This window comes from Kryptolebias marmoratus, linkage group LG13 (genome assembly GCF_001649575.2).
Source record: "Kryptolebias marmoratus isolate JLee-2015 linkage group LG13, ASM164957v2, whole genome shotgun sequence".
Classification (NCBI taxonomy): Eukaryota; Metazoa; Chordata; class Actinopteri; order Cyprinodontiformes; family Rivulidae; genus Kryptolebias; species Kryptolebias marmoratus.
The window spans coordinates 19658470-19944150 of record NC_051442.1 but is presented as its reverse complement, the minus strand read 5'-3'; the positions used below and the strand labels follow the sequence as shown (position 1 = coordinate 19944150).

General features: G+C 40.3%; 15 protein-coding genes and 1 long non-coding RNA gene across 28 annotated transcripts in view; 10 read left to right on the top strand and 6 right to left on the bottom strand.

The window, feature by feature from the left end:
• Nucleotides 1-19351, bottom strand: part of LOC119617589 — a 35635-nt gene extending 16284 nt beyond the window's left edge. The window contains exon 1 of the long non-coding RNA XR_005233922.1: nt 18914-19351. This is a non-coding gene — a long non-coding RNA (uncharacterized LOC119617589). The remainder of the gene's footprint in view (nt 1-18913) is intronic.
• LOC108233786 (E3 ubiquitin-protein ligase RNF43) overlaps nt 1-29121 on the top strand; it is a 100037-nt gene extending 70916 nt beyond the window's left edge. The window contains exons 3-9 of the mRNA XM_017412470.3: nt 21321-21395; nt 21508-21648; nt 22742-22843; nt 22932-23102; nt 23200-23302; nt 23552-25027; nt 25730-29121. Coding sequence (XP_017267959.1) covers nt 21321-21395; nt 21508-21648; nt 22742-22843; nt 22932-23102; nt 23200-23302; nt 23552-25027; nt 25730-25755 — 2094 coding nt within the window. The 3' untranslated portion in view covers nt 25756-29121. The remainder of the gene's footprint in view (nt 1-21320; nt 21396-21507; nt 21649-22741; nt 22844-22931; nt 23103-23199; nt 23303-23551; nt 25028-25729) is intronic.
• A 2415-nt stretch (nt 29122-31536) lies between these two features.
• hpda (4-hydroxyphenylpyruvate dioxygenase a) lies at nt 31537-41429 on the bottom strand. Its single transcript, XM_017412474.2, has 14 exons — nt 41327-41429; nt 41121-41147; nt 40886-40948; nt 40679-40783; nt 40560-40602; nt 40395-40477; nt 36965-37054; nt 36760-36866; nt 35650-35727; nt 35282-35444; nt 35058-35129; nt 34832-34954; nt 34634-34750; nt 31537-32731 (listed from the first exon to the last, which is right to left on the bottom strand). Exons 1-14 carry the CDS (start codon nt 41327-41329, stop codon nt 32618-32620), a joined length of 1188 nt encoding a protein of 395 aa, XP_017267963.1. The 5' UTR covers nt 41330-41429; the 3' UTR covers nt 31537-32617.
• Nucleotides 41430-42616: 1187 nt separating this feature from the next.
• mtmr4 (myotubularin related protein 4) lies at nt 42617-85673 on the top strand. 6 transcript variants are annotated; one of them, XM_017412673.3, is made up of 20 exons: nt 42617-42679; nt 49198-49298; nt 63017-63106; nt 68485-68601; nt 69662-69691; nt 70247-70329; nt 71479-71645; nt 71749-71845; nt 73535-73648; nt 73740-73930; nt 75806-75934; nt 76481-76592; nt 77839-78034; nt 78167-78352; nt 78599-78769; nt 79060-79214; nt 80204-81641; nt 81792-81902; nt 82032-82120; nt 84130-85673. In XM_017412673.3, the coding sequence occupies exons 2-20, from the start codon at nt 49296-49298 to the stop codon at nt 84305-84307; spliced, it is 3657 nt and encodes a 1218-aa protein (XP_017268162.1). In that variant the 5' UTR covers nt 42617-42679; nt 49198-49295; the 3' UTR covers nt 84308-85673. The 6 variants fall into 6 exon arrangements, with proteins under 6 accessions (XP_017268162.1, XP_037834953.1, XP_037834954.1 ...); XM_037979025.1 differs by lacking the exon at nt 42617-42679 and adding an exon at nt 43186-43258; XM_017412672.3 differs by lacking the exon at nt 42617-42679 and adding an exon at nt 48049-48189.
• A 4024-nt stretch (nt 85674-89697) lies between these two features.
• ca4a (carbonic anhydrase IV a) lies at nt 89698-99715 on the top strand. The gene is made up of 8 exons (XM_017412480.3): nt 89698-89835; nt 94569-94613; nt 95777-95941; nt 96025-96170; nt 97013-97105; nt 97192-97258; nt 97813-97976; nt 98129-99715. The coding sequence occupies exons 1-8, from the start codon at nt 89769-89771 to the stop codon at nt 98306-98308; spliced, it is 927 nt and encodes a 308-aa protein (XP_017267969.1). The 5' UTR covers nt 89698-89768; the 3' UTR covers nt 98309-99715.
• Nucleotides 99716-145725: 46010 nt separating this feature from the next.
• LOC108233835 (beta-glucuronidase) lies at nt 145726-156918 on the top strand. The gene is made up of 12 exons (XM_017412537.2): nt 145726-145950; nt 148423-148608; nt 148700-148881; nt 149276-149418; nt 149519-149706; nt 151465-151617; nt 151742-151920; nt 152857-153003; nt 153728-153812; nt 154277-154453; nt 155358-155493; nt 156070-156918. Exons 1-12 carry the CDS (start codon nt 145759-145761, stop codon nt 156201-156203), a joined length of 1902 nt encoding a protein of 633 aa, XP_017268026.1. The 5' UTR covers nt 145726-145758; the 3' UTR covers nt 156204-156918.
• An 815-nt stretch (nt 156919-157733) lies between these two features.
• On the top strand, nt 157734-172433 carry LOC108233834 (beta-glucuronidase). Its single transcript, XM_017412535.3, has 12 exons — nt 157734-157976; nt 160698-160883; nt 160975-161156; nt 161551-161693; nt 161873-162060; nt 163693-163842; nt 163996-164174; nt 165035-165181; nt 167279-167363; nt 169300-169476; nt 169629-169764; nt 171285-172433. The coding sequence occupies exons 1-12, from the start codon at nt 157785-157787 to the stop codon at nt 171434-171436; spliced, it is 1917 nt and encodes a 638-aa protein (XP_017268024.1). The 5' UTR covers nt 157734-157784; the 3' UTR covers nt 171437-172433.
• Nucleotides 172434-173984: 1551 nt separating this feature from the next.
• vkorc1l1 (vitamin K epoxide reductase complex, subunit 1-like 1) lies at nt 173985-182919 on the bottom strand. Of its 2 annotated transcripts, XR_001808501.3 has the most exons (4): nt 181947-182919; nt 179638-179747; nt 176604-177027; nt 173985-176496 (listed from the first exon to the last, which is right to left on the bottom strand). XR_001808501.3 is itself a non-coding variant. In XM_017412553.3 (3 exons), the coding sequence occupies exons 1-3, from the start codon at nt 182216-182218 to the stop codon at nt 176801-176803; spliced, it is 609 nt and encodes a 202-aa protein (XP_017268042.2). In that variant the 5' UTR covers nt 182219-182919; the 3' UTR covers nt 173985-176800. The 2 variants fall into 2 exon arrangements, 1 of the variants encoding a protein (XP_017268042.2); XM_017412553.3 differs by having other exon boundaries at nt 173985-177027.
• A 1060-nt stretch (nt 182920-183979) lies between these two features.
• znhit3 (zinc finger, HIT-type containing 3) lies at nt 183980-186859 on the top strand. The gene is made up of 5 exons (XM_017412554.3): nt 183980-184939; nt 185870-185901; nt 185997-186062; nt 186327-186413; nt 186523-186859. Exons 1-5 carry the CDS (start codon nt 184872-184874, stop codon nt 186723-186725), a joined length of 456 nt encoding a protein of 151 aa, XP_017268043.1. The 5' UTR covers nt 183980-184871; the 3' UTR covers nt 186726-186859.
• LOC108233830 (unconventional myosin-XIX) lies at nt 186860-201753 on the bottom strand. Of its 2 annotated transcripts, none has more exons than XM_017412529.3 (24): nt 201515-201753; nt 200292-200439; nt 199389-199537; nt 199097-199210; nt 198673-198805; nt 198523-198592; nt 198334-198436; nt 198168-198264; nt 198013-198089; nt 196855-196945; nt 196516-196681; nt 196177-196250; nt 195960-196081; nt 195647-195760; nt 195306-195482; nt 194276-194413; nt 194087-194194; nt 193929-193999; nt 192789-192850; nt 189353-189489; nt 189094-189223; nt 188685-188770; nt 188273-188596; nt 186860-188190 (listed from the first exon to the last, which is right to left on the bottom strand). In XM_017412529.3, exons 1-24 carry the CDS (start codon nt 201572-201574, stop codon nt 188077-188079), a joined length of 2865 nt encoding a protein of 954 aa, XP_017268018.1. In that variant the 5' UTR covers nt 201575-201753; the 3' UTR covers nt 186860-188076. The 2 variants fall into 2 exon arrangements, with proteins under 2 accessions (XP_017268018.1, XP_017268019.1); XM_017412530.3 differs by having other exon boundaries at nt 198013-198086.
• A 528-nt stretch (nt 201754-202281) lies between these two features.
• pigw (phosphatidylinositol glycan anchor biosynthesis, class W) lies at nt 202282-205440 on the top strand. 2 transcript variants are annotated; one of them, XM_017412540.3, is made up of 2 exons: nt 202282-202581; nt 202871-205439. In XM_017412540.3, exon 2 carries the CDS (start codon nt 202874-202876, stop codon nt 204371-204373), a length of 1500 nt encoding a protein of 499 aa, XP_017268029.1. In that variant the 5' UTR covers nt 202282-202581; nt 202871-202873; the 3' UTR covers nt 204374-205439. The 2 variants fall into 2 exon arrangements, with proteins under 2 accessions (XP_017268029.1, XP_017268030.1); XM_017412541.3 differs by having other exon boundaries at nt 202377-202451; nt 202871-205440.
• Nucleotides 205441-205720: 280 nt separating this feature from the next.
• ggnbp2 (gametogenetin binding protein 2) lies at nt 205721-213204 on the top strand. 2 transcript variants are annotated; one of them, XM_017412533.3, is made up of 14 exons: nt 205722-205856; nt 206572-206703; nt 207311-207391; nt 207514-207767; nt 208093-208191; nt 209805-209918; nt 210035-210244; nt 210377-210551; nt 210626-210814; nt 210892-211027; nt 211129-211254; nt 211333-211481; nt 212417-212626; nt 212876-213204. In XM_017412533.3, the coding sequence occupies exons 2-14, from the start codon at nt 206611-206613 to the stop codon at nt 213077-213079; spliced, it is 2040 nt and encodes a 679-aa protein (XP_017268022.1). In that variant the 5' UTR covers nt 205722-205856; nt 206572-206610; the 3' UTR covers nt 213080-213204. The 2 variants fall into 2 exon arrangements, with proteins under 2 accessions (XP_024860925.1, XP_017268022.1); XM_025005157.2 differs by having other exon boundaries at nt 205721-205856; nt 211129-211481.
• A 2195-nt stretch (nt 213205-215399) lies between these two features.
• dhrs11a (dehydrogenase/reductase (SDR family) member 11a) lies at nt 215400-231436 on the top strand. 2 transcript variants are annotated; one of them, XM_017412550.3, is made up of 7 exons: nt 215400-215791; nt 228158-228364; nt 229155-229249; nt 229986-230115; nt 230244-230336; nt 230423-230488; nt 230591-231436. In XM_017412550.3, exons 1-7 carry the CDS (start codon nt 215660-215662, stop codon nt 230630-230632), a joined length of 765 nt encoding a protein of 254 aa, XP_017268039.1. In that variant the 5' UTR covers nt 215400-215659; the 3' UTR covers nt 230633-231436. The 2 variants fall into 2 exon arrangements, with proteins under 2 accessions (XP_017268039.1, XP_017268038.1); XM_017412549.3 differs by having other exon boundaries at nt 215401-215791; nt 228155-228364.
• Nucleotides 231437-231511: 75 nt separating this feature from the next.
• si:ch211-283g2.1 (sodium- and chloride-dependent GABA transporter ine) lies at nt 231512-237520 on the bottom strand. Its single transcript, XM_017412523.2, has 13 exons — nt 237370-237520; nt 236914-237048; nt 236630-236834; nt 235633-235765; nt 235419-235553; nt 235231-235334; nt 235004-235128; nt 234483-234595; nt 234256-234396; nt 234082-234181; nt 233894-233994; nt 233640-233807; nt 231512-232269 (listed from the first exon to the last, which is right to left on the bottom strand). The coding sequence occupies exons 1-13, from the start codon at nt 237512-237514 to the stop codon at nt 232117-232119; spliced, it is 1758 nt and encodes a 585-aa protein (XP_017268012.1). The 5' UTR covers nt 237515-237520; the 3' UTR covers nt 231512-232116.
• A 4409-nt stretch (nt 237521-241929) lies between these two features.
• On the top strand, nt 241930-262904 carry LOC108233842 (flotillin-2a). 2 transcript variants are annotated; one of them, XM_017412548.3, is made up of 11 exons: nt 241930-242130; nt 246433-246514; nt 249273-249363; nt 254173-254296; nt 256337-256455; nt 256573-256686; nt 256764-256883; nt 256956-257170; nt 257529-257712; nt 259837-259986; nt 260140-262904. In XM_017412548.3, the coding sequence occupies exons 1-11, from the start codon at nt 242082-242084 to the stop codon at nt 260188-260190; spliced, it is 1299 nt and encodes a 432-aa protein (XP_017268037.1). In that variant the 5' UTR covers nt 241930-242081; the 3' UTR covers nt 260191-262904. The 2 variants fall into 2 exon arrangements, with proteins under 2 accessions (XP_017268037.1, XP_017268036.1); XM_017412547.3 differs by lacking the exon at nt 249273-249363 and adding an exon at nt 249782-249872 and having other exon boundaries at nt 241932-242130.
• A 5395-nt stretch (nt 262905-268299) lies between these two features.
• Nucleotides 268300-279368, bottom strand: eral1 (Era-like 12S mitochondrial rRNA chaperone 1). 2 transcript variants are annotated; one of them, XR_001808500.3, is made up of 12 exons: nt 279140-279368; nt 277063-277218; nt 276785-276912; nt 276634-276711; nt 276495-276541; nt 276331-276392; nt 276089-276201; nt 273285-273590; nt 272480-272629; nt 272094-272174; nt 270045-270240; nt 268300-269915 (listed from the first exon to the last, which is right to left on the bottom strand). XR_001808500.3 is itself a non-coding variant. In XM_017412545.3 (11 exons), the coding sequence occupies exons 1-11, from the start codon at nt 279243-279245 to the stop codon at nt 270118-270120; spliced, it is 1350 nt and encodes a 449-aa protein (XP_017268034.1). In that variant the 5' UTR covers nt 279246-279368; the 3' UTR covers nt 268300-270117. The 2 variants fall into 2 exon arrangements, 1 of the variants encoding a protein (XP_017268034.1); XM_017412545.3 differs by having other exon boundaries at nt 268300-270240.
• Nucleotides 279369-285681: the final 6313 nt, after the last annotated feature.

Genomic DNA, 285681 nt, shown 5'->3' with positions numbered 1-285681 from the left:
CTGACTCACGGTCTTCTTTCCTCCGTTGGCTTAGCTCTTGATAATGAAACGGCAAGAACCACGAAGTATCTGAAGCAAACACAAGCACAATATTGTCACATTCAGTCTGCTTTCATTATTAGATTCCCATTGCTGTTAAGCAAGTAAAACATGAGCTGATCTCTATTAAATATGAAGTTCTTCCTGAAACGTTCTTTTCAAAACACTACAGGAGACTTTATTTAGTAAAGCTGTAGAATATCAGAGTGCAGAAGTATAAAATATCATCAAAAGTTCAATTCAAAGCCTGTACTCTTGATATTTTTACCCCTCGTAGCACCCCAACAAACAGCATCCATGGCTGAATGGAAGCAGCTGTTTTGTATTGTAAAAATGAGTAACTGATGCTCACGGGCAGGAAGAAGACTGTGAGAAAATAGCAAAGCGAAATCTGCTCATTTAAATATGAAATAAACTCTTCAGAGTGACAGATCCTAAAGAACTCCTTGCTGTGTTTGCAGTAAAATGGCTCACTTCCAAGAGTAATTTAGTCCTTTTCAGGCCTCTCGTCGCCTTCATGACTCCAGTAAAATGCAGCAGAGTAAACTAGTGGGCTTGTCATGGTTGAACAGCGTTACACAGACAAATGACCCAAATGTTTCTGTGGTTTCACTTGTTAAGAATCGTTTCTTGTTTTTTTGGTTTGTTTTTTTGCTCAATTTTCTATTCAGCTACTTTGGCACTGTTTGTCGTGCCTTTTCTTTTGAAAGCACGAGGGTAACATATTACAGCAACTAACCACAGTCCTCTGTTTGTGCTTGTTTCACCCTGAACCTGTTTTCTTAAAGGTTCAACGCTGTCAGTGCTCACCGCTTTATTGTGAAGATAACTGAGCTGTAAGTGCGTATCTTTGTGCTCTAGTGTTACAGCCTTCTTTTTTACTCTGTGCATTTAGTTTTAGTAAACCCACATAGTTTTATTTTGTCTCTAAAAACAGGTGGCATTTGGAGTGCGGGCACATTTTTTAAACGCAAGAGTCTTCTTTCTCTTGTCCTTTTTATGGTGATGCCAGTATTGAACACTCCGAGGGTTTTTAATAAAGCCACACAATGAGCACTTTTGTCCAGCTCGTTCCCTTATCCACCTACACAAGGAGAATCAGAACCCCACCCCTGTTCAATATAAGCTCATGTACTCTTTCTTCCTTTGGTTTTGTGTTGCAGTTGGTGGTGGTAATACAACCCCTGGCACACCAGAAAAACAGATGATAGAACCATCGCTCTTGGAGGATTTTCATTGAAATGTTTCATTTTGTAGAGAAGCCAAGTCACAGATACAACATAAAACCTACTTCATTGTAAATCATTTTAGCTTTGTTAGACATAGGTAAATTAAAGACCTAGGATTCTTTGAATGAATGCGTATCACCCGCCACTTTTCATGCCAGAGTTTTTCACTAAGATCCTCTTACGTTAAGAAATGACAGAGTTATATCCATTGAGGTTAAATCTTGAAAATAACATTTTGCCCCATCTCTCGCAATCATGTCAGATGTTGTGTGATGTGTTAGTGCTCGGAGATTATGTTGGGGTTGACTCTCAGCTACTACCACATCAAGTTTTAGCTCAGTATCTGTAAAGCTGTGTTTGTTCAGGTTGATTAGCCGTGGAAGTCCTCTTGAATTAGGTTGACTTCATATATTAATCGGATGTAGTTGTTCATCGAGAGAATACTTTCTGGGTGTTCTATTAAAAACCGTCCACTTGTGAATTAAATATTTAGCTAACAGACGAACATTGAGGCAAAAATATAGTTTTTTTAGCAGCGAGCGCTAAAAATATTTCAGATTAATCACACCCCCACATGGCAACAAGACTGCCCCAAGTTGACATCCACCTTGTTGCGCAACACTGTTCCAAAACAACTGGTAATTAATTGAGTTTTTTTATAAGTTAAAAATGCCTCCAAACTGCTCAGATAGCAATCTGATGAGATCTGAAGTCAGCTGTGGGAAGTTCAATCCACAGAGACCCCCGCCCACAACCCACAGAGCCCAAAGGACCTTTCTGTCAGAACTGATCCGTCAACTGCTGTATGAGAAAACTGCTCCCTGCCTGATGAGGAGTATTGATTTTTATCAGTGAGATCCATTGATCTAAGAACTTGAGACGGTAGGAAATGAAGAAAAGGTGCAACAACAAACTGATAGGCACTTTGTAGATTTATGATTTCATCATTTTTACCACATGATCAAGTGAGTCCATAAATTATTAGTTACTTAATCTGAAAATCTGTCCCTCATTTCAACAGCTTTTTTTAATTGATTTAATATTGAACTGATAAACATCCTCCAGCAGTGGTGAGTATTTTATTTTCCAGGGCTTTTAACTCTTGCCAAGAACACATTTTGTGCATAGTATTTTTCAATGATGTATTTTTTGGTGCCACAAAAGCCAACTAAATTACAAAAGGTATTTTAGCAATAACATGTAAAATAGATTCTTTAAATGCTTTTGGTAAATAAACTGCACTTGGATGGCGCCTTTCTAACCAACCAGGCCACTTAAAGCGCTTTACAACACAATCTACCCTCATTTACCCATCCACACACATTCATACAGCACTCTACAAAGCTAATCTGAATAAATCATTTTATAGAGTTTAATCAGTGCTTTAAACTCCATTCATATATTGATGGGGCACATTGGAGGCAGTGAGGAGTTTAGTGTCCTGCCCAGAGACACTTGGACATGTGACTGCTGACAGGAATCGAACCAACTCTCTGGTTGGTGAACGGCTGCTCTAACCACTGGTCCACAGCCACCCAAATTATAACAAGAGATGGTATGTTTCTTAGATTTACGCCTTACAGTTTCTACTAGAGCAGAATATTCAGCAATTCTTGATGAAGGGCAGAGCCGACAGATAAAAACAGTGTTATTACCTGTTTTAGTCAGTACTTCATATTTTTGCATGCTTCAGTTGAAAAGGGAGTAACTGAGTTATTGCCAAGAGGCAAAACCCACAAAGAAACCAAAATGACAAACACAGTTTGGATGTCCTGATCAAGATTTTTTTTTTTTTACCCCTTTTATAGATCTGAGTAATTTAAGATCAAGACTGACAAAACAAAGTCTCAGTCTGATACTGTCATTGTTTATTTATCATGTGTTTTTTACAGCACAAACTTCAAATTACAGACCATAAGTACAATAAAGGGTTAAAATCAATGCATCATGTGTTTGACACCTCAGTAGCTCTACATTGCAGGAAAGTTTGCTTTCTTGCAGTGTTTATGTTGCTCCTCAACTATTTTTTTTTATATCTACAAAGGAAAGAACTCATTTTTTATTCAGCTCAGGAAGCCCTGTGTTTGTTATGTAGTATCAGGAAGGTAGGTGCATGGCTCCAACAGCTCCAAAAAGGCAATAAAATCAATTTTCTCCTCCATTGTGAAGGGTTGGCTATCCAGAGCAATAAACTCAGTTATATAATTTTTTTTTATGTCTGTCTTGTGGAAATTTGTCTCTTCTCTTTAGCATTTCTTCTATAGTGTTGCTAGCCGCGTTAGCTTTATGTGTTAGCGGGGTGAACTCGGTGTACTCAGCTGAATGTTTGGGTTTTAATAGTTTAAATTAAATTGCTGGTATTGATTGCTGCTCTGGCAATTTCGCCACAAGATATATCTAAACCCAAGGATCTACTGTACAGCTCTTGTTTCGTATTTTAAAATACTTCCATACCGCAGACATGTTGGCACATCACATCACAACATACAGCTGTATTATGGCACAGCTGACGTTAAAACCATAGACAGTATATCAACAACAGAAAGCTGGGAGCTGAAGGCAATCAGCAACTCCAATATGATCCCGATCGGATGCTTGGGATTGGCTCAGATTGGCTCAGGACATCCCTAAATACAATCACAATTAGAAAGCCCAACAAAAAAATCTGACGTCAGAGTCTATACAGTTTTTGTTTCTATGAAGATTAGACTTTCCGGGCCGACCCGGAAGCAAAATTAGAAATCTTACATCAGCAGGTTTGCCGCATTAAAAGTCAAAGGTTAGGAAAGGAAGATGATAAGTCTGCAGTTGTGGTGCATTCCCATGGGAAGAATATTTTGAGCAAAGAAGAGTCTCCACCAGCAGGAATGTTTTTTCAAACTGCAGCCACCCAAACAAGCCTTGGGCAGCTGTTTGTTGACCTCATCTTATCTCTAGAACACTGCAGGTACAATATATAGAAGATTATCAACACATTAGAAACAGACACGCTGGGTTCATGTGGTTGGATGTCATAATCATCTAAATAGACTCGTTTTGAGAGAAATTTTCCCTTTGGTCCCAATGAGAGTTTGCAGTCAAGGTGGACTCTGTGGACGTGGGTGTGGCGGTAAATGTAATGAACAGCCACGTACTCTTAGTAGTAGGCCTGTGCAACTGAGAAGGGGGGTGTTGGGGTGGCGGTGGTGGTGGGGAGTCGGATTAGCAAGCATCAGAGACCTTTCATGAAGAGCTTTGCTTAGTGAGCGGCACAACAATGAGAGGAGTGCTGCAGGTTTCCCTACTTAATGAGAAGTGCATTCCTCTTTTTGTCACCACTTCAAAAACAAGTGGTGTCCTTTGCATTTCGCAGCCGTGCAGTTTAGTTTTTTTTTTTGTTTTTTTTTTTGGAAAGAGCAATTTTGGTGGCCCGGGAGAGACAAAACACACACACACACACTGGATCAGTGTGTTTTTCCAGGTGAGCAGGTGGGAAACAAAAGTACAACACGCTCTTTAAGGGGGTGGGTGAAGAGAGGTTTGGCTGTTTGTTCAGACATTTCTGACCTCTTGAGCAACAGTGTGAGCCTAAATCTACGTAGAAGACTACGTAGACCTGTTATTTGAGTGTGTTTAAATACAGTTAAAATCTATTCATCCCTCCATTGTTTCCTAAACTTTTCAGCCCCTGACTGTCAGAATAAGACTTGTGACCTCAGCTGTTGCTGGTTGAACTATACAACTTCAGTAAACAAAGGCACCATAACAACACTAACTTTAATTAAGGGTGCCAACGCGTAAGCGTAGAATCACCTTGGTTACTATTCGTCTGTTATTCTTATTCTTCCGTTACGGTTTTAGATTTGCTAGTTCTCCCGCAGCTTTGGAAAAACCTGCACAATTAACAGGAGCATCTCAATCAGAATATTGTGATATGGTTTTTGGTAGGATCACACCATACAGTGTAGAAAATATTTTTTAAATGTTTGGCAGTATTTCCACATACACAACAATGGCATTTTGGCATAATGAGTGAGAAAAGTTTTTCTTAGAAGCTCTATAGCCCAAGAAACATGGTTCAAAGTTTTTGAACCACTGTATCAGTAACTATATTGTTTTCTGGGAGTTTTGGCCAAACTTACAGAAAAGGCATTCATTAACGCTCAATGACCCAAATTTGCTACAAACCAACGTCTACCAAGTAAGTATTGGTAGTTTAGAAATAGTACTCAGTGACACATCTTTCAGTCTGCTGGATGCATGGGGCATTCAAGCTTCTCTGTGAGGCTCAGGGGTTAAACAGGCCCGCGGGTCACAGTTTAGCACGCCACCTTGACCTGCAGCATTGTTGACGTTCAGCTCGGCTCAGCGCTGTCATCACTCCTGCCAACAAGGTGCGAGTGATTTTCAGAGGGTCTCCGCCGTGCTCTCGCCACTCATCCTGTCATGTCTTGTCGGTTTCGCACCTGACGCTCGCGTTGCTAAGCTAAACATTGACTCTGAGCCGTCGGAACAGCAAACTGTCCTCACGTTGCACAGGAGATCTGGAAGATGTGCTGTTTGCTTTGAGAGGCGACGTGTTCAGATGCTGGCTCTCTTCGCCCAGTGGCTGACGATTAACAGCTTGTTGCTCTCACTTTCTCACTTTTCTGCTCTTCCCTTTTGCTCTCCCCTCAACGAGAGGACGCACTGGCTGTGTACCAACTCTGTATGGTTACTGCAGGCACACACAGCTAATACAAGCTTCTCTAGTTGTGCAGTCCAACTAACTTTGTCGTCAGCGTCACCACAAACGTTTTACACCCAAACAGTGAGATGTCTCCAGTGTTGCTCTGTGGGAAACCCCTCTTAAAAATAGAAGCAGTTGGACTATCACCTGCTTGTTTGAGTGTGTGGATTATAAAGTATGCCCGGTAATACAGCAGAGATTTTAGCCTTTGTTTTACTTTTATTGCAAAGTGTAGCAGTGCTTTTAGCTTTAGGTTTCAAGTGCAGCTTTAGTTGTTACATCTTTAAATATTTTATTTTTAAACAGCCTGTCCAAAAGCACATAATTGTGTTCCCTTTTCTTCTGCTAACGCCACCTTTCGCCCCTCTTACACTGGATGATGACCTCGCCATGCTCTCCACGACCTATTAGAAAGTAGTTGCTACACATTTGGAAAACCTCCTTCAAGGTGATCATAAGGTTCTGCTGCGTTCTTAATGCTCACCAAGTAGTTTTTTTTCCTGCTATTATTTGGGTCCTTGAGACACTCGCCTGTGCTGTTGTAAAATCAGCAGCACATTCCCATGATGATGCTACCAAATACGTTCGGAATCGGACCGCAATCATCTGAGCGAATCTTTCAGACTGCATCAAGATAAGGGATGCAACTAATCGTTGTTTTGGTTGTCGACTAATCAGTCAAAACGTTACGGATTAGTCGGTTAGTCCGCAGTTATTTTCATTTGTCTTTGCTTCCTGTTGGTACGCCTCCTGTTCTGGGCTCCAGTTCACCTGCTTTAGTCTGCCCACCTGTGGATATCACCCTGATGTTTCTGTAATATATCATTCCACAGCAAATAAAAGAACACCCTGTGAAACAAATTGATCTGAAACTGATCAAATGTATTTATCATTTTGTAGATTATGGATGTTTGGTGGAAGAGGTTCACCATTTAGATAAACACTAATATGATGCTCCCGGGGTTTGGGATTGGAGGGTGGAGAAGCTGAGGGAGGTGCAGAAACTCCCCCTCATTTATTCACTTCTCCCAACATGTCACGTTTGCAAACACAACTGAATGATGCTGTCCAATAAATGTTTAAACTGATAAACGTTACTGTACAAACATAATTTTAAAAGGACACAACACAGCGCGTCGATTTTCCTTCTAAAACTTAAGCTGCCGTCTCTCCGCTCCAGGAGGGGGTTGCAGTGCTTTGCTGCGGTGCTGCAGTACGAAAAAAAACCTCAGCTTTGCACAATCTGCTTTAACTTCTTGTTTGTTTTCACTGAAATGCTCAAACTCTTCTCAAACTCTTGTTTTTATTTTTTACGTCTCCTTCTCATGCTCTGTCAGTATTTTCCTCACATTCTTCTTTGTTAGAAGACCGTGTGCAGACTTGGCAAACAACAGCGACTATACTGCCCCCAAGACGTTCCGGTCGCCCATCGCAGTTACAGAAAACATTTATGTGGTTCATCGTGACTGGAGACGTTTATTTATAGCTCTGTGTATGACGCGCCGAGTCATTGTGGTCGACTACAATGACTAATTGTTGCAGCCCTAATCACATCTGCTTTAGGTTGTCATGATCATTGTTGTAGCCTAGACTTGAGGCCTGCTTGGTTAGTCCCGCTTCAAATTCTTTAGAATGAAGCCACGCTGGTGCACTTGGAACCCACATCAAAGATATGCTTGCCACCATGATGACAAACCGCCACAACTTTGTTACAGTCGTGACTTTATGACCCCTATGACCTCCATGACTTATCAAGCTCTATCAAGTGTAACAGGGAGCCCACTGCATTCTGAATATGAGCCTGAAGACCTCTTCGAGATGGTAAATGGACTGCATTCATATAGCACAAGTCACATTGACCCGTTCACACACACTAATTGGCAGAATTTGTGGCTACATAAGGTTCAGTGTTTTCCTCAAGAGTCACAGCTGCCCCACAAAGATCAAGACCTCCGAAATCTGTCCACGTTCTGATTGATTTCTTTAGGTTGTGGCGGGTCGTCGTTCGGTGTCAACGCGGGCCCAGTAAATACCTGTTAGCACTGCAAACAGCAATCACTGCTTTTGAATAAAATTCTTACGTGGTCCACTAGCTTCACCACCTCTGAACTGACTACAACTAGATTACAGACACTTTTTATTAGCCTCCATGAGGTGCAACTCCACCTGTTCACAGTGAGTTAAAAGGACCAGATCAGCTGGCCAGTCTCCTCCTATTGTGTGTAAATAAGGGTCCTTAGAAATCTTAGTATCTTTGCTTCACGTCAAAGTAGAAATCTTGTCACGTCACACTTAATAAACTTAACTTTTTTTTTTTTTCATGACTCAGTTCTTCTTGAACTTAAGTCCGACCAGCTGGAAATGTTTTCCAGCGTGCTCGGACACAAATGACCCTTGAAACGAGTTAATTTACACTGAAAAATGACATTATCCGATCGGTTGGATGCACATTTGCTAACAAAGTAAAGTAAACTAATGCTTTTACAGTGATCGAGACACAAGACAGTGTGTTCTCCCACATACCGTGGTGCAGACGCATTAGAAAACAATGCACGCACATTTCGCTTCTGCTCCACTTCTGAGCATCAGTGCACGCCAGGCCGTTTATCTGCTGCCCGGGGGCAACCACACCGCCTTCTCACAAAGGTGCTCCTGGTATTCAAGAATGAATGCATCTCAAGGCGCTCTTGTTAGGTCGGCACATCTTTCACTTGTCACTTCAAAGCAAGGGTGCGAAGGTCAGGGTTTCATCACTCACTGTGGCGTTGGCACCCAAGATATGAGGGAAATGCCACTCTAAAAATAGAACGTCGAGCTCAAGAAGAAAAACAGAAGACACTGTGCCAATTTTTTTTGTTTTGTTTGTTTTAAATTGTTAAAACGCCCTTAAAGAAACACCTTCCAGTCGCTGCAAGGGTGGTGCCAGGGTGGTTAAGGTGGCAATCCAAAATATTAACAGTCAATATTTATAGATTTCCATATCAGTGCAGATTTTTGGCCTTACTGCCATGAATTTATGCCTCCTTCTCCCCCAGCCCTCAGAGCTGGAGATGTTTTTTCCACAAGGGGGTGGCAAATGGGATCATATGATGAGTGCTTAATGGCCCTGCAGTTACAACTGTTCTATATCGCTGCCTCTCCCTGATGAATGAGGCGTTCATAGGGCAGTAACTTATTATTACTGCTGTATTGGGCCTTTGATCTTCCAACAGTTTGAACCCTGGAGATTTTGGAGGGGTGGCTCGTCAAAATAGCTTTGCAGATGGGCCCGGTCTTGCCTCGGATGTGTGAGAGGAGGCCTGGAGGTGTGCAGAGGAAAACCTGGATACAGCGGCATGATGCTGAAATCTGTTGGACCTCTGGTTCCTAATGCTTGAACGGATCACTGAAATTCTTTTTATTATTTATATGTTATCGATCCGGGGTGCCTTTGTTGAAATTCTTGTCTCGTATAAAGGCTTCTTTTATTAAAGTAAAAAAAAAAGTGTGTGGGGGGGGGAGTCAGTGCGGTTTTATTTTCAAAGGATTTAACATAAAGGTGCTGCTTTTGAATCTCTGCTGAGGAGCTGCTCTGAACCACAATGTGCCCTTCTTGCCAGGACATTCTTCCATTAATGACAAAGGCGAATGGGAAGTCTCGTGGTGAAACATGAAGAGGGAAGAAGAGAAAAGAGCAGGAGAAAGTGGGAGAGTTGAATGGGTTGATTCAGGGGAGTGGCGGCAGAGGCCGGTGGGTGACCCTCGCCGGTGCTGCCCCTCTGACTGCCTGAAGGTCGGGTCTGGCAGCTCGTAAACGCCACCGTCCGCAGGAAGAAGTGCCGCCTTGGTTCCACTCTGTCACGTTTCTTTTGCCCCGGTCCTCGCTGCCACTCGCACTCCCACCAAAATCTTTTTTCCCCACCACCACCCCTACCGCCCATCCTCCATCAGTACATCTGGCACATTCCTGTTCTCATTGTGCAGGCTGAGCCGCTGGCCCTCTTTAAGATCTGCATTAGAATGTTGTTTTTATATAACAGCAAGCAGAGGCATGTGGAGCCTCTTTTGAACTGCTCGGCAAACAGAAGGAGGTTTTAACGCTGCCTTTATGAGATTAAGTGAAACATTCCCATAAAAAAAGACATTTCCTTGTGTCTTCACAGTCTCTCTCTGTCTCAGCCTTCTCTTTCGCTTTCTCTCCATCTCTGTCCCTTTAACTTTAACTTTTTCTTCTTCTTCTTTTGGCTCCCCAAGGGCACACTACTGCAGAAAGTCGAGTTGAAAGTAAACAGGTTTGTATTACCAATAACTACGTCCATGGGCAAAAAAAAAAAACACAACAATAAAAAAAAGCGAGCACTCACAAAGTTTAGAACTGGCAAACTAGTACGCCGCTGCAGAGTGAGTTCTGGTTTCTCTTTGGCATTGCGACCTTGTTAAGCTGTGATTCAGGTGGGTTTGTGCCAAATGTACCCGCCACCCCCACCCCACCCCACCCGCCTTTTAACAAGGGTTTGACAAAACACGTTCACAGGGCAGACAGTGAGGCTCTACAGTATGAAATGCGCTGGGATACAATGAGACTATTTAGACTCCGATCTGCACGGCCAAGACGTCGATCAGACTTCAGAACCACTTCAGGTCCAATAAGCTTCCGAAATCAAAACTCCGCTGCTGAGTTATACAGGTGTTTATGAGCTGTACGATTTACTAACCTCCCGGTTCAGCTGGTTGGAAAAGCAGCCATTATCATTTACTTTGATCTGCTTACTTTTCAGGAAACAAACTGAGAACAAAGCAAAAGGATTTAAATCCTTGTTTTTTTTATTGTTTGGTAGACCGACTGGATTTGAACGGTGCTTTTTTGTAAAGTCTCATTGAACATTTAAACAAGATCAACAAGTTGTGCGGGAAAAAAGGCATTTCTCCTGTTCTGTAATCATTATGATGTCTCTGCTGAAGAGCAGGGAAAGCTCATAACATTTTCCACTGTTCGAGCTGTAAAGGCCTAGTTAGGTGGTAAATTGTGCTTGCTGTAATGGATGTAATGACTCAGAATTTGGTGATTTAGTTTGACGACCACAGACGATAATGTGCTCTGGTTTTCATAATGACACGGTGAAAGGGGTGTAGTTTTGTTAACAACAGGCTGTGTGCCACTGAGCCATAGTACCTGTTCCTTTCAAAGAGTCCGAAACACAAAAACTGTTTTCACTGTGTTGCATAAATCTGTTTCTTTAAATAGATTCTTTAAAATGCTGTTTTAACAGGTTTTAGCTTCATGTTATCTCACATCAGTTATATTAGGCAGACCCTCCAGGATTTTGCGATGTTGCGATCGCAACTATTAAAATCAAGCAAACCCCGCGAAATCTCAACTTTGCCCAAAACACCACAATTTTCCTGCAACTTTAACCCAATATTTATTTTTTCTAAAGTGATACGCCACTGTTTCTGCGGTCTAGTGTCTTCTTTGTGGGTTTGTGTAGTGTGGAATACAAAATAACCCCAAATAACTCACGAAGAAGATGTGCAATGTCACATCCTGTTGACATCAGAATGCTGGGAGCATGCAGGAGCAGCGAAAATGTGCGCTAATGCTTCACATTTGCCCACAAAGATTTCAGCAAAGGACCGCGCAAAACAGTTTCCTATCCAGCTGCAGGAGAGTGGGAGGAAGCTGTTTTGCACGTCCTGCAGTGTAATCATGGAACATAAACGCATCGAAAAACACTTTGTGTCTGCAAAACATGTGAGGAGAGCTGCAGACGAGGGACAATCCAGAAATGCTCACGAATGTCAGTTTAGAAGCTATCAAAGTTCTCAAATAATCACCTTTTGATAATGTCAATGTTTGTTGGTAATTATCTTACAAAACTAGTAAGTATTTTTGGTTTATATATTAAAAGTTATGGTTGTTTATTGATTTTAGTAAAAAAAAAATCACAACTTTTCAAAACATTTTTTAGGAAAATGCCCCGCAAAATCAGGCATTTTAGCCCGCAACAATCACAAAAAATGCCCGTGAAATCCTGGAGGGATTGATTATGGATGTACAATCAATCAGCTAGTGATCAGAAGCACTTGATTGTAGGCTTGACCAGCCGATCCAGTATTCAAAAACACTATTTATTTCAGTCAGTGAAGGCACCATACCTACGCGACAATCGATAATCTGATTTATACGGCTTGTGAACACACCATCACTTGACTTCTAATTTGCACTAAGAATAGCATGATTTCAGTGTGGAAGAAAAATCAGAGTTAATATTTATAATATCTGTGAAATGTTTAAAAAAGTCAGGTGATGGACAAGAGGAGTACGAGGTTTGTCAAAAGGAAAGATTTCTTTTCTGCTCACTTTACTGTTCAGTTGTTGTTGTTTTATTTTATAGTGCCAGGTGCTGTGTAAACAGATTCAGCTGGTGCGCAAACATAATAAAATATTAATGAGCTATAATCAGGTTTATTAGGGCTCACCTACATTATTTTCCAGTGGGGTTTTATTGATATAATTAACCTGGAGGATTAGTATTCACATACATTTGTAGATTTTTAGTGGCAGACAGAGAAAGTTTTCAATCTTGGTGCTGTTTTGGAAAAAAAATGATTACCTTCTGACCCAGATCTGTCATCTCTTGAGTAGAGAGACTTCAGGTCACCATTTATACCCCCATTTGATTCCCCAGTCAATGGTAAACAATATGTGCAGCAGTGCTGCCATCCAGATGATGTGTTTAATATCTTTTTCAAAGAAGGGCTTGCTTAATTCAGCAACACAACGCCAAAATGCGCGTTTCTGCACGTCATCTCCATAAGAAGAAAAAAAAAAAAAAAAAAAAACAGGAAAAGGGTTCGGGGCTCTTGCAGCTCAAACTTGCTATCTACTGAAACATTGTCGCCATTATGACCCAGTATAAATACATTTTAAACCATTTTTTATTGATATCTTATAAAGTGTTGCATCTTTTTTTTGTGTGTGTGTGGTGCTGACACAGTCACACATTATGTACGACTAAAAAAAATGCCTGAAACATAACACGTATTCATATGAGAGTTTATTTACTTGAATAATGTACTCAAGCTCCAGGTTTGGGTGTCAAATATTTATGAGTTATTCTATGAAACATGATAGTCTGTTTAGATCAAATCAGCCAACACTAAAGTTAGAAATCTGTTTTGCGCACTAATGGTACAGTTGTGGACATGTTTTCATATTAAATGGGACAGTGCAATAGCAGAATAAAACCAATGAGTGTTTTGATTTGTCTTCTTTTGTTAATTTGCTTGTATTTAGGGTAACCTAATGTGTGTGTGTGTGTTCAGTTTTTTTGCCGTGCTGGTGGCATACGTGTGTTTGCTCTGCGGACAGACATGGCTCTCTGCACGGCCTGTTCCAGGAGTGAATTCCTGGGGGCTTACAAGAGCTGTTGAATGAGATGGAGGGCTCGGGACAGGAATGATGGGAGGGAGCGCGGGGGGACAAGAGGGAGGCCGCGCTGCTCTGTAGGAGGGGTGTCAGGCTCTCACTTACAGGCCTGATTAAATAACAGGATGCTTTATGAAAACAAGAACATTATCTGCCTCTTAAAAGGCCGGGAAAGGCCCTCTAATTGGCTTCCCCTGAGTCTCCGTGGTGACGCCCATCATGTGTAAGAGCCGGTCACAAAGAAATCAGGCAGGACTCTTCCTCAACCTCCTTCAATCATTCTGTCCTCAGTGCTGCGTTGTAAACATACGATGTACTGCTACCAGATTATTCCGATCGGGCTGCTTGTTTTGATGTATTTTCTTGTCTGGAAACAGAAAGAATAACAGCTGAATAGTAACTCGAGTGCTTCAGCGCTTATACTCTTGGCATCCTTAATTAATATTTTGATTAACAACCCAGACAATAAAAAGATACTGGCTCCTCTGTGGCATCAGACAGCTTCTCATGTGGCGTCTTACCCAACTGAGGTTTTACAAAGGTGTGGGGAAGTAAAAGAGGTTGGGTTTTTTACGTGTGAGATCTTGGCCCGATCCCAAACGTAGATCCTGCTCTTCCTCTTTACGGCTCCCTGCTTGCCATCGGCCCCACGTGGTTTAATTAATTCTGCTTGATTACGGTTAAAGGCAGCTGCACATCGTGACAGTTACAGTTATAATTAATCCTGCAGATAGGCTGCGGAGGGACTGTTCAGGGGTAGACTTCTTTGTGTGAAGAAGCCAAGTTTGGAATAAAAATGACACCAATGCAGCAACTTTTCTGCACACAAAAATGTTCATCTGTTTCCTCGTCTGGTCTCATAATTACATTATATTATTTGTCTCTGAATGCATCAATGACTGCAAAAAGTGCAGCAGGCAAAAGTGTGCAGACATTGTCATGTGCTAGATTTGCAGCATAATAAAAGCTTATATGTATTAGTTATTCTTTCACAGTCTATAAAGTGTTTTACCTGAAGGAGACCGAGGACATTTTCTGTTGTTTGTTTTGTCAACTACAAATCCTTTATTTATTATCAAAAACAACAGATCCTATTAACTGATCATGTAACTGGTGAATTTATTTGACTATCATGATCAAATACAAGTAGTGAAATGTGTTAAATGTTTTTGTCTCTGGTGCCCTCAACTGGTTGTTTTACAAAAGACACAAAATTGTAACATTTCCATCTGTCCTTTGCAAAGCTGTGTTTGTAGTTGATGTATGCTGCTGGTGGGAAACAAGCACGTTTCATACACTTATTGATTTTTCTTCATGCAGCATATTAGATATTTTAAGGGAAGGTCAGTCCTCGGTGTGCTCCTTAAATCAGGAGAAGCAGGAGATTCTTTTTTTTTTTTATCAAAATCTAACAGAACGATTGGTCATTTTTACACTTTGCTCCCTGCATTGAGGGTGCTTTTTAAAAAAATAAAAAATAAAAATAAAAAAAACGTTCCCAGTCTCGCAGAGTGCCTAAGTCGGGCCTTCACTGAGTTTACACAAACGAGAGTGCTGCTAATCTTGAATCATTACTTTAAGGAGTGGCCCAGCCTGTTGTGCTGCCTTTTCTTCTTCTTGACACTTTTACTGGCTTTTAACCCTCCAGTTAATACGCTTGGTGTCTCAGTGCCCGGCGGTGGGCTTTTTGGGTTATATGTCATCAATGTTGTCACTGGCAGACACATCAAACCGGTCGCCCCCCCCCCTCCCGAACCCCCTCCCCCTGGGTACGGGCGCTCGCTGCGTGGCTCTTTGATGTCCTGATCATGTGTTTAACTAGTGATAGTGTATCAGATGACACTGGTCTCTCTCTGTCACCTTGTGCTTTGCATTTCAAATGTGTGTAACTGTTCGTGACAGGGGAATGTGTGTGTGTGTGTGTGTGTGTGTGTGTGTGCGTGTGTGTTGGATCCACTTTGGTGAGTGCTCCAAATGACCTTTCGTACCTGCAGACAGGCGGATCGAGTTCATAACGTTTTCCAGCATAACTTTCTATCCTGAGAAAAGGGGCCAAGCCCAGCTTCTGGATTTATTGTTTGTGTGTCTGTGTGTGCGTGTGTGTGTTAAATGTGAGAAAGAAGTAGGAAGAGAAGTATGTGATTCAGGGCCCACCTTTCTGGGCTTAAAACTTTTCCTCTGCTCACCTGCCATGACTTGCCTACCCCCCCACACACACATCTTCCTCTTCATACAGTGTGTGTGCCCCCTCCCCCAATTACAGTGGCCCCACATCAAAGAACTCTTGTGAGTAATAGATACCCAGCGGGGCCACACCCTGCCCTCCTTCAGCCAACTCAGAGCTGTAAGCACCCGGCAATCACACACACACACACACACACACACACACACACACTCACATATACAGCAATTATTCACACACGATTAGACTTAAATATACAGCTTCAAAGTAAGGGAAACAATATTTAGAGCAAATGCTGTATTTATTTTTGATGTAATTTACTGAATGAAGGGGAAAGTAGTATCAGTTTAGTGCTGGGAGAGTTTTCATCTTTGTCATCTGTTATTCTCTCTTGTTTGTGTTTTCTTAGAGATAAAATCTTTGAAATATAACCTGAAGGGAGCAAAAACAATAAAAAAAAGAAAGATCTTTTGCTTTGAGGTATCTGTATTTCTAAATGCTTTTATGCCACAAGTCCACTTCAGTGGAAACAGCAACGTGCTGCCAGTGGATTTTTATCTGTGCGAAAAGAAGAGAAGGCCAAAAAGAATTTACATATGAATATATGTTGTTCAAGAATTTAGGATTTCTGTTATCCATGCACTGTTGTTAGTTTAGATGGTGGATTGTATTCTGAACAGGGTGTCCAAAATTTCCAATGAAATGTTTCCACCATAATATCCACTTGATTTAAATATGGATTTGAGTGAACTTGACCCAGCTCCAAGCAAATGCCCCTCAGCTTTGGTGGATTAAATCGAAATGGTCCAAATATATCAAAAGTGGAAGTAAATATTTAATGTATGTGTGACAGGAAAAAAAAAATCTGTTTTGAACTGCATGCAGTCAAATTAAAACTTGAATCAGACTGAACTGAGATGGACTATGACTGGATTGAATTGAAAGTGTATGAATCTGTTTATTTATTTATTTTGGACATCTTGTTTGCTTTACACGGCAATTAGGGTTATAATTTTATAGATTCATATATGGTAGATTTATTCAACTGTGAAAACTTCAAAAAGGTCTCTAAGTTTCAAACAATATAGGTAGAGTTGACAAAGTCAGGAGGACAATGATTTTTGTTGGGTTTTGAAGATTCTTTTGCTTTTGAACATGTAGGCTGTGAGCGAATCAGCTCGTGGCGCTCCGTCTCGCTTTCAGGTGATTCCCAGCTGCTAAAAGTGAAGCTGCCGGGCTAGCACCTCCACTCTGTTGTTTTAGACCCCGTCAACACTACAGTGATTGTCTTTAAAAACAAAGATTTTCTGCTGTAGTCCACATGCGAAGAGGCCCATTGGTGAAAAAAAGGGGATTTTTTTAAAATCCCAGATTATGATGGATTCATATGGACTCAAAATCCAGACCTTCTTGGAAACAGTGACATGGGAAGCAAAGGACTTGTTGAGACTAAAGGTAAAGTTGTTGGTTAGGAAGTTATTTGTCACCATTTCCTTCTTGTTTTCTTTTTTCTTATTACTCTTAGATTCCACTTTAGAGCTGACTGACCTCTGTTATTCACTCTGGATTAAACCCACAAACATGGACACGTCGACGCATCTTGTCCTGCAACGGAAAAACATCTTCAGCCCCTTTCTTTGTGTGCAATGAAGACATCAGAGCGGTGCAGTTTGCTTCTGCTCCGTCGAGAACACACAGCGATGCCAGGCCCCGGCTCACAAACCGCACTTTGGCGGGGATGTAAACAAACAGCACGAAAAGGCCGCCCCGCCGCTGGGGAAGTCAGATCGCTGGCTCCAGCTGATGTTTACGCATGATGAGCTGTGGTTCAAATCAAAGATTTCATACTGGTCTGTTCGGATGAGTCATTCTCCGCTGTCAGCTCGTCTCTGCAGCAGCTTGAAGCCGCTGTGTCTGAGATTTTACAGCTGAAGACCACAAGGATGATGGATCTTGCCGTTAGGTTTTTATTTGCCGTCACAAGAAAAAAGCCACGTGACGTGTTCCTACAGTAATTCCCAAAACAGTCCACAAAATATTCTTCAGTTTTAGTTTTGTTTCTGTGAAGAAGAAAAAAAAAATCCAACCAAATCCCAATTCATCCAAATAGTGCTCTGATAAAATGGTTGCCCGATTCCTGGTCCTAAATGTGAAATCAGAGATGAAGCGTTGTGTCGATGGGAGAGCTTGAAATAGTCGGGCCTCTGCAGGCATTGTACAAAACAAGGACTATAATTCCCTTCTGCACCTGTGCAGAAGTAGACTTTACTTCAAAGGAAAGCATATTTTTATTAATATACTTCTGTTTGTCCAATTATTTTAAATTAAATTTCATATAAATTCCATTATATCCACTATATCTGATTTAACCTCTAAACAAAAACATGGAGTGCTAATTATCATTAAGACTGCTTCAGTGTTAATGCATCCAAGCACTATTTGTTTACCAATCAAAAAAAAAACATGAATATGTGGGGCTTGATCAGGAACAGTGTGTTTTGACTTTTGGTAGCAGTACCCCGTACAAGATGGATGAAATTCCTGCAAAAATTTCAACATACACCACAGTGTTTGGCAAAACATGTGAGAAAACCCAACCCTGCAGCTCAGACACACGTCACACAAGAAGCACTGTTCGAAATATGAACGGTTCATAGAAAGTTTACATGACTGGACTGGTATTTTTGGTATCTACACAATCACAGTTTAAGTTTTATGATTTTCGGAGATTTAACAACAAATTAGTCAATCTAGAGTGCCATGTTATCACACACCAGCTTTTGACTTGTTTAAATGTTCCTCAATTTAAATATTTCATTATTTCCAAATAAACTCTTCCTGACACTCCCTAAACAATTTATACATCAAAACATGGACTTTCCTTGCCTTTTTTCACCCAGTGTGTCTGTCTGAGGCTTAATTTCTGCTCTGTGTTTTTGTCTGCCTATCTTATTAGGAGTGCTGTCAGGACATGAGAGATACGGGTGTGCGATTACCATGGCGACCTTAATGAGCCACTGGCAGCAGCTTTAACATTTCTTTTGACCTTGGTTCTCGTTTCCTTACACATCAAAACGTCGGCATTTTGTCAGTTTAGATTATTAAAAAATTAGTTATTATTATTGAGCTTCAAATTGTCTTCAGATTTGTTTATTTATCATTCAGCCTGCAGTCTAATACGAGACTGTTGCAAAAGGACCAATTTCAGTGTAAAAGTCCTTAACAGAAGCGCTGCTTTCACGTTCACGCCATGAGAGCTGCTGTTAAACTTCAGACTGGTTCCTGCGCTGCTCCTGCAGGAAACATGTCAGAAACCCCCCCCCCACACACACACACACACACACTACCTGCAGCCCCCACGTCCGCCTCGTCTGAAACCGGGTCCCCCTGACAAATTCCTGCGGAGCTCTCCTCCCATGTTTTCCCACAGCCTCGGCCGAAAACCTCGCCCGTGTTCCAACGAGAAGCCGCCTGTTGCGGTTTGTGCGTTGTTTGTTAGGTTCTCGGCGATGACGTCTTTGCTGCGTTGCTCTGTAAACCACAGTCATTTCCGACGCTGCAGTCGTTTCAGCCCGAGTGCCAAGTGCTGGGTAATCACATGTGTCAGGTTGCTCCGCGTGAGGAGAAGTGTTTACTTAACCGCAGCCGCGTCTGTTTCATTTCCGACCGGACTGGAGAGATGTTGAAACGCTTGTGTTGAAAGTCCTCTTAACTGTCTTGTCAGCGTCGGACCTGCATTTTCTTTGCACCATTAAAGTTTAAATATACCTCCTATTAATCATGTAATGAGATCTCTCAGCCTGCTTCCAGACCCGCGGCTCACTCCAGCCACATGGTTTGGCAGCCACGGACTGGAACCACTACTACTAATACGGAGATATAAAAAGACCACAGCGGTCATGTAGGAAGTGATATGTTCTCGTGTGTGTTGGTATGTGTGTGTGTGTGTGTGTGTGTGTGTGTGTGTGTGTGTGTGTTGAACGAGCTCCGTGAAGTGCAGGGAACCTTTTGAACCCCAGGTAAAGCAAATTCCCACATGTCAAACATTCATTTTTCTCTCTCTAATGTGACCACACCCCATTTAGGCCCATGCATGCTCTGCAATTACTGTTCTGATGAAACGGGGGGAACGGTTGTTGCAACAGAGCTGCAAGCCACTTGACCTTCTTCTGACATAAAAAGCTCCGTCCGTACTCTGACCACAGCCTGCTCCTGTAGGACAGCTTGACACTTGTCTCTTAACTGTCCTGCGCCCGACTGCACGGGGACCGTTCAGCGTTGGCTTTAGGTGTTCAAACGGGCGCCTCCTCCTCATCGGGCGTTGGCAGATGTCAGACGTTAAAGAGCATTTGATGAGACACTGATGAAACGACTGCTTGTTGTTTGCCCTTCATCTTCTGCCAAAGGTTTTTCGGAGCTTTTGTGAAAGCACATTGATGACAAAGGCAGCGCTTAGAAGCAACAAAATATCACTGTCAGGCAGCAGGTGTGACAGCAGGAAAAACATAACTCTAACCTCCAAACTGCACACGTGCAGGAGAGCACACACATGTAACATTTATGGAAGTTTGATAAAGATATTGGTAGATATCTAAATATTTAGTTCTTTGGTGTTTTAGTGACATTGTATGATTTTTACAATGATTTTTTTTTCCCTTTTACAAATGAGAAATGAATTCTTTCACCATTTAAAAGCGCCAGAGTAGGCAGGAAGCAAGAAAGAAATGTAAACACTGGACAAAACAAGCACGGCTGGTATGATAATATCAGATTCATGCGAATAATTGTGACGGCTCAGTCTGCACAACAACTTCAGAATTGATCTGCGCACACCGACATGCGTTGTAGCCGCCGTATTTACTTCCGTAAACACAGCGTCCTGCGCCTGCTGGTCACTTTGGTGCCAAAGACTGTTCACACTGGAGTCCGATGGCGGTCACGTTTCAAACTGGGATGTGAACAAGCACACGAAAACATTGATCTCAGCAAAAACAAAAAATCTGTAATAAGCATTAAGACCTGATTCAAGATGGACTTTTTGAGTAAAACATCAAATCAATCCCTGCAGACACCAAGAAACAGTCCAACTTTATGTCCAAACATGAGTTAGAAAAATGTCAAAAGGAAGCTTGTCAAATGTCAGATTAAAAAATAAAAAATCCCATGCCAAACCCTGATGTCTGTGTTGTGATAGTTCAGTGCAAGTATGCGTACTGTTTAACCCCTACTACATATGATTACGGCTTTAAAGCAGCTGTCATTATTTGTATGATCAGCTGACCTCTTTTCACATTAAGATAACCTCTTCTGTGTGTGAAAAGAGTAGCTTCTGAGCTCCATGTCGCAGATTTTCTCAGTTTCACTGTTTTATCGCTCCCTAAGGTCTTCTGTTGTGTTGTTTCAGGCATCAGCCGAGGCGCTTGTTCCTCTTTAACTAACTGTAAAGTTATTGATTGTTAGTGATTGAGCTGCAGATTGTGCGTTTGTGGTCTGAAAGCATGTTTGGCTCCAACGTTAGACGAAAAAAAGGCTGCGCTGTAGCTTTTCCTGTCGGGTCTGAGGCCATGGCAGGACATGACTGCCACCTAGTGATGACGTACGACAAACACACACAATCGTTTGAGCAGGGTGCTTTTAAACTGCCCTTTTGGAGTGGAGGAGTGATAAAAACACACTTTTAGACTATTAATGAAATTGTTCGTGTTATAGAAAATCACCTAAAAATTGACGCAGTGTCATTTTTGCCTCCTTCAGGCTCGCATGGCGCTGAATAAGGGAGCTCAGGCTGTTATCTTCGACGTCAGCGATGACACCAACGCTGCTGCTGAGGTGAGTGTGCCCCGACACCTCCAACCACCCACCCACCCCACCTGCTCAACACTCACAGTGCTGTTTTCTGCTTGCCTTCTTCTCCCTCTCCATTCATCCGACCACACGCAAGTTCTCACAGTTCCAAGAAACCGACTCCCTTCCCCGTCCCGTTGTGCTGGTGAAGGGCGAGAATGCGGAGAAGCTGATGGGTTTGGTCAACAAGAACGAGGAGGCCAATGTTGTTATTGAGATCAAGATGGAGGCCAAGTGGGTAAGCACCGGTTTTCAGCTCACACACACGCTCACTGGCCGGGAAGGAGCAGACAAAATGAAATCAAGTGTGTGTTTTGGGAAATTCACATTATTTTCTTTTCTTTTTTTATTGCATACAGTGACAATATTTACAGTGCACTGTGAGTACAAAACAACCCTTTAAAAAAAACAAAGAAGAAAAAATATAGTAAATTATTAAAGAAAACAAAAATGTACACAATTGACAAGTTCATTTCTGTTGATTAATAGCAAGACAGTTTTGGTTTTACATCATTTTAGCTCTTTTGTAAATAAGATAATTATAATATCTTATTTTCTGCAGATATGTAGCTTTTTGATTGATCTTAGTTTGTTTTCTTGAGTTTATACTCAACAGGACTGACAAGCTAACAGCTAGTCTGAACTCAGCTAAGACCAGTGAATTGCTGCTGTTTGAAAACAATTCCAGTCTCTGAATTTTCATAAACCTTTACATCACTTTCATATTATCTTTACACAGTTATTTACACACAATTCTGTGTTTCTCAACTTCTGGTCGCCCTGGAAGTTGCAGCCCTCCCGGTGCAACTTCAGCAAAAATTATCGGAAATTTCTGCTGGAATAACTGTGTTATGCTAAATTGCTGGCAGAGTTAAACATATAGAAAACAGTGTTCACGTGAACTTTTTTAAAATTTTGAAGACTGGAGCTGCTTTAAGATGGCAGCAATCCACTTTGGAAGTCTGTTCGATTAGTTACCATTCTTAGCTCATCAGTACGTTCCCAAGTGGAGCCTCTTCCAAAGCGGATTTTGCTGTCACAGTACATGATTATTTTGGCAGAAATACTATGAAATACTTCAGCTGGAGGTACACCAGGCATCACCGGATGTGGTACAGTTAGCCATAGATTTCTATTGATGAGGGTGGAAAGATTTATAAAACAGAGTTTGCTGTGAAAATTTTGAAATTGGACCTGTGTTAAGATGACAAAATCCATTTGGGTCTTGGCCCTGCTGTGACAAGCCTTTTGGTTTTTCATCATATTTCTGAATTGAGCTACATTAGAAAATGTCTACAATCAGATGATGTGTTCCTGTGTTTGCTTTGCAGCCTCATTACGATGTGAGTATCCTGCTCACCATCGTGCTCGTCATTCTCACCATTGTCCTAATCTTTGCGTTTCGCTACAAGTGCAAGCCCAACAGAACCTGGGTGAGTGACGGTTGCAGCGTTTGGAAGCGGGATCAGTTTTAACGGACACAGATTGGTTTTCCTGACTCTCCGTGTCCCGTGTGCCCAGGACTCGGTCCATCAGCAGACCATGCGGGCCATCAGTCGACTGGAGACCCGAACCTACTGCTCCCAGAGCTGCTCGGGCTCGCAGCGCCACCATGGGGCCTGGGGCTCGGCCAGCAGCTCCAACTCGAGCCCTGTTTGTGCCATCTGTCTGGAGGAGTTCCAGGAGGGGCAGGTAGGAGGAGAGCTACAGATATGCTGTATTTGTAGGTTTAGCTAGCTCGAATTGGGTTTTTTAAACAAATTATACATTTGTCTTTCTGCCTTCTCAGAATCTGAGGATCATTTCCTGCGCTCATGAGTTCCACAGAGAATGTGTGGACCCCTGGCTGCTGCAGAACCGCACCTGTCCCCTTTGCATGCACAACATCATGGGTGAGGAGCAGCATGCTCATGTTCTGGTTGAAACTGAGGAGAAACAGATCTTTCTGCGTTTACTAGCTGCACAAATATAAAGTGTCAGCAAACAAATGCGTATGGCTTTCCTGAAAATAAAATTTGAAATACTTTAATAGTTTTACATTTAACAGCTTAGACTTTTAACAAATATTTTAGTCATCTATCTCATTAATGCTTTACAAAAAATTCTTACCGCTATATCCTGGTTGGTGTTTTGCTCCACAGGAATAGAGCGACAGCCTCAGAGGAACAGACCCCAGCAGAGTTCAGAGCAAAGCCAGAGCTTCCTGCACCCCCAGCCTTACAGCAGCCCTCACAACCACCCTTTTCCCCAGCACGCCATCCCTTTCTCCATGAGGCCCCATTATCCCCGTGGGCCCTCTGGACCTTATCCCAATCTGGGCCACTACAGTGGCTCCCCTCCTGTGGATAGTCAGATGCTGCACTTCCTCAGCAGCAGGCAGCTGAGTGCAGGTTGTGGGCTCCACCTTCCCGTGGAGGTTCCAGGGAGGCCCCACAGAATTGGAGGGAACTGCAGGACTTCCACCCACCACTACCCCTCCCGCCGGTCCTGCCACAACTACCGCTCATCTTGTCCAGCCCAGCGAAACGCATCTGGATCAAGACCGCAACACAGTGTCTCCGTCTCTCCGCCGGGCCGTGGAGCAGCAGCCCACAGCCGGCAGGACGAGGGGAGCTGCTCTGGTGGCAGCTACCACACAGAACGCAGTGGGTACTTGGCCGATGGGCCGGCGAGTGACTCCAGCTCAGGACCTTGCCAAAGCTCCTCCAGTGACTCAGTTCTGAACTGTACTGATGTGTCCCTACAGGGAGTTTATGGCAGCTGGTCCACCTTCCGTAGCTCTCTGAGTAGTGACTATGATCCATTTGGGTATTACGGGGCGGGTCCTGGGCGGACCCCCCGCAGGAACAGCCTGGAGGCTGCTGCCCAGACTCGACCCAGGTCTCTGGATTCTGTGGTGAACAAAGAAGGCTGCCTTGAAGAACAGCCACAAACTGTTTTCAATCACATCCACTACCATCGCCACAGACACCACCACTATGAGGAGGGGGAGCACAGCCAAGGCCTAAACAGAGGCTCAGACGAGGAGCAGGGGGCCGGGGCTGCTGCCGCTGCACCCTCTGCTCATGTGCTGGACAAAGACTCTCCTGTGTGTCCCCCAAAGCACAGCCCCTGCCACTGTCCCCAGCCAGAACCCACTGACAGGCCCAGCCCCGGGACAGAGTGTCAGGACCCCACGGGACCTCCTGTCCTTGTGTCCTCAGTCCCCTTACAGCTCCAGTCCCACTGCTGCCACGGACACCCCCCTGCTCCTCTGGGATGTCTGCTCGAAGGCCCCTCTGTTCGCTTCCACCAGAGCCTGGACCTGCAGGACGACCGCAGCATCCACATCCACTACGGTCAGGGTCCGGCCTTCTGCTGCTCTCCTGCTGAGCTGCACCCGGCCCTGCTCCCCGTGCCTCTCATTTTGGACTCAGCAGGGATGGAGGAGTGGCCCTGCTGCGCCGGGGCTCACGTTGTGTGGCAGAGGCAGGTGCAGCAGGCCCACTCAGAGCCTCAGCTCATGGGGCCCGGGACGGCAATGGACAGGCCGCCCTGCAGGTTCCATCTTCAGGGGCCAGCTGCTGATTGCAAGACAGACATTTGTTTATACTGCCAATCATTACACCACAATCAGGGTGAGTATCACCTCCGTACGGTGGCCCTGAAGTGCAAACCCCATCAGCAAATCACTAAACATAACTGCAAATTTAAAAACACATGGACATTAACCTACCGGATTGGTAGGTACCAGTGGGAAACATGAGGCATCGCTGATTGGACGACGGCGCCGTTTGGTTTTTGAACCTAAAAGCATGTCAAGTTGCCACCTCATATGTATGTCCTGACTCAAAATATTATTGGATAGCAGCAGTTAGAACCATGTACGAAAAACATGCTACAGGCAGAATAACTTCCGGTCCAAAAGCCAAATGGTGCCGTCATCCAATCAGCGATGTCTCATTTTTCCCACTAGCACCTAGCTCTTCTGGAAGGTAAATGTCGTCGTGTTTTTTAATTTGTCGTTGTGCTTAGTGATTTGTTGATGTGGTTTGCACTCCAGGGCCACGTTACCTCTGTTTCTGTCTCACATCCTGTTAACCATGTTGCAGTCAGGACAACAATTTTATTACAGAAAGAGCAAATAAAAAACTGATGATGATAATTAGATGAGCAGCACCTGGCTGATGCTGAACCTTTGAAATCCTCTGGAAGCAGCAAGCATGGCATTAGTTTTTCACACACATCTTTTGCCCCATGACTGTATGTTATGAAATGCAGAGCAGTTTTCCTTTCAGTATAGTTTTTGGATTTGACTCGAGCCACTTTTGTGTCCGCAGGATCAGAAGAGGAGTCTGGGGTGTGAGAAATTGTTGCATCCCCAAATGCTACACAGGAGCCAGAACAGAAGCGCTTCACGCAGAAATATATCACCAGCACCGCCATCGTTCAGTCCCCCAGCTGCCTCCAGATGATTCCCCCGACTCACATTTTCTTTTTTTTTTTTTTTTTTTTTATAAAAATGCTTTTGGTATTCAACACTTTATGATTCGAATATGTGAAGACGGAGCGTGTCAGGAGAAACGACTCACGCCACAACAGCGCCTCCCGGTCACTTTTTCTGGAGGATTTGTTCACGTTAGGTTTCCACGCTCCGCGGCAACAACCAATGAATGATCCTGCTTAGGGTGTCGAGCCCACATGAAGTGAGGCTGCATCGCCGCATCACGTGCTCCTATGACGAAATAACTTGATTTCCCATCAGAGGTACTTAGCTTTCACTCGCGTAGCCTTCTCCTTCCGTCGCTGAGTCCAGTCTCAGCTGAGAGATGCTCTTCTCTCCGGCCTACCTCAGCTCAGATTTCTTAACACGCCTCACACAGAGGGGTCTTTAAAGGTACTGCTGTAGTGCTTTTTTTGTTTTGTTTTTCTTTTTGTCTCACAACTATGTAGCTTCTACAAACTCAACAGAAAGTTACGCTCTTGGAGAGAAAGGTTTGTGCTCAGCCCCTCAAACAAGCATTCACTGAGGTCGCTCAGCCTCGTTTTCACTATTTCAATGATGGCAGCTGTTTTCATCTTCTTCCTTTTTTTTTTCCCCTCTTTTTTTTGTAGTCCGCCTACGTTTTTATGCGCTTCAGACAAAAATCGATTTGACTGAATTATGTTGTTGTCATTACAAGCTATTGTCCTGTGGTTACTTCAGTGCTGTTCAGGTCCTAATCAGAACGGTGACAATCAGATCCTCTGTTCTTCCAACTCACCACGATGTTATATTATCCTTTTGCAAAGTTTAGACTTCTCCCCTTTGTCTTCCAGAATCTCATGCTGCAGCAAGATGTTTTACTTTGCAAAACTACAGCAACAGAATAATGACTCGGCCTTTTAGTGTAACTGGAGTGAAGCCATGCTAGGTAGAACTAACGCTCGCAGCCGTTAGGTCAGTCTGTTGCTGTGGCACCGGTTTTATAAAAGCTTGGTGTTTTTGTTTTTATTTTGTATTATCTCTAACAAAATATGGGCAGAGCTTGAGAAATGTCTCAGGGACAGTCAAGCTCCTCTCGAGAGAACATCCTCCTGAAATTAGAAATAGTCTTTTTTTTTTTTTAATGAAAGAATTTGCACATTCGGACAAATTCATTTTGAAAAATGGAAACTAAGGAAACCAGTTAAGTCTTAAGCTCATAGTAATCCCATTTAGCCTCTCTGATGGACTGAGAGATAAAAAAAAATGTTTGAAAGAAAATAGAAGGTCAAAGTCACTGTGCCTTTCAAATTTAGATTATTTGTTTGTTTTTTTACTTAAAGGGATATTAGGCGCAATTTGAATGATATTTGATGAAAAAAGTTAAGAAGAATAAATATCTTGCCTGTTGTAGATAGATCCTTGAATGATCTCCGTTTGGAGAAATAGTTTAAATCTGACTGGACTGATGAGCTAATGGCTAGTCTGATTTGGGACGAGACCAGAGTGGATCGCTGTCATCTTGAAGCTACTCCGATCTCAGAAATGTCACGGTGATTCAGACAGACACTATTTATTAGCCCTTTTAAACACTGTTAATTTCTCAGTACACACCTACGTGTTTATGTTGAATGTTGTGGATATTCGCAAGCACTTTAAGCACCAGCAGCAGCTAGCTGTAGCACTTCTGCAGGAATTACATCAGATCACGGTGCAGTGGGAATTTGGCAACAATGTAAAAGTTGCCATACTGTTCCTATAAAGCACTGGGTAGTTTTAAAGGAAATAGTTGTTCTAGGACTGCAGCAGTCTGCTTTAAGGCCGTGGGAAGTAGGGGTGTGGCAGGTGTGGCAGCTCTCCCTGATGGATGCCAGAGGAGATGCATGTCCAAATTCATTTAGGTAAAAATTTAATGGTTAAAAAAAATGACTGAAATCGAAGTGTTGCTTATGTTTAAATTCTAATATTTTGGGTTTTGTAGTTCTGGACAAAACCGTTGACCGGTGAGCGCGATACCAATGCACCCATACAGTCAGCACCCTTCCCATTTTTAGCTCATCGCTGTGTTCAGAGTAGACGGAAACAACTCAGCCTTCAGATTTTTCATAGCGGCTCATTCAAGTGCTATTATTTAGGCTCCTGCCGGAGGTGGACGTCCCGCAGCTGTTTTTAACTAACTAATAATCATAAATTTCTGGGTAAATAACTGGATTGAAAAATTGTCACTGATAGTAGTGTTGGCTTAAATCTCTATGAATCTTTGGAAATCGATGCTGTTTCAAGATGGCACTTTAGTCGTAGCCGTGCTCGGACTAGCCGTTAGCTCGTCAGTCCTGTCGAACGTAAACTCTACAAGAATCCATTTAAAACAGGTGTGATCTTTTTTTTTTTATATAACTTTTCAACATCTCTCTGACTACAGAAGAAGTGAGCTTAAAGTAAAGAAAGGTTGATCAGTGACTATGAGAAGGGATGTTTTTGCGACCTACGTCAGCAGAGAAAGAGCTCGTGAACGTTCCGTGGTAACTAGTAGCACTTATTAAACCCTCACATGTGCCTTATTCGTTTAAAGGAAATCAGGAAGCTCCCAACACGCAGCTCTTACCCGTCGAACCAAAGAGGCAAAATCTTGAACACAGTGAACCCTGTCGTATGTGTTGTGCCTCCCCTCCACCCCCCAACTCCAGCCTTCCCTTCCTTTGAATCTCCTTTTATGCTCTTACTGACAAGAGCCAACATGTTCAAATTGGAGTGGTAAATTTTGGCAATCATCATCCTTTTTTTTTTTTTTTTTTACAATTACCTCACGATGAATGTGTCAGCGCAGCGTTCCTTTTTCACTAAAGTATGAGGATTTCCTTCTTGTTGTGCCCAAACAGTCACAGAGACTGATATGGAAATGACTGAATTATAAGCAGCACTTTGGCTTAAGCAGATTATATATATATAAAAATAAATAAAATAAAAAAACTCATGGTATTAGTGTAAACCAGCCCAAAAAACATCAGCACGTGTAAAGTAGCATTTAGCCATGCCGCTGAGCATCTGGTGTCATTTCATCCTGTTCAAGATCTTTCTCTTTGTGTTGTGTACGTGTTTTGTTTTTGTTTCCCAAGAATTATGAGCTGAAACTGCCTTTTCTAACAGAGTTTTAAAAAATAAAGGTCCCTCCAGAACTTTCAAGGGATATATCAGTATATTTTTGGATACTTTGTGTAAAAAAAAAAGAAAGAAAAGAAAAAAAAAAGAACAAAACCAGAAATGAAATAGTGTTGTATTTTATATATAATAGAACATTTCAATATAGTGACGTGTCACTAATATATTTATTTACTAATATATTTATCCATTTTGTCCAGGTTTGAAAGAAAGGTTTCTGTATAGACTGAATGTTTCTGTATGGAAACTGACTGGTACCTGTATCAACCTGTCTTCATTCCAATTATATGCAAATAAATTATTTTGAAATAAAACCTTTGTGCTAAAGTTACTTTTATTCGTGTGTTTTTGTTGCAGAAAAGTTTGGAGGAAGTGTTTTATTGTTAATGTTTTTAATAATTTACCTACAGTTAAGTTACCAAACCAGTTTCAATTCTGATTTCATTAAGGTCCCGTCTGCACTGCTCAAGAAATTTTTTAAACACATTTTTTTGTTCCCATCCACGCAATCTAACAAAAAGTCTTGAATACCAATTGCGCACCAATACATGGCATAAACGTCCTCATTTATGACATCAAAAAAAAGAGTTTTAGTTTGCCTAAAGCACACGTGTCAAACTCAAGGCCCGCGGGCCAGATACGGTCCTCTGTAACATTTCATCCGGCCCTCTAGTCTGAGACAGATCGAGTCTCTGATTCTTATTTTTCTTTAAAAAACTGAGCCTAATTAGTGAAGTTTTCTCTTGACAGTGACTTAGAAGCCAACAATATATAGTTTTAATTTCTGTATGATCAGATTTTTGTTGATGGCTTTTTTTAAAAATCTGTTTCAATGTTAAAAAATTAATTTAAAAGCTGATTGAGGTGTAAGAAATGACAGCTAATGATGTGCTTTTTGAAGTATGATCTATTTGTCTGTGTTCATTAAAGTATGTTTGCTCTAAATTCTGTATAATCTGTAACTGGGAGAAGGTAATTTATATTACTATATGAATGATTTGACATAATACATTTAAAACAGAGGTTAATTTATGTAATTTTTAATAAATATTGATCATGACTGGCCCTTGGCTAGGACCAAATTTTTAATTTTGGCCCCTCTTGCGTCACTGGGTTTGACACCCCTGGCCTAAAGATTACACCAAGACACTTTATTTTGTCCTTTTAACATTTAGAATTTCAGTTTAAGATCCAAGTTTACTGGTGACAAGATCACTAAAAAGAGAGACAGAAGCCGGAAAAAAATCTATGAAAACAACTTCATATTTGTTTGGATTGTTTAGGACACAAAGTGATGAGGGACATGCACAAAATAGGCTCATTTATAAAACTTCAATAAAGAAAACGTCCCTTTTGTCAGTCCACATAGAGACACCAGAAGCAAAGTTTTCAAAAACTTCCAATTTGGGTGGCAATTTTTAAAATAACCATTTTTATTCACCATTTTTGCTAAAATGGGAGGTTCAGACAGAGGAACCATCCACCATTCAGGCCAGAGTTTCAAACTAAGATGACCTTATGTTGAGAAATGACTGAGTTGTGGCCGTTTTGGTGAAACCTTGAAAATAATGTTCTGCACAATCTCATGAAAATATGAGATCTCACACTCAAAGTCCTTGTTACGAATGACTCTCAGCTACTACCACATCAAATATGAACTTAAAATCTGTAAAGCTGACTTAGTTATAGCCCTTTTTTGTGCTGGTTAATGTTGACAAACTGGCAGACATGTTGAATTGGGTTGACTCCAAATGTTAATCAGTTGTAGATGCACAGCTACTGATTACTTTCTAAGAGTTTCTGTAAAATCCATCCAGTGGTTCATGAGATGTTTTATTAACGAACAGGGTCGACTTCAACAGTTAATGTTCAATTTTTAAAAAGGATTTCACACAAAGCAGCACTTGTAGTATGTGTTTTGAATGACTCTCAGCTACAAATATACCACATTTTAGTACAACACCTGTAAAGTTGACTGAATTAAAGTTTGTTTTTTTAAGGCGAGTTGGCTGTGACAGCCTTCTTGAATTGAGTTGGCCTCAAAGGTTAATCCATCATAGATGTGCATTGAATGATTATTTCCTGAAATAATATTACAATTTGTCCAGTGGTTCATCAGTGATTTTACTTTTTTTCCCAAACTGAGGACATTCAAAAAACTAGCTACAGCTGGTTAAATATTAATTATTGATCGCCTTTACACAGAATCCTATTTCAAAACATTTAAACTATCCAAACATTTTTTTAATTTAAACTTCAAACCAATCTTTTGACAAAAACTCAAAGTTGATTTAACAACTTTTGTAATTTGGGTACCGCCAAAAAATTTATATTTAAATTTTTTTATTTACAGACTCGACTAAAAGTTGAACATGTGAAGTGTAATACACTATCATAATCTTTGACATTTAGAAGCTCTTCTTTTTTTTATTATTTATACGTCTGAACATGGAACTGACTCCAACAGCTGGTTAGCGTAGCTTAGCACAAAGACGAGTCTCTGCAGGACAGTTAGCCAGTTAGCTTAGCCCTTTTCACAGCTGGTTTTAATGCAAGCAAAAACTCATTACAACTAAATATAACAGCAAGATGTGTGCTACATGAGTCAAAAATGGTAACTTATTGCTAGGCTTGCCAACTTTAACAATCTGAAATAAGGAACACTGACTGGACAGCGTGGCGTGGAGGGAGGGGGAACTTTTTGCTTTGAACATCTACCACATGTACAGGCCCAGTTTTGCTACTCTTGGCTTTTAGTTAGCCTTTTACTATTTTTAGATAGCATTTTGCTACTTTTAACCAGCATTTTGCTTCCTTAATCTTTTGTGTTCTGCTTCTTTTAGCTTTGACAACTCAGTTTTATTTTTATTTTTTTTTGCAAAGTCATTCAGCACCCAGCATCCACGCTGCATTTTCACAGAAAATTTGACTTGTGGTTGAAATGTCCTGTCACTTTAAATAAAACAATGTTGCTCAATTTAACAGACAAAAAGCAGCTTAAACTACAAACATATTAGAAGCTTCAATTACCCAAATGATATTTTAGTGTTCAACATCTTTCCCTGCAAAAAAAGAAAACAAAAAAGCGTGATTTTTCAGTTCTGATTAGACAAAATCATTTATCGTCTATAGACAGATTTGCACTGGCTCTGAAAAATAAGGAACATGTTCTTCATGTCTTTTTAGTTTCAAATATGAGATGATTCCTTATTTTAAGGGACAGTTGACAATTGTCATGACTTTTTTGCGTAGCCTGCACTTTTTTCTTTCAAGCTCGATGACTTCTGTCCAAAGCTAAGCTAACTTTGCCCTAGCTGCGGCTTCATGTTTAGCAAAAATGAATAACATAAATGAATATGCATGCAAGCTATTATTTTAATATTTGAACCCCTACTTCCCACACTCCCGTGACACAACAAGATAAAGATGAGATTTTTTTTTATTTAGCCAAACCCGGTAACAATTTACTGAGAGCTTAAAGCAAGTGGGATACGAGCAGCAGCTTGTCACTTGATGTGTTTGATGTACTCCAGTTGTGGTGGGTGTCGTTTGGCTCTGAAATGTAGCCTGCAGTCATGGTCTGGTCTGGCAGCATGTCGGAGGATCAGTAGAAGGTTTTGGCCTGCCCTTCAGGTGTCAGCACGGTGAGGTTGCCCCTGGCATCTTGGTCTATCTCGATGGCCTCAAAGAGAGATTTGAAGTTTCCTGCCCCAAAGCCCTAAAGAGAGGAGCAACACACGCAGATGGTTAACTACCCAAAGACGTCTTCTTCTTTGTCATTTGTTATGACTTGGAGTCATCTTTCTGACAGCGTTCAGGATGTTTAACACTTTGATGTCAGATCAGAAAAAGCCCCCCGAAAAATTCTCCTACAGGAGGCTGTGCTGACTCTGGGCTCGCAAATGAATCAAGTAAATATTTTAATGATGATTAAAAAGATGAAGAGGTGCTGGTTTGTCTGAAGGGGGGTCTTTGCTGTGGTTTATGTTCAGTTTCTCACTTTCATGCGCTCCGTGCACATCTGTGCACTCAGGAGAGTGACAAGATGCCTGTTCCGACAGGCAGAATGGGCGCAGGGTGCCATAAATGGAGTGCCACAGGGTGCAATCCAAAGATCCCCCTCGCTGTGAAGAAGTGAGCCTTCTAATCTGCATCTGTGATAGATTTACTGAGCTTTTACAAGTGGGCTGGCCTCGGACCGTTCACTCTGGGTGGCAGCTGTGAAAAGGTGTTCAGTTCTTACTCTGACGCTTCAGTGGGGAAAAAGGATCCCAGGCGTTTAAAGGGATATATTGGCCATTTTGAAGTGGTGCTCTGCATTATAAGCAATTATTTACCTGATGTAGAAAACGTTTTGAACAGCTGCAGTTTGGAAAAATAGAGTTTGGAAATAAACTTTAAACTGGCCAAAATATCGATATTTTGGCCATATTATATTATGGATATTTTAAAGGGATATCCCTTTAAATGTAACCAGTCAAGGATAACTAATCATGCACTGCAGTCAAAAGAAACTGATCTTTTTTTGCCTCTCTTGTTTTAATTTTTTTAATTTTATTTTATTTCCCATTTGTTCAAGCAAAATGTAGTTTATGTAAGGATTATAACTAATTTTTTTCAGTTTTTTAAGCTTCTGAGGGCTGGGTCATCATAACTCCAAAACAATAAACCATATACAATTTCAAAAGTTTTACTATGCTGTTCTCATATAAAGACTATTTGAAAAATACTCCAATGTGAAAGTAAGGGACTTGGCTTCCTATATAGGCCTTCTTCTTTTTTTGTTTGTTTATTCTTTTGTTTATTATTTATTCAAAGTTGGTAATACTAATAGAGAAGTCACAACTGAGTTATAGCCATTTCTTTGTGTGTGCCAAGTTCGATTAGTTGTGGCAGCCATTTTAAACTGGGTTGACTTTAAAAGTTAGTGGGTTACATCCAATGATTATTTCCAAAAGTTTCATATAAATACATTCAGTGGATCATGTGATATTTTGCTGACAGACAGATTATGCATATAATATTTTCTGAAAAGGCAGCAAACTTATAGGAGGGGCTATTGCCCCCCATACCAAACCCCCCACCCCTCCCTTGATGGCGCCCTGCATACAGGAGGTCAGTTGGTACCCAACAACAAATATTTGCCCCTAAGCTCTACAGAAGATCCACCTATGCTTTCAGTGACAAACTGTAAATGTTGCATTGTAACATTGTATGTATTTTGGACAGAGACGACAGATGATCTGAGGGAAGCATAAAAGACGGAGGAGAGGGGCTCAGGTTTCAGTTTTCCAGTGCATACAATTCAGCTTTAAATCTCCTCCCCAGACAAACTCGCACCTTCATCCATGTCGACCTGGTTAACATGGAGCCTAATGACCCTCAGGAGGGAGGGAAAGGAGAGTGATTTGAATGTAAATTCAACAACTCAATAAAAGAAACTACTGGACACGGTTTAAAAGGTTGAAACGCCACACTTTTCAGTTTGACTTGAGGAACCTCCTCAGATGAAAAGTAGTCTCAAAAATAAAGAGGAAGTCCCGGAGACTGAACACGGAACACCTAATATCACCCTCAGCTTCCCAACTACACCTGCTACCAGACACTACTGGTCACTTACAAAGTGGTTATTCCTCTGAATGACCTCCAAGAAAAGTGTTGGTCTGTCCTGCACAGGCTTGGTGAAGATTTGGAGGAGGTAACCCTTGTCATCGAAATCAACCAAGATTTTCAGTTCCTGTGAAAGGTCACACAGATCAATGATGTATTTATTTGTAAACAAAAAACGCTTCAATGGGCTTGAAGAAATAGTCCTCACCTGTAAGCGATTCAGGTCCTCCTTCACTTTGATTTTGGCACTGCTGAGTTTCTCCCTCAGGGTATCGTAATATGTGTCCGGGGCTGAAAGGAACTCCATCCCTCGTTCACGCAGGTTTGTAATCTGTTTAAAAACAAAAAATAGAAAAAGGTAGGGTCTAAAGTGTGCCTTGCAGAGCCGAGGAGAAAATGAGATTTTTTTGTTTCTTTAGCTGTAAAAGACTTACAGATTGAATAATGTTTGACGTGTTGAGGGCAATGTGCTGAACTCCCGATCCCCCGTTATAGTCCACATATTCCTGTGAACACAGACTGGACACTAAATGCACATGTTTTAACCTCATAAATGCTCTCTGTAGTGTTGGTAGAACAGCTCTGAGGGCTGCTGAGGTCCAGGTCGGAGAATAAAACACTAATGGAAACAGAAAGGCTGAAGGGAAACGATCCCCACCTGGATCTGTGACTTCTTCTTCCCCATGGCAGGTTCATTGATGGGCATCTTTATTGTCTCTTCATAGTTTGTCACCACGATGGACCTCAGCGCGCTGTACTGTGTGTGGATCTGCTTGTCATCTATGGACCAGAACCGGTGGAACATCAGACACTTCTGATACCTGTTTGAACACATGAACAGAGTCAATAAGTCCTACTGAAACAGGACTTGGACTTTAGCTATATAAAGTAATCATGTTGTACTGAGGCCTGTTTTCATGCCCTAATATGTCTCCCTCACACCGGTGCAGTGTTTACTTTGTGTTTTTGCCTTGTGTGACTGCTGGACCTGCGGTGTGTGTACGTGCAGTCAAGCATGAGTCTTACCAGTCTGAAACTGGCACCATTTGGTCATCTGGTTGGTTTCCCACAATGTGATCGATGAAGTTCAAACCTGCTGGAGGACTACAGAGAAACAGAAAGAAAAACACGTCTGTTATATTGCAATTTTGAATGTATGACTTTAAGTTCTTACAGACCAAGTTACAAACTAATAAACATTTCATCCAAAACCTAAATCTTTTCAACAGTATATGGGTTAAAATGTCCTGTATTTGTAGCAATGGCAAGAAAAATTTCCGTTGACACATTAGTAACAACTTCAATACTTTTTTTTTGTCATATTTACAATTTAGAGCTACATACATACAGATAATAACTTGTCATAAACACCAAAGACTCCCAGCTGAAATTAATATACATGCTAAGTATTTCAAATATTGGTTTATGATTTAAATTCATGTATTTATTAATTTACTGTATATCAATTATAGGTCATTCAGTTTAATCCAGTTTTAGAATAAAAATACTGTTATTAGATAATAATCAATTAGTTGGGACAAATAAATTGCCCGAGTGCTTTAGATCAGTGGTTTCCAAACTTTTTTATCTACCAACCCCAAAAATGATAGTGACGAAAGCTTGTGACCCCACCTACTGCCAGTTTAAATTTGCAAACTTTACTAAAAACCTTCTTAGACAAGCACATAACAACAAAAACTGTTTTAACAGCCACAACGTGACATCTATGTATTTAATTCGTAACTCTAAATTGTCCCTAGGTGTGAGTGAGAGTGTGAATGGTTGTTTCTCTTGTTTGTCTCTATGTGTCCCTGCGATGGACTGGAGACCTGTCCAGGGTGTCCCCCGCCTCTCGCACAGAGACAGCTGGAGGTAGACACCAACTCCCCGCGACCCGGAAAGGAGAAGCGGGTAAAGAAAATGGATGGATGGATGGATGGATGGATGGATGGATGGATGGATGGCTGGATGAATTGGACTTTCATGTATAAAAAACTACATACTCTTTAATTATTTACAGCAGATATTCTATGTACATTTATAAGTTTTCAGATATGTATATTTATAGATGCACAAAAACATCCTAATTTGGATTTTTATTCCATTATGTATAACTAGAAGAAGAAGAAAACTCACAGTTTGGCTAACAGAGGATCTCTGAACAGAGGCTCCTTGTAGCCCGGCAGGAAAAGGCCTTTGTAGGGACTCAGGTACTCAACAAGTGTGTGGGTTGTATCACCATACTAGGAACAAAACATTTGCACAACATTATTATTATTCAGCTTCAGTTTCTTGTGTGTATTTACCCAAGGCTTATAAGTGTGAGTCACCCTTTATGTACCGTCTGAATCACAGCATACTTGACCCTCCCGTGGCTGTCCTGCTCCACCCAGGGCTCCCTGACAATCACTGCTCCTCGCTCACCTGCGGTCTGTCAGGGGGGAGATGGTGGGATCAGTCTGGGAAAAAATGACTCCGGACAAGCCTGGAGATGAACAACTTTTGGAAGCCCTCTTGTGGCTGGAAGGGGAATATCTTCCTATTTATAAATAAATTCCACAAATATACAGTTGTGGGGGAAAGACTGTTCACTCTCTTTCAGTTCTAGGGTTTTATGTGTCAGGACAAAATAAAAAAGAACCGACCTTTGCTGGATTCTAAAATGATTAAATTATAATCTAACATCAAGTGTACAAAAACAAACTACGAATTCCACCATGTCATTATTATTTATTAAACAACAGCAAAGCTAAAGTGGAAAAACTGTTTGTGAAAAACTAAGCCCATCCTTCTATAGCATTTAAAAGGGAAAGTCTCAGCCAGGAGCTGCTGATCAAATGTATTGATTAACTGATCATCAGTGTGATCACCTCTATAAAAGCAGGAGTTTGTGTTAGCACAACGCCAAGGTGGAAAGACATCAGCAATCAGTCCCTCCAGGATTTCGCGGGCATTTTTTGTGATTGTTGCGGGCTAAAATGCCTGATTTCGCGGGGCATTTTCCTAAAAGTTGCAATGAAAAGTTGCAATTTTTTTTTTTTACTAAAATCAATCAAAACTATAACTTTTAATATATAAACCAAAAATACTTACTAGTTTTGTAAGATAATTACCAACAAACATTGACATTCTCAAAAGGTGCTTTACTTAAGAACTTTGATAGCTTATAAACTAACATTCATGACCATTTCTGGATTGTCCCTGGTCTGCAGCTCTCCTCACATGTTTTGCAGACACAAAGTGTTTGTTGGTGCGTTTATGTTCCATGATTACACTGCAGGACATGCAGAACAGCTTCCCCCCCACTCTCGTGCAGCTGGGTAGAAAACTGTTTTGTGCGGTCCTTTGCTGAAATCTTAGTGGGCAAATGTGAAGCATTAGCGCACATTTTCGCTTTGGTCGCTGCTCCTGCACGCTCCCGGCATTCTGATGTTAACAGAAAGTGACATCACATCTCTTCTTCGTGAGTTATTTGGTGTTATTTTGTATTCCACACTACACAAATCCACAAAGAAGAGACTAGACCACAGAAATGGTAGCGAATCACTTTAGAAACAATAAATACTGGGTTAAAGTTGCGGGAAAGTTGCAGTGTTTTAGGCAAAGTTGCAAAAAGTTGCGATTTTGCGGGGTTTGCTTGATTTTGCGTTAATAGTTGCGATCGCAACATCGCAAAATCCTGGAGGGGCTGAGCAATGACCTTAGAGAGCTAACTGTTCCTGCTCATCAAACTGGGAGGGGTGAAAGGTCATTTACAAACAATATGGAGTTCCTCGCTCTACAGAGAGAAAGAGAGAAACATCCTTCCAGGAGTGGCTGTCACAATAAATTCACCCGAAGGTCAGACTGTGCAATGATCAGAGAAATTACCTAAAACCCAAGAGCTCCATCTGAGACTCTACAGGCCTCAGTTAGCAGGTGAAAGGTTAAAGGTCATGACAGGACAGTTAGAATCAGACTGAACAAATCTAATCTGTTTGGAAGAGTTGAAGGTGAAATCCTCTTCTGTCTAAAAAGAAGCCAACTGGCAGCAGTACTGAGGTTTGGAAAGATTCATCTGAATGAAACACAAAACTTCTGGAACAATGTCCTTTGGACAGATGAGACCAGAGTAGAGATGTTTGACTATAATATATAATGCTGTGTTTAGAGAAAACCGAACAAGACTTTCAGCAGAAAGACTTCATATCAGCTGTCAGCATGGTGGTGGAGGGCTGATGATTTGGGTTTGTTTTGCAGCTACACGATATGGGCACCTTTAGTCAATCTTGAACTCCTAGACCAAATTATTCCAGAGTCAAATGTGAGGACATCTGTCTAACAGCTCAGCTGGAGTTTGGCCCAAACTGGGTGATGATGAAACAGAACAATGATCCCAAACACAGCAGCTGATCTACAACAGAACGGCTCAAGAAGAAAAGAACCAAGTTGTTAAATGATCCAATTTAAAGTCCAGAACCTCAACCTGATAGAATGTTGCTGTGGGACATGAAGAGAGCTGAGCAGAAACAAATGTCTGCAAATTTGAATGAACTGAAGTGATGCTGCAAAGAAGAGTGGGCCAAATTTCCCCCTCAACCATATGAGAGACTGATAAAGTCCTGCAGAAAACCACTCCTGAGACATATTGTCATTAAAGGAGGTTCTACAAGTTTTTAAATCATGGGAGGAATTCAATTTCTCTCAGCTTGGCCATTTGGCTTCATTTTTGTTTAAATGAATCAGGACATGGTGGAATCTGTTGTGTGTTTTTGTAAAGTTGAGGCTAGGTTGAAATAATTTTATACTCAGCTGATGTTTGAGTTCAATACCTTGATTGTCATTTAAATTAGACAGCTCTCTGTGCAAATTTGAATGAGATTTAATAACCTGGTAAAGGAACCTTTATAACCAAATAAAGACTAGATCCTTTTTATTAGATCCAGATACAAAAAAACCATTGAACTGAAAGAGGGTGGAGTTTATTTTTCCCATGACTGAACATATTTTATATGTTCAGCTATGATATTCTCATCTGTGCATCTCAGATACTTCATGCTGCCAATCCTTGCAGAGATCCTGTAACGCTGCAGCTTCCTGACAGTCAACAGAGACACTTTATCTCAACCTTCAGTTTGACCTTGACTCAGGTAAAGAGTTCAGACGAGGGGCTCAGCAGCAGAATTTGTTACAGGGCACTACTGCCGTGTTTGCCCTTATTTCAACACACACAGAGTGTGGAAGGAATAAACAGTTAAATCTGAAACTCAGTTAGTAGAAACAAGTGAATCTGAGTCCAGCGGAGGGCAAATCTATAACCCCTGTTTTTTATTACTCAATGTCTACTATTGCGCAATGGTTTAAATAGTAGTGGAAATGTACTGAACTTTACTACACATTTTAGGGGTTTTGTTACCTTGCTTGGCTGTTTTTTTCTTCTTTTTTTGAATATCTTTGTTGCTCTGCTCAGCGATAATTTAAAGGCAAATCCTAAACTTTTCACTTCACTACTTTTTTATGACAACTTCGAAACAACTATAATCAACAAATGCAAGGCTCTCTCAAAAGATGAAGATAATAGCTGAAGATGCAGTTGAAATTTCATGTAAACGAAGCACACTTTCAATAAATGTAACATTCACTTGATGCCCGTTTTCCATGAGGAACCATACAGAAGGAAGTTTTAAAGTGAACAGCTGTTTTTGAGGGTTTTAAAATATGTATTCTTGTCCAAAAAAAAAGAAGATTTCACACACACACACCCCCATCAGCACCACCCTCCCTCATGTTACCTTGACCAAGAAGTCACAGTCCTCCACTTGGAAAGCGATGTCTTTCACTCCGTCACCGTGCTTCATCAAGTGTTCCCCCATTTCTAGAAAAGGCCAAAAGTTTTGTCATGTTCACAGCCTCTTATCTCTGATTGGGTCTCAAGTTTTTTAGAGGAGCAAACTTGCCTTCGTTCCCAGGGTTTAGCGGAGATTGAAACACAAAAATGATCTGTAGTAGGAAAGGAGGAACATGCTGTCAGGTCAAACACTGAATCCATCACTTCATTGAGGAATAAACTCCATACCTTATCCTGTCTGATGGCGTGCGACACCACCTCCCGGCTGCCTGTCTCCAAACCCTTGTAGGCCAGAGGCTGGAAGCCCATCTTATCACAGTAGAAGGAAGCCGCCTGTAAAGATTTAAGGCTGTTGTTACGAAGAGAAGTGAGCAAACTTGAATCAGCATAGCGGCGTAAACTATATTTCCTGCATGTGACTCTTTACAGACTAACCTGCTTGGCATTGCTGACCCAGAAGGAGATATGATGGAACTTCACAAACTTCCCCCTCGCAGGCTAAAAGTACAGCAAAAAGATTCAATTAGTTAAGGATAGGTAAACATTTAAAGAGTCCTGCATGTGATAATTAGCCACTCCTCTGCCACAGAAGAAATGATTCTGTTTGTGTATGCATAAAAAAGAAACACAAAATCTTTCTGGTCCAAAAGACTGAAAGTTTTAACCTCACCTTCTCCCCTTTATCTGTGTAGCTCGTCTAAAAAGAAAGACAATATATGATTTTTAATGTTTTATGTTAGCAAGATCTCAGATTTTGATGTGAATCAAATTGGTATTATTCACTCAAGAAGCTGTTATTCCATTGCCTCAGCTGTGAGACTATCCGGTGTCCCACAGTTCACCAGGACTGCTACAGATGATCGTGAAGCCTCTTACCATGCTGTGATTGAAGGTGGGTCTCAGCTCAGATAGGAGTAAGATCCAAGAGATCAGTGCCTGGCCTGACAGCCTTCAGATAAGTACTGACCTGATGACCAGCTGTGATTGGTCCTGGAGGATCAACACCCACCTGTCCGCCTCCCTCGCTTCTTGATGCACTTCAGGTTCGGCTGCTGCGGTCCGGGTTTTGCCTCTTCTTCTGGGACCTGTGTCTAAAAGCAGGTTCTGAGAGACATAAACACAAGAGAGACATGAACACATGAACTGTGGTTATAAAGGAACCCATCAAAGTACAAATATTCTTGAGTGAACTTTATCTGAAATGCAAAACAACACTTGCAGAAAGTTTAGAGGGGCTGCTGGAGAGGCTTTTCGGAGATAAAAACAGATATAATGCAACCTGAATACTTAACCAGGTTAAAAGAAAAAAACTGTGTCATGACTGGAATATTTAAAAATGCACTTAGTGTGAAAGATGTGGGTAAAAAGAGAGCCCCCAAGACCTTTTTTTCTGTTGTTTCCAATTTTCACCACCAGAGGGCGCAGCCTCTCCTGACATTAATCATCGACCAGAGCCAGAACTTTCTACTGACATGTGATCTGATTGTAGATCAGTGCTGTCGATCAGCTGCATTCTGGCATTTTCATTCATGTATATTTTATTTCTGTTACCATTCAGGCATTTTCTTTTTATTTGAATTCATGCTATGAGAAAAATATAATTCAGTAATGGTTATTGTAATACTTTTCACATTTTAAAATGAGATTTTTATGACCAAAAATCTCACATGTGAAGAAGAATAAAACTGTCAAACACTGCGCAGGACACGGTTTTATCTAATGGTGAGACTGCTCCATCACAGAAAGTTTTCATTGATTATAAAGCTTTTTAAAATTGTGTTTATCATGTGTCTTAAAATAGCTTAACATTTTACATATAATTTATGAAAAATTGTAGGTCTATAATAGTGTAATTGATAAAATACTAAAATTGTTCTATTGTTGGGGATTTGTTCTCGTGAGTCGTGTAGTACTGGATGTCTCAGCTCGGCTGTACTCGGGCTGCTGAACATGTGAGGAGCTGCACGTACCGCGCAGTTTGTGCCGCGCTGTGATTTTCTATTGGTGCGCCGCGCGAGTTGACTCGCCTCTGATTGGCTCCGTTGTGGGCGTGTGCCATTCAATGGCTTGACTGACGTCAATTGTGATTGGCCAAAACAAATGCCACCACGCCATTGGTCCGAACGGCTACCTATTCGCTTTCCCTATTGGCTGGCGTTTTTGTCACCGCACAAGAATGCGGAAGTCGTGTAGTCTACTGAGTCACCGTTGTGTCAGCTGATGCTTTGAGTGAGTAACTCGGTTTATTTTTTCTAAATTAAGTAACTTCTGAAGATTTTATTGTGTGAGACATGTTCTCTGGCTGACAGGCTTGGGCTGTACTTGTGAACCTTGAGGTTTTTTGTCGTTTTCTCTGCGCAAATAAACGATTTTATTTTAACCCAGTAGCTTCTAATAACGTTGCTATCATGCTAGCATGCTAATATCTTTTGCAAACATCCCCCTCATACACACCCTCTCTCTCTCACACACACATACAGAGGAACACTTTCGGTTTGTCAACTTTTTTATTTCGGAGCACAGTTCCAGTCTAACGCGGCTGCCATCGTCCACTTTCACTTTCCGTATGAATGTGTCTTTAAACTTTATCCATCTGCCTTTTTAGTTTGCACCTGTTGTTTTCACGTGTTGTTCTTTGGAAATTTCTAGTCTCTTTTTTGGTCCAAAGGAAACATCCTGGAATCTGTCATTGCTTTGAATATTTCTAAAGCGGAACATAAACTGGTTTTGCATTAGAAGGTATTTTATCGATGCCACTAAGTTTAGATGTGAGTTTGAATGCCAGAAATGGCTGCAGATATTTATTAAGTAAGTACGTTTCCTGTTACATAGTGTGAGTTGCTTTTGAGCAAACATAGTAAAATGTTGCTAAGACTGTTTATTTACAGCTGTTTACCATGTAGAGCACTGTTTAAATAATCTCCAATTGTTGTATGAATTACTCTTTATATCTCCCTTTCTTAAGTATCTTAGCTTAGTGACACATGGATACAGAAACCATCATTTGAATTCATACCATGCTGCTAGGGAAGCTCTTAAATTCATGATGTTTGTTGTAAATTTCATCACCTATATTAGTGTGTAAGGTGCCATGAGGAAAAAAAAACCCTGTATAAAAAAGGGGAGACTTGAGCTGCAACAAACTAAATAAAAGACCACAAGCAGAAGAACAACAACATGGATTTTTGTTTTTTTGCAGAGGCTGTTCTTTAGCTGCAATAACTCAACAAAATTATCTGTGGGATGTGGGGGAAATGCAGGGAGAGGCCAAATCTACGTTCCGATACAGGGAAAGTACCAAAACGACATTAAAAGACCCGGATATTTGTTACAGGATGCTTTTTATAAAGTAAAAATAGAACAGATCTTCTATAGTTTGATACGTTTTGACTAGATGATGATGGTTTTTAGTTGAATACACAGCAGAGCCCGCTCCTTATAATAAAGTATCAATGTCGCTGATGGAGCTTCTATAGGAGAATGATTCAGTGGTGATTCAGTTCAGACTCATAAAAAGCTAATTTTCCTTTCAACACAAAGAGCCTGAACATGGAAATCCTGGGTTTACAAAGATCATAACCATCACAGTTCAGGTTATCTCTAGCTTCAGGCTTTGTTGAGCCAGCTAACGTAAAGACAGCATGGTTGTGTTGAACTTCGCTTGCAGCCTCCCGTTCAACATGCAGATCTGACTATCCAAGACTAATGTGAATAAAGAACTTCTCGAATAAATGTCGAAGAATCACAGACATTTATGCATAAAGTACAAAACATTTGTATCAGGAAAACGGTTGAAATTCCCGTCGCCAACCTCCTCCCAAAACAAAACAAGCAGACAAAAAACAAATCGCCTTACAGAGAAGAATTTGAAAGAATGGGTTGCTTGAAATGACTTGTGATCAGAGGTATACATTTTCTGTAAAACGCCCGGAGGCCGTGTGATGGTCGTCTTACGATCGCAGTGTTTCCCCTCCCTGGAAAGATGACCTGTTTTATTTGTCTCTTCTGTTTGTTTGAAGGTTTATCCTAGGTGGTGGTAGGTAGTTTTAAACAGCCTGGATTTGACCAAATGCGGCAAAAAATAAAACAGACTGAGCTTCACAGTCCAATATGACAATGATCTATGAAGATGGACATTGTCACCATAATATTACTCATTTGTTTGCTTTGAAAACACGTCTTCTGCAGTGAAACTTGACTGGTCAGAATGTATGCAACGCTAACGCTTTTGGAGCAGTTTGACTGTATTTATTGATATAAGTATTTATTGAGATAAATTGTCTGGGGAAAGAGGCCACTGGGCAGCTCCAGGACTCACTGGAAAGCTTAAAACTTAACAGCTGGCTTGAAGAGGGAGGTCTGCATGTTACTAGTTACATTGTTGCCCCCGTGAAGCAGTCCAAGGTAGACAGAGAAAAAAAATAGCTGCAAATTTCTGTTTTTAATGACATTCTTATTGGAACAGACTGTTTTTGTTGTTGTTGTTTGAGAAACGCCTGGCTGGAGGTGTTTATTGGATTCCTGTAATTTAGGGGTTTATGAATAAATAATGGTGAAGTTCTTTTAATTGTTTCACACAATGCTTAAGTCTAAGCCCATGAGTTTAAGTTTTTGTAGAGCCAACCTTTTTATTGTTGCTTCTTTGTCCAAATATTTTCAAACCTAAATGTATTTTTCCCTCTTATGTTTTGGGTAAATCCCAACATGTATGGATGTATGGTGGAGTTGCAACAGAAAAATGTCAGTAAGAACTGAGATAACATGTAGGTAAATATTGACTTTTTTATTTGCCTTGTGGTAAATGTGAGGTATATTGTCACACAGCCTGAAGTGACTTATTTCACTTTCTTGCTCTGTCTGACCAACCATATTATAGTTTTCTTCTTTCACACAAGTGGAAATGAGTAAGAAATCTGCTTCTGACTAGATGCAGCTGTTCATAAATATGATATTACTCAACTAAATAATGAATGTGCACGTGGTTTGGAATGACACTAACTCGTTGTGTAGGGACCGTGTTTAAATAGAACTTTTCTTGTTTTTCCACAATTTTATGATCTTTTTAATACAATTAACTGAAAATAACTTGTTGCATGACTAGCTGAATAATATTACTGACTAAAATCTCAATGCAGAGCCAAACTGGTTACCAAAGAGAGTTTATAATTAGATTTCAGATCTATTTGTGTTTCTGATTTTATTTCAACTTTTTAGGAAAGTTTAGACTTATTTAAGACCAAATCAGAATGAGAGATAAACCGAATAATCAGCCGACTGCTTCAATAGGCCAATATTGGTCACCTTTTAACATGTTCAGTAATTGTTGCTTTATTTTGTAAAAATATATATTAGATGAAAATTAAAAAAAATGGCGTTTTACATAGGCTGCTCTGAATTACCCTGAAGTGACATCGGCCATCAAAAACTCAAAGTGATCAGCTTCTATCTTGCACCTATTATTCAAATGTGATCTTGAACCCAAAAAGTCCAGTTTGAATTATACCCAGCCTTTTTGTTGAGTAAAATTACTAACAATAACATCACGTGACACTGACAGTCAGAGGCGTTCACGTGTATGAGAAACATAGGGGGTGGTAGCTGGGATTATTAGTAGCTTTTGTCACCTTTGTAACCAGAGGGACACACCTTCAGCTTGTGCAATGACTGTTTGGATTTCCAGTAAAGCGACGTGCAGTCTGACAACTAGGGAAAACAACAGGATGCAACATGAAGCTTCCAGTGTATAAATGGGTTTGAAAACAGCTTCTTGTATCTCTCAAGTATCTCACGTCAACAAAATAAACTCAAACAGGTTCTTGCAGTACGTAATTTGATTTTTTTCTTTGACAGAAATGGTATCCTTAAAATCTTTCCTGAACATGTTTGATGTTAAAGATTTGTATGCAGAAACTGAAGATGAAGGCAAAATATTTTGGGTTATACTGTCAACAAAGAGCTTTCTCATAAGGTTAATCTGCCCAACTCTTATTTTTATATTGATCAAAGTGTGATGGTTTCTGTTACGGTAGTTAATATTTGAGTAATAAACGCTTATACATGTTTTGTTGTCAAATAGGTGAACAAAAAAACGGAAGTAATTAGATTTAACTCCTTGAAACTCAGATATGGAAATGAAGTCATGTCAACGTTCCAGTTGCAAGTCTGAAAATCTTTGGGATTTGTCCATTTCTGTAGTCTGGCTAACTATTGTTTGCATTGTAGACCAATAAGAATGGGTTTCTGCATTCAAGCACTATAGAAATATGTTCACTAATAGTGAAACTACAGGGCTTTGTTTGACGACTAATTTAAAACCAGTAGAAGTGAAAGTAAGTTCATCACTGCAGCTGTCGCAGCTTTTCCCGTGCAGGGCAGCCATATTGGATTTTGAAGTCGGGGTTGGTCAAAAACTGTTTGACATCATAAAACCTTTGAAAATCTGACTGCTGAGTGCAAACGAAACGCACCATAAAGCCAATATCTCACTGTGCTTTGACCGCTGGAGACACAAAATTGAGGAAATACACAATTTTTCACTTGGAATCACACAGAATTAGTACTTTTATTGTCAGTGCAACCAGTCCGTGTTAGTAGTTTATTGAAAAGTTTTGAAGTTTGTTCAAGTATTAAACTTTGACTACATCTAGCATCAAAATGTTCTAAAAATGTAAGTGCCAAACAAAAAAACATGTATTTTTCCCCCTCACAAACGCTTAAATATAAATTTTATTTTGCAGGTGTAAACAGTGTCAGGTTACAAATGCATACAAGTTCACAAACAGGTGGCACTAAATAAACCTGCTGTTGTGCTTTAGAATTGCGGAAATTAAATCGGGATGGGTTTGAGACGAGTTCCAGACGCCTGCAACAAGGCTGCAGCTATTTTGAGAGAGAATTTATTTTGCAAGTTTTTCAATCGTTCGGAATTCCAGCGTCACGAGAGCGAGCCCCTGTTATTGAAGCGAGGGAATCGAGAAGCCCCCCTGCAAACATTTTAAGACGTTTTAAACTCCCACACTAACACTGTTCGCAGCCCAGTGAGATGCAGGCTCTGACTTAGATCAGTTTGTGGCGCTCCCTGCAGGCCTCGTTAACCACCTGAGCCATCTTTCTGAAGTACTGTTAGCAAATGGCTGCTCAAAATCGAGATTTTAAAGTTCAAGACCATTAAACTTAAAATAAAGCAGATGGATGAGTGATAAAAATGTAAGCCACCACAATTTTCATGAAATGTTTATTATTCGCCACTTTATATTTTGATATGTTTTGCTATTTAAGTTGGTTGTTGAAAATGTACTCAAACTGTTTTTGTTTTTGTTGCATAGTTAAACAATCAGGGACTCCCTTTTACTAAACCAGTGAATCCTGCCATTTTTGATGTGATATTTTATTGTTTTAATAGATTTATGACATTTTGTTTGCGTTCATTGATTTCTGTTTATGATTAGAACCGAGAGACATACTTCCTGATTGAAATAAGTCACGAGTGTGCTGTAGGTTGGCGGGGGGGAGAGAGAATCAGTAAGCGTCGGTGTATTATAGTAAGCAGAGTGGGAGGGAGGGAGGAACAGACACTGTGCAGGGGGGAGGGAGGGAGGTACGTCATGCACTGGATTACAACCAGTGTGTGTTTGGGAGACGGACGCTGCTGCAACTTTGCAAGACGCTGGGTTTAAATTCAGCCTTTAAACAATTGAGAAACCTTTCAACAACCACTTTAATTCAGCCCTTCTGTAGAGGTAAGACAAGTTCACTCTCAAAGTATCGTTTTGTGAGTTGTAGTCTTTTTCTTGTTCGTAGAGCGGTGTGCAAAAGGGGGTGTGTCTGGGGAAAAAAACTGTAGAGAAGTGAGAAGAGGGCACTTCACAGTGAAAACTTGAGTGCAGTTTCACAACACCTCCTTTTAATCAGCTTGTTGTTTAGTCTGGTCTTAAAACCAAAGAAAGTGAACAGTGTGTTCATGTTTTGTCTGACAGCAGACAAAGGTTTTTACTTTTTCTCATAAACTTGGACTGACTGCTCTTTCTCTCTGCTGACTGAGCTTGTAAAACCACAAAAAGGAAGGAAGAATGTGCAACATGTCAGCTGGGGTCGTTTGGGGTAAAGCCCAAAACACGATCATTGTATTGATGGCCTCTTTAGAAGTGATTTAAACACCTCACAGACTTAATGTTACAATATCAAAATCTCTGCTTCAGTGTCTCTTTCTCTCTCTCTTTTTGTATTCGGGGTGAGGAAAATGGATCCTACTAGTTATCTGTCTGCTGGTAATCTGATCAAAAATGTTGAGTTGGCGTTTCCTATAAATCAGAGTCTCCAGTCAGGCCAGCTGATCTGTTCCAGTGTCACTATCGTGGTGTCAGAGTACACGTTTGGCACGTTCCTGCATGTCTGCCTGCAGCTCTGCGTGCGCGCTGTGCTTTTACTCTGACTCAAGCTCATTTACTCAGAGCACCTCTTGTCCCAGGCGCCCAGCTAAACCATCAACCTTAACCTCTGACATTTTCTCAAGAAGTTTCTTTTTTCTCTCTCTGTCTCTCAGTTCTGTGAAATGAAAGGAGATACATATTCACCAGCTTTTTATTGTTTTAGTTCCAGCTTTCATTCTGCATGCTGTACTTTGTACCAAAAAGCTTTGGAATCCAGCCCTTGAAGCAATTACACACACTCCACAACCGCCCACACACACACACACATGCGCACCCATGCACAAGGCTAAAGGAGGTGTGTGTTTTTTATCTTGACAGAATCTATTGGTGGTTCGACAAAGCCCTGGAGACAGGAGGAGAGGGAGGGACCTGACGAGGAGCACCCAGAGTCTCCATCTGCACCAGGGACCGGCAGCATGGTGAGCCAATCACGCTGAAGAGGAGGGACTCTTTATGTTGATATCAACTCTGCTGCAGATTCCCAATGAATTGTAGTCCATGAGGCTGCTCTGAACATTTTGCGTAATTTCTACAAAACGAAGTGGCAAGTTACAACATCGTCACTTTTTAACTGGAAATTGTGAAGAGAGGCTACAAGTCGAAACAAGACTTGAAGTCTTGCACACAACTTTAAAACGAGAATTCTCAAACTTCAGTCATTAAGAGATGCTCAGTTAATCATATCTTTTAAATTTAAACTATGCAGTTTGATAATAGTGTTTGTTAGATATTGCATGAAATCAACACTGATTTTAAAAAGTGGACTCATTTCTTAATAATAAATCTTGTTTTGTTCTTTTACTGGTTACATCCAAGTTATTTTTATATTCTATAGCTATTTCTGGAGGAAACCAGTAAAGAATCATGTAATTGTTGCAGCACCAGTGACTCCTCCTGGCTCCTCAACGTACCTGCACACTCAGCAGGGTTGGTTTTTCTTGTTCAGATTCCTACATGCTTCTGAATCGGTATAAGTGCAGTGTTGCAGCTGACAGATGTTGCACCTGTGACGAGGCTTCCTGCCACGTGTCTCCTCTGTTAAGGACTGTATTTTTTTAGCCTGTTGACCCTCTTCCCCTAAAACAGCATTTAAAATAGCTACCACAACTGGCTAAGAAAGTGGTGGGTATGAAATAATTAGGTAATTTGAAAAAAAGAAAGAATGGAGACAAAGACAGCCTGCTGCTGAACTGGGATTTGTTTTAATCTGCAACTTTCCCATCGAAAAGTAATTTTGGTGAAATTAAGATGAAATCTTTGTTGTTCTACTTGCGTTCTGAATTGGCCAAACAAGCTTTTCATTTTAGGTGCATTTGATCAGGAAACAGGATCTGTTGTTCACGTAGTTTCTCAAATTAGTGAGCGCTATTGTTTTTGCAGCTTTTGTTTTTAAATTTGGTAACACTAGAATGAGAAATTACTGGTGAGAATCATGAGTCAAAATGATTTAGGTTTTTCCTGGGGAATTTTTTTTTCTGTCAGAGAAGATTGCGGTAAAAGAGAAAGAAGAAGTTGTGATCAATTGTGATAATTCTCTTGAAGGCAAAGGGCATGGGTTTTATAGAACAGAAACAGGAAGTGGAACAGGAGGCTGTGTGTCCTGAAGTTCTGCTCAGTTGGGTCCAAAGAATGTCACCATGGCTGGGTGCCCAGCTCTTAGCCTTTTAACGGGAGCTGCTGGCCTAAATAGTTGCACACATCAAATGAGCAAATGGTGTGCCTTCCAATGCAATCAATTGCAGAATTTGAAACACCAAGCTAGAACTGTAATAAAGTTGTTTTTTTTTATTGCCATCATATTGCTTATCTCACCTTGCATGGTGTGTTGTAGGTTGGTGTGTTTAGGTGTGGTCAGAGTTCTGTCTGCAAGCTCAAACAGCAACATCAGGTGCACTGAACACACCCTGGAGGACTTCAATAACAGGGCACCAGTCAAGGCCATATTTAAAGTTTATTTAAAGGCTGGAGTTAACAGAGGCATACACATTTGATGTATGTGTACAGCTAAAACTGTAAGTGGTTTGACATTTATGACAAACCATTTTAAAGTTGCCTTATATCTAAAGCTAATGATGCTTCTGATGGTCTGCAGTTCTAAAGGTGACACTCTCAGGTGGGTTTGTGTGGCTGGAGGTAATATGATCTCTTTAATCCCTTTCTGTGAGGCACCTTTTAATTGCTTTCCATCCTCAAGCTTTATTTTTTTTCCCCTCCTTAAACAAGATGGAAGGTATCAAGTTCATGCTGTTGTCCACTCAGGCTGTTCATTTGCTAGCAGGACAATACGAGCATGGAAGCGAGCACAATGGGGTTGTTTTTACTCTCGGTACCTGCTGTGCGTTGTAACGCTACCCTGTGTGAGTATTTGGAGTTGGTGAGAGAAGTTAGTGTACCAGCACCGTACAGAGGTCTTTGCTCCATATAATTTCGACTTGTTCCAAAAAGATTAAATCACCTGGATGTGTGCGGGTGTTGTTTTTGCTTCCCTTTTCATGCCCCGAGCAGAGAGCGATAGCTCTCAGCGAGGTTGTAGCTGAAGCCTGAGGGTTCATTTAAGGTTACCGTTAATGATTTGACAGGAGATCTACTCGAAGGGACCTTTGCTTTCACTGGAGTTTGACTTGACTGTTTGTGAAGTCAGGCTGTCAGTGTCTTGTTGCTTACCAAGTCTTCTGATTCAGTTTAAACATTTATTACTTTGGCCACAAAAATTGGACTGCTTTCTATTTTTCCATTGCTGTTGAAGATGTAAACTTTTTATTATTGCCTCAGTGTCAACAATTTTTATATTTCCTGCATGAATAGCTTCAGCCTTTCAGAATACCCGTTGGTTCAACTTGTATTAATAATTTTCACTGAAGGCATGCAAACACAACTATGATTGCTTGCATACATATAATAAAAATATTAATATTTCCTGGTGCTTTACCCCCACATAAGATACCCAAACTAACATGTCTTATTTCTTTCCTCTGTGTCTGGGTCAACATGTATGCTGACACCCTGCTACGGTGACTTGCTGCCCTGTTTTCCTAAAATAACCCACCAAACGCAGGAGGCCAAGTGTGCTGCTCACTTTTTGTTGTTCATTCAAGCAGAGCTGGTGGATTTAAATGCACCGGGGATCACACTTTAGCTGCACCGTTTCTAATTTTGTACGTTGTCCGACCAGTTAGTTAGTTCGCTCATGTCAGTGGTTTGAATAAAGTTTCAGATAAATAAAATGTAATACTTTTTGGCAGGTTTAGAAATATAGATTTCTGCTGAACCTTACAAAAACAACATTTGGTTATAGATTTACCTGCTTTTAAGAGCGTCAGTAAGAAGGGACATTTGTTTGGAATTAAGAAAATCTTACATTGTTGGCGTTTTACAAAATAGACAAAATGATCTTATGCTGTAAGTAGATTACCTGACAACACAAGACGGAAAAGCTTTACATTTCTACCCCTGTCTTTTTTCTTGTAACCAATTATTGCACCATGTATGCACAATAGCACCTTTTCTGTTAGTCTGTCACTCTGCATCTATCAGCAAGGTTTTTTTTTTTTACCTCTGATCTGTTTTATGTTGTTTGGGCTCAGCTTGATTGCTCTTTTTACTTTAGAAGTTCCATGGTGCAAATAAATGCGATGTGTTGTGCCGTTTGTGTTCTGATATGTAGACATACTAACAGCCCAGAAGTAATCCTGACATTTAATCTTCAGACTGCATGAAATAGGCTTTGTGTTCAGTGTTCAAAGACCAGTTTGAGTCCTGGAAAGTAATAACATATATTGATTAACTCCTCTAAAATAAGAGTTTTCTGTCTGAACAGATCAATACTTTTTCCTGCAGCAGAAAAATAAACAGAAATTCAACGTTTTCCCTTTAAACAACCGCTGAAAACTTGAAATTTGAAAGCTGATATGTCCCTTTTAAAAAATTAAATAAAATTACAAATAGTTTCAGTTTGGATTTGTCTAAAATACACAGTTGTTGAAAAGCAATGTCTGGCTGTTGTATTAGGTTTGTTGTTAAGTTTCATACTTATGTATTTCTTGTTTTTTTTTTTACTCTGTAACGTATAGTTACTGTAGAAACCAAAAGACAGAATTAATAGGAGTTTTGTTTATATTGTCAAACTGAAAAAGTATGGAGGTTTTCTTTTACAGATGGAAGTAAGTTTTGTGAAAACTATTTAAAAAGAAACTGCTAACAAATTTAATTTGTTCCAACCAATGATTTGTATTTTAAATAATTTGTTTGCTGAACAAATCTTTCCCAATAAAAATAAGAGAAATTGTTATAATTAGTTTTACCACTCCCCCTAAAATGTGTAAAGTCCTTTTCAAGATAATAAAGGGCATTATTTCTACCTAAGATTGTTGTATGGTGGAGTAATAATGAAACCATAACTAATAAAAGGTCTGAATTTTACCCTGCTGTTATGACAGAGTTTGAAATTAGAGTCTTGTGTTGAGAAATGAAGTTGTAGCTGTTTTGGTCAAAACATGAAAAAAAAAATTATGAGGTATATTGCCCAATCAGTTAGTTCTTAAAGTGTGTTGTGGATGACTGTCCGCTACTACCACACCTAAATTTAACTCAGTATTTGTAAAGTCGACTGATATTTTGCTAACACAACAGACAAACAAACACCTACAAATCAAAATCAAACTTTTAATTATAAAAGCACACCTACAAAAAAACCAAAGATAACCAAAGTGCTGTACAGTAAAACCATAAAACAAAACATGATTAGCTAAAAAACATTTACATCAATTAAGAGTAAAAAAAAAAATGTTTACAAATATAAAGCAAGTAAAAAGACAAAGGTACCTAAATATCCAAAACCAGTTTTTGAAAGGAAAAAAATAATACTCTTAACAAAGGGGGCACACTTAATTAAAAATTGAAGGCAAAGACATTACCGCCTTTTGGTGTCAGATTTTAATAAAGACAATAATCACAGTTTCTGTAAGGCACCCACGTGTTTGAGGAGTGTAGCAGCAGTGTGTGAGGCGGGTGGACTGCTGGCAAAACAAAACATGCGGGGTAGCAAGAGGTGTTCAGAGAAAAATGAGTGATTTAGGATTAAAGAATATATTCTTACATCATTCAGAGTAGGGACAACATCAGACTTGTTTAGATACAGAAGTTCTTCTGTCGAGTTTTAAGTCTAAAATGCCTGGACAATATGGCTTGATGAGTTATGATTGTGTTAATACAAATGTGATGGTATTAGTTGTACATTTTTGGAATGTGCCTGTAACTGTAAGTAACATGTTTCATTGTAGACTTACAGTACTTCTCATAAAAAGGAATCATTACAGCAGCTACAAGAAACCATTTTGATCCTGAATCAAATTCTCTATTTAAATAAAACTAAAAAAGGCTTCAGTTGCAAACATTAAAACAAAGTGCCTGGTTTTTATGGTTCCTTGCTATGATTTTTGTCAAACTGGGCCAAGAGAAATCAAAGGAAGTAAAAAAAACTCAACCGCTGTGGAAATTCATCATGTTTAAACTCCACTCTGTGTTGTCAGATTGATATTAAAGCCCCTCCTCTCAGTAAAATGAATCATTCTGTAGTGCTGCAGTCTGGATCCGGGCTGTTCTCTGTATATTACATTGCCCGTGTTACATAATGTGGGGTCATGCAGCTGTAGGTGAGCGGCTGTCACGACTCAGCCGGGGAGTGGGTCTGTGCTTGGTTGGGGTTGGTGGGGTATACACTGTATGCGCCAAATATTTTGCGACCTTTCGCGATAACGAGCCTAATAAGGTTCTGCATGCACGGATGCTTTGCATGACGTGTCAGGTAGCACCTGAAAGATGCGCAGAGACAGCAGAGAGAAAGATGTCTGTAGAACGCTGTGTCACCAGAGATTCCCAGCAGGTTCGCTCTCCTCAGCCTCCCCCTCCCTCCCTCCTCTGTCCTCAGCCTACTGCATGAGACCCAGTGCCAGCGTTTAGAGATGGGATGCCTTTCACCTACTAAATAAGGTGTTTCTCACCTCTGTGTTTGCGGTCAGGTTGTATTCTTCTTATTTGTGTGCGTTCAGTTTGTGCAGAATAGCCTGTGTGTGTCTGGGCGCAGTAAACAGCAGTTGTCTGATTCAGATGGCGTGTGTGGCAGCCTCGTCTGCCCGTTGGCTTTACTGCCACAGTGCCTAGAGAGAAGAGTATTTATATAAGAAGCTGTCATTGATGGGCGAACCAGGAGGGGAATGGGGGAGGAGTAAGGGATGAAAGGGAGACGAGGCGAGAAATGTATGCATGTGAATGTTGGAGAGGGAGGCTGAGCTCCATGCAGAGGGTGGAGCTTAGCATCCGGCTCTGTCTTCCTTTCTCTCCTGCTTTCTCTCCTCTCAGTGCCTCTCCGTACACTCACTACATTCGAGAAGGAACATCTGCAGTGATTTCAGCTTTCTGCTCAGTTTGAACTCGGCTGATCGGTCGGACTGCTGCGCTTCTTTGCACCTTTTTATGGACTGTCCTCCTCTGAGCCGTGCAACAGGGGCCGTCCTCAGGCGCCGCCGTGCTCCCTCTCCCCTCTCTGGAGTGGTGGAGGGGGGTGGGTGTGAGATACTGAAACCGGTGCGTTGTGCCGTTGCACATCTTGAGAACAGGGCAGCGTGCAGGAAGTGGCCAGGAGGGGCAGGGTGGCAGCCGGGGTTTGGAGAGGCCGGGAGAAGGATGGTTATGCCGGCTCCTCCTCTGGTCGTGCTGCTGCTCTGTAGGCTGCGTGGCATCCGGACCCAGTGCTGCCTCTCCTCGACATGAGCCTCGCAGGAAGGGTGTCCTGCTCCATGCTCAACTGCTTTGTAAGTCCACAGGTTCCTGTTCTGGTGTTTATTATTTGAGTCCAGATTGTGATGGGTGTGTATTACAGCTCTCCTCTCCCAGTCAGTGGGGGAGGTGAAGGACTCTGCTCGGCGTTTGAATGCTGCAGTTATTTAGTAGCAACACTGACTTGAAACAATGGAAGTTTCTCCTTTAAAGTAAGGCGAAAAGCCACCTTTTGTTACAGAAATCTTTTTGAAGGAGGTTAAGTTAAATGTTAGTACTTAGAGGGAGAACATTGCGTTTCAGATGTTGCATTCTCAGAGTGATGAATTGTGTTAACTGCAGTGGAGAACAGGAATTAGACTGCATATGAGAAATAAGACTGATGCTGAACAGGTGTTTGTCTTTGGCTGAAGGTTGAAACACCAATGAAAATGTGGGCTTTTAGGAATTACACAGGACTGTCTAAGCTTCATGTATCTGAGCCTACTTTACCTAATCTATTTATTACTTACTGACTTTTCAGCAGTGTTCCCACTTCACCATCTGCACTCTTTAACTTTCAGCAAGTTTCCTTTAATTAAACGGTCAACTTTTACACATTGACCTACCTTTTTTTTAAATATTTGGAATGCAAATAATAAAACATTGTCTTCCAAACGTAAATGGTGACATTAACCTCCTGTAACTGTGTGAGCAAAAAATCATAGTGGAAGCTTTAAAAATAAACTTCTCAAACCTGAACTTGCTCCATTTACAACACAAGCATGGATGTGAAACTCCAAGCTATACAGTTCATACGAAACCCCAAAACTTACAGGTTTGGTGGTGTCACTTTGAAGTTATATTGTTTAACTGTAGAACTGCTAAACACTTAAGACAGATAATGCATCCTGATCTTTAACATGGTCTCTCTATAACATCTGCTAATTAACACTAAACACAGCTGAGCAGAAGCGTTGTACTAAAACGATATAAACAATATGACACTACCACCTTCAAATTCGTCTTATTACAGTTTGTGTGTGTCATCACTTTGCTATGATTTAGGCACATCTATGATCATGTTTTCTTTACCCTGACAAGCTTCAGCTCCAGCTTACCAGCTGTGTGTCAACAGTTATTGGCAGGTGTTTACAGAGGGGGTTAAAAAGGTGGGACTGATTCAGTAGAGCACTAAAGCACAATCAAGTACAGATTAAATTAAATAATCGGCTGCGAATCAACCTAATCATTTTAATTAAATCATAATACTTGGGTCTTAGCAACAAAACAATCATTTATCAATAGCTTCAGGTCCGAGTTGCACCCGCTTTTATTTACAACATGGTCAAATTTCATCCGTGGTTTGGGCTTGTTTTAGACAGTTGCTTGAGAGAGAGAAAGAGAAAGGGCAATTGTTAAGCTGAACTTAGACACATTTTGGATAGAGGGAAAATTAAATGATCAGTAAAAACAAAAACGATGAAAGAAGAACAGCTCCATTAAGATCCACAGTGCACACTTTGGAGGTTTGGCCATGGCCTCGCTCTACCAACGTCAACACAATTGTAAACCAGAGATTAGACCAATATGGCTTAAAGCCTCATACAATAATTAGGAACCTTTTATATAAAAAATTATAAGTAAGAGGTGAATCTTGTTTATGTCATTTGGAAATCAGGACATTTGCTCATTTTTCTTTAAAGGAACAGAAACTTTTATCAGGTTGCTATTCAGACACATTTTTTATTTGTCACCTTTTTTCTCATTGCTGCCTTTTCCCTCTGCTTTCTATGTAAACAGTTGTGGCCAGGCGTTGCACAATTTATGATCTCTCTTAAACATGTCTGTGGTGCCACTGAGTCAGCACTTTTTGCTCTGCGTCAGTGTCTGTATAATTTAGTATCCACGTCCTCTGTTGCCTCAGTGGATCACAGCTCTGTCAGTCTTCTCCAGCCAAAGGGGGGATTGGAGCTGCAGTGTTTTCATCATCCTCACTATTGCTATGATTTAGGGGAGGGGGGGAAAGATGAAAACATGTACTGTTACTGGTCCATGTTATTATCCCTGTGCAATGTTTTGACTACACTAAGTGGAGCTATAAAAAGTCTAATTGAATTGGTTATGATTTTTCCATGACTCAGATCATATGCTCACTACCTAAAAGAATTATAAGTGTAAGTAAAACTAAAGACTTTTTAGGGATTTGTTTTAGGCTTTATGTTTGTATTGCATTTGTTTTGGTACCTTTTTTAACTTTTTACCTGACATCATCACGTAGCTCTGAGTAAGCCATCCAGTACTAAAACAGAACAATGCAACACATTTAACATCAGTACAAAGATCAAGATTTTTTATGATCTTATGCTAAACAATTAGTTTCTACTTTAGGTGGCTTCTAGTCATTTCTTTGCTTGTCTTTTGTTTCAGAGATTATAATAAATCATTCCATTACAGTTGAATAATTTTATATTTATCAAAAGAATAAGTACATGAAGATTTTTTTCCTATTTAAGAGTATTTTGTTCAGTTTTTTGTCTTTGTGGGGTACAGTCCAGGTGCAACTTTAAAATGGGATCGATTGTTCAGAACATGTCGGTCAATGGAATATTTATCTGGTCAGAGAGGAATAGAGAAAAAGAGTGTGTATGAAGAGATTCATCTCACTCTGCCATCTTTTCATCCTGATCTTTATAATAAGGTGGAAACAATCATCTCATCTTGAATGTGAACAAAACAAAGAAGATGATTGTAGATTTCAGGAGAAACAGGGTCAGATCAAACCCTATTACCATCATGGGAGAAGAAGTGGAGATGGTTGAGGAATATTAATACCTCGGTGTTCATCTAGACAACAGACTGGACTGGAAACTCAACAGTGAAGCCATCTACAAGAAGGGGCAGAGCAGACTGTACTTCTTGAGGAAGCTTAGATCCTTCAAGGTTTCCAGCAACATCTTGCTGGAAACCTTGAAGTCTGTTGTTGAGAGTGTCATCTCCTCTGCCATCAGCATCAGAGCCAGGGACCTAAAAAGGCTCAACAGCCTGATAAAGAAGGCTGGTTCTGTTCTGGGGATGACTGTGGAACCTCTGGAGATGATGATGCAAAGAAGGATTTTGCATAAAATCAAGGAAATCATGGACAACCCTGACCATCCTCTTCATGAGACCGTCATCGGAAAACAGAGTCTCTTTAGTCAAAGGCTTCTTCAGATTAGCTGTAAAACGGACCGCTACAGGAGATCTTTCTTGCCCACATTCATCACATCTATAATAACTCCTTGATTTAAATGAGCTACGTCAACATTTAATTTCCCTTTGGGATAAATAAAGTATTTTTTAATTGAATTGAATTGATTTTACTTGGACTTTACTCCCAAATCTTCTCAAAAACACCCTTTCGAGGTGAGATTTACAGCTTTTCATGGTGCCCTGTTCACGCTCCCATTCATCACATTCCAGTGACTTTATTTATCTCCATTGTTATTATTTTTGGACCTTGAGCCAAGTTATTTCTGCCTCATTTGAAATGTCCCGACACGACACATCACTTTATAGTAAAAAGCAAACATGTTTTCGCATGTTGCTCACATTTTCCACAGGTCACCTTCGTGTTGTGCTTCTCTAATCTGTACAACTCGGGAACAAAGCTCCGGTCAGATTAAGTAAATCTGGCAAAGACAGCAAACTGTTAGAGAGAGGGAGGGACTCTATCTCTAATAAGTGGTGGTCGTTGCTATGGCAACCAGACACTTATTAATAAAATCTGTGCCAGCTCTTTTTAGGTCTGTCCACAAATCCTGTCTCTGATATGTGAAATGGTCCATAAAGTTCATATTTTCATTCCCATACATGCAGACATTTCAGAGAGACTTGTTTTCACATGTGCCATTATGAGGTCAGTAAATCCTTTTAGTATTGCCGCAAAATGAGCTCTGCATCTGCTTCCCTCCTCACACACACACACACACACACACACACATACACAATCTGCTTTGTCATGGCCATCTTTTCAGCAGCTACAGCACCTCTTACTGTTACCGAGAGGGTTTTTGACAATGCATGTCATAATGCTACATGCGGGATCATTTCTGACGGTCATTTTTGTGTAATGCTTGTGGCACATGTGTGAATGCACACATGGCTGTCAGCTCCAGCTTTTTTACCTAACAACAGTGAGGGAGGGGGTTGTGACTCGGAGCAGTGACGAAGCAAAAAATGTGTCCGGCGCAGGACAATCTGTGCTGCTCCTTTGAGATTGTGTTGGGAGTCTGAGCATTTCCTCCCGTTAATCCGCTGTAAGATGATTGTCTGCAGTGGACCAAAGAAATAAGGCGAGGATTCTTTGCTGCTTGTGTTTGTTAAAGGGAAGTTTGAACAGTAGTCTTGACCAGGTGTCCTCTAAAGGTTTTAGGAAGCTGAAAATATCAAAATTGTCTGCAGAAGAATTGCTGTTTCTACACATTTTGCCCTTCATCCTGCTAAACTGATGTCTGGTTAGCTTTACTTTAATCTTTTTCTTTTTTCCCCCTGATGTTTTCTATTAGGCATTTAAATAAAGTGTTATTAACTTGTCTGGTTAGCTGTCTTTTGTGAGCGGTGCAAATTCTACATCAGCTTCAAAGTACGCTATGTTCTTTCAAGAATACAACATCAGGGTTGCTTCATAACAAAATTAAGTTAGTGGTGCCAAGTAATATCAGGTGGAGAGAGCTTTTTGGAGCCAAGGAGCCTAATGTACCAGCCACACTGAATCTGAACTTGTGTGTGTTTATAAAAAGTGAGTGCGTGCTCTAAACTGATGAGTTCGAAAGGTTTTTGGTCGAGGTAATGTGAAATGGCACAGATTTGTTAATGTGAAAGTAAACTGTGTCTTAAATGGCAGAATGATTAAAGTATCTGAGATCTGCATGTACTGGTCTGAACCTCAGGGGATGCTCTGACTGGTGACTACTGTATTATGGTTCACCTGCTCCCAAGATGAAAATAAGTAACATTAATGATGCACAGCTGTTTCATTAGTCTGATGCTGGAGCTGACTCAAGTCAAAGGTCAGAAGATCGGGGGGGGGGTGCTTCAGTCTTCAGGCTCGTGCAGAACCAAACATGGTTGTCACCACTTACATTTATGTTAATAAAATAATATGAAAATTAAAATAAGTCTCAAAATGTAAACATTTAACTGCTTTTACAAGACAAAAAGTGGCCAGGCTCGAAGTGGAAGAAACAGAGTTGGAGTATTTACTCTGCAGAGGATCTTAAAATATCTTTTATGGAAATGGGAGTTTATTGTGAACCAAAGGACATTAATTTGAGTTGATGCCTTCAGTATTGTCAGACAGCACTTAGCTTTGGAGGATGTTTTATTGAGTCTGAACAGTTTGGCACAGCCTTGACTCCCACCACCTTGACTGCCATTAGCTCGGATGTTTAGTAGAATTTATTTTGTAAAAGTTGCAGAAAGAATTACTTTCTTTAGGTAGTCTGCATTTGTGTAGTGTCTCATCATCCTAATCTTGGATCTTTTTATATAAAATGCCCTCCCAAAATAGGAGCTTTTGGACCTCAGGGGATGACTTAATAGCCCTTATAACCATTTGAGGTAGTTTCCCCACCACACTGGTGGAACTGATAGTTGTTTGTAGTCCTTTATAACTACATTTAATGGGTCTTTTTTTAGCTCCTCCTTCAGAGTAGGCACTTTCTTAGCTCAGTAGGGTCTCTTGAGTCATGTAAGGGCTTGTGATTGGCCAATAACAGAAACGTACATTGATTGGGAAAACAGATTGAACGCTCTTCCAGCGCTGTGAAAAACTGATTTTGCAAAGTTGAAGCTTATTAACTTTTCTACTATGACTTGCTCTTCTTGGATGGTGTGCAGCTCAGAGTAGACTGATCTGTCGTATGAGTCTTGGTTCTTACAGCTCCAGCCTTCTGAATGTTCGTGGTGCTTTTTCAAAGTCTTTTCAAACAAAAATGAAATCAAAGACCGTCAACACAGCTCCAACTATGGAGGGTGCTGTTGATATTGTTATTGTTGGTGAAAGTCACATGCATATGTGATGTGCCATGCAGATTGCTGACCCAGTGCGCAACCAGTGTGTTCCTCTGGCAGTGCGAAAGCAAATGCATAGATCCTTATAACCACTCCATAGAGGGCCTTACAGCCCTTATAACAATCAGAGGGTTCTTGATCTGGACACACTTTTAAAGGCAGCATTGTTTGCAAAAATGACCGGCTGAAGAGCTGAAATGCCTCATTTCCACGTCCACTCAGGAGATTTTAAATGATAATTTTATAAAATGTCGTTTTGACAAAAAGCAATTTGCCCATAGTTTGTCTAATCTACAGATAATATGATTCAGAAACAGGACACTCTTGCAAATTACATTTCAATTATGATGTGAAATACTGATGATAATTCTTCTAGAAAACCCATTTAAGGAAGCCTTTTAAATCTGAATAAAAAAGAATAACTAGCATTGAAACATCCTTCAGTCTCCTGGGTTTTTTTTGGGGGGGGGGGGTCCCTGAAGTTTGACCTGATAAGTATTTACTCAGTCAGAGCAGGGCACCGGCGCCCTTAGCTGCAAAAGGACAGCATCGACTGACCTCTTTTGTTCCTTTCTCCTTCTCACTTCTGCCTCTTAAAGAGCTGCGGTCTAATTTTAGCAACCAATCCATTAGAACAGATGCTGTATTAGTTGTGAGAAAGATTTCTGGTCACATTGGATTCGATGATTGTCACGGCTATCAAAAGAGACAAATTATTTTAGTTCCGTTTAAAGACTAACTCAATGCATGACTTGCGAAAAAAATAATTAAGGGTGTGATTTGTTTTACCAATTATCTTCGTCTTTGTTTGCGCAGGACTGCAACACAAAGTCACAAAGGTCTTTGGTGTTTGTTCAGTGCCGTCTTTTCACTTGAGCAGTGTCAAAGCAAAAGCAATAAAAATATGCAGACGCTCCTCCCTCATTATTATTGTTCATTATTGAGAGAAATGTTGTTTAATACTGAGCTTTACATCAAAAAGTTGTGCCTCATTGACCACACAAAGTCATGCGCTCCTAATTGAAATGAAATTTTAGGCCTCCTTTAGTCAATTTTTAATCTGCTACGTGATGTCTGTGACACAGCTGCTGCAGGTTGTGAAATTTTCCCTGGCATGCATTTCTATACCAGAGGCTAACCTTCCTGATAAAGTGCTTAATTCAGCACAGTTAAATTATTAACTTTAGCCCCTTCTCTGCTCTGTCGTTTGATGTTGCTATTAGTATATATGTAATATTGTTATTTATTTTTCATATGTACCGTATATTGTGTAAGTAAATAATGAAAGAGATATTTTTGTCTAACTCTGGTCTGTTTTTATGTCAAACAGGGTGAAGAAGGGCCTCCCAGTCTGGAGTACATCAAAGCAAAAGACTTGTTCCCCCAGAAGGACCTGGTGAAGGAAGATGAGAGTCTTCAGGTGGGTCGAAATGTTTCGAGACACAGATCGGTTGTTATTTCAGCAGATTTTTTCAGTAATTCATTTTAACTAGTGCAGCTTTCCTTGTCTTTATGATAATTTTCACAGATGCCCTTTTGGTTTCTGTGCTACCTGTGAATCAGTATAAGCCTAGGAAAACAATACCTGAGTGAAGAAAACAGACACGGTTGTCCCAAAAAGAAAATTTAAAAAAAAGAGATTTTTATCTAAACTAGAGAGACTCTTGTATGTTCATTATTCTTGTTTAGAGTTCAAAACCTGTCTCATATAATCAGAGATTATTAAAGTCTGTAAAATAAAGTGTTATGACAAATTGAGCTGTGAGAATCCAGTATAACAGATCCATTCACTGAGGGTCCAGCAGCACAACTGCATAAACTGGATTTTTTTTACAACACTCACCTGGATAGCCAACATAAAAATCCTTAACAACTGTCTCAAAAGTTGCATGACAATATACAAATTAATTCTTGTTTTCTACCTTTTAGTAAAATTATTGCTTTTAAATTGATTGCTTCTTTTATTTTTATTACATTTATTCTTAGATTAAGCACTTTGAGTTACCTCTGTATTTGATAAGTGCTGTATAAATAACACTGAGTTGAGTTAAATTAATGCATCGGCATGTCAAAATACAGTTTTCTTTTAGGAAAAGCAACAAAAGTTTTTTCCCTCCGATTTCTTCCTGTTTCACTGCAAGTAACAGTAAATATAAAACCTCTGCAGTTATCCATGTATTTTTATTCAATATATAAATTCATTGTTTTTCTGATATTCTGAACCTTTGCTTTCTTTAGGCAGACCTTGCTGAGTTTTATTGAAGATTCAGCTCCAGAGGACAGTCCTCTGTTCTGTAACACTCAGCACCATGTCTGTGTAATAAACAACAACAGTCTGATGAAAAGACAAAGACTTGTAGTTTCAGATTGTGACCTTGTGTTCAATACTGGCTTCAAGTTTCACCTCAGTTTTACTCTAAAACACCCTCCTGAGACTTCAGTGGGTGGAAAGATGTGCAGTGACTGCAAAGAAGTTACTGCAGGAGTCTGAACTTTATAGGTTCAGACCCCACAATGAAGTGAGGTTGATTACTCTAACGCCAAAGGAAGGCAGCAGATTGCATCAAATCTTTACTTTGTTTCAGTCCCCTGTCCTGAGCAGCACCTTGGCGACAGTGGAAAGGAAAAACTCCCTTTAAACAGGAAGAAACTTCCAGCAGAACTGAGCTCAGGACGAGCAGTCATCTGCTGGGGTCAGAGAGGACAGGAACAGAAGATAGACAAACATAGAATGACTGGTTCAGGTGTAGTTTCTCTTGGAAGAAAGACAAAGAAAAACACATGTTAATGACAGAAATAATTACAAATACAAACATGGAGAGTAGAGAGACTAAAGAAGAGCAGCTGAACAGCATTTAGGTCACTTAAGTGACAAAGACTTGTTAGTCTGTTACACAGTGATGGGTAATTTTTGCTCTTTCGTTTGTAGTGTTGAGTTTCTGATGGTTAATAGAGTTGAACCTTGTGTGTGTGTGTGGAGAACTGGACAAAGAAAAGATGGAGGGAGTAGGGATCCACCCAGCCGGGGGTCATTCTCTGCTGTTTCTTTTTGTTGGTTTCCATCAATGCATGTTTCCACTTGAACTGCAATGAATTGAAGGGAGTTCAGCCTGTTCAAAGTGTTTTTATTTATAAAGGGCCGTGCTTTGAAAGGCTTACAGCCAGGAAGTGTGCATAGATTCAGATCAGTATCAGTCTAATGAGGCAAATACTTCTATATTCTTGCACGCTCTGACTCCATTTTTGCCTGCGTTCACACGTGCAGTCACACCTTCTGTCTATGCTTTTGCGCTTTTAATTTAAATTTATTCCTTCCATGCATCTGCTGTGTCTAAAAACACATTTCTTGCGAGCAAATCACAGGCTTCCCCTCACCTATAGTATTTAAAGATTGCCGCTCTGTATTTGCAGACCGCGGTTGTACGCTCAGAGTTGTGTGTGCATGCCCTGACATGCAGGCAGCTTGAAGCAGAAGTCACGACTCACTAGTGTGAGCAATATTCATGGTTCTCTCTGCTCCCTCCCCCCCTTCTTTTTCATCTTTCTGCTGCTGAAGGCTTCATAGAGGAAACGTGACACAGTATCTTCTGCTGCACTTGCCGGCTGCGCGTGACTCATGCACCTACTTCTGGAGCGCAGCTTGGTTAATGCAGCTCCCAGTCCGTACAGCATGTTAACTATGCCAGTCTCACCAGAACGTGTTGGGTTTCTCCCTCAGTAGAAAAGCACTCGCACTCAGAAGCTGCACGATCATGTTTTAGTCATTTCTGCTGCTGTTGAAGCAAACTGGGCCCCAATCACTCAGCTGCGCATACAAAACAAAAATTTTATTTTTTGTGTTTGTGCTGCTTTTATTATTTTTTTAATCATTCATAACATAACATTATCAAGACTGTTTTTTTTCTATTAGCAACTTTTGAGTTTTCAGCTCTGCTTGTTTGTCAGCCTTTTGTTCTCTTGTCTCTTTAGAGTTAGCTCAGATATTTTTTTTATTAAAGCATGCCAATTGCCGATAATGAATTTTAAAATTAAAAACGTTCAGACTGGAGGCCTGGTACCTAAATTTGGCTCAGATGTCTGACTGCAGAGTACAATGTGCTCCAGTTCCCAGGTTAAGCTGTCCTTTTTTCCCCCGCTCTCTGTTTGGATTTATGTGTGCATTTACAGTTAAGCAGCAGCAGGTGCAATGACAGGCACAAAAAAACATAATATACATTTCATATAAATATAGGCTCTCTAGGGTCTAGAAATATAAGATAAGTGGTGGCCTTGACCAGACGCCGGTACTACAATCAGGGTTAATGTCTCGGCGAAGGGATTCGGGTTCAGTTCAAGATTATCAGAATCATTAAGCTGCTTCACTTTTTATATAAATCTTTTAAGGCAGCATCTTTTGCTTGAAACCTTACTTGCCCTGGTTTGGTTTTTGGATAAGAAAATTTCAGCAGATCTCTCTAATTTTCTGCAAATATGTGGGAAAAAAAATCTGCTGAAAACTTTACTTTTTTCATTGGTATTTGATTCTAATAGAGCTTGACATGTCATTCTGTTGTTTTGTGTTTTTAAACAGAAATTTAATCTTTTTACTTTTTTTTAGTTCAATTTCATTGATTTTTATTTTGTCAGCTTTATTTAGTTTTACTGAAATTGTGCTTTTATTTTTTTTTGGTTTGTTGTATTTATTGTATAGCACGTTGGTCCAACTTGAATGGTTTTAAATGTGCTTTATAACAAACTGATGTCGACAAAACAATTTTCTGTGACAAAATGAAACTAATCAAGGAGTAAAACGTATCGATCTCTTCTCGCTAGTAGTTTATTGTGTTCGCCACGTCATTAATCCAACTTCCAGCCGTGCAGTGCGATCTTTTTCTGTAATCCACCTGACAAATTCACAGTTTTAACATATTTGAGGCAAGTTGCTGAGAGGGGAAAAAATAGAAAGTATAGTTTTGGACACACAACACAGATTAATGTAGTAAAAGCCATTGAACAAAGTCTTTCTAGGAAAATGTGGCTGACTCATTCTGATAACTAAGAATTAGAAGTAAAGGCCTACTTTTAATAAAACCTAATAAAAGCTGAGGTAAATGAAAGCCTCTGCCTTCATTAGAAAAAGCTCAGTCAGTCACTATTAAATATTTAATAAACTGGCCTATTTCTGTATCTTTCCTCTACGTATAGGATTTATTATTTCAAAGTGAGATAGTTAAATGTAGAAAGGATAAACATGGGTCTACTTAGTTTATTGTTTAGATATTATCACCGGGCCGTACACAAGAAAATGTTTCCCCTCTTTTTAATAAGTTCGTTTCTTTTTGTACTAACCTGAATGAAAATACCAATAAATGTCAACAGTTTATCATAGTTATTTGGTTTTAATATGTAACATTTATAGTATTTCTATCAAACTTGTGATGTATTATTTTTATTTTAAGCTTAAAGTTTTGCAGCTCTGGATAAATTTTATTTAAAGGAGTAAGACTGGCTCTTTCGATTGTGAAGGTTGCAGACTCCCGACTAAAGCAACACTCATCAATAATGTGACTCACTGACATGTTTGACCAGCAGGGAGCTGTGCTTAAATAGACTATCAATAACACTTTTATTGAAGACTTTCGGTGTCTCTTTCTCTTTGGCATTATAGATGAAGTAATCTGAGCAGTTTTGAACTTGCTTTATTATTCTACAAATCACATTCAGCATTGTTGGCTCCGTGCTCTTTACCAGTGGTTGCTGATGTTGTTTTAAACCTGCCTGATTGTTCTGATAATATCCCATCTGCTCCGCTGCATGGTGTCTTTTCAACATGCGCCGGTGGGTCCTGCTCCATGTGAATCAGCAATACACGCTAATGTTGTCACTAAGCAACGCCGTTGTCCTCACTACCGCCGGCCAAACAAGATCTGAGTTGCCATCCATGATCCTCAGTGGTTTTAAGGCATCCAGAACAAAAATGAGTGGGAATAACCAACTTCACTTTGGAACATCAACCGCAGACTTTTGTACATAGTGAAAGAAAATGATTTGACATGCAGTAAAATTAGAGCCCTAATCCCTGAATAATCTTGTATAAAATCGCTCCATTTCAGGCTGTCAAATTAACTCTTTAAAAAGAGGCGTCACCGTTGAGCAGTAGAGTAACATTTACCACAAGGTGAGTGTGAAGTTGAGCTCTGAGAAAAGAGTTAAAAGCTTTGGTTTATTTCTAAATTAAAAGATTATTTAGAAGATGGCAAATGTGCTTGTGTGACACATGCACTCCCTTTGCTTTTAAAGATAATTCCCTGGCTCTGAATGTTTTAAAAAAGTACTATCGACCTCTCTTGGAAACCAATTACCTTAATGTAGGGGTCTTGTTGCAGCCAAGGCTGGGACTTGGCTGTGACTGTAATGAAATGGGTACATGTAAGAATGTTAATGGAAAGTCAGTCCTGTTTTTTGTTTGCTTGCTCTTTTAGGCTCAGTAACCAGCTCAATGTGCTCACAAAGGTTTGCCTGTAAAACCATGTGTTTGTACTAACTGAACGATTGAGCATGCATACTGTCTTTAATGCCATCTTGAATTGGACTGACTCCCATTCAGTGATTACTTTGTGCAAATTTCCTTAAAATTTGTTCAGTGTTTTTATGAACTATTTTGCCAACAGACAGATACATGCACTCAGGGACAAACAACCCCATCGGGAGGCGATTAAAACAGGACTGATGGACTGAAAGGATTTAAACACGAGCCAAATAACTGGTGCTGGAAAAATGTTTTAAATAGACTTAAACACAGTTTTTGTGTCCCTATAGGTGCCATTCCCAGTTCTTCAGGGGGAAGGAGTGGAATATCTTGGCCGTGCAGATGAAGCCGTCATCGCCATTTCTAACTACAGACTCCACATCAAGTTCAAGGACTCAGTCATCAACGTGAGTCTCAGACTGTAAACATGCAGAGGAACCACAAATGTTTTGCTTCAGTACAAATGGCACAAGTGTCTGAGTAATTCCTACTTCTGCCATGCCACACCACTGCAGGGGCCAATCACAGGAGAGAGGAGGATTTAGTGTTTAGTTTGGACACACGCAGACTTTCTCTCCCTCCCCATCTAAATTGTATAAATGTGTAACTCTGTTAACAAGGCAGAAAAAAAAAAATTCAAGAGAATTGTAGATGAGGCGCTCATAAGGTGGTTTAGTCCTATTTCGTCATATTTGCGATGAAGTTGTTTGTATCAGGGTTGTACCACAGGAGTGGTGGGTTTTTTGATCTTCGGACAAAAAAAGGGTTTGATGTGACATCCAAGTACCAAAGCCCGGCCCCCACTAGCACTGAGGTCCACCAGCCCTCTCCTGCTGACGTCAGGCCTTGCTCAAACACAAACAGGCATATTGTTTACACTCACTGGCAGTGAAATTCCTCCTCCTTCCCAAAATCTTGTCATCTTCTCCAGAAGGATTCAGTATTTGGAAATCTTGGCAGGGATTTTAAAACAGGAATGAAGGTCTGATTACCTGGATGTTTAAGTCCCCTCTTTCACTTGTCTTAGCTTAGGAAAGGAGAAGGGGAGTAACTCATTGAGTTTAAATGTGACCAACTAACAAGTGGGGGCTCCTGCCTTGACCTCTAGCTGGAGAGATGAACTCTGCATGAATGTCAGCGAGCCACAACCTCTCACCCACACCTCCCTGCACAACTCGCCCCATACTTCTAAGCTGTTTCCTCACCCTTTGCCCCCATCTGTTTGTCTTTCTCTCCATGATTTCCATTTGCTTCAGACATGTGCTGCAAGTAGCACACGTGTGATTGGCCGAGTTATCTTTCATCTTGCACTCTTTGGTGTTTTCTTTCCTTTAACTCTTCATTTCCCGTTTGTCTTTTAAGTTATTTGAGTTTAATAGATTTTTTTTTCCTTTTTTTTCATTTCCTTGTGTCTTGTCCTCCCTCCCTCTCTCTTTGTGTTGACTCCATTGTGTCACTGTGTTTTAGACCTACCCAGGTGTGGACAATGAGATCTCTGTGAGTACCCTGTGATAAAACATCTCCCTCTGCCACAGTCTAGACAGCCTGGTCCGTTAGCTCCTCTTCACTCTGCATGGTTATTAGGCACTAAGACAAACTGTAACTACACTCTGCTGGGTGGTGATAATAACCTGCTGATTTTCTGTAAAAGGACTGTTGGACAGGGATTGCTCTAAAAAACAACAAATAAAAGTACTGTTTTTTTTTCAAAGATTACAAGTATCGACATGCTTACAGTGTTTGCATAGAAATTTGTCAGAAGTGGAGTTATGTGGGTGATTTAGTGAAACTCAGCAGCACCTTTATTCAACCATATTACTGCCAAGCTTCAGCAAACAGAGCAGACATCAGCTGTTAAGTATCATAAGACATTTAAATGCCAAGTTAGGGTATCAAACAAGTGTAGTTCCCTTTCTGAAGTGAGTTTAAAACTTCACTTTGTGTCTCATATGGACTGAGTCTGAACTGAGCCAGAAGGCGATAACATTTTTGCAGCTGTGTTTCTGCCCTGGCAGCAGGCTGACTGTCGATGCTCTCTGTCTCCCCCTACAGGTGCCGCTCAGGCTGATCGAAGGCGTGGAAGGCAGAGATATGTTCCAGCTGCACATTATCTGCAAAGACTCCAAAGTTGTCAGGTAGGAAGATGAGCTCATGCGCTTAAGAATTTATTTCTTTATATCCAATTCAACAATTCGGCTACGTCAAGACTTCTAAAACGTATAAAAAAGCTTGTCTTAAGATCTAATAATTAAAGATGTAGAAATAGTTGGTATAACTGTTCATTTAGAAGTTATATAAATTAAACCTAAATCCAGCGGCGATCTTTATTTTCTTCTCCACTTTATGTTCACAGTAACTGAATACATGACAATAAGTATCATAGCTTTACATTTCTATTTCTCTTTCCCTCTTGGTACAAACTGTTGGCATGGTAAAACTCTTGATGTTAGGCTGTTTTCAACTTAACATCAAGATGACAGTTTTTAGGCTCGCAGTTTAATATAAATTTCAAAAGATTAATAGAAAAATGCACCGCAAACATAACTCAGTAAGTAATCTATTGTGTTTAAAAGCCTCTAAGTTGATGTTTTTCTCAAGCAAAATAAAAATGTTTTACATGTATTATTTAACGGACACCTGTTTCAGTTCAGCTCTAAGTGAGAGTCAGAAGACAGATTGTTTTTGGCTTTCTATTTTTTCCTGATTCTTTATTTCCTTTGTTGTTCGAGTAACACAGTGGAAGAAAATAGAGGAGTTGGATGGTAGTCATTAAAAAATAGTTTTTTTCAAGTTTATTCCAACTTGTGTTCTCGTTCGATCAGTCCTTTTCATCTGGTATTTGACTGATTGAAAGTTCTGATTTTAAGACTTAAAATTTATTATTTAACCTGAAGCTTTATAACATATTTTTCTATTATCTAAAATGTTAACACGAGATGTTTTGAAAATATATCAAAGTATCACAAGTTGCAAGAATAAAACATTTCGCCTCTTGTCTTTATCTTGTTTTATTCAATAGTGAAACTAAGATGACAGATTGTATTTCATTTAGATTTGCACTGTGTGACAGTAAAGCCAATCTGTTCCTAGCTGTGTTTAATAAATTAATATAAAACTGTGCGATAATGGGAATTCCTGCGTTTTTATTACCTTAGAATAAATAAGTTAAATTCTGAAACTCTGGCGCTCATCATACATGCTTATCTGCCAAACCAAATGTAAAAATAATTTTTTTATTGTGGATATTTCTAATACTTCTAATCTTCATACTGGGTTCTTCACAGATGCCATTTTGCAACATTCAAACAGTGCCAGGAGTGGGTGAAGCGTCTGAACCGGGCCATAGCCCACCCGTCCCGGCTGGAGGACCTGTTCGCCCTGGCTTATCACGCGTGGTGTCTGGGAGGCAACGCCGATGATGAAGACCAGCACGCTCATCTCTGTCGCCCAGGTTCGCATGGCCACAATCGCACAGTGAAGTTGAAGAAAACATTGCCCTTTGGGATTGTTTATGTTCTTATTTATACCTCCATCTGTGTTTTGTGCGCATGCAGGGGACCACGTGCGTCACAGAATGGAAATGGAGGTCAAGAGGATGGGCTTTGACACGCAGAACGTTTGGCGGGTGTCTGACATCAACTGCAACTACAAGTATGTCACACAGATAAAGCTGGCGTTTGACTGAACTGCGTCTGGAACTGGCTGTATAAAATACTACAAAATTTCACAATGACTGATCAGAAAATGAGTTGTGCTGCAGAATTTCAGAGATCTTTTAGAGACTGGAGCTGGAATGGTTGTAATCACAGTGTTGCCAAACAGAGCTGACTGTGTGAGGAAGAGTTCAGTGTGTTTCGGCACAGCTTAATACTCTTCAGCAGAAATGATGGAAAATCTGAGCTTGGAAATTGCAGTAATATTACAGGGTGGCCAGGTCGATAAAGTGTCACAAGTGGTACTGATCAGTGTATTCCTTCAGAGCTTTGAACCAGCTGGTGTTACGTTTTTGTCTGGTTGTTTCTATGACCTTGTCACCAAGAGCCATAGCTAAGGCAGGAGGTCAGGGTGGCCAGTCCTGCTTCAAACTCTTCACAACCAAGTCAAACCAGTTTGCACGGGTCCCACATCATGAATGGTGCCATCGCAACAATGAACCACCGCAACCTCGCTACAGATGTTTTCTGCATGCTGAAAATCCTCCATGACCTGTTGCACTCTGTTACCCAAAATGGGGACCTCACTGTATTCTTGGTAAAGACCCAAAGACCTCGCTAGGTCTGAAAAGACCATCTAGGTATCCAGTTGAAGATTTTTAAGCACCCATAAAGTTTAATATGTTGAGCTTTGATTTTGAGCATGCCATAGTGAATTTATTAAAGTTTCAGCTAACCTCTTTATTCCCTCTGACCAGAGTCTTGTGTCGGCCCTGATAGCATCCGATCTGTGCTGCATTTACCACAGCAGACTAAAACCTAACCAGGAATATTACAAAATATTGCTGTAGGGAATCATTTGTTTTTAGTTTTTTGTTTAGTTTGACCTTTATCTCAGGATTTTAATGCTGTTCTCAAATGGCTTAAATAGCATTATTTTCATTTGTTCCTTGTTTTATTCAAATACTTCTGTACTTTACAGTCCTACCTTTACTCTGGGTTGAGGTTGATAGATTCAACTCAAAGTTGAATTAAACAAATATGAATAAAAAATCAGACAATAGTAATGGAAGCAACAAAATCTCTAAAGAACAAACTTCTATTTTCTTCCTCTTTTTTTATAAAGGTTTTAAAAAAAAACATGCACAAACACAACAAATAACACCTCAAAGAGGGCCAGAAGGATTGAAATTTCAATGAAGTAGCTACATTCGCTGACTTTAAACCTAAAAAACAAAATCTTTTACGAGTATGTGTATGTTGGTTTTTGTTTTGTTTTATTTATTTATTTTATTTTTTTTTTAAAGAAAAGGTTGTTCGGTCTGGTAAAGAACCCATAAGAACACATCCTGCTGAGGGAGACACTCAGGACAGCTGACTAATTATACAAGCTGCATCCTACTGAGACCAGTGACTCAGCAGAGTATTTCATTTTCCTACTCTCTCTCACACACACATATACACACACACACACACACACACACACAATGTCTGTGTCTCCCTCAGCAGGTGAGTAGGAACTGAAGAGAGGATCATGGGACAGAAAGAGCAGGGATCAGAGACAGATGGAGTTGCACAGTGGTGCTTAGATTCTTGTTTTCTATCAAAGCTGAGACTTACTGATGCTGCAGAGCTGTGAAAAATACCGTAGCCTTACAAAACCTCTTACCTGCCGTTCCCCCTGTAGGTTGTGCTCGAGCTACCCACAGAAGCTCCTGGTTCCAATCTGGATCACTGATAAGGAGCTGGAGAGTGTGGCTTCCTTCAGGTCCTGGAAGAGGATCCCTGTGGTGGTCTACAGGTAGGTTTCCTGACACGCGGTGGGCGGAGCTTCATTTTTCTCCAGCTTGCAAGTTAACGCGTGTTCACTGACTCTATAACCTGTGTTCCAGGCATCAGAAGAATGGGGCAGTGATTGCCCGTTGCAGCCAGCCTGAGATTAGCTGGTGGGGCTGGAGGAACACAGATGATGAGTACCTGGTGACGTCCATCGCTAAAGCCTGTCACATGGACACGGGAGCCAAAGGGGCGGCAGCGAGCCGACAGCGGGGGGACGCTCCTGACTCTTGTGACAGTGATTTTGGTAAATAAAAAAAACTGAATACACTGAATACACCTTCCCTTTTTCCCAAAGTATTTCAGCTCCCTAAATAAGGCCTAAACTTTTCAATTAACTCAGTAAAAAAGTTCACTGTGCAGTCTCTGATTCAGTGCTTTTATTCTACATGATTTTATACAACTCTGTCAGAAATATTCAGGTTACAGAACCTGTTTATGCTTCATTAGATATGTAACAGTTTGGATTTTATAGAACAACAAAACTAAGAAAAATAAGCAGAATCACAAAAAAAGAAAAACTGATTCACTTTGGAGCTATTTTAAACAAAAAGAAAGACAGAATACTTTACATTGTGTCCATTATGAAACCAAATTAGCCTCCACGGTGTCAGCTACCAGTCTGTGCATTTAATCCTCAAAGCAGAAAATTCACATTTAGGATTAACATTTACTTATTAGACTTACCTTGAGTTTAACTAAACTCTTGATATATAGTTTCGGTTAAAAAAAATGTATTTTCTGTAAAGGGAAGAACCAAAGTTTCATTTTTAAAGCCATGTTTCTGTATTCTCAGTCATATAGGATTGTCATTTTTATTATTTAATAAAACAAAGTATATTTTGTCCAATTATTCAATTTATTCATCAGTTAAATACTTATATACTAAGAGATTTGGTAACTGCAACAACCCGATCATGATGCCTAAACGTCAGAACTCATTTTTCTGTGATATTCCACCCATTTTGTTGTGGTATGCTGTGGAAAGAGTTACAAAAAACTAGCATCCTGTTAGCTTTTCGAAAAACAGAGGTTGATTCAGATCAGATTGATGAGTTAACAGCTAGTCCGAACTCGGCCAAAACCAAATTTGATTTAATATTAAAACAACTCCACTCTTCAGAATGTCATTGTAATTCGTACAAAAGCTATTTTAAAGACCTTTACATTGGTTTCAGTTTTACATTACACAATTACTCTGGCAGAAATAATATATTTCTTCCCAGAAAGGACCCCAGGCTGCACCAAAAGTGCCATACTTCTGTTGCTGCTATTTGTTCCCACAAATAACCACAGAATTGTGTAATGTAAAGCTGACAGCTGTGTAAAGGTTTATGAAATGGCATTTGCATGAGTGGCTATAATATAAATATAATTATTTGGGATTAGAGTTGTTTTAAAATGGCAGAAATCCACATTATTTTTTTTCAAACTGAGATAGTTCAAAGAGCTATCTACAACAGGTAGGATGTTGATTCTTCATAACCTTTCCTCAGACCCTCACTTTAATTGGTTCTACCTTTACATGTAGGATTTATTCAGCGCTGTCACTAGTTTATACAAGAGTAAATTATCAGACATCACATTGCTTTCATGGTTCTTTAATTACATGCCGCAGTTTAAAAAGCTGCTGTTTATCAGTGTGACTGGAATATAAATCGGTTTATATGATGGTAAATTATCAACACTAAGTAGGACATCTGTCAGCACAGCTTGTAGACACAAACAGCTCATTACAGCTTTTTGAAACATGATTATCTTGATTTTTTTTTTTCCCTTTTCAAAGATGACACAAATATGTCAAAGTGTGAAGAGCTGAAAGGGGTTTAACACATTTACAGATGCAGGTACAGGGTCTTCACTGAGCGGCAGCGTGCCACTCACCAGCTTTGTGTAGAGATGTACTTCACTTCCACAATAGTCCCTCATCTCTTACTGAGATAACCTCATGAAGCAGATCTTTAGTGTTGATCATCAGGAGGAAATGTGGATTTTTAGTAGCCAGTTTTTATTCATCATGCTCATCTTCCTGCTTTTCCTTTCAGTCTCTCGCCCCTTCTTCATCAGCACATTGATTGACTCATCTCTGTCCTGCATGTTTCTCTTTTTTTTTCCTCCTTAGACTCCTCTCTGACAGGCGGCGCTGGCTGCGATGACAGCACTGTCCCACAGAAGCTGCTGATTCTGGATGCTCGCTCATACACCGCTGCAGTGGCAAACAGAGCCAAGGGTGGAGGCTGTGAATGCGAGGGTGAGTGTGATTGTACTGTTTTTTTATTATTATTTCCATTTGTAAACCTCACTAATGAGCACTATCTGGAGTGTTTATTTGAAAGTGTGATTCTAATTCAAAAAGACACTTCTTTTGTTTTCGAAAGGATAGTTCAGATCTTTTAAACCGGTGTTCTGTGGGATAGTTAGGAATAATTATGATATTGCCTATTGTAGATTGCTTTTTCTGCACAGGAAGTGCTACAGATAGCTGTACATTATTTGGTATTGGAAATAACTAGGATTCTATGTAGACAACTTTCTGTGCAAATAACTTTAAAATTTTTTGCAAAACATCATTTAAAGAGCTTTCTGCAACAGATATTTGATCGTATCTTATCCACAGAACCTCACAAAAAGAGCTGAACTATCCCTTTAACAGTGAATCAAAGCTGTTTGTTGGTTTAAAGCATCTAACCTGATAGTTTGTGATGTGAAAAAGTAGGAACGTTGTGTCTGTATATTGTCTGTCGCTTTCTAAGTTTAAATAGTTTGACCTATATTTGAGTTGTTTGTTTGTATTTAGAGTACTATCCGAACTGTGAGGTAATGTTTATGGGAATGGCCAACATCCACGCCATTCGCAACAGCTTCCAGGCTCTGAGGGCCGTCTGCAGTCAGATCCCAGATCCTGGAAAGTAAGTCGATCTCTTTGACCTTTTCTCAGAGCAGTTCTGTCCTCGTTTGCACCTCCCTCCCCTGTTTTGATGCAGTAAAGTAACACCATGCTGAAATGGGAACGCTGCCACCGTGCTGTCCTGTTCCTGCTGGGCCTACACACTGTCTCTGTACAGAGCAACAGCACAAACTTGTGTGTTTTTTTTTTTTTTATGAGTTCAGTGTGTTCTGCATCTGAGTCTAGCGTCTGATACTTTAGTTATATATAAACTACATGGGTGAACCCAGCTGCTGAGACGTCACGTGTTATTTTAAGGCTTGTTGTTCTGTTGGCGGTGTGTACTGACAGAGTCCTCCACAGAAATAGGTCAGAAGCTCCCTGAGCCGTAAAACTCGCGCTACGCGACCACAGAGTGACAGAGACTGATCCATACAGTAGAAAGGCTCAAGGAGACTTTAAATGTGTAGCACTGTGGTACCTTTTGCAGTAAATCTGCTGTAACTTCCTGCAAAGCAATTTGAGAGAAATCTAAAAGCACTGTGTCCTGAACAATCTGTACTCTTAAAAATTTAAAAAGACAGTGTGTGGACAGAGAAATGGCACCGATTTCAAATCATCTCAGGGCAAAAAACTAACAAGCCCAAAACTCAGCAGACGAGAACTTCTAAATGCTTCAAACAAAAACTGAGTTCTCTAAAGATGTTCCTCATAGGTTCTATCAATGGGAAGCAGCATTAATGTTTTCCATCATTAAAACTAGGGTTGCACAATACTTCAAAAATATATCAATATAGCAGTATCAGTACAGAAATTTGGCAATCTAATGGATCTTGGTTATTGCATTATTTAACACTAAAAATCTGGATGACCAAAAGTGAACTTAGACACTAGCAAAAAGCCAGTGACTTGTTTGAATAGATTTTTTTTTTCTTGTGGCCAAAAATGAGAATGCACTTACAACAATTTAATTTATTCTATATTTATACATTTTAGATCTGCTTTTTTATGTCATAGTAAAAATAACCAGCTATTTATGCTTTAATAAAGCTAATTTATTTTTATTTGACCTTTTCACATAGACGTGCAAATATTAGGTGTTTGAATACCTGCTTGGATTTAGTCTTTCTGCTTAATGTGATGTCCATTATCAGGGTTAGTTAAACCAGTTTATCGGACTTATACCCTAGATATGTTAAAGCTACCTTCTATGATGCTACTTTGTACCTGTTAGTGATTATATAATCACGGTCTTGTTGTTTTTCCAGCTGGCTGTCGGCTCTGGAGAGCACCCGTTGGCTGCAGCACCTGTCCGTCATGCTGAAGGCAGCCACTCTGGTGTGTTCGGCAGTGGAGTGGGAAGGCCGGCCTGTCCTGGTACACTGCTCAGATGGGTGGGACCGCACACCCCAGATAGTAGCCCTTGCCAAGATTCTGTTGGACCCCTACTATAGGACGTTAGAGGTGAGTCTGCATGGTTTAAACTTCAGGGTTTAGGAGACATGTTGACGTATTTTCTTCTCAAAATGAAATACCACATATAGACCCACTGACTTGCTGCTATGATCCTCAGTGTTGAATTCATGTTGCCCACAGGGGTTCCAGGTGCTTGTAGAGACTGAATGGTTAGACTATGGTCACAAGTTTGGGGACCGGTGTGGCCACCAGGAGAACACAGGCGATGTGAGCGAGCAGTGTCCCGTCTTCCTGCAGTGGCTGGACTGTGTTCACCAGCTGCTCAAACAGTTCCCCTGCCTGTTTGAGTTCAATGAGGCTTTCCTGGTGGGTGGCTGTCCTCTCCACTTGTGTCTGTCTTTCTGATAAACACGTTCTATGTGGCCATTTTCACCTGAAAACCTCAAAAGTGTGATGGGGTTTTCGGAGGCATTACATGAAATCATATATTTTATTGACAGAACATATTCTGTTTTTAGGTATTCCCCATAAATCATCTGCTACTCTGAGCTGACTGAAAGACAAATAATGTACTAAAAGTGCTAATGTGATGATTTGTCTCCTTCCGTCCAGGTCAAGTTGGTGCAGCACACATACTCGTGTCTTTATGGCACGTTTCTGTGCAACAATGCTCGTGAGAGGGAGGCGAAGAACATCTACAAACGCGCCTGCTCCGTGTGGTCCCTGCTTCGAACAGGAAACAAGAACTTCCAAAACTTCCTCTATGTCCCTGGCCATGATGTGGTAACACCAGATTTTATAATAATGTCCATTTTTGGTTGTTTAGCTTCCACTGAAACACAGCATAGTGATTAATTGTTAAAATCCTGAGAGTTCTTTTAAATAAGCTCAGAAACAAATAATTAGACCTTTAATTTCCAGTTATTTGATAAAAAATTTAAAGCAGACAATCTATTCCTTTTTGTTGGCTCATAACAAATATCCAAGAATAATCTGCAGCTGTAATAGAATAGACGCCATCATTACTTTATAACGACCTCCTGTGGTTGTCCTTGTCACTCGCCGTCTGCCAGGTGCTGCAGCCAGTCTGTCATACTCGGGCACTCCAGCTGTGGACAGCTGTTTACCTGCCCACCTCCTCCCCCTGCACTGCAGTGGATGAGTCCGTGGAGCTCTACCTGCCCCCCTCCGTCACAGGAGACGAGCTCACGTCCCGCTCTCTGGACAGGTATGTCTACTAGATGCACATCTGATTTAAACTGGTCAGTTTCTTCCAAATTCAAAATGGAAGATGACTTTTGAAGCGTTAGGCTGCCCTCTAGAGTCTCAAATGAAGAACTGAGTAAATGTTGTGTACAGTGTCTCGAAAAAAGATTCAAAAGAATTCAAACCTTTATCCACATTTTATCATCTTACATCCACAGACATCAAAGTATGTTACTGTGATTTTATGTGATAAACTAACAAATTTGGCGCAAAATTGTGAGGCAGAGAAACACAACAAAACAAAACATGGTTGTCAAAATTGTTTTGAAAATAAAAGTTTAAAAAGTATGGCTTGTATTTGAATTTAGCCCCTTTTACTAAAACCCAGAGCAACCAGTTGCCTTTAGAAGTCTCCCTAATTCGTAAACAGAGTCCATCTGTATGTAATTTAATCTCATTATAAATCCAGCTGTTCTGTGAAGACCTCAGAGGTTTGTTACAGGTAGCTCAGGGATACAAAGTTAATGAAATGTTGAAATCAGGGTTAGGTTACAAAATTCAGTTGAGGATCTGTGGCAAACTTAAAAATTGCAATTTACAGATGTTCTCTATTCAGCTGGACTGAGCTATTTTGCAAAGAATGGGCAAAAATTTCAGCCTTCAGATGTGCAAAGCTTGTATAAGACTTGCAGTTGGATTAACAACAAAAGGTGTTTCTGCAAAGTATTGATTTAGGGAAGCTGAATACAAATACACATCACACTTTTCAGATTTTTATTTGTAAAAATGAAATTGAAAACCATGTATCATTGTCCTTCTACTTTATAACAATGTGCTACTTTGTGTTGGTCTATCTCATAAAATCCCAGTAAAATACTTTGAAGCTTGCAGCTCTAATGTGACAAAATGTGGACAAGTCCATAGGGGATGAATACTTATTTGTGGGAGTGTAAATGTGTATCATTAAAGTAAAGCAAAAGTAAAGATAAAATGTTTATCTCTGATATATAGACTTCCCAAGACTCGTTCCATGGACAACCTGCTGTCAGCTTTGGAGAATGGGTTGCCTCTGACGCGTACGTCCAGTGACCCTAACCTCAATAAGCACTGCCAGGAGGGTCGCTCTGCTCTGGAGCCCTCAGCTGCTGTGGAAGATTCATCATCTTCAGACAGCTCTGAGGACGTCACACCTGACACAAGGGTGGAGGACCAATCGTTCGATCAGGGTCCTGACAAGAACCCAGAGTGTGTCCCAGAAGTGGAGGGCTCTGAAGACAGACTGGAGGAGCCTTGTCTCACCACACAGCCCCTGCCGTCTCCACCCCTCCCCTCTGTTTCTGACAGTACGAACGACACACTCGCACACTCGCACATTGCCTCTCCAACTCCAATCCTCCACCAAGCTTTGCCACAGATCACAAACCCTCCGCTCCCACCACCTCCACTGGAGGAGGATGAGAGCCCCTGCAGGACTGCTGAGAGCCCCACATCACCCACCCATAATTCAGAGCCATGCTTACCTCTCCCCTGCAAGAACGCTCAACCTGCAGCCAACACCCCCACCTCGCTACTAAATGGACACACTGATGGCCAGACAAACGGCCTCCCAGAACCTGCCATCCTGTTGGCCCTGAAGCAGCAAACGGCTCCCATGGAGGACTCCACTGAGACTCTCACAGATGAGGGAGAGGTTCCTCCCACCTCACCACCTGCTGTATCCCAGCACCTCCCCCATAGCCACTTCAGTGAGGAGGAGCCACAAGTTCCCCCCCAGAAAGAGAAAGAGGCCCTGAGGACAGATGTAGTGAAGGGTAGAGAGCGAATGTTGACAGGTTCAGCAGACTGCACCCAGGTACCCGCTCGCCATCTAACTCCCCAGAGTCAGCTCTCAGACCTGTCCCTGCTCAGCTCTCACTGGGACTCTGTCCAGGGTCTGGTCCAGTCTGCCTGCAGCCATGCTGGTGTCATCCGGGCCCTGCAGCCCAACACCTACCAGGGCCGCCGGCTTGCCAATAAACTCTTGCGCGCACAGGGCTTCAGCACCGCCGCGGGGCCCCAGTGCTGCCGCAGGGAGGCTCTGTGTTGTCCCAGCAGCCCTCTGCAGGCCGGGTGGCTGCCTGCTGCCAGGGGCTACAACGGCCTATGTGGCCCCACCGCCACTGCCCTCAACAACTACTCACTGGCAGGGCATCAGTTCTTGCCGGTGTCATATTCCTCACTGTCTGCTTCAAGCTCCCCACCCCCACCCCAGACTCCAGCTTACCTTGACGATGACGGGCTGCCGGTGCCGATGGACGCCGTGCAGCAGAGACTGCGTCAGATCGAAGCTGGCTACAAGCAGGAGGTGGAGGTGCTGCGGCAGCAGGTGCGACAGCTGCAGATGAGACTAGAGAGTAAACAGTACGACACCCCTCCCACCGAGCCAGACATTGACTACGAGGATGACATTGTGAGTACTTTTTCACTGATGACTCAGCCTTTCAGGATAACAGTACCTGAAACGATTTTCTGTCTGCGGATTGTGTAAACATTTACCTCACTATTATTATTTCCAAACATGTTCTGTTACTGTCTTCTGATATCACGCTCTGCTCTTCAGACGTGTCTGCGGGAGTCAGACAACAGCAACGAGGAGGACTCTCTGTCCACCCACAGTGAGGACCGTCTGTCTGAGGGGAGCTGGGACCGAGTAGAGCGCAGGGACACGGAGGTCAGCAGCTTTCATCTACTAATGGAGCTTCTGTTTCCACTTCCCCTCCTCTGTTTTCCTTCACCTGCCTGAACAGCAGCACTTCCTAATCTCAGGCACTGTTGTGTGTGTGTGTGTGTGTGTGTGTAGGTCACGAGGTGGGTGCCCGATCACATGGCCTCCCATTGTTTTCACTGTGACTGTGAGTTCTGGATAGCCAAGAGACGTCATCACTGCAGGTGAAGCTTCATCACATTTTTTTTACCTCACTAAGTATGAGTCTGTGTCCAGAAATATCATGTCTTAACAAGTGACAAAAATCCAAGTGACAGATGTCAGCTGTCTGCAGCCACAGCAGATATGAGGTTAGACACCTCGAGTCAGTACACGTTACAGGGACGAGCCGCCTGCTCGGTTTGACAGAGCTCAGAATAAATCCCAGGTTTTGAGCGAGCTTGTCTGGAGCTTGTAAAACCTTTTTTTTTTTATGTTGAAATAGTTCTTATGAAACAGATCATGTTAAATAAAACTATTACAAAAGTTCACAACAATAACAAAACCAAAAGACACTGACATGTTTTTGAAAATAAAGTATATTAACTAAACTTTGAGGGCACATTTGAGGTAGATCTCTCTTTTTTTAATGGTCTACAGTAATATGAATTGTAAAGTTTTAATATTTGCACCAGGGATGTAAAGATCAACCAGTGTAGTACTTATTTACGGATGTGCACATTGCAGATGCAATGATAGAGCAGCTACGTTCTGTGATTAAATCTAGATGCATCAGTTTATTTTACAAAACTAATCCAATCTGTTTAATGATTAAACAAAGAATCTGCAAAAGCCCTTTTGTTTCTGCAGACATCCACTACATAAAATATCAGAAATTAAAGTCTTGTTATATTTATGCGTTCACTTATTTCTGTGTACAACTCTTCCTCCTGTTAGCGACACCTACTGTTCAGGAGAATGAACTGCAGCAGTGTGATAGAAACGGCAACAAACCTGTGGATCAACTAATATATCCTGGAAAAAGGCTTATTGTTGAAAAATACAATTTTATGAGTTATTTGCTAAATGTTAGTCAGGGTTTATGAAAGTGTTTTGCAAATTTTATAACAAGACCGGTTTGATAGCAGCCATTTTTTTAATTAGGTAATAAATAATTACTCCTAATAACTGACGTAGGATCATTCCTTTGTTGGATTGAATTTGAACATGTTGAGTCCAAACACACATTTAATTGTGATTAAAGGCTAAATTGTACTATATCGATTTTTGATGCGTATGCATCTTTAATGAATGTGATCGTTGGCTGTGTATCGAGACATGCTTCATATTGGCCGCAAGCCAGAAATGCACAACCCTAATCTGCACAGCTGATGCAAAACTTCTACCATCATCCGGTCGTATAGCCTAAGAAGATAACACCCTCTGTGGTTGGCTATGAGCATTTTGATGCATCAGGTTTCTGTCTTATAATAATGTACCTACTGTAAGTGAGAAATAATAACTCTTGGTTTGTCTCAGTTTTGTTTAGAGATGGGTGAGATTATTTTGATTATTATGAGATTGTTTTTGGAGGGAAAACTTGTTTTCAGCTTTTGTGCCAAGCTAAATAGCTGCTAGCTTCATCTAAATCTTAGGAAGAAGGAAAACGGTGATATCAAATCTTAATCTCTTCATTTGAACATTTATGTCTTCTTATATCTTCAGTGATACTTGTCTTGAGGTTTTATCAACCTCCAGGACTCCTTGTTACCAGAATGTTTTGGGTGATTTTTGGCAGCAGCTTGTTGCAGTGTAACTCTGCCAAAGCAGCAGCTTGTACTTTAAAGATACATTATGTTTTTATATTTAAGGCACTCAACAAAGTTTTGGGTTTTTTTATAATTCCAAAACTAAAGACCTGAAGCTTTCCAGAGAAAAACACAAATAGAAAAATTCTTTAATCAGTAAGTTTGATACAAAGAAGTACCATCCATGTGTAGACATTACTGAGTGTTTGAGAAAAGGACTTTAAATGTGATCATTAAAATCCTAAATGCTTTATTACAACAGCTGAAATAGGAAGTCCAGTCCAATGTTTCTGTTAACGCACATTATAAAAAACAACTTATCATTCTTTTTTTATTTTCTATCGCTATAGTCCTTCTCTTTTTACTCAGAAATCAGTTGTTGCTGTATTATTAGAAGTTCACAAAGACTAAATATCCTCCTGTTCCTTTGTGCTGTGTGGTTTCAGGAACTGTGGGAATGTGTTCTGTAAAGACTGTTGTCACCTGAAGCTGCCCATCCCGGACCAGCAGCTGTACGACCCGGTGTTGGTGTGCAACACCTGCCACGACCTGCTCCTGGAGTCCCGCACCCGCGAGATCCGCAGCCAGCAACTCAAGAAGGCCATCGCCACAGCCTCCAGCTGAGGAGGCGCGCTGCGAAGAGTGGCCCGGCTCGGTTCTGTCCCGCTCATTTCGGACCGATGAGCCGAGCGTCGCGTTGCAACCTCAACCTGCTGTCGTTTGGGCTGCGGAGGGGGAGAGGCAGCGAGCGGCGAGGAGGAGCCGTTTCTCTTTGAAACAGAGACTGGAAGGAGCTGCTTGTGAGCTGGAGGCTGTTAGCGGGTAGTGGAGGTGGTTCTGGTTCCTGTAGAACCAAAGACATTTTTCAGCCCGGAGTGCTGCAGCGTCCTGCTGCCCCCCCCGCACGGCTCAGTCCTCTAACTGCACCCTGTCTGAGACAACCTGCCACCCACCCACTGTCCCGCCCTTCAGAGGACAATCGCTCCCCCTCACCGTGAGTGGGGAACTCTGAAGCCTCCGCCTCCACTACTGGAGGCTCTCAACTTTAAAAGAGAACAGTCGCTGCTACAGTATTTAAAAGTCTAATTTTGTATTCTCATTTTGTGCACTACTAGCTGTTGTGAATCCGACGGAGACCAAACTTGAGCAAAAGGGAGAAACCTGCTGTTTACTTCACTCTCGCATCTTATTTCCTGCAGTGAGAATGTAACGTGCTGCTGGGAAGACTGGATCGAGTTGATGTCCGCGTGGATTCAGTGGGTCATGTAAATGTTCATCGCCGCAACGTGTTCTCAGAGTTTGTGTGTACGCACAGTCGATGTGATTCTGTTGTTATCAGCGCTTTTCCTCCCGTACAGTCATGTTGCTCCATCCTGAGGACTGTGTTCGTGTCAACACTGGAAGGTGCTGCTGGCTTTCTGTGATGTGACTGAGGGAAACTCAGACCCAGTGTTCAGAGCTCCACTCCCATCGGACTGATGACTCCTCAGATGGAAAACTGTTTGGAGAAGACTGAACAGAATATCTGGATTTATTCTTTGTTCTGAACTACAGTTCCCTTTGTGTCTACTGGTTGTTCCAATTGTGCCATATTCAGGTTTGTCTCTTTTTTTTTAAAGCCTTTTTCTTTCCTCTGGACAGCAGCAGGTTTCTGGTTGGCCTCATCTGTGTTTGATTTAATGGTGCAGATATTTAGCTGCTTAATAACACTGAGACAACTTAAAATTAACAAATTGTCGAGTTAGAGACAGAAGAATGATGGGATATTAAAGAATTAGTGAACCTTTGTGGTTTTCCATTGTGTAATATTTGGGATGTTTTGCACGGTATTGATGAAGTCCAAATCTTCAAGAGGAGCTGGAAAATGTAACATACGGATATCCGATCAGTAGTGGAGGCTAAAACCTGTCACTTGATAATTGTTGTAAAGAAAATGCACTGTAAAAGTTAAATCCCATGGGTTAAAATTAAAGAATATATCAAAGATCAACTCCTTGTCCTCGTCATTTATATCTGCAGCAAAAAAAAAAAAATCAAAGGCTTAAAGATACTTAAATGTTTTCAGCTTTTATTTTCTCATCAAAAAGATCAAAACACAAATTGAAATGCATATCACCCGCCGCCTTTAATGCCAGAGTTTTAAACTCGGATCATCTCACATTGAGAAATGATGGAGTTGTAGCTATTTTGGGCAAACCTTGAAAACAATGTTAGGAACGATCTCATTTGATATTGCAATGACTCTCAGCTGCTACCACATATGATTTTTAGCTTAATATCTCGAAAGAAGCGAGTCGTAGCCATATTTTGTGTTGGCTAATGTTGATTAGCTGTGACGTCCATTTTGAATTGGATTGACTCCAAAAGGTAATCAGTTAATGTTCAACCAATCGTTGCTTTCTGAAAGTTTTAATAAAACCTGTCATGTGATATTTTGCTAACAGACAAACACTTAATGCTAAAGTTTTAAGTAAAGATCTTATGCAATGAGTAGCACTAAGAGCAGGTCTATTCAAATTAGATAAAAAGAACTGGAGGTTTATGGACCACCAAAAGGTGAAGGTGGATATCTGTGTCTGTGTGAATGTATATGTCTGTTAGCAAAATATCTCATGAACCACTGGGTGGATTTTAATAAAACCTCTTTAGCTCAGTATTTGTAAAATTGATTTAATTATGGCCAGCTGTGTGTTTTCTATGGTCATTTGGTTGTGACAGCCATCTTGAATTGAGTTGGCTCCAAAACTGAATTAACTGCAGAGGTACAGTATATCCACTGATGATCTCCTGAGTTTCATTATTTATCCAGTAGTTTATGGGATAATTTTCTAATAGACAAAGTTGAGTCCAAAACGATGAGACGTATTACTACCGAAAACATAACCTCCTTCAAGATCTTGTGCAATCTATTAGTGCTCAGAATAGGTATTGGGATCACACTGGGCTACTACCGTGCTTAATTCTAGCTCACAATCTGCACAAGGACATTGTTGACTGCCTTTTGGCGTCAGGCAACAATTAATTTGAAAATCAGTTTATCAGGAGGCAGAATGAGTGGATCAGTGAGCATCTTTTGTGGGTTTTTCCATTGAGCTGAGCTGCAGCACTGGTGTTTGTCCACCAGGTGGCGTTTTGAATGCAAGAAAAACAGCTGCTTCTTCAAGAAGACCTTCATGAAGTCATGACATCTTTACATCATTTCAGTGTATTTCCTGTATTTCATTTTACTTTTCTCTCTGTTTCCTGATAATGAGTGGACAATGTTTCTCCCTAATTACTCATTTCTTTTAAACACAAAAGGAAAGTCGTGCATATGAAGAAAAAAAGGAAGTGAAATCTGCATCGTTTTGACACCGTGTTTGTTCCAGTAATGCCAGCAAAGCTAATAAATGTAAACGCACTGCCGGTTGCTCAGAAGGGTAAACTGTTTTTTAAGAAATACAGCGTAAGCAGAGGCGAGTTTAACAGGAGGAAGTTCTGCTAATGTTTCCAGCTGTACTAACTCAGCATGATCAATAATTAAAGCCTGGGGTAATGAAAGTCTCCACAAGGTGACGGAAAATAAAAATGACAGCTTTAACTTCTTTTGGTTGAAAAGTTCAGGAACAGTTGAGATTTTTTGCAAGGCTTGGCACGACCTGGTAATGGAAGGTGGGGGGGGTCAAAACATAAACCCTTTATCTTCAAGATTACTCCCTGTTAATGTCTTTTTATAACACTCTAAAGTGTTTGCTGATTCTTTTTCTCTAATGATAAACCGGAATGAGTCAGGGTGAGAGTTTTTATTTAAATCTGCTTCACAGAAAAGATAAACTCAGTCAAACAACATGTACATTTTTTACAACTCTGTAGACTTTTACCCATTTGCCTTCATCAAACAGCAACTTATTGTTTAAATCAAAACATGAACTATTTCTAATTTGTGATGCATTTTAAAGTGCCCAGTTTTACACTCTAAAACTATATGCATCAACCGATGGGCCACTTTGGGTCTGCATGGGTCCTGCAGAGGATTAGATGGGATGTTCATATCCATTAAGGCCTTGTTTGCACAGTAACACTCTTTTCAAAATGATCTTTTTATTTGTTCTTTCTAAAATATCCTCGTAAACACAGGACTGTTGCTAGAAATGTTTTCATCCACAAAAGCTGTCAGGCCTGTAGGGTCGTAGGTCAGATTAGAGGTGGGGCTCTGGCATCAGTGTGTTTAATAAGTTGCGCTTTAGCTGTCTACTCAAAAACACAAGGGAGGCAACAATAATTAAAACCAAAACAAAACAATGTTTGTGTGTTCACAGAACGTTGTCCCAGTGTGGCTTCCCTCTAAAGCTGAAGTTTTCCAGGTCAACTTTGCGTTCGAGGATCTTGAAATGGGACATTTTTCTTCCTTGATCATAAATGAAAGATCCTGTTTTTTCACCAAAATCCAGACTGGATATACATTAAACACACACAGAGCTGTCCAGCCAATCAAGATCACATTGTTCAGCCGTGTCTTTGAAGGCCAAGCGTTCACTGCCATTTCTACAAGATCTTGCGAGGTTAAAATGTTGCTAAATTTCTCACTTAGAAATTGAGAACTGTTTCACAAAACCACAGCTGTCACGTGAGGCGCTATCAAGTTGCTGTCCTCTGGTGAAATTAGCGCTTTAGCTGCTCATTCCCCTCTAAATGGTTTAGTGGCAGCAGTTCAAACAGAAAGGTCAGACCAGACACAAGAAGCTCGTGGTCACGTTACTCAAGCTGTGTTGTGAAAGCCTCCCCGCTTTCATGGTAATTTGTCGATTTTCAATTTGAGAAAATTACGTTTGAATCTCTTGTTCGTTCGTATGCGTAGAGAGAAAAACAGTCCATCGGACTTCGAGGCGACGTGGAGGGGAGAAACAAAGTCAAAGATGTTTAATTATCTCTGTGCCCCAGTGTAAACAACCTAAACAACCTGAGAAAACACACACACAAAGGAGTTTCACTCTTATGTCCTCTCCAGTCAGCCATTAGTTTCCACAACTTTGACTCAGAATGTCTGCCTGAGTTTATTTGATCCACGTTATCTTTGCTTTTTTTCTCCTGTAATGTTACGATAAAAAGCTTTGAATTAACGGGCTGTAGTTAAGTGTTTAAAGAAGTGACAAAAAGAACTAAAAAGATGAATATATATTTATTTTAAATAAAATCTGTTCTGACTGATAAGTAAGATATATTAAGAAAAGGTCATGTCATATGTCTGTATAGACATTTTGACACGATATGGCTTTAATTAGAAGTTAGAAGGTCAGACATAGTTAAAGCACCTTTCTAAGAACTGAAGCGACTCAGGAGAAATCAGACAGGAGCACAGGCAGCCGAGTTTGTGGCAAAAATGTTTTTTTATTCAAAATACTGAGTGTCTTATGACAGCCCTAATAATGAGGGGATTATATCAAGTATAGCATGATATAATACTAACTGACTAATTAGACTTTGAAATTTTATTAAATTATGATGATGATGAAGTTGGTCCATGCAGGGTCTCCTATAGAAAATCCTGACCCCTGCTTTATAAAAGTAGTTATATTGTAGTCTCCATTTGCTTGATAACAAATCATTCACAGTGAGGGCATTTGTTTTTGAGTTCCTGTTATTCCAACGATTTGATTTCCAGTGAAATACTTTTATAATCTGCTACTTCTACTGAAGAAAAACACTTGGAAATCAGCTCACAAAGCCGACCAGAAGACAGGGCGTTTTCACTCAGTGCTCGGGCCAGTGGCTTCAGTTCACAGAGGAATTAGAGGGCATGTTTCTTCTGGAGGTGCCTCTCCTCTGAGGCTCACCTGGAGCCACCTGTGGAGCCCTGCTTGCTCTGGTTTCCTCTGGGTTCCTCTCCACAGCAGGAGCCCATTGATCGGCCTCCTCTCTCACCACGGGTCTGATCACCGCTCAGCTTTTATATTGCTGGGGGGGGGGGCAGGGGAGGAGGGGCCACGCTTTCTTTCCTGTCTGTGTATGCTGATAGATAGGTATAAGAGCCCCCCCTCCCCTACATGAATGCCATCACTAGGGGAGACATCAAGCCTTCGTGTCGCCTTCTCTCGGTCGCTCCAACATGCAGCAGCTGGTGGTTCTGTGCGCTCTGCTGGCGTCCTTCTGGACGGTCTCTACAGGTTCCGGAGGTGAGTCATGATATGAAGCATTTATTCTGAATGAAAACTAGGAGAAAATCCGATCAGTATTTATTTAATTTTAATGTCATATTAATGTCTTTTAATAGTGATAGAATACGTTTTTTTAAAGATGTAAGGTAATATTTTACACTAATAGTTACTCTTTAATTTGTGATTCGCGTCATGATTGAAAAGTAAAATAAATTCAAATGTCAGAAAGTCTGTCTGTAAAGTATGCGGGATCAAGTTGCTTTTATTTATGCGCGAAAATTGTGATTTGCTGGCGAAGGAGGTGGATTTTTCCAAAAATAAATAAATGATGCGAAACAAACCAAAAAAAAAAAAAGAGAGACAGATGTCTGCAGAGCTAGAAGCCCCTCAGATGAAACACACACACACACACACACCAGGAGCCCACAGCACCGTGATGCGCCGTGCAGGCACGACGCGCTGCACCTGCTCCGTCCATCTCTCAGGACGCGTCTCGGCGCGTGTCCAACCTTCCAGTTTCCAGCCCCGAGGTGGAGCTGCGTGCTGGGGGGGAGACGCAGGAGGGAGACACGAGCTGGGGTTCCTTCACACTCTGACGCACCTGCTGCGAATCGCGCAGAAACAAACAAACAAACAAACAGGCAACCAAAAACGCGTTCGCCGCATCGAGCCGCGTCAGAAACGATTCCTCCGAGCCGTGGACTGAGGGGTCTGTCTGTCTGTCTGTCTGTGGGTGACAGACAGACAAGAGAGGGTGCAGGTCCCCAGCCTTTTCTCTGCTGATGGATGAGACTCGGAGACAATTGCTCGGAAAACCTGAGCCCTCTCAGAGTCCCGCTGAGAAGAGAAGGCTGGCCCTCTGCAGATCACGTGATCCGGTGGACGTGTTTGTGGGCAGCGCGCGACTTCGGTGCAATTTGGCTTCTGGGGCGTTATCAACGACATGAAATGACTATTACATGTAAAGTTCATGGTATTGACTCTGTAATGAAATTTTCCAGTAACAGTCCGCTGTTTCTCTCAGGGCTGTAAGAGGTGTTTTATTTACGTCGTGTTGCGCAGAAATGTGCGCCAAACTGAAGTAAAACCGAGAAGCTCTTGTTTGGCCCATATGTTGAAGTATATGTGTGTGAATTCACATTTTGAAAAGACAGAAAGAGGCCTGAGGTCCTCTGAAAGTCGCTCACTTTGTTCAGTTCTGACTGCGCGTGCACTCAGAAGATCAGAGGTGGGCGCTCATTGGGCAGGACGTGCGCGGACAAGGATCTGATTGGCTGACGGTGTGAGCCGTCAAAACAGACAGGATCTATTTATTTATTTATTTAGCAGAAGAAGTTTCAGGGTAACTTGTAAAAAATGCTCAAGCAGAACTAGAAGCACTTGCTGCTTCTTGTGGTTTTGGTGTTGGGGTTACTTCTCTGAATCCGTGTTTTTTTCTGTTTTTTGTTGGTTTAAAAAAAATTCTGTAATGCAGAGTGGCCCGGCTGTAATGCAGAGAAGTAAGCACTTTTGGTTTTCGCCTGTTGACAAAAGCAGGATGGATTTTCCCATGTGTGTTCATTTGTCTGTCTGTTAGCAAAATATCTCATGAACCAGTGGGTGGATTTTAATGCAACTCTCAGAAGGTGATCATTGGATGAACATCTTCAACTTATTAACTTTTGGAGTTACTTCAACATGACCACCACAGCTAATTGACTTTAGCCAACACAAAAATGGCTGTAACTCAGTCAATGTTTTCAGATATAGAGCTAAAATTTGAAGTGGTAGTAGCTGAAAGTTATCCTCAACACACAGTCTGAGAACAATCACATCTCATGATACCGTATGAGATTGTGCCTAACATAACTTACAAGGTTTCACCACTATGGCTACAACTCTATCTCCTCTCAGCATAAGATAGCAGGCAATATGCATTTGATACTTTTTCTGTTAGGCAACTGTCAAATAACACCAGAGTAGTAAAAAGTAAATAAAATTAGAAGTTATGATGGTGCAGCAGTGGTTAGAGGAGTTGTCCTCTAATGTGAGAGTTGGAGGTTCAATTCCTGGCAGGAGTCACATGTTGAAGTGTCCCTGGGAAAGACACTGAATCCCTCACTGCCTCCAATGTGCCCCATCGGTGTATGAATGGACTTTAATGCACTGATTAGACTCTAAAGAATGATTTATTCAGATTAGCTTGGTAGAGATGTAGCAGAGTGCTGTATGAATGTGTGTGGATGGAGAAGTGAGGGCACAGACTGTGTTGTAAAGTGTTAACACTAAGAGCACAAGGTTGATTATCCTCACTATGTGTTGCAGTTGATACATTTTGACTCATACAGTTGCTTTTACCACATCGCTGCCAGATTTTTGTCGGCAAAGTGTCTGAAATGAACCATGATCCATTAATATGTTCAGCATCCAGGCTGTAGAGGCAGAGAGTAATTAGAAATGTCTCAGTGTTAGGATTTTGTTCTTTCTTCCCAGGTCCCACAGCCCACTTAGACACATATCCTTCACTGAGATTTCAAAAGAGAGAAAAAGAAAAATACACACTGAACATTTTTTCATGCTCTGAAGCTAGAATAGTAAATGATGGCACCATTACTGCTGCCAGCAGTTTTTCTCAGGTTTGCTTTGTGTTCAGGACTCATTAAGATGCCAGAGGAGTAGGAAAAGCCTCACACACACTGCAAAAAAAAAGAGTGTAAAGAAGTTCTCCTACAGGTCTAAAAACAGCAGGAGTCCCTCCCTGTATTTTTTCAATGGCATGTGTGTTTTTCATAAATAATTGATTTGTAAGATAGCTGCAAACATTCGCCCCAAGTAAAGCAGGGTGGAAACTTGAAAACCAGTTGTAAAATATTAATAAACTTCATGACAAACGTGACAGCGAACCCCAGCTGATCCAGGAAATTGTTTCTCTGTTTGTTCTGATAGCATGGAAAGATAAAGCAACAAGAACAGCTTTTCGTGAATAGAATGACAATTCTTGTGTATCAGGAGGCCATAAATAACAGCTAGCTTCAACCAATAGAACAATACGGTGTTTGTGGTAATTTACAAAAATATAAACTATTAATAGTTTATATGTCTGTAAACGTGTATAAAACCTTTGTCAGAATACACGCTGAAACTAAACATCCCTCTTTGCCCAGACAAAAAGCAGATGTTGATGTCACTCAGAGGTTAACGCTGACTGAATGTGTGACTGACACCCAGTGTGTGCATTCTGTTGGCTGCTGACATCAAATCTTACAACACAACCTCAACTCCAGTGAAGTTGGGACTTTGTGTAAAACAGCGTGCAATGATCTGCAAATCTCATATTTCATTTACAATAGAACATAGCAAACATATCAAATGTATAAACTACTGGAGCTGGAGGATCATTTTTCTACTTATTAGGTTAGCAGCAGGTCAGTAGGAGAACTGGTTATAATAAATTATTTTAGAGAGCAGAATCTCATAATTAAAGATGGGTTCACCAGTCCGTGATAAAGTGTCTTAAAATAATGAAACAATTTCAAAATGTTTCTTGATAAAAAATTGTGAAGGCTTTGAATATCCCATCATCTACATTTATTGTCATCATTTCAAGAATCTGTAGAAACCTCTGAGCTCAAAAGACAAAATGATGAAAGTCAGTATTGAACACCTGTGATCTTTGGGCCCTCAGGGGCCACTGCATTAAAATCAGATCTGATTCTGTTCCGGACATCACTGATGGACTCAGGAACACTTCCACAAATCATTGTCTGTAAACACAGTTCACTGAGCCATCTACAGATGCTGCTTAAAGCTCTATCAGGCAAAGAAGAAACCAAACGTGAACACCCAAAAAAATGGGTCCATCTTCTCTGGTCCAAAATAAATTTAAAATCGATTGAAGTAAAATGGAAAACTGGTCTGTAGTCACATGAATCAAAATTTGAAATTCTTTTTGGAAACCACAGACACCACATCCTCTGTACTATAGAGAGGGACCATCCAGTCTATTATCAGTAGACAGTTTAAAAGTCTGCCTCTCTGATGGTATGGGGGTGCATTAGTGCCTCTGGCATGAGTAGCTTATACTGCCAATCAATGACAAAAGGCACCATCAATGGAGAAAAGTATATACAGGCTTTAGAACAAGATATACTCTCAATCAGGTGATGTCTTTTTCATGGAAAGTCTTGCATATTTCAGCAAGACAAACCACAGACTGCATCCATTCCAGCAGCATGGCTTCAGAGTGGAACTGACCTGCCTGCAGTCCAGACTTCTCAGCAATTGAAGACATTTGGTTCATCATGAAACAAAAGATCCAGCATAAAAGACCCAGGACTGTTGAGCAGCTAGAATCCTCCATCAGACAAGAATGGGACAACATTCCCTCCAAAACCTCCAGCAGCTGCTCTCCTCAGTTTCAGATTAAAGACTTGTTAAAAGAAAAGGAGATGGATTCACAATGGGGAAAATGTTTTTTGATTTGTGTTGCTGCCATCAATTTCAAAATTATGTTCTTAACCCCTAAAAATGGTACCGTTTCTTAGTTTAAACAATAGACATGTTTACTATGTTCCATTCTGAATAAAATATGGGTTTATGAGATTGCAAATCATTGTATTTTATTTTCATTTACATTTTACACAACTTTCTAACTTTTTTTAAATTGGGGTCGTAGATTAATTTAAACATTTTTTTACAGTAAAACAATTTTTAATAAAATTTAATTTAATAAAATTGTAAAACAATTTTTAATAAAATTGTTTCTGTTTCAGATTGGTGCTATCAGACCCAGTTCTCCTGCCAACATCAGTGCAATGGTAAGCTTTTTTTAATCACAGGTGATCATGTAATTGCCTGTGTGTCTGTCTGTTTGAATAATATTACTGGACAAATTTAAAGAAACCTTCAGAAAGTAATGTACATGTAATGTTGTATGTACACCTAATTAACTTTTGAAGTCATCTCAATTCAGGATGGTCACTACAGGTAATCAATTTCAGTAATTACCAAATAAGCTAAACATTAGTCTATTTGTGTATGTGTGTATGTACTATATGTGTTGTTTTGATTTGTGGACATGCTGTAAACTAATTTCTCACTGGGGATAATAAAATTACCATTACCATTACTATTTTGCAAAAATTGAGCTAAAATTTAGTGTGATAGTAGCTGAGAGTCTTCCTTAACTACATTCTCTGAGCTCAAATAGGTCATATGCTTTGTGTAACGATCACAAATTTGTGCATCTCTTTTTGAAATAAAACATCCAAAATTGAGATAATTTTTAAAAATAAATTTTAATTATCTCCCCTGTGAGGTTGATAAACTAGACTGCTATCATTTTTAACATTACTTGGGAAAAAAATGACAAAATCTTATTATAAGAGCTCAGCTCATCAATCATGCTCCTATTTCCAAAGATCTCTCACAATCAGACACAGTCTTGTTAAGTTGTAAGGCAAGCATATGGGTTAACTTCATGACAAAACAATAAACCACTTGAACACCTTTTACAGATTTGACCTGAATGTAAATATACACACAGAATAGTAAAAAAAAATGGACATTTTGGTTTTAAATTTAGACAATGAAAGTTAATAGAGTCGCTTTGTCCATTTTTTGTTTATGATGATGGTCTAGATCAGGGGTCTCCAATTCTGGTCCTCGAAGGCCACTATCCTGCACTGAATCACACCTGATTCAGGGGTCAAATGACATCTTCATGTTCTGCAGAAGCCTGTTAATCACCCATTGATTCAAATCAGGTGTGTTAGAGCAGAGGAACAAGTAAAACATGCAGGATAGTGGCCCTCAATGACCAGGATTGGAGACCACTGGTCTAGATACTTTCAGATGTTGAATGAAGATCATTAATGTTAAGAATTGCTATCAAAGTGCTCACAACTTCAGAATCTGACTAAGCCCAGATCTGAAAGTGATCTGTCCAACTAATTTAGGGCTGGCAATTATTGTGTTTTAGCACCAGAAAAGTGGAATCATGCCAACCAGGACTGTGCAGGAAGACACCAGTCTCCCATTAATATTGTCACCAGAAAGACCTTGAAAGATGAGCGCCTGACTCCTCTACGCTTTGACAATTACCAGCAGATCTTCAAAGGCTCCATCAAAAACAACGGCCACTCAGGTGAGCTGCTTGCCTGTTAAACTCCTTCAAAAGCTTTAAAAAAGTCTTTTAAATACACTGTGCTTTGTTTCTGTCCACTGCAGTTCAGGTTGGAATTCCTCATGTCAGCACCGTCTCAGGTGGAGGCCTGCCCGCCACATATAAAGCTGTGCAGTTCCACCTGCACTGGGGAGACAACGGAGGGCCCGGTTCTGAACACACTATTGATGGGGAGCAGTATCCCATGGAGGTAACCAACCTTTCTAATCCAACAACAACTGGGTTATTAGTACCCACAGCTGAAAGGCTAGTGTTAATGATTTGGCCTGTCTGAGTGTGTGTGTGTGTGTGTATGTCTTTGTTTGTTAGCAAAATATCTCATGAACCAGTAGACAATTTTGAACAAAACTTACAGAAAGCAATCATTGGATGTACAACCAACTGACCTTAAAAACACAAAAAGGCTATAGCTGAGTCACTTTTACAGATACTGACCTAAAGTTCGATGTGGACATAGTTGAGACTGATCCCCAACTTATATCCTAAATGCTAATAGATTGGGCAAACTTTTAGTTTAAAATTTTGCCAATAGCTGATTGGTCTCAACTCTGTCTATTAGCAAAAATATTTCATGAACTACTGTGCAATTTTTTCTTTTATTAAACTTGGAGGAAACAACAAAAACAATCACTGAATGTACATCTACAACGGATTATCTTTTGGAGTCAATCCAATTCAAGATTGTTGATACAGGTTATCAACATTACCCAGCCCAAAAAATGGCTGTAACTCTTAATTCTATAGATGGAGCTAAAATCTTAAATGGGTTAGACATCTTACAATATGGTATAAAATGGCGCCTGATGCTACATTCAAGGTCCAATCCAAACAGCTTTATGTCTGGTCCTTCTCAATGTAAAATGATCACAGTGTACAACTAAAACATGAAAGGCAGCAAGCAATATGCATTCTTCTAAGGAATGCTAGAACTTTAAATATTAAAAGTTCTTTTAACTTATTAAATTACTCCTCTATACTTTAAGGTCCAGCATGCATCCCATAAGATGTGACGGTGTAACATTTTCCTTTCAGCTCCACATTGTCCACATGAAAAGCCACTACACTGATCTGATAACAGCTCTGAGAGACAAGGAGGGAGTTGCTGTTCTTGGGTTTTTCTATGAGGTAGTCCTTTAGATCCCGTGTTTAAAGTTTAAATGAAGTAGGCGTGAAATGACACAGTCCTCACACGTGTTTCTTTCTATTTTTAGAACTCCAACAGTGCAAACAGAAAGTATGATCCCATCATCAACACACTGCAGAGCATCAGAGCTACAAGTAAGTAACAAGGCTCTGCAACAGTCAGCAACCTCTGGGTTACATTCCTTTAACTGTGTTATCGCCCACTGCCAAAAGGCGAAGGCCAACAATGTTTTTACCTTTGTCTGTGTGTATGCTTGTGTGTCTGCCTGTTACCAAAATACCTCATGAACCATGAGATGGATTTTAATGAAACTCTCAGAAAATAATCCATTGGGTTGACATCTATAACTGATTAACTTAATTCAAGATGGCTGCCGCAGCTAAGCAATCTTAGCAAACACAAAAATGACTATAACTCTGTCAGTTTCACATATATTAAGCTATAATTTGATGTGCTTGTACTTGAGAGGCATCCCTGACACATCCTCCAAGAGCTAACACCGTTGAGCAACACAATTGGATACAGTGTAATATCATACATGATGTTATTTTTAAGATTTAGCCAAAACAGTTTTGACTTTGTCTCTTCTCACCGTAAAATGATCTTAGTTTAAAACTTGGGCATAAAAAGCAGAGAGAAATATGCATTTCTTCAAGGAATGCTAGGTTTGAAAATTATCTGTTTTCAGATGGCAGCACCTATTTGCCCTCCATCTCCCTGGCGCAGCTGATCCCATCGGAGCAGAATATGACCTCTTATTACCGTTACAAAGGTTCTCTCACCACCCCGGGGTGTACTGAGTCTGTGGTTTGGACTGTGTTTGAGAACCCCATCCCTCTGAGCACGGAGCAGGTCAGAATAAGAAACCAGCTGAAAGGACACAAATGCAGCAATTAAGAGTCAATGTAGTTGTGGAAAAAGTATTCAGATGAATATGGGTGAAGTTGTCTTTGTAACAATGAAACCGGGAGCCTAACCCTTGTGTCAAACTTCTGCTCTTCCAGTTGAAAGCTTTCTCCAAGGTCCAGTATCATGATGGCAAGCCGATGGTGAAGAACTTCAGACCTGTTCAGCCCCTCAATGGTCGGCAGGTATTCTATTCAGGAGGTGCTGTGATCCTGGTCAGTTCGACTCTCCTTGTGACGGCTCTCGTCACAGCTTTGGGACTATCCCAGTCGAACTAGAGTGAGGCATCCCATGCTGCACTGCGACATCCATGAACACAAACAGATCTGCATCAATCCTCAACTGAGCTCTTGTTTCTAACATCATTCTTACGCGGTTGCTAAGGTGACAAACCACGTCGTAGTGCAGGGAATGCTCACATGGCGTTTTTCCCTTACAACACAGATGACAAAGGTGTTTGAGGAAAGCCTTATGAAAGGTGCTGTAAGGGTTTGTTCATGCATGCCTACTGAAGTATTAAGTCTCATTTCAGCATTATGAATGTGCCATAAAGGCAAATTACTGGCACTCAAACTTTACACCAGGTCCTTTCATCAGGGTATAATTTTTTCATTCCAAACATTAACACTCACAATATACACCTGCAGCTCTCATTAGGCGTGAATTCACCTTGTCCAATGTCAAGTAAATTTAGTCTGTTAATACGAGCACGATTGCCAAGAGTGTCAGCTCTGAGTGTAAATGTCAGCCCCCCATGACTTGGCACATGATCCATTGTTCTCAACAGAGCATGGAGTTATTGATAGCAGAACTGAGTCATAAAAAATAAGCTCCATTTCAAAGCTAGTGGCCAAAGGAGTCAGCAGTTTCTATCAAAGTAACAGCAGGTCGCAGATCGATGATCAGGTCGAGCCCTCACAGCTACAGCAGCCTGTTTAGGGAAAGGGCAAGAAGGGGGAGTGTTGCAGTTGCCTACCGTAATTCATTCATGAAGAACATCAGGCTGATGTTCTGAGCACGAAGCTGCAGCTTTGTAGAGTGGAACCAAACAAAAACTCACTTCAAACCAGCAACAATTTATTCATGTACTGTATATCCCATATGACGCGCATGAACCCGCATGCATGACGTTCCAGATGTTTAGTGTAAGCTACATGGCTGCTGGAGTGAAGCTTCACGGACTGAACAGAACTGCCTCGGTCACTTGGATTCCTAGAACGAACAATCAGATTTCAGTGAGCTCATCGTGCGAACACGCGGCCATGTTCACGGCTCGCATAACAGGCTCTCAGATGCACTGAATGTTATCGACTGTGAATCACAGCCCGCTGAGTTCTCCCTTATTTATTCAGGAGAACCTTTATGTATTGTGGTGAGAGATCCATACAATGTTGCAGCAAGAGTTGTTGTGATGATCAAGCAAAGAATCTGTTCTTTTTTTTCATAAAGAGTCATGTATTTATGTACTGAATGTTTATATTGACATGAGATGCGCCGTTGTTATTAAAGTATTGCTATATTTGTATAGAATGCAAACCCATAAATTAAGCATAAAACAGTTTATGTGGAAATTAGTTTACTTTTTAAGTTCAAGAATACAAGACTGTCACGTTGTACTGCTTCTAAAGTGTCATAAACGATGTAGTGAATGTTACTGTTGAACAATAAAATACATGAATTTTTAATACCATTGTTTTCTCCTTGAATGGTTACAAATCAAACAATTTGTGTCAGTCAGGTCATATTTCTGCCACACTGATATGAACATAGTCTTTACCTCCAAAGTCTATGTGCATGAGCTAATTATTAACTGCAAACAAAAGAAAAGGGTAAACTAGAATTTTTTTTTAAAGATTTTGAAGATTTCCAATGCAACTCCTGCCTGAAATTCCAACAAACATTAACTTTTGTCTCTAAAGCCCAGAAATAATTTGGAACCTTGTTATGTAACAATCTAAGCTGACAAAATGTGGATGTTTTTAATGTGTAAATTAGGAGCATGGTCATGGTTTGGCCTGGGGAAGCCAAGCTCATTCACTCAAACTACATATCTTTTTTTCTTCATTTATTTTGTCTGCTATAATAAACATAGGAAAAAAACTTTTATAATTCTATCCATCCATCCATTTTCTTTGCCTGCTTTTTCCTTTTTGGGTCATGGGGGACACCCTGGAGAGGTCACAAGTCCATCAAAGGACACACAAAGACAAATGAAACAAACAACCATCCACTCTCTCACTCACAACTAGTGACAATTTAGAAATACCAGTTAACCTAACATGCATGTTTTTGGTCTGTAGAAAACCAGACTACTTGGAGAAAACCCACCTTGCAGTGTCTGTGAACTATTACTGTAAATTACAGATTTTTTTTTCTTTTATGTTTTATCAAAAACTCTGACTGTGTCTGAAGTGTTTCAGTCGTCCCAATATTATTTGACATTCTGAATACAGATTTTCTTTGAAGTAATATAACTGTAATTTTGTTTAATTATAGGGCCTGCAGAGATACGGTATATCTCTACAGACAGCAGGGGCAACACAGAAAGAAATATTTTATATGTATTTTAAAATCTTTGTTAAATGTTATGGCCCACCCACTTTCAGTCCGGCTCTTTTGGACATGTATTTTTGGCTATGGCCCTCCTATGAACTGTAGAACAAGTGTAAAGAGAGCCAAGATCAAGAGAAATGTGAAACCGGCAGTTGATGGCTCATTAGATTCACCACGGTAAACACATACCTGTTTCTCTCACTGCCTAACAGCACTCTTAATAAGACAGGCAGACAGAAAAAAAGTAGAAATTAAACCTCAGTGACTGTGGTTGGAAAAATATCTTAAAAAGTTCCTGAACCATGAGTGACAGAAGTGTTTGATGGTCACATATGTCAGTTTTTAATGTGTCTATGGTGCTTTATGTTAGATCTGTCCATCCATCTTCCACCCCATATATGTGGTAGGGTTACAGGGACAACAGGTCCAGGAAACCAGACATCCCTCTCCAGCTCCTCCTGGGGGATCCCAAGGCATTTCAGGCCAGAGAGGATACATAATCCGTCCACTGGGTCTTCCCCGGGGTCTAATTCCACTGGGAGGTGCCTAGAAGATCTCCAAAGGGAGTCATCTAGGAGGTATCCTAATGACATGACCAAACCACCTCAGCTGACTGCTTTTGATACAGAGGAGCAGCAGCTCTAATACAGGCTCCCCTCAGATGGCCACCCCACTAAGGAAGCTCATTGCAGCCAAGATCCAAAGTCTTCATCTCAGGGCAAAACTCGTCCACCACCCCTAGTGCCCTGCCACCAGGGAGTATTTCAACCAACTTGGTGACGTCGGCCATGGTAATGAACTAATCGTTTATGTAGTTTCTGTCTTGTCAAAGGTAGACATAGTGACTGGACTAAGGAGATCCCCAAAGTGCTCCTTCCACCTTCCGATAATATCCCCAGTCCGGGTTGGNATGGGGATTCTCCTGAGACTTCAGGAAGAGAGGCACAGAGGAAGAAATGCTCTGGATGCCCCGATTCTTGCGCAGAGTAGGACAGCTGTTTTCAGCCGGAGACAGACGGCATAAACGTTGCAGGGTAAGCTAACGCTGTTGTTTATATTCCTACCTTCGCTCTTTATGCTTGCATCTGGTCACACCCACGACCAATGAGTGAACAGGAGCTAAGCTTGCGGCACCCACGAAGAAGGGCCGACCCGGCTGGCCCTACTCCGAAGCAGGGACCAAAGAAGCAGGGACCGGCCTCGAAAAAATGCTGGTGGAAACGCGAGCAAAGCAAGCAGAGTAGAGTGGCGCCGGGACCTTTAGAGCCTGTGGAAAAGGGGCATTATGGACCACCCTCTGCTCAAATATGGTGTTTGTTATAGAGAGCCCATGCCCAGCACAGAGGTCACCACTTGGTTTTCGTTCAGGGAGACCATTTCTTCCAATCACTCCTCTCCAGGTAACCATGTCATTACCCAAATGTGCATTGAAGTACCTCAGGAAAATAACAAAATCCCCAGATGGCACTTTTTACTATTTTATATCATGGTAAAATGGTCAATGGTAAATTTTATATCATAACTAACATCAAAAGAAATTTCAGCATTCATTCTGAAATAGGTCTTTATAGAAGCAGAAAAGGCCTTTGTATCAAATGGTCCAGTTAGTTTCTTTTGCATTTATCTTATTCACACAGAGGTGGGAACTTTGAGGAGTTGTGAGAATCCAGCCAGAGTTGTCCACTTTGTACACTGTTATTACTTTAGCTCACTGAGACTGCAGTTCAGAAAATCTGGTCTTGCAGTGGTTAAATATCTCAAACCTCTATTTTATATGCTGATGATGTTTTGTTATTTTTATGTATCGACCTGCTGTATCAGTTCAATTCTTTGGACAAATTATTATTGAGTTTTGTGCCTTTTCTTGGCATAAATTGTTTTCAAGCCTGAAACTCTACCCTCAGGTAATGAATTTAAAGTACCAGGCTCCCCATTTACCTTTACCTTTACCTTCACACAGGATGCAGCTGTGTGCTAGCAGATAGGGCTAGCAGGATACTACCATCATATGTGAGCATGATTAATTTATCAGCAATCCTTACCAGAGCCCAAATCTGAAATCTTGGATCTAAGCATGGTGTTTGTTGTAATATTTCTATTGAGTTCAGCTCCACATGATGTGAATTGTTTGTATAGCTGAGCAATTGCTCTTTGTGTTCATTGTTGTTGTTTTTCTCCGCCATCTTTTGAAAATTATAAAAAGATTTATAAACAGACACACAATGTCTCAGTTTGTCTCCTGGCTCACACACAGACAAGTCTCTCAGCTTGCTAAGGCCTGCCAGGAGAGTCAGAAAGTGGTCCAGGACCCCAATTTTCTGTTTCTTTTCTCTATGACTTGTTCTTGATGCTACAAAGACAGATTTTAAACAAGATTTCACTTCCATGGTTAACAAAAGATTCACCTACAAAGCCACCAGAGAGATATAAGATCACATGCAATTTTAATACCAACCTCAGTATGCAAGTGCTTTTTGTAGTTATTTTACATGCCCCTCATCATTAAGGAATCTAAAAACCTATTGAGACATACAAGATTAGGAGGACAGCAACCTCCTACACATAAGGCTGTGAAAATATAAACAAAAGCTTGAATAAAAACCTCTTTATTCCCCTGCACAGGCTTCCAATTCTTCTTTATTTAAGCATGGAGGTGGGGGTGCTGAAGATCGAGGGGTGGAGGCTCATTACGAGGCGATGGTACTTTGTAGTTTTCAAGTCAATAGGACAACACCCATACAACTTCTAAATGTCTCCTGAAATGCCCCTCATCCCTGGGGTCTCTGTAACAAAGGGCACCATTTTTACCAGAGCCATCTTCACTGTGAAAGTGATTCACCCTGAAACACACACAGACGCCCATCAGATAGGCAGCTGCTGTTAAAAGTCACTGGGTTGATCTTTGTGGATACGCTCCTGAGGAAAACAAACAGTGTCACCTTCTCTGTCTTTATTCTCTCCTCAGAGTCTGCTGATCGATGCTGCAATGCAAATCTTCACACCCAGCTGCTATTTTTATTTGGAGCCCAGTTAGTTTTACTTCAATACAACGGGTTTACTTGCCTATCTCACTGTGGTGCTGTCCGTGGTATAACTAACTCACAAAGGTGTCTGCCAGCTCTAGCGGTCATGATGTAACATTAGACAGAGGCAGAAAATAACCCCCAACGTTTTGCCAGGTATGTAGCAGCAGCAGCTAGCCAACAACAACAAAAATTCCTGCTCCTGGTTTTGTTAAAGCAAAGGGCCAAACATCAATTAAACTTCTTTAATTGAAAACAAACTCAAAAGAAAAGAAGCCAGAGTCTGGACTGATGCATTCTCTTTCCACACAGTGGCTTTAACTCCAAGGAATAAACAGAATTACAAGTGATCATTACCACTTTTTTTAAGAAGCCAGCTTATCACAGTGGAGCACTTTTCAGAGAACACAGTGCTCAGCCTTATATCCTGTCCAAAAAGCTACAGCTCTTCATTTCCCATCTGTCAGAATATTTTACTGTCATTTGTAAACAATGGGGCCCTCTTAACGTGCTGTTAAATGATGAGAAAAAATAACGACGCAGCTTTATGTCTTTTGTTTTATACCTGAACAGGGCAATGAATGTGTTTTAAAACAGCCTTTTCAGGTCCTTACTTCACTGACACTTGCTCTTCAATTGCATAGGAAGTTAGGACTTGCATGATTGCAAAAGTAGTGTCCAATTTCTCAGCTTTAAAATGTTTTATTGTCATGTTGTTATGTCTTTTGGTGTTTTACACTTTTGGTATTATTATCAATCTTTAACAAGCTTCAAAAATAACATCATATCCCAAAGTCTGTTTTTAGGTAGATAACTAGTTTCACAGCATACACTGGAGCATTGACATTGGGTTCATTAGAGTACATAAAAGCATATCAGTGACAACTGATAGCATACAGGCTTTCTGAAGGACTGTCTCATTTCATAGAGGACTATTTTAAGCACTACCCATTGTGACTTTGAATGAAGGGTCAAAGAGGAGGTGTAAGGACAAGGGTTACATGCGGGATTCAGTCTGCCTCTGAGCAGGTATGTTTAATACATTTCTATTTGCAACACATTTCACTATAAATGTATTTCGAGGGACCACAGTCAGTCTTAAGTGTAATCATACAGTAAATACAGTAAGTAAACAACAGTCAGATACAAAAAGTATTCAACTTTATAATTGTGGTCATTGTAACAAAATACAATTTTTACACAAAATATCTGGCAGAAATGTGTCAATAAAATATAAAACTTCTGTTGTATTTTGGTTCAAAACTTTATTTACAGACTTTACCTCTACCTAAAGTTGCCAGCAACTTGCCAACAAATCAAAAACTCTTCTGATGACTACAAGACCAAACTACCAAGGAACCTCGTCCCGGAGCCATGCTTTGGAAAGTGGCTTAAAAGTAGCAGTGAGTGCCTGGTGACCAGAAACAATCAGCTTTTACCTATGGGTTCTGGTTAGGCAGCCGGAACAAGCTATATAAGACCAGCCTCCAGTGGACACACCACCTGCAAGAGGCACCACAAGAGATAAGTAGCTACACAGCTGCACCACTGTGCAGCCCGAAAACAGTTTCACCCAACATAAAAAAAATGTAGTTCATTTTAAGTAACTACAAGTCTTAGGGTGTGCAGCGCTGAAAGTGACCAGGCTTTGCTCTCCTGCTCTATCTGAATATCAAGAAGGTTACATTCTGTTCACAACTTCATGACTCAAGAGCTGGCTTTGTCTGAACAGATATGGTAAGTTTACCTCTAACAAACTCTCTGAGCGTAAATTTGCTCAGAGGAAATAACCAGGATAAACATTTTGCTATCTCTCCTGCTTGAAACTGCAAGGACAAGTCTTACAGTATGCACAAAGTTAACAAGTTCATATCCTGGCATTTTTGCTGCAGAAAACACTTCATGGTGACCTGAGGGCAGTCTTGGACTGACGTGGATGCAGTCAGGAAGAAAGTCCTCTTCTAATTGTAAACAAAGACACCAGTAAGTAGCAAAGAATGGGAGGCAAACACAAAGAAGTTCTTCTATTTTGGACAGTTAGATTCTAGCTGCATTGTTCTCAGGGCGCATGGTGCTTTTGTAAATTCGTGAACAGTGACCCTGCATTCCCGAGTGAACCTGCATTATGACAGTGCTTCCTCATGAGAAATGTACTCATAGTTTCAGAAAGCATATTTCACGTCATATATTTTCAAAATGTCTTTCTCGCCATTTTTTAGACAGTTATTTGGATTTTTGGGTGGTGGCACATCCTGTTCATTACTGAGAGGAAGCCAGAATCATTCTCATTTCTCAAATTGTGACTCGGACCTCTCTCAGAGATTGAAAAAGGCTGTCTGAAGTACATCACAAAAAACCCAGCACCCGCCCGTTGTCCACTTCCACCCATCATCCATCCTCTGCAGTCTGCCTTCCAACCGGCTCCCTTCTGTTCTCAGTGCAAAATAAAGCGACACTGGAGAAAAAATGTCTGAAAAGGGCCAGGATTTGGCCGTCTATCAAAGAAACTTTAGATACAAAAAAAAGGAAAAAAATGTTCCTTTCACAAAGTAATATTTATGTTTTTGGAGGAAGGACACAAAGTCATCCACAGACAAAGTGACACACAAGAAATAGGGACATTCTTGGACTTTTACTCTGTCTGGTTGTATTTTTGGACAAGGTAATGCAAATATTTTTCATCTTTCATCAGACTGACTTGCGGTGAAAATGAAAAGCATAGTCAGTTTTCATCCTCACACATTCTGAACAGAAAGTGGTTGGATGGAAGGTTTAAAGACACTTTTCTCATCCAAACCTTTGCAAAGCCTCTTCTGCTGTGTTTCGCTTCACTGTGTGACGTTTAAAATGTATTCCTAATTTCATCTTGCTTTCACCAAACCCGTGACATGTAGAATTTATTTAACCTTTCAAGGAGAGCTAATAATTATTTATTAACTGTGCAGCACTTTTGTCCATCAGCGTAACTTACACAGGGTCAAATGTTGGACCCACTGCATGAGTGAATAAACGTGGTATAACTAGTGGAAAGTTATTATTAAGTTAAAATAAAAACAACTAAAACTTGTTGCCTTTACTGTTAATGAGCTGCAGCCTGTTCCCTCTGCTTGAAGAGGAAATCTGCTCTTCCTCTGACTCAGATTCTTTATCAGCTTCGATGAGTAGTTTACATTTTTAACCCTCCTGTGACCTTATGGTCAAATGGACCCAAAGTTACAAAGGCTTCATGAGGGTTTGAATAGGTCTTTGTAACCACTGTCATCCCATACAGTTAACTAAAATAATGCAGCAGTCTAGGTAAACCCCAATATGTCCCGACTGAAATTCAACCTGGAGAGACTCACGACAAAGAGAAGCTGCAATTAAAAGGTTTTATTTGACATGAATGACATAAGATATTTGGCGCTCAGACCTCGGCGGAAGACGCAAGTGTCGACAATAGCAATGCGCTTCGAGGAGAAGCTCAGGTTGAGCATTAGAGGCGTCTTCCCCGGGCCGGACACTGGTGGTGGAGGTCGAAAAGGGGAAGGAAGCTTGAGGGAGCTGGGAAACTGGAGGTGGAGAAGGGGTGGAGATGGGCTGAAGATCGGCCGGCGAACGGATGGGGCTGTGATGGAGGTCCTTTTGAACGAAGGCTTGCTCGCTGATTGGATACGCTGGAGGCGTGGTCGGATGCTGATGGGCTGGAGTGGAGGTGCTCAACGCAGCGATTAGATGCAGGTGAGGCTGAAGCAGGTCTTCCAGTCTGAACTTACGCTTAGGCTTCATGAGATTTAAGCATCTGTATTACTAAGAAAAAGTTCACAACAAAGGGAAATGTTTGGCCAGAACAAAGATTGATCCACTACTTCTTTCAGTGCTGGACATTTAGAGGAGGTTTTAATAAAGAAAAAGCTTCCTTCTGCTGGTGGAAACAGTGCTAAGAAGCATAAGACATGACACTAACATCAATCAGCAGGTAAATCATCAAAACAAGTGGCTGAAAGAAGTTTAAAACTTTCAGGAGAGCTGTAGAAATCTGTGAATCTAAAACCAGACTGGAAAGTTAACTGGACTAGAGAGATAACTCTGTGACAGCAGCATCACCTGAGTGGGTTAAATACAGAATAAAGAGGTTTTTAGAAGACATGTTTTTAGGACTCTGTATGTGTTTGTGTCATGTATCATGAGATATTTTGGTCCTAAGTCAGCAAATAACAAGTTTTAAAGTTCATCGGAAGAAGGAGGTGTGTGTTTCCAAAGTCCTGTCCCACTGAAGCAGAACATCATTTCTGGGGTGTTCTGTTAGGGTAAAGGATGAAGCAGAAATTCAGATGGTTGATGTTTCAACTAATTATAGGTAAGGTCAACATTAGGGTCTGGGTTAAACAACACACAAAGAATGAAAACAAATATGACAACCTGATAAAGGCACGTGTGCAAGCATGTGTGTTTGTGTTTCTTTTGAGATCATGATGACGTTCAAAACCTGACAGGACACACACCTTTGGGGACTTCCGGTATATCAGCCTCTACACACTCACTATGTACACATTTAATGATTTCTAAGGAGCAGGCTGATATATGGACACATACATTATAAATATATTTTCATTTGATTGTGGAGGGTGACATTTTTAACCATCCCTTACAGAAAATTACATTTTCACCTGTGAAGTTCATATTTGGCTCACATGGTTTTGAAAACGTTCAACATGTTCATGTAAACATTGTAAACTTGTGTTTTTTCTCTATAAGAAATCTTTCCTTGATGGGAAGACTACCTAGTGGATCAATATAAATACAACAATCTACTTTTCAAACACACATTCACTGACATGACAAACACATAATATGTTTGTTTCTTTTTTTCAAGCAAAATTAGATATTTTGTCATTATCTAAAATGCGGGTGTTAAAGTTTGTTCATTCCTAAATTGAACATTTTTTACTTCAATAAAACTAAATTCAATTTAAAGAATTTTCTGTTTTCAAGCTTTTATAAAAAAGAACTTTGATATTCTTTGTTGTAATATCATAGTTTACCTTGAATATGTGGGTGTACTGATTAAAATGTCAATCTCTGAATCATCTAAAACGTAATTCAGTGAAACTCCTTTTGACTAAATGCCATTTACTATCAAAATGCCACAGAACTGGTTGTTGTTAAACAACTCTGCGGATGTCCATGGATTCTGATGAACTGACATTAGACTGAATCAGTCACATAACTTAGAAAACAGTTAGATGTTGTGTCATTTCTTTTCAACTTTAGGAGTTGTGTTGCAACAGCTTCCTGAAATGTTTATTTTGTAATAACCTGTTGCATTGACAACCAAGACAGCTGGCTGATTTTGACTTTTTAAGACAGCTGCTTTAGATCTCTCGCTCTCATAGTCGACATGGTTTTCTTTTTCTGGAGACTTTAAAATGGTACAAACAGGCTGTATACTCAACAAAACATTAAGGCAACAAACAGATTGATAAAGAACCTTCAGAGGGAATTACATTAAATTCGATAAGAAGACAGTGGATTGAAGTTGTTGCATTTCACAGTCTAAAGGCATCTGTGTTTGCGCCACATTGCGCAGCTTCAAAACACGTCCTCCCCTCCCCAGATACTTTGAAGCAGTGCAGCCTCTCAGGTCAATGAGACAGTTGTGTCACCTTTTACCTCTGTGAGCAAAGTGCTATGAACTTTTCAACATTTGGGGAAATATCTTCCGTATATTGTTGCAACGTGTCACAACCTTTTTAGGGTGAAACCAACGGGTAAGTCGCTGTCAAATCTGCACATTGGTCAGCCTTATTGAAGGAAATAAGAAAAAGAAAACCTTCCCACATTATTCCTTTCTGACTTTTGACTTTCAGGAGGTCAACATCTATGTGGCTGGTGAACCATTAAAACAAAAAATGTTTTCTTGATAGTTTCACGGTTGACTGAGGCTGAGGGCAGTCTGCATGCTGCAGCTCACAGGTGCGGATCATATTTAATGTCTTCAGCATTATGCTGAATCAGTCCAAAAAAAATTACTTCCTGGGTTAGAAGTGAGAGGAGCCTTACTGGTCAAGTCAGTCGTTCAGTATTTACACTGAGCTTAGACTTTCACATATGATGAATTTCTCACTGTGTATCAGTCTCACACACTCTGGAGCCCTGTTTGTCCAGCCGACTATACAGCTGAATTTTCTGCTGTGCCCGTTGGGACGTGGCGGTCCTCTCAGATGTCCACTTTGGGTTCATTCAGCCGTTTTCCTGCTGTCCTGAAGGGGACAGGGGGCTTCTCTTTCCCTCACTTCTGCTGACTTTGTGCTGATTTGGAAAGAGAACTTTTCAAAGCAGTCTGCATCCCCCCACAGGGCATCCCGCTTCTTCTTGTTTCATTTTTTTGCTGCCCCCACCCCACGCCACGTTTATCTCCAGCTGCATTTGTTTGTTAGCCCATGTGATCAGCTGCAAGAGGGCGTCCTCATTCTGCCCTGTTTGATGTTGCTTAGATGACAACTTTTGTCAGGATCAGATATTTGCGTGGCTGTTGATCAGAGAATCACACAAACCCAATATGACGTCAAAAGCTTCGGGCAGAAGCTGGTTGTGTAAATCGGTGACTGTGGGATGCACATCTGCACTGGTGGAAGAAAAAACACTGTTATTTATAGAAGATAGGGAGTTAATGGAGACATTCATCCAAATTTAAAAAGAATATTTGCTGACATGTTTTATCCTGATGTAAGTGGGTTAATTTGTTGTTTCTGTTTTTACTGTTATGAATATAAAACACAAATACATGGGGTATATATTTTAATATATTTATCATTATCATATTTTAAGAGATAAAAATGGGGTTAAACAGTACACTTTAAGCAGGGAATATACTGTACCTTGGTTTTTGGGTCATTGTTTGGTATAGGTTTGGTAAAACAATAAAAAGAAAGAAAAGCCAAATCCACTCCTCCACCCACCCCCTTTTTTCCCATTATTTCAATCAGACAACTCTCCCAGAAGCAGAGCCGGGAAAACAAACCACCTTTGCTCATGGGGAGACTTTAAGGTAGCAGGTCATGTACAGCAAGGTAGGATTTCTCAAAGGGTAACTTCACTGTAAAATAAATAGTAATAATGTCATATTGTACCTTATTTTCCATCTGCTCTGATCTGTAAATAGTGTCCTACAGGCTATGTGTCAAACTGAAAGTTTGATCAATTTTAAAAGTTTAATGCATTTCGTTTTTTGTTATAAAAATTGTACAATAAAGAAGTGTTTGCTTTCTAAATGGGTCTAAACCTGATGCAAGGAAGGTAATACATAAGTAAATAACATCTCCCAATGTGAAAATCTAAAATAAATAAAATGTTAAACACTCAAGAATTCAAGATTTTCAGCTAGCTGAGTGCTAGTGTGCCATTCATACATGGGTTGTACTTTTTAAATGTCTAATGGTGTTTCTTAAAGGCCTTTTCTGTAAGAGACATACTGTAGGGCTGATTAGCTGCCATCAGTTGCACTGAAAATGGCAAAAAGTAAACATAATATTGCAGATTTCTTTTCTGTGCCCTTCCCCAAACAACTGCTCAAAAAAGATGAACTTTGCAACTCAAAACCTGAACACCTGGAGCTCTTTTAGCCCTCACTTTGCAAGCTGTTTGGTTATGCTTGTATCTCCTTGGGCTGCAAGTGTTGGTGACTAGTTGGAGTCACAAAGATGTGAGAATAAATACAAATTTTCACTTGAATTCACAATTAATTTGAACTTAAGACACATTTGCATGTGTCTAACCTCAAATATATTGCGATATTATGTGACATTTCTGCAGAGGATGTACAATTTTTTGTTGCAAGTCACAAAATGCTTTAATCATATCTCAGTGTTTCATAAGTTGCCAAATACTCACATATTTCTCAAACTTTCTGCTTCACAGAGACGAAAATGAGAAGGATGTGAGACACCCACAATGACTCTGTGACTATTTTAAGAGTAAACTTGTCATGCCAATTTCTCAAACATTCAAAATTCTCGCCACACAAGAGAAAGGCTCTGTGACTTATGAAAGGAAATGAAGAACCCCCATGGACATTATGAGACATTTTGGAAACTCCAATAAATGCCATGTGCAGTTTGTTGCCAACGGTTTCAGCTCAGTGGGATACCAGCTTTAGGAACTGAAAATGACTCATTTAGCTCAGTTTGGTTCAGGAGATTTTAGTGCTGTGATTTCTTACTGTTGAGATCAGAAAGAGTTGAGTCAAATTGGAAAGGCTATGAGAAACTTAAATATTTAACAAAAGCTGTAGAAAAGCAATAACAGACTGGAGGTTATTTAAGGGCAACAATTACCATGAACTCTACTGGAAAACCAAAATTAAAAAAGTAAATTAAAAAATAAAATTAAAAATAAATTACAGAAGGATGAATTTTGTTTACGAATGAATACTCATGGTGAGTAAATCAGTTCATATTTTCCCAGTTTCTTTCCCCTACAACACATTTGTTACACGATTGTTGTATGCTATGAATGTTGCAATTCATGCATCTAAATGTTGTTCTTGGAGCTGATAAAAAAAAAATGTGTGTGTGATTGAATAAGAGATAAAGACGAACAACAATGAAGAAGTGTGAGTACCTTTTGTCTGAAAGAAGGGAAGACACTAATGATACCTCTCGTTCTAACACGACTGCTGAAGGTTGTTCTTACAGGAACTCCAGAGATCAGTCCATGTCAGACTTCCTGTGGAAGCTTCTTCATATGAGTCCTGCAGCTCGCTGGCCAATAAAAGCTACAGGACCATTTCTAAAGTCTCTTCTACACTTCTTCATTTTTGCTCCTTCTTTTCGCTCCAGGTCTTTTTTCTTTCGCTTACTAATGAAATTACCCCTCAGCCAACTGAGCCAAGCTGGATGTTCATCTTTGGCTGTGAAAGCTGCTGGGTACATAAACAAACTAACTATTGTTTTTGTTTTTGAGTACAGCAAAGGCAGGAGGCCATGTATTTACTCAAGACACATGAAACACATCTCTCCAAAAAATAAAAATGAAAAACTTGTGCGGGGGGGTTAGTCACACAGCTCCATAATATAAACAACAAAAATACAGTAATTTCATGCACTTCTTCAAAATGAAATTCTTACTTCACAGAATGCGTGATTTTACATTGTAATGTCAACGAGATAAAAAAAAGTGATTTAAATTGAAGTTATTGGAGCATTTAAATATTCTGAGGGAATATCTGGCACTACATAAAATATATTTATGCAGTCAAATCAGTTTCGTTGCTAATCTTTGACATGTCCGAGACTTTAATCACCACCAAATTTCTGAACAAATCTTTTAAGTTTGATACATCTATATTTCTGCAAACTGTTGTATCTTTTTTTTTGTATCTTAATTAACCTCAGTCAATAAAAGTGATCATTTAGTGGTCAGATTAGCCCATGGGTGTTAACTCATACAGAATTAGCGTTCTTCCTGAATTCGTCCGGTCCAGGATTTTCCCACAGTCTTCTCGCCCTCTGTCCAAGCATGTTTGGGTTTTTCTGCTCCTGAATTTTCTCCCAGATGAGCGGCTCTCAAAACACTGGCCCCCTGGGTTATTAATATTTATCATTCACACATCCTGCTGTGAATTATTCTCCAGAATAGGATGGGATTTTGTCAATAGTGGCAAAAAAAATTGGATCCTATTTATTTATAAGAACAGGGGCGCCTCTCTGCGAGGACGTTATTTGTGCTGTACATGCCCTGAGCATGACCTTTGATTCAGCGGATGAAGATGATGATGATGATGACAGGAATCACATGTAGTAAGCAAACTTGTGTTGTGTAATTTGGGTGGGCTGCGCGATGAGCGCAGCGACAAACTGAGGCAATAACTTTGCTGACAGTGATGTAGAACAGACGGACCTGCGGCATTTCAGCAGCTCATTACATCCCATTTTCACTATAAATGGAATTTTTAATGAGATGTTTAAGTGCCAATAAGACAAGGAACATTTGTGTTTATTTGCTGCCTGTGATAACTGAGATCTCTTCCCACAGCAGGGCAGCTTCCAACCTGCCCTGCAGCTTCTTTTTCCTCTTTTAATGTCGTTACGATGCCATTTATAGCAGCCAGCAGTTCATCAGAACTCACTTGATCATTTTCCTGGTTGGTGCACTTCACTGTGGGAGTTGTAGCATGCACCAAAGAAAAACTGATTAGTCGTGTGTTTTCACAGCATCAGCTTGGCTGCATGACTTCCTAAAGAATTTTACTAAAACCTTATGCATTTAAGGTGTAACTGCTGGCTTAACTTGCATACCAAGTTTTAAACAAACATTTTATGTAAAATTCTCAGAGTATGTGTTGGGGAGGACTGTCAGCAACTACCACACCAGGTTTGAGCTCAGTATCTCTAAAACTGACTGATTTTATCAGGATCGGTAGAGATGGAGATGAACCCAGAGCGCAGACTCATAATATAAAGAAACTAATTTATTAAACTAAAAAATAAACAAAACAAAAGGCTGTTAAGGCAGCAACACAGAACAAAAACTAAATCCAAAAACTCAGGTAGGAATAGAACAATCAGAACAGGACCAAGAACAGACAGAACTGAACAATGAACCAGCAGAGAAGTGGAGTAAATGACTGGGTTTTAAGCACAGAGGATAATGAGTAAGTGGGCACAGGTGCGTGATAATCATTGCTCACAGGTGGAGGTGTGCGTGGCAGAAAACCAAGTGTTGACTGAGGGTTAATGGAAGATACAAAAACACAGGAAACAGAGACAGCATAAAAATTAAACCAACAAAGGTAACTAACAAAAACATGAACAAAAACCAGGAAAAACACAAAGAAAAACCCAAAACCTCACAGATTTATTGCCATTTTTGTGATTCTTTAGGCTTATTAACTGTGGCAGCCATGTTGAATCAGGTTGACTCCAAAGTTAAAGTTTAGATATAGATCCAGTAATTACTTTACACAAGTTTCATTAAAATCCGTCCAGTGGTCCATGAGATATTTTCGAACAGACAAACATACATACCCAAGCAATTACATGATTGCCTACTAACAATCTTTTGGCTACTGCTATTGCTGCACTTTATACAGGTACGTTTAAGACTAGAACAGTAGGAAAACTTCAGGAATTGTTACACATCTCCACTCTTTAACAAAGGTGTTATATTTAATGGAAATGTATGTACTCTTTTTGAAAATGTGTTGCTTTTATCTATTATATCTGCTATCTGTCCATGATTCGGATCAGTATGAGATGTTGCAGAAACATCTAGAGAATCTCAGTAACTTTTGAGATTCTGACTCTTGCAATAGGTGTTTATAATTTCTTTTAGGTGAAATCTCAACAACTGATGGGTGTATTCTCATACTCCAAATATTTTGTTTAACTTTTTACATTGGTATCATAATCAGGTTTAAAAATGAAACTGTATTTTATCAGTTTGATAACAGAGAAAAGGGGACATGAAATAGGTGACTTACTAAAAGACAGATAATGATATAGTTAAACTGTGAAAGACGGACATGTTCATTAAGAAGTGAAGCCAGTGCAGACAGCCCATAAAGTTAAATCCTACTGACAAAACTTCCATTTAAAAGGCATCCACTTTTCCAATAAGTCATAACAAGTTTGCTTCACAGTTTCCATCTGATCAATGATTATCTTTGTATAAAAGGTTTCTATAATAAAGCTGTTTTATGCCTCTTTGGTTACCTGCCTAATGTTTGTGGTTCATAGTTTTGGTGCTGGTTACAGCACTCTTTCTGTGATTGTCTGAGAGACATGTTTTAGTGCACATTAAATTTTTATATGTTTTGTCATAAATTTGTTCGCATTCATATGGCCATTAAAAAATGTAACAAGTAAAATGAATAAATATGGAAAGATTTATTAGAGATTTGTCTAGAATCCAAAATGAAATTTTATTGGTGAAACTTGTTTGTAAGGTTTTCTTTGAGGTACAGTGTAAAATGCCACATAAACAGAGTTCACTTATGTGTATGACTGTTGCATTATGGGTTATATTCAATATGGACACAGGTCTAAAGGACGCTGTCCTCATATGATTATATTCTGCATATGTGGTCCAAGAGGTACACACAGTATTTATTCCTTTTATTTGTTCATGATGTCAGTTACCTTTACAAGAACAATGTAACGTGTCTTTGTGAACTTTATTTCATTTATCATTATCAACAAATGTATCATTTATGATACATTTGTTGCATTAATAAGTTTTGAGACTGATTAATGGTGGACATTTACATAAGGTATAAAGAAACTGAAGTATATTAAGCCTGAATGTCTTTTATTTTTGTCGTTTTGAAGTAGCCAAATTAAATAAAGAGAAAAAGAAGCAAAAGGAAACTTTAAAGGTATGATGCTTGGTCAATATTTCACTGGACCTGTGCAGCTAAAACTCTGTTTCTTTCTTCCAGAAACATCAAAATGACAACAGCCTGATTAAAATCTCAAGGCTTCACAATATTTGTTTAAAACCCAAATTTATATGTATGCACAAATATCACGGCTAACTCTCTGAATCAAGAAGAGGAACCTCCTTCTAGCTCGTAATTCATCTTAACGTCACAGTGACTGAGTGGATTAACATTACACAAATACCTGTGAATCATAAAGAAATTCCCCAGAATTTAAAACTCACAGCTGAGAATAACGTCACACCAAGTTTGATGGTGTTCTTGTTGCCAAGTTAGAAAAACTTGAAGATTTACTCACTTCCTTAAAGTTAGCAACAGAAGCTGATAATAATATTTCACAGTGTAATTTTCCTGTTCATGCAAACCCCAACAGAATTTGTGTATGAACAAAAGGTACACAGTCTTTGTCAGTACTGATTCAGTCAGACATAAACTGATAAAGTTGTAACAAACAGTTTATTGATGCAGTAAAAACTACTCATTATGTGCTTCTGTGTAATGTTGGCTTGTGAGGATCTGTCTTTCCAAGAAGAAAAATTAACTTTGGGGGACTTTTATGATGACTTTTTTAATGCAACATTTTGATTTGAAATAAAACAAATGAAACAATCTTATGAAAGTGTATGAGGGAGCAAAATTTACAGTCATAGTCAGATGTTTGCATCCAGTCATCATTGACATGGATGTCATGTTAATCTCAGGCTTTAATGGTTTACTTAAATCATTTTTTTTTTCCATGACAACTTCAATTACTTTTAAAAACAAGAACTGAGTGCACAAGTTTGAAATTATTGTGAATTTTCTCTATTTTCTCATAATTTCTCTAACATACATACAGGCTCAAATATGTACATACATCCCCACTGGTCAAACGTTCCAAAGGAAGTTATTCCATGACCACCATGACCACAGAGTTTTTTGCATCCATCAACAGGTTCTGGCATATCTCTGGTTGGATATTTGACCACTATTCTTGGCAGAATTTTTTCTTGTTGTGTTTGGTTGCAGGCACATGACATAAGCCTCACCCATTTATCCTCGACCTGCAGATTTCAGACACATTGTTCAGAAAGGGCCCAGGTTACGACCTGAGCCGACACAGGAAGACATATGTGGTGACTCTGTTCAAGGGTCCAGGATGAGGGCTACTGGCACATCCAAAACCCAGAGAGGGGATGACAGATCCCCAGAGTCTTTATTTTAAGATGAGAGGAAGTGGATGAGTTAGAAAGCTGCAGATAAGGAAGACAAAACATCTCCTTCATATAGGATGTAACTCCACAACACTCTCCACAACCTATGTGAACATGGCTGAATTCCAATAAATTCGAAAACCTCCTTCCATGTAAGGGCAGTCATGATGCTGCTACGCTCTTAAGACTCACTGAACAGATTTTTCCTGCTAGCACAATGCTAACGTCATGAATATCAAGTCTGTGCTAGGTTGTTGCCATGACTGTGTTACAATCTGTGTAATTTTTCATTAATTATGAGAGGCTTCTGGGGCTGCACCATCAATTTCGGTCTAGCTGTGGAAACACCATTCAGCAGCATGAGAGAGTACAGTGTTTTCTGTGAAAAACCGTAGCCATATATCTACCGTTTGTCTTTCCTTGTCCAGCAGGCCTGACAAGTGCTTCTTGTTTTGCATCCAAAAAGTGTCTGAAGGACGGCTGAAAGCGGTGAGATTTATTGGTGTATGAAGAGAGAGGTGAAAAATGTTGCACGATTCTACTGGTTGTATTAATAGTGGAGGATATGATGCGTGTAGCAGCTGCGCCACTAAGAGCATTGCAACAGCTTACTTGAAGTGCTGCAAGCGTGTGCAGGTAAAATGAAGTTGTAACCTAGGCATGAGGCCAGCTTGCGCAGTTCTGCTTAAAATTATTGACGACTGACCCACACCAATGCAAAAAGGGTCCCACGTCATGGATAGGCTGCCTCCACAAAATTAAACCACCATAAACTTGCAACAAACGTTTTGTCCATGCTTAAAACCCTCCGCAACCGATCATGCTCTCACGTGGATTGAGGAGTTCTTAATGTAGTGGATATAAAAAGTATACATGCCCCTGTTAAAACAGCAGGTTTATGTGATGTGAAAGAATGAAAACGTGATAAATGTTTTTAAAACATTTTCCACCTTTACTGTGACATACTGCATATCCTGTACAATTCAACTGGGGAAAAAAATCTGTTGAGGTGAAAAATATAAGAAAAAAAAGAAGGAATAAGCTAGCTGCATAGGTGTGCACACTCTTAAACTAATGCGTTGTTGAAGCACCTTCTGATTATATTAGGGCCTTCAGTCTTCTTAGGAAGGAGTCTATCTGCAGGACACACCTTGACTTGTTAACATTTGCCCACTCTTCCCTGCAAAAGTGCTCAGAGTGTGTCAGATTGTGAGGGTATCTTTTGTGCACAGCTGTCTTTAGGTCACCCTGCCAATTTTCTATCAAATTTAGGTCTTGACTCTAACTATGCCATTCCATACTTTTATTTCCTTCTGGCAAAGACATTTTTGTTGTTGTTGTTGATCTGGATGTATGCTTGGATCATTGCTTTTTTGAAAAATGCAAATCCTCTTTGCCTTCCGCTTTCTAGCAGACACCAGAGGATTTTACGCAAAAATTAACAGATATTTGAAACTGTTCATAACTCCATCCTACTTGACTAAAACCCCAGTTCCAGCTAAAGAAAAAGCAACTCCGCAGCATGATGTTGCCAGCACCATGTTTCACTCTGGGTGGTGGTGTTCTATATTCAATCTACAGACTTGTTCCTGCACCAAACATATCTTTTGGAATTGAGGTCAAGAAGTTCAACTTTGGGTTCATCAGACCAGAACACATTCTCTCACAGGCGTTTGGGAGACTTGATATATTTATTTGCAATATTTATTCAAGCCTGGATGTTTCTCTTTGTAAGAAAAGACTTCCATACCCCAGAGTCCAACATACGGAGAACTCTGGAGATTGTTGTCACATGTAGTACACAACCATTGTCAGAAACTCCTGCAGCTCCTTCATTGTTGCTGTAGGTCTCTCTGCAGCCTCCCTAAGTAGATGATTGTTCCAGGATATTTTTTCTCATATATAAATCCTAAGTCATTACATAAGTTAAACACAAAATCAACCAGAGAAACATTTGTTTCTTATAGGGGAGCTTGGTGCAGTACAGGGGCTTAACTAAAAAAAAGCTTAAACAGGCAAAGTACAAATATAAAGACAAGGTTGAGTCTTTGCTGAACAGTGGAAAGTCCTACCCTACATGGGATGGTGTGAAGCATAAGATGAAATGTGCAATTCCCTTCGAAGGGAGAACTGACACTTTCTAATTACTTAAATAGTTTTTATAATCATTTTATTGTTCATGATTTTAATGAAAATCACCACCACCAGTGGCCTGGTAGAGTGTCCGCCCTGAAACTGGGAGGTCGTGGGTTCAATCCCCGGCCGGGTCATACCAAAGTCTGTAAAATGGGACCCATTGCTACCCTGCTTGACACTCAGCATTAAGGGTTGGAATTGGGGGGTTAGATCACCAAATGATTCCCGAGCGCAGCACCGCTCCCTCAGGGGATGGGTCAAATGCAGAGAACAAATTTCACACACTCAGGTGTGTGACTATCAGTGCTACTTTAACTTTAACTTAGATGTTTGCTTTCCAAAAATTCTGATTTTAAATCTTAACATCATGTGATTATAAATAGGATTACAGATTTTAATCTTTTCCAAGATGTCAAAGAAAGGTAAAGTCAGCTGGCTCTTGTGGAAATGGAGGTTGTGCCTTACAATTAGCAGACATTTTTTGCTTCATTTTTTGGTGGTCCTTGCAGCTGCACATGGTCCCACACCTTTGGAAGGACTCAGTAAGAGTTCCCAGAGCAATAAACACAACCTCCAGGACTCTTTATGACTCCAGGCTCATCGCTCTCACCTATGTTGTTATGAAATCGTTAGAAAACCTGGTGTAAGACACACCTTGAACACCGCTCAGGATAAGCTAAACCCTCTCCAATTTGCTTACAGGGCAGGTAGAGGGATGGATGATGCAAAAACTATACTTTTAAACCTGGTTTCTAAACATTTGGAGCAAACCAAATCCTTTGTCTTTATGCTTGTATTTTTACAAATCATTGCACCCAGCCCCATGCCTTAGCAGAGAGGGTGAAAAGCTTTTTTTGATTTGATTTGTTGGTTGTTGGACATGGATCACAGCAGGTCAGGGTGAATGGTGTTCTATAGATGTCCTTTTCTCATTCACTGGTTCCCGGCAGGATTGTGTCCTTTCCTCTCTTTTATTTGTTTTACATACAAATGAATGTAAAAGTTGTCACTGTGTCTCTCCTCAGCAGTCATAACTTAGAGCATGGGCCTCATGTAATTCATGATTTTTAAACAACAATGTGGAAAAAAACTATAGAATGATGTACTAATTTTAGTAGAAATCCTACCGTCATCCCGTCTCTGATAAACAATAAGGCTGTTGAGCAAGAGCAGCATTATTAATACCTTGGGACTAAGATTGTCAGTTAATTGTGTTTTAATGTCATCAACATATGCATTTTTTTACAAGCTTTGGAGTTTTATGTCATGATCCTGGGATTTTAGTGTTTTGTGTTTGTAGACTTGAGATATTTGTTACATTTTTTTCCAATGAATTTAAGATTCATTGTGTTTTCCATGTGTCCTGTTGGTTTCCTCCCTGTGTCACTCATCATGGTTTTCCCTCAGTCGGTCCTGCTTTCAGCGCCTCATTACTCACCTGTCCCTGGTTTGCTTATCAGCCCAGCTGCATTCACTTGTTCTTCATCCCTCACTGTCAGGTTCTGCTGTTTTTTTCCTTGTGTTACCAATTTGGATTTTCCTGTTCCATGGTTTGTGTTTGGGCCCTAGTTTTGGTGTTTCTTTGTATATGTGCTGCCTTGTCGGCCCTTTTGTTTTCTTTATTAAAATTTTTAGTTTTTCTGACTTTGGGTCCCTACACTACACCATACCACACCATTTTATTTATATGACTTTTTTTTACAAAAAGCAACACAACATGTAAGACATTTTATTGATGCAACTTTGATGAAAGTATTTTATTCCTGTTTTATCAAATTTATTCTTGTGTTTTGACTTTTATTGTGAATCTGTTGGCACAAGTTATTTTCTGTGTAACAGAAAAATTGTGTGGTAAAAAAAATGCTGAAACTTTCTTCCAGGACCTTAGCAATTTGTACTGAAGAAGTTTTTGAAAAAAGCCAACACCATCTTGGCTGATTTGAGTCATCTGTTCATAGATAATTATGCTTCAATCTCTCTGCCACAGTGTAGAACAAATCAGTTCAAGAAGCATTTCATTCCTCCTGTTATCAGCCTTTTAAATGCTAATATGTACCAATAGTGCTTTTTATATCTATTGTTTATTTGTGTTTTAAAACTTCCTGCTAGATGTAAACCTATTTGCCTCTTTGGAATAATAAAGTTATCTTGAACCTTTTCATCAGTTTTGAAGGGACACCCAGTTCTCGGTACATTCACTTTTGTGTCATATTTTCTCCATTTCTTGATTTCTGCCTTCACTGTGTTCCATTAGATATCTAATGATGGGGATATATATTTGGTAACCTTCTCCTGGCTGATTCTTTTTTACAATTAGAGCCTTTTGTTGCTTTGTGAGCTCTTAATGTCAGGTGTGTAACTAATAAAGCTGAAGGTCATAATGAAATCAGAAGAAGATGCTTCAACAAATTATTAGTTTTATATATTTTTCTGCAATAGTGTTTTTTCAGTTGAATTGTACAGGATATACAGTGTGTCACAATAAATGTGAAAAGGTTTTAATATGATTGATTTGGGGTGAGGTTTTAAATGTTATTTTTTTTATATCACTAAAACTCGACATTTTAGTAAAGGGGTGTAGACTTTTTATATCTACAGTATACCCCTGAAGATCTTGCCAAGACTTTGCAAAAAAACATTCAAATTCTGGCTGATTTTTACATCATAGCAGGGCTGTCATACAGTTTAAAGGGGTCTTAAATTTAGATAAATATGACAAAGTGGCACACGATGAGCAATGTGGTGTGAATAAAACACAGCAGGTATTTTTTTAAGAGTTGTTCTAAAAGAACCATTTGTAGGGATTCTTTGTAAGTAGCCTCAGACCTTGCTGTTGTTATTTGCATTTCCAGATGTCCCACTCTGTATTGTTTATTGTGGGGGGTCTGTGCACAAAGCCACAAGTATTTTAGTCTTTTTAATAAAAACTGTTTTCTTCCCACTGCTGTCATTGTTATTCAGTCCTAACCTTCCCACACGTCTAACCTCTGAACCCTAAAATGGCCTCAAAACATTACACATACATATATGTGAGGGAGCGTGAACAACATATCTTCAAAGTAAAGATATGTTGTAATCAGCTTGTTGACTTGTCAGATAAAAGTCTCCCGAGCAGACCTTGAACTAAGGACAGGTTTAGTAAATAACAAACCACTTTATTTGTTATTTTATTCTGTTTCTGGATGGCCAGCAGTGCTTTATGACGAGCATGTGGTTTCCAAAAGATTATCATTTTATGCCAGTTTTTTCTGAAAATTGAGTCTCCCGGTAGAAACATTTTTTTTCCTGAAAATCTACTGAATGGTTGAAAATGTGTTAGGCTTTACCTTCCTGTGGCAAATATCTTTGGAAACTTTGCCCAAACTTTTTTAATGGAGCAGGCCTTTTCCGAGGCGCTGACTCAGCACAGAAGCTTTTTCTGAAAACACAACTTCTCCTTTAATATCCATCAAGGTGTGTCAAAGAGTTGCAAACCTGGGTGAAATGTTTTACCACACGCTCCTGATGGAAACCCATGAATCATAAGAGGCTCTCACTTACCCAGAGTGTGTACATAAGTGAGAAATGCACTGAATTTGTGGCTAAGTGAACTGATTTTTGTGTTCAGCGTTTGTTTTCACCTTTTTTATTTTTTTCAAAAAGCACAGGAAACAGTTAGTATGACACAACGTATGAAAACGTAACGGTAAAACGGTCTTTGTCCAATGTGGGACAATGTACAAGCTTTTTCAGGATCTAACCAGAAAGAAGAACAAGGCTGCTGAGTCAAGGCAGACAGGTTTTGTCTGTGACATGTCTACATGACCTTTACCTTTTGAGCGTTCTTCACGCAGAAACTGCTTGGTGTCCCTGCTGAGTGCTGGCAGCATCATCTAAGGGACAAAAGCCCTGTGTTGACATGATCAGGAGCAAAGATTAGACCTTTTGAAGCAGGAACAAGAAAAGAGCTGAAGCTTTGTATTAATGACAGGAACAATAAATGCGTGTGTCGTGACACAGGAAGTCTACCTCTAAGAAGGTCTGTGACAGAAAATGATAACATTGTATGGGTGTTTTACTAAAGTGAGCAATTTAAAAACAAATAAATTTTATTTAAAAAGAAATGTTTGATGTAAAAAAGTACAATCTTCAAACAGATGACAATGATCGATAGCTTTACAAGACAAAAATGTCTAAAAGTATGATGAATTCAGCTAAAATGGGGCTACACAGACATACTTTAAAATGAACATTGCAATAATTTAATTACGCTTTTATCAGATTGTCATGTCTCTTCTGCAGCTACACAAAAAAAATGTAAAAAGTATAAACAGTTGGGAAACAGCTGAAATCTGTAGCTTAACTAAATACCAGCAAATATCCTCACTGGTTTTACTACAAACAGCATAACTGTAAATCAGTTCAACTTAAAAGTTTCATAAATTTTTGATGAAAGGAAATCTTTAACAATTTATATTACAGGTGTGTGTGCCAGAACATTAGTATTTGTGTGTGCATTTTCATGTGTGTGTTTGTGAAGTTTGGTTACTTGTGACAAACATTTAAACTTAGAACAATTACAACATCTTTGAAAATGGGATAAAATATCACAACCATCATAAAAACTTTCAGTATTGTAGCAGGTTTTCCTTAAAGTTTATTATTTGTTCCTCTGAAGTCCAGCTCATACTGTAAAAAACAGTAACTCATGCCACACTGTATGATGTCAGGTTTAATGGATGTTGGACTGCATGATTTCCTGCTGCAAAATTGCATACGTCACAAAGATCCAACAAAAAATGCAGTCCAACAATGAATGGAAATTAATCACTGACGATTATAACTTTATCTGTGTTTTTTGTGGCTATTGTATGCTGGTTTGTTTAATTATTTTTGTATTAACTTGCTGTTCTTTTATTTCTTGAGTTCTGGGTTCAGTTTGTTTTCCAATGTTACCCATCATTGCGTCAGTCCTGATCCTCATCTTACACCTGTTCCCTGTAATTAGGCTTTAATGACCATTTTTACTAATTTAAACAGCATTTTTATCTTTATCATGTTTATAAGTTACATGGTGCAAAGGGTTGAATCCATTTCTCAGTGGCCTTTAGATCACATCAAGGGACACTGTTAGTAATGTATGAAAATAAGGATAAAACATAAAGATTTGTATCAGGCTGCATCTGTTTTACTAAACAATTGTGGTTTCGGTTTTTGTTTAAGACCTATTTTAAGATTCAAGATTCAAGATTGTTTATTGTCATATGCACGTAGCACAGGGCAACAATGCAATGAAATGCTTTGGATGAAAAGAACCGTACAACTCGCAGGAAGTACTAATAGCATGCAATATAGAGTAAGGAATAAGTAGAGTAAGAAAGAGTAAGAAGAGTAAGAAATATTTACTAGGTTCACAGGATATGTAAGGGGAATATACACATATGTAGTGGTGCGGGTGGCATTAATAAAAAGATACAAATAGTAATCGCAGATTGAGATGTTATTCGTATTGCACTTGGTATTATTGCACACAGTATTGTTTAGCGTTTTATTGTCAAGAGTTCAGTATTCTGACAGCCTGTGGATAGTAACTGTCCTTGAGTCGTTTGGTGCGCGCTGGCAGGCTCCTGTATCTCCTGCCAGAAGGTAGCAGGCGGAACAGGCCTTTTGCGGGGTGGGTGTGGTCCTTGATGATGCTTTACGCTGGCCCCGGCTGTGGTAAATGTTCTGGATGGAGGGGAGACTGCCGCCAGTGAGGTTCTCAGCTGAGCGCACCACCATCTGCAGTGCTTTTCGGCTGTGACTGGTGCAGCTCCCGTACCACACACTAACCAGCTCAGTGACCTAGTGGTAGAGTGTCCGCCCTGAAACTGGGAGGTTTGGTAGAGTGTCCGCCCTGAAACTGGGAGGTTTGGTAGAGTGTCCGCCCTGAAACTGGGAGGTTGTGGGATCAATCCCTGGCTGGGTCATACCAAAGACTGTAAAAATGGGACCCATTGCCACCCTGCTTGACACTCAGCATTAAGGGTTGGAGTTGGGGAGGTAGATCACCAAATGATTCATGAGCGTGGCACCGCTGCTGCTCACCGCTCCCTCAGGGGATGGGTCAAATGCGGAGAACAAATTTTGCACACTCAGGTTGTGTAACAATCAGTGGATCTTTCTTTCGTACACTGTGATACAGCCCGTCAGCAAACTCTCAGCAAACTCTCAATGATGCGCCTGTAGAAGTTTGTGAGGATGTTAGTGTTCGCGCCAAACTTCTTCAGCCTTCTCAGGAAGTAGAGTCTCTGTCGGCCATCTTTGGCTCATCATTTGCGCCCCCATATGCACTTTGATATTTAAGCTGGGAGATACTGACTTTGGGTTACATTTAACTTCTGAATGTGAAGCTTTATCTGTTAAAATGATATATTTTGTTGTATTGTTTGTATTCTGAGTATAAAATAGCAGCAACTGCAATTTTAGACAGTTTATTTGTTGATGCAACCGTGTCTGACACTCAGCAGAGGAACATAGGGTAAATTATATTTTTCCTGACACACCTGCCTTCTTTTTGTGAAGGAAAATGTGCAACAGAATGCTTCCCTTCCTTTGTTCTGTCTTCTGAGATGCAAATACCTCCAGCTTTCAGGAGACAGTAAATGTTTGACTGTGTGTCGCAAACTGCACTGAGGAGAATCTAGCACTTCTGCTCTGGTCGTTATTGTCGTACATCTGAGAGAGTATTTTTTTCTAAATGTATGTATAATTATTTTATTTAAATGTGGACAAACTGCACCAGAGCAGAGATATGCTGTTTGTTGGCAGCACAGTTAGAAGTGTAAATATCACTTTGTGAGACCATGAGAGTTTGACAAATGTGAAAAATTCTGATTAGCACCTAAAAAAGACATATAGTCTGTTGATGAATCTGGGCCTAAGTTTTGTTTGTAAGCTTCCATAAAATTCTTTATTACCCTTATTAGTCACAAGGTAAGTTTGTTATGCCAGGTTCATTTTAACTGAATATAACCTTCTGAAAAAAAATACCTTAATAAAAATTATTACTAAACTAGGGTTCTAGCAAGTGTGCAAGTTCAGTTATTATGATTAAATTTTAAAAAATCTAATTCTCCAATTTTATTTGGCCCATTTGATCTGAATTCCCCCTAAATATCAACTACTTTTGCTCCGTTTGTTTAGAAAACAAACACTATATCACAAAATTTGGGCTCAAATCTAGAATCAAAATAAAAAATCAACTAATTTAATCATCGTCACTTATATTAGTGTGACTCAAAACACTTTGCAGTGTGGGATGTCTGTAGCTTAAGCTCTAACAGTGTTCATGTTCTTTCTGAGTGCCAGTATCAGCATCAGTAAATGAAAAGTTCTCTTTTGACAAATGGAGAAATTTCACTTCTCACTGAAACTCCCAACACAATTAAAACTAGTTATTCATTCATTTTCTAAGAAAATAAATAGGGCGTCATCTCAACAGGGTTCACCATAACGAGAAAAGGTTTTAAAGACTAGTATCAGGTAGGACTTCTAAGAAAGATTGTGCTGATAAATGAACCGCCTTATCTGAGAGGAGAGCTTGTTTACCTGCTAACATGGTAGCCTGTGAATACTGAGAACCACTGTGACACATGACACACTTTTTCCCCCCAGGCACAGGAATGTGTGATTGTAGTTTCTTAAGAGATGTCCCCCTCCTCCTGCTAAACATCCTCTGTGTTTTTGGGAACACTCTCCTGCTCCCCCAGAGACAGGAAGAGGAAGCTGAGTGTTCGATTGTTTGCAGGAACCAAACACCAATCAGAATTGCCACTCCTTTAATAATAAATGACATCAGAAGAATTGAAAGAAGTGATAAATGGATGTTTGTCTGTTGTATCCTCTCCTCCGGTTGTGTTGAAGACCACTGAGCCATGATGGTTGACTTTGATGATCCAAGAAGAAAGGGACCATTGATTGTATTTTCTCAGCTGAAGACCCCCAGGGTGCTGGTCCACTCTGGGGAACAATGACCCACACAGGGAGCAGAAACCTTTGCTCTGTTTTCACGTCAAAACAAGCTGCACTAACAATGGAAAATAACTCTGAAAAGCACTTTCACAAAACATGTCTGCAAAGTCCAGTCTGTCTTCTTGCTGCCTCTGACCGATAACAAATCACAGATAGAGCCAGAATTGTCCTGCAGGGTCGTGAGCTTTCATTTCAGAAATGAAGCAAGCATGGCAGAACCAGAAGAGGCGTGGAGCAGAACTCAGCTGTGTTGACGTGAAGCGCAACGCATTAATGTGTGACAGATATCTTCCTGTTGTTTTCAAATTAACTCAGTTTCGTGGTCTTCTTTGTGATTAACTATATTTTTTTAAACTGTCATCATGGATCTTCCCTCAGTAATAAATCTGTTGTTGTTTAATCCTGCAACCGGGTGGTCGCACAAACCAAATGTCACCATTTCTGTTGTCTTCTAAGGTTTACACTTTTAATGCATTTATGTTCTGTTCTTAATTCATATTGCTAGAGGTAGCCGCTGTGGCAGCGTAGGGCAAAAGAGCCTGTCGTAAAGAGAAAATACAGAGCAAGAATGAGGCTGAACCCTGTTCTGTAATGGTGCCTTGATGTAATGAAGTTTGTGAGTTTACCCGTCATCTCCTATTTCAATACAATCACCACAACAACTTCATCATGGCTTACCTTTTCACATGTTGGCCATTTCAGCTCTGTTAATACCTCGCTTCGTAACACAAAGGTGTATCAGGGGTTGGTTGGCTTCAGGCTTCCTCGCCTCGTCATCCTCGTCATCCTTCATCAAGGCGACCAGAAGGCGTCTAAGTCCCAGCTCGAGGTGTTTTGTGAAAGTGCTTTGTGAGAGGCACTGATCAGTGCTTTTATTTGATACAATTATGCATCACATTACTGCTGTACTATAAAATAATACAATATAATTAAACAATCATGCAAGCACAATATTTAACTAGATGTTTAAATGTTGCTAAATGTATAATGAAATAATTGGTTTGATCCCAACAAATATTGATACTGTCATTACACACCTAATGTTAGGATTGTGCATGGCAAACCCAATATGCAGACTCATCCTGAATTTTAAATAAAAAATAATTTATTTAGAAAAAAAAATTGGCAGCAAACAAAAATGAAATAACAAAAATTTATTACAAAAATGAGGAGTAAAACCATAAGGAGCATGAACGTGGCGTGGACAAAAACGTGTTTTAATAATTAATGTTTTAGTGTTTGGAGCTTATTTTGTACCACTACTCATACCAGCGTCCTATCAAACAACATGGAAGGCATTCAAAATCAATACAGGACAGATAGATGCATTTAGGTAGCAGCTTGTGAACAAGAGGTTTCAAGAGTTGGTGAAATCCACTCAAGAGCTTAAAGGATGTTTTGTTTAGGTGCAAAAGTACAATCACAGTATGGAAATAAAAGATTATATGACCAGATTACTAAAACGCAAATTGGGGACATTTCCAGTCTGTGGGATTTGTTCCGTCATCTCCTGTTTGGTTCTGGTGTGCAACCAGCAGCAGCTGCAGATCATCTCCTAACAAGACTCCTCAGCTACTTAAGGCGGAGCCAGAGATCAGTTCGGTGCTGGATTATAGCCTTGGTTATGGTTCGGCTCCTGTTTCGCCCAAATTACGAGTCTGTCAGAGAAAACAAATATTTTTGTTGTTTGCGTTCCTCAGTGCTAGGACTTTTGAGTGGTCTCTCTCTCTGCCTGCCTGCCAGTCCTGTTCACCTGTGGAGTTGGACACAAGAGCACACATGTAAATACTCACCTGTGGATGTCACTCGTAAAGTACTCACCTTTGGGGAAACTTCACCTGGACCATCTTCTCCTCCATCCTGGATCCATGTCAATCTGTAAGAAACAATCACAGTATCGCGTCATCTGTTGTTCCATAATCTTCTGGATTCAAATCAAGTAACCACTTGCCTTCCCTGTTTCAGTATCCTGCCTGGAGTTTCCTGACACTGTAAATAGATTCCTTTCCACTGTAAATAAAGTCACTTACCTTTTCCTGAGTTTGTTGTTGTCGTCTGTCTGCTTGCCTTCAACTAAACCAGATCCTGATAGTATAATCCAGCCTTCACAATGTCAAATGCAGTTCAGAAGATGAACAGTTCTCCTTAAGAGAACATTTACATGCTAATGAAGCTATGTTACAACAGAAGTTGTCAGATGCCCACCTCACTGAACTGGGCGGTAAGGTCCATATAAGTCAATCTCTAACAAAGGTTTTTTTTACCTACATCTTCAGCCTCCTCCGTTCCATCCGGGAATCTATCTGCGCCTCCAGTGGCGGCCACTAGCCCTCCAGAACCAGATATTTGTCCGTCTGAACATTTTGATGGCAATCCTAAGAGTTTTGGTGGATTCCTGCTTCAGTGTGAGTTGTCCTTTAGTCAATCCCCCTCACTGTATTTTTTTGTCTACCTCCAAAATAACTTGTATTGTGGCCACATTAAAAGGATCACCCCTGCGCTGGGTGCACGCATGTCTGTTAACCAACCCAGTTTTGACCCTAAGTTATCCCGATTGGATTGGATGAACTTATTAATCTGGTTATTCGTATAGATAATCATCTTAGAGATGTTTTGAGAAGAACTCAAACTCCCAGTGGCAGCACACTTCCATTTCTTGTCCCGCCTTCGTCCGACTATCCAATCATGATCATCCACCTCAGGTCAATCCAGAACCAGTACACATGCAGATCAAACACAGACATCTCACTCCTGAAGAAAAACGATAGCGATTTTAAGGCAGGTCTCTGTTTTTATTTTGGACAGAATGGGCATCGTATTGCACAGTGTGAGAGACGAGTAAAAGAAGGGGGTCATCAATGATTCAGGAGAACTTGATGAGCGTTACCTGTTTTTCCCCTGCTTCCCGGTTATGTCTTCCTGTAACTATTCATCTTTCACCTGTGGAGTTGGACTCACAAGAGCACACATGTAAATACTCACCTGTGGATGTCACTTGTAAAGTACTCACCTTTGGGGAAACTTCACCTGGACCATCTTCTCCTCCATCCTGGATCCATGTCAATCTGTAAGAAACAATCACAGTATCACGTCATCTGTTGTTCCATAAACTTCTGGATTCAAATCAAGTAACCAGGGGTTACTTGAAGGAGAGGTTACCACCTCTGTTTCAGCATCCTGCCTGGAGAGTTTCCTGACACTGTAAATAGATTCACTTACTTTTTCCTGGGTTTGTTGTTGTCTTCTGTCTGCTCACCTTTGACTAAACCAGACCCTGATACAGTCAGAAAGTAAATGTCTAGTAATGTTATGACAAACAAAATGGGGATAAAACATATATACCAATTAGGCAAAAAAAAATAAACATTTGGAGCTCCATTTTTTGTGCTTCATGAGATGGTCTCCCTAAGTCCCAGCACAGCATTTATTTACAATAGCTGCAAAAATTGCAAAATTTCAAGAGGAATCAAACTCAATATTGTATTTTAACAGAAACAACCTTAACCATCACGATGAACTTTTTTTCTTCCTCAGATTTGAGTATGTGTAGGTCAAACTATAGCTACCAAACACAGAATATATCATCATAGAAGTGAACAGTGGTGGATTTCTTTCAGACACTAATGTTACACATGCTTGGTGTTGCTTGATCGTTCTGCCCATTGAACTGTTTCCAAGTTTCTATTAAATGTTCAGCCAGAAGCTTGATAAGGTGCAAAATGCAGAGGCTAGAGTGTGAATTGCAGTCAAATGTTGTGATTGCTATTTCTGGTAAGTGCACATACCTGCCATATTCCATTTGAGACTACTAACCTGTCAAAAGGTCAGGACTAAATGAGCAAGAGTACAGTGTCACAGACGTGTTTAGATGAAAACACAGCAAAGAAGAGATTTTCAGAGTTTCACCGAAATGGCTGTAACTATCATTTCTCAACATTAGACCTTGTGATATGTAGTTCTTCATGGAATGCTTGGCTTTTAATTTTGTTTTGTTTTTAGTTCAACATTTAGTAATATATGGTTTTAAAATTAACAAGAAAAGTTACAAAGATGGCCATTTTGGTTACAACTGATCGTGTTTTCAGTCTTAAACTTGTGAATTATATCAGGCAAAGACTTTGTGTGCTTTTGTTCATAGCAATGCAAACATTTTTTACAAACATTTACACTGCCATCAGTTTCACATTATGGTTATTATGGAATATATAATATTTTAGCCGAAAGTGTCTTATGCTATACCAGAAGTGCTACAACTGGCTGCTGCTGTTGCTATTTGAGCTAATTATAGAATCCATCCATCCATCCATTGTCTACGGCTTGTTCAGATCTACTCTGAGTCCCTCCTGGATAACCAAACTTCTCACCCTATCTCTAAGAGAGAGCCCAGCTACCCTATGAAGAAAATTTATTTTTATCATTCTTTCTGTCACTGCCCAAAGTTCATGATCATAGGTTAGGGTAGGAACATAGACTGACTGGTAAGCAGAGTTTTGACAACAGGCAGCCTTGGCAAAGTCTAACTCTCACCCTGAAGAGGTCCGATTTACTGCTGGCAATGCAAACCAGACTCTTGCACCGTTTGCATAAGGACTGAATGGCCCGTAGCATCGGACCCCCCAATCCCATACTCAAGGAGCACCCCCACAGGTGCTCCATGAGTGAACAATTCATTTTTCACAGGGAACATGGTTGAATGCTTCTCCAAATCCACAAAACACGTGTAGACTGGTTGGGAAAATGCCCATATGTCCGTGAGGACCCTAGCAAAGATGAAGAGCTGGTCCAGTGTTCCACGATGAGGAGAGAACCCACATTGTTCCTGCTGAATCTGAGGTTCAACTATTAACCAGACTCTCTTCTCCAACACCCCAAACAGACCTTATAATATCAAACAATTCTTTGTAGATACCGTTGAAAAACTGTCAGTGATGGAGAGGTTCAAAAATAGTTTTTTCACAAACCTCTATTAGATTTTGGAGACTGGAACTGTTTTAAGATGGCAAAGATCCACTTTGGTCTTGGCCCCATTTGAATTAGCCATTAGTCTGTCAGTTCTGTCAGAAATAATCTTTGTTACTCCTCCAAACTGAGGCTGTTCAAAGACAGGTAAGATAGGTAGAAATCTTTCCACAGAGCCCCACTTCAATAGATCTGAGCTGTAACCCCACAGTCTTTACTGCCTTGCTGACAGCATATACATCACATTTAGTACGCAAAATTCCTGGAGTTCATATCATACCAGCTGAACAGAAACCATGAAAAATACCAATTCTCCTTGCTACCTGACAATAGAATCAGTGGATTCAGCTCCCCAGTGGGTCGGCACGCTCTGTCGTGATATATGAACACTGCTTTATGCAAGTTCAGATCATCCCAGGTATGTTTGCCAATTTCAGTGAAACTTTCAGTGTATCATCTCCCCCAGGTATGTCTGTCCAGCCTTCATCAGTTTTTACTAAAAGAGCAGAATGATCTTTTTTTCTTTTTCTTTTCTGGGGTTTTGCTGCTTCTCCGCACACTTGTCAGCTGTGTGTTTTCAACAGTGATTGTTATGTAGGCGGTTGTATGAAGTTATTTTTAACACCGGGGCAAAAAAAATTACTTGTGTTTCTCAAATAACAAACACACATGCAGATGTACCCACGTGACGGTCAGAGAGAGATTAAAAAAAAATGCAGGAGCTCTCGTTTCCTCCTCCCTCCCAGCATGCAGGCACAGCTCTGCTGCAGTGAGACATTATTAGTCATCATTAAATGCTTTTCACACCATTTACACTGTTTCCATTCATTCTGACAGGATAAAAGCTAAAGGTTTACTGAACAATGCATGTCACGTTTGCAAGCAGAGTGAAGCTTTAGCTCCTCTGCTGGAGTATTCTCATTCATTTGTTTTTTTTGTGAGGCAGGTGTAGGAGATCACACAGCGGGGGAAGCCCTCCTCTCTCACCTCATTAGTATGCATCCTTTAATCCCACTCAAACATATTCATTATTCACCTCCCACTGGCTGTGAATTATTCAATACAACTGATAGAAGCCACGAGGAATGCCAGTTTTTTTTCCTCTTCCTCTCTCCACCACTCCTCCCTTTCAGCTCGGTTTTTCATACAGCACAGTCTCTTCAGTACATTGATGACAGCATGTAAAAAAAAGTGTAAATCAGTGTGCTTGCTTTTTTATTGTTTTACCGAAATTCATGATTTTCTTGCCCCAAATTCTGTTCACTGGAGAGATTCTAATCAAAGATTTGGCTTTTTGAAATCTTCACAGTAATGTTTTGCAGGCATGCAGCAACACTTTATGAATTTAAATTTATTAACAGATAATTATTTATTTACAGATTCTACCTGAACATGAGCAGGAGTCATAGATTTCCTTCCTGCCACAAAAAGATATCGGACATTCAGATCTACTGGTTGCTTATTTCAGTCTTCCTATTTCTCCCCACAGCTGCAGCCACATGATCGTTGATGGCCATTAACAGATTATAGTGAGTCCTGAGTTGATGGTTTCTATCACCTACAGTATGCTGTGAAAACGACACTCTGAACGACCTCCAGCTGCAGCCCTTATATCTTTCTCACCAGGCTCGGACAGGTAGATGATTGGAAACTGGATTTAAAATCAATCAAAGGCAGTGTGCCTGTCTGTGCAGCTGAGGTGCTGCACGGACAGCACCGTGATGTGAACGGTGGCGCTAAGGTACACAGCATATTTCACGCCCACGGAGAGCAAGGCTTTTTAAAAAGTAGATTTTCATTCACAACAAACCAAATGTAAGACATAAATTCTGGATATCAGACCCTTTTTGACAGAAGCCAACCCTGTCAGGAAGCTGAAAACTTGCTTTCATCCTTCTGTGAACATTCACTGTCCAGCTGCAAAAACAACAACCAGCATGTAGCCTCCTTATTCTCAGCATTACTGCAGGAGAGCCCCTATTAATAGTCCTGGAGGAAAATGTGGGTCTCTGCTGAGGTGGAAGCTGTTCGGCCAGCTCCTGATCACAGCCGGAGCTGTTGGCATCATGAATCTCCGGCAAAGTGCGAGACGCAGCAGGACTAAAGAGATGACTTCCTACTTTGTCATGCATGCGCCCACGCAACCAATCTGCTACAACTGCTGATCTGACTGAGCTTCCCAGGACCCTCAGTGCAGCTACATCGTTATCTGGGCTTCATATTTGCTCCATACTCTGAGCAGAATCAGTGATGCGTGTTATCAAAAAAAGACTGAAAACCTGAGTCGGTTTGTAAATTTACAACAAGCAGCAAAAATCCAACAAGAGTAAATAAAAGATTCTCTTCCAAGTCTCATTACTGTCTTTACACACTCATTAGCTACTTCTGACTGGAGGCAAAGCACAAGGCGAGGTCTTAGCAGGAGGTGTGAGTCGAAAAATACACAATTTTCTTCACGCACTCACATCAACAACACACAACTTCTCATGGAGTATAAACCAGCCTTCAGAGGGAGCAAAACTCCAGCCCAGAATTGCGCCACTATCAGCACAATGTCAGCTTTACATTTTTTGTAAAACATTAAACACATTTATCTATTTTAAACATAAAAACAATATCATGACGTCATGTCTTTGTCATTTCATAGCACTGGCTTTTCAAATAACAACACCTACAAAGCAAAAGGTGCAACACAACCACCAGGTGTGCAAACATCTATCCATCCATTTTCTTACCTGCTTCTCCTTTCTGGGTCACATGGAGCTGGTGTCTATCTCCAGCTGTCTCTGTGTGAGAGACGGGGGACACCCTGGGCAGGACACAAGTCCTTCACAGAGACACAGAGACAAACGAGACAAACATGTATGTGCTTAATTTACAACCAGCTAGATAGATATAAGCAGCAGGTGAGTTCACCTGTTTAAAGAATACCAATACTTAATAATGTTTAAGCCCATATTTTATTCACAATAGAACACAGCAATGTCACGTTTAAGAAGTTAGACCATTTCTAAAAAATGGTCTAACTTCTAATCATTTTCTAAAAAGATTATCAAACTGAATCATTTGGGTCACAATCGTCACCAATACGGAGAGGAGGATTTCCATTTAGTTCATTATTTTAGTGTACATTTTCAGGATATAAAACACAGATGGCAAAGAAGGGATTGTATTGGACCTGTGTCATTACAGTACATCTCATTCTCCAGTACCAGTCTGAGCAGATGGAGGAGAGTTTTCTTTGGCTCAGTGTTCGTCCTCCAAGTTGTGCCCAAAGAGAAAATGTAGGTAAAACTGGTCATCTGGGAAAACCTGCTGTGTGCTTTATTCCCCACTTCACACTGCCCATCTGTGGCAGCACAAACACACACACACACACACACACACACACACACACGCACACAAACATGAGTCAAAGCATTATTGTCTGTCTTTGCCTTAAAATGCACAAATTATTAAAATATTTATTTTGTCACCGTCAAACAATCATTGTTTATATAATATAATCTAACCCCTTCTTTTGACTACTTTTATTAAAAATTATTACTCCTTAAAGAAGAATAACCTACTCATTTTGGGTATGTACAGCCCACAAAATTAACATTTTCTTCTTGTGGAAAAACTACCAGAAAAATATAGTGTCCAGTATTTTTATGTGAACTGTGGGTTTGAAATAAACTCAAAATGAGTAGTTATTCTTCCTTTACAAAAACTGCTGGAAAAATACATTTTTATGTATTTTTCCAAATATATTTTTCTGCATTTTTCCAGAGTAAAACTAACCTGCTCATTTTAGGTTGTGTACAGTATTTCAAATGCACAGTTCATAAAATTAACAATTTTGGAATCCAGTGATGTCAGTGTAAGTTTGTGTGTTTTAACACAGGGGTTATGAGCTGCTGTGCCATGTCAGAAATATCAATTTCAATAACCCAGTAAATCCGGTAAGGCTTAGATATCCCAGCTTTCCACCAGCCTTGAAAGCAGCATTACATTTGTGAATCTGGAGCAGAAAGAAAATTTCAAAAGTCACATTTAGGGGCTGTTTACACAAAGCTGTTTTTCAGTGAAACTCTAACATTTATGTTGCACTTTAGCCATTTGTTTATACAACAACAGCGGTCAAAATATCTGACACTGAAACTTTTTGAACCCAGGTCTAAGAGTGGAACTTTTTAGAACCCTCTTTTGCATTTCAAATTAAGCCGCACCATGTGAAATCACACATGCACACCACAGATGGCTGCAGTCATTAGCTGTTCTGCCCATGCAGGAGGACATCAGCAACAGTAAGCTCTTCATGTTGTTTTAGTTGTGCAAATCGTGGGCTGGAGTTTTGCTCCTGCAGTGTAACATTTTGCTAACTGTGGACAAATCTTTATTTTAGTGAGCAATCATAAAAAACTGTAAGAACACAAAGGGATTCCCGCTGCACATGATAGGACATCACATGTTGTGGAGGATTTTGAGCATGTATCACACTTTGGCAGACAAGTTGTGGTTTATTATAGGGATGGCAGGATTTCGAGGTCCTCAGTCGAGTGGGTAGCAGTGTGATGGAAGTGTATGACATGGAGCCCATATACATCGGTGTAAAGAATTTGACGGAGGTATGACCTCATCATGCCCAAACCACGCTGGCAACAGTCCAGTTTATTGCAACGTGTGGATAAAAACATTTGTATAAACCGTGCCGTGTTTACAAGGATGTTTTTAGAAACGGCAAATAAAATGACTGTGTTAAAAAGACAGAACTGTAACAGCAATATGACAGCCTTCACACTGAAGGTTTTCCTGATTTGCCACAATCTATTCTAATGGGTCATGGAGGTCATGAAGAGTCCCAGCATGGGGGGTCATCCAGTTTGAAGGAGGCCGGTTTCTGTTAATGACTGAGTGAGTAAATTTAGGTACATTCACACAAAGTTTTCTGGATGCTACCAGAGGATAAAATGTAATAAAGTTTCATTTTCAGTTCAAAATACAAATTATGAAACTAATTTACAAGTACGTGATTTTTTATGCAGAGTGTATAGTTGAACTGAACACTTCCTGTTGTGTTTTTGTTTTCAAATTACATTAGGATGACTTAACATTCAAATGCTGTGTTGCGTTCAGAGCTGATGTTAAAAGCTTCACAGTAGAGCTCTAAAAGACAAATTAGCTAAAGTTCAGGCTTTTGGGAAATTGTCCTTTTTTATTCTCTGTTGCTTTCCTTTTGCAACCTCACCCCCTCCTTATTTATAAATATTAAATAAATAAATACATTTAAAAACTATTTTTACAACAGACTGCTTTTATTTTCTACTGAACAGAAAATTTATTCTAAAAATAATGTAGTAAAAACTCTACCAGCAAGTGAGCTTTGAGAAGATTGCCAACAAGAGGGACAGTGTGTGTGTGTGTGTGTGTTGGTTTTTATTTTTTTAGAATATTTTCTGATATAATCACGTCTTGTTACGACTGGTAATCCTTATGAAGACTAAAACCTAGTCCTAGTAAGGTGAAATGTCATTTTGGGGTTCAAGGTATCTCACTTGGCTGCGACTGCAGGAGACTAGACAGGAACTCAAATTTGACTTAAAAGTGCACATAAATATGCAATTTTTTTATGCAGTCTCACTGAATTCTAAGTGTTTTAACCAAGTGACCAGTGAGCCGTGCGACCCCATTTTGTGGGACCATTCTTTGAAAACTGCCCACCTTTACCCTTATGATACCACCCTCAGTCTACTTTGGCTGTCGCCCCTACATTTATGATTTGATCTGCTGGAGTAAACGTTTAAAAAGAAGATTATTATTAATTATTGTTTGTCATCTATGTGGTTTTTGGAACTGACAAGCTACTTTCAAAGTGTCAAAATACAGTTCTTGAGCTCGTGAGAGAGACTGAAGATGTTAACAACAAAATAAGAAGAGTTCAAGAGATGCCCCTAACGACTTAGTGACCATTTTGGTAGAAAACGTGTCACACAAATGTTTCTTAACATGTTCAAAACTCAAGAGAACTCGAGCAAAGAAATGAGGAACTCCTGGGAATGAGGTGGGACTTTCTTTGTAAAAGCTGTTTGGCAGCTAGTCACAGCCCAGTGAGATACTGACTTTAGGTTTAGGTCTATGGTGTGAAATGAGTTTAGGCTGGGGTTAGGCTACGAACATGAATGGAAGTCAATGCAATGTCCTGAAAGTATAGAAATACGAAGGTGTGTTAGTGATGAGGGGGAGGAGGCTTGAACCTAAATTAAAATGCATGTCACCAGCTGAAAAAGTCCCAAAAACAACTTTAACTCTGAATATGAAACATCTTTGTCTTACGAAAACATCTGATCTTGAATTAATCTTTTATTTTCTAAATTTTACTATAAAAAAATGTGTGTGAGCAATAATCCACGAATTACAAACATCCTACTAATTTCATGGGACAGTAAAAACTTGGCAAAAGCAAAAATGTGATTTAGAAAACAGCAGCTAGATCAACTGACTCGGCTGATAAGTGATAAGTGTTCACATGACAGGATTTTTGGTCTACACTTTCTGTAAGCCATAAGCGAGTATCTGTACTTCAATGTAAAATAATAACAAAATAAATAAAAATTTGATCACAAAAAAAAGTGTTCACAAGACTGTGAAATCCAGGATTTTTCTTCTTTCTGTCAAATTTATAACTTTTATAATCACAACATTCAGTGTTTTTATGCTTAATTTTTTGGCTTTTTAAGGAAAGACAAACAGAAATAAACTAACCACATGTTGTGTTTAAACTGAGGAAGGTTTTTCCAGATATAAAGAAGCTGCTCCGCATGATGCAGTGTGGAAGGCTAAAGATTATCTGAACAAAAGAAAACTTTAATTGATGGAGAGGTTTGTTAAGAACCTCAGACATAACATTGCTAATTGTTGGTGGGAACCAATGAGTAAAACTTGGCTCCAAAATTAGATAAATGTACTTTTATTTTCAAATATTGTTAATAAATGGGTGGGAAAATGGCTTAGGATAGTCTTCACACAGGAAAGAACCACTCAGCTCACCATTAAACTTACATTAATTTTCTGAAGATGACCATTTTAATGATTATTTGAATGAGTTTGTCAATATTTATACCATTATTACACATCCATCTTCTCTGAGTTACAAATACAAAGCAATTTTAATATTTTAGGGACAGATAAAAACCTTCCAGCTTGCATTAATCACTGGATAAAAGTGCAATGTTTAGATTTATCAGGCCTGTATGTTCCCAAAAATCATTCAGAACATAACTGCAAAGGGGAAGCTGTAAATCACTGACAGCAACTTAGAAATAAATCAAGTGGGTAAAAAATGTTCAAAGAAAGAGCATTGCTTTGGAAAGCATTGCTCTTTCTACAAAACAGTGAAGCCGCTTTCCTTATGATGTTAAAATGCCAAATTTACCTTTGCAGCAGTAATGATGAGGAAATACCTTGTTAGGCTGGTGGTATCTTGAAGAACTAAATAAAAACTCGAACTTTAAGTAAAGAAAGGCCTAGCAACGCTCGAAGGAATGCACATAGCCGACTGCTTTTCATGCAAGAGTTTTAAACTAAACTCATCTCATGCTGTGAAGTGACGTAGCCATTTCAGTCAAACCTTGCCTTTAGAGTATGTGATGTGAATGACTCTCACTGACTACCACACCAAATTTTAGTCTTCAACATCAGATTGACTGAATTATATAAAACTTTTTTTGTAATTAGCTAAGGTTAATTAGCCATTAAAATCATTAAAATCTGTTTATGAAATATTTTGCTAACAGTTCACTCCAGTAGTCAGTGGGTAGTTTTGAGGAAAGATGGTGCACCATGAGTAGCACATGGAGTGTGCTGTGAATGACTCTCAGCTTCAGCGCTACAACCTCCCCGCTCATAACTTTAGTGTTTGAGTCTCTGTCGCCATCTTGTGTAAATTATAAGTAACTGCAGCTGATAAGGGCGAAATTCAGCTAAAATGAGCCATATTTTGGTTTCTGATTTAGAAAACCTTTAAACTGGCACTGCATTAAATCCAATAATGTGTTTGCAATTTAACATGTCTTTTCAGTAACAATACAATAAAAAATTTTAAACAAAAAATTATGTTTTTGGAACGATAAGAGTTAAAGTACTTGAAAGTGCCATCCTGAGCAAGAACAGTGTTCAGGTAAAATGGACCAGCTATTCAGTTTTATTTTCATTTTATGATTTGTTTTGGTTGCTTAAGCACAATTTTTTAATTTTTTTCTCAACACTTACCACAATTAGCAGAACAATTGCAAAATTATGCATTTAATTCCCATTAGATCATGTGACATCTATTTAATTCAAAATGCTCTTTTAACCATTTAAACACTGATGTTCTAAACATATAACACTTAAAGCTCTTTTAGTTTTGGTTAATATAAGTGAGGTTTACAGAGAAAGTGCAAAAATAAATTCACGAATTGCTACACTGGACCAGTTCTACAGATTGATGAAAATATATCTTTCCTATTTTTTTATCATATACTCAATATGTCAATATAGAAGTCAGAAGAAAATATATCTAAATCTTCTGGCAGCTGGCAGGTTAAAGCAGTGATACTGTCACACAACTCTGTTTTGAAAAATCAGGGATTTATATTTAGTGCAACCAACCGCTTAATGAGCAAGAGGCATGATGCCATGTCAATATCTCTCTGATTAACAAGGTCTACATCAGGAACCAAGACAATCTAATGAGAAATGGTCTACCGGAACAGGACATTCATGGACTACGGCAGAGAACTTAACATTTTCAGAATGATAGTATATGAGCAAGCCAAGGGGATATATGGGAAAGATGTGGGCAAGCTTTAAAAGCCAACATCCTGATTGAATCAGAAACAGCTTTGGAGAGATAGATGAGTTACAACAAAGATGCTACAGCAAGGGGGAGCCAAGACGACAGGTCAGGGGGATACATCATCATCTCCACCATCAGAGTATGGGTACCAAGCCCAGGCCTCAGGTAGAGGCCACCAGCTTGCAGTAAAAAGTACATTTGTGTGAGGATTTGGATTTTTGTGATTTTGTTTTTGTTTCCTTTATTATTATTCTTGTTGTTGTTTTCAGTTTGGTTTTTTCCTGTTTGTGTTCCTGCTCAGTATTCACTCCTCCTCCGTCACTCTTTTGCCCTCCTTGCCACGCCCATCTCCACCTGTCCGTAATTATCCCCACTCACCTGACTTACCTCGTCACCCTCAGTATTCAAAAACCCGGTCACTTCTCTCATTAGCTGTTGGTTCATTGTTTGTCGTCTGTTGGTTGTGGCTGTTCTCCGTGCCTTGGTTCCTTGATGTCCTATCCTGCTGTGCTTTTTGGTTTTTGTTTCTGTTTTTGTTGCTGCCACGTCAGCTTTTGTTTTGTTTTTCTTTATTTAATAAGTTAGTTATTTCCTTTATTATGAGTCTGCGCTCAGGGTTCGTCTCCGTCACCACAGATCCTGACAATTTGCTCATGTGGAAAAAAGTGGTACACTGGGTGTTCAAATTATTGGAACTGGGTGAGAGTGGGGACCATATACTGGTAATACGAGAAACTAATGCCATTTAAATCAAATCAACATTATTTAAAGGTGGCTCTGGCTCAGTGCTTAAAGCAGTTGTCCTCCAGTGAGAGAGCTGAAGATTTGATTCCTGGCAGCAGTCACATGTTGAGGTGTCCCTGGGCAAGGCACTGAACCCCTCATTGCCTCTGATGTGCCCCATCAGTCCATGGATGGAGTTTAAAGCACATTAGACTCTACAGACTGATTTTTTTGGATCAGCTTTGTAGAGATGTAGTAAAGTGCTGTATGAATGTGTGTGTGGATGGATAAATGAGGACAGATTGTGCTCTAAAATGCTTTGAATGGCCTGGTTGGCTAGAAAGGTGCTATATAAGTACAGTTCATTTAAATCACTGTACAATAAAACAATTTAAACAAAAACACAACAAGCTACATAAATAAATAAAAAGAAAAGAAAAGGAAGCATGTTGTTTTGATGAGAGGGCAGACTGTCAGGTGAGATACTTGATTTTGTGTTCTGTCAAGCATCTGCTTTTGGCACTTGTTACACAAGTTACTGTTGTCAAACACCGAGGGACAATACAGATGTACGGCTCGGGGTTCGACTGAAGTGGTTTGTTCAGATATTATCTACTGCATAATTATTGCAGCCTCTGGGGGTATAAAGCAGTGGTTGGAAAAGTTTGCATTTGTAGTAAAAATAATGTCCAGAGTCATAAATTCAAGGGGTTCAACTAGCCCCCTCAAGCTAGGATTGACCAAAATTAAAATTTAATGACAAGAGCAATAAAGGCTGTGGTTTATCATACCAGGCAGGACCCAAGATGCAGGTTGTGTAAAGATGCCCCTGAGACAGTCCCGCACATAATATATATACATATACAATATACATTTTGGTAAACTGGTAATCAAAGTTTACATGAGTTTATTTAAAATGTGGTAAACTTTGCTCAGGGACACACGAGGCCACCAGCTGCAAAGAGCAGTGTTTATGTGCTGGTTTATATCAAACTTCTGCTTCAAACCCTGTGCCCTTATTATTTTACTCGAGTATGTTTTTAAACTCCATTTTGATTCTAAGATGATTTCGTTAAGTGTTGGTAAAAAGAATCAGAATGTAAATCTGACCCAGAGTATGACACATTTTTACACAACAGTTTAATCTGTTTTGAATGGCAGACATGTCCTCTTGTAGGCCTTCTTTCGTGAAGGAGTTGGCTTGAGTCACCCATAAAAATAATCACAGATTTTCTGAACTAAAATCACTCTAATGGCTGTGCAGTGCAGGAAAAACACTGGCTACTCAGAAATGCGTACATTTGTTATTGATTTGACAGCTAACTCAACTGGTTTGACATTACACAACTTATTTATAAAGTAGGGAATGCTGTAAGACCACTCAAGAAGCCACCCTGGAGCCCAGTAACTGCTTGAAGCTTCAGAGAGACAAACACAGTCAGAGATAACATATTTCACTCTGTGAAATATGTGTTATGTTACGTACAGGTTGCATAAAGTGACTCAAGCAGATTCCTTTACCTGATGGTGATCATGTCATGTTGAAAATTTCTGACATAAGGGTTAGCTCCTCATGTATAGTCTTCTCATCTGCAGTTTGTTTTTCTTATGCGATACAAAGCATATGAAAGCTCTGGATCCTTCTCAGCCTGTTACCTATATAACACACAGTGAAGGGTCCAAAAGGTAACTCTCTTGTGAATAAGAAACAGATGTATACACAACCTTTTATGATCATTTTAACTCAAAAAGGACATATTCTGTGGTGATTTGGGTTTTTTCTGTGTTATGGTTTTTTGTTTTTATTTAGTTTGTTGGTTTGCTTGGTTTCTGTCTTGTCTCTTGTTTCATGTTTCAGTTGCTCCTCCTCAGTCTCTCTTTATCTCCTGGCCACACCTACACCTGTCCCCACTTTGTAATCACGTCACCTGTCTCCATTTACCTAATTATCCTCAGTCTTTAAAACCCGGTCATTGCCTTCCACACTCCGCTGGTCCATTGTCTAAGGTTTGTCTAAGGTTTGTCTGATGTCGTCATTCATTACTGGTTGTTTGTTTCCGTCCTGCTTGTTTCCCGGTCCTGTCCATGTTAGTTTTTAGTTTGTTTTTTATTTGTTTTGCTGCCACGTCAGCTTTTGTTTTGTTCTTCTTTATTTAATAAATTAGTTTATTTTTCTGGCCATGAGTCTGCGCTCTGGGTTCTTTTCTGTATCATCCGATCATGACATATTCAAAGTAAAAAATAAATAAAATTGAGCTATGTGGAGTATTTCTGTCTTGTCTGGATTGTTTACGCATTTATTATACATTTTTATCAAACTATTACACTCTTCTAGAGTTCACAGGACATTTTTCAACACACTCTTCTGCTTTCTGCCTTTTAATCCACAATTACCAGTCACTGTTAAATTAAGTTCAGCCCCCAGAGAAATGATCTGACTTGGATGTAATTTGGTCCACATGCAGACCAGCGATGGGTTCGTAAATGACTTGATTTGCAAGAAACTGGTTGGTCTGGGCAGCACGGTGGAGCAGCTGCCTCCCGGCGAGAAGGTCACAGGATTTTGGGGTTTTTCTGTGTGGAGTTTGCATGTTCTATCATGCATGCGTGAGTTTTCTCCGGGTACTCTGGTTTCCTCCCACAGACCAAAAACGTGCATGTTAGGTTAACTGGTAACTCTAAATTGTTCCTAGGTGTAAATGAGAGTATGAATGGTTGTTTGTCTCTATGTGTCCCTGTGATGGACTTGAGACCTGTACAGAGTGTACCCGACCTCTCGCACAGAGACTGCTGGAGATGGACACCAGCTCTATGCGACCCGGAAAGGAGAAGCAGGTAAAGAAAATAGATGGATGGTAGGTCTAGAACTGGCACCAAAAGGCACAAGTGATGACCATAATGAGTGTAGTGATGGTGTTTTTAGGCAATTGTTGGGGTGTCTGACAGTCAGTGAAAACAGTGAGTTAAGGTCACCAGATACAGAGTCACATTAGCTAGCATTACAAGCACTTGATGTCATGTGATCCGAGTGATTGGGAGTACAGATGACAACAGCAGCCTGATGATGGCCTTTCTATTAGCTGCAGAGCTGCTACTGTACCGTACCAAGACGCCGTAGTCAAGATTCTGAACGGAGCAGCGGTAGAAGGACACCAACCAATGTTGTGGCAGAGCTTTTAGAAAGTCTAACTGCTGCTGTGCATTTCTGACCAGACACTTTTTGTGTTGTGTGTCTATGTAAGGTCATTTGGTTTGTTTGTGCACAGAAACTTGCATGTTGACATTCTCCCCACACCTTCCTTAGTTATCACCAGAGACTGGTAAACCACCCTTTTCCTTTTGGGATCAACTCCTTTGTTTTCTTAGTGTTTAAAATCAGGTTAGAAACTACACATCAGTCCGTCAACCTCTGCACCTGGTGTTTAATTTTCTCTGATGTGGCCCGCCACAGTTGTGTTTTCTCCAAATTTAATGATAACAATGACTTTGTGAATAGGCTTACAGTTGTGTATGTACAGAAAATACAGGAAAGGACTCAGGACACAGCCTTGAAGGGCTCCTGAGCTGAGAAACAGATAGGAGGAGGCTTGTTTTAATGACCTGTGATTGGTAGATAAAAAAACATCTTGTGAAACAGTCTGCTTGGAGGAATAGTGTGAAGAGCTGTAGTCAACATATAAGATTGTAGGCATGAAGTTAATTTAAAATTCCTTTAACAATAAAAAAAAATAGTTTTTATGTGCGGTGTGGGGGTTTATGTGTAGCGCATATTTTAGGCTTAATTTAGAAATGTCCGATATTACCCGAAAGCAACAAGAGAAATACCAGAACTGGTCACGTGACCCAGAAAAAAGTCTTTTAAAGCGCTGCGGCGCTCGCTGCAGGACGGCAGAGCGTGCAGCAAAGAGCCGGGATGCTCCGTGTTTTGTGGCTTTTCGCCGCGTTTGACGCGGTGCTCCTGCTGGACACCGGCATGCTCTTCCCCCGGGAGTCCTCCTCCAGAGAGCTGAAGGAGCTGAACGGGCTGTGGGCTTTCAGGGCCGACAGGTCCCCGAGCAGGAACCAGGGCTTCCAGGAGGCTTGGTACAAAAGTCGGCTGGCAGAGGTGAGCCGGGCTTTCAGCTGACATCTTTAAGGTTTTTACACCAAATATACATAACATGCCATACGGAGCTTACAGCGTGAAGGCTTTTAGAGTTTTATCACTTCATTTCAACAGGCATTTCTGTGAGTATCGCCTAATGCCAGTAACATTTTAATTCTACTTTAGGTGTTTTATTTTTAGACATTTTTACCTTCTTATACTTTTGAAGCCACACCTTTTAATGTCGCTTTGCACGTGTTGTAATTTCAGGCATCTACAGCTGAAACCTGATGTTTACATACACTTTATAAAAAAACACAAGCATTACATTTAATCAGACTAAATCCTTCCTGTTTTAGGTCAGCTGGGACTACACAAATTTTTCCTATTTGCTAAATTTTCAAATAATGAGATGGTTTATTTTATTACTTCACATAAAGTCACAAGTTTGCACATATTTCTTTAGTATCTGGAAGCATTGCCTATAATCTGTCTGACTTTTGGGTTTCTTTCCACAATCTTCTCCCTGTAGTTTGCTGTAGTTTTGTCCCATTCCTCCTGACAGAACTGGAGGAACTGAATCAGGTTTGTTTTCTTTACTGCTCTGATCACAAAGTTTCTCTGGGACTGAGATCAGGTCTTTTTGATGGCCACTCCAAAAACACAGACTTTGTTGAACGTAATCACTCATATAGTCCAGTTTCCAGAACAACAAATTTTATAGGTTACAGAACTGTGCAAAAGTTCTAGGCAGGTGAAGAAATGCTGAAATCTAAGAATGTTGGAAAATTGTGTGTATGTATATATATATATATATATATAAAATCAATTCTTGCAAGTCAAGTTAATTTATTTATAAAGCACATTTATAAACAACAGGTTGTAACCAAAGTGCTGTACAATAATAATCGTGTGAACCTAAGTCTAAAATTAGCCTGAGATTTGTAATGGACAGTTTAAGATCTGGCTCAAAGGGAGGGGTGTCAGAGGTGGTGCTAGGGCTGAAACAATTTTCTTTGATATAAACTTAAAAGGTTCAGAGCCATCCGTGACTTTATGGTGTCAAGACACTTTAGTAGAGGCTGCATGGAGCAAAGATTTTTCGACTTTAGGGGCAGGTAAATCTGGCAATCATTTGTGTAACGATGAAAGGAGATGTCCTGTTTGCTCAGAATAGATCCCAAAGGGAGCAGGTACAACGAAAAGAAAAGAGGTCCGAGGATCGAGCCCTGAGGAACCCCACAGGAGAGAGGTGCTGAAGTGGACAAAAATTGGGCTCAAATTGATTGAAGACAGGTGATCAGGGGCCAAATTGGGATCGATGACCAGGTCGGCTCAATCTTATCAACAAAATAGTGGAGGAAATCATTCCAAACGTCCTCAGAAGCCTCCCGGCTGACAGACTCAGGCACGTTTAAAACAGAGTTAATATTCTTAAAAAAAACACTGGGATTATGACAGTTTGAAGCAATAATTTGAGAGAAATATCTGTCTTGTTTTTTTTGTCTGACTTTTCAGTGGTCTGATAAAATTTCCAACACTTTTTCAACATAATAAAGGAAACCTGTAGTTGATCCTTTTGCCATGTTCACTCTGCTCTCATGTCGTCTGGCTGCTCGGGTGGAGTCATTTATCCAGGGCTGACGTGTGAGTTTAGGGTGCCTGATTTTTAATGGTCATTGAATCCTGATACTCCTGATGCAGAGAGAGCAGCTCATGTGTCGTAAAAGACAGAGGGTCCAGAGTCTGAAACAGTGTTACTGGGGAAGAGAGCAGCTGTTTTATCAGTAAAAATGATTCCTAAAAACAGTCAATATTCCTCCTCTTCTATCAGATATTCTTGGAGCATTACAAAGAAGAGCTATCAGAGGGCAAAAAGTTGCTGCCATGTCTCTGTCGCATAGAAAACGTCCAAAAAATGGCACCTTTCTAATGAGATTGCACAAATAAGGACTTGTATTTAGCATCATTCAAGACACTGTTAATCCTGATGAAATTCACCTCCAACTGCAGAAAAGCAGCCCCAGCCTTAAAAGGAGCCTTCACCGTGCAGACACTCATTATTCTTGTGCTCTCCAGCTCTTGCAGTCAAGATTTGTCAAATTGTGACTCGTCACTTGTTTTGTTTTTCATCAAGTCTCTTGACCCTCTTCACTCTCAGCTACTAACACACCAAACTGTAGCTTTGTCTCTATTTTAGCTTTAGCTCCACTGACTGTGTTAAAGCTGTTTTTGTGTTTTAAGGTTGGTTAAACCTAATTGAGCGATCAATTACATGATTGCTCACCACCAAAAGGTAGGCAATTACAAATACAGATTCAGTGTTTGAACATAATATCTGAAATATTATCCAGATATTTACCTAAAAACAAACTAATTAGGAGGTTAATTTAACATTAATTACAACAAAATTGTAATGATTTCTTTTTATTATTATTACAAAAAACTCATTCTACTGAACTGAAGTGCTGACATTTCATTGACCTTCTCTAGACCGGCCCTGTGATTGACATGCCAGTCCCTGCCAGCTACAATGACATCACACAAGACCCCACACTGAGAGATTTTATTGGCTGGGTGTGGTACGAGCGAGAGGTGGTGATTCCTGCCCACTGGATCGCAGACGGAGGCACACGAGTGGTTCTCAGAGTGGGAAGTGCTCATTATTATTCAGTAGTGGTGAGTAGGATGAGCACCTCCTTGAGTCATTCCAGACTTCAAAAATATGTAACACCAAGTCCTTGAGATTTGATTTGTTTGTCCCCACCAGTGGGTGAACGGTGTGAAAGTGACCGAACATGAAGGTGGTCATCTTCCCTTTGAGGCTGAGATCGACAGCGTGCTGCAGGAGAACCCCACCGTGCCGTGCAGGATCACCATTGCTGTCAACAACACGCTGACTCTGCAGAGTCTTCCTCCGGGCAGCATCCAGTACATGAATGACCGCACAATGTAATTTTTCTTGATATATTTTTTTGTACACACTTAGCCTCTTTAATCTGCTTTGATTTGCCCAAAACCTTTACTTCACTGTATGCCTACTTTAAAAAATAATTTAAAAAAAGATCTGATTTTAATTTATATTCTTGAACTGATTGCTTCAGCTCAGGCTTGATTTATGCTTAGAAATGCTTTTTTTGCTTCTGGTATGTATGAAACTTGAATCCATGCCAGTACTGATAGTTTCAGCTTCTGTCAGCACTTCCATCGAAAAGATATTTCCACATCACCTCCTCTCTTTGCTTCACTTTCTGTTGACTCTCCTATTTCTGTGAGCGTGTTTACTTTTGTCTAAACATTCACCGATGAATCAGTTTAGATGTCTAAGAATTGATTCGGTCTGCAGGTATCCTGATGGTTATTTTGTGCAAACTATCAACTTTGATTTCTTCAACTATGCTGGGATACACCGTCCTGTGCTGCTCTATACGACCCCTAAAACCTATGTGGACGACATCACAGTGGTTACAGACTTCTTGGATAACACAGGTAAATAAACAACGACTCTGTAAGCACAAATCTTCAGAACGAATATAGTTTATTTATTTATTTATTTTCCATTTGTAATGTTATTTCTTTTTGCTTTTAGGACTTGTCAGATACAACGTGTCAGTCCGAGGGGCAACCACAGCCTCTGTGAAGGTCACCTTCATAGACAAAGAGGGTCACTCTGTGGCCTCCTCCAATGAGCCATCTGGAGTGCTTAAAGTGACCGATGTGAAGCTGTGGTGGCCATACTTGATGCACGAGAATCCAGGTTATCTATACTCTATGGAGGTAGGACAACATGCTTAAATATTTTTGCATGGAGCGTAGTACTTTAAATTAAAAAAAAAAGCTTTTGGATAGAGTAAGCATCCATCTTTCTTCTGCTGCTTATCCAAGACTGGGCTCTGGAGACAACAGCTCAAACAAAGCTCCTCAGACTTCCTTCTTCCCAGCTACAGCTCATCCAGAGTTACTTTGAGGAGTTCCCAGGACAGCTGTGAGATATAACCTTTCTGCAACGTTTTCTGGGTTTACCTTGAGGTCTTCTCCTGGGGGAGGATATATCTGGAGCACTTCCCTTGGAACACGTCCAGAACGTGTCCTTGCCAGTTACACAAACCCCTCAACTGGCTCTTTTGATATGGAGGAGCAGTAACTCCTTTCTGAGGTCCTCACCCTACAGCAGCTACAGCCACTCTGTGATCATAAAAACAAGCAGCTGAAATGAGCCTCCTCCACACTCTCATGGTCTTTAGGTTCTAAAATGGTAATTTGACAGCTTAGTCTTTCAGGCTCAGTTCTCTTTTCATCAGTGCCTCATCTCCTGTTGTGTTTTATCCCCACTCATAAGCAAGACCCTGATATACTTGAACTCCTCCACTTGTGGCAGTAGCTTATTCCCCACTAGAAGATGGCAGTTCACTCTTTTCTGGTTGAGAACCATGACCTCAAGACTTGGAGGTTTTGATCTTCATTCAGACTGCTTCACACTCCTAGTGCTACAACGCACTACAGTGCCTGATAGAGGTCCTATCTCGATGAGGCCAACAGGGGCTACCCCCCCGATCTTCCAGTCCAAAGGACTGGCTCTTAAACACCACACAATCTTGCACAGGCATGCTGACCAAGACAGCCCAATAATGTCAGTGGCCTTGAGGAATAAAGGCAAATCTTTTCAACCCCAAATCTATGCTCCTCTGCTACTTTAGCAAACTCTGCTTCACTGAAAAGTGAGTGGTAGTTTGTTTAGGTATTGTCAGTGTGTTGTAGGGCTGCACAATATTAGAAAAACTTGCAATGTGTGATAATGTTTTATAATATGATGTCCATATCAACTGTAAACCCACATTTTCCTCACTTTCTCTTCTATCATCTTTTTTTTTTTAAATGGGGGCATCTAGGCCATTGAGAGTCTATGGAATTGACCACAAAACAGTATTATTAGCATGTAGAACATGAATACATGGTTATTGAACTGTAATGGTCTATGATTTATTGCAGTCTAAGCTAGAGGTTGACCGATATGAGTTTGTTTTTGTGTGTGTGTGGTTTTTAAAAAAAAAAATTTTTAAAGGCTGATGCCTATGTCAGTCTTTGGAAATCAGGCCTGCTGATAGCAGATATAGAACATATTTTTTTTAATTTGGTCATTATGTACTTTCCATTTAACAAAATATAACAAATATTTAACAACCCTTGTACACGTCTTACACTTAAAAATAGAAAAGCATTTTTGCTTTCCTAAAATATCCAAATAACCTGTGGGCTGCGGTAAGCTGGTTGTAGCAGCTGCTGCTGCATCTTCATTATCCTACTTGGTAATTGATTAAATATGCACAGACATGCTGTGCTCTTTGAGCAGGAACCAGTTTACCATTTTGAAGCCAGTTAAAGGCATCATGTTATATTCAGTGAATTTCAAACAACGTTTAAAGTTGAACACTTACTTTCCTTTTATGTGTATATTATATAATTATCAGTAAGACTGTACTATCAAAAGAATGATTGCTGTGGCTCTAGTTCTGTCATTTTCATTTTAACATCTAGGTTCGTCTCGTGGCTGATGCTGAGGAATCTTCATTTGAAGACGTTTATACTCTACCAGTTGGCATCCGCACTGTTAAAGTGACCAGCACCCAGTTTCTCATCAACAACGAGCCATTTTATTTCCATGGGGTCAATAAGCATGAGGACGCTGATGTGAGTATCACCAGACAGGAGCAAAGTCTTTACAAAGGTCTAAGTCACTTTTAGCATCAAATGTAAATGTAAGTAATGTGATAATTTTCTAAAATAATTTTATTTTTTTATCCCCATGTTGCAGATTCGAGGTAAAGGTTTGGACTGGCCCCTTATTGTTAAGGACTTTAACTTAATGAAGTGGCTGGGGGCCAACTCTTTGCGCACAAGCCACTATCCCTACGCTGAGGAGTTCATGCAGATGTGTGACCGCCATGGCTTTGTGGTGATCGATGAGTCCCCCGGAGTGGGCATTGTGGACTTGTAAGTGTTGCCATTCCCACCTCTGTGACCCTCGGGTGTGTTCAAAAGGTCTGGGGCGTCAAAAGCAGGAGTTATTTTTCCATCACTACTGCTTCTGAAAACATGACAGAACTTTCTGCTGTCTAACGGGGGTTAAAGTTGTCATGCATGTTTTGCCTTTTATAGCACACCTAACACAAATCACTGACATCAAATCTAATAGTTGGCAAAAAAGTGTAAATAAAATGGCAAAAATGAATAATTTCACATCTTGAAACTAATTTATGTTGAAAACGTCCATATTCAGTTTGCCTCAGTGTGACGTGTGTTGGGTTTGGAAACATCCAGCGTCCTCATAAGCTTTCTTTGTGGTGACTAGGCATAGAAAGAGTTGTGCTGCTTGTATAATGTTTTTATCTTTAAAACTAGTATTATGGCTTAGTTCATGTTAGCTTTTTACTTTACTACAAGCCCACAGAGTTGCAAACATGACTGTTTAGGTTTTGGGAGATTAAAAAAAACATTTGGCTCTGGAAAAAGATCCAAACTCGTTGCTTAAAATTCAGTGTCAGTTCTAGATTTTATAAAAAAATTGAATAAATGTTTTATTTTAAACTTTTACACTTATTGGCTTTTGCATCAGGTCTTTATTTACGTAAATGACAGCGTCACCAATTGCAGTTTGCAAGGCAGATTCCTGGAGTGCCAAGACGTTTTAAGTGTGACTGGGCAAACCCAGCTTGCAAATTTTGCTCAGTTATTTTTGAGCAAAACCTCATAAGATGAGGCATTTCCACCACTAGCTTTTTGCCTGGAATATAAAAGTAATATTTATGTATTTTGAGGTAAGTGTTTCAGTCAAACAGAACCGTTACATGTTGAACCTTCGCATCATAGACGAGTGTACTTGTCAGTCTCAGTTCATCGAGATGTGCATTTTGTGCTTTGCTATCACAGCAACAGTTTTGGAAACGTGTCTCTGGCCCACCATCAAGATGTCATGGGTGAGCTCGTACGCCGGGACAAGAACCATCCCTCTGTGGTGATGTGGTCTGTGGCCAATGAGCCTTTTTCCGTTCTGCCACAATCTGAGTATTATCTCAAGTGAGTAAAAATGAATTTTGTTATCTGAAAGTGTGAAGGACTGAATGGATTACCTCCAACACTAATACACAAATAAGCAAGAAAAATCACTTTGTGTTTTACTTTTTTTGATAAATGGTATAGAAATTAAGATAATTGGTATTTGAACTCCTTGAAATCTTTAATCCTTTGTTAAAATGTTACTGCATCTCTGTGTAAGATACTACGGGGTTTGTAATTAATACTGTAATGTAGGGCATAGAGTAATACCAGTCAGGGAGGTCCAGTCAACAGCTGGAGCTCAGTAACTGCTTTAGGATTTAGAGGCACCAACATAACAGACAAAAAGCACAAATGCACCCAATTCAGCAGTTCTCACTTTTATTACATGTACATTTAGTATGCTGCCAACATAGAAGTTGCAAAAACCAACTCAAACTAGTTATTTTTTTAACCGGAGGGTAATTATGTTATGGTGTAATCATATTGATTAACCCCCCTGACTCACCACATCCAGTAGTTAATTCACAGGCTAATTTCCATCTGTAGTCCCCTTGGCAGGTAAACACACATCATATGTAGACTTTCAATATGGATCAGAACCAAATAAATAGAAATTCAGAATCATTCATTCAGCCATCCATTTTCTACTGCTTACTAGTTGTTTACTTCCTGTCTATCACAGGCTTTGTGTGCTGGAGTCTGGAACCCTCAAAATTAATATGTTCTGTTTTATCCTCTACAGGACAGTGATACAGCATACCAAAGATCTGGACCCTACTCGACCTGTCACTTATATCACCATTATGAACTACAAAGATGACTTAGGAGTGAGTCTCTTTATAGCATCATTTATACTCTTTGTCTCAGTGTGAACAGTGTAGTGCATCAAACGACACCAGTTGCAGCATCACTTAGGGTTTACTGTTCAGGACTGATCATGGTCAGAGATGGTGCTGTATCATCAGAAGCTATTGCTGTTTTGAAGATTAGTGTTCAAATTTTAGTTTAATCAGAAGTATTCAGATAAAATTTAAAATAACAGTTGGCTAAAACATTACATAGCCAGCAGTTGGCTTATTTTGGATCTGACCTACATCACTGAATGACCAAATGTTCTCATGTAACTAACTTTAATAAAACGCAATCATAAGAAATTCTCAATTTGTATATCGAGGGGAAAGGAAGCCTTTGCAACAAACCAAAAGGAAAAACAGCCTGGCCAAACTGTGTTTAACAACAAGGAAGCCATGTCTGTGTCTAAGAATATTTGCATTTTTTGTCTTGTCTCCAGGGTCCTTATGTAGATGTAATCTGTTTGAACTCCTACTACGCCTGGTACTTTGATCCAGGCCACCTGGAGGTCGTCCCTTTCCAGCTCAGCAATGAGCATGAGAACTGGTATAACAAGTACAAGAAACCCATCATCCAGACAGAATATGGAGCAGGTGCAGTGGCAGGGCTTCACAGTGTGAGTATTCATGCATCTATGCACTCTATAGACAAACGTATCTGAACGTGCCTGTTAATTGTTGAATTCATGTTTCAGTCAGACTCATTGTCGCAGGGGTACTTCCATGCAGTGTACATTTGCAAATATTTGTTATTTAAAATGGGTTATCGTGAGGACCTCAAGTGTGGACAGTGATAGGATTTAACCATTTCAATAAGAGAATTTAACCCCTTAGTCCCTATTTTGGATTGATCTTGTTGGCAGAAAGTGCTGCTGCCCCCCAGTACAGGGGCCGCTAGGGAAGTAGGGGTTAACTCATGATTGGACATTCGATGGTCAACAGTAAGTGATATTATTAAAAAGTTAAAGTGTTTAAGAACAGCAGCAACTTTATCACAAAGTGGAAGGCCACACCAAATCAAGGCCCACGGTGCGTAAAAATTCACCAACATTCAAAAATTCAGTCAATCAATCAATCAATCAATCAACTTTATTTATGTAGCACATTTTTAAAAACCACAGGGGTAGCCAAAGTGCTGTACAATAGATAGAAAAAAAACAGTAAAAAGGAAATGGATAAAACAAATAAACAGATAAAAAAGATAAATAGATAAAAAGAGACATACACATACGGGTTCACAGCAGGTATGTTTTAGGTGCCAAGAAAGACAAAAATCATGGTGTGTTAAAAGCCAAAGTATAAAAGTGTGTTTTTAAAAGAGATTTAAAAACAGGAAGAGAGGAGGCCTGTCTGACAAGTGTCAAGTGTGTCTAAGTACTTTTTTCATATATTGTGTGTGTATGTATATATATATATATATATATATATATATATAGACCTGCAGTGAGTCTCTCATCTGACTACCTCACAGCTTTCCTGTGTCATCACATGGCATAACAAGTTTTTATTTTCGCTCTGCAGGATCCACCTGTGATATTCACCGAGGAGTTCCAGAAGGACTTCCTGCAGAGCTACCACGAAGTGTTTGACAAGGAACGGGGGAGATTTCTCGTTGGAGAACTCGTATGGAACTTTGCTGACTTCATGACAAAACAAAGTAAGCAAGAACACCAGAGTTCTACTTTTATAGTTATTCGTTATCATCTTAATCTCTCTCCTGACTGCTTTCTGAGCATCCTTATCCATTTAGTTTGTCATATCAAAAGAAATTCTGTCGTAGATGCACATTTACGACTTTTATAAAGCTTGTTGTTTGGGAAGAGTAATTATTTCGTGTGCCATCATCATGTTTTCACTAAAAGAAATCTTGGTAGCTAAAATATCAGGGAGCTATCTTCATAATATCAAACAGGTGCCAACTCTCAATGGTTTTTAAATCACGTCTGTACACACTTTCTGCTTCTTTTCTGTCTTTTGAAAATGAAATTTAAAAGAAAATTTGTTTCAGTGATTCAACCAAATTTAGAGACAAACTTATTTATTATTGCTCACGTGTTATTTTTAGATTCCTTTTCCATTAATATGGCAGACAGCTGTGGTATCCTTCATTTCTAGGCTTGAATTGACAAACACTACCCTTGGAGCCGTTTTTTCTTCTTCCGAGTCATTTTACAATGATTAAAAGCATATATTCAAAACGATTTAAGAGCCTTTTTTTCTGTTTTCTTTACAGCATTCTATCGAGTGGTGGGGAACAAGAAGGGTATTTTTACTCGGCAAAGGCAACCCAAAGCAGCGGCCTTCACCCTGAAGGAGAGGTACTGGAAGCTGGCCAAGAAAACTGAAACCGAACAACTGTCGCCTTGAAGCAAACACCTTACATACAAGAACTACACTCTACCTCCATGTAAACTTTATTTCCTGATTGTGGAAAATCTCATTTTGAGTCAAATCATTGTTGCCTACACAAAGACACTGCCACAATCTGTAATGTAATTGGATGGATAAACTTTGTTTCATGATCTTTTCTGCTTTTACTTTTGTTTCGTTGAGATTTTGAATGTTGGGGTCTTTTAAATTAAGGCTGGTATTCTGAAACTGAAGTCTAGTAACTGTTCAGCTTGAATTAATAAAAAATGTCTAATTGTAAGAATTAAACTTGTCTGTTTTCACAGTCTGAATTTAAGAACTAAACTACTACAACTACTATTTTTACCACTATTTTGTTAGACATGCTTAAAGTTTTAATGTTAACGTGGGTGCATTTTCAGCAGTGCAATGATTTTACAACTGGTATAATGGTGTTATACAGTACATGTGTGATCAGCAACTCTGATCAAATAGGAAAATACATAAATAGAAAATCCCTAATTTCTTTACGCAAATATGAATTGCACAACTAGTCAGAGGGCTTGTTCTTGATGGGTTTTTTTTGTTTGTTTCTTTCTTTTCTGAGATGCAATTACTGACCAAATAATGCATTGTGTGGTAATCTAGATGTCAAAGCTAAATCTAATCAGAAATTATTGAATTTGTGTGGAAAAATAAAGGGTAAATAAATTTCTCAATGGATAAAAAGCAATTCTGGCTTCTGGAAATGATTTCTTCTTTTCTGTTTCTCGATTTTCACTCTTTTTCCCTTGGGTTTCACCCTGCAAAAGACAGAAGAAACTGAATTTAAATTAGTAACACTTGTTAAGGGAAACTACCTAGATAGTAAAAAGAAAAGAAAAGTCATGTATTGTAAAGTTATATTGTACTTAAATGGCATTTGATCTTAGTTTGTGTGCATTCATTTGCAGTAATGTACTCATAATTCACTCAACCTTTCCTGGGAATTTAATTTAATAATAATTATTGATTATTTTTATTATAGTTTAAAAGGTCAAATGTGTATATACAAACATTTAGAAACTAAATTTGTTCAGCATTGTTACTCTTTTGTCACTCCAGAAATGATTCATGAGCGCCTGCTTATCTCTTTGGTGTCTTTCTGGCGCCCTCTAGTGTACATCCAATATAACTGCAGCTAAGCGTTAAATGTTGACGATATTTAAATTAAATAGGTACTTCTTGGGGTGTTATGACATGTTTTATTCTTTAACTTGTCTTTCCAAAACCCCAAAATGTGCCTAGGGAGGCCAAGGCAGACGTGCTTGTTCTTGGTTTGACAGAACCGACTGAATAATAAACATGAAACTGCTTATCCTCTTGTATTCACGCTGTCTATTGACCGAATATTTCGTTTCTTAATCTTGTGTCCTTGTATGGGTTCACAGGAAACGTGTTCCTTGAAATTTTAACTTAAAAAAATCCGATAATTGCAACAATCGGCCCTAGAGGCACATCTGGTCAGGTCACGTGATTATGGAGCTGGTCACGTGACGGACAAAGCAGGAAGAGTAGTGTGTTTCCAGTGCAGGAAGGCGCGTGCAGCAAAGAGCCGGGATGCTCCGTGTTTTGTGGCTTTTCGCCGCGTTTGACGCGGTGCTCCTGCTGGACACCGGCATGCTCTTCCCCCGGGAGTCCTCCTCCAGAGAGCTGAAGGAGCTGAACGGGCTGTGGGCTTTCAGGGCCGACAGGTCCCCGAGCAGGAACCAGGGCTTCCAGGAGGCTTGGTACAAAAGTCGGCTGGCAGAGGTGAGCCGGGCTTTCAGCTGACATCTTTAAGGTTTTTACACCAAATATACATAACATGCCATACGGAGCTTACAGCGTGAAGGCTTTTAGAGTTTTATCACTTCATTTCAACAGGCATTTCTGTGAGTATCGCCTAATGCCAGTAACATTTTAATTCTACTTTAGGTGTTTTATTTTTAGACATTTTTACCTTCTTATACTTTTGAAGCCACACCTTTTAATGTCGCTTTGCACGTGTTGTAATTTCAGGCATCTACAGCTGAAACCTGATGTTTACATACACTTTATAAAAAAACACAAGCATTACATTTAATCAGACTAAATCCTTCCTGTTTTAGGTCAGCTGGGACTACACAAATTTTTCCTATTTGCTAAATTTTCAAATAATGAGATGGTTTATTTTATTACTTCACATAAAGTCACAAGTTTGCACATATTTCTTTAGTATTTGGAAGCATTGCCTATAATCTGTCTGACTTTTGGGTTTCTTTCCACAATCTTCTCCCTGTAGTTTGCTGTAGTTTTGTCCCATTCCTCCTGACAGAACTGGAGGAAATGATTCAGGTTTGTTTTCTTTTCAGCTCTGCTCACAAAGTTTCTCTGGGACTGAGATCAGGTCTTTGTGATGGCCACTCCAAAAACACCAACTTAGTTACAAAGTAGCTTAAGGTTAACAAACTTGTCAGGATGCTCAGGGTTGTTGTCCATTTGAAAACCCATTTTTGTCCAAACTTTAACTTCCTGACTGATGTTTTTAGATGTTGCTTCAGGTTTGGCCATTGCACATTTTAACAGAAGCTTGTCCTGTGTCAGTAGTGCCGTATTTTACTGGTAGAATATCAAGAAAAGATGAATTATTACTGTGTACATGGCTGCCAGAATCAGTCAGATTGTGAGGAAAATTCACACTGTTGCAGGCGACCACAAGTTATAACAAATTAGGAGGAAGTTACTCAACAATTATCAGAGGAACTTGGGCGTCTGTGGCTGGTTGAGGTTAAACTAGAATTTCAAAAAGGAAAACTGAGCAACATCCGAGTTTGTTCTGCAGATTTCCTGTCAGGTGCTGTAGTATTTCTTTTATTAGATGAAACTGATTTACTGCATTACATTAATCATTAGTTGACTGATTAGACAGTGATAACGGCCCATAGCCTGTGGCCTGAGCTGCTGCCACATACATCATGTTGTTACCAATGTACACCTAGGTGCTTCAGTCTAGGCTCCAGGGTTGACCTTAACTAAGAATGTTCAGAAGTCTGTGTTGGTTTTAGTGATTCATTCATGATTCTGCTGGAAGAACCTTCTCGTCTTCAGACAGTTTGCAGAGCTTGTGCGAGTCTTGGCCACCAATTAAAAGCAGTTTTTCCAAATACTGCTCTTTAGCTGCAGGCTCAGGATCGTCCGAATACTTCCCAGCAGCCTCTGCCTTCTTTGCAGAAGTAACATGCTGAAATAATCTGAGCTTCGATTGTTACGCTTATCTTGTTTGCAAAGTGAGTATCTCTGCAGTGGCAGCACTTTGTAGATGCAAAGGGTCTATATTTCCACATTATGTTCTTTCTTCATCATACCATCTATTTTGTTAAGTTCACCAGTCTCTACTGCGTCAGTTCACCCCCACATCATGATGCTGCCACACCCGTACTTCACATTAGAGTGGTGTAAGCTTCCTCCTTTTTCCTCCAAATATAATGAGGGTCATTATGTCCAAGCAGGTCAATTTTAGTTTTATCAGACCACTGGACATGTCTCCAGAAAGTAAGTTCTTTGTCCCTGTGTGCATTTAGAAACTGTAAACTGTCTCTTTTCTGTTTCTGTGGGACTGGGGGCTTCTTGTTCTGAGTGGCCTTTCAGCTCGTGTTGGTTCAGGACTGGTGTCTCTGTGGAGAATGACTCTCTGACCAGCAAGGTCTTCAGCTTTCACATCAGAACCTGTTCATCTCAGGATCACAGAACCGTCTCCTTCCTGAGCGTGATGATTGCAGGATGTTCTCATGGTGTTTAAACAGATGAACCTTCAGACATCTGGAAATTGGACCCAAGGATGAACCAGAGCTGTGGAGGTTCACAATTCTTCTTGGATGATTCTTTTGATTTTCCCTTGATGTCACAAAAAGAAGCAGAGTGTTTGAGTTGTCCCTTAAAGTACATCCACAGATGTGCCTCCAATTAACTCAGATGTTGTCAACTAATCAATCAAAAGCTTCCAAGGCCATGACCTCATCATCTGGGCTTTCCCAAACTGGTCATGTTAGTGTATAAACTTGTGACTTTAAAGAAAGTAATAAAAGATTCTTTCTCTCATTATTCGGGCATTTTGCAAATAGAGATTATTTTGGGAATCCTGACTTAAAACGGGAAAGGTTTAATGAAAAGTCGGACACTGAAGAAAAAAATGTTTTTGTATTTTTAAACCAGTGTCTGTAAACATCTGTTTTCATCTGCATTTCTGATCCCTTCAGCACAAAGTTTCTAATGGAAAAATAACATGCGTTTGACTTTTGGATCTCCTTGATAGGAAGTGGTGGTTACAAAACGTGACTCGTATTACAATAAATGTCATGATTGTGATTTTATTGATGCATTTAGAGAACAAGACACACAAGTATAGAACCAAACTAATTCAATTCATTTTAATCATCAAATCATAACTATTGGGTTTTATTTTAAACTCATTCTACTGAACTGAAGTGCTGACATTTCATTGACCTTCTCTAGACCGGCCCTGTGATTGACATGCCAGTCCCTGCCAGCTACAATGACATCACACAAGACCCCACACTGAGAGATTTTATTGGCTGGGTGTGGTACGAGCGAGAGGTGGTGATTCCTGCCCACTGGATCGCAGACGGAGGCACACGAGTGGTTCTCAGAGTGGGAAGTGCTCATTATTATTCAGTAGTGGTGAGTAGGATGAGCACCTCCTTGAGTCATTCCAGACTTCAAAAATATGTAACACCAAGTCCTTGAGATTTGATTTGTTTGTCCCCACCAGTGGGTGAACGGTGTGAAAGTGACCGAACATGAAGGTGGTCATCTTCCCTTTGAGGCTGAGATCGACAGCGTGCTGCAGGAGAACCCCACCGTGCCGTGCAGGATCACCATTGCTGTCAACAACACGCTGACTCTGCAGAGTCTTCCTCCGGGCAGCATCCAGTACATGAATGACCGCACAATGTAATTTTTCTTGATATATTTTTTTGTACACACTTAGCCTCTTTAATCTGCTTTGATTTGCCCAAAACCTTTACTTCACTGTATGCCTACTTTAAAAAATAATTTAAAAAAAGATCTGATTTTAATTTATATTCTTGAACTGATTGCTTCAGCTCAGGCTTGATTTATGCTTAGAAATGCTTTTTTTGCTTCTGGTATGTATGAAACTTGAATCCATGCCAGTACTGATAGTTTCAGCTTCTGTCAGCACTTCCATCGAAAAGATATTTCCACATCACCTCCTCTCTTTGCTTCACTTTCTGTTGACTCTCCTATTTCTGTGAGCGTGTTTACTTTTGTCTAAACATTCACCGATGAATCAGTTTAGATGTCTAAGAATTGATTCGGTCTGCAGGTATCCTGATGGTTATTTTGTGCAAACTATCAACTTTGATTTCTTCAACTATGCTGGGATACACCGTCCTGTGCTGCTCTATACGACCCCTAAAACCTATGTGGACGACATCACAGTGGTTACAGACTTCTTGGATAACACAGGTAAAACTGGAAAACCACTCTGTAAGCACAGATCTTCACAACAATGATAATGTTTTTTAATCCCACCTTTCCTTCTGTGATTTTAACCAATTCAAATTAATGCCTGGAGTGGTTATTACCTATATAATATCCATCTTGTTATTGTCCCATTCATTTCAGCTGTTTGTTTTTGTTTTTAGGACTTGTCAGATACAACGTGTCAGTCCGAGGGGCAACCACAGCCTCTGTGAAGGTCACCTTCATAGACAAAGAGGGTCACTGTGTGGCCTCCTCCAATGAGCCATCTGGAGTGCTTAAAGTGACCGATGTGAAGCTGTGGTGGCCATACTTGATGCACGAGAATCCAGGTTATCTATACTCTGTGGAGGTAGGACAACATGCTTACATACCTTTTGTAATGTACACACATTTAACTGAGACCAAAAGAGCAGTCAGGTAGAAAAAGTGTAATTTTGTATTTTAAAGTTAGTCAGCATGATGTAGAATTGAGATCAATGAATTCAACAGGATATTTTCCACTAAAACTATCAAAAGACAGGATGCCTTACATTGCATTGAATTTTATCTTAGAATTTGTTTTTCTGGTTTGCAGTGACACAATAATGTAGCTAAGTTTGGTCAACACTACTGTGCCTTCTCTTCCCCACGAAACCCAAAGATCTTTCACATCTGCAAACAGATACAACCTGCTGCAGGTGCAGAGATGGTTTTAGGACTCTAATTAAGGCAGCACTTGCAGGGGGATATGTAATAAACTGACAGCACAACCACACAGCCCGTTTAGTTTCCACACAGATGGCTCACAGCACTATTACACCCTAATAGACCAGTTCAGCATGTTCTTAAACACATCACGCTTTTATCGAGATCAAAGCAGACCAAGTCAAACCCCATTATGCAAATGTAACACAATCTACGCAACAAGTGTATGTGTGTGGGAACAAACTTAATATTCTACAACAGTGTTGTAAAACTAGTACAGCAAAACATGCAAAAAACCCAACTTTCACACACTATTTATGTTCATTTGAAAACAAAATTCACCTCATTGTCCTTCTAGATGATTTTTTTAAAAATATTTTGTCCCTGTTTCTCAAAATGTTTTCATAACGGTCCTCAGATGACTTGTATTGTAATGTTTTTGTGCAGCTTTTGTTAAACAGCGAACTTTCTCTTAGCCTTTTCAGCTCCTTTATGTAACACCAAGTGCATCATTCCAAGTTGCTAATAAAACATAGAAAATCAAGGGTTAAGAGTTTCAAATGTTTAAATGTTGAGTGCTGGGCAGCCTTTTTAATAAGTCCGTCTTTTTATTGAGCAGTCATCTTTTCAAGAATTGCACAACAATATCTTATCCACTTCTGGCTGAAAACTGTAGATCAGCTCTAGCTCACTTTGTAAATCAGCCAGCAGCTCGTCTTGAATCCCCTAACCCCCGTGGGGAAAGTTAAAAGACACTGGGTAAAAGTCCAAATCTAACTTGGTGATCAAATTATCTGTACAAACTTAAACTCATTTGTTTTAATAATCTGGGGGACTCTGAACACCCTGGTTGATAAAATAATCTGTTAAGAGACCCAAAATAAAGTTTCTGATTGGTTTGTTTCTTTTTTCCAACAAACAGCACTTGAACATAAAACATGGAAGCAAGCTTGTGTTATATTAAGCAAGTCGTAGATTTTCATTTATTTTGTAGAAATTATTAAAATCAAATTATTTATTAATTTAGTCCGATCAGTCTCTGAATATTCTGACAGTTCCCCATTGGTAAAACTAGGGTTTGCTGTAACTGATTTCTCTTTCTGAATAAATGACTTACACATTTCCTAATAATTTTTACCCATGAAATTCAATCATTGTCTAAAATTGGGCTTCAGGTTTCCCTTTATATAATATATACAGTATATTACTATAGGATGCACATAAATAGGTGTTGGATTGTATTATCAGGGAATGACTGCTGTCTCTGTGGTTCTGACCTTTTCATTTTAACGTCTAGGTTCGTCTCATGGCTGATGATAAGAGATCTTATGAAGATGTTTATACTCTACCAGTTGGCATCCGCACTGTTAAAGTGACCAGCACCCAGTTTCTCATCAACAACAAGCCATTTTATTTCCATGGGGTCAATAAGCATGAGGACGCTGATGTGAGTATGACCAGACAGGAGCCAAACTTCTCAGTGTCTGTCATATTCACATGGATGACTGATCATTTAAGTAGAATTGTTTTGTTTTAGTGAGCAAAATTGAAATTTGGTTCAAAGACCTAATCCTTTTTATCTTCTTCCACTGTGTTGTAGATTCGAGGCAAAGGTTTGGACTGGCCCCTAATTGTGAAGGACTTTAACTTAATGAAGTGGCTGGGAGCCAACTCGTTCCGCACAAGCCACTATCCCTACGCTGAGGAGATTCTGCAGATGTGCGACCGCCATGGCATCGTAGTGATCGATGAATGTCCAGGAGTGGGCATCAGAGACATGTGAGTGTCATCAGTGCTGCTTCTCTAAACTGTCTTACACTGGTAGGAGTCATTGCATGTTCCACCGTAGTAGCAGATATAATCATAATCAAAAACAAGTTAATTTATGAAAACCTGTATTACTCTTTTAACAACAGATTAAGCAGTGCTGGATTGGTGCAGCTTGTCTGTGCTTTTAAAACATTAGCATGTTAGCATTTTGGCAGTGACCTTTTACTTTGGTTCAAGCCCACAGAGATGTAAACATGCGTTTAGGTTTGGGAACATGTATCCTAAAAAGCTAAGTAAACAACTGTCAAGGCCATGTGCACAGAAAGATTTACAGTCCTAGAAAAAATACTGACAGGTGGCTAAAGACCCATAGAATGCAACATGTTTCCAAAATGTTTTCCAAAAATAAATAACTTTATTTAGATTTTTCACAAGAGGGGGGTCATTGAATATTAATGAGATGAGATAAAAATTGAATTTTTGGTGTTGGATTCACGTTCATTGCCAGTGAAACAGGTTCTTTGCACAAAGAGCATGAAATAATTATCTCAGAAATGTCAAAAATGATCATTCAGATCTTTGGAAGTGGGGTTTTGTGAAAAGTTTAGGAACAGTTAATATTTGTTGCAGATGGCTCTTTAACTTACGTCAGTTTGACGAAATAGTTTAATTCAGCCTGGAAAATCGAGCTAATGGTTAGTGAAAGTAGGGGCAGTACCAAAGTGACTTACTGCTGTATAAAGCAACTCCAGTCTCAAACGTATTTTTAAAACAATCAAAGTATTAATTTGGTTGAAATTCCCATCATTAGTATTTTGTCAGTCGGGCAGTTCACTGTGAGATGTATGTTTTGTGCTTTGCTATTATAGTCGCAGTTTTGGGAACGCATCTTTGGCCCATCACCTGGTTGTCATGGATGAGCTCGTACGCCGGGACAAGAACCATGCGTCTGTGGTGATGTGGTCTGTAGCTAATGAGCCCGCAGCAGAGATGCCACCTGCTGAACTTTATTTCAAGTGAGTACTATGAGTTTTGTTCTCATTCAAAGGTCTGAAGCACTGAATAGATGCCCCCTTTAAATATTACACAAGTAAGCAAGATAACTTTTTTTTTAAATGGTATAAAAATCAAAACAGTTGTTAGGGAAAATTTTCCTGTTCAGAAATTCTACTGCAGACACAGCCTTCAGAACATGTGACCAGAAGGTCATTGGTGCTTGTTGTTTCAACAACTAGAGGACCCACTGGTGGACACCCACTGTGGGAGAAGTCTTTTGGGCTGTGTTTTCCCAGAGGACTCTTCAAACAGCTTACAGGCACAGAGCGGCCAAAAAGACTGCAGCTGTGACTGTGGTTGAAGTTAAAACTCAGAGAAAGAAAGAAGTCCGTTGGAAGGAAGTTTGTTAGCTTCAAGGCAGTTCTGGCAAGACATTTGGCTTCTCAGAAAGGGGAAACGAGGTCCATCTGTGCGTTTGATTTAGAAGTATATTTGCTAACCCAGACTGGGGACATTGTTGGGCATTGGAACAAACATTCTGAAGATCTCCTTTGTGTGGTCACCTGGTCCGTTGATGGAGAACTTGTCAATCACCTTGGCAAAGGTTGCTGGAATAGGAAAGCGTTCTCTGGTGGATGAGTGCGGAGGATGAACGAGCCATTCTGAGATGCTGAAGGATCTGGACATCATGTGGCTGCTTTTGCTGACATGATTCTTCAGTGTAACATAGATGACAGGAATAATGTCTGTGGAGTGGCACACTGTGGGTGGTCCTAATTTTCTAAAAGAGAGACCAAAGGCTGTTTCGACTGATGGTCAAACCAAAGATGCAGGATCAGCAGTGTAGCTTACATTCGGGTTGTGGAACAGCAGACCAGAACTTTACTCTCACACAGCTGCTGATGGGGCATCAGAGGAGTTTGTCTGTTCCACATGTGTTTTGTAAAAATGAAGGTTGATAACCATGTGTCCGTAAGAGATTTTGTGAGGGTACCAGGTTCGCTGCAAGAGCTGTGTCTGTATCTGTGATACAAAGTCCAGCGTGTTTCTGGTGCAACTTGGACTCTGGCATGGCCGCCTTTTGTTTCCAATGCTTTTTGGTGGTAATGGACTGAAACTCAAAGTGTACTCATGAGAGAAGGGTGTCTGGTCTGGGAACCTCAGGATTATGGCTCTGCTGTTTGTTGATGACATGGGCTTGTTGGTGTCTTCAGGCCATGACCCTCAGCATCCATTGAGGCAGCTCCTAGCTGAGTATGAAACGAATGGAATGAGGCCCTTCTGAGGCCATGATTCTTAACCCTTGGGTCAGGAGTGAGTCTTTGCTTCATGGGAAGTATTTAGGGCTTTGTTCACACCTGAAGATAGGATGGTGTGAGAGATGAAAAGGCGAACTGGGGGAATAAGGTTTCAGCTTCTCTTTCTTCTGTGAAGAGGGAGTCAAACCAGAAGACAAAGCTTTCACTTTACCATTCCATCCAAGTTCCAACCCTTACATATAGTGAGATTTGGACTATAACCAAAAGAATGAGATTCCAGATTTAACGGGTGTGTGACTTCTGCCTTAGAGGAAGAGTAAATGACTCAAACACTCCCACGAGCAGTCAGCTGAGACTCTGATTAGGATGCCTTCTTGACATCTCCCTTTGGAGGTTTTCCAGACATGTCTCACTGGGAGGAGAACATGAAAAGACACCAAACTTGTAGAGATGAAGTCTCCTTTCTGGCCTGGGAACACCTTAGGATGACTGTCACTGAGGAGAGGGATATCTGGGTTTCCCTTCTTGACCTGTTGCCTTCACAACTTGACTTAATAGAATGATTAAATTCAGGAATGAATTCATTCATTAATTTATCATTTGATGTACAGATTAACCTCTGGTTTATCACTTAAAGCAGTGGTGTCCAGTCCTGGACCCGGAGGGCCACTATCCTGCATGGTTTAGTTGTTTTCTGCTCTTCAGCAGGTGTTTAAGTTCTGTTAATCACTCATTCATTCAAATCAGGTGGGTCAAAACGGAGAAACACCTAAAACATGCAGGATAGTGGCCCTCCAGTACCAGGATTGGACACCACTGACATACAGTATTCTCACCTGCAGTTTGTTTTTCTTACAGAACATTGATAAAACATACCAAAACCTTGGACCCCACACGACCTGTCACCTTTATCTCAGACAGTAACTACGCCAGGGACAAAGGAGTGAGTTTATAGTCTTCATCTCAGTTTCAACAGTCTAGTGCAGGGGTAAGCAACCCTGGTCCTGGAGGGCCACCATCCTGCATGTTTTACTTGTTTCTCTGCTCCAACACACCTGATTTGAATCAATGGGTGATTAACAGGCTTCTGCAGAACATGAAGAGGTAATTTAACCACTGAATCAGGTGTGTTGGAGCAGGGAAATCATAAAACATGCAGGATAGTGGCCCTCCAGGACCAGGGTTGCCCACCCTTGGTCTAGTACGATATCACAGAATATCCGAAGGATTTAGAAAAAATGTAATATTACAATCACAAAAAACATCACTTCAATCCCCTCAGGATACGTTTGATTCTAGGTTTAAGCTTAAAAGACTGATTCAGTCGAAACACAATGAAACTTTGAACCCTGTCTCTCTGTGGTTTGATGCTAAACAACTGATCACAGACCGAGACGGTGCTGTACGCATTTGTCAGCTGTCACATTTCAAAAGCTACTTTTACAACCACACTATTACTACAGTAATATTTCTACTGGTATGTCATCACCTTAACCATAATAGGGTCTTATTCTAAATTAGGAATAACTGAAAAGAGCTGTGTAGAGTATTCTAACATTATACAGAGTATACAAACATTTCTGCACCTTAATCAAGGACATCTTGCAGCACACTCTTCTGCTTTATAATGCATGCCTTTTACTCCACAGTTGCCAGGTCTGCTTACATTTATCCATCCATCCATTTTCTCTTCACAGCAGTCATTGTGTGAGAGGTGGGGTTCACTCTGGACAGGTCACCAGAATCCTAACGTGTGTTTTTAGACGTTTGATTAGTAGTTTGTCAAATAAAATGGCAACAACAACTCTTAGCAGAGACTCTGCTTGTTGGGGAATCTGCTGTAATTAAGAGAATGCACTTTGGGGCGTATAGAGAAACCTTAGTAAAGCTCCAGGTTTTAATATTTTTATCATTTAGAATTCAAACGGGCTCGAACATCACATAGGGGAACATAAAACGAGAACAATTCATTACAGCTATTGAATGGAGTTGTAATAGGCTGTATTCATGTAAGCCTTATCAATTCTTTTTGAGCACTCAAACCACTTTTCACAGCAGATTACATTCACTACTTGAAACACACACATTGATCAGCAAACCCGGGGTAACCTGAAGTTCAGTGTCCCGCCAAGGGCCACTTTAACATGCGGGTTCAGAAAGCTGGGGTCAAACCACCGACCTTCCCTCTGATCCACAGCCGTCCCCAGCTGCAGCTCAGAACAATTTCTCCTCTTAAATACAATACGGACAATGATGATGGCACTTAATGTTTTTGTCTGACTGAATTAGGACCTCTTTTTAGAAAGCACGTTTTGTACACAGAAATAATTCACATTATTGCACCTTTTTAGTAAAGGTTCTCCAAATTCAGTTGAGCGGGACGGCAGAGGAACATGCAGGGAAAAAAAAAGAGGTAAAATGAGTTTAAGTGAAGCAAGTTGGATCATGTTCCATCTACGAGAGCAAAATTCAAGATGTTGAAATATCCTGCAGAAGTTTGTCAGTCAGCATTAAAAGACTGTTGTTCATCATTAATCTACCATGAGTTGTCTTGGCAAGGATTTATATTCAATTTCTGTTCAGTGAGGTAAGATTTATAAAACCAGACACCTATTCTTCTGCAGCCACAACTTTGTGAAGAAGTTATGAATTCACAAAAGAAAAATAAACCAGTTACTCTGCTTTCCAGTTCATAAAACTGGGGGAAAAAATGACATTTGCTATAATTTTTTAGGGAAGTAATAATTCATATTTAATCATGTAAAATCTATCACTAAGAGCTGAACAAAATGGTTTCAAAAACGTTTAGCAGCAAGTACAAAAAATAAGTTTGTGTTTGAGATTCTCTCCTAAATTACTCCCATTCGTCTTGTTTCCAGGCTCCCTATGTGGATGTGATCTGCGTGAACAGTTACTTCTCCTGGTACCACGATCCAGGCCACCTGGAGGTCATCCCCATCCAGCTCAACACTCAGTTTGAGAACTGGTACAAAAAGTACCAGAAACCCATCATCCAGAGTGAATATGGAGCAGATGCGGTGCCAGGGGTTCACAGTGTGAGGATTCATAAACTTTTCGTTTTCATTTTGGGGATCTTACTCCTGCAGGGAATTGCACTTTTTGTCAACTACAGTCTCTGGACCTCTGACTACATCAGCTCTTTCATTTGTTATCACTTGGCATAACACATTTTATTTTCCCTCTGCAGGATCCACCTATGATGTTTACTGAGGAGTACCAGAAACTAGTCCTACAAAGTTACCACAACATCTTTGACCAGAAAAGGAAGCAGTATGTTGTCGGAGAACTCATCTGGAACTTTGCTGACTTCATGACTGCACAAGGTGAACACAACTGCTCGTGTAATCCCTGCTTTTTGCAGTGGTCTTATATTAAATTTATATTTAAAAAACAGTTTCACTAAGCTTGAGGCAGCATGAAGCAAGTAGAACAATGAAAGACAAGAACACACACAGTTCTGGAGAAATACAAGTTGTAAAGTTTAAATGTTTTTATTTTAACCTGAAAATCCCTTGTAGTTTTTGCTTGACACCCTAACAAAGCTGGTAATAAAAAGCATTAAACAAAGAGGTCTATCAATCAGTGAAAGCCTTAATCAAGAGGCCAGAGGTAATCCTGACTGAGCTGCAGAGCAAACATATGATACTAAAGGTGATGTATTGCATTCATGAGGGAGTCTCCTGAATGTCTTCTGACTTTTGCAGGGTTCTCAACTTTCTCACATGAGCACAAAGGAGCAGCTTGAGTTTTGAACATGTTCCAAAAATTTGAGCAACAACTTTTCTCTTGAATTAGTCACAAAGTCATTGCGAGCGTCTCCAACCTGTCTCTACCCCATCTGAATTTTGCCGCAGCCCTCTCCGGTCGGGCTAAAGGGCACTCAGCTGTGTTTTGACCCCTGCACAGGAGCGCTCCTCTGACAGAGAACATCCAGGTGTAAAAACCATTCTGATAATAAGGAATAATTATTTACAAACTGGTCTAAATCTGCCTTTCATTTCTAAAGAGTACTCCTGCAGGTTAAATCTGTAAAGGTGGGTACAAAACGATCTGAGGCGGACAAAAAAAAATAAATAATGTGCATGGCCAAGAATACAGTTTTTGTAAGCCATAAACAGAAAAATAGTCCGATTTTTCAGAAACTGTCAGCTGAAAACATGGCTGCGTGGCTAAATGGTCACTTGGTTGCAAACATTTAAGAGTTCAGTCAGACTGCAGCTGAAAGTTTACATTTTCTCGCAATTTTCCCACAATTTCTAGTCACCGGCTGGTCTCCTAGCCACAGCTGCAGCTCAGTGAGATGCCATCTTAACCATTAATAACTATTTGACAGAACATCATTTCAAAAATCACTAAACTATCCCTTTAAAACAAACCAACTTAATTTTTGCTTCACAGTTTAAAATATATATATATATATATATATCTTTAACATTTTGCCTTTTGTAGTTCTGGGTTTTAGGGAAAAAAGAAGAAGAATAAAGTTTTACTTAGTTGTTTCCAACATCATTCTTTGGAATGACTTTTTCCTTTCATACAACCATACATAATTTAAAATGAAACTTAAACTGGTTAAGCTAAACAAATCCTTTAGTTATATTAATTCTTATTCACTGAAGCATTTCCTTTAACACAACTTATTTTCCATCAGTGTGTCCCACGTCGGCCTTCTAAACTTAACATGGTCGCCATGGCGACAGTCAGCAGCGATGGATAGCATCTTTAGGCTTCTCATCTGAATGGACAATCACTATCCTTAGAGCAGTTTGGTCTACTTCCAACTCCTTTAAAAGTGACTTAAACAAAAAACAAACATCCTGATAAGTTGTTGTTGTTTACGCAGGGGTCACTCGAGTGGTGGGGAACAAGAAGGGGATTTTTACTCGGCAAAGGCAACCTAAAGCGGCGGCCTACGTCCTGAAGGAGAGGTACTGGAGACTGGCGAATGAAACGGGCAAGCTGCCTCTTTGGACCAAGTACCCCTGTCCACTCTGACCCTCGGTCCAGGACCGGCTCAGCTTCATGTGAACTCCATGTAAAGTGTTTCAGAGTTAACACTTCAGGTCAAATCTTTACAGACCAATCAATGTGAGCTTTTAGACAATGATACAATCTTATAGCATTTTTTCCCCTTCTTTTTGCAATACTTTAGTACAGCCTATTTGAATTTTATATTTCAAAGTCAGTCTTCAGTGGGGACGATAAATATCCTGTAAAATGTTAGGAAACCATTTTTAAAGGCTTTAATGTAATGAAATAGATGAACATAACTAGATTTTTTGTAATATCTCTTTCTGCCTTTGGTTTTGCCCTCACTAAATAAAATGTTTAGATTGAACAATTGGATGTCTTACTTCATAAAATAACTTTGACTTGATTAAACAAGAACAAAAACATGTTTGGTTCAGTTTGATGGACTGAATTGAAGTTACTCTATCCCAGCTGCCTGAGTTTACCTAAACCACTACAACTTTTTGTTTTACAAGTATTTTGCTAAACATTGAATGTTTTTGCAGAAAGAAATGAAAACCTCTTTAGTGGTACAATCAACGTGTTATAACTGGCATAATGGTGGTATACATATGACTGAAGGCTGGACAGGAGATTCTGACAGGTATGTAAATAAAACAAAAAAGAAATGCTTAAATGTAGCTATTTCTTCACTGACATAAAGCACAACACATCAGATTACAAAGATACTGTTGGAAGAGAATTACCATGTTTGTCATTTGTTTTTTTGGCAAATATGTTTGAGACTAAAAAATAAATACAAATCCAGCAATCTGAATTAATTGATGTTGACAACAGATTGTGTAGTTAAACTAACAGAGTGCTTGATTTTTGCTTTTTGTCCATTACATGATTATTGACCAATGTTTGTGTTAATGTCAAGACTAAATCTAATCAGAAATGGTTTATTTTTTTATAATCAAAGGAAACTTATTGCTTGATGTAATTGAATGAGTACAATAAAGATAATTTTTACAACAATCGTGAGTTTTATATTTGTCTCCCAAAGCGTTTTTCCACGTCTCGTTATTTACAGTAAAGGTAAAGTTACTGAAGCCTTGAAGCCAATGACTTATATGGACCATATAAGTCATTACTTGAAGCCGTTCCATCAGGTTTGTTTTCAGTGATCCACCTAATAAAGGGTTGTGAGAAAAATCAAACTCTCATTCTGAGTTCATCCCATCATTGACCTTTGTGTTAAAAGCTTCACAAAAACAAAATATTTCTTTCAAACATACATTTAATAACAGTGAACTATATCTAAGGTCTGTTTACCATTTTTTTTTTTTTTTTTTTTAAGACTTACAAACCAGAAAGTCGTAGCCTTGTGAGCTGGGGGCACTGTGTGGTTGGGATGGAAAAGGGTCTGCCACAAAGTCGGAAGCACTAATTTAACCCATCACTGGAGATCAGGGGCCTGACGGAAACACCTAACATCTGTCCGAATACTTTTGTCCATATTGTGTATGTTTGCAGGAAATCTCTCACCTTAATTATCACCAACTGGCAAAATATGTTTTTGTGTGTCTGTAGCATTTGTAGTGTTTTTTTATTACTACAGATTTTAATGAAACAAAGTAATCAACAGATAAAACATACAACTAATTTAACTTTGGAACCATTTCGAGATGGCCGCCACAGCTAATCAACCTCAGCAAACACAAAAATGGCTATGACTTTTACAAGTATTGAGCTAAAGTCTGGTGAGGTAGAAGCTGAGTCAGTCAACACAAACTCCTCGTTTACTGACTTTTATTATCTTTGATCAGTAAAACCAATGTTACTCTGCTACAACAATCTCCTGGTTATTGGCAGGACAATGTCTAAACCTCAGATTAAAGTGGCTATTTGGAGAAAAAACACCATGTATTTTCATTTAAATGACTTAAAGTGACAGGTAGTTTCAGAGGGAATGTTTTAATGGTAGATCATTTCCACATGACGACAGATAAAAGTTCGCTCAGCCTTTGTCAACAGTTTTCCCATGAGATAAGCTGGATTTAAACAAATCTTCGCACCTTCCTACAAGTCATGTAACACTTTTCCATGTAAGAAAATACAGCATTTTAAAACATATTTGGCAACACAGAAGCAAACCCAGTGAGTCTTCCCCCACAATGAATTTTATTAGACAGGTTTTTGTTGTTTTTTTGTTATTTTTGTTTTTGCTGACACGTGGATTTCTATTCCTCCATCCCCTCAACTTTATTTTTTTCGTCGTTTTTACTAAAATAACCCAGAATGTTAACAGTCTATACACCTAAAGGGCATAATTAATGATGGTGGGGGAGGGGAGAGCGGCAAAAAAAGAACTTTACAATCTTATTTGAACAGTGTGTTCCTAGCTAACAAACAAGTCTAGCTAGATGATAAGATGACAATTACATAGTGGACATCAAGAAGAAAAGTAAGAACAGCCAGTGATTTAACAGGGTTAATTGTTTAGCAGTTGATGAAGTTGATTTTTGCACTGTTATTAGATATTAAATCTTTGGGAATTACCAATTTGGGATTCCATTCTCAGGAAGGCAAGCGAGAAGTGCCTGACGCAGTTAGCATTCGTCCTTTTTTTTTTTTTTTCCAAGGCTGATATTGTTGCTTATCTTTGGCTCAAGGCCTAGTGATCAGACAGAAGGCACTTTTGTTGGCATTAGTGATGCATCTAACATGGCAGTTATACCTCAGGGTCTTCATGAAGATGGACGACAAACGCAGCGGCGATCGCTTTGACATCAAGTGAACTAACGACAAAGTGATCCCTTCGACCCAACATTCCTTACCCAGTCTCTTCACAGGAACTTCAGAGATTTAGTGCAGTGACCAGAATCGTGCACCGTCAGTTCTGTCAACCCTTAATGGGGCATACGTGCCAACCAGAAAATAAAAATACACACAAACAGGTTCTGTGAGATTGACTTTTCTGAAGGAAGATGTGAATTCTTAGAAGACTTTCTTAGGAGCTCTTAAGACACAATGAAAACATTTAGGTTGCTCAATGAAGGACAACACAGATTTGGAACTCCACTGGTTTTTTCCAACATTACTATCAACAATGTTCCTGTAAATGGCAGCAAAAAAACAAAACAAACAATGTCTAAATAAGCTCGTATTTTTCCAGGCAGCCATTGGTTCCATTTTTCTTTAGCAAAAACCTAAAATGTGTTTACCGACAAACTTAGATTTCAAACACTAAAGTGAACATTTGTATAAAAGCAATTCAAGCTCATTCGCATTATTTCTTTAACAGCCCATTGCAGGTCCCAAAAACGTCAAACGTGGAAACTGTAAAACAGTAGTGTTACCCATCAGAGTGATACATAATTTACTTAAAGGACAAAAATGAGATGAACAGTTTATTAGAGAGAAAGAGAAAAAAAAATCTGCCTGGAAAATAGGGGGAAATCTTTGATAATGACTAAAATGCACAGTTTAAAGAGTGGTCAACCGACCCAAACGTGTAGAAATAAAAGGGTAAGAACAGAAATAATTGTAAAAAAACAAGTATCGCCTTAATTTCAAGAGTGCTTCATCATCAAAAACTACCGTCCAAACTTCACCATTCCTTGTGTTTGATGACAGAAGACTGTAGGAATGCAAGATCTACTGAAATATGAACCACAGAAAAGCCAGACTATAGCAGATAATACAATGACAATTACAGCTCTTTGAAGGTGTGTAAATTTGTCTAATGGCTGGATCTGTAAAAGGATGGACCTTGGATGAAAACTCGTCTCCATGAGCTGATTCGGTGTGACAGAAAACATCGAGGAACTTGACTATCTCTGAGAAAACAAACAAACATATGGCTTCACACGATGTCTTGTTTTCTTAGCCAATCTTACTACTTGGTTTACTTGCGCGGTTTCCAAAGCATTAGTTTTGTTCACACCCTGAAAATGAACCGTAACTCAACTTGATCGGATCACTGCTACTGTTTGACTGGATGTACGCGGAAAGCTCGGCGAATATTAGTGTAACCGCCAGGCGAGTGGACTCCTCGGCCGCCACGCCCCTCCGCCCTTGAGCAGACAATCACAGTGTAGCAGGCTTTTGCTACCTCATGAGACTCGGAGGAAGGGAGAAACACTTCACTGGTATCTTCATTTACAAAACTGTGAACGTAAAAATAAAGCCATGCCCCGTGTGACGATAAGACAATGGAGGGGGGGAAAAAATAAAACGAAACACCCGTTGACATTACCCACCCGAAAACACTTACAGAAAGGTAACACTCCTTTAGGCACGTAAGTCTCAATGATCCCCACTTGTGTGGAGGTCAGGAATGCTTTTCACACACAACAAACAAAAGAGAAGCGAGTGCGCCTTTATGCAAACTTGATAAAAGACACTTCAGATGAAACTATACCCGCTCCGAACATCTGAACCGGACCAGAGTGGCGGGAAGGAGGAACGCAGCGAGCGCATCCTCGGACCCCTTCCAGCCAACTGTGACCAAAGGTCGCCTCGTCTTACAGACTCACAGTCGTCTCCTCCTGCTTAGCGTTTGTCGGCTGTTTTAATCGCTGTGTCGACACTAAAATAAAAAATAAATCACGATCTAGCCTGAAATATTGCTCAGCAGCTATTTACAGAGTTGCAAAAACGAACAAAACAATCCGAGTGATCTAGACACAATACCTCACATTGTCCTGTGTTTGTTTTTAGTGGTCCTTGTCAAAAAGAAATGTACTACAAAGTATAAACATGGAGGAAAAAAAAATACTCAATATAAACGCTAATCATTTTCAATAACCCTCTTCTCATCCTGCCATGGAACCTCATGTGAAAACTTGACTAGATGAGTGTTGTGTTTTGTTTTTTTTTCTAGATTTGGGACAATTAATCAGCTCCGAGATGATCTGTGCAGTAATAGAACATTTCTAACAACTTCAAGTACACCGTTTGAAAAATAAAATTAAACGAAAAAAAAAAAAAGTCCTGTTCTTCTTCCACTCTGCGATCCTTTAAGTTCAAATGAAAGCCGTCCTCCATCAGTGTACTGTGGACTTCTGCCTCAGCTTGTCGGGGGTGTTGCGTTTCGCCTGCGCGCACACACACATACACACAAACACACAGCCAGCCCCTTAGGTGAGTGTATGAGGTTAAACAAGGCAGGGAGGAGAAAAAAAAAAGGTTTTTTTTCACTTACAAGTCCTTCAGTGTTTGCAATCAATATTGAGATGTCAGGCCCGACATTTATGGTATTTTCTTCATTTGTTTTGAACACACAGCAGAAAAAAACATTGTTTGGAAGCAAGGTCTCCTGGTGGCAAGTCAAATGTTCAGAGGTCACGTTCTTTTTTTGTTGTTGTTGTTGTTGTATTTTTCTGGCCGTTCCCGGCAGCTTTAGTCCTGCTTGGCCTGGAGCTGCTGCTTCCAGGCCTCGTTCAAGTAAACCAGTCGCTTGTAGTTGAGAATAAAGAGAATGAAGTTCAGCGCGTACGTGGTGATGCAGATGATGCAGAAGTCCTTTAGGACAAAGTAGAGGATGTAGCCCAGGTAGAGTGAGCCCACCACTGACAAGATGGACGTCATCATGAGAAAAAGGGCAGCCATTGCACTGACAGTCATCCCTATGACAAGAAACACAAACTAGAGCTTAGCAAACTGAAAACACAAGCATCTTAATGAGTTTGCTTATATATATATATATATATATATATATATATATATATATATACACACACACACACACATACATGTGTATGTGTGTTATGTACCTCCTCGTGATGACGATCAGCTTTAATACTCAGCAGACTGGTCACGTTCTTCTGCTGTCACATGAGGCGCAACAAAAAGTTCCTTAATTTAACCCCTGGACTCTCTAAGCGTTTGGGTTTGGTGTACTTTAGCAGAATTAAAACCACCCTAAAAAGTTACGGGTTCTCACTTCCCTGACAAAGTTATTTTTTGCGCCGTTTCACAGTTTTCCCTATCAAACTGAAAGCATCCATTATTGACAGTTTTTGGTGCATCTGAACGAGAGTGAGCAACACGAGCGAGTGATCCCAAAGGTATGAATAGACAGAGGGGCTTTGTGGTTCAAAAGGCTCAATGTGAAGCATAAATGTTCAACTGTAGATCTTAAACTATTTACAATATATGGGGAAATATATAAGGGGAAAATTCATCAGCATCTGTGTTGATATTTAGCTGGATTACCCTAACATTAAACTGAAGTTTCTCAGCTGATTTTACAACAAATTTGCTGAATTCTGCTACCTACTGACATTAATTTAATAAAGCAAATTAAAGATTATGTGCTGAAGTAGCACTGCACAGCTTAGGAATTAAAAAAGTACAACTACTTTATGTTCTGCTATGTCCAATCTGGACACTGATCATTGATTAAATCTAATTTACGCACAGTTTGGATGATCTCAGTCAATCAGACCCGGTCGATCCTTCCTGGGTGATCTGACTGCCTTCAGATAGTGCTAAATACAGGTTTGAACAGTCTCAATGTGCATTTAAAACCTTTGAAGTAATCTGGACCCTCTATTATCCACACTTAATAGTCTAATTTGTCCTGATCCCCACTGTAGGACCTCCTACTGAACTGACCTGACCCCACACAGCAGGGTTACTATTTAGTTAATTAATTAAAAAAAGCCCTCTTTAGCTGTCTGCTTATTAAGGATAATTAAACAGCCATCCTTGGAAATATCTTGAAGATACAACTTTTTGGGTTAAAGGTTTTCTTAAACTGTTATTGAGAGCCCTTCTCAATAAAAATGTCTGTTTTGTCAAGATTTTATTTAGCAGAGTGGATTACCAAACCGCTAAATGGTGAGTTTTTCCTTAGTTAAATATATGTTCTGATTCTTTTACAGCTGACTGGACCCCCTTGTGGTTTCTCTAAGCCAGGGGTGGGCAACCCTGGTCCTGGAGGGCCACTATCCTGCATGTTTTACTTGTTCCTCTGCTCCAATACACCTGATTTGAATCAATGGGTGATCAACAGGCTTCTGCAGAACATGAAGAGGTAATTTAACCACTGAATCAGGTGTGTTGGAGCAGAGAAACAAGTAAAACCAGCAGAATAGTGGCACTCGAGGACCAGGGTTGCCCACCCCTGCTCTAAGCTATAATGTGCTGTGTCCATCACAGAGCAACAACCTGAGCAGCATTATGATGCATTATATGCACCTAACTAAACATTGTGCTGATATTCTGTTCACAGAGAAGCTGTGTAAAGCAGCATTGTTTTAATGTAGAGGTTAAAATCTTCAGCCTTTGCCACTGAGCTCTGTGAAATCTCTAATCACCGTGTGCTAATTTATTTTTCCTATAGTGCATTTGTTATGTAATTAAGTCTAATAAAAAGTTTTGAAAAATACCTCCACAAAAATGCAACTCAAGTGACTCTGAACCATGTTAATGGCAAAATAATACCATAATTCAGATGTCTGAATGTATTGTAATTTTCCCAGAATCACATGCACATCCGTGCATGTTTCTTTGCACGGATGTGCATGTGGCAGATAACTGAAATCGGATTGCTCCGTGCACATCTTTGATACCAGGTGTGAACACTCGTTCTTAGAGCTGAGCACTTGTGACTGAATCAGTCAGAACATATGTTAATGCTAGGTGTGAACAGGGCCCTCCAGAACAATCAGTCTTGAAACTAAGTGGCGCCATCTGCAATATGGAAATCTTGACCCGCTGTGGCAGCTTGGTTTAACTGGGCTGCTGTTGTGTTAGTCAAATGAGTCGTAACTGTTGTGGCTAAAAGGACCTCTTGTTCGGTGCCAGGCCCAGGTGGCCATGCAGGCCTACAGGCCATTCTGCAAGGAAACCCGTCAAATTGGCACAAGTGAGTCAGCACCACCACCGATGTGCTGAGAGGAAAGGAGGATTTATCTGTGAGCACAGTTTAAGACAAAAGGTTCAAGCCGTAACAAGTCACACGTCAGGAGAAATGTTAAGAATTGCTCCTCACAGTGTGTGTTGTGACAAATAGCATGTTTATGAGTCAGACCTAAAAGGATCTATGAAACCAAAGTTCATGCAGTTTGCTTTATACAGTGTCACCCAACATGATACCAGCATCATGTCAGTCAGGTTTGTTCAAATGCAGCTGCAACAAAAGATGGCAAACAGCAAAGTCAGCATTTGTTGCCAGAGCAAAGGCTATGATGGAGTGTTAATACGTTACTTCCACTAAAAAAACATCTTACCTAATAGGAGCTGAAAGGCATAAAAGACAATCCCGTAGACACTGTTTGGTTGGTTCAGCGCGCTCTCATTTCCAAATATTGAGCCTAAGAGTCCAAATCCTCGACCCCACCTAAACAGGAAAACCACCAGCAAAGAACAGAGTGACAACTTTACTTCAAGAAGACTATACAATCAAATGGTAGCACTGTGCAACTCAATGAGACACACCAAAGGAGTAAAGACCATGACAGAAATGTAAATGAAGATCATCTTATGTTGAGAAATAAAAGTTACAGCTCTGGTTAAATCTTGAAAATAACGTAATCCACAATAATAGTTCTTCGTCTGTTAGGGCTCCGAGTATAAGTTGTGATTGACTCTCAGCTACTACCACATCGAAATGTAGCTCAATATCTGTTAAAAAAAGAAGAAAGTTGTAGCCATTTTTGTGTCTGCTAAGGTCAATTAGCTGGCTCCCATCTTAAATTCGGTTGACTTCAAATCTTAATCAGCTGTAGATGTTTATCCACTGAATACTTTTAGAGTTTCCATAAAATCGTTTGTGAGAAATTCTAATAATAAAACACACGTGCAGAGACATAAGCAAAAACATTTATTGCCTGCCTTTTGGCAGTGGGCAATAACAATGTAATTAAAAAGAAATAAATATATAAAACACCAGATTCAAAATCAGCTGATGTTATCTCTCCTTAGTGCAATACACATTGCTGTGATTACAATGTGGAACAGAAAGATTAAAGTTTCTCTCAGTGCAGTTCAGCAGTGAAATGTTACTCCACCTCCCCCACGTGGGGAGGGGGTGGGGGTATAAAAAAGAAGAAATCACGCTGTTCTGCAATGCAAATGCATTTAATTTCTGCATCATTCAGCAAGATGTATGTGTAATCCAGTGGATGAAATCCTCTTCACATAAGAAATCCTGACCAGCAGCTTAAAACATGAACAACCAATCACTGGGTTATCAATAAATCAATGAGAAAATGTCAGCATTCCAGGCTTGACGTCTTGGAGACAAATCTAGAAAGCCTAAGTACACAATTTTTAAAAATATAGATTAAACTTTCTGTTCTTCTATTCAAGTAAATCACTTCTAAACTAAGTTTCCTCATTTGTCCCAATGCATGATTCTGCTGTCTCGGAAATAATGTTAAAAGACCAATGTTTCCAAGCAAACTGTAACTTTTTAATAATGTAAACAGCATAACGTGCATTATATTTTTAGAAATATATTCCACTTATAGCTGTTTTAGTGCTTCTTCCCTTTGTGCAGAACATTAATTGAAACACTGATGTAAAGACGACTGTGATTAATCATTACAAATAAAGAAATCATGAAAGAAATATATGGTTTATACGCAAGAACTCAGCTGACATTTGACAGCCTAAAAAAAACGACTGATAAGACTGGTAGGATCATTCTTATCAATGAGTTATAACAAACAATAAGTTGTAGATTAGGCTGTCTGTGGCGTCTTACTGAGTGGGATTTTACTGAACTCATTTGCAAATCAATGGCCCCTTTAAAGCTGATCCAGCAGCTAAAGTGTTCTTACTGAAAAAGTGTTATTTGAAGAATGTAAACTTAACTTAAACAAGAGACAGCATGTGGCCTTTTTGGTAAGCCTACTTGTATAAAAAAGAGAAACACTGTGATAGATGTGTTGAGCTATGGCTACATATCAAACTAGTAACAGTGTTTGAGTTAGAGCTGGGGGGAGCACAGTCCCTGTTAAAGCTAGTTTTAATGTCCCTGTAGGGAGCCAGGATGTGCGCTTTAACCTCAAGGTCTGTCTGCTTTTTAATGACAGCTGATGTGGCCTCTGTCCAGATGGGGAACCTGGGTAAATCCAGGAATGTTTTAACCACAAGAAATGCTAGTTTTGGTCAACGGAGCATCTTCAACGTCCAAAACACAAACTAGTTTACCCAAGCTGTTAATTCCAGTACCAAGGTTGGTGTTACACGTGTGTACGGAAGACAAGACTCGTTATTTGACAGTGCTGACGTCTCTCTGTTGATAGCAAGGCGCTCAGAAGTGGCTGAAATACTCATGCTAACAGTTAGCAAAGTTAGCTTTGGCAAGCTAAGCGGCTAATGCTGTGCTTAATAAATGACCAGTAACCAGTTTACTTGGTTCAGGCAGGTTATCCAGTCACTAAAACTCTTTCGTCACAGCTGTAGCTGAACCGTGGTTTTACAGGTAACCTTTGTGGTACAGCTATCAGAGTAATGCCAGTTTGAAGCGCGCAGCCCTTCACTAAGCTTCATTGAGCGCCAGAGAAGGCGCTCTTTGCTCAATTCAAATTACCTTGAGCTGAACACTTTGGAGCAGCTGACGGAGCTGCTGACGTCGCACAGGGCTTCATAACTCGGATCCCGCTCCTTTTCCCTCTCGACGTGAAAAGCGTACAGGGACAGCAGTATGCCCAGGAGGCAAACGACGAGCCTGGCTATTCTTTCCCACCGAGGGGTGGACACTCTGAGGACGGGCGCCGCCATCACTCTCCGGCCTAGCTGGAGACACGCATACAGACTCAGCGAGCTCTCCTGAGACGGAGCGGCGACGTGGAGATGCGTCATGACGTCAGTAACGTAAGGGGCGGGGCCGCTGTGCACAGCATCAAAACAAACCAGTCCATTACCTGTGTGTTAGGGTCATAATGAGGAGGAAGATTTTTGTTTGTTGAGTTTCAACTTTAAAGTCGCACGTTGAGTAAAAAACATAGATATATTAAAAGGTACTCACTGCAAAAGCAGGAAGACTGGACAAAAAAACTTAATCTGCACATTATTTTCTCCTATCATTTGTTAATATGTACTTAAACTGCAAATCTGTAAGCAAAATTTGACTGAAAACAGATCAAACACTAAACTTACTGGTTTAGCAGAAGTTTCCCCAAAGCCAGACGTGTTTGAACGTTGATCTCAGCCTTTATGGCGCTCCACTGCTATTTAGTCTTATGTTTCAACCTAAATGTCTTCTCCTCAATTCTACGCTTGAACAATTTTGCCATATTTGCTTACCTACACAGACTACAGCCAGCCTGATGTGGGTCAACACTTGTCTCAAGTATCCAGGTGGTTTTCAGTGGATTCAGTGCTTTGTTTACACTTAGTGTGGACCCACATTTCAGGATTGCACTCAATGTATCTGGAAAACCACCGGAGTAAACTCTTTCAAACTGCACCACTTGATATAGTTCAGAATAACCCTTTTAATGTTTGCTTTTTTACTTTGCAGTGAGTACTTTTAATAAATTTTAGTTGAACCAGTTCGAGGTGAACTGCATCTGTTTCAATCCTTCACAATAAGAGTCTCAAACATATACTAGTGTTGACTTCTAAATACTGTCAAAATTCCCTGTGGTCTAGACTGCAGTATTCGTTTTAATTAATTTAAATAGTGAAAGCTATTTGCTTAAGCTTCAGGTGTTTAGAAGGAGTGTTTTTTTTCGGGTAATGTAATAAATTATAATAATGCATGTATGGGGTTAACGCTGTGTTTATGTTTTTATAGTCTCTTATTGTGAAGGGTAGAAACACAGGTTCAGATAAAACCCCTTATCTCGCAGTTAACCCACATTTGTTTTGCTCCTATCATTTCAATTCTAAATTTGGCTTGATGTGAGCACCGTCGTCGTGATTTATAACCACTGTAATAACAAGCGGACGCCTGGCGTGGTCACGTGACCCGTTGCGCGTATATAAACACGAGGTTGCGTCATCCGTTTGTTTACTCTCTCCTGGATCCCCTTCTCCGCACCGAACCGCGTTCCGTCTCTGAGACATGGCGACAGACCTGGACAGGCTGGCCTCCTTCGAGGAGGCCTACTACGACCAGTACGACTATTACAACCTCGTTGAGTATCCGTGCCACGCCGGCGGCAAGGGCAGGACCAAGAGGGAGATCGAGCTGAACACGAACCGCCACAGCCCCGCCGGACACGAGAGGAAGATCGCCGAGAAATATCACAACAGCGAGATGAAGCGCAGGAGAACCAAGAGCTCGTCGCTTTAAAGGTAGGGCTGTCAACACATCCACTTTCCCCTACTCCACGCACAGTAACTACTGTGACCCTGATAAGGAAGTAAGTGCTTCCATAATTAAAAGACTTTGCAGGTTAGTGCAATAGGTCACACCCACAGAAGTAAATAACATGCTCAGCAGAAACTCCTGTTGAATTGTTGAAGGACTAGTGCTCTCCATGTGACCTCTGGTCATACCACCTCTTCTGTTTACACACAAATCGTGTCTAATCTACTGAAGATAGATGGGATCTTTCCATTCAGTTTGTTTTGTGACTCAACTCTCTGAAGGTTTCTCAATCATGTCCTGCACAGATCTGGACACCTGTTGGATTTCTCATCTTCGGTCAGCGCCTCTGCCTTCCCCGATCCAGCAAATGGATGTTGTGGCCCCCCCTGTGGACGTGCCCACTCATCAGTCACGAGACAGCACTCCATTCCTACCCTGTAACGAGACCCACCCATCTCGTCTTACAGCTGTGCAAGAGTAAATTAGTGTTGGGCTATTTAGGTCAGCGGTGTGTGTGCTTGGTAAATATATTTGCGTACTGGTTATGGTTATGTATATGGGTGCAGAAGGTATTCTACTGTATTTTAATTCAATAAACTATTTGTCTTAATTAGCCAAGCCTGGAATGTTTGAATTTTAATGCTTTCAACTATTATTTAAACAAAGTTTTGATTTATTTATGCAAATTAAAAGAACACCTAACTTTATCACCCTCAACTTCTTCTTTTTTTTTTTACTTGATCCTACCATCTGTGATTCATCCCTTGATTCAGAGTCTGCTTTGCTTATTTATTGTATTCTAAGGAAGCTGCTGTCACTTTCAGATTCACGGGCCATGGCATCATAAGTGAAAACATTTACTGAATATTTTATTTCAGCATTTTAAGGGCGTAAACACAGCAGTAGTACAAACTATTGTTTTTAGTGAACAGTGACAGATGATTAAACCTGCAGCAAGAGAAAGTAGTAAGGTAAAATGTATAATAATATAGATTATAAATAAGAATTCAGGTTAAAGCAAAGTGTACTAAAGCTACGTCAAAGGCTTTCCTCCTCCGGAAATACGTGCTCTTATTTTGGAGGTCGAACTGTTCAACCGGAAGTATTCTTTTTCCACTTCTGTGGCGTTTTAAAGCAGTTTTTCTTGACATTTCGTGTTCTTTTTATTTATTTATTTATTTTCGTCCGGTCAGAAAAATGCAGATATGCAATGTGTGCAGTGAAGAGACTCCAAAATACAGATGTCCCACCTGCAAAATAAGATAGTAAGTAACCAAATGCTCACTGTTGACAAGCTAGCTAACAATTTCAGTGGCTAACCTCGTGTTAATTGTGTTTAGAAGCTGTATAAGATTATACAGAATATTTAGAGTCAAAGTTAAGATAGCCTGTATCCTTCAACATAAAATCCTGTTGTTTATATAAGATTACTAAAGGATCAACTTTGTTAAGAAACATACGAGACAAAGCGCTGTGGTGCTGCGATTTAGATATGTATAAGAACAATAATGTTTTTAAAAGATAAAAAAAGTAATTTCCACTTTTTCATAGATGGCATCTGTTTAACTTAATATGAAGGCTTACATTGCCTAAAAACCTTACAACCACATGGTACGGAGACTCGTTTGGGTCAAAAATCATTTGCAATTTGACGCAGGTCGAGAAAAAAAAACAGTTTTAAAACAAATGAACTTTTGTTTTTCACAACTCCTAAGGTCAACATTATCCACGGTCTATGTTTTTTTATTTATATGTACAGTAGGTCATACTTAGTGCTTGTTCTGACAGAAAATGAACTCCCTGGAAAACTTTGCACCATTTCTTCAAGCATGAAGTGTTTTGGGGAGTTTAGTTTGGAGACATATTGATTCTGTCTTTTCGGTGGCTGTAATAATGTCATGGTTAGAAATGGCAAAAACACTAAAAGGGGTGCACTTCTTGGCAGCCTTGTTCACCATAAAGAGAACTCATAAATGTATATCATAAAGAAATCATTTTAGATCTTTGGATACTAAAAATAGGAAATAGTTTGCTACAGTTGACTAAGTTAAAAAAAATGCCTTGAAATCTGCTTTTTTTGCCACACTACCAGCCATTAGTGACATTAGTTTTGACCTGATAAAATGTTAAGATGCCACTGTTCCTAATCTACCAGATTTATTGTTTTTTTATTTCTTACATCCTGTCTCTTGCAGTTGCTCACTTGGCTGTTACAAGAAGCATAAAGGTGATGAGTTTGATCCCTGGATTTCTGTTTATACATTTATTGAGTTGTGACTTCACTCCCAAAATGACATAAACCCTTTTTTTTCCCATCCACAGACATTTGTCTTCCTGACGAGAAGCCTGCTTCACTCAATCCTGACTCTAAAGATGCTGACAGTCCTGGTATTGTTATTTCTCTCATTAATGTCAACATACAGCTACATTTTATTCTGAATGTTATTTTATATATATATATATATATATATATATATATATATAAAAATGTCCAGTGGCCACAGATTTTGGCAATGAGTTGTATAAGATGAGTTGATGAACTGGTGGAAATTTTGATCCTATAGTTATATTTGTATTTTGGTTATTGCAGATTACAAGAAAACAATACTGCTGATTGTAACATTTATAAATGCCCTTTTTCTTCCTCTTCAGTTTCTGCAGAACCTTGGAGCGTTGATGATCTTCTGCATGAAGATGACATCATAGACAAAGTGCCAATGCAGAGGCTCCAGATGTTAGGTATTAATCAGATTTTACATTTCTTTACTTGTGTTTTAACAACATTATTAGCAGCAGCAGCAGCAGCAAGTGTTTGAAAACTTCAGGTAACTACATTATTTTTCTGCAGGTCAGTCAAAAGATCTAAGAGATCTTCTTTGCAACCCCCACCTGCGGCGGTTACTGCGCTCCGTTGACGGCGCAGAGAGGAAAGACGAGGCGATGAAGGCGGCCATGCAGGAGCCTCTGTTTGTAGAGTTTTCAGATCAGTGTTTGAAAATTGTTGAAAATGAAGCCAGTGGATTTACATCTGATGATGCTTGTGATCTGTAAAATGTTTTATATTCTTTGACCACACATGCCGTGGGTGTAAGTGTCTGTTGAACCTGTTATGTCACAGTTTGTATATAATGTTTAAATAAATGCCAAAATGTTTTTTCAATAAATTCCTAAGGCAAGGCAGATAAGAATGGCAGTAAAATTGTTTATTTATTTAAATATTTTTCATTCATTTTGACAAAACTGTTCAGATATTTATCCTCACAGCAATCAGCCTAAACAATAAAACCCTTGACAGGTAAATAACATCTGTCCACACCTCACTCCGCAAACATCGCCTCCACCCCCCGACGTTCTACGTCCAGAACGAGGCAGGGTCTTCCACAGGTGGTTAAAATGTTGTGACTGATCAGTTAGTCAAAGTTGTTCACATGAATCCCTTGGTACCACTGAAAAACGGCTGGTTTTGCAAACTAAACTGTCACAACAGACACGTTTACATTAATCCACAGCTGAATAAATAGAAAAGTCCAAAGATGTGAGCCAGAGCTGTCCCTGAAGGTCATGTGCTGAATCAGAACTAGGAGAATAAGCGGTACATTATATTGCACTAATATTTAAGAAGTATTATAAAGTTTAATAGCGATAATGCAATCAAGTTTCTTCTTCTAAGCAGATGCATCAGTAAAAAAAACAACTTTGGTTTGTTTCTATGTATGTAGAAGTTGGTCAAATATTTGTTTGAAATGTTTTCTAAACTTCAAGTTAGTGTTTTAGGAGCAGCAGTTAAATTAAAACGGGAACTTCATTTCCCTCCTTCAGTTGTCATTTTGCAGCTGTGCGCTCTCAACGTGCAATAAGTGCTTTAAATGTGCAACACATTCACGCTAACGATAGCATCTGGAACCAGGTGTTCCATTAAATTTGACACTCAAAATTAGTTTACGACAATTAAATAGTTACACAGATGAGTACATGAACTGAAAGCTTGTTTGAGATTTGATTGTAGTGTTAAAAAAAAGGCACTGATGTTTTGATCAACTAGCAGACATTTCAAAGAGGCAGCAGTGAAACGAATCCTGCAGTCCCCCGTCTCTAAGGTGCTAACATTGTGCCACACTATTTTGTTCTGCAATGGAAATAAACACATTCATGATTTCTACATGTTGGACATCTCAAATGTACATATGATCCTTGATATGTTAGCGTTGCTTCTTTCCAGACGAGCTGTTAAGGAAATGTCATAAAAATGTGAGGTTTCAGCAAAAGAATAGTTAGAGTTAGTGTTTTTAAATAGATGCAACGATACCAGGATTGTTTCTTGCATGATGGATGTTTTAGAAATAGCTGCTTTACATTTCCAGGTGGTCAGTGTGTCCACGAAACTGCTCTGCAGAGGGACTTCTTACAAAGTTTTTTCCAGCAGGATCTCGTTAAACCCCGTCACGTCACTCTTCAGGTCCGGCTGCATGTCAGCGTACAGAAGTGGAGATCGCTTGTAGTGCAGCTTTACAGATCCCTGTATGAGGGGGAAATAAAAGCATGATATAACTCCATCAGAGGTTAAATATTTTCCAGAAGGAGTGGAAACGCGTCCTCACTCTGGGTTGAGCACGTATGGAGGCGAGCCCCTGCTTGTACTGGTTGGTCTCCACCTTGTACTCCCCTCTCCTGGACGGCAGGTTGAGGGAGGCCATCGCAGACAGAACCTTCTGGAAGCCTGTTGCCGTCAGAGAGACCGTGATGGAGGGCGCTGAGGCCAGAGCCAGGCCCATGGGCCACCCGTGCACCGTGACGGGCTCCTGAATGGTGGAGAGCTGCACCGAGCCGCGCTCCCTAACAACAGGGTTCAGTTCTGGGACGTCCTCTGACACCAGGTCCTTTGCATCATCGAGTTCTGACTCAGCCAAAGACTTCTGCAGTGCCTGCCATGAGGATAAAAATTATGCATGAACTTCAAACTACACAAAGAATGAGCAAGAAAAAATGCAGAATGTTCGGTCTAAGTCTCACCCTCCACTTCTTCCAGGTGTTCTGGATCACTGCAGCTGCTCGGTTCCATCTCTGGACCTCTTTCCTTACAAACCAGGACCTCACCGCTGCAGGCATTAAAACAGCTTTACCTGTTAACACCTAACTGAGCCACTCGTTCTCTAACCATTTAAAAACAAAACTTTACACGCCCATTCTGACTTAGCACGACAACAACATTTGTCTTTAACATTCAGGGCAGGAGAGGTTAGTAGGTGCGGCAGATTCTGCTCCCGAACAGACAGACAGTGTGGACAAACACCAGCAGCTGGTTCCTGTTGGCCAGACACCAAGTCAAAGGTTCAGAAGCAGGAGACACGCGGTGAGATCAAGGCCACGCAGCTTTACTTATTCCACTCAGGAGCACCTGCCTTTGGCATTAACAGTTTACCTGCTTGGATTAAAGTAGCAGACTGGTAGCGGGCGAGGCGTCGACGGCGCTGGTACCGCAGCCAGCAGCACTGAATGGAGAAGGCGGACCGGGACAGGATCTTCTTCCTCTGATCCTCCAGCAAATCTAGCTGTGAGACAAGTCAGACGGGTCAGTTCAAAGCGACGGGACATTCAAAACTAAGCACCAAACAGAACAAAGATAAAACCTTAATCAGTTTCAGGCAATTTCCCTGTGATGTTTGTTCTGAGTTACTGACCATGGTCTGAGTGAGAAAGACTTTAGTCCTTCCACAGTGGACCAGTGACCTGCGGTCCTCACAGGACAGGTGATGCAACACAACACTGAGGAGCTTGTCCACTTCCTGATGAAGATCATCGTTATCAGCCTCCAAACCTGAGACAGAGTGGCAACCAGGAATTAGATCAATGAAGGGCTGGAAGAAAAATTCATACGATGGCCGGTCAGCACTAACAGTGTCTGAGGACTCAGGCTGACCACATAATGTTTCACAGCGAGGTAAAAAGTGTGGTGAGTTTAGCTCAACAGCAGGAACACACCCGTTAACTCAACCACCCGAGTGTAAATGACTTCAGAATTACAGTGAATGCAAAGCACATGCAGCTTTCATGACGTACACGAGGAAAGGAAAAACAAAAGTTAGAACTAAACCATAAAAGCATGAGTAACAGTATTAATTATAGACAGATGTGTTGGAGCCACTCACTCGTGTGATTTTAGCCACATGATGTTAAACAGCTGCTGTTAGGAAAATATTGTAGCTGTTCTGAAGTCGTGGTTTGTGTAAGAGTTAACATCGTACCTGTTGTAAATACATTAAAACATTAGAAAAATAGAGTTTACACTCAACAGGACTGACGATCTTGGACAAACCAGCTCGTTAATACAATCCAACACAACCTGCTTTCAGATGATGCTGTCTTGAAACTCAAAATCTTCCCTGTGGATCATGCCAATGTTATAATTTTAAACCGTTATATGCTGGTAATTTCACATTACACTGTTACTTTAGCAGAAATGGTAAGAAATTCCTGCCAGGATTGCTTCCAGGCTGCATCAGAGGTGCTAAAGCTAGCTGTCGCTGCTATTTCTGTGTTCAAATAACGACTGAGTTTTATGCAAATAACCTGAAATTTAGACTTTGTGAAATAGTGTCTACATGACCTGCTACGAAATTCTGAAGACTGGAGCTGTTTTAAGACGGCAACAATCCACTTTGGTGTCAGCTGCATTCAGACTAGCCGTTAGCTCATTAATCCTGTCAGAAGTAAAATCTATTTCTTTAATCTCAGGCCGTTCAAAGAACTTTTGATCATTTTTGTCACACATGCATATTTAGGTATAAAATGGCACATACCAAAGTATTTTCAAAACTATTACTTTGGTTGCCATGGAAACGAGCTAGTCTGAAAAATTGCCTAAATCAGCATTTTTGGTGTCTCAGACGGTCGTATTTTTAGCACTTTTCATGTGCAAATTAGAGACAGATTTGCTAGACCTATATATTAATGATACATATCACTGAAATCTGGAAGCTTTATATTTTCAAAAGAGGTGTAATATATATATGTACTCGTTAAGTGTAAAAGCACTATTCGCGTTTTAGAAGACCAACTTTATTCAAATTTTACAAATTTGGAAAATTCCAAAAAAATGGCAATTTTCCTTGCTCTACTGCCAGAGTTTGGACCAAGGTAGGTCATTTTGCTGGCATAAATATGAAAGATGGATTCCTAAGCTACACATTTATGGAAAAAAAATTAATTGACCCATACCCATGGAAAATCTGTGAACAATTCAGTATTAGCCCAAATTCCAATACTGGTAAAATATGAAGAAACTGTAGAAATGGCTTTTTTGAAAAGATCTTCCAGAATGTGAGGATCAACCCCCCATCATTTTGTCATCATATATCATTTATAGTGACCCATGAAATTTTTTTTAAAAAGTTATTGCAATTCTATAGCAATACCTATATGTGGCATAGGCCTACACTCAATGTTTATTATCAGGGTACAAACATTTTACAAAAACTGTAAAAATGGTTTAATTTACACACTCCACAGTTAGTGCTGCCAAGGTGAGACACTAACAAGTAACTACCACCTAAATTTCAAATAAACCTATACAAATCAATATTATCTAGTGATAGCTGCACAATAACTCACAAACTATTGAAATATGGACACTATGTTATGACAACACGTGGCGGTAAATGTTTCATTTCAACGACAAAAATCACTCTAGAATGCATCAAATTCTCAAGTTTCCGCCCCCTTTATTGGGGCATTTTCATAAAGGTCAATTAATTTTTTTTTTTACACATATAAGAAAATACACTATTTTTCTTCATATCTATTGAATATGAAGTCACCGATTAGGTCCAAACTCCGACAATTTAATTTTTAGTGAAGCGTGTTTTTTAAGTAATTTGAGAGCTCAAAATAGGACCTTATTTAAAAAATTTGTATTTCATAAAATATCTGTTCCAAAGGCACAGAATGTTCAAAAACACAAAGAAGAGATATGTTTATTCACAAAACAGTGTTTAAAAAATATTTAAAAAGTATATATAGTATTTTTTCTATGCATTGAAAAGTGACATTTTTGGTCCTATTAACTTGCTGAATTTGAGGCGCATTTGCCCCCAAAACACACAGCTGGATACCATGGCAACCACTCAATATTATGCCAAAATATTTTGGGAAAGATTTACACTAGTCAAGTACTATTCACACACCCAGTTTCATTAAAATTCATGAGATGTCACTTTCCATGACTGATTTTCTCTGTCAGCTGCTCTTAAATCTCTCTCCTTTTTTAGCACCATTAAGGTTAAATAACCCAAACATACCTTGGATATGTTGAACTTGATTCAGAGTTCCTGTCCCAGGTCTTAAAATTAAGTCAATGCTTTCTTAAAAGAACAGCAACATAATGACATACGTATTTTACTTTAACAAAAACTAAGCTAAAATTTATTTTACTGAATTGTCAACTCTGGTAAGGATCATGCTCTGATATGTAAAGGTTTAGAAATGAAAGGAGGTCAATTTTATTTTTATAATGACCTCAAATCCTGGGAAAAACACGAAGGACCTAAAGTATTTAATATGTTTCTAAACCCATAAACATCAACTTCATGTTAGTGTCAGTGGTAAAATTCAGGGAAAAACGAAAGCTGTAAGATTTATTTTAGGAGATTCATAAAACTTTAAAGAAAACTGTAAAGAAATCGCTGTCATGTTTTCATTTCTTGGTTCAAAGCAGCAGTGTGATGGTGAGACAGACCAACACTTATATTCACAGAGCTAGGCTTTGAGCGTAGGTTAAAAGCAGCCACACCGTGGCATTAAAATGAATATAAATTAAGATTACAACACCAAAGCATGAGTGGAAAAGCATGCAAAGCAAACTGTGACAGGACGGACGTGCATTTACCTGTAAAGTCTATAAGATGTTGCAAATTTTGTTAGAAAGTCTTGTTTTTAATAAACCGAACTGAAAAGTCCCAGGGAGAGCAGAGAACTGAGGATCACTTTTTATTAACAGGACTAATGAAGGGAAAGAGGAATGAACCAGCAGACCTAAAGAGAGGAAATAAAATCACTCTTTGCCAACAGCAGACATGCCCCAACTGACCATAAATTAGTTCAACAATAGGATGAACTTACCATGTGATGGTAAACATTTAGTAATGAGTCCGTAACGCTGCAGGATGCTTTTGAAGGAAATTCTGTGCAACAAAGATAAAAAAAGAGCAGAAAAAAAATTATACAATGTATTAAAAATGAGAATAACTAAACTAAAATCCTAGCATTCCTTGAACAAATGCTCATATTGATTAAATCTGGATGGCAGTGGCTCAGGAGGTAGGGGTTCGTCCTGTAACCGGAGGGTTGCTGGTTTGAGCCCCTGCTCTGTCAGTCTCAGCCGTTGTGTCCTTGGGCACAACACTACACCTGCCTTGCCTACTGGTGGTGGTCAGAGGGCTCGGTGGCGCCGGTGTGATGGCAGCCTCACTTCTGTCAGCCTGTCCCAGGGCAACTGTGGCTACAATGCAGCTTGCCGCCATCAGTGTGTGAATGGGTGAATGATTGTAGTGTGAAGCGCTTTACGGTCCTTGGACTAGATAAAGCGCGATACAAGTGCAAGCCATTTATCAAATCTTGAAGATAATGTAATGTGCAGTCTCTCAGACAAAATTGTGAAATCTTGCAGGTTCTGTTGGCGCTTGGAGTACGTGTTAAGAATGACTGTCAACTACTATACACTACACCAAATTTGGATTTAATGTCTGCAAAACCGACAGAGTCATAGCTATATAAAGTAGGTTTTAGTGGCCATCTTGAATTGGCTTCACTTGTAGATGATGATAACTATCTTATGATAACTTTCTGAGAGTATCATTAAAATTTGTTTGAGATATTTTGCTAACATGTAGACAGGGTTGACTCCAATAGTTAATGGCAAAATTTGAACACAGATCTCACACAATCAGTTAGAGCTTAGAGTATAAGTTGGGTATGACTCTTAGCTACTATCACTACAAATATGAGCTCAATATCTGTACAATTGTCAGAGTTATAGCTATGTTCATGTTTGAGCTATGGGGGCCATCTTAAATCAGACAGACTCCAAATGTTGATAGTTGTAGATGTATATCCAGTTGTTATTTTCTGAGAGTTTCGTTGAAATCCGTTCAGTGGTTCATGAGATATTTTACAAACAGATAACACATGCAAAGACACAGGAAAAACATTATCGCCCGCCTTTCGTTATTCCAGTTGTGTGTGATAATAAAAATTCGACACCTTATTGGAAAGCCCGCGGCGCTGATGTGAATCGTCTCGACAATCCCACAGGCCTCCAACTGCATGATAACCTGACAGAAGACAGAAGGTTTTAGATAAAAACATTTCCTTTAGTGAAAAGAGAAGTTGATGCTGAGAAAGCAGAGCAGAACATCCACCTCTTCCTTTTCAAAGGTCAACGGCTTGCAGTCGGGGTTGGGTTTGATGCAGCGAGTGTAATGAGGCGTTGTGGCGAGAAGGATCTTCATCAGGCTCTCCAGCGAGTTCTGCAGCGAAACATTTAAACCATCAGAGCCACGACTGAAAGCGTCCACTCTCTGAGTTAAACGGATGAAGAATGCTCCTACCTTGAACTTGGAGACCACAGTAACTTTACTGAGCCCTTTGTTGTTCGGGTTCTCAGTTTCTTTGTCAGAGAAGATCTGGTGAAGGAGGGGGTTGTCAGACTTCTGTAGCAGGCTGATGAGCTCTGGTGGTACCGGGTCCTAAAACACAAAACCCAGTTTAAAGTCGCCAGATGAACGTGTGGCCCAACAGGGGTGTAACAGTATGCCTAAGTCACAGCTTGGTGTGTACTTCTGTATGAGTGTCACAGTTTGGTACAACAGGAAAATGAAGTAAATGGCAGTAATTTTTTTGTTTTGGGTCTTTTTTTTTTTCTTTTAACAAAAAAATAAATCAAACTTCCTGATTGAGGTGTATGTGTGTGTGTGTGTTTGGGGGCGGGGGGGTCAAAGGAACAGGTCATAATGCAAGGTAGGATAAGTGAACTGGTAACATTTCTATAAAATTTAAAAATAAAAAAAACTCTTCCAATTGGAAATAAATTGTGTCCTCAGCGCGTCGAACCAGAAGCCAGAGACAAACTCCTGTGTGTCTTATTAGGACACAAAAACACAAACTCTGAAGTTTGTCTGTTTTTGAACACTTTTGAGGTGTTTTCTCCGTCAGAGTGATCACTCTGCACCTTTAATCTGTTTTTGTCTTCTTTAATTCTTGGTGTGGCTCTCAACATTCAAACTGAAGCTAGAAAAACAAGCTACTTCTTATATTTTCTGTCTCCCAGAAACCAGTGCTGAACTCTGGTACAGACACGCTCCCTCCTTGATGTGAGCTTTGGCGCTGCAGCGTGAACAGCACATGCTGCCATGAAGTAGTTCAGATAGCTTTACCATGGCACTTAGCAAATAAAAAGAAAAAATAAAACATTAGCGTGTTCATCAGGATAAGAGACTGATTGGCTGTGACCAATGTCTTCATCGTCTGGTCCCTGCATTTCTCCAAAACATCTGAACTGTGACAGATCGCTATGAATGCATGTACCGGTACACCGTAGTGGTCAACCCATCTGCACCGTGAGTTAAAAGCATTTCTTACCTTGTTTTTCTCCACCATGCCCTCTATCTGGTAGTTAACTTTGCCTGCATAGTGAGTCACGGTGAAGTGCGGCACCTTGCTGAACCTGTCCCAGCTGATGTTGGCGCTATCGCGAAGCTCCTTCTCCAAACGAACCCTCAAAGTTGTAGCATCTGAGGCTCGATTGAGACGACTCTCCTTCATAATAAGCAACGTGACATTTACTTACTGGAGAGACATACAACGTGTTTAAAGTACATCAACAAGCATAGAATATTAACCAAGAAAGTCACTGTCAATCTGTTGAGAAAAAGATTTAAAACTAAGAAGGATAATTATTTTAATGGAAAAAGGCTTCATACCTCATTAAGAAGAGAAAACACGCTGACAGGGCTTCCCTCTATAAGATCTAAACAGCTCTGGTTGTCTTGATATTTGACAAAAGACCACTCCAAACCCTCTGACACATATTCCTCCTAAGACGAGCAGCAAACAGCATTAACAGTTCAAATATAATGTTTATTTCACATATTTAGAACAGGTGCAGACAAGCTGCTGTCTTCATCAGTAATTGAATTGTGAAGAAACCCCCAGGATGAGGTCTGCACTCTGACAGCACAATCAGATCCCTGCTGACACCTCAGCGTGGAAATGGAAAAACCAATAAGAGTCTACCTGCTGAGCTCGGAGATAATGAGCCACAAAGTGCTGCTGGAGCTTCTCATTGGCGTAGTTGATGCACAGCTGCTCCAAGTTGTTGTTCTGGAAGCACTCAAAGCCGTACACGTCTAGGACTCCTGCAGATCACAGAGGACAGGACCGTGTGGACTGGCAGAGACAAAACTGGACATTTGTTTTTGGTCGGTGCTGTCAGAAGAATTAATGCCCTCACCTATGAAGTTGCACCATGTGGATTTGTCTGCACATACGCTGTTGTTGATGAATGTAACCAACCACTCAAATAACCTGGTGAGAAAAGAAACACACAATTACATCAGATAAGAAAGAGGTAAAACATTCTGAATGCACAGCCAAACTACAACTAAGGAGAATGGCCACATTAAAGCACACAAAAAGCTATACTAAACAAGGATGCTTTGTCTCAATTTTCTATAAAAGAAGACAATTTAAATTTAACAAAAAACAGCTCTCGAATCGCCAGCAAAATTGACCAAAACATCTTTACTGGCTGACATATTGTTCCATCACTGAGCAGCGATGTTGTTCTTACTGGGCGTAGATAACTTTGGCCAGGCAGTCCCTCTTCACGCCGCACTCCGCCTGGGAACAGGGTTTGAACACACTCTGCTTCCCCGCTTTCAGAGTCCTCACTCTTAAACACGTCTGCAGCTCGTCTGCAGAGACACACAGCAGCTCAGCAGCTCGATGCAGGAAGCCTACAACACAGACAGGGGATGTGGTGTATGTTTGTTAGTAGCTGCTTTCAGAAAAAAGACTGACTTTATGGATATTGTGTTTATCAATCCAGAACAAAACAGAAGTACAAGTAAAATGTGAACACTCAATATCACAGGTCATGACATAACCCCATAAAAATGATATCCAATACCTTCAGACTGCTCATCAAGATCACAAGACTGTGATTCATTGGCTGAAGAGGAGAAACTCACATTCCCCAACTGCAGAATTCCCGATAAAATCTGTAAGAAATGACAACAACCAGAAAACACAGTAACTATTTTATTCTACAATAATGTAGCTGTAAACCAGATTAAAGAGATAACCTAACCTTTATGTGTCATGGTAATCATGAATTGCAGCTAATCTTACAGACACAATCTTCCAGCAGCTCATCTGTGAGGTCAGACACTGATGTTGGACAGAAGGCCTGGGTCACAGTCTCCGCTCTAATTCATCCTAAAGGTGTTTTATTGGGTTGAGTTCAGGATTCTGTGCAGGCCAGTCAAGTTTTTCCACAACAAACTCACTCATTTCTTTAACTGGAACCAAACAGCTGAGCCCAAGTCCTGAAAAACTACCCCACACCATGATCCTCCCTCCACCAAACTTTACACTTGGCACAGTGCAGTCAGACAAGCACCGTTCTCCTGGCAACCTCCAAACTCAGACTCATCCATCAGATTGCCAGACTAGAGTCCAGTGGCGGCGTGCTTTACTCCACTGTATCCGACGCTTTACATTTAGTGATGGAAAGCTTAGATTCAGCTGCTCGTCCATGGAAACCCATTCCATGAAGCTCCCTACACTCTGTTCCTGAGCTAATCTGAAGGCCACAGGAAGTTTGGAGGTCTGTAGCTGTTGACTCTGTGGAACGTTGACGACCTCTGTGCACCATGAGCCTCAGCATCTGCTGCTCCGTCAGTTTACGTGGCCGACCACTTCGTGGCTGAGTTACTGTCATTCTCAATCACTTCCACTTTGTTACAATCCCACTAACAGTTGACTGTGGAATATTAAGTAGAGAGGAAATTTCACGATTGAACTTATTGCACAGGTGGCATCCTATCACAGAACCATGCTGGGATTCCCTGAGCTCCTGAGAGCGACCCATTCTTTCACTAATGTTAGTAGAAGCAGCCTGCATGCCCAAGAGCCTGATTTTATACACCCGTGGCCGTGGAAGGGATTGGAACACCTGCATTCAATGATTTGGATGAATGAAGGAATACTTTTGGCAATATAGTTTATCTACCTATCTAATTAATGTTAAATTAAGGAAAACAGGTTCAAAACAGGTTCACCTTACCCTAAATACTTGTCTTTGTCTTTCTGCGTCGATTCCCAGATGCACCATCGCCTTGACGGTTTCATGAAAAGAGTCTTCTACAAAAAAACATGCAATAAAATATTTTGTAGAAATACAAAACAGGACTATAATACACATAAAACTGGAGCACTGACCTTCAACGTGTTTCTCAGAATTTGGCAGCCAAACAAAACGTTGGTCATGTTGCAGCTTCCACTCTTTTCTCTGCTCGTCTGTGGCCCCTTTCATCATCTAAAACACAAACACCTGTCAGACTGCAGTAATGAAACCACATCATGAGGAAAAAACCTGACAGCTCACCTGGTAGAAGATGTGGAAGTTCCTTTCGTTGGCTGGCTGACAGGACACCCGGGTCTTTTCCAGCAGATAGGTCTGCACGGAAGCTCCGACTAACAGCTGACACCTTGATGTGAAAATGACAGGGTGAACAGACTCAGCTGAGCAGCTGGCGCCATCGGAGGGTTTTATAGGACAAAAGGCAGAGCGTACCTGTCTAGCTGCAGCTGGATGTACTTCCCAAATCGACTGCTGTTGTTGTTTCGTAGCGTGCAGGTGTTCCCTGCAGACAGCACACTGCTGATAAGTGACCGCTAAGACATAGACTATTTTGCATTTTTAAGGTATTATCTGTTGTCTTACCAAAAGCCTCCATTAGAGGATTGGAGTCCAGCACTCTCCTTTCTATCCTCTCCACTGTGTCCTGACTCTTCATTAATGAAGAGGAGGCTGCCACCGTGGCATAGTATTTCATAAGACAACGAGAAGTCCATGTCTAGAAGAAAATAAACCATCAACAGACAACAAACAGCGAACACAACAATGGCTCTAACGCAGTCAATTTTAGTTACTGAGCTCATATTTAGTGTGGTAGTAGCTGAGAGTCATTACAGACCATGTGGGATCTTGCAATATTGTGTGCGATCGTGAGGTCATTTTCAAAATTTGACCATTGCTTCATTTGTAACATCAGATGATCTCAGGCGGTAGGGTGATATGAACTCCTTAAATGGATGCTAAAACTTTGATTTTTAAATGTGACACACTCCAGTACATGCTGACTTACCTTTCCAGCTCCACTCTCACCACTGACCACCAAGGACTGGTTCACTGGCTCCAGCTGACCCCGAACGTTCCTGTAAGCTTCTTCTGCCACTATAAATATATGTGGCTTAAACTCCTGTCGATCAGAGAAACCAGACTTATTAAAGGGGTCATCCTTTTTGGCTTATTAAGCGTGTATATCTTTAGTTTGACTGAGAAGGTCTGCATCATTGCAGGATTTTAACCGCGAATCCCACTGCAACACCTGTCAACGCCCCTGTTTGCACCTGTGTTAGTGAGGTCGCTGTAAATACCTGAGGCTGAGGAGCCAAGTGATACTCCTTCATCACATCCAGAGAGTAAAGGTCCGGAATGGGCTGGAAGGGGTTTAGAGCCACCAAGGTGCAGCCAGCATGGGTGTAGAACACCTTCATACTGTACCTGGCCTGCAGACATTTTAACACTACAAGGAAAACAAGAAATATCATTAGGAAATGAGAGGAAGGATTAACGAAATTCACTTACGGTCTCACCAGTCATAAATAATTAAATAATACTGACAAAGTCCTGACTTGTTCCCTTACCCGCCATCTGGATGTTGATGTTTGCACATCTGAGACATGAATGGTTATTTGGATCAATCAAAAAATTTTAAAGTATGTGTTTTATAGTAAAAGGTCTCTTGAATACAAGAAGTAACACAATCATAAAGCATTCAAATGCAGAGAAAACACAGCCATTCATAATGTAAACGTCTATAGTTACAAATCTTGTAGCATTTCCATGTTGTCACCCTGACCTCTGCTGTTTCTAAACTGAACTGGTGAGTTTTTTCCCCTTTAAGGCTGAATTAATGACTAACGCTGATCCACCTTGACTTCTTGTCATAATACGAAACTCAAAAGCTACCTTCCAAACAGGAAGTAAACAATATCCTTGGTTTTGACATTTGAGTGGAACTCGCCTTTTCTTATTGTTGCAAAACAGCAACCAGCCATGCATAATCTATCATTCTTGTTGCTTTTGTCTTGATGAAGGCAAATAATACACAGAGAACCGAGGTGATAAATGATGATAAATGATTGTATCACTACCTCCAGTCTCTGAGGAGGTGAAATCAATGGTAGCAGGTCTAATGAAGCCCCCGTGAGACATCATGTTTACGTCTTCACGTGACAGAAATTCTGCAGGAGCTCCATGTGTTTTACATGTGATACCTGTTGTTGGAGTCACCGGGTTGACTTTAGTGAGGTCATCATAAGTGTGCAGCTGGTCTTCGTCAATGAGGAAGGCCTGGATCTCCCCCTCCAGCGAGTCGTTCAGCAGTGGGTGGGGACAGTGGACTTTCTGGATGAATCCCTTCACCTGCGTGGAAACATGGGTGAACAAATGTCAAAAAATGACACAGGCCCGACAGATGAGTGTTGAGCTTTTGTGCGTCTTGTATTTGTTATTCCCACAACAAGAGACAAATGTTTAAATCCCAAATAAGCCAATAAAACGTGCATCAGTCAGACCCATGTTGTTGTGCCAGTTCTGACTTTGGAGCATGTTTACCAACACCATTACTGGGCCAATAAATCCATCCTCTCCAACCAGTTCATAAGGGAGATTACAATTTTCATGGAGAATGTTTATTTTTAAAGATCTAAAACACACACTCACGTGCTTGCTAATGACCGAGATACTTATTAGTCAAATCCAGGCATGTGTGAAATTAGTCACAATCATTTCAGGCTGAAAATAAAAACCAGACATCTACTTTATCCTGCCACACGATTTGATCCTGTAGGCTGTCAGCTGTTCAAGACACCAAATTGGTCCACACATGGTTAATCCAATACCAGACAGCCTACATCCCATAATTCTGCCATTTTTAGTAGGTGTAAATAATTTCTAATGTCATCAATATACCTGAAACATGACTTTCAGGACTTATTGGAATTACTTTAAAAACAAACAATAGAGCTACTTCTAAGCAGACAAAGATTTTGCAGTAAAATGCACCTGAACAAAGTGACATTTCAGCATTTTTAAAATGCTGTTTGAGCAGATAAGTACTGAGATATTTAAAGTCATACACAATTACAGGTACACAACAATTTGACACCCCTCAGTCAGTGTGCATGGTTTAACCTGGACTATATTTGCAAATGTTACAAAGTCAAATATAGTTTAGTGACTAAACCCCTGAGGACTATTTTCGTAGGCGGAATAATATTGTTATTCGGTCTCAGGTAGGCTATGTGTCTCTAGAATACAGATTTTAAAACACTGTATAAATCTGTCAACCAGTCAGCCATAAATAGGACCAAGAAGAGGTTGAGAAATGTGTTCCACGTCATGATAAATTAACTTTAACATTTAAAAATAAAAAGGAAAAAGCTTTAGAACCCCCGGTTGTTAAAGTGCGGACGGGTCTTGCCGCTGCCCAACTTACCGTTGGTTCTCCACTTCTGAATCCCACTGGAAAGTGACGTCGGTCGGCCGCAGAACTCATTGAGTTTGTCGCCTCCCCTGTACCTGTTTTAAAAGTCAGTCGACACTATTTGGAGAGTATTGTACTTTAATTGTAGTTAAGACAAGTTTATTTTATTTTAGATAAACTACAATGAACATTTCAGTTATGCTGAGGAGTCCGTTGCTCAAGGACGATGGTTGTGGGCTGTCCTACCGCCTCACGGGCTCCTAAACAGCACATTATTCCCGCCCTCCGGGGTTGCCAGATAGGAAATGACGAACTATCGTACTGTCGTCTTAATATTGTCGCGTTTTGAACCAAACTATCGTATATGCCGATCGGATCAGTCTCTCTAATGATATGTGGGCCTTTACGTGAATAAAACGATTCTTTTTAGGTTCACGGAAAGGCACAAACTATAATATATTTGGGTATTTTTAAAACTATGATACAAATTGGATAATTATCGTATTTCTGGCAACACTCCGCCCTGTCTCCGTGACGCTTCGTCAGCTGGTGTCGCCACTAAAAGCTTCACATTTACAGCAAAAAAGCGGTCTTATTTGTATGATTTACTAAAATTTGACTGTGTAATATTTTATTTGCCCTACAATTATTAATTATATTATTGAAAATATGTATTTATGTCAAACCTTCTTGTTGGGTGTCTTGGATTATTACATACTAAAATGGCCATTTAGTGTGTCACTTATCACTAGTTTTGTTAAGACTCCTGGAAGCTTTATTTGTGGCCCTGCAAACAATAATAATGTACGAACAACTTTTTGTACTACTAAAAACCTTAAATCGTTTAAAGTAGCCATATATCCGAGCCTTCTTGAATGCGCCACGGGACCCGGAAGTAGCTGTTGTTAGGAATCAGAGCTTCCAGCAGCAGAGCAATGCTGCAGAACAGGTACTGTTGTCAACCTGTATTTCCCGCATTTAACAGACAAATCTGTTGCAAGTGCGGGGAAATGGACGCGCTGTTAGTTTGCTAACGTTATCACACGACGTGGAGCACGTTATTTAGTTGTCTGTTCGTGGTGAGTACTTGTAAAAATGCTACCAGAGAAAATCTTGAGAAACAGCTAATGTTACACAGCTTACAAACAAGACTGTTTTTTAAAATGTTTAGCTTTACTGATTAGCCTTAGTCTACAAACTGTTTTAACTGGAAATCAAAATAAGTGGTGCTTGTTGAATATACTTGTTTATTAATCACAAAATGTCAGCTGTGAATTTAACCCCAGCTGCCATTGTTTTCCAGTGTGTGTGTGTGATGTAGTGAGTTTTCTCGTATGTATTAATTAATAAATTGTCTTTTTTATATAGGCTATGGCTCAGAAGGAACTAAAAGAAGCTTTTGTCAGCAATCTCAATGGGACCAGTTTAGGAGAGGTGGCACTGGGATCGTTTCTGTCTCCAGTTTGCTTCATGAACAGAGGGCTCATCTTTATACTCTACCACCAGATTAAAGGGACTCTGCCGCTGCCGTTTCCACTGATTTCCCACCTGTTGCTTGACTTCTGTGTGCTGATTCTTCCCCTCGTCCTGTCATGTACCGTTCTGAGCAGCGTTCTTCTCCAGGTCGCCATGAGCCTGATGTTCGTTTCGGCTTGCGTGTTTTGCTACGCCTGTCGGACCAGCAGCAGCTCTTCTGCTCAGCGTTCACAGAAGTCTTTCAGCAGTTTCCTGCAGAGCCACGTTCAGTTCAACCAGGTCCCATTTGTGACCCTCTTCAGAGTGTTTGTGAATGTGAAAACAGCCATCAGCATCCTTGCAGTGGACTTCGCCGTCTTTCCGCGGCGCTACGCTAAAACGGAAACCTACGGCACAGGGGTTATGGACTTTGGAGTCGGAGGGTTTGTGTTTGCGAACGCCCTTGTGTGTCCTGAGGCGAGGAGGAGGAACGTCTCAGGTTCCAAGATGAGCCACATCACAAAGCAGATCCTGTCTGTCTGGCCCCTGCTCGCTCTCGGTATGGGAAGGTTGGTGAGCGTCAAAATGACCGGCTATCACGAACACGTGACAGAATACGGCGTCCACTGGAACTTCTTCTTCACCTTAGCTATCGTCAGAGTTCTGGCCTCTGCGCTTCTGACTGTTTTACCTGCCAGACACCTATGGGTCTTCGCTCTCCTGATCAGTGGATTTTATCAGTTTCTCCTCGAGACATCAGAGCTGAAGGCTTTCATCCTGCACAACGATGACAGAGAGAAGGACTTTGTGCACGCTAACAAGGAGGGCATCTTCTCTCTAGCGGGCTACGTCGCCATCTACCTGACAGGAGTTCAGATTGGACTCTATGTGATGCAGCCAAGATCTCAAGTCGCAGAGTGGCTCAAAATGCTTTTCAATCTCTTCCTGGGAAGTCTCGTCTTGTTCGCTGCTCTGTGCACGTGTCAGACTCTCGTGGAGCCAGTGTCTCGCCGCTCGGCCAACTTTCCCTTTTCCCTCTGGAGCGTCGCTCAGTCTTTGTTCTTCATGTCCTGCCTTGGACTCGCTGATCTGCTTTTACTGTTTCTGAAACGAACCTCCGGTTGTCGCGTTGTTCCTTCGTCCCTGAACATGTACAGCAAAGGAGCAGACGCCGACGAAGCCCTCGGCGAGAAGAGAGGTGAAGTGGAGAAACTCTGCATCGTTCAAGCCGTCAGCAGGAATCAGTTGTTGTTTTTCTTGCTTTCAAACGTCATGACGGGATTGACCAACTCTCTGGTGGACACACTGAGCTGCAGTAGTTCATTTTCGGCGTGTATTCTGCTGCTATACATGTTCATAAATTGCTTGGTGGTTTATGTTTTGCATGTGTGTGGAGTCACAGTAAAATTCTGGTAAAGGTTGCAGCTGTAAACCAACAATCTTTTTGCCATCTGTAAAATTTAAAACAAGGAAAAACATTAAGATTACATTTTTTAATGTAATGTCATCAGTTTGCTTTGTGTTTATGTTTGTTTATGCATTTATTTATTTTCCAATGCTAATTTGACACTGGATAAATGAGGACTTGAACCACAATTTCATGTGAACTTGAACTCTTTTGGTTTTTTTGTTGTTGTGTTTATTTTATTTTTTAACAGTTTTTTTTTTCAGCTCACTTCACAAGTTGAAATCAAAATTAATCGTGAGAATGTGGTGGATCTAAGGAGGAAAAAATGCTTTTGTTTTTCTGTAGACAGTCTAAAATGAGTTTAGACTTTGCTTCATTTGTTTATAAAACACCAGCTTCAGGCCTGCAGCACACACTGCAAAATAGTAAAAAAAGTAAATCTTTTACTGAAGCCACTTTTTTTCTTACAGTGCTTGAGAGGTTCTGGCTTCAGAGACCTCAAGAGATGAAGCGTTTCAGGGGTCAAACTGTAGAACAGGTTTTCACTAATTTAAGATTTGTTTTGATTATAAACTCTTGCACTAAAATCGGAGCTTTATCTTCAGTTTTGTAAAAATTTGTCAGCAATTTGAACCTTTTGGTAAAACCTTTTATTCTGTGTCTATTTTAACGAACATGAAAACTAAAAGGTTCCCATTTTACACACATTTCTGCATTTCAAGCAGCAAAGATTTGACTGAGATAGAAAGAAAGTCACACTTGGAATTGTCCTGAGCACCGGCAGAGGAGGACCAGACTAAACTAATGAGACAATGAAGGCTCAGGACACTGCTCAGGAGAGGAGATGTCATCCTCTGAAAGGACAAAAGTGATGAACCTCTTTGACCACTAACCTCTTGACTCCTTTGTGTTCTTGATGTTCATGTTCCTGCATTTGATAATACATTTGCCAAAGGAGCATTTAACTGTTCCTGTCATTTTCTGTGGAGAAGAGTATGTTTCTGGACAACACAAACTGAGCTGGGGCACCTTAATTATTTAAAATTACACAGACATATCAGAGTGTGGCGTAATCCTCGGAGAAAGCCATAAAACTGTTCCAGATATAGATTTTTTTAAAAATTATTATTAGCAAAAAAAAACAATTATAAGGTTATTTTGTCACTGTCATTATGAGATAAAACAAGTCCCAATGCCAACAAGAAGAAACAAATGGTAAAATGTTTATTATGCTTATATTATCTAAAAATATAAATATATATATACACTTATTTTAAGATTTTAGGAAGACATAAAGAAGTGCATAAAACATCCTCTTATATAATCAATGAGCGGTGTCGCCTCGCCTGCGCCCCTGGTGGCGACACGTCGAACAGCACCCCGTTAGAGGCTAAAGGTGAAAATCAGTAATGAAGATTCCGCCACCGCAGCAGCCTCGCTCACTGTCGCACTTGGTTGTTTTGTTTTATTTTGTGTAACTTTCAGACGAAGGTAAGCCAAAATCCCGACTAAGTTCACTCGAGTACACCTTTAGTTTGCGAAGGCGCTGAATGGGTGGCCAGTACGGTGAGTGTAGGTCGAAGAACCGACGACGGTGCGTGTCGCTAAGTAGCCGCTCAGTCAAACTTTCTATTAGCTCAGATTAGCTTGCTAACGTTAGCAGCGGTGCTAACCAGCAGATTAGCCAAGTTTGCTGGCGTTGACAAGGTGCAGGCAAAATGTACAAATCCACCTGCGTGTTTGTTATCGTGGAGCAAAGGGCATTTTATTGATATTATTGTCTGTAAATGTCGCTGAACGGGTTTCTTGATTTTAAAGTAGTCATATTGTGAAACAGAATTAGCTAGCAGGCTAACATTAACTGGAGTCAGTTTGGTTCTTCGTACGAGGCTAATCCCAACCTTTTAATTTATACAGTTCTACCCATAACAAGTTAAAGTGCATTTCATTAAACGAATAATTGTAATTTATCCCTATCCCGGGCTCTTCAGCGGGTTGTTGCTAGCGTAGCTAGCTAAATCTGGGTCAAGACAACTAGTTACTTATCGGCTGGTTAGGACATTAGGTTCAGTTTTAGTGGCTGTTTTTAAAAAATGCTTCATTGAGATCATGTTCGGAACACCGTTGTTTACTTTAGCAACAAGGAGACGCAGACATTTCCCTTCAGGTTGGTTAGCTTCGGCTCCGTGTGTGTTCAAACCTGCAGGCGAGCCGCACAGAAACCCAGATCCGGCCGGAAGGAGCCATGGCCCGCCTGGTAGCAGTGTGCAGGGAAGGGGAGGAGGACTACCCGTTTCTGGCGAGACAGATCCCCCTGTACATCGACGACACACTCACGGTAAGATGACAGGTTCATAATAACCAGGAGAGTGATGTGATTGCTGTTGTGAGACTGGCACACACAGTTGCCATGTTTGGTGTTTTGGGAGCACTCCTGTGAAGTTTAACCAGGATTTAGACCCGTGTTGCACATACAAAGCCAGATCAGTCTGGGTGTTTGAACACCCAGACACCTTATCGGTGTGTGTATTTAGAGGGGTTTCCTGAAAAGACACTTGTCTCTTAAGTTGCCACCCATCTGACAACGCCGGTCTGATCCGAAATGAATTATTTACAGCTTTTGTGCAGACAAACTGGAAGGAACCGAGTGTTCGAAGGCTTCATCAGCAGCTTGGATCCGTAGTTCAATTTCAGTTCAAAAATACTTCATTAATCCCAAAGGGAAATCGTTGTTGTTTCTGACGCCTCTGTCCTTACCACGGGAACACTTTGAGACGTGTTTGTTACTAAGCTGATAGGATGACTTGTAGATCACAGTTCTGAGTTCAGAAGCAAATCTGAATTTCCTGCAGTCTGAGAAGATGGTGTTTCCTGAAAATGATCATCATGGATGAAACACATCTGAGGTTGTTTTTTTTAATGTTGTGTGTGCTGTCGATTGTCAGATGGTGATGGAGTTTTCTGACAGTGTGATGGATGTTGACAGCCATGAAATGAACACTTCTCGTTGGAAACAGTTTTCTGAGGTGAGGAGTTTTAATTTGACAAACTATTTCTTCTTGTGAAAACCTATATATGTTGTTCTTGAGTGATTAGATTGTTGACGTAAGTGTGATTTTTATTTTATTTTTTTTCCCTTGCCCTCTAGTATTACTCCAAGCTGAAGCAGCAGGACCTGAACGTTGCCTTGATGGTGACGTCCCGAGAGGTGTTCGGTGCGTTATCGCAGCTGGTGCCATGTGTGGGCTGCAGGCGAAGTGTCGAGCGCCTCTTCTCACACTCTGTGGAATCAGGAAACCCAGCCCTGAAGCCCCTCACGGTGAAACCTAAAGGCGTGCTCACTGTCACCAAGTCCTGTTTGGCAGACATGAAGAAGCTTTATTTTCTCTTCTACATCCATGGGTAAGAAAAAGAGAAGTGTTTTCCTTTTAATATTCACTAGACAAGTGATTAAATCAGAAACTAGTAGTTGGTATTAGAAAGAGAGAAACGTAACTTGTCAAAGTGTGATTTAATTAAAAAAAAGTACTCTGGACTTTTATACAACTTTGTGAATTAATAGTGTGATGTTGATAAACTTTGTCTGTTCACATATGTTTCAGTTTGAAGTGATACTGATGCTTGTTTTAATCAGTGTCACAAGAAAATATTGATTTACTTTGATGCATTTCAGACTGACTGTGTTATTTAATTGTCCTGAAATTTATTTTTTGTGATTTATTTCCAGATCAAAGTTAAATGACACAATTGATGCCATTCCAAAAAGTAAAAAGAACAAACGCTGCCAGTTGCACTCCTTAGACACTCACAAACCTAAACCTTTGGGGTAAGTAATGTTTGTTATATATCTCTTTATCAGGTTTTAGTGTTTTCCCCTGCTGCACTTGTCCTCAAACCACTTTTAAATAATGCAGTCTAGATCCAACTGTGGTCTCTGATTACAGCCTCATTTCAAATTTTACCATTCCTCATTTAAATACTTAGAAAAGCTGTTTACCTGCAGAAAAGTTTTTATCTTCAATAACGATGTTATTGATGTTTATCATTCTGGTTTCTGGCATCACCGCATTACAGAAACTGGGCTCGTTAAAGTTGTAAACAATCCGCACATAAACACTGGACCTAAAATATGTCCATCCTTGTATTTTCAATCTCAGCGCTGCTTTTACCGGTTTATGACATTTTTTTTTTGGAGAGGTTAGCAAATTGGGTTCAGTTCCTAACTGGTTTAGAGATAAGCATATATTAGAGATGGACGATTCTTTGTGTTTGTTGGTGACTTCAACCCTGACAAAAGTCCAATTTGCACGGGATAGGCATTATCTGGGGACCCCATATAATAAATAAACGTCTGCTTTTTATGTTAACGGAAGCTTGAGATTTAGCTGAAATTTACGGACATCTTCCGGATGTTAACGCGCTGCAAGTCATATTAATCATATTACTAAATTGTAATTATTTGAGAAGCATTTAGAAATTTAAGAATGATTATAATGTGAAAAAAATAATAAATTAATAGGTTGCCTATAGTCATGACCTTTTTATGGCCTCTTAAAATCTGCTGCACACAGACCACAGCTGATCCAAAATGCAGCTGCTCTTGTTCTCACAGGTACAAGGACATGTGAACACGTCACATCTGTTCCAAGATCTCTGTACTGGCTTCCTGTTGAAAGCACAATCAACTTTATCATCCTACTGCTTGTATTTAAAGTAATAAATGGCCTTGCATCACACAATATAAGTCATGTTGACCGATCAGTCAGATCACTCAGGTCTGCAGATTGTAGTAAGTTGATTTGAACCTTTTCCAAATCAGAGGAAGCTGCCTTCTGTATCTGTGCTCGGTGAATCGAAATAACCTGCTTCTAGATCTGAGCGAAGCCCCCACTGCAAATATTTTTAGAAGTAACTTAAAAATGCTCCTATTTGTGAAAGCAGATGATTTAAGTTTTTATTGCTTATGCACCTTTGTTGAATCTGCTCTTTTATCTCAGGATATGTGTATGAATATGTCTTTATTTTAAGAGCTGTGTGTACATTTATACTTCTGTTTACCTTTTTTGTTCTTATTGGGGAAAAAAGCACATTGGGCTGCTCTACACATGTAGTTTGACTTGACTAGTAGCCGTGGGTCATTCTTTTTTTTGTTCAAGGTGTTGATTGAAATGTTTTAACCCCAAGTAAGATGATACAGACCACAGAAGCATCCGAGCATGTTCATCTGTTGTAAACATCACTAAAAACAGCAGCTTGCTATTATCTGCAAGCTAACGGCAACACAAACACATAAAGTTTGATTAATCTCAGGAATTTTTTGGCTTTGTCTCTGTTTGGTTCAGAAATCTGCTGTTATTGACAAATTACTTGTAACACTCAGATTACTTCCCAAGTGCCCCCCAAAACTAATGTGTGATAATCACGTTTTGTATCATACAGGGGCAGCTGGATGGATGTATGGGAGCTGATGTCTCAAGAGTGCAGGGACGAGGTGGTCCTCATTGACAGTGCCTGTCTCCTTGAGACACTGGAGGCATACTTGCGTAAACACAGGTAATCTGCAGTAATCATTACATGGATTCCCAGAATAGTTTGATTTCCTCTATGAAACTCTGTTTTAGGAGTAAGCTGTTGAAGTTTGACCTCCTGGACTTCCGTTTTGTCGACAGGTTTTGCACAGACTGTAAGAATAAAGTGCTAAGAGCTTATAACATCTTGGTCGGTGAGGTGGATTCCAGTGAAGAGAAGGGGTACTGCGCTGCTCTGTACGAGGGACTGTGTTGTTGCCCCCACGAACGGCACATTCACGTGTGCTGTGAGACAGACTTCATCGCTCATTTACTCGGCAGGGCAGAGCCCGAATTCTCAGGAGCCTACGAGTAAGTCCAAGTTTTTATAATGAATGCTGCTGTGTTCAGTTCTGTTTCATTAAATAAATGTGGTGCAATGCCTTGCCCCTGTCAGATTATTCAGAAATTGAGGTAACAGCGGTTGTGTTTTTGTCGTTTCAGGCGCAGAGAGAGACATGCAAAGACAATTGACATTGCACAAGAGGAGGTTCTGACCTGTCTGGGCATTCACCTCTACGAACGGCTGCACAGAATCTGGCAGAAACTCCGAGCAGAGGAGCAGACCTGGCAGATCTTGTTCCATTTGGGAATCGACGCACTAAGGAAAAGTTTTGAGGTGCGTCCGAGTAGGTGCTACATCTTTGGTTGTATCGTAGCTGTGCGGGCACTGACGTGTAACCCTGACCCCAGATGGCTGTGGAGAAGATGCAGGGGATCAGTCGACTCGAGCAGTTCGTCGAGGAGCTATCTGAGGAAGAGAGGGCCAAAGAGCTGAAGCTGGAGAAGAAGAGGCAAAAGCGCAAAAATCGGCGCAAAAACAAGTGTGGCTTTGACATGTCTGAACAGGAGGCGGAGGACAAAGACAAAATCCTGGATGAGGTAGTCTTCCATCAGCTCTGTTGTTGGGGAGCTTAGGTTTTCTGGCTGAATTTCAGTGTGGTCTTGATCTGTTGCAGGGTTCCTATGAGTCTGTTGAGGGCGGCTGTAAGGCCTGCGGTAGCCCCGGTGAGGAGGAGGAGGAGGCTGGCTGTGAAGGGGCCGATGCCACCAACAGGAGCTCCTCCTGTAAGTGCCCAAGCAACACCAAGCAAGGTAAAAATGCAGCCACCAAAATCAATTTTTTTTTTATCGTGCCTAAATACAACCCCCCAATTGAGAAGCTTTGACCGAAATGTTCTCATCTGTTTCTCCAGATTTGGCCCACAACAGTAACGTAAGTGACTGCGGCTACTCCTCGAGTATAGAAGGCAGTGAGATGGGGTCGCGAGAAGGCTCGGATGTCGCCTGCTCTGAGGGGATCTGCAATCACGACGAAGCAGGTCAGGACTGGGCAGATGGCAGCATGAAGTTTCATTCTCTTTACTTTGGATCTCACGTTGTTTATTTCCAATCCGAAGGTGATTACACAAACGCCCATCATTGTGCTGAAGACAAAGAGGAGGATGGAACAGACAGCTGCGTCGACTGCTGGCCGCACTCTGAGGAGAACTGTCAGTGCAAGAGCAAAAAGAAGAAGAAAAAGGCCAAGAGCTTCTGCAGCAGTCAGGTCAGACATCACAAGTGGAGTATGGAAAAATGTTTGTTTCTAGATTTTATTCGTTTTTTAAAGACATACTGTATTTTCCGCACTATAGGTCGCACTGGATTATGAGACGCACTGTCAATGAATGGTCCATTTTCGAACTTTTGTCATATATAAGGCGCATTAAGTGAAACAAAACAGCCTCCTGTCTTTTCGGAGAATACTGCACCGACGTAGGCGTCAAGTATAAACGCCTCCACCGCGCGGCCCGCACGTCGTGCACGGAGCCCTGCACAACTATAACTGAGCCTTAATGCTGCAAGCAGTGCGGCTTTGTAGTTTACCAGTCGTACTAAAATATTACGACTTCTTACATATATAAGGCGCTCCGGACTATAAGGCGCACTGTCGTTTTTTGAGAAAATTGAAGGCGTATAAGTGCACCTTATAGTCGGTAAAATGGATTTTCTAAAAGATAAATAGTTCAAAGTGCAGAGTACTTTTTGGATTTATTCAAGTTGAATTGTTTGCAAGGAGCAAAACTTTTAAACCAGCCCTCATTTTGTTATTAACTTCAAAAATCTGGCTCTTTGAAAGTTAAATGTAAAGAAATAAAGTAACTCTAAATATTTGCACACTGAATATTACATTGTAAGATATCTTCTGAATGTTACAAAGCTTTAATGTGCGGCTTTGTTACACACTATGTGCTTTATTTGAGCAGTTTGTGCTGTGAAGTATATTGTTTATATGTTTTAGAAAATATTTCTGTATTGCCTTTTTAAAATTTTGAGCACCAGCCCCTTTAAGGACAGCCCTGCAGCTTACTGTGGTGGTTCCCAAACTTGGTTTAGAAATCTGTAAATTTGAGCCTGGAAAAGTTTAGGTTCTTAAAACAGAAACCTCGTATACAGAACTTACAACAATGTGCATAAAGTAACACTTCTGTTTCCCCACAGGGACAAAAAGGTGACGGTTGTTTGTCAGATGGAAACGCAGCAGGCCGCGGTCTGACCTCAGCACACGCTTGTCGAACCAAAGAATTGTTTTCCTCCTTATGTGGCGATAATTTTGCCAACATTGCACTACGGCTACCATGGACAGTACACCAGAACCTGAGCCTTCACGTCAAACCTCCAAATGAAAATATAAGTCTGGTGGAACTTCTGGTAAGTAAGACGTGTTGACGCAAAACCGTTTCATGATTGGCAATATGCTTCTTTGCCGTATGTGAAGGGGAAAAGTAACTATTTTAACTTTCTTGTAACTAAGATGATGGGTGGTAATGGAGATTGATGCTGAGATGTTTTCAAAAACGGGGAATAGAGGCTTTGATTCGATCTAATGTTTCTGATACATATCTTATTGTTTAGATTCCGACTCCTGCTAAACCATTTGTACTCGTGTTTACAACACAGGATGATTCAGAGGTGACCTCCGATGAAGAGAGTTGTCTGACACAGGATGAAATCCAGGCGTTTTTAAAGCAGAACCAGTCCTTCTACAACAACCGCCACCAGTACCGACAACTCCTGAAGGAGAAGTTCACCAACTACTGCCGTGCCACTGAGCGGAGCAAGCCGGTCTGCGGGAAATGGTTCGCCACAACCAGTGTCAACTAACTGCACTAAAACTCCTCTCCTCCTGGAAAAGTAAAACACTCACGACCACTGCTGCAACATTGTTAGAAAAAAAAAAAAACATTTCAGGAGTACCTCTGGTGTCTTGTTTGGTCATTTCTCCTTTTAAAGTAAGCGTGTTTCTTACTTTTTCCATGTCATCTCTTTCTATTTTGCACTTGTACACCAACACAGTGGTTCATCTCTGTTTCTACATTCTTACTCGTAGTTCTCTTCGACCAATCCTGTAGCTGTTTGTTGTTGGTCTTCTGTAGGGTTTTTTTTTTTTTTTTTTTTTTTTTGGGGGGGGGGGGGGGGGGGGGGGGGTAACGGCACAGTAGAATATGAAATCGAGCTTCACAAACTGTGATGTTAGGGAATAAATTTAGGAGTCTTATTGTTTATTTGTTTTTCTTTTTGTCATGGTTTTGTTTCTATATTTTTCTCCTTAGTGACACTTCAGTGTAGTGCTAAAGGTTGTACTATTAAATGTGTACAGAAATATAAATATAAAGATTTTACAGAGAATAAACATCCATTTGTAATAAAAAAATTGGGTGTGTTAAGATTGTAATGTCATAAAAAGTTACTAAATAAAGAATATTTATTAAAATGCATTCTGACTTTATTTTATTGCAATCTTGAAAGAAGTTTGTTTTTGTCACAGGATTTATAAATAATTAATCTGGAAGCTACATTTTATCTCACTATTAACTCTTAAGTATTAAGCAGTCTGGCTTTATCCCTTTTTTAAGATTTTTTTCAGCTTATTTGCCCAGTCTAACAAAATAGGTTTTAAAAAACATCTATTTGGGTTCATTTACCACATGAACCCTATAGTTTTAATTGTCAGTGTTTGATTTTGAGTCTTTAAATGAATCTTTGGGTCTTCAAACTCCTCCAGCTTCTCATGATTCATAAGTGAGCGATAAAACGAACTGCCCTCTGATGATGATGTTTGCACTACAGAACACACTATATGTCCAATATTAGCTTATTTGATGGTATGGTATGTCTGTATAACTACAGATCACCATGGATAGGTTCTATAACCAGAGTAAAACCTTTCAGTCCTGGTCCACATTCCTAAAGCATACAGAGATTTCTTCATTTTATTTTAAATGGGAACTTAGGTTTACCATACGAACATCAATTTATATTAAAGAAGTGCTTGAATCCACATATTAAGACCAGAAACTGATTAATGTTGCACCTTGCTGTGCATTTTTTGTGCACAAATTGTAGTTTTCATTATGTTTGAAGCATGTACAAACACAAAACAACTAGTATTTATAGCAAATTTACAGATATGTTGATGTTAAAAATGGATCAAAAAATGCCAGAAACTTTGGAAATGAAAGATAAAGCTCTGTAGTAAGCAGCCTTGTCTGAATGGCTAAGGTTTAAATGATCAAATTAACTTTTTCTGCAAGTATACATCTAATAAAACAAACGTTAGCAACATATGGCGCGAGGGCCAAAAGTGGCCCTTGGACAATCACATCCAGTGTCCGGAACAAAAAGAAAACAACTTTAAAATAAGTTGATGAAAACTTGCATTTTATTAATGAACCTTAAGGCAGTATAAAATTAACTTCTAAAACCTTTTCTTTGCCTGGTAAGTCATTGTTTGTGTTTCCAGAACTAGTCTGAACTTTCTAAACATTGTTAGACATTGACTCTAAAAAGCAAACATGTAACTTCTGTTTTTGCATATTTTAAGCTAACAAATAGTCAGTTTACAGAAATTGTCTTCTACTTCTAGAGGGTATCAGGGAGACATATTTTGACCAGGCGTGCTAACTATGCTACAACTTCTCCAAATAGGAAATGGAAGAAAATGCTTGTCTCCCAGATTACATGTACGATTTAAATATCTCAATTTGGCCCTCTGAAAACAAACTGTTTTCCACCCCTGTCATAGGAGAATCAATAGATCAGTCAAATCCATCCAAAGTGGTCCTCTGCTGTCAATTTGAAGGATCCTAAAAGCTGCTGGAAGATCAGAAATTTTGTTTTTTTTAATTCACCTCAAACCTGCTGATGTTAGAAAAGCTGGTGCACATCTTTTAAAAAGCTATTATCTCAGCTTTAAAACAGTAATGCATGCATATAACACATATTTATAATCAGTCTTACTCACTGGCATGTATTTTAACTTTTATTTCGATTTTCCCTAATACTAGTAATTGTAATGTCAGTACTTCCTGAAAGACATGAGAGCTCAGTGTGTTGTTGCGTCCGGCCCAGCAGGGGGCGCTGTTTCCCCACAGACAACACGGACGCCTGTGAAGTGGGAGGTGATGTGAACCAAACTCTCACGCCGCCGGGTACGCTTCATATGTCGGCCCGAGACGCGCATGGCTCGGTCTCCACGCCCGCTGCCTGTCGCTGCCCCGCACGCCGAGCAGACTGACGCGGGGAGCCTGGGTCTGGTGCGTCCCGCCTCGTAAACACTCCGCGTACCGTAACACAATAGCGACTCGGCGTCGAACGCGTTCCGGTGCGGAGCTCAGAGGCGAAGCCCGGTGAGCTGTCAGTCCGCGCGGAGACGGTGCCGGGTGCGCAGAGGGGCGGAGGAGGATGGAGCGGTGGAAAGGCAGAGTGGCCCTGGTGACCGGAGCCTCGGTGGGGATTGGAGCGGCTGTGACCCGGGCTCTGGTCCAGCACGGCATGAGGGTGGTGGGCTGTGCCAGGAATGTCGACAAAATTGAGGTGAGCTTCGTGACAGCGGGGGGTGAAATTAGTGCCGTGAAAATAAAAATGTCGGCTAACTGACGTTACCGGCTAACGTTAGCGGTCCAGACCTTTAGCCTCAGTCTGCTTATTATAAAGTCCTTATTTTAATGAGAAATTAGGTTAAATAAGCTCTGTCGCTTTTTTCTTTTAAAATGCTCAGGCCGGGTCAAATGAGGCAAATTGTTTATTCAATTTTGTTCTTTAAATCCTTTTAGTTTCATAGATAAATTTGATATTAAACGTAAACACCGACGCTGAAGACGTCACGTTAAAAAGAGCTGAAACTCAGCTAGCTAGAGATGCTAATCTACTTTAAAAGAGATTTTTTTTGTGCCTTGAACATTCACACATTGAATCAATTATGAATCTCTAAAATACATGATACAATGTATAATACTCTGATTATAATAAAAATGCAAAAAAGATTCACCTATCAGTGTCATTTACAACCTTAACTGTGGTTCTCTATAATTAACTTTTCCCAATTTGGCAGAGCCACTCAAGGGATTACCAGAGATCATAGTCCACAACACTTCAAATTATGCTGAAGGTGGTGTGATAGCAGCTAAACAGGGAAACTCTGAATAAACTATCAAGTATTTTCCCCACTGGGTCTGTTTCTGTGACACATTGGCACTTTTTACACCAAATGTTAATAAGATCAGTTCTCAAGTATCCGTCACACAGAGGGCCTGTTACAGTCACGGCAAAGAGACAAACTTCGGCTGTTGTACCAGGACTTCAGCACTAACTGGACGAGCTGAGCGGGTAAACTGTCGTTGAAGCTAAAAGTTGCAGAACACTAGCTGAAAGTAGCAAGATGTTTGCTGAATTGCAGCTAAAAAGAGGCATAAGAGGACAAAAAAACGGAGCAAGTTAGCTGAAGCAGGTTTTCCAACAGAACAGTGTTTTTGAAGGAATTGAGGAGATCTCTGTGTATTTCTATGGAGAAAATACAAAAAACAAAACCTATAGCACCCATCTCCTGATTGAGCTGAATAGCTAAAGCAGCACAAAGTAGGCAGACGCAGTCAGACTGAAAAAAAGAAATAAAAACCAAGCAAACAGAGGTGTGAGTGCTGACTCTGCATCAGTCCCTGTAGTGATGACATTCATCACCTTAGTGTTGAACCTTCCAGCTTGCATCTGTCATCACAGAGCTAACGATGAAGATGTGTGCCCAAAACAACAACAACAACAAAAATGTTGTTTAATCCAGCTTGTGGTGGGGAGCACTTTGCACTTTGATGGCAAATTGGGTGGAGGACGGAGGACTCCTTCCAGCAACCCTGCCCCACTAACTCTTATCTAATCCTGAGGCTGGAGGAGCTACGCCTTGCTTTCCTTGTCAGTTAACAATTAAGGCTCACCTTTGTCACCAAACTGATTCCAGCACCGTTCTTTCAAAAGCCCTAAATCACTCATCTTCATAACACGGTGATGATATAAATATTTCCGATTAAACTCAACTTGTACAGCACAGATTCTGTCAGGAGCGTCTATTTCTTATCTTTTATGTCTGTCAAAAAGGTCGGTGTACTGTTAGATACTAGCTACGTCAGCATCATGTGTATTTTCAGTTTGATAGTCTAATAATGTTGTTATCCATTATTACTGCCCACTCCTGGAAGGTGAAAGCGGGTGATAATGTCTTTGCCTGTTACTGTCTGTGTGTGTGTGTGTGTTTGTCTGTCTTTCTGTTCCTAAAATATCTCACCCACTGGACAAATGGAACTTGCAGAAAGTAATCACTGAATTTGCATTCACAACCGATTACCGTCTGGAGTCAACCTTAAAATTGGTGTGGTAGAAGTTGAGACTGATTCCCAGAACATACTCTGAGCGCGAACAGGTCTTTGTTTAAAAACTTGCCATTAACTAATTAGAGACAACTCTGTCTGTCTGTTAGAAACATGTCTCCTAAACCACAGGAGGGATTTGAATGAAACATTCAGAAAGTAATGATTGGATGAACATCTACAACTGATGAACTTATGGAGCCAGTCTAGTTAAGGAGGGCTGCCACCATCAACTGACTTTAAAAAAACACAAACATGCTTATAAGTCAGTCTTTTTTACAGATAATGTGCTAAAACCTGGTGCAGCTGTAGCCGACTAATTCACAACACATGCTCTGGACATGACATCTCTCTATGTTGCGTATAAGCGTAATATAATTTTCAAGGTTTGACTGAAGCTGCTAAAACTTTGTATTTTCTCAACATAAGATGTTATTCTGAAAGTCGGCAGTCGATGTGCAGTCCTCCAAGGAATGCTAGGCATTTAGTTTAATTTAGTTTATAATTTGTCTTGCAGTTAAAGAATTCTAGCTTATTTATCGAACCACGTTATTAAGAGTCCCCGTGTGAAGAAGCTGACCTTTTTAAAGCCTTTATTTCTCACCAGGGCTTCATCCATGTGATCCTAAGTTGTATTACACAGAAAGAGACGCATTGCCCCTTTGAAAAGAGAACAAGAATGAGATGGTATGTGGTTTGCTCAGATTTTTTTTCAGTTCAGTCGCGTCGTTTCAAAAGTCTCTGCAAATGTATCGCAGCGTCACCGGCTCCGAGAGCTGAAGAGGACGGCGGTGACACGAAGCAGAACCGATGTTCGGTTCAAACCAGCGTTTCCTGGTCATTTATCATTTATATTTATGCGTTGCTTTTCGACATGGCAAGCATTTCCCTTCTACCTTGACTGTGCACACACACACACACACACACCCCTCCCCGTAGCAGCATACGGGGAATGTGAGTTGTGCAAGAGATAGCTTGCCTCCATTCATGCTCTGGTCACATGGCTGCTCCTGTCAATAGTTAACTGCTGCTGCTGCTTGTGTCAGCCCATCTGTGACTTCTGTAAGACCAAACAAGGTCAAAAAGTTACAGCTTTACTCCGTATAGTGCCTAATAAATGTTTGTCGGTATTAAACAGCGTTGTTGTTTATAGCCTGTGTCGACCACAGCTTAAATTCAGCTAATTAGAGACGAACGGTGGGCCGTTTGGTGTGGAAGGTTTGTCTCTGTAATGCTACGAATGATCTCATCGCTTCTACAAGACTTTGAAAGGGTGTCTGTGAAAAGTGTGGGACAAAGCTAGTACTGTGCTAACACCGCTTTGTACATGTTTTTTAGAAGTTGTGCCAAACTTGGGTTGCTGTTTGTGGGGTCATTCATGTGTCCATGTATCACCAAGGAATTATTCCTGACTTCCTCTTGGGGTTTTACTACTTCATCTCGTGAAGTAAAGCCCCAGCAGTCAGGATTTGTACAAAAAAGCAAATTAAAAATTAATAATTAACGAAGAACAGAAAAAAAATAATATCCCAGTCTGTTTTCTATGTTTAAAAAAAAAACTCTGAGAAAGTGCAGTGGATGGTTGTGACAGCAGTATTGTTTTGTTGTCAGTGAGAATACAGAGTAGACGGCAGCGGGGGGGTTCAGTGAGTTGGAGAGAGATGTGTGGTCACCATGGGCTCTGTGCAGGAATGGAGACGACGGGGCCAAGCAGCAGAGACTCGGATTCTCATTATTAAACTCTTGTGAAACCCTCGAAGAGCAGAGGAAGGCGCTTTTGTGGGAAAGAATAATTACAGACGGCTCTAAAAAGTCCTTCTTAGTCCTGTAAAACGACCGGCCCACATAGCCCACATGTGTGTCCTATATCTGCTGATCCTGTGCAGCGTAAAGATAAAACCTGGTGATGGGAGTATAAACATGGCTCCTGATTGGTCACAGCTCACTGAAAATGACAGTGGCATCCATTGAAGGAATGGCTTCCAAAGTCTTGTGCAATCCGTCTTGGAATATGTATTGGAGATGTTTCTCTGCTACTAGAACATCGAATTCTAGTTTATTATCTATGAATTGTAATTGTTTTTGTGTTTGCTGAGGTTGGTTAGTTGTGACAGCCATCTGTAATCACGTTGAATCCAAAAGTTAATCAGCTGTACACTTTTTGAATTTATCTGTAATTAGTCCTGCATGTAATGAAACAGAGACTTTGGCTACAGAGACGTGTCAGTGGATACAAAGGATTGTATGTATTCTTGGGAGTAAAGCTGAGCTCACCCATGACCATAGTTTCCACTTTATTGTCCTTTCAAATTAAAGTACAACGACACACACATATACTGGGACGGTTTGAGTGTATTTTCTTCAGAAGCAGGTGGACAGTGGGTGTTGTGTCAAAATAAAAGCACCATTAGGAAGCAACTTGGGCCTACCAGGTGTAGATATAAAAATAAATAAATTTAAAAAAATACAGTCACATTAATTCTTTGAAGTCACCCGTTTCAACCCACCTCTCACCCCTACTGTAGATGTACATCCAATGATTGCTTTTGTCCATATTCAAAATTTAAAATCAATATTTAGTCGTCGTAATTGACAAGAAAATGCCCCAATCCTGAAGCCCCTGTTGTGATTTTTCTATTGATGTGATTTTCTGTGTTTGTAGATCTGGCATGAAAAATGGAGTTCTAAGTTGTAATAAAATCTGGTCGTCGGGTGTTTTTACCCTCCTTTTGAATCCTTGACGTTAATGGGCCTGTGCCTACACGTTTTGCTTTAAGGTGAGCACAAGTTGTGTTTTAATGTTTCTGCATTACCTTCAGGTCAAGACTTGCGTTGAGGAGATTAGTCAGGTCGCTTCAGAGTCTTCTGAGAGGAGGGGCAGAGGTGGAGAGGAATCCGTCACATAGGCAAATTTAATGGTTGTATGTTTGCAGGAAAAATATACAGCGTTGGCCCCTGAGCAGACCACTGAGAAACAGGAAGTAATAACGTTTTAAAAATGTATTTTCATAGAATAGATATTCTTGATATGTGTCTGTAGCAGGGGTGGCCAACCCTTGTCTTGGAGGGCCGCTATCCTGTATGTTTTATCCATTTCCCTGCTCCAACACACCTGATTCAGTGGTTCAATGACCTCTTCCTGTTCTGCAGAAGCCTGTTAATCACCCATTGATTTAAATCACGTGTGTTGGAGCAGAGAAACAAGTAAAGCCTCCAGGATGGTGGCCCTCGAGGACCAGGACTGTCCACCCCTGGTCTGTAGACAGCGTATCTCTCTGTCAAATGTTTTAAGTTGGTATTTTTTTGGAAAGGTTCCTTACTATTTGAGACATCTTCATGTTTGGAGCTGGAAGAAACTTGTTTTAAAAGAAGGCTAATTGTAAAGTAACAATCTAGAAAAATAGCCTCTTTGTATCACTGACATGTCTACATTTGAAGCTTTGAACAAAAGTGGTGCATGTCACAATTCAAAGCTTTGACTGCTGCAATTTTAAATCAGATAATTTCAGCAGCTGTAATTGCAGCTTCCGCATTTGTGAAGAGTGACTGTGTAGAAAGTACTTCAAGAAATTAGTCCCATATTTTACAGTTCAGTTGTGAAAGGTAAACGGTCGCGGATCAGAATATTGAGGGTAAGAGTGTATGCAAACTACAAAATATCTTGTGAATATCTGGATGGATTTTAATGAAGCTCTCACAAAGTAATGATTAGTTGTACATCTATAACTGATCGACATTTGGAGTTACCCCAATTCAAAATGGCCACCACAGCTAATCCACTTTAGCCAACATAGAAATGGTTATAACTCTATAATTTTAGATATGGAGTTTAATATGGTGTAGTAAATGAAAGTCATCTTCAACACATTCTGTGAGCTCTTCCACATCTCACAAGACCTCCCAATAAGGCAAAACATTGCACATAATATCATTAATAGGCTTGTGCATCTCTATCTATGGAGGATACGTATCTTGTTACACTGCAAATAATCTGTTTCAATAAAGGTACGCTTGCAGCAAAGACCAATACCATTCCATTCAGCTCCTAACTACAGTGCAATTCGGCTTTTATTCATGTTACGATGCAATTCGACATTAGTTTTGATTTTCAACACATCGAGATGCAATTCAGCATAATGCAACAAATCAAAGGAATGGTCCTACAGCAGTTACTGAGACTAATAATTTACTGCCTGATGGGGAAAAAAATGTCCACTCACAAAAAGGTTGTGTTTTTAAAATTGCAAAACACTTTCATAAAACCTGACTCACTATGACTAAATAATACACAGAAATGAGGTTTAATACAAAATGAATCACCCCGCCAGCAGCAGATGTGTTTAATACTCTTTTAGTAACTCAGCAGTAAACAGCAAAATGTATTCTCTACATTATAAAGGATTAAACACAAGTTAATCTATTTTTCCTAGAACAGTAGATTCACACAGCTTTAGGCACATTTTCAGAGGTTTTGTTGCTGTTTACACCAGTGCTGCTGCTGTTCTCCTCCCAAACTGTAGGTGTAAAACAGTACAGCAAAACGGCAGCCAGAAGAGCTGTCCACTGTAAAAACTATTTTCTCTGATGGACTTAAAGTACATCTGTCTGTCTTTTTAAGAAATATTACATACTTCATACTCTGTTGCTGTTTACAGTGGATGCCTGTGTATTGAAACAAGCCTGCCTGCTGACTTTCAATTATTAAACCAATTAGATTTTATTGGTGCCAAGACTGAATAAGCTAATGCATCTGCATTTAATTTCCATACCTTACCAGCTTTATTTATAGAGCACTTTAAAACACTCACAGGAGCAAAGTGATGTACAGATACTAAAAACAATCATACAATCAGTTAGTTGTTATTCTCTAAACTGCATCAGTACACGGCTGCTCCACCAATACAGTTGCATCATGCGCATCAGTTATTCTTCACCTCTCCTGCTCATTTACATGGTTTGACCAAAACAGCTCTAACTCTGTCCCTTCTCATCATAACATGACTTAAGCTCCATTCACACTGCAAGTCTTAATGCTCAATTCCAATTTTTTTGCACTAATCCAAATTTATTTTATTTTATTTTTTGGCGTGGTTGTTCACACGTTACATTTAAACGCGACCTCCATCAGACTCCAGTGTGAACAGTCTCCAGTTCCTGAAATGACCTGAAGCAGATGTGACGCACCCTAAGTTTACAGAAGTAAATATGGACGCTGCGAGTGTTAGCATGCGTGTATCGGAGCTAACTATACATCCAAATGGTAAAAGATAAAAGAAGATGGAGAAGAAAAACAATGCAAATGTTAAAGATGATGCGTTTTTGGGGGGACTTTGAAAGTCCCACCACTTTAAAAGTTGGATGAAATGCGACACGAACGTTCACTCTGCGGTCACTTTGAAAAGCATCTGATATGTGTCTGATTCAGTACCACATACTGAAAAAACCTGGGTCGGATATGAAAACATCGAATTTGTCACGTTCACACTGCCATGAAAAAATCTGATATATGTTGCATAGGTGCAAAAAAAAAAATCAGAATTGGGTCGTATTTGCCTGCAGTGTGAACGTAGCCATAGTTTAACACAAACATAAACGACTGCATTCCTTTAAGGAATACTACGCCTTTAATTTTACCTGTTTTTGGAGTTGGCTGATTGGCCTGTCATGGATCTCTGCAGACTTTCTACCCATCGCCTTTTTAGACTGTTTTTCATAGACTGTTTGTTTATATTATAGAGCAAGTGTTGCCGCCTACTCTCCCTGTTGGGACTTGAAGCCAGCAGGGACCGGTTTATGGGAGCTGCTTTGTTGTATTTTTGGGACCAGAGTCTGTGCACTGGGGATGCGAGGCTTTAAGTCCCGCCTGCTCTCCCACACACAACCGCGGTGTCACGTGGCCTCCGTCTTTTAAGCGCGAAGTAACTAATTACAGCACATTTAAGTGAGTTGATCTAAAAAAAAGCCTTAACACTCTTGGCGGGTGAGCTCGACGCTTGATTTCAAATGTTGGCTCAAGTATATATATATTTTTTTCTAATCTGCAGCAGGCAAAAAGCTGCTCAGTCACGTTCCAAAATCTGAGGTGGCACAACGAAATTCAGCTCCAGATTTTAAGACGCAGAGAGAGACGCATCAATCCTGAGAGCTCTGTCTGGACAGCCTGTTCTTTTGTGTCACAGTGACCAGTTTTCACCTAGACCCTTTCTTGTCATGTTATATATATTTTTTTAGTAATATAAATGTTTGAGTGGTTGGTTTGGGCATTTCTACAAACCTTGTCCAGTTTTTAAAAGAGCTCCTTTTCTTTTACATAACCAATCAGATACCGTATCGTTTCATTGTCCAGCCACTTTGCTTGACCAGTTTTTGCTGCGTCATCAGATATCAAGTGTAAATGAAAACACTGTTGTCCCCCGCCCTCGCAGCTGCTATTTTATTTTCACTGTATTTATTTATTTTTGCCTTTTTACGAGCATCAGGTTACCTGAAGGTGTCTTCAGCTCAGAAGCCCTCCCCCATGCAGGAAGCTTTTCCACTGACTGCACATTTTCCGCTTGAGTTGTGAACTGACAACAACATATACTTGACTATTAATCCATTGTGTTTCCATGGATTCAACCCCCAAGAGAAGTCGTATTCGCACCAACGAATTGAAAAAGAAAACGTCTTTTTCACATATGTGGATCCCGACAGAGCAGCTGTCAGGGTTGTTTGAGGCCTATTTTTAAAATCTAAATGATGCTGATGCAGAAGAAACAACTATTAAGGGTTTTATTTGCATAATACTTTAGATCACTTGGTTAAAGTCCGATGTGTCTGGACAGCTCGGTGACCCCTGAGTTTTTCCACCTGCAGCACCGCTGTGCCGCTGTCCTTTCTGTGCGCGTCACATTTATCAACACTGACGTTTCCTCTGAGGGCCTCCTGCAGTGGGAGGTGAAGCACTTCCTGTCCTGTCCCATGCTGTTGTTGAGGAAATGTTAGACAGCTCATCTCCATAATCATGTGCCTTCGTGAGCCTGCGCGTATAGTTTATTTTGCTTAAGGTGCGCTAATGTGTGCTGATATAGCAGCCAATCAGGACTCCACAAACCCAACTGCAGAGACGAAGTGAGTTCATCAAGTTCAGTGTTTCTAGAAACAAGAGAATGACTCAGAATTGATTCTCTTTCTGCTTCAGCGGCAGCCAAATTGGATCCGTTAGTTGGTGTCTGTCTGATTTTGGGAGCATTTTTTTGTCAACTCAAAGCTCAGTGCTGAATACACCAAAGCCTGTGGTTGGCACACTTAAAAAGGTTTCCAACTTGGACTATTTCACATCAACACTGTGTTCATGGAGCTCTCCTGCATCTTTTTTTTTTTTTTTTTTCTATCTGGTTTCATCTCACCCTACACTCAGCGCTGTTATAAGATGATGAAGAAACGGTGAACGTTGGTCTGTCCTTCAGACTGTTTCAACTATAAACAACAGAACTGAAACCATTTTTTATTACTATGAATGCAGCAATGTGAATATACAAACAAAAGCTACTTTTTGTAGCTATGTTTAGCATTGCGTCAACAAAGTGTTTTGTTTAGACTGTTTTGTCCAGAACAAAGTCCTCCTTCTGTTTTCTTTTTTGTTTTTTTGTTGTGTCAGAAAAATTTGAACCACACAAATTAACCCAGCATGTTACACAACACTTGGCTACTTTCACTATCTTTAGATGACCCGCCTCACAAAGCCTTTTCATCGGAGCCAGTTTCACACACACATTTTTTTTTTACTTTGCTCTGTTTTTTTTGGTGTAATTACTCCATGTTATCGTCTTCCCTGATTAGACTGTCTTAGCGGGTGTGTTGTAAAACCACCCCGTTTCAACCTTTAGACCTTTTTTTTTAGTTTAGTGTTTCACTTTGAACAGGAGATAATTGCACAACCTTCCTTTCTACTCTGCTGCAATCCCTTCATACAGCCTGCCGTCACCTTTGACCCCATTGTCTGTATCACTCTTTAGGTGAGACTTGAAAGGGATCTTTTTTTTTTCCATCTTGTGAGATTTTAGTCGAGGTTGATGGTGAAAGAGAACTGCTGCTGTTCTCCTCTTTAGTATGGAAAAACAAGTTTAAAGCTAAATGTTCTTTAATGTGTTTTATGATTGATCATTTGCTTTTTTTTCTCACCCTCCTTGTGTTTCACTTTCTTAGCACCAACCTCCTCCCCTTCTTCTTTTTGTTTTCCCTTTGCAGACTTTTCATAATGGTTGGACACCAGTTTCAGTCATGAGGCTGAAAATGTGTTCTGACCGCATAATTGTTCTGTCAAAGGTGCTTAAGAAATGTAATAATGACAGGAGAAAACACTGAGTAAAATACCATATAGGTGAATTACATTTTTAAATTATATTCTACTTTTTTTGTTGTTGTTTTTTTACACTTACCAGTCTTCTCAGAGAATAAGAGGCGGCGCAGCATCTGATAACACAATCTCTCTTTTGTTTGAGAGAACAGAACTCGACACAAATCTAATTTCTCAGCTTTCTCCGCTCCCAGCTGCTGCCTTGTGCTATTGATCTGTCTCATCACTTAAAGCTCTCTGCCTTTAGCACTTTGGCATCTTTATTTTTGGTCTGTTTGGTTCTTTTTAGCGTTCCCATGTTGGCGGGTGAATGATTGATGGGTCACAGGCCCCAGATGTGATTGTGTGGACATGTTTGCTGTATCATGGAGACTTTATATTTTTCTAAAATTATGTTTCAAATTCATCTTTCTGTGTCATTTTTCTGTCCTGCCATTCTGAGACTTGTCTTAGAACCCAAAGGCTCGCATTTCCTGCTGAATTTCGGATGAATGACTGGTGCATTTGCCAACCCTGCTGCCGATACATTTTTATTTCGTTTTCGTTGCTTATCTGGGCGACGGCAGGTTTTAGTGTTACTGCTGTAGGTGTGGCCATTATGAGGGCTGGAACCACACCAGAACAGCTGGTACCAGAACACACCTACCTGCACACACACACACACACAGATTCACAGCCTGACACTTCCTGTAGTTGGACAGAGATTTTATGGCTCGCTTGCTCTCTGGGCTCTCCTCTCATCAGCCAACTAATTCTTCCTCTCCAACGAAAGACTGGCCCGGCTTCCCTCTTTCTCAATAAAACACGAACCTCTCCGTCAGGGTGCCTGCCTGTTCAGTCCTGCCTGAGCGCTCATCCCAAAAGGGATTCAGGCAAGTGTGACTTAAAGAGCTTCGGCTTGTGTGGAATTCATCATCGCAGCTGAACAGCCCAGTGATCACAAACCCCACACGACAGTTAAAGGACGTAAACGAAGAAACGGTTTATTTACGACACGAGCAGTCGGGATTGTTGTGGTTTTTTGCAGCAGTGTTTTCGCTGTTAGAGCCTTTTGACAGCTTTGTTCAGATAATTATTTCTCTAGGGATAATCCGACTTAAACAGCTTAGAGGAACAACAGAGAAATCTGCACATGCTAAGTGTCGTAACAGTGTGTAATTTATCTATTTTATAAACCCAAAATTATCTTTCAGTTTAATTCTGATTGTAAACGCAAGCTTCATGAGTCTATTTTTCATAATATTAGTATTATAGGTATTTTTTAGGCATGGCAATAAGTTACTAAGATCCTCAAGCTGTGTCGAATGCAGTGGTTTGCAAAGGTACTGTGGTTCTTGTGTGTTGTAGCCTCAAACATTTACTAAAAAGTAACACTTTACATGTGAAAATCAACTTTATGTTGTGACATTTATCATTTTATCTCCTTACCACATACTGTTATAAACATTAAAGTACCTGTGAAGCATTTCTGTGATCACATGCAGGATAACGTGTTGCCAACACTGAACTATTAGCAGCATCCGATCTTTACAACACGCACAATCTGTCTGTAAAGAAGGTGAAGTACTTAAAAAAAGGTGTGGCGATGCTTTTATTGGTTAATAATGAGTTACACATATTTCACATTCCTGAATAATAAAACGTACTTTTTTTTTTAAGATATTATCGCTGTTGCACAGAGTTTGATATTTCTGCTTGTGCTCACCCACGCTGCCTCCTGTTAAACTGGCACGCAGTACGGGCCCGTCACATGACCGAGCCAGCTGTGCCTTGCGTGGGGATCCGTGTTAGTTCTCATCCTAGCTGACCTGGCTGGAGCGCTGCCTGCCCAATCTGTAGGAAGCTCAGCCCAGATGTATCCCATCATTCTTTTATCTGGAGTCAGGATTTTAATATTCGAAGAACATGGAATTTCAATCAACCCATTAGGACCCAATTATAATATCTAATGGCTTACTTAGAGGCCACTCCAGGCCTTTAAGTGTTATTTTGTCAGCAAAATAATAAAATAACACTTTACTTCTTTACTGTTTCTTCTGCACAAACGTGTAGGGTGTGTTTATTGTGGTGCTATAAGTTGATCATTGCTAGCTTTTGCCTAGCCCTGTCTCTGCCATACAGATTTACTTTTGCTGTTTATTGTTTGGTGTTTTGAACAAAATGTGTGATCTGCAGTTTGTTGGGTTTTGTGTTTTTTTTCAGAAGCTGGCAGCAGAATGTCAGAGCGCAGGCTACAGCGGCACACTGATCCCTTACAAATGTGACCTGTCCAACGAAGAGGAGATCCTGTCCATGTTCTCGGCCATCAAGACGCTGCACAAGGGAGTGGACGTGTGCATCAACAACGCCGGGCTGGCTCACAACGAACCTTTGCTCAGCGGGAGGACCGAGGGCTGGAGGAACATGATCGATGTAAGTGTAAGGAGACGTGCGGTTGTAAATGTCTGAGGTCAAAACATGCTGGAAGAGATAAGTATTTTACTGTTAAAAGGAGTGTCAGAGCTCCTCCTCGGGTCATATTGATTTTTCTGGCTGCTGTTCTCAAACAGAAAAGCGGGATGTGAATGGGAGTCCTGTGTTTGATGAGTTTCTTTTATTGAAGGAACAAGAGTTGAAGCCCGACCGTGTGGATGGATGTTTCTGCACACACACAAGCAGCTTCATTGGCTCCACCGAGAAGCTCTGGCACGGCAGACGCAAACTAAAGAAAGCCAGCGCTATTATTTCTCTCGTCGAGACCTAACATTTTGATTCACCGAGCTCTTGACCACTGAAGGCCCCTCGCTCAACTAAGTCTTTGTCTCCGGGGTCCAGCATTTGTGACGCTCACCCATCTGTTGTCATGGCAGCCCGCTTGTATGCGTGCAGCAGTGTATTTTTAGCTCGTGTTTAATCTGTACGCTGACCTTGTTTGGTCACCTCCCCCTATCTTCCTACCACGCTCAGCATTAACCTGCTGTTTGTCAGTGTCACTAAGAGAAGCTTAGAGGCCACAAGCTGGACAGGAACAACAGGTTCATGTGGTTTAATGCACTGGCACAGGTTGAAAGAGTTGATCTGATTTTTTTTTTTTTTTAATTTTAAACCAAGCAAATGATAAAAACCTGACTACAATTAACTTTGTGAACACGATGGCGATTTCTGTCTCCTCGTTTCAAAAATGAATGCATCAAAATCTGACGTCAGTTTTCTTCCTCTGCAGGTGAATGTCTTAGCTTTGTCTATCTGCACCCGCGAGGCGTACAAATCGATGAAGGAGAGGAATGTGGACGACGGCCACATCATTAATATTAATAGGTAAGCTGTACGAGCAATCAGTACATCTAAGAACAAATGTACAGTTTGTCCAAGGTGGTTTCAATCCCACTGGCACCAAATCGAGCCAGTAGTGAGCCCCATGAACATATGTATATACTTCTAGTTCAGTCTTTATTTTATTTATTGTTGTTGACTCCTCTGTGTTTGTGGTCATGCTTCAGTCAGTAGTTTTTTGGCACACTTTATTAGCCCACACACACACAGATGCCCTGATCTTTCCCTGATCAAACGTGTGGGATCAGTTCTGACCCAGTGTTGATCTGCTGGATTTTCAGGTTCAGTTACAGCAGCTGTGGATCGACTTGCAGCAAGAGAGAATAAAACTACTGTCTGACTCTGTTCTTTACAAAATCACCGCTTGTATTGAGACCCGGGGGGGCACACCCTGCTGACAATGTGTCCGTAGTGTACTGCTAACTCCATTATCTGTTTGATCTGATATTGTAATCAGTGCAATACAGTCATATGACCTTGTCATACATGTCTGGGTGTTTACTTTTTTGTTGGTTGGTGTTTAATACACTTTTCCAACCAAATTTATTGGTTTAAAAAAAAGAAAAACTTTGATAGTGAGCACTTTGAAGCACTGAAAATGACCCAACAGGCAAACGCACAAAGTCACGGATCAACTGTTTTATGGCTAATTTGTTCTTGCGTTAGAGTGGAAGGGGGAGAAAGCCATCACTCTCATATTTCTCACGTTTTTCTGTTCCAGCATGGGCGGGCACCGTGTTGTGCCGAGCGCTGATGAGCATTTCTACTGTGCCACTAAATATGCCGTGACTGCTCTGACTGAGGGGATACGACAGGAGCTCCGAGAAGCAAACACTCACATCAGAGCCACGGTGAGTCAGCTGCCAGCACGATGGCACAAAGGCAGCCGCTGCTGGTAGCAAATAGTCCTAAAACCTCTGTTTGCACGGCCATCGCAAAACAAGTGAGCTGATCGCTGAGATTGAATCTGTCCTTGCAGTGTATTTCTCCTGGAGTAGTGGAGACTGAGTTTGCCTTCCGACACCACAACAGTAATCCAGAAAGGGCAGCTGCGGTTTATGAGAGTATGAAAGTAAGCATTTTTGCATTTTGTCCAGGAATATAGTTTCTGTCTTGAAGTATTCTTTGTAACAGCAACTTTTCTAAAATTCGTTTTAGTGTTTGAAAGCAGAGGACATAGCCAGCGCAGTCACGTTTGTCCTCGGTGCCCCTCCTCATGTCCAGGTACGTCTCTGTCTTCAGAATGCTCTTTCATATTGCACTGATGTTTACATCGAGGTGGATTTTTCTTATTTTATTCTACTTACCTTCTTTTTGCGCTGTTAGATTGGAGATGTGCAGATGCGGCCCGTAGAGCAGGTATCATAGCAGTGACCCTGGGAGCTGCAGGACACAAACGGCAGCCACTGTGACTCCTTAGCGGCCTCTGCTGGCGTCAGGGATTGGGGCGGAGGATGGGTTCTGCAGAGGCGTGACCAAGGAGAACCGGAGCCTTAAAGTGGCTGTGCGGTGGGGAAGTGACGGGCGTGGACTCTGTACACCACGATGAAAATACTACTGAACGCAGCAGCAGTCCTGGACGGAGCCGACACTAAACTGCAGCGGGAACAAGCGATCACAGAGCTGCTACTGAGCCGTGATCGGCACGGTTATCACCTCAGAGGGAAGACTGTCATTGATTGCACATTTTTATTTTTTTTTGTAGGTCACTTGACATCTTATTAAAATTTATTTGAAGGAATAATTGTTTATAAATAAGCATTTTCTTTTTTTTTTAAATAAAAATGTTAACTTTTAATAACATATATCTGTGGTCTTACGTGAACTAATCCTTGATGATGATATGTCATACCTACTGTGAGTAACCATAAAAGCTCTTTCCTTCCTGCTTCATCACTAACCATAGGATTTCACAAACATGCTCAGCTGCTTGAATCTCTAAACCCTTTACAAGTCATCAGGGTACGTTTAGAAACACACGCTCTTGTCTTTTTAGGCACGTGGGGGTTCTACAGTCCACCTTTTTAGCTTGTTATTCTGCACTTTGGATTCAATTTTGAGCATTTCTCTAAAGGAAACAAACTCCGTTCACATGTATGCCCTCCAGCATGTACCCCCTTCTGTCAGAAATGTCTCATTCATGAATAAATAAATACTGTTTCCCTGACTTTATTCATGCTTTGTGTCATGTGTGACGGACTTTTTGGGTCAGAACATGATTGCAAAAAACCACCCACACACAAACTGTGGACTTTGTGACAGATTTTTATTGTACCTTACATGTCTTACAGTTAAATGACCTGGTTTAATTTTAACGTTTTATCAGCGGTTCCTTGTTTTATTTGACCTAATAAATTAGTCAGCAACAATAAATTAATGGCTGTTTTAAAGGAAATTTTCTATTTAAAAAATTAGCTTTGAGCTCTACATATTAATAGTGGTTTTACCCTATTTATTAAAAAAATAAACAAGTTCATCCCAGGTGTTGAACAGAACTGACCAAAGGATGGCACTCTTGCCAAAGTAAAAGCCATAAGTGAAAGCAGTGAAATTTATAATGTTGTCTTTGATTTTTGGAGCCAATAAAGCTATAGAGATAAAGAAGACTCACACGACCCGTTCTAAACATGTCACCTGTTTACGTAAAAGTAGCAGATCCTGAAGGTAAAATATTTAATTAAAGTCACAGGTTCAGGAACACATGGCAGATATGCATCAACAGATTTTCACGATCATGTAAATAATTTTTGTAACATACTCCTGTTTGCGCCAGAAGTGTGTGTAAGATTGACGGCTGACATTTAATTTTGTAATTATGTGGAGGTTTCCGTTGGTGCAAAAACACTGAGGTGTCAGAGGTTTGTCTCCAAAGGAGGTTTTTCAGGTAGACTCATGCTGGAGCAGACGACGGCTACATCTGGCTGTCCGACTGATCCTCCCCTCTCGTAATATGGACTCTTTGATTTGTCATTCAGGGTGAACGGTGTGATGGACTGCTTCAGTTTCTGTAGAAGAAAAGCAGCAGTAAAATGAACACACGGCTTGATTTGATGTCAGTATGTAATGGGTAAAAGAAAGTTCACCCTCTTAATTCTGTTTTACGCATCAGGACACAATAATGATCTGGTCTTTACCAGGTTCGAAAATGATTCAAATCAAAAGTCAAGTGAACAAAAACACACATCAGATTGCACCGTGTTATTATTTCTTAAACAACAAAAAATCTAACTCTTCTCTTGCTGCTTCCACAGGATTTAAGAGGTTCAGTCTCAGCCAGGAGCTGCTGATTATCTGATCATCATCATCAGTGTGATCGCCTCTATAAAAGCAGGAGTTTTGTCCGTTTGCTGCTCTGGAGCGTACAGGTGTGTGTTAACACAACGCCAAGCAGGAAAGACATCAGCAATGAGCTGAGAGAAGGAACTATTGCTGCTCATCAATCTGGGAGGGGTTAAAGGTCGTTTACAAAGACTTTGGAGTTCCTCGTTCTACAGAGAGAAAGATTATTCAACAAGTGGAAAACACTGAAGACAGCTGCCAGTCCTCCCAGGAGTGGACGAACCAACAAATTCACCCCAAGGTCAGACCGTGCAATGATCAGAGAAATTACCTGAAACCAAAGAGCTCCATCTGAGACTCTACAGGCCTCAGTTAGCAGGTTAAAGGTTAAAGGTCATGACAGGACAGTTAGAAACAGACTGAACAAATCTAATCTGTTTGGAAGAGTTGAAGCCGACTGGCAGCAGGACTGAGGTTTGGAAAGATTCATCTGAATGAAACACAGAACTTCTGGAGCAATGTCCTTTGGACAGATGAGACCAGAGTAGAGATGTTTACCCATAATGCACAGCTTCATGTTTGGAGAAAACCAAATACAGTAAATCAGCACAAACACCTTGTACTAACTTTCAGCACGGTGGTGGAGGAATGATGATCTGGGCTCCTTGGAGTCATTGAGTCGATCATGAACTCCTCTGTAGACAAAAGGACTCAAATATGAAGACATCTGGCTGACAGCTGAAGTTTGGACCAAACTGGGTCATGATGAAACAGAACAATGATCCCAAACACAGCAGCTGATCTACAACAGAACGGCTCAAAAAGAAAAGAATCAATGTGTTTCACTGATTCAGTCAAAGTACAGAACCTTAACCTGATAAAACGTTGTGGTGGGACATGAAGAGAGCTGAGCAGAAACAAATGTCTGCAAACCTCGATGAACTGAAGCAACATGTTTGCTGTGTGTTTTCATTCACTTAGAACCTGGTAACGCCCAGGTCATTATTGTTATGTCCTGTTTCGACAACCCCAAGAACAGAAAGAGGTCAGAGTTTGTTTGTTTTTCTCCCATGACTGCACGAGTGCAACCTTCCACCTGTGTGAATGAGCCGGGTAGGACCCACAAGGTGTGAACGGCAGCTAAAGGAATCCAGATGATGGAGGCCAGTGCGATGATCCAGCCAACACCCTGAGCCCAGGGAGGGAAGACGTAGTTCTCATAGCGGGCCGGTTTGAACTGGATGACGGAGAAAATCAGAATGACCTGGCACAAGGAGACAGACGTTAAACTCAAGTTGTTATACACAGTTTAAAAGAAAAAGTTTATTAAAAAATAGCCTGTTAACCCACAGTGATTAGCACAGGATCTACTATTAGCCAGCAAAACCTGAAGAAGATGTTTGGCTTTCTTCCAGTCATCTCCTCCAAGTTGTTTGAAAGTCGTTTCACACCTGGAAAAAGTCCTATAATATGTCAAGATATGTCTATTAAATGTATCATCGTTAGAGCGGACGACTAACTAAACAAGTTTATCTCACCATAACACCAACAGATGGCAATAATCTCAAAGAATGCAAGAAACATGATGGACACGATGGCGGTGTAGTGGTCCATCAACTGGAAGACGTAGATCCCCACCTGGAAGGAGACACACTCTTGAGGGTCTTGGCCATCATTTGGTTCGCGATCGCCCCGTGAGTTACAGCTTTTACCTGCATGACACAAGGGATCCCCAACAGGAGGGCCACACCACAGACAGCAAGAACGAAGAGCTCCTTCCGCTTGAAAACTTTGATCAGGCGGTGATAGAACTCGTCCATGAGACTGGTCACCATCACCTCGACCATTGCAAACTGCCACAGAACAGAGAAGGCCTCCAGTCACACGGCAGCAGACCTTTACTTTGGTCTCACGTCTCTCAAATTTCCATCTTTACTACCTCGCTGTCCAGTCCCAGGCACAGCAGCATGAAGAAGAACATGACGGCCCAGAGCTGAGCCACCGGCATGTTGGCAAAGGCCTGTGGGTAAACGACAAAAACCAACCCTGGACCTGGATAGATGCACAAACACATGAGAGATGAGACACTGTGGCAAATTGATTGACCTCAATCTTAACTGTTTAACAAATGGAATTGATCTATTCATTACATTTTCACCTCCCTGTCAACCATTTACTACATTACTTTGCACAGCTCTAGCTCCTACCGTTTATTTTAAAGCCAAGAGCACTTTCTCTGACTTGTGAAAGTGTCTAATAGCGATAAAGTTGTAGTTATGCAATATTCTCTGGCTTTTTTTGCTTTTATTACTCTTGTTTTACTGGAATTATTTGGAAAAAACATTAAAAAAAATACCATAAAATTACACCAGCGCCATTTAAATAGGCTACTTTAATCATAACGACATTAATCTAAAACATCCCAAGCTCAGCAAATAATTTGTTTTTCTGTTACCCTACCATCCACTGCCAGTTTGTGGACAGGAATGCCCTGCAGATAAGACATGTATCCAAAGGCGGAGAAAATGACGAAGCCTGCCAGGATGCTGGTCAAGGAGTTGGTAACGGATATGAACAGCGTGTCCCTGGGGAGAAAAGATGCTCTTTAAATTGCTTTCCGACCACTCGGGTGATCATTAACGCTGCAGACATGTAGGAGGATGACCGGAGGATGAGGGGGCGTTTACTTGAGGACGTTGTTGTTGAAAGAGTTGTAGCTGGACATGGCCAGGAGGGAGCCGAAACCGATCCCAATGGAGTTGAAGATTTGAGCTGCAGCGTTCACCCACACCTGCGGAAAAGGACCAACCATCGTTTTAATCGCCAGCAACACTTGCGCTGCCTGCTTTACCTTCTTTCTTTTCCTCAGCCTTACCTCCACCGAGAGCAGCTTGTCCCATTCTGGCACAATGAAGAACGATATCCCGTCTAATGCACCGGGAAGCTGCACGTTATTGATCAGCAAGGCGATCAGAATGACATACGGGAACAGGGCCGTGAAGTACACCACCTACACAGAAGATAAAGGCTTGATATTCACCCGCTGTCAGCTTGTCTCTGTCCACAGCCCTCTCTCTCTTTTCACTCACCTTGCCCGTTGATTTCACCCCTTTAAAGATGCAAAGATAGATGAGTATCCAAGCCAGGACGAGGATGAGGAAAAGCTCCCATCGCAGCGTTCCTGCTTCCTCTACTCCACTGGTCTGGTCAAGCATCCTATGTCTGTAGTTGAGGGGAAAAATAAAAGTGACACGTTAGACTGCAAAAGCATTCACACGCAAAGCCACCTGAGACACTAATTATCCACGCTTTGGGCAGCTTTTAAAAAAATGGTGTCAGGTGTGTTTTTACAACACATGCAGCCCAGAATGTGTAGTGGTATGGGTGTAGTGACAGGTTGGACGTGTTAGAACATGAAACCGTGAGGTCTATCTTCATTGTCAACTGACTAAACATAAAGAAAACAGGCAGTTCACTTTATTTTCATAAATCCTTTTATTCAGGCTAAGAACGAAAAGCTAGACCCCTCCTTGTTTTTGGCTTTAAGAAAATGGGGCCTAGCTTTTCGTCTGAAAACATTTTAGATTTGACTAATACTGGAACTAATTATTAAAACTGACTCAGCCTTTCATGTAGTACTTCCTGGAGGCATTTTATTTACCAGCCAGCCTCTTATCTCTGACCTTTACCCCTCACCTGATTTTGTCTGATTGGTTGTGTTTCCAATCAGCCTTTTTTTTTGTAATTTCATAAGATTTATTAGTGTTTCACTGTTTCTAATACACTTGCCGCTAAATTATTCCACGAGCCACAGGTTGAATGGTAAAATGGACTGTACTTTATATAGCCCCTCTGTAGCCAACCGGACCACTCAAAGCAATTCACATACAACACAACCTGTGCCCTCATTTACCATCTACACACACATTCATACAGCACTCTAATGAATTCAAATGGACAAAGCTAATCTGAATAAAACAAGGCTGGTGAGCAACACTGTCATAAACTAATCAGTAACTAGTCTAGTTTGATCATAACATGAAGTGAAGCTGTTTCTTCTTTTCTTCCCCACTTGTTAAAACGTACCTGAAGAACTCCTGGCTGGCCGTGGACGAGTAGCTGCTGTTGGTGGGGTGGTTGGTGCAGTTTGGTGTGTTCCAGGTGTTGTTGCAGCTCTGCCAGGGAAGGGGTGCCTGGAAGGAGCTGAAGAGGTAATAGAGGGCCCAGGTGATGACGATGTTGTAGTAGGTGCACATGATGAAGGAGATGGCCACCGACGCCACGCCCACACCTGAGGTCAGGCAGAGCCACTTGCCGGTCAGTTTTCAGCGCGGTTGTTGAGCGGGGAAAGAAATGCGGGGCGGCAGTACCTTTTAACAGCGGGCAAACAGTAGCCAGAGCGTGGACAGGCCCCCTCCTGGTGTACTGCCCCACAGTCAGCTCCATGTAGAGCAGAGGGATCCCCAACACCACCAGCATGAGCAGGTATGGCACCAGGAAGGCCCCTGGCAGAAACTGAGGGTAAATCAACTCTTTCACACAGGAGCTTAGGACTCTCTAATCTTTAACTTCTATCCAAGGGAGGTGAAGTATTTCTACCAACCAGCCCTTTTACTTCAGCAGTAAGAAAGTTTATTCTTAGATATAATACACCATTTGCACCTGAAAATACTTAAACGCAGTCGGTGATGGTACAGAACGAGTCATTTTATGTCACTAACACGTTTTATTAACCTCTGCAGCCACTTTCAAGACATGTACTGAGTCAAGAGGGAGTACAAAGGGTGGTCTTTCAGCATAAATCTGTTAGCAGGTCGGTCTCTCACCTCCTCCGCTCCTGTAGCAGAGGTAAGGGAACCTCCAGACGTTGCCCAGACCCACAGCACAACCGATGCCAGCCAGGGTGAACTCTATCTGCCTGCTCCACGTGGGTCTGCTGGGCTCCTGCTCCATGGCTGCTCCCTGTGTCATCTGGGCCCAAACTCCACGGGGATTTAAGTGACTCTCAGCAGGTGATATAACCTGTCTTTTTTTTCTTTTATTATCCTTAATCATTAGCTTAGCAGAAACACACCAGTATGCAATAGGTCAAGGACTCACGTGGAGGCAGAAAATGGTCGACGTTAAATCTGAGGATTTTGAATCACAGCTAACATGCTGTATTTTGTGACACATTTCTTTTCAAACATCCATCCAAATGGAAAGTAAAGAAGATTTTTTTGTTGTTCGACTTACAACTTCATTGTTCTCTTGAAAAATACTTCCTCTAAAACTATTCCATGAAGAGAACGACTTTAGATATACAACTGTGGGGAAAAACAGCTACCAGCAAAGCAGCTCTCATCAGTAAGAAATCCTCGTGTCCCACTGGAATATATATCAATGCCCTGAATACTCTTCTTCATAAGCATTTATTGTACGCTGACAGACAAGAATAAACATTCACAAGCAAAGAAGGAAAAATCAATCACTATAGGCCCTTAAAATAAAAATCTCATAGTATGCTAAAGCTCATAATAATATCCAAAATAATCCAACAAACTAAATATAAACCATCTGAGCACAAATTACAAGCAAGATTTTTTGGGGCTTAACACAAAGACAGCCAGAAAAACTAAAACCATTGCAAAAAATGAGAGTGTTTAATTCAACATAACATGTCAAGAGAGGAAAATACTTAAAGGCCTCACATTCCCCGAAGGAATGCATATCGCCCACCACCTTTATGCCTCTGAACTGAAACAATCTTATGATGAGAAATAACAGAGTTGTAGCTGTTTGGGTTAAACATTTATATGTTAGATCTTGGGAGATCTGTTAGCACTTGGAGCATGTGTTAAGGGGAACTCTCAGCTACTACCACACCAAATTTTAGCTCCTTTTCTTTAAAACTGACTGAGTTCCAGTCATTTTTTTGTGTTGGGTAAGGTCACTCAGCTGTGGGGGCCATCTTGAATCTAATGATTACTTTTTGAGAGTTTAACCGTAATCTGACCGCTGGTTTAGGAGATATTTTGCCAATGCTACGTACAAAACGAACACCATCACACACAGGGGTGAAAACATAATTCATTCAAAGCACTTCAGTTCAATTCAATTTAATTGTAAAGTGTTAATTTACGACAAAAGTCACCTTGGGAGACAATACAGAACAGAAATAATGTGCAGTTCAAATCCAATCACAGTCAACTCAATCCAATTTTATTACAACACAGTCATACCAACATGTTGTACCTCTCTGAAACTTTCCTGAAATTTATTATTATTATTATTATTGTTGCTGTGTGTAAATGACACAAGTATTAAATGATAAGGTCATATGACAGAAGCTCCTCCCTGGAAAATAACTGGGGGTTTTGTTTAGTGTTCTTTAAACACAGGATATTTACACTTCCACGCCTACTTTATTATTATGGGCCAGCAGTCCTGAGGGGTGGCTCGGCGGGGCTGGGGTTTGTTTCTGGGTGGAGTTTACATGTTCTCCATTTTCACGCGTGAGTTTACTCCGGCTACTCCGGTTTCCTCCCACAGACCAAAACCAATCATGTTAGGTTTATTGGTAACTCTTAAACGGTGGTGGACAAAGTACTCAACTATAGTACTTGAGTAAAAGTGTTGATACTCATGGTCAAATCTTACTCAACTACAAGTACAAGTTGCTCGGTCATAAATGTACTCAAGTTAAAGTACTGAAGTACTTACTTTTGAAAATACTTAAGTATTCAAAAGTACAAATTAAATTTTCTAATATCAGTATGTTGCTGTATAATTTTGCAGAACCGTGTAACTTTCAGAAACCACCTGATGTATTGACACGTAGAACCCCTCTGCTACAACTTCTACACCACCTGTAAAGAACTTCAACATAAAAATGCCACAAAAAATAAAGATTATTTTTGTCTAAAAACATACCAAACCAGAGAGTCTTGATTCTCCTCACACTGTCACCATGGAATAGAGGTTTAAAGTTGAATCTATTACCACGAAGTAACGACTAGCTTCCTAGATATGTAGTGGAGTCAAAAGTACAATATTTGATTTTGAAATGTAGTGGAGTGAAAGTTATAAGTTCCCCCACAAAAAATGACTCAAGTAAAGTAAAGATTCCCCAAAAATGTACTTAAGTACAGTAATCAAGTAAATGTCCTTCGTTACTGTCCACCACTGCTCTTAAATTGTCCCTAGGTGTGAGGGAGAGCGTGAAATGCTGTTTGTCTCTATATGTCCCTGTGATGGACTTTGTGACCTGTCCAGGGTGTCCCCCCCACTTATAATTTTTCATTTCTGATACAAGAGGAGCGAAGTTAGCTGAGAGCAGGGCACAAAAATAAAGACTTCCTGAAAAGATCAGAGTGTAGACTTTTTGGCAAATCCCGTTCTAATGTAAAATATGACAGATTACTGGATTAAGGAAATGTCTAGTATGCTATCACACATAATGTTTGAGAATTTGGAAACAGTTGCTTTGTATTTGCCAAAGTTATGGGGGAGGAGAGAAGAGAATGGATATTTCAGCTGCCTGAAATAATCTGTTCCCCCTACATAAAATGGAAACAAATTAATTTACCTGCAAGTCTTTTACTGTGTTTAATCCTTTCATCATCAACAATAAATCCTGTGACTTTGATAACATTTGCTCTTTATTTGCCAAAGTTAGGAGGGGGAAACAAAATATTTTAGCCGCCTCAAATAATAATTAAAAGTTCATTTATCTCTACCTGGTACAAAAACACTCGTCTAAACTAGTCTGAAGGGTGTAATGTTTTGGTTTTTCCCCAGTCTTTTCTGTGGGTTACAAAAAAAGGGTTTAAAAATACACACAGCTAGTCACATGAGTGGGTTCATAGTAAGTGAGATATTTAAAAAAAATTACATGAGATTTGTGTGTCCTTGCTGTGACGATCCAGCCCACATCGAGGCTGAATTCAAAATCAGTCAGAGTTGGGCCTTACAATGCAGATGGTCCAGAAAAGGATACTTCCACTAATTTTGTTTGTTCATTGAAACAAAACAGCTTCTCCTCCAGGATTTTCCTTTATTTTGAGGGATTTATTTTACTCTCTGTCTTTACAAACCTTCCAGGGTCGGCTGCCGAGAAGCACTTCGCTGTGGAGTTATCCTCATGTTTAGCAAACTCTAGCTGAGATGCAATCTGAGTTTTCTCCGACGGTGGCTTTTGTCTTCATCCCTCTCCCATAAAGCCCGGCCTGCTGAAGAACCTGGGCAACAATTGCTCAGTCTCTCCCATCTCTCCTGCTGAAGCTTGGACCGCCGTCAGAGTGCTAGGAAAATCACTTTAAAGAGGGTGGATATTTATGCAGTCACTTACTTTAAATTACATATGTATTTGACATTACTCTGTAGAAATTTGATTTTACTTTGTTATTAAAGAGGGATTTTTTTCCCCAAAAAAGTCCAATTTATATTGATCATAACTGTTTTAGAGCAATAAAAGGGTAGCTGAATAACAAGGAGGGTGAATACTTTTTATTGACACTATCACTGCTCTATCCCAAATAATAAACAGTGATACACATTTATTAACTGCTGAAAAAAGAGGGAAATTTATTTACAAGCTCTGCCATTCTAAGGGAATAAGCCACGATCATTTTTTGGCATAGAACATCCTACTTTTTGTGCGTTTACAGACAGTTTTTCATGGTGCAAATGACTACATGAGCTGAAATGTTTAAAATAAAGATCCTTTTGAATGAAATAGTCATTTTTAGGCAGAAATCTGTCAGTCTGGCATATAAAAATTAATGACAATTGCAAGTGTTTTGTGCTGCAAAAGAAAAACAATCACTTGAATATTTCAAAGCTATCAGCGTGAAGTTTTATTAGTTTTATCACTATGATCACGTCACAAGTGAACATTTACATTATAAGGGTTATGTTTGAAAATTAAAAGTATAGAAGAGTATAGAAATGTTTGTAATTGAACATTAAAAACCGCATGTTTAGTAATACTGACAGACTGGACAAACAACCGATAGAATCGATGCAAAAACTGATTTATTTATTATATTTCATCATTTATTGAGTTACATTAATCACAGTACAGCTGCGTCACAGTGTGGTTCCAAATATAAACAGGTTTAGCAGATTCAAATAGCCTTGTTTATATTGCTGTAATCCCAGGTAGAACTGAAACAATACCATTCACCTGTTTCGACTTCCGGGTTCACCTCAGAGGTGTGGTAATAGCTGCAGGTTTTGAATGTAACGGTGTTGCTGTTTTTTTTTTTTTTTTTTTTTTTAAATAATGAGTCTTTTTACGGAAAACCATGTGATGTTTAAACTAATAACAGGATCCTAAACACCCGCTAAAAAATATATGCTTTTATTTTGAAAGCGCTCTAGTAGTCTCCGCTCTCCATTTTGGAAAAAAACAAAAAACCGAGGCATCAATCGGTAGAGGCGTGGAGAGGGTAACTCGGAGTTGGTGCTTAAAGGGACCAAGGGGTGTTTAGAAATAAAACTAGTTGTTTTATGCTTTGATTCGACGTGACTACACGTTTTCTTTTGTGTCGGTAAAATGGGAAACTGTCACACCGTCGGACCAAACGAGGCCCTGGTGGTTTCAGGTAACGTTAACGTTTCTTGGACGACGTCGTGTTTTTAGCTGCCTCGCGCGTCCTTCTCGGTGGAGTAAACTCCGTTAGCATAAAACAAAACAACCTTATTCCTCACATCTTTTTCTGAACAGCTTCTAGTAGTTTTTTTTAGTAAATTTACCCCAACATTTTGTGTAATATGACAACAACCCCCCTAAAGGACAGATGTGTTTTATCAGCCCTCCCCTCGACGGACCGCCGTGTTGTGTTTCCCATCATGGGTGGTTCTTCGAACGGAGACGACTGTATCTGCATTATATTCATATGTTATTACGCGTTTACGCATTTTGCTTTATATGTAAAACATATATGAGAGCTTCTGCCTGGACGTGTTATTACACTGTAAGACAAAAACAGAAGTTCTTTTGTAAGAAGAGTACATTTGCCCTCCTTGGACAGATGGGAAATATGGCGGTGCTGTGCTCCAGAAGGAAATGTAATTGCAAATGTAATTTAATTACAGAGGAGGGAGGGTGTGTACTGTCTTCTGAGTCCTGTCAGGTCTGGACACAGTGTGGACAGACAGCTGTTTCCATTTTATGTCGAAGTTTAGCATGTCCTACAGTCAAAGATGGGTGTTTTTTTTCATCAGAGTAAATGTGTAATTAACACTGACATGGATCCTTGATAGGCCGCAGATCACTGACTTGTGTGTGTTTATAATGTTTTATAGATTGGCAGTGAAAGATATTTCTGGTCTGTCTCTTTAACTTTAATCTGGACTTGCAGCTTCCGGTCTGTGATCCTGTTGTGATGAACAAGAAAACAGAAACAGCTGTATGCTCTCTCATTGTAGGGGGGAAAAAATCTGTTTAGAGCGTCACTAAGATTAGAGTTAGGAGTGTTAAAGCTGCAGATCCGAAATCCAGGACCGATTCGTGGATGGAATACATCTATAGGCAAATTTGACCTAATTTGCCTTTTTTTAGAAAGCCATCATGTGACATAATATCCTATTGCTTGACTCACAGTAGGACGTTTCATAGATTGTGTAAATTCTTGTTTGCAATTGACCTCTCCCCTCCTGAGTGGAATGAAGACATTTAGGAATTTCAGCTATGCTGGTGGCTAAAATAGGGCAGATCTAATGTTTCTCTATAGGTGACCGGACTAGTTGCCAGTGGCATTTGCCAGGAGATTGATGAATTTTAACGCAAACGCTTCAATAGAAAGAAAGGCTTAGCGTTACTTTAAGGAATGCACACTGGTACACTTTAGAAAATTTGAAATTCTTGGAATAAGTTCAGTATTTGTTTTTTCAGTCGGTTCAGAAAGTGAAAGTTTCATCACAGAGCAAAATATTTCAAGCCTTGATTTCCTGTAGTTTTGATGATTATGGCTTACAGATAATGAAAACCCAAGACTCAAGTGTCTCGGGCAATTAGAATATTACATAAGATCAATAAAAAAGCATATTTTAAAACACAAATGTCAGGCTTCTGAAAAGTATGTCCATTTCTTTGCGCTCAATACTTGGTTGCGCCTGCATGAATTACTGCATCAATGTGGCGTGGCGTGCAGGTGATCAGCCTGTGGACCTGCTGAGGTGTAAAGGACGTCCAGGTTGCTTTGGTAGGGGCCTTCAGGTCGTCTGCATTGTTGGTGTCTGGTGTCTCACCTTCCTTCATAGGTTCTCCATGGGGTTCAGGTCAGGTGAGTTTTTGGGCCAGTCGAGCACAGTAACGCCACGGTCATTGAAGCAGCTTCTGGTACCTTTGACGGTGTGCGCAGGTTCCCAAGTCCTGCTGGAAAATTAAATCAGCATCTGTGTAAAGCTTGTCGGCAGAGAGAAGCATGAAGAGCTGTAAAATTTCCTGGAACGGGGCTGCGTTGACTGTGGACTTCTGGAGACACAGTGGACCAACACCAGCAGGTGGCACGACACCCTAAATCCTCACAGACTGTGGAAACTTCACACCAAACTTAAACCATTGTGGATTCCTCCAAACTCTTGGACCTTGAGTTCCAGATGACATTGAAAATGTACTTTCATCTGAAAAGAGGACGTTGGACCACTTTGTCCAACAGTCCAGTCCTTTCTCTCCTCAGCCTAGGAAAGACACTTCTTAGGTTGTCTCTGGTTCAGGAGTGGCTTGGCTTGAGGAATGCGACATTTGTAGCCCATGTGTAGGATTCGTCTGTGCATCGTGTCTCTTGCTGCGCTGACTCCAGCCTCAGTCCACTCCTTGTGTCCTTGTGAAGCTCCCTGAATATCTTGAATGGGTTTTGCTTGACAATGCTCTCAAGGCTGCGATTGTCCCTTCTCCTCCCACTCAACTTTTTATGAATTTGCTTGGATACAGCACTCCGTGAACATAAAGCTTCTTTATCAATGACCTTTTGTGGCTTTCCCTCCTTGTGGAGGGTGTTAATGACACGTGACAGATGTCTTCCCCATGACTGTGTAGCCTACTGACCCAGACTGAGAGAGCATTTAAAGGCTCAGAAAACCTTTGCAGGTGCTTTTGAGTTAATCAGCTGATTAAGGTGCGACACCATGAGTTTCCAATATGGAACTTTTTCACAATATTCTAATTTCCTAAAACACTGAGTTTTGGGTTTTCATTATCTGTAAGCCATAATCATCAAAATAAAAAATAAAGGCTTGAAACATTTCACACTGTGTAACATATGAGTTTCACTTTCTGAAATGATTGACAAAAATCATTGAAATTTTTCACAACATTTAAATTGTTTGAGCTGCACCTGTATTGTCCGACCTAAAGTCATCTTATGATGAGAAATCATGGAGTTGTAGCTGTTTTGACCAAAACTTGGAATAAAAGAACATGTTATGTCCGATCTCATACGATATCTCAAGATGCAGCGCTCAGAGTATTTGTTGTTAATGATCATCAAATTCTACCTCACTATCTGTAAAATTGACTGAGTTATAGCATTTCTTCTGTTAGGGGAAGTTGATTAGCTGTGACTGCCATCTTGAACTGGATTGGCTCCAAAAGTTAATCAGTTGCAGCGGTACGTCTGATGCCTGTTTCCTGAAAGTTTTTTTAAAATCTGACCATTGGTTCGGAAGATATTTTTAGTAATGGTCAGATGCGGTCAAAAACATAATCATTCATCTTCGTCTTTTGGTAGCTGGCAATAGATGGTTCTGAACAACCCCACGTGACATCAGATCATGTCATGAAATATTTACCAAAAATAAAATAAAGGTTAATGGACTCCGAGCTGATTTGAAATGGTCTATATGGCCTTTTCTGGCTGATGGGAAGCAGCAATCGCTTCTTAAAGATCACTGCGGATGTCTTTCCTGCTTGGCTTTGTTTTAACCCTCCCAACACACACACACACTGAATGCTCCAGAGCAGCAAACTGACGTGGTACTCACCCTTTCTGATTAGCAGTCAGTGAATTTGATTAGCAGCACCTGGCTACTTCACTTCATGGCTATCTGTAGGCAGTAAAAGTGAGGAAAAAACAAAGATAAAAGAGGATTTTATTTTGAAACTGCTAGGAAAGTCCAAGACTTTGAAAATACTACTTTATCAAACTGAGACTTCTACCATGACTTGTTTTTTTTTTTTTTTTGAAGCAGCAAAGATAGTCTGTCTTTTTCCGCCTTTGCCTGTCCGTTAACGCATGACAGCTGGGAATGTCACCACAACCACTTCAGATGAAACGATCACACTGAGGCGAGTCAATGGGCACAGAGGGGGGGTCGGCAGCTGAAAATATCCCAAATTCTTACCAAACATCTTGTCAACAAAGTCTCTAAATGTGATGTAGAACGAGTGCTCATAGGGGAAAAAATGTAGTTGCAAAAAAGTTTGTTTACTTCAGGCGATGATTTACTTTATAAAGTTGATCGTATGGGTTTATGCTGAAGGTTGAGTTGGAGGGGAAAATAAGTTGCATTAAAACCTTTGTTCATAGTCAGGTAAACCGCAAGCTGCAAGATTTTTGCTTGTTGTTTGGCAGAGACAGATTCAACATCAAATGGCGAGGAGAGATAAAGGACGGTGAAAAGCGTGAAACTGACTGTGAGAATTGTGGTTGGACTGTGTTGCGATGCCTTTTTGTAGTGCGTGCGGTTTTCCTCTTTAGAAACTGATTGCGGAGAATAAAAACTGGGTCAGGGTTTTTCAAAAGCACGTTTTGAGAACAAAACGAAGTGCAGTTGGATGTGAATTAGTTTGGTGGTGATGTAGAAAGTGTGAACCTACCGAGAGTGTCTGTCTTTGTTTATTTTCTGTTTTTCAACTGAGAATAGCCACGTGACGTCTGTTTTTTGTCTGTTTCCCCTCAAAGGTGGCTGCTGTGGTTCTGATAAGAAGACGTATGTGGTTGGAGGCTGGGCATGGGCTTGGTGGCTCATCTCTGACATCCAGAGGTAAGATCTGCCTGCTTTGGCTTTAACTCAGATAACACATTCGGTCTCTTAGTCAGTCAGCAAACCTGCTGGTTTACACAGGAGAACTTCATTGTTTATGGTAAAAAAAAAAAAAAGTCCTCCTTTTCAGGAACTGGGTTAACAGGTTCTTCCACAAAAAATAATAAATACAGTGAATACTACACACAAATGGTGGCCTTTACCACAGGAGTCATTGCACCAGTACCTTTATTTACATTAAACATGAGTCCATGATTCCCGACAAGTAAATAGTCAGTTTTCAAATTTTATTTAATCTGCAATCACAGGTTAGTATGGTCTAAAAAAGGAGCAAAGATTTATATTTTAGCAGTAGTGGTGTTAAAACCATTTTTAACAAATGTTATCTGTTTTTCTATCTTCTACTCTAGGTTGTTATACTGTATAATTCTTAGATAAATCCCTCTCATTTACATGTAGTTTGTTTTTAAGAGAAGTTTGAGATTTATGCCACATGCTGACCAGAGGCATCTGATTTAAAAAAAAAGATGTAGTGAGAGAAACCACCACCACTTATCTGCTTTGAGTTTAGCCTATATTTCCGTCTCAAATCAGAGGAAACTTAGTTTACATGTGCAGCTCATTGCTGTGCTGTCGTCTGCACGTCCTGCTGGCTCTGAGCAATGTGGAGGGAGATGGAGTAGTGTCTGAGAAAACAATGCCTGTTAAAAAACAAACGAGACCAGGCAGGAACCCGGAAGTTAAAGCTGGAATGGGGCCAGTAGTTCTGATACAAAGTTAAATGAACACAACATTGACACTCTTAAAAAATTTTAATTCACATCAAGTAATATTTTCAGGTGTTGACTCCTGCCTTGCTGCTATATCTTATTGTCCCCTGTCGTCGCAACTCACAGAGGGGAATTGGAAATAACATGAAAAATAAGCGACATACCGACGTCCATTTTAGTGTGTGGCTGTGTCTAGGCGTAAGTAAAAACCAAGATGGCCACAGCAATATTTGATGTATGTAAACCGGCCACCCCATTTATTCAAAGAACTATACTTTTAGGCAAAATAAAACTAGAAAGCAGAGTTTCTTCAGATGGCTGGGGTGTCTAAAGATTAATCTGTGATGGCCAAAGCCACCATTGGCCACCTCTCTGGCTCCACCATTGCACCTTGTGGCGGATAAAATTGCTTCCTCATCTCACCTGGATACGTCCAAAACATTCACTACTCGAGACCCTCAGCGACGGGGGACATCTGCGAACCACTTGTTTATTCTGAGTTAAAAATCCAAGATTTATAACTTACCATCAAACTGTATTTATATTTAAAAGAAAAATACTGTGGCAAAAAGTTATTATAGTACCCAGCTCTTTGTCAAGAGCTCACACACAGTCTACTGTTCCTTATTCATTATTTAGGTACGAGGAACTTCAATAAGAGAGAATATTTGTATAATTATTATAATATTGGTGTAACAAAACAACATCCAAAGCATTATTAAACTAATGAAGTGCACTTTTCCTGTGTACAATATGTATGCAAGTTGACAAAAACTACATATTGTTTGAATAGAAAACATAATTTTACTCATTTTTATTCTACAGAATAAACAAAAAACAAAAAAACAGAAACAAAAAATGTAGCATAAAACTACAAAACTAAAGTATTTTCATATTTTCCTGTAAAAACAATAAAGATAGGATTAGTGTTAAGAGTGGGATATTGGTCCAGGAAAAAAGAAACTGGAGGCTTTAGGATTTTTTTTTTGTATATCTGTTTTAGCAGATTTAGCAGCAGAGTAGTTTAAATTATGAAGGAAATAAGTTATTGTTTTGTGTGTCATTAATCTTCTGAGCTTCAGATACAGTTGGTAGTGTTTCCCTGCTGCTGTGTTTCTGCTTTTCTAACTTGCTTTGCTCTGTGTTGTATTCAGCTCTGGAAAAAGCTCACAAGGTTACGCATCTCAGTTTAACTGCTGCACTTTGACTTTAGTTGCTAGGACACTTATAAGCGAAGGTGGATGCATGAGTGAGTTTATCTACATCCCACCGTGGTTGTATTTGTCCATTTGTAGTTAGGAAACCATTTCAGATGCCTCAAAAAAAAAAAAGTAAATAGAGATGTTCTTCCCAGACAAATGATCGTGCCTCCTAAAAGCTCTGTTTGCACAGGCCATTATGGATGGCGTTCTAAAAATGTTGGGGGTGGGAGTTCAGCTTCCTGTTCTTGACGCAGTAATCATCTTAATGTTCGAGCCGCTGACTCATTGATCCAGCTTCTCTGGACTGGAAGTAAAAGAGCTGGGGCTGTTTAAATAGGTAGTTGACCCTCATGTTCCTCCAACAAAATGAACCTTAGTCTGCGTTTACAATGAAATAACAGCTCTGTCTCTTGTCTGCTTTAAAATATATTATCATGCAATAGTCTAGATGGACAAGGACTGAAGCTAGATGTGATTATGCATCTATAGTCGAGAATGGGGATCAAGAATTGTGCCAACACTGAGTTAAATAGTTATTTGTGAATGTTGCTTTCTATCATATAGTCTTAAAACATTCATCAGGACAAAATCAGCAACAATAAGTGCAGCAGTCATATACAGTTCAGCCTTCATGGCTGGATCCAGTGAAACTGGAGGTCATGCAGTGTCTTTTGCCCAGTCTCTTTTTCTATTTTCTTCTTAATGTTGGTTACTGACAATCCTAACAGCTGTTGTCCAACTTACTGTTTTGCCTGTGCTATTCCTGCTGCCTGCCTGTCTGCGTAGAATGTCTCTGGAGGTTATGACCATCCTCTGTCGCTGTGAGAATATCGAAACCTCGGAGGGTGTTCCCCTGGATGTGACAGGGGTGGCTCAGGTAATGCACTCATAAAGATGGAAAAAAAAAGAAAAACAACAACAACAACAACAACAACAAAAAAGCTGTTGCTGGTGCTTGAGGACAAAGGAATGCAAAGGAAAATGGCGCCACTAACAAACTAACCAACCAAACCGACTGGCAGCGAGGTGGTTCAGAAATTTCTAAAATGGGGATCTGAGGAGTGCAGTGCTGATGGAAAATAAGCTGCATTTCACAATAAACCTGAATAACATTTGAATTCTGGATAGCATCTCATGTTGCTCCACTGCTAGTGACCTGGAGTCCTTGGGTGAATGGTTTCACTTTGTCTTTTTTTGTTTTGTTCTTTCTTTCTCGTGTTCTGTTCCTTCCCTTCATTTGCTTTCCCTTTGAACATGTCAATTTTTATTTTATATTTTTTCCACATTCTTCACAGGATAACGCTTGAGATTATGACCCTGCAGCCCAAGTGTGAGGATGTAGAGACAGCGGAGGGTGTAGCTATTACTGTCACTGGGGTGGCTCAGGTAAATCACCACACTTTTCTGGGAATGCCAGTACAGACTCCATTAACCCCTTACCTTCCTTTCTCTGGCGCCAGCCCATAATCACAGCAGAGGTAGTGTTTAATACTGTAACCAGGACCCAAGGTGCACACATCGATGTTGGGCCAAACTGTGATACACAATGACATGATTGCCCTCATATCTGAGGAGAATACACCAAATACTAGGATCACGCTGCAGACAGCACTGTGTTTGTTTCAGGGCTGTCACCTTTTATCTAAAAGTTAAACATCTGTTTAGATGGTTGAAAGAAAGAAATACTTGAACAGTTTAAATCTAAATTGCAGACTTTTGAGGTTAATTTACAGCCTCGGTGAACTGAGAATAAATTGAGAGTTGTTGTGTTGAATTTTAGGGTCATAAGTGACAAAGATATATATTTTCTGAATGTGGATAATACAGCCTTGATGTAGTTTTCCATTACATGGTGTGGTAGGGTTCGACAAGGCTCTACAGTACTGATGCTAAGGTCTACTATCAACACACTGACACACACTGTTGTTCTCTCAAGTTGTTTGAAAATCAAACAACCGGGTCTGACTAATAAATCCATGAGCACATTTTTAAGCATGAGTATAGATTCACAAGAACTTTTTTTTTATTTTCCCCTCTAACCAAAGGTGAGCTGTGTGGCACTCAAAAACCCTTTAATCTAGGGCTGAAAAAAAATTTAAATTGTTTATTGCAGCAGTTCAAACACAAATAATTTTATTCTGTAAATGTAAAAAAAAATTTTTGGAGGGGTAGACTTTAAGTACAAAAAAATTTAGTACAAACATCTTGTCAATTTACTGACATGAGCTTCCTTTTCAAGAATGCGGCATTGTGGGTAATGTAGTCGTGAGCTGTTTTTGTTCTTTAGATGCAAAAAATTGACCAGAAAGAGATTATAAAATTATTCATCATTAGCCGTTAAGCGTTCGTTTATTTCAGGCTCAAAATTCAGAACTGTTATCTAAATGTTTTCACCACGTTTGGAAGTGAAGGTGAATCCATAAAACTATACTATTGTTTTTTTTTTTTTTTCTGTTCGTTCTCACTGCTACAACACACCACAGTTATGAGGTGTGCTTTCTGGAAACAATAGAAAATGCTGTTAATTTGCTGGAAGTTGGCGTTGTTTTGGAGCGTTCAGAGCTGATGATATTTAAAATAAATGTTAACTCAGGAGGGGCAGCTCAGGCAGCAGCAGGAGCTGTTCTGTGGCACTGTCGACCTTTTAGGTCATTTAACGTTTTGTCGCCTCTTTATTTAGTGTCCGCAAAATAAATGTAACGCAGAAATAGATGCCTCACCCCGACTATTTTGAGAAGAAACTGGATAAGCAAGAAAAGCCATGTTACGTTGACCCATGCAGAGTTAAATCGTCCTATGTAATGGAAAATGACCATCTGTCTACAACAATAATAATCTCATGATTCAGCACACGAATGTGGCAAAAGAGACACTAAAAATATTGTCTGGTTTAGGGCAAGCTAATTGCTTTCCTGAAAACCTTGTTTTTTTTTCAAACATAACGTTATGTCAAAGAAAAAATCCACCATAATCTAAAATTCACTGTATTTGAGTTAGGATCTCTGTCATCATACTTGAGTTATAGTTTCATTTTTTATATCATCTATAGCAGAACTGTAAGCATTTACTGAACAGATAAAGGGCTGGGTTGTGTTTTGCCTTTAAGGACATATTTTTAGCTCTGCATTAGGGTTGTCATGGCAACAGCACCAATGCTCTGGGCCTACCATGGCTGCTGTTCACCTTATAATGAAATAAAATGGTAGATAAAAATCACAGAGGCTACAGATGTCTCTTTTCACCAACTTGAGGTTGGTGGATCCAGTTATGAGCTGGTTTGACTTTAGAATAATTCAGGAATTGCCTTCCTTTTCCCACATTCCTGAGCGTTTTGTCATTCCATCACTGGAAACATCTGTTCAGTTGTGATGTTTGAGTACATCTACAACACTTAAATTATGTAAACTAGTTTTCTTGACCAAAAACAAGGTTTAGAGCTGCCAAAATGCAAAGAAACTGTTCAAGATTCGGCAGAGGTACCTAAGCTGAAATGAAGGAAGAGTAGTATTTGTATTTACTTAGCCAAAAACAAAAAGCTCTTTAAAAAAACAACTTTATGGCAGTTTTGGTATTTCATTTTTGTGCCAAGTATAAACAGTCTTTCTATGCGTTTTGGTAACAAATTGAACCCCAGCTTAATATAGTAAACAAACAAATTCCTCTTTCCTTGTGGGAATATGTTCTGATTGACCAAATAAATGTAGCACAAAATAAACCTAAAATCAGGTAGATTTTTTTCTTGTAGAACCTCTTATCACAGTGCTTGTTGCATTTTCATTTCAAACAATACCCTTCTCCTTGTTCCCCCTTTTTTTTCTCCCCTGTCTGCATGTCAGAATCAATTATCAGTTCTCTATTTTGGCCACAGTCACGTCAGCGTTCCTCCGTGCTTTTTCTAAATGTGTGCTGACAATGAGCCCACTGTCTGGAGCTGAAAAACCTCTCAAGCTCTCACACAGTTTACGAATCAAAGAGGCTCATCGTGCCCACTGTTTGATTGGTCCAACCTAAGCCAAAGCCATTGTGGGGTTTTCCATAGTAACAGGAGTTGTATGTTCCTCCTGAGTTAAAGAGGCATGCATGTTCAGACTTGAGAGGAGGCCCTCAGGAGAATCCGTTTTTATTTTTAAAAAAAAATAAAAGCATGAGCATCCACATCCATATTGAGAACATGATTTTATTTTTAATTGGTTATCATTACATTTTGCCTCAAGCATTTTATTGTTTATTTTTGTCTTTTATCACAGCTCAGTTGGGAGTAAAAACTCAGTGAATCAGTCACTAAAAATGATTATTAGGTCTTTATCCCAGTGTATTTCTCATAAGAGAGGTTGCAGGAAAAAAGGGGATGGGAGGGTGTTCAAGAAGGATCGGGATTTATGGTCAACAGGTCCCCCACCTCCTCACAAGTCCTGGTCCTCAGTCATGGCACGGCTCCCCCTGCTGTCCGTTTGAGCCGGCATGTACTTGTATTGTTGTGGCTGGCCTGAGGCCCTTTTCAAATTCAGACAGTGTTTCCTTGGAATGAAGAGCACCTTTCCTGACTCTGTGTAGCCCTTGTTTCTGTTATGAGTGCATGTTTTAAAATCCAACCATGTGCAGACCTCTCACCTAAGGACCCAGCTCACTGTCTTTTGTTTTCCTACAGCTCCTGTGGATTACATTATTTGCCAAAACCTCCTTAATGTTTCTTTGATTACTTTAAAGTGAGCTGTTTTACAATTACTGGCTGCCTTTTATTCTGTGAATTTCAGGTTAACTTAAATGTTAATCAGATTTTTATTTCCATTTATTTTACTTACTGACGTTTAAATATACTGTAGTGAAAGACTTTGCTTAGATTTGAAATAAAACAGAGGTTTTGTCATCACATATACACATTTACTTTGTTACAACAGGAAGTTTCATTAACATTGTAAGGTACATCATTTGCTTGTCATTGGAAATCACATGAAGCAGAAGTCAAATTTAGGTAGAGACCTAAATTTGTCTGCTGATTCCCAGGGTAAAGTCAAGTTTAAAGTAAAGTCTATTAAAGATCATAAATGACTGTAGAAGACCACAGATGTTATTCAAGGATGCTCTTGTATACACTTTTATTGTAACTAATATAACTATACTGTAAAGATTTATATAAAACAAATCCCTAAAATCCACCGCCTTGCTAAGGTGTCGTACAGAAATATGATTGTGTTTTATTGAAAAAATCAGCCATTGTTCAATAAATAAAATGTTCGTGGAGTTTGGCTTGACGAGAAACCAATAATAGTACATTAACTTTAAATTAACTTTAAATGATAATTCATCATTCACACAGTTTCAGTAATGGATCATGGCTGTAAATTCCTTATTATTATGGGCAGCACTGAGGTTTTGGAGCCCTCCAGCCCCGGCACCTGCTGTGAAGCTGCAGCTGTAATATCATGTTTCTCATACTTTTAAAAACTCCTTATTCATGCCTCCTTGTCACCGTAGACTTAGGACTTCTTCAAATCCTGTATCAGCTGTATCTCTTCTTTACTCTGTGCAGCCAGTTGTTTTTAATAGAAAGCCGATGATGTAAAGGTGAGAAGGGAAGAACAATGTGTGTTTGTCTGGAGGTAGCACAAAAGCTAATATGTTTTTCATGTGTGCCACAGCTGTGTTTGTGTGTTCAGCTGACGATCTGTGTCCGTGCTGGCTTTAGGTGAAGGTGATGGTAGACGATGAGCTGCTGGGTTATGCCTGTGAACAGTTCCTGGGCAAGTCGGTGATAGAGATCAAGAGCGTCATCCTGCAGACCCTCGAGGGTCACCTACGTGCTATTCTTGGTGAGTGGCTCCTTAAGCTGCTGCTAGTAGAGTAAATAAAATGGGGTTCGTGTTTGCCTGCTTCATTTTCTGTCTTTGTCGTTGTGATTTTAAAGGTACGAAAAACACGACTACTAATGTTAAATGAAGAAATGGGTCAAGTGCACACTGTTTCCCCTCAAATCCTGCAGTCTGCAAGCACCAGACACAATGCTGGGCTGTTCATGTGCTAATAGTTAATCAGTTAATAACAAAACTTCTCCATTACATAGGTTTAACAGATAAAACATCTGCTGTGTGTGATAGATGTCCGGTCAAGATTCCTTTTACTTTCCAGAAGCAGTTTGAGTTATTTAAAATAAAATATATCCTGAGTCCCACACTGATGTTTACATTTTCAGTAAATTATACTCAATAAGGACGACAAAGGTAAGAAGATCAGTTCCATGTAAACGTTTGACACCTCAGTAGCTTGATAAGATGAGATAAGATAACCCTTTGTTGTTCTCCAGCTGGGGAAATTCACATATTACAGCAGCAACAAGAAAAGGAAAAAAATTACAATAATTCTAACAATTTAAGACAAAAGAAGTACAACATAAAACAAAATGGTTTAAAAACATAAGGTAACTCCATACATGCAGCATAATATTGCAGAAAGAGAAACAGCATTATTTGTGCGGTTTCTTATGATGGTTTCTCATTAATTTTTTATTTTTTGCCAATATAACCACATAACAAGACAGTGGGGAACAAGTTTTTAATAGTTACACCACATCCACAGCGTGGGCCTTTCTGTACACCTGTGACAGTGAAGCAGTAACACAAAACGCCACATCACAAACAACAACAGCTTGGTTTCCTTAAAGCTGTGTAGCATAAGAGATTCAATCCATACGTGGTACAATTCATCTGGAATGCGTTGTGAACATTACACATACGTCACACATATGTCATAGGACATTACATTTTACACAATGCACTTCATTTCTTCATGTTTGGATCGATATAGAAGGCAGTATTAGGGATAGCGTCCTTTATTTTATTGGAGCAGTGGTACGCTGTGTCTCCGTCTCATTTGAAGGAACCGTCTTTCACTGATTTTGGTGAGCTGCAGTAGTTATTCAATAGAACATGTGTAATAAATATACGCGAAGTGGTTAAACGTTAGCTTTGGTGGTGTGTTTCTGTACTAACCCTGGTCCTCAGGCCTCACTGTTTTAGACGTATCCCTGCTTCAACACACCTGATTCAAAGAATTGAATGAACCTCAACCTCTTGTCATCAGGTTATACAGAAGCCTGACCATGACCCGTCAATTTGAAACAGGTCTGTTGAAGCAGAAAAATGTCCAAAACATTCAGGTCTGCGTGGCTTTAGGTCAAGGGCTGGGGAAAACTGCTAATTATCTTCTATTTAATGCTTTTTCCTGCTGATGTAAAGCAGAAATCAATGTTGAGGTGTACTTTGTTACCCCAATCAGTCAATCAGATTAAATAAATAAATGAATGAAGCTTTGTTTAATATTTATTGGATTGACAAATTCTCTTTTTCTTTGGGCATGACAATCTACAAGAGTTAGAGGAACTCTGAGCCAGTAAAGCTCAAGGATCAACATGTTGTCGAGTGCTCGTGACCTTTGATCCCTCAGGATGAAAAGCTGTAATGTCACTATGATTTTATAGCCACAACAGCTTCAGCAAGCCTGGAAAAACAATAAGACAGTCTGCCACTGCTTCCAAAATGTACTAAACTGAAACTGTGTTTGATGTTTTACCCAAGAAAGAACAAATAAACTCTGAAACAGCAACAAGTTCACTTGAGATGGGCATATTGGACCCATATTCTGTGGATAGATGAGTTCATGTTTTTAGACTTGTTTTAGTTAAACTATGCCATGTAGTACACAGTGTAGACATTCAGATGTAATACTTTGGACGTTTTCATGTAAACTGCTGTGGCAGTAATCTGCTGTAAATGAAATCACAGATCCCTCCAGAACCTGATTGTGAAGGCGACAGTGTGAGTTAGAGGACACTAACTACTACCTCTGTCTTTCAGGAACCCTCACTGTTGAGCAGATTTACCAAGACAGAGACAAATTTGCCACTTTAGTGCGAGAGGTGGCGGCTCCGGATGTTGGCCGCATGGGCATCGAGATCCTCAGCTTCACCATCAAAGTATGAGACGTCAACTTCTTTTTAGCTTGATTGTGGTTTTTAATCTTTCTAATGCTACTTGTTGAATGCATTCATAGCTTACCTTTCTGTACCTCTGTGGTTATTACCCCCTGACAGGATGTCTATGATAAAGTGGAGTACCTGAGCTCATTGGGTAAAACTCAGACGGCTGCAGTACAGAGGGACGCAGACATCGGAGTGGCAGAGGCAGAGAGAGATGCTGGCATCAGGGTAAGAAGAGCTTCAAGCTTTAATCTAATGGGAATCCAACAGCCATAATCCATATCCATTATTTCTACTCTCTGCAGGAAGCTGAGTGCAAGAAGGAAATGATGGATGTCAAGTTCATCGCCGACACAAAAATGGCCGACTCCAAACGAGAGCTGGAAATGCAGAAAGCCTCTTTCAACCAGGAAGTGAACACAAAGGTATCCAAATGAGTACATCTGATTGCATATGGGAAAAAAAAAGTTTTTAAGAAGAAAATGTCTCTAATGTAGAAAGCAGAGGCTCAGCTGGCGTATGAGCTGCAGGCGGCCAAAGAGCAGCAGAAGATCCGTCTGGAGGAGATAGAAATCGAGGTGGTGCAGAGGAAGAAGCAGATCATGATCGAAGAGAAGGAGATCGACCGCACTGAAAAGGAGCTCATCGCCACCGTGAAGAGACCTGCTGAGGCTGAGGCCTACAAGATGCAGCAGCTGGCCGAGGGGCAGAAGTGAGTGCTCACAGAGCTTGTTACAAACCACAGAAAAATACTGTTTACTCATTTTCCCCTCAATCAACCTGACACAGAAATCTATGAATATTATTTGCCTTTGGTTTTTTGGGGGAAAAAACTGACTGTAGAGACAAAAGGAGCTCCAAACTGAAAACACATCCTTTAAATCTGCTCTGAACTGATTTAATAAGTCTTCTGTTTATCTAAATTTTTGCTGCGCTGTCACCATTACTATCGTTCATAAATATTAATCCTAAATACAGCTATGTTTATCTGAGAAATAGTCAATTGTCTGCCATTGTTACCAGTCACCTAAGAGTCATTTTTGCTGTGTGTCGTGTCTTTTTTTTTTTAGGATAAAGAAGGTGCTAACAGCACAGGCAGAAGCCGAGAAGATCCGGTGTATCGGTGAAGCCGAGGCCGCCTCCATTGAAGCGGTGGGCAAAGCCGAGGCTGAGAAGATGAGGCTGAAGGCCGAAGCCTACCAGCAGTACGGAGACGCCGCCAAGACGGCTCTGGTCCTGGAGGCTCTACCCAAGGTCTGTGTGCACATCTGTTCTCTCAGGAGAAAGGGGATATTTATGTTTATTTGGCAGTACCCTCACCACGTCTTCTTCTTCTTTCTTGAACTTTTTCCTTGTGAATGTAATCCGTTCACTTCCGACTTAGTGTTATTAAGGCTGCATCTTACAGAAACAGGTGGAGTAGACGGTCTTACCAAACTGCTTTTATTACTACCTTTTATCTATATTTCAGCCAAAGATCTAACTGTAGTAATATTTTGAACTGTTCCCCTCTGCTGCTGTTTAGTTCATCACCGTGCAGCGTGAATTTGATGTAAATGTCAGAACGACTGCTGTTGTAGAAGATCTTGAACTTTCAAACGGCGGTACCGCAGCATCTCCTGTGACAAACGGTGGACTGACTGTGTCCTCAGGTTTTGGTGGCTGACAGCTGCAGCACAAACAGCTTAATTAAACCTGCTACAATATAAGCCTGACTGTTCAGTAGAAAGGTGATATTTTAGCTGTTTTTAAACAACCATCTCATGCTTGGTACGGTAATGTGAAGCGCTCTGGTGGTGTTATGTAAGAAAACTGTGACTCCATGTTAGAGTCTACCTCATTTAACCTACTATCCAGCCTGAAAAACAAGCATCACATGTCCATCATGGGTTCACTTTCACTCCAGGAGAAGTGTGGTAAATGTGTGATTGCCTGAATGTTGTCGTCTAAACAGACTGATGAGGCTCTTTTATCTTATGGGTGTAGAGCAGAAGTTCCCAACCCCGGTACCGGTCCGTGGGTCATTTGGTACCGGGCCGCAGGGAAAGAATAATTAACTTGCAGTATTTCATTTTTTTTTATTTTCGGAGTCTGAACGACATTTATTTTGAAAAACTGACCGGATTCTCTCCACTCCATCGGTCTATGACTCACTCTTGATGCGTACTGAACGCTTATCTCGGTCAGGTGATCCGTTACCGCTAAAAACAAACCCACAAGCAGCAAAATGAGTAAAAAACAAACGTCTCTGGAACCCCTAGATGGGACCGTCTGGTTACTGAGAAACAGGCACAGGGCTCCACTGATTCAGCGTTATGGTGAGTTGTATTCTTTGTGCACTTTATATTTGTGGTGTCTCTTATTTTAAAGGACGTGTTTAAACACAGAGAACATCAGGGGGAGGAGAGGCTGTTATTTATGTTGATAACTCAGCTAACAAAGCTGCGAGGACACGTTGGATTTATGTTTATTATGTTTTAAAAAAATACCCCGTTTTCATGCTGGTTGTATCATTTTATTTTGTTGTATTTATCCACCGCACCTTTAAAGGCCGATCCGTGAAAATACTGTCTGATAATGAACCGGAGCTAAAAAGGTTTGGGGCCGCTGCTGTAGAGGAGCGCGCTGCTTTCACCGTAGAAACATCTTTGACTCTGCAGCTGTTGTTTCCTCACTTTCCATTTAAAGTTTTTACCAACAGAAAATGCACTGTTCAAACTGTGTATCTGGCAGATACTGTGTTTTTTAAGAGTGCATTTCCTTGTGTTCCTCTGTAAGTGTGGCAGGTTTTATGTGGAACATTAAAACCAACTCAACCCACGAGCTTTACAGACTTGACCTGTACTGTTTGTTATACACCCGGCCTAAGATGGGACAGATCGTGGTGTGACGCCGTCTGTCTGTCTGTGGACAGTTTCCTGTCTGGGCTCTAAACTGATAACCCCTTAACTTGGAAATGTCGAACTGCACAACTGGACACCTCATGGATCAAGGATGATCCCTTTTGATTTCAAGCTCACAGGTGACCCATTTGGAAAAAAACCTTGTCCGTGCTCTAACTCTGCAACCGTGTGACGTAGGAATGTCAAACTAGACATTCCTACTAGACTAGACACCTCAAGGGGTGAGGATGATCCCTATTGATTTCGAGGTCAAAGGTCAAGGTCACATAGGAGTAACAGAACTGTCAAACCTTTTGTTCCCCACTGCTGGGTGTATGATGCGTCATTTCCTTCCAGTCAGCCTCCCGTCTGATCCCAACTATAGAGACACTTTATTGTTTGAAAACACGACCAGGCATGACAAACCTTGTGGATGGTTGGGATTTAATGAGTGTTTTGTGCTCACAGTAACAACAAACCTCTGTGTGTGTTTTAGATTGCTAGCAAAGTGGCTGCCCCCCTGTCCAAGACCAACGAGATCGTCATCCTGAGTGGCGAGAGCAGCCGTGTGACCGGAGAGGTGACTCGCCTGCTGGCTGAGCTCCCCGTCTCTGTCAACGCCCTCACCGGTGTGGATCTGACCAAGGTGAGACTAACACTGATGGGAATTATTCTTTTTTTTAAAAAAAGCCAGTTTTGTGAAGTTCCTTTACCTGTAGTTTTCCATTTCTTTTAGTTTCCGAGGAAATAACTGCCAGGATAGGCCTTAATATTTCTGAGTCTTTGTTTAAACCACCAGATCCCTCTGCTGCAGAAGATGACCAGCCCACAGTGCCAAGCAGCCATGTGATGGATGAAACAATCAGGCCAGAGACTCCTTTCTGCCTCAAGCATGAAGAAATCTTCCAGCTGGAGAGCTTTTTGTGCAACTGCCTTTTAACTAGAAACACTTGATATCAGCCATGAGATGGTTTCGTTTTGTTTTTCTATTTTATAAAAATAAGTTTTTAATTATCTAAAGGAAAAAGAAGAAAAAAAAAGCTTAGGCTGAACGCATCCTCACTTTTGTTTAGTTTGTTCTTACTGTACTGCACTAGTTAGCCACAGTTTTATGCTGCGATGTTTTCAGTCCTGCAGGTCAATTCAAGCAGAGCTGTAGGTGTTGCCTGTAATCCAATCAGAGGAGACGACGTCGATTGTTTTATTCGTCCTCCCTGAGTTTGGATTGCATCATTTCCCAGTCAGGCAAAGTTCCAGCTTTTTGTCCGAGAACCCACTAAGCAAAATAGCTTACATGAAGCTGAGCATTTTTGTTGTCGTTTGGCTGTGAACTCTGTTCCTAAAAGTAGTTTGACACATTTATACCTTCATATCTTTTATTATACCTTCCTCAGTGTGATCTAAAGCCTTTCACTATATTATTAATGATATTTGAATCACTCGTATGTTAATGGTTACCTCGCAGTAGACCGTCATGTTGCCTGTCGTCTTGTTCTGATGTTGAAGAGTCCAAACCTTTGTTCAGCTGGATTTCTGTCTGAATATCTCTCTCTGTTCTGGCAGATGATGTTTAAATGGCTCCCTATTCATCACTTGTGCTTTCAGTGCTGGTTTTATAGTGTTTATTCTTCTCTTTCGTCACGTGTCTGGACACTTGAGTATCTGTTAAGTAAACATTAAGCCATGTATAGCCTTAAAGGAGCCCCTGGAGCTCCGCCAGGGCTGCCGAACCTTTCTGTATTACCTCAAACAGCAAACGTTAGCCTGTCAGGGTCTGAAATCATTTTGTTCCTCCACGCCGTTGGTCCGCCGCCCGCTCCCGTGGCGTGACAGCACGTCGGTCACGTTTTGCTTGAGATGTTCTGTCATCGTGACTTTAGAAGGAGCTCCCGCCGAGCCCAGTTTGTGACGACGGAGCAGAAATTCAGAGTTTTGGTTTGGTCACGAGTTGGAAAAGAAGGATGTGGTGAGTTTGTGCTCAGCTGGTTTCCAGTCCGTTGGGTGTGATGTGAAGTAGGAGCGCAGGCGGGGTCAGTGGGTTAGTGACTAATAAAAAACATCTTTAGTAGCTTTCGGGTTTATTAAAGTGGTAGAAGCCTAAAGATGACTTGACTGGTTGTATTCTCCCATCATACTGGATTGTATTTCATTAAAACCAGTTTGTAAACATTTAAATTTCACACACAGTCACTTCTCTTTTCAGTCTGGTTTGTTATTAGTCATTTTTCAAAAGTGATTTTAATAGAAACTTAGATTCAGCCTCTTAAAGGCAGATTTTTAACAGGACTGACTAAAAATGTTCTTGTTAAACAGTAAATGTGTTCCCACCCCCATTATTCAGTTTACTGTGAACCTTTGGCTTTTTTTTATTTTGTTACGCTCAGATAAACTACTTTTTTTTTCACCTTTCTCAGAATCTGTGACCATAAATGTTTTGTTACATTTTACCAGTGAATTATTACTGTTGCGCCGTTATTGTTTCTTTTTTTCTTCTTCTTCTTCTTTTTCTGTGAAATAAAACACAAACCTTTACATTTTGATGACATGATCAAAATTGCCGGGTTAGTTTTTTTTTTTTTTTTTTTTTTTTATAAGCTCCTAACACTTTCAGAAATGCTTTTTTATTTACACCTACCTTACTATAAATATAAGATTCTTATTGTTTGTTTTTAATTTGACAAAAGATCCTTTTCACTTCGGTGTCGAACTAGAGAAGAAACTCAGACTGATGTCGTTTTAATTTCACCTGAATGTTAGACCACTGTCGTACTTCGGATTGTTTTAGCAGTGAAACTTTGAAATGTAAAGCTGTAATTTAAAAAAACAAAAAAAAATGTCACCATAAATATGCACCAAGACGAAAAGTGTCAGAGCTGCAGAATCCTTCACACTTTACCTTCCTCTTCATGGAGGTGTTGCATTTTTACAATCGGACTTATCACCACGACTCGGGGGTTTAAGTGCAAAATTGAGTTTACAGTTTGTAATTTCATTAGAAGACAAAAAAAACCCTGCAGTCAGTTTCTTGTATTTTGTAACACTCCTCTGGTTTAGGAAAATTCTCAGTGCCTTTGTTTAAAAGAAATGAGGTAATTCAAATGTCACTGTGCAGATTTTTGACTATTACTAATAGGATTTTCTTTATGGGTGTGCTTCGGGACAAAGACCATCTTGTACAAACCTATAAATATAAATATATCTTTAAAGCTTCTTTGGTTATTTTTGGGATCTTTAAACTTGTTTTTATTTTTGGCCATTATATTTGTGCCAAAGAGTACAAAGCCTATATTTGCATTGTCTAAAGCAGAATATGTTCTTATTACTCGATGTAGCATTTTAGGAACGGCACCAAACATTCGAGACCTACGCCTTAACGTTAACCTTTCTCTGTTCGTTAGTCAGCAGGAAACTGTTCAGATTTTTCTGGAGAAATGGTTTGTTTTTTGTTGGGTTTTTTTGTGGCTTCTGTGGGCGTCAGAGAAGTGATCCGGCATGGCAAACCAAGCACGTGTTCATGTTATTCTGTAATGTGTGTCACCCTCTAATAAATGTTATATCACCTCATGTCAGCCTCGGTTTCATCTGAGATTCAACGGGAGAGATTGTGGAAAATATCTGAAGTGGCCTCCTGATTGTATACGAGGCTAGAGGTGAGATTTTTCCTTCCTGTTGGAGAAAAGCTTCCAGTTAAAGTCCAACTAAAAGCACTTCTGAGCAGATTTACCTTCATCTCTGTGTTCAGGAGGATTTTCCTGTTTCTGGTCCTGTAAGAAGCTGTCATGCTCCTCTTCCACCAGCAGAGGTCACTGCAGGCACAGTTTCCACAGAGTTTTACGGCACATGAACTTCCTGTAGCTTAATGACACCTTCTGTAGTTTAGGTTTAGTAAAAGCCAGAAGCAGAAAGTTTAATAAAATCCTCAGAAAGTCCCTTCATTTACCGTAGAAGGAAAAAAATGTGGTTTTATAAATTTTTCTATTTTACATGTCTGTTTTAACACAACCAGACCTGACTGACTGAATTTATTGTTTTCTGTTATTTTTAAACTAATGAAACATGTTAACCACACCTCTAATGCACAAATAAAACAGAAAAGTACAATTCTGATATTAGAGTTGGACTAATTATCACACAAGTAGCCTAAAACAACCAAAAAGATAAAAGCTGAGCCATTTTTAAAAAAAAAGAAAAAGTAGTTTATAAAGAGCCTTAAAATGATGCACTGGTTATTGAGAGACCAAAGAAAATAAATGAATTATCACTTTATATGGGATTCCATCTCCATGAATATAAAATAAGTTGATAAACAAAGATCACATTTATTCTTCACCCTTATGGAAATGATTTTGCTTTTAAATATTTTGAACCTAGAAAGGGTTTTACATGTTTATAATTAAGTAATATTCATATATTAGTTTCCCACATTTTAGCTCACATTTCTGCCTCTGTGAACTGTTTCATCTGAGTTTAATCCTAAACTGGACTAAATGTGACAACTTTAAAGCATTTCTTTAAATAAATAGGCGGTTATTATGTGCATAATAGTCTGCGTTATCGACTTATTCTGTTTTATTTAAATTATAGGTTTGTTTTCACTTCATTTTGATGTTTTAATTCGTTTTTATTCTGATCTGAGGCGTGACGGCTGTCAGCACTTTTAGTGGTTTGAAGCATTTCATAAATAAAGCTGATATTTTTTACTGCTCTGTTTTGAATTTAAATATAGTGTTAATGCTCCAAACCTCTAAACAAGTGTATGTAACAAGTGTTACATAGAATTATCAGTATATGACAAAATATATGTATGTTTCTAATGTTGCTGACTTTATGTAATATTGCAATAGGAGCTGATATTTTTTATCTTGTATACTAACATCATCTCTAGTCCAAGATGTGTGGACATGTGAGAGAAAAGACTTTAAAGATGACCTAACGTGTGTTAGAAATGATTTGAAATCTTTAATATGAATTATTCTTCGTTAGTCCCCAGATTTCTTTGAGGAGGAGGTAGGTGTGTTAAGTTTATTAACTATAACGGAGGTTATATAGAGTCATCACTCCATCAGAGTTGGATTTAAACCCAGTTTTTATGTTTAATCTCTTTAACAACAGTTTTACGGACTGTAAAGTGGAACTCTTTCTGATGATCGATGAATGAAAACAGTAAAAGGTCGGACGCATCCCTTAGGTCTCAGGTCAGGTCTCCGCTAGATGTTTTTCCTTATCTTTAAACAGCAGAAATGACAGATGTTACCTGTTGTACGCAGCTTTTATTTCCCATTTGTCTATTTTTTTTTTGAGAACAGGCTGCCAACCACAATGAGCTGAGAAGTTTTTCGCTCTTTGGGAGTCACATGATGACTGGACAGAGGTGCAGCTGCTGTCGGCTTACCTGGTGAAACTATGTGACTCCAGGAGGAAGTGTCTGCTTGTCTCTGTGTTGACCCTCCTATGGTCTGGCAGCCTGCCCAGGGTTGTCCCCCGCCTCCCACCCCTCCTTTGAGCGGGCCAAAGCTGCTGCAGGAAACATACAGACTGAATCACATGGTGTTTTTCAGCTTCTATCACGTGTTGGAGGGAAACGTGTTTTTGAACCAAACTGCTGGTAAAAAAGGATCCAGTTCATTACGGACTCCTTGCCAAGGTGTTTAGTGAAGCAGACAACCTGCTTCCTCTTTTCGGTTCGGGGCCTTTTCTGTTTGACTGATTCATGGATCGGTGTTAAGTGGCTTGACAAGAACAAAATCAATCGCTGAGGAAGAAAAAGAATCGGGGTGCGGGGATGGGGGTCTGTCCAGCCGTCCAGTTTCTCGGCCCTGCTTGCTCCTGCTCAGGGTCGCAGGGAGCCGGTGTCCATCTCCAGCCGCGTGAGAGGGTGCGAGGTGGGGGACGGCCTGGACGGGGACGCCTTGGAGACACCGGTGAACCCGACATGTCTGAGGGAGAACATGTACTCTCCACTCAGAACGGGCTCAAACCCTCCAGCCGGGACAAAAGACGACTCAGAGTTAGGAGTGATCCTGGAAAACAAAAGGCTGATCTGACTGAAAACAAAGGAAAAAGACAAGTGGCTAAAGATTACACACTTATATAATTACACAGATGAGTTCCTAAGATCTTTTCTCAAAAACTATTTGTTTAAACACTAAATTTAAAAACACCGTCACTCCCACAGCTCACCGGCGGTGCAGTCCTTCATTTGAAATATTTGCTCTGAACTGTTTTCTAGCTGATTAAGACTGACAGATTGAGATGTTTTGGCAACTTTTATTTTTCTCCTGAAAAAGTGATGCAGTGTTAATAAAAGCTTTATGCCCCAAACTATAATTTGCCTGTTTTTTTAAAAATTATTATTATTATTATAGACGTAAGTGACAGAATGTGCATCTTATTTTCTCTTTAAAAGAAAAGAAAATTAGCAATAATGTTAAAATCTTCAGGTATTTAAAAGCACGTCAGTCATAGTTTCCAAAATAATAAATTAGAAGCAGTCAGAGAGCGAACCTCCACCGAGGCCACAGAGGGATTAGAAAACAGTGCGATCGGGATCATAATCTGGATCAGCACCAAGATTTAATCCATTGTTTTTCGGGATAACCCCAACATTTCCTGAAGATTTCCTTCTACCTGATCTTTGCTGACAGACACAAACAAAAACAGAACTTCTTTGGTGGAGGTAAAGAGCAATTTCACATCTTACTTGCAGTCTCATATGTGTTAAATATAAAGAAAAAAATACCACCACTGTTTCTTGGTACTTTTTTTCCTAATCTGATAAACATAAAACTAATACTAAGTTGACCTTTAGGTAATAACTTAAGCCATATTGTGTATTTCATTTATTAATCTATAACAGGACACACAACACAATAAATGTTACTCCTGTCCGGATGGTTACTGGTTTTCAAACAGAGCTGCAGAATAATAATTAAATTTAAAATAAATCTGAGTCTCTTCGATCAGGCTTTTGTCCCCCCCCCCTCCCCCCTCTCCCCCTCCTTACTGACTTATAATTAGTTTGCTTGTCTTAAAAAACAGCTTTCCACAGTGACGTAGTTTGCTCAGGTGTGAGTCAGTTGAAGGGGAAGCAGTTGAAGCGTCCTTCCCTTTTGTCTTCATGAGAGCTGAAGGAAAAAAAAACAACAACAACAACTTATCTCTGAGCCCAAATGGAAAGTTGCAGAAGGAGCAGCAGCCTCTCTGCTGCAGATAACGCCCCAGTAGCCCCGCCTCCGCCTTTATCTGCAGCAGCAGGACGACCCCGCACGCCCCAAAACTGATCCCACGCCCTGACCGGGTCGCCATGGCAACCGCCACTCGGACTGAGAACGTGTTGCTGTTCACGTGTAGTCATCGAGGCACATCCCTGCATTTGGTCAGAAATGTAAAGGAAAGCTAACCGAGATAAATGACCCTGGCCTTACAGACGTGAGCGTACTGTAAATATTTATCAATGAGTCGCTTCTGGAAGAAGCTGTAAGAAACGTCTCTGTATGAAAAGATGATATATTGTCTTCTTCTGTAAATCTTGAAATAAACCCCCATGGATTTTGTTTGGTTAAAGCTTTTTGCAGCTCATCTGAAGCAGGAAGTCTGTGAGTTTACTATAAAAAAAAGGCAGGAAAGCTGAAGAAGAAAAACCCAAAGAAACCCTAAAACACTCCTGACAAAAAAAAAGCAACGTTCTATTTTTAAAAGGTGCAGACAAAGTGTCAAACCACAGCAGGTAACGCTCCATCACAGCGGAGCTGAGACTGTGACTTGGAGTCTCCGTGTGGCACGTCGAACGCCCCAAACTCATCCCCGCCGTCTAACTGAAGGCCACAGCATTTAATACGTCAGAAAAGGTGACATCACCTGACACGCCGCGGTGTGAAAGGCTAATCCATGCAAGCACCGCTCGGGAATCCAGCAGCTGGAGATGCTGAGCGTTAGATTTAACCCCACACTGTGAGAGGACGTCCTGCTTCGGCTGATTGTTGGGTTTATTTTACTAAAAATATTCAATCATTCTTATTTCTATCGTGACGTTTAATTCACCATCCCTCCTACAGATCTCGGGGGGAAAACAAACATTAAAATGTGCGGGTTCGATCAGGAATAGGGACCTCGTACGGGTCAGAAAACATTTCCCCATAGACGACGATATCCACACCTCAGACATAATTTACAGTAGAAACATAATTTAAAGTTTAAACGGGTCACAGAAAGACGGACTTTACATGACTGAACTTGTGTTTTGGTATCTTTTATAGTTTTTACATAACTACAGTGCAAGTTTAAAGATTTCGCCACAGAATCTTCAATTTAGAGCTGTAAAAACAAACTCTTATCACCACAAACTTCACATTGTCTACAGATTAGTCATAAAAATGTCTTCGTTTTTTGCCTTCTTCCACCCAATGTGTCTCTTACTATTATGGGACTCGTGGTTTTCTCTCAGATCCTCCCAGTCCCGTCTCACATCCAAACTCTCATTGACTTCCATTGTACCCGAGCTCAGACCGTTTTCTTGAAAAACTGGAAGTGAGGGGGTGTTTTAAACGTGTCACATCTCCTACATAAAACACTGTAAACACGTAAAAACTAAAAAAAGTGTGGTCATCAGATACAGCTCAGGAACTTTATTCCAGTAAGGTCACCGTTTGTTCCAGGCCTAATTTCCACTCTGTTGCTGTCTGCCTGTCTTATTAGGAGTGCTATCCCGTGTGTGGTTACCATGGTGACCCTAACGCTCCACTGGCAGCAGCTTTTGATCTTGGTTCTCCATCAAAATGTTGACAAAATGTCAGCGTGGATCGTTACGGATCAAAGTCTAAAACTATTTTTGGGTTTTAATAGAAGAAAGCTGATTTATGCTGGAGTTTGGGGCAGTAGCTTCCTTGGTACCATTATAAATTTCTTTATATGTCCCAGTTCAATGAATATACCAGGAAACCAGGAAAGTACAGGGAGGAAATGGGAGAAACTTGAATTTTATTGAGAAAACGTCTGTTGTGGATACATATTAGTTTCAGTAATTGGCAGACGAATGAACCCTGTGAAGGTTTTATGAATACAAAGCTGTTTTGACTATAAAATCCAGTAAAAGCTGGCTGGCTTGTCAGCTGGGTGTTGGATGGGTGTGGACCGCCACTGGACTCAGGCAACCAGGTTGAGAGCAGATAAGAAAAAAAAAAGAAAAAAAAACCCTCACTGGTCCACCCCAGATGTCATCACAGTATGCTAATGAGCAGCGTGGGGGGGTCTTTAAGAGTCAGGGTCCAACAGTCCGAGCAGATCGGAGGCGTGAGCGGGACATGAAGACCGCTCGAAGGAAACACCCCGAGGTGAGAGAATGTCAGAGAGGAGGCCTGCTCTCACAGCACTAATATACATTAGAAGCATTAACATGTTTTTAAATCAGCTCTTTTAATAATTCATCTCATTTTCCTCACAGGTTCCAAACACGACGGGAACCGGCTGCTCTCTGTTGTGTCTTGGGCCCTGGACAGGATATCATCTTATACTGTAAGTTTTTTAAAGAGACACTACAGTATAGATGATGTACTATCCAGGGTGTCATTCCACCTCCTCCGGCGCCATCGGGACGGACGCCACCGGAGGCCGAACGAGCTGCTGAGGGGGGCTGTGAAACCGTTACCATTACTGAGTTTTAGTAATGGTAAGGGTTCTACGGCCTTCGCTTGAACTCATCGAAACCACGAGGACGGAGGACAGAAGACTCCGCTGGCCCGTCTCTTACTGGCTCTCACTTTAAAAAGCGAATAAATAAAAGCTCACGAATGTCTCCCTGAAACGAGCGTCTTGTTGTTTTCATTCAAACTAAATATGTTCGTGTTTGAGGGACAAGTTTAAAGACACCAGCTTTAATATTTTAACTATGGTTCGTGTTGTCTGAGCAGAGATCTCTGCGGTGTAACCGGCTCGTCCGATCACTGGGTAGCAGCCATTAGAGGAGCTCTGAGAGGCTCCCCCCCTTCCTTATTTTAGGCCACAGGCTGGTTATTCATAAAGCAGCCCAGATAGAGTAACAGTTGATTTAACCCACAGGCAGCAGGGATGAATCTAATCACCATTATCTGCCCCCCCCCCCTTTCAGCATCAGGTTAGTGCTCCACTTCGCCATCCATTAGGGGGACAATACGGCCCTCGGGGGCAGAGCTGGGCTTTATGAGAGCCAAAAGAGCAGGAGGAACAAAAAAAAAAGTGATACTCGCTGGGATGGATGGCCACACTTCAAAGGCAGCGGAGAGGACGGGGCCGGACGGTACATCAGGGACGTCTGAGTGAACATGACGGTGCAGGTCTCGCTCCAGTTTATCTGCGACGTTTGTTTGCAGATAAAAAAAAAAAAAAAAACAAGCTCTGAGAGCCAAAGATAAAACGTCGGCCTTTTCACTGCTTGCCAAGCCCACTCAGCCGTGAACTCGCCGTCAAACTTGTGTCAAAACATCCATCTGATGAGCGCCTGCGTCGTGTTTGTTACCAGAAATAAGGTGAAAGTGGAAGCGGGTTTATTCTGCAGCAACGTCTGTGTGGAGTCTGTGCGCCCCTCGTTTTCAGGTGGGATATCTGCATGGAAACAGTTAAATACCAGCTGCTTCAAGAGAGATGATGTCAAAAGCTAAGAGCACAATGTGCTTCTCTTAAAGAGGACCCGGGGAGTCTTTAGAACGAAGATGCATCAGAACGCCACGTCACCTCGCCAAAGAAAACAGCCAGCACCAATCCGACAGGTTGTCCTTGGAGTTCTATGCGCGGTCCTCGATCCTCTTCACTTTCTCAGCTTGGCAGAGAGCTTGAGCCTCACCTCCCTCAGGTAGAGCCGGCTGAGGTCCTCGCTCGCCTCTTTGGCGATCTGAGCTACCATCTGGCCTCCTGTGCCGATCACCATCCTCTGAGGAAAAAAAAACAAACAAACAAAAAGCAAGATGAGGAACGGCAGAACGGGACGGGTTTTATTCTGCTCGGTAAAAACAACAAACACAGGCTCAAAAAAAAATGAAGCTCAGAAGGGAAAAGTGTAATTAAAAGATACTGACACTGCTTCAAGTCACCATAAAATATGCAGTAACCCCCCCCATAAACAGGAAACAGCATCTAACAGTAGAAGAAAATAGTTTGGGATCAGGAATTACTCAAAAGAGGATCTCGGTCTCTGGTTCATCCATCCGTCTGAGAGCGAGCGACCTGCCGTTGAGTCATCCTTTCTGGTTCGAGCGAAGAAGCTAAAAAAGCTGTGTTGCTCTAAGTGACTCTTCTTTTCAAACATTTCGGCCCAAAGATGCATCTACAAATATGCTCTGTCATCAAATATGCATGCTTCTGAAGGGCTGTTCAAATATTGATGAGTTAAAAAAAAAAGAATTGGTGGTTGAAGCCATCAGAGAGGCTACAGGTGTCAGGAACGAAGGGGGCGCGACGCAACCCCTTTAGGCAGTAGTTCTGTTCAGTGAGGATGTGGAAAAACTGCACGGACTGAACAATCGGGAGTTTTAAATGGCGATCGGGGACTTTTTACAAGTGTCTTCACTGTGGGAGTTTAACGCTGTTGATCCGGACTTCTTAAATGGTTTACTTCTTACACATCCAGCCAAGTTTTTTTGTTACAACTTAGGACGGTGCTTCTTCTGTAGTGCCTCTGATGGACGGGGCTCCTCAGGGGTCCATACTTGGACCTGCTTTATTTTCTTTCTTTTATTTAAAATTCAGTTAGTGTGTTCAATCACTGATGATACACAGCTTGATTTGATCTATTAAACACTTTCTATACAGTTGTTTAAGATTAGATTTAGATTAACTGGATGTCTTCCATTTTCCTTCAACTAAATCACAATAAAACTGATTGTATCTTATCAGCTATTGGAATTTATAATTCATGCTTTTGTGTCATCATGTTTAGATGACTAACCTTTTATTCCTGTTTAAAGAAAACCTTAGTCTCTTGTTCACAACTGGCTTTAAGACTCCTCATCACGACCCTGTTTCAGTCTCATGTCCTCCAAGTTCACAGACTTCCTGTAAAAGTTTAAACTGAAGCAACTACTTCTTTTATGTAAATCATAAACAATCACGTTCTCGTTTAACCTTTAACCTTTAATGACTGCTAAAGTCATGATGGGGCTGTGTGTTTTATGTCCCAGGACCCAAATGGTGGAATAATAGGAGTCAAGTTGGAAAACTTTAAATTACAGCTAAAGAGTCACCTCCTTTCAAAGTGATTCTGTGTTTACTTCTGTTTTTTCCCACATCGTACCACTAACACTTCATCCATTTTGGTCAATTCTCACAGCTGAAATAGGTGCTGAATTCAGCTAAATGACATTACAAATGAAGAACTTTTTATTTTAAAATGAGTAACTTAGGTAGGTCTGAAGCTGAATTTAGTTCCTAACCTGAACAATCTTAAAAAAACGGCCTACAGTGCCACGTTCGTAGCTCCGTAAGGCCACACTTATTCTGCAACAAATGAGAATATCAGCATGCTAACATGATGCTGGCCCGTTGAAGCTGCAAACACAGAAGTCAGGCCAACGTACCGTGTGTGTCCATCTAACAGAGGAACAGCTGAGACATTTCTGTGCTGACTGTCTGGACCGCTGCCACAGCTAACGACACAATATGCTGGACTTACAGTACATTGGCTGCTGTTTGTAATCACGGTTGGTATACTGTACATCCCTGAAAAGTATAAAAGTATAAAAACAGATAAATAAATATGAAAACAGAAAACGCGGGGGAACTACTTACCATGTGACTTTCTTTCATGGTGTAAAGCTTCACAGAAATATCAAGCTGCCCATTTTCTCCATCTTGCCAGTGTTCGATAGACTGAAAAATAAATAAATAAATAAAAAGTCTTAGAAATATAAGAAGCGCCAACCAAAAATGATCAGAACCTGGTAGTATATTTCACAGAAGTCTCTGCTTGAGTGTTTCTCACAAATACTCTGAGTCAAATAACTACAAGCACCAACTACAGACCACGGCAGCCCTTCTTTGTATTCATATTTGAACCTTTTTGGATGGGTGAACATCACTGCTAAAAAAATAAAAGCATTTTTAAAACGACCCTCGAGGCTCGAGGTTTAAATGAGTGGACTGACATCTGAAGGAGAGCGTGGTGCATTAGTCACCTGCGTCACCGAGTAGGGCACTTCCTGAGGCAGATTCTCCAGGAGCTTTTCTCTGATGATGTTGGTGCAGACTTCCTCTGGGCTCTGGTCAGTCAGGACCTCGCTGTGGTACTGCCACGATCCTGGCTGAGCTGCAACCAGGAAGTAGCTCTGAAAGAACGGGTGACACGGATTAAATGTAATGCACGGCTTTCAAAGTCCCAGGCTCAGCGTTTTACAGAACTCCTAACCCTAAATGTGAACATTTACTTCAAATGACAGAACTCACTGTGCAGAAAAGCAGCACAGAAGGGTCTTCATCCAACAGTTCATTCACAGGTTAACTTTGTTCCAGTAAAACAGAAAGAGCTGAGTACGTTTTAGGGCGGAACTTGTATAAGTCAAGATGCTTTGGTTTTTAAACTTATTCAGTATGTTGACTAAAACTATAACTTTATTCAGATAAAAAAAGTCTCTGTTTTAGCTGTTTATTTGGGGGGAAAAAAAATCAGATTTTTATCTTCTAGAAATTAGGAGGATTAAAGTCTGGAAACAGAAAAAAAATTCCATACTCTATTTTTTTTTTTTCCATACTTATTCAGACCTGAAAAATACTACAAACAGATTCAATATTTTTCCATACTTTCCAAAACTGAACGGAACCCCTGTTAATATTTGTTATATTTGAATAATTTTGACATTATGCCATAAATCTTTTACTTTGTTGTTACTAAGCAGGCCATTAGCATAGAGGTGATCTGATGCTCAAAGACTGATTTTAGTTTAAGCGTTCAGCTGCTTTTCTTCATCTGTCACCATCGTTCACCTTCAGTGTGTCCACGTCCTCCTTGTCCACAGAGGACAGCATGAAGACGTCCTTAAAGTGAGACCAGCCCCGCTGGCTCCTCAGGTCCTTCAGCTGCTCTTTGCTCAGCACAGAGTCAGACTTCCCACCGTCCTCGGCTGCTGAAGCGTCTTCATCCGGAGACAGCTTTGAATCCTCCTCGGGTATCTTTTCAGCCCACGGAGGCTTGATCACCGGCCTGACCCGCATTTTGCGTCCGTTCACCACCCCACACGTCAGCTGTGCTGTGATGTCCAGCAGCTTGTCCTTGGTCTTCACCAGGTCCACCTTAAAGACAGACAAACGTTGGTGGACACCAATGTAAAGGTCATGAGTGCAGATTATTGCCCTCCATTCATGGTAGTGGATGATAACGCAGAAAATAACCTTTAGGTGTATATCTACTACTCATTAACAGTCAAGCAAGCTGGCTGACGGAGCTAATCAACTTTAGCAAACATAAAAATAGCTACATTTTGGGGTGGTAGTAGCTGAGAGTCATCCCTAACACGTACTCTGAGCAGCAACACAAGTGCACAGCTTTATGATGTAAAGTCAGATTAACAATAAGTGAGATATGTCGAACTGAAAGCCAGAGTTTTCAGAGGTGGATCGTGTTTAATCGAGACAAATCGCCATGACAACAAGATGAACACCGACCCTGTTCCAGAGAAGACAATGATCAAAGCTTTGTGCATAACTAACCTGTAAAATGATCCTTTTTTTAAATATCAGATATAAACAACTTTGTCAGGAAAGCTTTAAAACTGGGTTGATATATGTCATCATCAATGCTAAATAAACTTTAAAATAAATCTCTGCATTCCGATCACTTAAATGTAATCATGACAGAACCATATTTTTAAATATTTAATGTTATATAGTTGCTCCTATGTGGTCTAAGATCAAACATTTTGAGCAGAAATCTGTTTTTGAATTAATAATCTGTAGAGTGATGGAAGTTTGTCACCTGAGTAAATATATTTTATATGTAAACCCAAAATCATACAGATGTGAAATAATCTGTTGGTACCCCTCCACAGTCATCAAACAATACACCTGATGTGACTGAAGCCAAAAGTCTCCAGTTGTTTGCAGAAATGTTGGAACTTGTCAAGATGCATTTTGGTGAATTCCTGTCTGGCTTTTTTGTTTTGTTTGTTTGTTTTTCTGCCAACAGTGGAGCCTCCTGGGTCTTCTTCCATGGAGTCCATTATGATTTAAAATGCGACGGATGGTGCGATCAGAAAGTGACGTACCTTGACTTTGGAGTCTGACTTGAATGGTTTTGGATGGTTTCCTTGGCTGTTTTTTTATACCATCCTCTATCAATCTGATCAACCTGGGGTTGCTTTTCCTCTTGCGTCCACGTCCTGGGAGGTTGGCTACAGTCCCGTGAACCTGATACTTTTCAATAATGTTGGCAGCTGTGGTCAGAGGAACTCGTAGTTGCTGGAGATGATCTTGTAGCCTTTACCTTTAACATCTATAATCTTCTTTCTGAGCTCCTCAGACAGCTCTTTTCTTGCTCTGCTCCATGTTCAGTGTGGTGAACACAACTTTACCAAACTACCCAGTGTCTGTTTGTTCCCTTTAAATCAGCTGAATGTCTGACGAAAAGCTTGAAGACTCCTGTGACTAAATGAGGTCAAACACTAGTTTGAAACATGACTACAATGGTAAATGGTAAATGGCTTGCACTTATATAGCGCTTTATCTAGTCCAAGGACCCCAAAGCGCTTTACACTACAATCATTCACCCATTCATCCACACATTCACACACTGATGGTGGTAAGCTACAATGTAGCCACAGCTGCCCTGGGGCGGGCTGACAGAAGTGAGGCTGCCATCACACCGGCGCCACCGAGCCCTCTGACCACCACCAGTAGGCAAGGCGGGTGAAGTGTCTTGCCCAAGGACACAACGGCTGAGACAGCCGGAGCGGGGGCCTGAACCAGCAACCCTCCGATTACAGGACAAACCCCTACCTCCTGAGCCACTGCCGCCCAATGAAAAGATTATAGATCTGTTTGTACTATTTCAGCAAACTCTTTGTAAAATAAACAACTCATTTCTTTTCATATTTTTAGTTTACTCTATCACATAGTAAAGGCTTGCAAATATAATTTGGACAATTTTTTTAAATTTCAATCCCTTTTCATCAGAAATGAAGCCCTGTTTCAGTGAGCTGTAAGGGTACCAAAAGATTTTTCCACATCTGTACATGAACCACACTAACTGTGACCCCACAGAAGCCTACATGCATTAAGTAAGTGCTGTGTTTGGTTCCAACTTGCTGCTATTTCTGATATTACAGCCAAATGAGAGGTTAAAAAAGGAGGATTGTAATCACCTTAGAATCAATTAGTTTAGCTTCTCAGATATTTCTTATTATTAGAGCGTATACGAGCTTTGAGTTTGCATATGAATGTAGTTTAGAGTTTTAAGAAGTCTGATAATAAGTCTTCCACATTGATAAGAAACTGTGTCTGTGTTAAAAACTACATTAGTTTACCTTTGTTACCTCGAAACAAATGACATGTTGAATAGTCTGCACACCTCTACATTTAAACTACTTGTTTCCTGTGACTGTATCTACTGTCAGGTGATCAAACGTCTATTTAAGGAACCAGAAGTGTCAAAAACACCCCCGTTAAAGCAGCAGGCACAGAACCTGGGGTGCACAAAGAAAGTGCATAATGAGCGTCGCGGCGCTCATCTCTGTTGAACCAGCTAACGCAGCTGATTAAAGCGCAACAGCGAGTTTCACTCAGGTAAAGAATACCTTATTAAGGACTAGGATTGCTGGGATGTGAGAGTGCTCAGCCAGACACTTCAACACCTCAAAGTCGAGCCTGGTGCACGTCCATCTGTCCGCCACGTCCACCATGACTACAACTGGAAAGGGACACGGTTCCGGTTAAAACGCTTTGAAGCACAGTTCACATCAAGTCGTCGGCAAAGCACAAGAAAGGAAACTGCGGCTCAGGTCTGGCTGATTAACGGCTCAGAGTAAACATAGCATACTTAGGTCAGCTTCTTTGACGGTGTTCCAGGGATCCACAAGCAAAGATTTCTCCAGCTGGTGTCTGCAAAGACAGAGGGTCCATTCATGAGTTTCCCTGGACATCAACACAGCATGGAAACTACAGACTGGGAATAACACGAAATTACTAAACAGGAAAACGCACCTTTTGACCTTTGCTACAGTGGTGAGACCAGGGGTGTCCAGCAAAATCTGCAAAATAAAGGCACTAAATTATAGAACTAGGCCTTTGCCTTTAGGGTCAATTCTGCACTTATAACTTTAGTTTTAAATAAAGCTCTTACAATCTGAGTGTCGTTCTCTGTTAGGACGCCCAGCGCACGAGACCGCGTCGTGTGAACTTTTTTGGACACGGCGAACACCTTCAAGGAATGACAACCGAGCTGTAAACAACAACTCCTTTAAAGAAACACGAAACAAAAAGAAAACAAACACCTTTCTGCCAAGGAGCTGATTGGACAACGTGGACTTCCCAGCATTTGGAGCACCGACTACAGCCACTTTTAAAAGCTTTGCGTTGGGAGGCTGGTCCGGATGTCTCAGTAACAAAGATAACTGCTCACCTGCAAAGACGAGAAGTACGATAAATTAATTAGACAGATAATAAATACCAAGGACGGTGCAGTTTATTGTGCGGGAGGATGACACGTGCACTTTCTAAGCCAGGCCCGCATGGTCAGAGCAGTAAATCTTCGAGGCAGTGGTCTGCTTACTGCTGTCAGAGGGAACCGAGGCTGGGAGGTGATGAATGCTGCCGTCTGCTTCTGCTTTGCCTTTTACCAGTCTGCTGAGAAATGCTTCCGATGTAATAAAACAAGCAGGAGCGAAGATGAATCCGCTCCTCCTGCCTCGGCTGCAGGCAGCATTTCCTGTCGAGACATCAACATCTCCATCACTTCAATGCCAGCAGCTCGGCAAACTAACTCAGAGGTTTACAATAATGAATTTAGATGATCCTTGGCAAGAATATATCGCCAAATATTATGTTAAAAAGTATCCGTATCTAATAAAACAATCTCAGGGAAGTGTGTTTTGAGCTGAACCCATAAAACAATCAAACGTCCTTTTACTTTATATTAATACAAGCTGCATAATCTCCTTTTTCCAAATATATAAAGAACTTAAATTACTTCAAATAAACTTTTGCAAATTTCTGGGTTATTTTTTTTTTTTTAAAAAGAACTGCAGGTCACTTCAAAACAGGCACTGGCTAATTCATGTCTACTTTATAAGAGAGCAAAACTTTGACAGATGACTGTTTTACAACATATAAAAGCACCTTGCAAACATTTCTTCTTTTTCCTGTGAAAAACTAGCTGGTTTCTAAAAATAACGATTTATTTAGGACAAAGTGACGAAAATGGATTCATTTTGCATTAATAAAGCCTGTTTGCAGCATGTAAGTGATTTTTTTGGGGGGGGTTCCTTTGTTTGCATGAGCATGAAGATCTCTCGTGAAAAACAAACGTGAAGAGGGCACAGCTGTGGTTCTACTTCCTGAGGAAAATAAAGCCGAACCAGCTGGCTGAGAAACGGCTGCTGCTGAGCTGCTGCATCTAAACATCTCCACTGCACAGAAACAGACTGCTAGGTGCCCTTTGCTCTCCACAAAAGGAAATCTTTAAACTCCAAAAAGTCTTGGGAAGTGCCAAAGCATCCAGCAGATCCATCAAAGCAGGGTCCTCAAATCAGTGTTTATTCCAAGGCCATCATGGCACGTAACTCTGTGCAAACATACACCTGCTGCATTAATTTTTATATTTGCTTTAAATGCTTTTTAGCATTGTTAAAACTTTAAATTAGGGTCATTATTGATTCTTTTACTTTTGTTGACAATAAGAGTGATTCAGTTTTTTTGCAATTGTTGATATAAATGGTATTCTGAGTCCAAATCTAGATTTTTTTCCCCGTTCTCCACGTCTGCACACTGGAGCTTTTAGCTTTTCACGTTACTCCACATAAGACGACACAAAAGTAAAATTACAAAATGATGTCTGGACACATTTCTCCTTGAACAGATGAAAAGTGAAGTCAGTCAAAGTGCATTCATAATCAAATTAAAAAGCAACAACAAGCAAATAATGACAATGTAAGTATTTTCAGAGACAACGGTCCTTATATGAAAAGATTTTATAAGCTATAGTGTTAACACATATTTTAGAAAAGAAAAAAAAACATTTTATAAGAAAGTATAAAGTGTGTTTGTGGACATGTTGAGAGTACCACTGTGGTACAAGTATACATTTCTAAAAAATGAAAGTCATGACACTTCCCTGCAGTTTATCCAAGATCAGCTCTAATACTTCAGTCAAATACTATAATTAAAATAGTTGTTTTTTTTAAATAGCCAAGTATTTTGGATAATTGTGTGTAGAAGCTGCAACAGAGGTTCTGATTTTCTTCTGTAATTTTAAATAAAAATGATCAATAAGGAACATAAGCAGATTAGTTTATGTATAAGGGATTTTTGTGTTTCAGTCCCCACATAAATTAAATGCAAAATAAAAATTATGAGAGCGACATAAACCAGTAATGAATAAAACTTTGATTTTGTCCTGGGGCAAAGTAAAAACAAACCACGTTCTCGTGATTTTGTTTTAATATTTATTTTAAAATCCAAACTTTTACATCTTTCCCTTCATCCCATCATCATCATGATGGCGCCTCACTTTCTATTCTCTGTGTTTAAGTCAGGGTTCTTTAGAGATCAAACGCATTTCGTACCTAAAACTAATTACACTAAAAGCTAATTAAAATTAAAAACAAATGTTGTTTTTTCTGGGCACTGACCCGCTGAGATAAAGCATGACGCAGTCTCCGGCCGAGCTGACACGACGAACCGCCTGGAGAGGACGGAGAAGTCCCTGAACAAAACCCCGCAGACCCTGAGAGCCATTAAAGCTCCGGAAAAACAGCTGCTGCCTTGTCCGAGAGAGTAAAAAACAAATTATTGTTAAAGAGGTGAGCCGCTTGTATAAATTCACGTTACTTAAAGGGCGACGCCATATTGTTTTTAACCAAAAAAACGAGCGACTTCCGGCTTAAAGAGCGTCTGTGTAGCTTTGTGCGAAATCTACACCGCCCCCTAGCGACGGGCCAAATAACTGCAAGGTTACTGTGAAAAACACAATTCACAAATGCTGGTTAAATGACATATATTATAAATGAATGAATGAATAATCAGTTTCAACATGACTGAATAAACTGCAGGCCTCCAAAGAAACAAACCAAAACACCTGAGAAATAAAATAACATAGAGAATAAGTTCATCAGGCTAAAGAGGAAATGCATTTATCTCCAGACTGGAAAACAACCTGTCACTTTCCTTGTCATAGAAAGGTTGGAGCCGATCTCAGCAGTCAACAAGCGAGAGGCGGAGGACGCCCTGGAGAGAACCAACGCAGGAGACAAACAACCGTCCTCAAAAAGGTCAGTTTTAGAATTGCCATGTTTTGGGTCGTTGAGAGGAAACCGGAGCACCTAGAGAAAACCCACACATGCAGAAGGAGAACGTGCAATCTCCTCACAAAGAAATCACCTCCCAGCCGAGGTCTGAACCCTGGGTCTTCTTGCTGTGAGGCAACACTGAGGCCGCCGCTTCACCGTGCAGCCCTCAAGTAAAACTCATTCTGCTGGTATCGAAAATAAATAAACAAACATATTCACAGAATATTACAAAGGTGGCAAATGCAGCCGAGAGATCTGGTGAAACCTGTAAAAATTCACAGTGAATTAATTACTGCTGGCCGCCAAAAGGCAAATGGGCAGGCGATAATGTTTTTGCCTGTGTCTGTGTGTATGTCTGTTAGCAAAATATCTCATAAACCGGCAAACAAGTTTTTATGAAACGCTCAGAAAGAAATGACTGGATGCAGACCTAAATGATTAACTTCTGGAGTCAACCCAGTTCAAGATGGCTGCTACAACTCACCGACCTTAGCAAACACAAAACTGGCTATAACTCAGTCAGTTTTGCAGATATTCAGCTAAAATTTGGTGTGGTGATAGCCAAGACTCCCTTTCAACACATAATCTGAGTGCAACGTCTTACAATGTTGCATGAGATTGTGCATAATGTCATTTACAAGGTTTGACCAACACGATTATAACTCCATAATTTCTCAGCATAAAGACCTTTGTTTAAAACTCAGGCATTAAAAAGTAGCAGATGATATGCATTCTTTTAGGCAATGCTCACCCTTTCATTGCGTTGTTGTGTTTGTAGGCTGGATGACGTTACACAGCATCACCAGGTAATATAAATGGACTCTCTTGTTAAACAAGATGGACAGAAAGTCCCATCTCACAGCCTGATGTCCAGGGTGCAGAGACAGCGACAGGAGCAGAGCGGTGACGGAGTCCCGCAGCCATTTCTCGGTGGAACATCTAAGGTTGCATTCATTACATTTCTGCTGCGGCCCCGGGCTCGTCTCTTTTGGTTTTCGAGGGTGGTCTGACTCCTCGCGGCAACGGAGAGAAGAAGTGATTTCATCGTCCACCTCCTTGCTCTCCGTTGTGCTCCAGGCCTGCATCCTGGACACCTTCTCTTCGGCCTGCATGGATCTGAGGTCTTATCCAGGCATCACTTGACCTTTGGAAAGCTCACTCAGCTTTTCCCCCCTCTCTTCTTGTAAGCAACCTTCGTATTGATCAGAGAACATGCTAAGTGCTGCAATTACCTGCAAGCAGCAGCTCTTCATAAGCAGCACGCCCAACGTTTAAATATGTTTTCATGGAACTAAAAAAAAAAAAAAAAAAAAAAAACAAGAACTTCCACTTTTCAGACTCAGATCACCTAAAGTTGAGAAATGGTGGAGTTGTTATTTCTATTAGAAAGTAACACTATAGGCAACCTCTTCATGTGTTTATTAAGACTTGGAATTAGGGCTGCACGTGAACAGGTATACTTGCGATGTGTGATATTATTGTTTAGGGTTGCATTGATGATATCAGCTGCAATAAAGCCCCATTTTCCCCCTAACTTTCTGTTCTGATTATCACCTAAACCAGGCGAGAGTCACTGATGATGACATTCACTGACATTATGATAACAATAAATTTTTGAAACATTCAGTGCCCTGTTTTTTGAATATGTATTGTGAATGAATCCCAGCTACCACCACACTAGATTTTAGCTCAGTGTCTGTGAAATTCACTGAGTTACGCCATTTTTCTGCAGGCTGAGGTGGAATAGCTGTGGCAGCCATCTTGACTTAGATTGACTCCAAAATGTAATCAGTCCGAATGTCATGATCTATGTTTTTTTGTGGTTATTGTTTTACTGTTTGGAGTTTATAGTTCATGTTATTGTTATTTTAGTATTTTTGTATGATGCCATGACAGCCTTTTTTTTTTTTTGGTTATTAAGTGTTTTTTAGCTCCTCATGATGTCTGTCTGCACTTTTTGGGTTCCTGCTGCCTCCAACTTTGACATTTAGATGTAAAGCCAATGAAAACTCTCTGAGACTTTCAGTAAAATCCGCCCTGTGCTTCACGAGGTATTTAGCAAGCATGTGCTGAGGACGATGCTCAGATACTACCACACCAATTTTTTGTTGAGTATATTTAAAACTGGTTGAGTTGGAGCCATTTTTGTTTTGTCAGCAGGCTCTGGCGGTCATGTTGACTTGGGGTGACACTAAAAGGTAATCAGTTGTAGATGTACATCTAATAATTACTTCTTGAGAGTTTCATTAAAATTTGTCTCGTGGGTTCATGAGATATGTTGCTAACAGACGCAGACATGCACAAAAAGCAGCACGGCCCGCCTTCACCTTCCGACGAAGCCTTGTGTGACCAGAACAGCAGCATCAGGCTGCTTAATCCAGCCGAACGGAAACAACTGAAGTGATGAAAAGTAAAAGGTGACTGAACGTTTCTGTTAAGGGAAACAAAACTGTTTTTCTGCAACATTTTGCAGCAAATCCTCTGTAGGTCCCTGAGGAGCCCCGGGGCCCCCCCTCGGCTTGGGAGCCACCTGTCAACAGCAGGTAGGACATTGAGAGGAGAAAACAGCCAACAGCTACTCCAAAACAGCTCGTCACAAAACAAAACCACATCTGCTGACACCAGTTTAAACGGATGACAGCGCTCACGGGATCTTTGGGCCGGGATGGTACTCTCTTGATTATTTTTTTTTGCGAGGGATGTGGCGCCTGTAACCAGAAATCAGATGGCGCGGCGCACACTTCCTCCCTCCCGGTCCCCTGAGTATCCAGAACAGAGCTTTTCCCCGAGGGTGCCCGAAGCACAGTTGTGACAACGTTGCCGAGGATATATTGAGCATCGGTTGCTTAAAGCAATCTGTCACCATGAGAAGGAAAAAAAAAAAACACCGGAAGCTGTCAAAACTCGCTCCCTGCAACTCTTCAGCACCAATTCACAACGACAACCCGCTGTAATGGCTTTATAACGGTGAGGTCTGTCAGGTTAATCACCGGAGTAAAAGGACACAGTTGCATATTGATTGATTACTGTAACATGTTGTTCCCAACGTGGACCAGCCGGAGCAGATGTCCCCCTTTAGTCCATCAAACATGCCGGCTGTTTGTTAGTCCTGGAGGACTCGCTTTGCTTGGAATAAACACCTCCGCTGTGGGGAACCATGAAGGATATCAGGTAACTCACAATCTGTCATCATCTGGCTCTAAAAGCTGCGGCGGCGACGCAGGAGCAACACAGAAAATGGAGCTTTTAGCAGACACTTCCAGCTGAATTGAACCAGAAACCAAAGAGGATATTTGAGGATCGGTAATGTTTGAACTTTTCCTGCATCTGTCTCTCTCTCCCCCACTCTGCCTCACTCAAATTCATTCAAGGCTTTTTACCTTCCTCTGGGCTTTCCTCTCACAGCCACTTCACGTGGGAGTGGATCAGAATTCTCTAACAGCGGCGCTCTGGCCTTCAGAAAGAGCCCTCCACAGCTCCCCTCCAAAAATAACAATCAGATACAATCAGATACGTTAAAGGAGCGTGTGTGAAAACAGCATGGACGCCGAGCGCTGCATGACTGACGATGTTTGTTGAAGAGCGATCTCTGAAAACCGAAACAAGAAGAACAGAAGCCACAAGCTGCAGAGCTGAAATTGGCAGAATGGTAGCTAAAAGTCAAAAGAATCAAAACAGTGGCTAAAAGCTTAAATTAGCAAAACTCTAACTAGTAGCTGAAATTAAGAAAAAATGTAGCTAAAAGCTAAATGTGGCAAAACCGTAGGCAAAAGCTTAGATTAGCAAAACAGTAGCTAAAAGCTGAAATTGGCAGAATGATACCTAAAGGTGAAAATTACCAAAACTATAAATGAAAGATAAAAGATGCAAACCAGTGGCTAAAATGTAAAATTAGTAAAAATCTGGCTAAAAGCTAAAGAACTGGCTAAAAGCTAAAATTACCAAAGCCATAGCTAAAAGCTTCAATTAGCAAAACTGTAGATAATAGCTGAAATTAGGAAAAAAAATGTAGCTAAAAGATAATGTAGCAAAAACTGTAGATAAAACCTTAAATTTGCAAAATCACAGCTAAATGCTAAAATTAGCAAAACAATGCCTAATTGTTGAAATTACTAAAACTATAACTAAAAGCTAAAAGAAGCAAAAAAGTGGCTCGTACGTCAAATTAGTAAAACAATAGCTAAAAGCTAAAAAATTGTCTAAAAGCTGGAATTAGCAACACTGTAGCTGGTAGCTGAAGTTAGGAAACAATGTAGCTAAAAGCTAAATATAGCAAAACTATAGAAACATAGCTAAAATTAGCAAAATAGTACCTAATGGTTACAATGACTATAACTATAACAAAAAGCTAAAATTTGCAAAACTATAGCTAAATGTTGCAAAACAGCTGAAACCTAAAAGTAGTAAAAACTGTACATAAAACCTAAAATTAGCAAAACTGTAGCTGAAAGCTAAAAGCAGCACAACTGTAGCAAATAGCTGAAATTATGAAAAAATGTATTTAAAAGCTAAATGTAACAAACCCGTAGCTAAAAGCTTCAATTAGCCAAATCAAAGCTAAAAATTAGAACTAAAAGCTAAAATTTGCAAAACTGCAGCTAAAAGCTCAAATTAGCAAGGCGGTAGCTGAAAGGTCAAAGTAGCGTAACAAAACAAAAATAGAAATAGAGTTCAGAGAACAATGTTCTGAAAGAGTTGAAAACATTTTGTTGCATTTCTACAGAGAAGAAAAACTGTAACCAAAGTCAAATAATTCAGAAAGCACAGAAGATATAAACACCCAAAGTCACAGCACACTATTCCTGATCGAGCTGAGTGTTTGGATATGTGAACAAAAGAAGCTATAAATAGGAAGCAGTGTGAATGCTGACTCAGCATTCACACAAAAAGGAAAGAGGAAAAGGCTGAACTCTGACCCTGAAAACCATCTAATCCCAGAGCTTTCCTCTTTGAAGTGCACTTGCCAATGAGGTCCTGCATGTCGCGATGGAGAACATGCTGCTGATTCCTAATCAGTCCGCCTTCCTGTAATTAAAACGGCACGCGCACGCGCCGCATTAACAGGGTCAGACCTCACGGGAATCTACGCAGAGTTTTCTCTGCTGGGGAACCAGGTGGAGTCAGACTCAGCCGCTCGGGTTCTGCCGCCTCCTCCTGTTGATTCACGGGGATTAGACATGCGATGACTGTCAGTTCCCTCGCTAATAAGGAGACCTCGCCGCTCAGGAGGAATAACAAAGAATGAGCATGAGCCATGGGGGCATGTCAACGGGGAGTGGAGGTGGAGAGGGGGAAACACACACACACACAACCTGTCAGAGCATCCATCACTCCATCACTGCTGATTGCAGTGAAAGGCGTGATGCTGCACAGCTGGCTGACTTTCTCTAAAACAGCCACTCCTGAACTTTGTCACGCTGGGAACTCCAACAAAGACAGGCTATTTGTAAAAGGATCCCACTGATTAATGAATATATGGATGCATTTCCACATGTAAAGAATGAGAGAGCGGCGGGGTCTGACTGACACGCCATACGTGAAACCCTGAAGGTCCCCCCTAGGCTCGGCAATCACTGCTCCATACGTCCTTGCTCAGGCTTTGTCTGAAAAAAAGAGGTGATTTAGCTCCAGAACTACCCATATAGGTCACACTGATGCTCTGATTGTACAATCTCTTTCTCAGTGGGAGAGATAAAAGGGGCAGAGAGAGAGAGAGAGAGGGATGAAAAAAAAACTTTTATTCATTCTAGACTTGCAATCGATGGGACTTGTCTGTGAAGTGGATCAATAATGCCTCCCTTTGAAATCATCAATCACGTCAGTGTTGAATTTAAAAAGCGTAATTAGGAACAGCGTTCTTAAACATCCTGTATTGACGTCTTCTT

Bases quoted from the DNA above. Each gene is read 5' to 3' on its own strand.
- hpda (XM_017412474.2), bottom strand. The intron at 40,949-41,120 runs GTGAGGTTAAAA...CTGTACTTTTAG, and splicing joins ACACAGATAAAGGGGAGAAG to CCTGCGAGGGGGAAGTTTGT. The intron at 35,728-36,759 runs GTGAGTTTTCTT...GTTTCTCTGTAG, and splicing joins GATCCTCTGTTAGCCAAACT to TCCTCCAGCAGGTTTGAACT.
- mtmr4 (XM_037979025.1), top strand. From the start codon at position 43,201: ATGCCACTAAGTTTAGATGTGAGTTTGAATGCCAGAAATGGCTGCAGA. The intron at 71,646-71,748 runs GTTCGCATGGCC...GTGCGCATGCAG, and splicing joins CGCTCATCTCTGTCGCCCAG to GGGACCACGTGCGTCACAGA. The intron at 78,770-79,059 runs GTAACACCAGAT...GCCGTCTGCCAG, and splicing joins ATGTCCCTGGCCATGATGTG to GTGCTGCAGCCAGTCTGTCA.
- ca4a (XM_017412480.3), top strand. From the start codon at position 89,769: ATGCAGCAGCTGGTGGTTCTGTGCGCTCTGCTGGCGTCCTTCTGGACG. The intron at 94,614-95,776 runs GTAAGCTTTTTT...ATTGTGTTTTAG, and splicing joins CTGCCAACATCAGTGCAATG to CACCAGAAAAGTGGAATCAT. The intron at 96,171-97,012 runs GTAACCAACCTT...TTTTCCTTTCAG, and splicing joins GGGAGCAGTATCCCATGGAG to CTCCACATTGTCCACATGAA.
- LOC108233835 (XM_017412537.2), top strand. From the start codon at position 145,759: ATGCTCCGTGTTTTGTGGCTTTTCGCCGCGTTTGACGCGGTGCTCCTG. The intron at 149,419-149,518 runs GTAAATAAACAA...TTTTGCTTTTAG, and splicing joins AGACTTCTTGGATAACACAG to GACTTGTCAGATACAACGTG. The intron at 153,004-153,727 runs GTGAGTAAAAAT...TATCCTCTACAG, and splicing joins CAATCTGAGTATTATCTCAA to GACAGTGATACAGCATACCA.
- LOC108233834 (XM_017412535.3), top strand. From the start codon at position 157,785: ATGCTCCGTGTTTTGTGGCTTTTCGCCGCGTTTGACGCGGTGCTCCTG. The intron at 161,694-161,872 runs GTAAAACTGGAA...TTTTGTTTTTAG, and splicing joins AGACTTCTTGGATAACACAG to GACTTGTCAGATACAACGTG. The intron at 163,843-163,995 runs GTGAGTATGACC...ACTGTGTTGTAG, and splicing joins ATAAGCATGAGGACGCTGAT to ATTCGAGGCAAAGGTTTGGA.
- vkorc1l1 (XM_017412553.3), bottom strand. From the start codon at position 182,218: ATGACGCATCTCCACGTCGCCGCTCCGTCTCAGGAGAGCTCGCTGAGT. The intron at 179,748-181,946 runs GTAATTTGAATT...TTTCCTGTTTAG, and splicing joins TCCAAAGTGTTCAGCTCAAG to GTGGGGTCGAGGATTTGGAC. The intron at 177,028-179,637 runs GTAAGATGTTTT...TTCTTGTCATAG, and splicing joins TGCCTTTCAGCTCCTATTAG to GGATGACTGTCAGTGCAATG.
- znhit3 (XM_017412554.3), top strand. From the start codon at position 184,872: ATGCAGATATGCAATGTGTGCAGTGAAGAGACTCCAAAATACAGATGT. The intron at 186,063-186,326 runs GTATTGTTATTT...CTTCCTCTTCAG, and splicing joins TAAAGATGCTGACAGTCCTG to TTTCTGCAGAACCTTGGAGC. The intron at 186,414-186,522 runs GTATTAATCAGA...ATTTTTCTGCAG, and splicing joins GCAGAGGCTCCAGATGTTAG to GTCAGTCAAAAGATCTAAGA.
- LOC108233830 (XM_017412529.3), bottom strand. From the start codon at position 201,574: ATGAGTTCTGCGGCCGACCGACGTCACTTTCCAGTGGGATTCAGAAGT. The intron at 196,251-196,515 runs GTAAGAACAACA...TTTTCTCACCAG, and splicing joins GCCAAAGTTATCTACGCCCA to GTTATTTGAGTGGTTGGTTA. The intron at 194,195-194,275 runs GTAGGAGCATTC...GTTTCGCTGCAG, and splicing joins CTGTGGTCTCCAAGTTCAAG to AACTCGCTGGAGAGCCTGAT.
- pigw (XM_017412541.3), top strand. From the start codon at position 202,874: ATGGCTCAGAAGGAACTAAAAGAAGCTTTTGTCAGCAATCTCAATGGG.
- ggnbp2 (XM_025005157.2), top strand. From the start codon at position 206,611: ATGGCCCGCCTGGTAGCAGTGTGCAGGGAAGGGGAGGAGGACTACCCG. The intron at 206,704-207,310 runs GTAAGATGACAG...GTCGATTGTCAG, and splicing joins ACATCGACGACACACTCACG to ATGGTGATGGAGTTTTCTGA. The intron at 211,028-211,128 runs GTAAAAATGCAG...CTGTTTCTCCAG, and splicing joins CCCAAGCAACACCAAGCAAG to ATTTGGCCCACAACAGTAAC.
- dhrs11a (XM_017412549.3), top strand. From the start codon at position 215,660: ATGGAGCGGTGGAAAGGCAGAGTGGCCCTGGTGACCGGAGCCTCGGTG. The intron at 230,337-230,422 runs GTAAGCATTTTT...AATTCGTTTTAG, and splicing joins CGGTTTATGAGAGTATGAAA to TGTTTGAAAGCAGAGGACAT. The intron at 230,489-230,590 runs GTACGTCTCTGT...TTGCGCTGTTAG, and splicing joins GTGCCCCTCCTCATGTCCAG to ATTGGAGATGTGCAGATGCG.
- si:ch211-283g2.1 (XM_017412523.2), bottom strand. From the start codon at position 237,514: ATGACACAGGGAGCAGCCATGGAGCAGGAGCCCAGCAGACCCACGTGG. The intron at 234,182-234,255 runs GTAAAAGCTGTA...GTCTCCTTCCAG, and splicing joins GGATCCCTTGTGTCATGCAG to GTGGGGATCTACGTCTTCCA. The intron at 233,995-234,081 runs GTGAGATAAACT...GACTTTTTCCAG, and splicing joins TGCCATCTGTTGGTGTTATG to GTGTGAAACGACTTTCAAAC.
- LOC108233842 (XM_017412548.3), top strand. From the start codon at position 242,082: ATGGGAAACTGTCACACCGTCGGACCAAACGAGGCCCTGGTGGTTTCA. The intron at 256,884-256,955 runs GTATCCAAATGA...TCTCTAATGTAG, and splicing joins ACCAGGAAGTGAACACAAAG to AAAGCAGAGGCTCAGCTGGC. The intron at 257,171-257,528 runs GTGAGTGCTCAC...TTTTTTTTTTAG, and splicing joins CAGCTGGCCGAGGGGCAGAA to GATAAAGAAGGTGCTAACAG.
- eral1 (XM_017412545.3), bottom strand. From the start codon at position 279,245: ATGGCTCTCAGGGTCTGCGGGGTTTTGTTCAGGGACTTCTCCGTCCTC. The intron at 276,913-277,062 runs GTAAGCAGACCA...TCGTCTTTGCAG, and splicing joins CTCGGTTCCCTCTGACAGCA to GTGAGCAGTTATCTTTGTTA. The intron at 270,241-272,093 runs GTAAGTAGTTCC...TTTTTTCCTCAG, and splicing joins CCATGAAAGAAAGTCACATG to AGGATGGTGATCGGCACAGG.